The sequence below is a fragment of the Takifugu rubripes genome, chromosome 1 (assembly GCF_901000725.2).
Source record: "Takifugu rubripes chromosome 1, fTakRub1.2, whole genome shotgun sequence".
NCBI lineage: Eukaryota > Metazoa > Chordata > Actinopteri > Tetraodontiformes > Tetraodontidae > Takifugu > Takifugu rubripes.
The window spans coordinates 21,436,378-21,706,954 of NC_042285.1; the positions used below are offsets into that span (position 1 = coordinate 21,436,378).

A 270,577-nucleotide genomic window follows, 5' to 3' on the forward strand; every position below is an offset into this window, starting at 1 on the left:
TATCTAACATGCAAAAGATTTTACCAAGGGCTAGGGTTTGAGTTATGTATTTATGATTATTTTTAAGTCCATTTTTATTACTATGTGTCACTGTCGATTTTTATTACTACCGGGCTCAAGATTAACCAGCTGCTCCGCAGGCTTCATAAAAACTCACTGCAGGGAGTCTGCATAAGCGTGAATCTTTCATTTCAAACTTAATGGTCTAATTTCCTGGAAGTTATTTTATGAAATAAATCAAAAGTGTCATTTCACCACGGATAAACCTCAACATTAAAATTAATATCAGTATTTTCTACAAGATTTTTTTCAGGAAAAATTTGCCAGCCATGAGCTTTTAGAATGTGAAATGTTCCCTTGCTGTATTAAATTAGAATTCTCAGAAATCCAGGGCAGTGTGTTATGTACGCTCAGAGAAACCATGGCTGTAAAAAAAAAAGTAGGTGCTGAAGCCTCTAAATGTCAGAGCAGCCTTCTTCACATCCTTAACGTCCTTGTTGCACATGTGTGATCACATACACAAGTATTCACACAGCAAACACACCGAGAAGACGTCTGAAGGGACTGCCACTACTGGAAAAAAAAAAAGACCAAAAATTACCCCAAACTGAACTTTATAGCACCAAATTCCTGTGAAATTCTGATGCACAGTTGTTGATTGATCATTTTTAAATAAGATCCGATCGGCTCCTGGAAAAGACGTGGCCTGGCTCATCCATCAGGAACAGAATATAAATATTCTGTCTTTCTGGAACACAGTCAGCAAATCTAACATTTGCTGAACATGGAATACAGATGTGCAGGGAGCTTCCCATATCCATCACTCTCCTCTTTTTACAGCAATAGTCAGACCAGTGAATGAATGCGCTGCTTGTGCGTTTGGGCTGTTCATTCGGACCATCAGTGATGATTAGATTGTTGAGGTTGGAGCCGTGTTTTTGATATATTTGTGAGGAGGATGCCACATGATCCTGCCGCCTTGAACAATGCTCACTTTGACCCTTGCAGGCTACAAGTTCATAGAAACAGTATTGTCTCTCAGGCCACACCAGCCTCCTGCTGGGTGCAAACATCCTGTTGTAAAACCACTAACATGGCTGCGTCCCTCATTGACTCTGTTGTACTTCTGCATGGAAGACTCCGAAAGACCGTTTTGAATCCATAACCTTGCTGGCCCTTGTGTTTTTATCTCCTGGGGACAGCAGGCTGTGGCACCTTTGTGCTTTCACTTATGAAACTTCCTCTGTCAGGTTCCTCTACCCAGGCCTCCTCCTCCACAGCTTCAGAGCTGTCCACGGGTGTCAGCAGCACTGGAAACTGCAGCCAATCAACCACAGTGAACTGTTTGCACCTCGATATAGCACCCCCTCGAAAATGAGAACACATCATGCGCAGTGTTCCAATGTTGTGGAGGTGACTACATTTCTTTAATATGCTGTCTGACAAACGGGCTGAATGAGCTTTTGTAGGCCAATGCTCCAGGTGTAGGGTTACAGAGCAGGGAACAGGACCAGATCTCCTTCAGCTGAGTGAGACTCCTGCGAGAGGTTGTGCAATCACCTCAACGGGTGATGAGTCCCATTCCTGTTTTTCCTGCCGGGTAGCAGTGGATGTTTGGACTGGTCTAAATCTTCATGCACACACCAGCAAAAACATTCACACAGAGGCATGGGAATCCACACACCCTGCTCGTTTCTCTTACACACCCATAGTTCAGCATTAGTGAGGCCAGCGGGAGTAGAAGACTGTTCTGTTTTGCTTTTTTGTATAGTTTAGGAGGGATAATAATCATTTTCACTGATGTTGCTGAAGAAAATGTAGATTTTCTGAACTACAAGGCATTGTTGCTGAATTTGTTGATTTTTTGTTGCAGTCAGTGATGAAAATTAGCTGCTGGTTTTAGTTTTTTTTTCTTCTCGAGGTCGAGAACTGCAGCAGGTCTTATGCACAGACTGGTGAGGATGGCTTTCAGTGCAAAGGCCTCTTGCTGGTTTGTGGTCGGGTGCTTAAAAGAACGAGGTTGCAATATGGGGAGGAAGTAGGACTGGGGGGAACTTCCAATTTCCTTCCTTTACCTACCCACGTTATGCACCCATGTCTGGTGGTGTGCCGTGGGGGTGGGGGGGTGTTGTCAAGCACAAAACAAAAGGACAAATGAAACTTGCCCAAAGAAAAGAAAAACTCAACAGGTGCCTTGTGGACATCAGCCTAGAAAGATTAGATGCTGGTCATGTTGGAGATTGAGGGAGAAGAAACAATAAGAGAGAAACCCAGAGAAACATGGTGATGGGGGGGGATCTGTGTGAATGCATCTGAGACAGGAAGATGGGGAACGTGACAGGAAGAGAAAAAGTGGCTTTTGTAGAGGAACGCGCAGCTGCTGATGAGTCTGAGCTGTGAACTTTAGCTGGGAAGCAAACAGAAGGGGTCTGCCGCAGGAGCCTGGCAATGGGGGCGGGAGGGGGGTGGGGGGGGGGTGTGGCCACAGCTGGTTTCACATGAGTTTAACGCCACAGCCACAATTAGCCTATGTGAAAACAGGAAACAAATGAACTCACGGATAAGTAAAGACAAGGAAGTTTCATCACTTCATGTTGGCTTTGGCCTGAAAAGACAGATATTCTGTTGAATCACTGACATTTCACCACAGTTATCAGGACATCCTCACCTACAATCCATCACTCATCCATCACACCTACAAAGGGAGCTGTGCTTGAAATGATCACAAGTGATGTAAAGGGCAACCCCATATCCAGTAAACCCGAGTGCAGAAGTACGTAAATGTCATTTCTTTGACTTCTTCCACTTGCATCACACTGGCAGCTGAATGTGGGCTGAAAGTGTGTTCTGGTCTCCAGCCTGCACCTGTGTTTTTCTACAGTTTATCATCAACCATCTTCACATCAAACTACTTTGCACCGTCTCAGCATCACCTTTTGGTTATGACAGAGGTTTTGACAGAATTCAAGCATTCAAACTGAAATCCCTTTCTGATTTGCCCCACCTTTTCCCCACCTTTGCATGCTAATTTGTATGTGTGTGTGCCTGTCCTTGTTTTTTGCTACCGATCGAGTACCAAAATACTCATGCTACTAGCAAAATGAGAACATTTCTGCAAAGTGGGTCCATTTTGTCCTGTCCCCAGATCTTCAGAGGACTGAGGGTTAAGGCCAGTCAGGGATAGGGTTATAGTTGGGACATTTGTTGCTAGAAAAGCCAGCTAGGTAATGTGTTATCTCTATGAAAGTCCCCGCAAAGATAGAAATGCGAACGTGTGTGTGTGTGTGTGACAGACAGCACAGTGGGCCACACCAATTTCCTTGCAGGGCTGAGTGTGAAGGTCGGCCATCACCATATTTCTGAGAATAGGTTGGGAGCGAGATGTTACTCAAACCAGCATGTTGTCACTGCTAGTAATCCTTCAGTCATGATGTAAATGATTTCTCAAATGTACGACCGCGCTGGAAAGGAGAAACACTTTGAGTATGTAGAATAGAACAACTGTGTGTAACCTGGTATTTTCACTGAAAATAACATTGAGATTTGTAGAAATAACAGAATCAGGGATCTGAAGTTGACAATCGCTGTCATTTCACACTTTCAACCAGCTCACAGCTCATGGAAAAAATGGACACAAGGAAAAGCTTTTTCATTCACTTCTCACCTGAGGTTTTCCACTTCTCATCTTCTCTTCTTGTGGTTTACAAGAGGTTCAAGAAAAGGAGGTGGAGAAAGGTTTAGGTTCCTCATATGAACTCAAACACAATTGTCCTCACATTTCTATCTGGGACTGTCATTGAAATAGCCCATTCTGAACTAAACCCAATTCTAATGCCAACATTAAATCCTATATCAACCCTCATTGAGTCCTTTTAATTTGTAAGGACCGGCAAAAATTGCCCTGGTTTGCAAACATGACCCCACTTTGTAGAATGAGTATTTTGGTACTCGATATGTAGCAAATGTGAGCACGCACACACACACACACCCCTTCCACTGAATTCTATGAGTGAAAGTGATGAGTATGTAACTCCACCTGTATGTAACTCCACCACTTAAATAAATAAATAAAACTTCAGCTGCAGCAGTCTGGCTATGTTATCCAATTACAAAGCTATGAGTAAGTTTCCTTCGCAACTCCGTAAATGGGCCGTGAATAAAAACGTATTTTCCTCCCATTGAGGTCAGTCATCTGCAGCAGCTGAAGGAACCTAAACACCAACGGGAACATAATTGCTGTTAAATATGTACAGATCAGCTGTGTGGTCGATTCTCACATTAAAATCTACAATTTTAAATATAAATGCCTGCACAGATCATTTAAACAAACATCTGCAATGATGCTGACAAGTACTGGTGGGAAGGTTGTGTGTCAAGTCAAGGCTAAAGAAATCCACTAGATGTACGATGCTGCTCTGCTACAGACCAGTGTTTATTGTCTATTATTCCATTTTTCAGAAACTTACTCTCACTTCTGTAAATAGGCATAAAATAAATACCCGTCTGTATAAATCTTTGTTTCTAGAACCACATATTTTTCCACTCCTTTGTGACTTAAGTTTTCAGCTTCTGTATATTTTTCTGTGGACATTTCTCAGAAGAAATTTCTTTATAATGTCTTTTTAACCCTTCGTGGCCAGCCGAAGCTCTTAAATGTAGTCTGCAGAAATCACTTTTTCTCATGCTGGGTTGTATTTCTGGCTGGTGAAAAAAGGAAACACCTAAAAGTGATACCAAATGATCACTGCTGACCTGATCCATTTTAATTTCTGCCACTTTCCAACAGCGTCAAACCAAGAAAAGACCTCACTGCAACCTGACGTTTAAAATATTTCATCTGAAACTCTTTACTGCCGCCCTGTGGTAACATTTGGTAACTATGTTTGAAGTAGATGAAACTCTATTTTTTAGTTTCATCATGTTTGTTATTATTATTAATAATAATGCGAACCCTGTAACGTCATGTTTAATCCACGAGTTTTAAAAACATCCACGTCACCTGTGGGATGTTTGATTGTGTTTCATCTGGTTTTGTTTGTCCAAGATAAATTGCACAAAAATACAAGATGCAGCAAAAATAATTACAAAATTAACATATGTGAAAATTTTACTTATTTCAATTGCAGAAGCTCAATCAAACCAAATACTCAAAAAGGAAAATAGGATATTACCTTGTGTCTCTTTTAACAGATATCTCTCCTTCACGTTGATGCAGAGACTTCCACATCTGACCTCTAGGGGGCAGGATTGTAAAAGAAACGCCATTAAAATCGGTATGAGGTTGTCATTTATAACTTGGACCTGGGGGGATCAAAGCTCTCCCTGGCTCATCCTCAGGTTCCTGCTTGACTTGGCTGGCCTCATTTAAACCCCTGATCCACCTGTAATTTGCAATGCGAGCGATCCAATTTGCAGCACATTCAGAATGAAGCATGGCAACCATTCTTCAGTCTAATGTGTGTGTGTGTGTGTGTGTGTGTGTGTGCCATCAGCAGTGACACAAACACACACAACACGCATACACATGCCTGAACTAGCAGGATTGATAATAACATCCAGATCTGATGCCGCTTTAGTAAATCATAAAACATGTGAACTCTTGCCCAGGGTTTCACACCTACAAGTGCTGCATTTTTTTAAGGGAGATGATGCATCAGCTGCATCCTGGGGATGATTGTTGCAATGGCCATTCGGCCCAATGGCATCACGGCAGAATTATCCCGCTTGACTCAGCGGACTGAGCATCCATCAGCAAACGCTGCAGTGAGCTACGACTCAATGGCAGTCGACGTTTTCCCTAATGGGAAACAATTACACACTCAGTGGCTTCTTCACTGACTTCTGATGAGACTCATTCGCTGAGGAAATGGCCACGTAATCATGTGTGGGTAATGCTGCTAACGCTGCTTATTGCTCACTGAGTCAGGAACATGCAGAGCCAGTCAGACATTCATTTCTCTCTCTTTTGTTCCAATAAAAAAGGATATCCCAAGATTTCTGTTTACAAAATGCTCCATCAGGAACACACATCAGTTGTTACCGACTGACCTGTCACATCGAATCTGCGCCCACTAAAGTGCTCCTGTGCCACCAGATTATTCCCGCTGCCTCTGTTTCAGCAGGGGGTGAAAAGATCTCAACAGAAAACAGTCAACATTATTATGGTTCAATCCCAACTGGAAAAATAAAATTATGTCATAACAAATTCATCTTTCTTCAGAGTGGGAATCAACTCTTGGTTTAAATAAATTATCATTCTGAGGTGTTTAGGTTGACGGCAGATGGGCTGAAAGTGGATGGATGGATGAGTGGATGGGTGGGTGTGTGGATGGGTGGATGGGTGGGTGGGTGGATGGATGGATGACAGATGGATGGATGGATGGGTGGATGGATGATGGATGGGTAGGTGGATGGATGGGTGGGTGGGTGGATGGATGGATGGATGGGTGGATGGGTGGGTGGATGGATGGATGGGTGGGTGGATGGATGGGTGGGTGGATGGATGAGTGGATGGGTGGGTGTGTGGATGGATGGATGGATGATGGATGGGTGGGTGGGTGGATGGATGGATGACAGATGGATGGATGGATGATGGATGGGTGGGTGGATGGATGGGTGGATGGATGGATGGATGGGTGGATGGGTGGGTGGGTGGATGGATGGATGGATGAGTGGATGGGTGGGTGGATGGGTGGGTGGGTGGATGGATGGATGGATGAGTGGATGGGTGGGTGGGTGGGTGGATGGATGGATGGGTGGATGGATGGGTGGATGGGTGGGTGGGTGGATGGGTGGGTGGATGGATGGGTGGATGGATGGATGGGTGGGTGTTTTTTTTATAAATCTCAGTACAGTTTGACAGTAAACACGACTTTTGTCATGAAGATCATAATTAAGAGTCAACCAACATACGACTAATTTTCCCCAGTTTGACAGACTCAACCCACTGGGGCCTCGCCAGTATCCCCATCAGCTTTAGTTGTCCTTGTTTCAGAAAAAAGGAATCAAGGATGTGTTGGAGGGTTACAGTGGGCTAAGGCTTATAGGGAACCCTCTCCCATCAGCGGAAGCGGTGGTCGCCTCTTGGTCGAAGCCTCCGGGAGGACGCCAGTGTCGACCCAGTTGGGGTCTGATCCACACGCTGGTTGTACAGCAAACACGCAACACTAATTCCCAGTAATCCCCCATGAGACTCAGACATCTTTGCGTCTGTTGCTAAAGTTTCCTGTCAACAGCGGCAGCTTTGACAGTTCTGAGCTAATTGAATCAGCGGCGTGAGAGAACCTTCCCTCATCGCCACTCATCTGCATTCTGAGTTGCTCCGTGATGAAACCATCCTCAGATCTCAACTGCCAAGCATTAGACATCGGCGCAGAGCTCTGCCGTTCAAACGTCCAAATTCAGGCCTTGTTAGGCAGCATTTGATGTAGGTGGATTCTTGGTGCACCTTGTGAGTAAATAGTGAGCAGCAGTTTCACTCTTCATGTTTCCTCCCTGAAATTAATGGCAGTAAAAATGTATATGGAGGGGAAAACTCACCCATTAGCCTGAATTTATTCTAATCATCCCTTTATTGCACTCCTCATTAAAACCAACATGGAGGATAAACAGCCGGGGTCGAAGAGATGGGATAAAGCAGCAGTCTCTCGGATAAATGCATGTCTGCTGCACCCAGGGACGCCGAGGCTGAAAGACATCAGGGATTTTTTTTGCCGGAGTCTTCAACACTTTGGTTGTCTTCCTCAGACTTCAGCATTATCTCTTCAACAAGCCGTTTCATTTTGACAGTAACAAATGCCTCCAACTTCCCTTTGAAACATCTAAGGAATTGATTTTTTTCCACCTCCTGTTATTGTTCAAAGACGTATTCATCTTCTCTCTCCACCACTCCGAGATATGGAGGGTCCCGTTCTGTCTTCCCTTTGTGTTTGGTTGCAGAAGTGTCCACTGTTGCTGCCCAAAAAGAAGTGACTTGGATGTTGTTTACAGACATTTGGCACACCAGTTTAGTTAAACAGATCTTTGTGTTTGTCTGCTGACACAAATGACCTGTAACTACCAGAATGTTAATGTTTTAATATCCATTAATCGTTTGACCGCCATGATGGACAAGCGTCCTAATCCAATCATTCCTCTTGACTAACAGGTAAAATGATCAGAACAGGGTGCGCGTTCAAATCCCCCCAAATTCCTTTCACCCCAGCAACACGTGGCCGGGGCCACTTTATCATCCTGAAGGTTTATCTAAGCATGGGGGAGGGGAGGGCAGGGGAGGGGGGACTGCTGCAGGGAGAGATTGCCTTTAGCCGCACGGCACCGACAGAGCAAAACAATGTGTGGCTCGATAAAAAATTGCTTCATAACCCACACATTGTGTGTCTGGCATCGTTATGAGGCACAATAGCCTCTGGAGGGCCCCCGCTTTTATTGGCGTGCCTCTTGCAGCAGCAAAGTCTCATCCATTAAAGAAATCAGGGGGGTTATGTATTAGATTAGCCGTAGAGCACACACCGGGGAACGCCTCCAAGAACACACAACACCTCGTCTCATTCCCTCTCGTAATCCCCTGGAATAAATGAAATAATTGACAGCATTAAGGTGAGATGGTCACGAGGTGCCCGTCACAGCGTGATGCTTAATGAAAATACACAACGTTGCTAAATTGCATTTTTGGTGTTAAAGATGATAAAGGAGGACATTTACAGCGAAGGCTGTCCTCCTCGCACGCTGCCAGATCTTATTTCTCCATACTTCTTCATAAATTTGTAGTGTCAGTGAAATTAAAAGCTCATTTCTGCTGAGGAATATTTAATAACCAGAGCGTGTGATGTGAGGCCAAAGTCACACTGAGGAGGTGGGAAACGAGGAGGTGGCAGCTTGGAAGGCCTGCCTCCCCACTGTGGCACTCTCCTGCTCCTGTGACCTGTGAGGTGCGAGATGGCCTGCCCCCCACTGGTGAAGGGTCAGCACTGCAGCGGAGGTGCCCCTCACAGTTCAGTGCACTATTCATTCCGCAGCCAAGATGAAAAACAACCGAGTCCCTTGACTTTCTTCAAAGTGAAAACTGACTGTCGCATTTTCTTAAAGTGTCTGTTGAACTCAGCTGGGGGAAGTTCATCCCAGTAAAAAAAACAGGTTGTGTGTGCCTGTATGTGTGCATGTGTGCGTGCATGTGTGTGTGCAGAAGGCCTCCTTATTAGAAGCAAATCAAAGCCTTGAATGATTTCAGGGGCACGCCGTCCTGCTTACAGCTAAAAGAAGGATTGTTTAGACTGAGGCAGGTTTTTCTTTGATGTCACGGAAAATTATGAGGAAGGTAAATTACCTCCTCAAGTCACAATAATGCTCAAAGCCACTTCCAGAAAACTGTAAATTCCACACTTGTTCTATGTTGAAGCAGTGTAGTGTTCCCTCTTTAATCTGGGTAAATACAAGTCAACTGACGAATGAATCTGACAGTCATAAAACTTCACAGCTGTATGTGTTTGACTTGAAAAGGCCTCTGATGGAACTCAGGAAGGCCCTGAGAAGCAAACGTCGGGAAGGAGTTTCTTCTTCTTCACTTTGCAGCCTGCACAATGTGGAGATCTTCCAAAAACACATGAAAAAGCTGCCACAGTGGCATGTCGCCTGTGGGGGAAAATGTTAAAATGTTAAATATTAACAAAAATATGTGAAAAGCTTTCATCTGTTCAAAAACCTGTTTCAAAGGTTAAAGGTCAAAAGTCTAACCATCCTCGACAGGTTATGGTAAAGAATGTACGGTGGCTGTTAGGGAACAAAAGAGGCATTAGGAGGATGTCCAGTCAGGAGGCTTGCTTTTGCAAAAAAAAGCAACATTCAGACAATAAACATTAATATGAAGGTGTTCTGGTAGGAGGGGAAGGTGCCAGGGCACCTTCAGAGCACCGCCGTGGTACCCTCAAGCAAGGCACTGAACCCCCATATGCTCACACGGGGCCCTACAATGAGGTTTGGGACTCATCCAGGGGGTGTATCCCTCCTTCATCCATGCGGCTGGGATGGGCTCCAGCAGCCTCCCTGTGAGGGCTATAGCAGTCAAGGAAAAGTAAACTCAAAAATAACAGTTATTAGGATACCGGAGGAACACAGTGGAACATTTAATAAATCACAGCAGGTTGCATTCAAGGCTGTTAAACACTATGACCAGCCTGCATCTCAACAATATGTTGAATCTCCGATAAGAGACCTCTAGAATTCCAACCTTCTGCACTTTTAGGTGGCTTTTGGAGACCTTTGCACACCCTCCTGGCAACGCTCCTCGTCCTCCAACTCTCCATCTTTTGGTTGAAACCTGTGAGTCTAGTTCAGAGAGAACTTTGGGTTGAGGGCCAGTCGGAGCCTGATTTCAGTCCAGATGTGAGGGCATATTGGAACTCCAGGAGGTCTTTGCTCGTCTCCAAAAGTGCCAAACTGAAGGCAGCAGCTGCTCCAGAAAGCAATAACCTTTTTGTCACATTGCTTCTCGTGTTCTCATTATCTGTTTTTTTCTTTTTTTTCCTGCTCTGCCGCTCTGAAACTATTACAGACGCTCGCTCTGTGCACACAATCATGTCCGCACAAGAATGTTTGCTTTGACTTTTATTTGTGTCGTTTACCCTTAGTCATTCCCGGAGGAATGATTAAACTGGGTCCGCGCAGACATTTCTGTCAGCTTTAATGTTTTGTGATTACTGAGGAGAAATGAAAATCGCTGCTTTAAGATCAGATATGAAAATAAATATTTTCTGCTCATAATGGGGCTGTCAGAATAACCCTGCTTTAAATGAAGCCACTTTAGACCAAAGGATACATATTTATTCACGGAATCAGCGGCAGAATGACAAATTCACATGGTAACAATGGAATATCTTCCACATCAGTCTCGCAGAATGATGGTTCAAAATCAGCAGCATTTGTGACTTTGTGGTCAGAAACACTCTAGATCTTCGCGTTTGGTCACTCTATGCACCTGTAAACCCTTCTATCTGCATTTATTCTGACTTGGCTTTGCATGACAGGTGCAACGAAGCAGACGCACAGCCCCACGGAGCTTTGGCAACTTGTGTCGGCCAATCGCCGTGCGTAAGGAGTCGCGGCTGGCGGGGTTCGAGCGTGAGCGTCGGGCAACTTTGCCAATCGCAGATCCCGTAGGAGGAGTTCCGAGGTTCGGGGGTGTGTCTGAAGAATACGAGCGCACAGCTGCACACTGTTTCCAAGTCTGGGAGTAATGGCACGAGTGCTGCGTTAGTGTTTAGACCAGCTTCAGAGTGCGCGCGTAACGAATTTCCATTCGGCCGCTTCTGCGTTGACGCGTGCCGCACGTTTCGAGTGTCGGGCCGCGGGGGGACGAGGCGGTGGACGGCAGGACAACTGTAAACTTGTCCGAAAGCGACGCAAGTCCACAAACTCACTGGAGAGAGAGGAGGCTTCGCTCGCAAACACTCCATCCTTTTTTCGTGCTGTTCCAAGGGAAGATACGCAGCTGGCCATGTGAATTTAACGGAGATAACTGCCAGGCACAACAATGACACCAACCGCTGCCCCGCGTTTCTTCGCCTTTCTCCTGACTTGCCTGTTGTTCCGGGCGAGCTCTTCACAGTCAGGTGAGTTGACCGCCGTCCGCCTGCTGCTCACCGGTGCGCCGCTGATCCGTCCTCGGCGCGCACAGCGGCGCATCCATCAGATCATACACACACTTCCCCATCTCTGCTGTTATAATACGCCTTTACTGGGGGGCGTCAGGGCTGGCTTTTTTTTTGGTGTTTTTTGACCGTGAATCCAGGTTCCCTAAAATGTTGGTGACATGAAAACATCCCATCGATGACATTCACGTGATGCAGAGGAGCAGGTGTTGTTTTCACTTGTAGCAATACACGAGTTGGATGAATCCAAGTGAGTCACCTGCTCTGTCTTCTCCGTGCACAGAGCGGCACTGTTGAATTTGGAGGGAGATGAGAGCGTTCCATGTCCAAGACACATGCCCTATAGAAAAGTGTGGACGCACGGAGAGCAGTGACAACGGGCTTTTGTGCCGCGGGCATCCCTCCTGTGGTGCACAACAGAAGTTGCTTCATGAGTTTTGTTTTATTTTTTTAATCTTTTAGTAAAGATAGAGTAAAGATCACCCGCATGTTTGATTAAGTGCTTGTTCACTGTCATTCCAAGGGCGTATATTTAAAAAAAATAAAATAATCCAACCCTATTTGATAAAAGTCCTGCGATTGCGCGTTCGGAGATATCATTGTTGGGTTGTGTAAGCTGCGGTGTCACTCTGTAACCTGTATAAAGGGCGATAACAGGGCGCTCATCCATATGCATTCTGTAATCGGGATCAAAGCAAAGAGGATTAAGGTGAAATTACATTAGCCCGTTCCTCATTTTATAGTGAGCCCTCCCTCGGGGATCCCTCCGACCACATGGACACAGCAGCGTTACTGCGCGCAGCGGCGATGTGTGTGAACAGTAGAGAAGCGCTGGCTCTTTACGCACATGGAGGTATAGGAGCGCAGCGGAGCGTGTGAGTGAGTGAGTGTGTGTAAGAGAGAGAGAGACAGAAAAGCCCTCTGCTTGTCAGTGATGCGCACACTTGGGCTCCTCGCTACAAGAAATGAGGCTGTAGAGAATAAATCGAATCAAATCTAATCCAATCATTGGAGGTTATAATCAAATAATGAGTTTTGTATCTACCTGTAAACCTGAGTTGAAAATCGAATATTTGTTGCTGCTATATTTATTATTTAGTGAAATTATTTCTTGCTACATCTTTGGCGCCGCTGTATTGTTTCGGTAGGAGAAAAGCTCCATCTTTGTCTTCTGTTCCCCAATTAAAGGCGAAACACGTTTTCGTCGTATTCTAATCCCTCATGAAGACGCTCAAGATGCAGCGAAGCATCGTTTACACGCACCGGTCCAGGTTAACAAGACCCAGGTTCAGCCGACGTGTGATGGAAACGTGACAGATGATTGTCTAGTGTTTCTGAGCCCGGACACCCCGGACATGGATGCGATCCGACATACGTATTTGCTTAAAGTTGTCATTTTCCATATTTGGGAACCATCCAGAATATTTTGCGTGGTTCCATGATGATAACTGGACAAGTAAATTCTAAAATAGAAAATAAAAAGGAAACACTTGAGAACACACCACAAAATGAGGACCACATTAAGGCAGCTTGCCTTCTGCCTTTCACGCAGACTGGCAACAGAGCCGGGATGAGCTCCAATTCCTCTGAGATTTATTCGGAAGTGAGACAGAATTTAAAAAAAAAATCGGGCGGAATAAACAAATGTGGGCGTAAACAGGTTTTAGAGATCACGCTAATATGTGTGAGCACATCTAAAGGGCTTCTTACGAGGAATGACGCAAAAAAAGAAAAGAAAACAGAAAAGCGCGCACACTCGATACAAAAACGCGCATCTGATGAGTCACTGTATAAATCCGCTCTTAAAAATACAGGAATTATGGATTACGCTGCATGCTTGTTTCCCTCAACTTCAAAATGGCGTTTGGCAACCGGAAATTCTCAACCTTATTTTTGGAGAGTACCCGAATCTTTTAGTTCCTGCCGAGGAGCATAAACACAGACGGAGTGCCGGAAGTCACCTGTGTGCGGCCTGCACGCCGCTCTGCAGCATCACCAACCATCTGTGAGCATGTGAAGATTCCCTAATAATCAACAAGAGAGAGAATTGTGTTTTATTCAACGGTCTAATATTATTAGGGAAATAATAATAGTAATGAAAACTTTTCTAATTTCAAATTCCCAGCACGAGGGAGGCAGGTGCTTCTTCTATCACACTGCTCATTTAAGGAAGGCTGCGAGATCTGCTTTCCTGAGCTCTGTTCAGGTCGTATCCTCTCCTGCTGTTGAAGCACCTTTGACCCCTCGCTGCCATCAGGCTTCTTCCTCCAGGAGCGGCTGCCTTTGATTAGCTGGTGATCCACTTTCATTTGCTGGAAAGAGTGAATCTGATCCTCGGCGCTATCAGACGCCCTGGGCCTGGACGAGAGACGAAACAGCAACTTAATGTCATTGATCCACTAATTGGGAGAGTCTGTTGAAGTAATGCAGTTCGGCATTGAGAAGAATCTCCGGGGAAACCAGACGTGAGTTGACGACTAGTCCGTTCGCGGTGTCTTTTTCTTTTTACAGTCTCGCCCTTTTGTGTGATCTGCAGATCACCGCTGCGCTGAAATCAGTGGTTGAAGATTGTGTTTTAAAATACGACAAGTTCTACTACTAGAACGAGGATCTAATACTGCCGTTTTCTTCGCATTTGTCTTTAACCACCCTACATTGATTGATGATTTTTGTATGATATCTCTAATTTACTCCGAGAAATTTTCTTTAATATTCCAAAATGGGATGCATATCTGTGTGTGTGTGTGTGTGTGTGTGTGTGTGTGTGTGTGTGTGTGTGTGTGTGTGTGTGCGTGTGTGTGTGTGCACATTTGCGTGCACGGGCATGTAGGATCCTCCCGTCCTGATATGAGTTTGGTTGCTAATCTCTTCTAATGTTGCTTCTCCTCGCCACCGCCCGGACGTTTGCATGTTTATGCTGTGTTGTTCCAAAGCGCGTTCACTCCTGAAGACATGACATTATTTTCCACTTCGGGCTCGTTGACGGGCTCATAACCGGCCCGAGCAGAAATTATTGGTTCACATCCCATGCGACCTTTGCAAACACCACCCTCATCTATCATTTGCAGACGCGAATGCGCTGCACATGTTTGGGTTGCTCTGCCGTGCATAATTTGTATTAAATGTCCTGTTTGCAGACTGTGTAATAACCACATGCCTGCACACAGTTTATTTGACATATTTAAAATGCAGACTGTTGGTTGGGCGCATTGTTTACAAGCAGTGGGTTCGCTGCAGATTTGACAGGGCTTATTAAAGATGCAATGTTTGAGCATTTCTTCTGTGTTTCTCCGCATCCCTGGTCCCTTTTTTGCATTGGGGAAGTTGCGCAATCGCAGAGCTTTTGTGTACAGGAGAGAATGGAAGATAAGGCAGAGCAAATAGATACCCGGACAGTGGTGGGCCGTCAGGGCCAGCGAGGCCTTCTCTGCCGGCCAAAACATAGAAAAGTGAAATTCATTTGTTGTTTTTGTAAACATGTAAATAAAATTATTCACCAGTCTGTTTTCTTCAAGTCATATTAGATCCACTTAGTTGCACCGCTTCCAGCGTTGTATATTATGGTAGAGGTTTTTATCCAATCATGTTTCGGCTAGCTTCTGTTGTCAGGTCCTATGAAATCTGCCTGAGGCCTTCTGAATCAACAGAAGAGGCTCCTGTGTGTTGCCAGTGAACGGACAAAGTCAGTTGCGATCCCGAGTCTGCCACCACTTAGCCAGCTCGGATCTAACGCTGAACGTGACATCTACGCATCCTGTGATTGGATCGGCACTGAAAGGTGCAACATTGCAAAATATGTGGAATGCACCCAGAGATCTGTTGGCTTCCAACACCTCTCGCTGTATTTTTTAACTCCTGATGGCTGGAGGATAAGAGACATTTGGCTGTTGATATTCCTTTAGCCACTGTTGAGTGGTCATTCTTGGCATTAAACTTATGCCAGAAGTCCGACCACACAGAAACTTCAAGCATTAGCCTCCATTTCCATAGAACAAGACGGATTTTATTTTCAAATTACCAATTTCAAATTTTCAAAATTGGTGAGTCCAAGAATTTGATTTCTATTTGTATTCTGTTTTTATTTGACTTCAGTCGCAGCTGCGCCAACATGTTCAAGTGTACAAGTGCTCTGTTTACTTTTATGTGCAATAGTTTGTTATTGTCTTACAGGAATCGGCGACAATGAGCAGTTTATTGGACAAACTTGTTTCGCACCACGTACTGTTGATGGACTTATTAACTGTGTTGACTCATCTCTAAAAATCACCTTTTTCTTTGGAGTTGTGGGAGCATAGGTAAACTAAAACGTCTCTGAATTGTGAAGGGGAGCTTTTTGATTTCAAATACTCCGGAAACTAAGTGTTGCTCGAGTGGCAACAAGGGATGTAATGTATGAACTGTATGGACTCTCGAGCTGGGGTGGCATATTGATGGGACCATGGGCGTATTATTTAGGTAGGACTACAGGAAGTAGGATGTCATTGAAGGCCTAGACATGAAATGTACAGCCCCCCACTGAATCCTGATGGCCGCGGTGCAGCATTTAACCTCCCCTCCCCCCAAAAACACAGCAGCCAAATACTTTCATTAGCCAGGTATTGCAACAAACACTCCACATCAAGAAAACGGGAGAGGTTCTCCTTGATGTCTGTGGCAATTATCCCCCAGATATGGTAGACAGATCAGGGACGGAACGTTTCAGTGGCTGCGAAATCAATCTGCTGCATTTTAATTAGCCTCACAAATGTGCTTTTATTGCCACAAAGAAGAGACCGCAGCCTGACGAATTATACGAGTCCTGGGCTTCTATAACATTGGGGCTTTGTGAGCACAATTGATGCAACATCTCCACAGAGTGGCCAAAAGCTGCAGGAACTATTAAAACTATTATGAGGGTAAAGAAGGGGAATGGTGCCATGTGGGTTGAACTTTTTAACTGAAGGGTTTGTTCTTCAGGCACCAAACAGCCTCATTGTCAGTTGATTTGATGAACTCTTGAATTGAACCGTTTGAGTCCCCAATGCTCCACTTCTCCTTCACTTCCTTTTCCTGTGGAATGTGACACCTGTTCATGCTGCTTTTGCCCAGAGACATGGAGCGAGGCTGAAAGATCCAGGCCCCCGGAAAGCCCATGTTCCTTTAACAACGTACAGTTGTGTATGAGTGCACGTCTGTCACTTTGTCGAATTTTGATCCTCTTTGTTGTTCCTCTTTTTTTTCCCTGTGATAAGCACGCCTGTCCTCTGGATCCTCCTGGAGGGCTGTGGACGGCTGTCAGCCATGAACCCTTTTGACAGGCACATTTTGAGGGTTTCAGAATGTGGTGACAGGGGGTCTTAGCGACACGCTTATGCGAACGTGTGTGTGTGTGTGTGTGTCTAGTGACTGTGTCTGTCACTGTTTATTTGCGTGGATGAAGGGTAAGAGGAATAGAGAGTGACTGACAGACCATCTGAGCTCCAGAGTCTCCCCCTCTCTCTGCTCCACTGTCTGCCTGATCCCCCCCACCCCCCAACACACACCCCCGGCCTTCCTTCCTCTGTGGCTTTGTGAGCCTTCACATAATGCGGGAACATTAAAATGACAATAGAAATTATGGCTAATCTTTGTTAAGACACTCATTACTGTCGTCCTTTAGAAGAAGCGTCTGATGATAAGAGCTGGGCTGCCATGTTCCTCTGAAGCGTATTGACACATTTGAGTGATGTGTTTTATTCTAACATTTTTGTTATTTCTTTTTTCTCCCTTTCTATTCCTGCTCAAAGTTAATAACGGTGGAGCACATATGAAAGGATGATAATAGGCTGACAAGTTAGGCATGAAAGGCTGGCTCCACCTTCAAACGCGCTTTTCATGCAGTTCTGCATGTGGGTGTGTGTTAAAGGGCTGATTTCTCTGCACTTTCTCTTCCGCGCTCTCCGCCGCCTTCCTCTTTTAGTAATCCCGTAATAAAATATTCATAGCTAATCTGCATTTACAATGTAATTACAGACAGGCTTGTGAGTGATATCGGATATCGCCAGCAGAACACACACTTTACACAAAATAAGGATTTGGTGATTTGCGTGGCTGGATAAATAAGAGGACTGGTGTGTGTCCGTTTAATGCAACTGGTTGAGTTGCAGTTTTTTTCCCCCATGAGTCCTTGAATCTGAGGGTAAATTTCTCTGCGTCGCTGCGTTGCTTCTGCCAAAGTCATGCTGAATGAAGCAACACAATGAAAAAACGTGGCAAAAGTGTCCCCTCTGCCTCTGTGGCGGTGCCCCTGCTGCTCGGATTCCGTGCCCATCTTTTAGGCCCCGCTGGCCTCCATTTAGTGCTAATAGAGCAGCGTGTCCTGTGTGCTATTCCTGCAGGTCGATTTTTCACTTGTGCCGGAGGAGAGGGAGGGTGGCGTCCTTTTAAATGAAGCACTTGGCGTTTGTGACCTGTAATAAATGAGTTTGCAGTCAGTCATGGCAGCTGTAAAGAGACATCTGGGAACAAGAAAAAAAAACTGATGAGAACGGAGGGTACTCAGACTGGAGTGGGAAACAGGTCTCATCCTAGCACAGGATATGGCCACAGCAAATATCCTGATGCAGTTATAATAATACATTATTTTTGTCTAAAGAACAATACCAGCTTCGTGTACAAACCTCGGAGAAGAAATAAAACAGAATACACTAGAAATCAGTGTAATCCTTATATGTATGACCACAAAGATACGCTCCTAATCGAATTCCTTGGATAATCAGATCATTGAAGTGATCATTCAAACAGCATTAATGCTCATTAATCTGAATTTTCTTTGCATTCTTTTACATCTGTGCATGTTTAAAATAACAAGGACTAACTAGCTACCATATTAGGATAGCTAACACTAATGTGAAAATTACAGGAAGTTGGACATGTGTACGTGCACTGTAAGAAATGCGCTAAACAATATCCCTCAGATTACTACAATTACCTGATTACACCGAGTCATCTGAAATTAAGGGTGACGTAGACTAACTAAGTGATGAACAAGATGGGGGGACAAAGGCTGGATATGTGGTTGAGCGACACAAACTCATCAGTTCATATAGCTCATACATTATGCATGAGGAGAAAATAAGTCCAAATATGCTGAAATGAAGACCATAAAATGCATAAAAAACTAAAAAGCAAACAGATGGTCAGCCAATCCCTGTGATTATCATATCACAGCATCTTCATCAGAACTTTGGCCACGCTTTTATTCCTCTTTTGGCATCTGAATTCGCTAGTATTCCCTGTGGCCGGTCTTTATGAGTGTTATCGAAGGGAGGGCTTTAAAATGTAACCTTTTTATTGAAGCGCTATCTGGTAGTACGTGATCACTGGGCTAACTGTGTTTGTGTGAAAGCCGTTGTCCCCAAACTGCTCCAGGAGCTTTAAGTGGAATATTGATTTCACTCCAAAACAAAGAGTCCAAGCCACAAAAACCAAGAATCTCAGTCCTTGAGAGGAGGAATCATTGAGTTGTTATTATTGATTTGTGGCTAAACTCTACTGTTTTAGCCCTTTTATGTCCCTTTAAGTTATTTGTCTTTAAACAATGGATCTGTTTATATTCTCGGTGAGGGAGTTTTCTTTGGGATTACAACTCAGTGTGAAGTCCGGAAGCAATATTTCACTTTTATTCAGGAGTTTTTACACATTTCTGGCTGACGAACGTTAATGGAAATGCTCCGCTCTCCCTCCGCTGTGTGTTATGTGGTCATGGCTCATATGAAGCAGCAGTCACCTTGCAGCCGAGCAGAAATAGTGCAGCTCACTTTTGGCGGATGTGAAGGTACATAAAGCACGGGATGAGAGGAGCGGGAAAGGCAATTGACCTTGGTTGCTTTTGGGGGCAGCCGACACGGCCATCCGGATGGATGCGGCGCGTCCGCAGCCTGACAGGGTTGGAATGGAATGAACAGACAGGACTTGATAGTAATGTTGATAGTGTAAAGCTATCTCTTTTTTTTCCCTTCTACTAGACCTGTGCGTGACCTTTGAATGCACTGCTGACCTTTGAGTGATGTGAAACAATCAACGTGTACACATATACTGTGGCATTGTAGCTCCTACAGGAGACGGATGGAATTGCAGCTTCCATAGTGTGCATTTGGAACGGGATGGGGCGTGGGTGTGTATTAAATATGAATTGAGCTGACTGAAAGTGACCTGGGTCCAAAGTTAACCCGGCCGTTTAGCCCTGCTGCACTCAACCGTTAACCAGAGACAGGGGTGATTTATCTCAGCCCGTCACTGGCACATAGGCAGAAGTGCGGCATGTTTTTCTTACTGCACCCCCCCTTCAGCCACCCTTTGTTCTGAAACCCGCTCCTGCAGAGAAGCATTATCCCCTGATGGCAAGGTGAAATTGATGCTGATGCAAGACTTTTTGGTAGCAGTCGTGCAGAGTGAGACAGGAGTAAAGGGCAAAATTTCCTAAATTTAGTAAGAAAAAGGCAGGGGACATGCCTGGTAAGCGGCATGAACGATGTCATTCTTTTGGCGGGTCAGGAAAGTGTCCTGGGAGTCTTGGTGAAAATGGCTGCTATCAGAGGAGCCGGACGGACAATTAATCAGCGGTGGTCCAGAGGGGGAGCTGGGGCACTGACGGAGGCTCTTCAGTTCCCCTCCCTCACCCACACACCCATATACACACACTCCTTCCCTCTTTTCTCCTTGTCCTTTTCCTTTCAAAGGTCTGAGAGTCTTTAGAAATCATTTGCGAGTGTCTCTTATGAGCTGATGGCTACCTCTGCAGCAGCAGACGGGGAGGATGGGTTACGGTGGGTTGACTGGTGGCCATGCTTCACCTTAACCAAACCCTCATCTCACTTGCGTTCACCCCCACATGGCTGGTGTCAAGTGATTGATGGACTTGGTTTTGACAGGGTCTGGTCCCCCCGAAAGCTATCCTCAGGAAGGACGCTGTCCTCTAGCTCCAGATTGAGGAGAGACAGACAAAATGGAAGAGTGGAAGAGTGTGTATTCTCTACCCTGTTGCCCATCATGCCTTGCCAGGGTTGCTACGGTGAGTAATCTTTTCCTTAAACGGTGCACCTGTTCTCAGTTTTCCATTGCATCATCCTGTGGTGTTTTCACCGAGGCCAAGCTGTACCAACACGGTCGCCCCAAATACACTGTGGATTCTATTCTTTATTCTTAAAGACACGTTGTTTTGAGTTTTTATTTATTTATTTAATCATCATTTGAGTGGCCCAACCTACAACCCTGGTCAGTATACAGTTTTTTACTGAAGGATTAGACAGAGGAATCAGGTGGAGGATTAGAACTAGGTCTTATCAGCCACATTAGTAAGCAACACAACCAAGAAGAGCAAAAGAACCGCACCAAAAGTGTCACCTGTGTGTAGGAAGACACCAGTCTGAATACAAAAACTCAAATTTCTCACTGCTGGAATATTTGGATACCATGTTTCTGGAGACTACAGTGGAGGGATCTTCCGTTTCTCAACATGGATGAAGGATTGTGATCTGATAATAGTACAGCAAAATATGATTAATGCCTACTGATGTGTATTAACTGTCAGTATGGGAGGAGCTCTGAAGGGGTTCAAATTCATCTCAAATTTCTTACAAAAAGAGGACGTGTAGGAGGTTGCTCAGTGTTGGATAGACCTTTTCTAATGCCTTCAAATTTTTGAAGAAGCTGCAAGGTGTTGCAGCTAAATGATCTGTCCTCTAACCATGTGTCTTTGGAATGTGGATGGAAGCTGGAGTACCCAGCGAGATCACCACTGTGCAGTTGTTATTGCATTAAATCTGGATAAAACTCCTTTCCAAGTTCGTCTCTCAGTGACCTCGTGCAGCCAGGGTGGAAGTGTATTTGGGAACATTTTGCCATTGTTGGTTTGGACAGCAGACGCAGAAATGGTCCATTATTTGGACACAGGGATTTTTAAAGCTTTAAAGAGTGCTGCAGCTCTTCTGATGGCAATTGATCCCGACACGGACGTGTCTTATGGTGGATTTAACTGCAGTAAGTCTGCTGTATGTGTGCTTTTGAGGTGACGTGAGTGGAAGCTCTGTGCAGCTTTTCCTTCCGGGGGGGTCCCGGTCCTCCGAGTAAGCAAACACCCACTTGATGTGGAGCCAAGTGAGGGGGAACAAGGAGCACAGTGTCTCCCCACTCCGAGTGCTTTGTCCTGGATGAGGCTCCCATCGTGGTTCTTGGCTCCCAACCTCACGTGACATGCCTGGGGATGAGGAAAGCGGCAGCCTCATGAGTGCTGTCTGCATGGGGAGGGCCCGCAGACCAAGATACAAACATCACCTCCGGGAGTGGAAAAAAAAAAAGATATTCTGTGAAGTTCTTCAAAACTCAGCAAACCCCAAAACGTTTCAGCTTCTTTTAACACATGTTCATTCTCATTTCCCCTTCAGTCATGGTTTCTTCTTCTGCAGCTAAACAATAACTGGGTTACAAATAAAGCATCCTTGTTCTGATTGGAGAGGTTTCAGGTATCTCTATTCCTGTCTCTCTGAACGTCAGGAGACGTTCCAGCTAAACACCCCAATGTGATAGTTAATTCTCAGCTAAATAAAATTGTAAACCACAGAATGCAGCTGAGGCTGTCAGATGGCTGAACGATGCCTCAGCTGCCAGAATTTGAGGCTCGGGGGGGCCTTCATCATCAACTTTCTCAGTTTCAGATTCAAGGGTACACCCATGATGTTATCAACATCCCTGTTTCACATTAAAACTGTTTTTCACAGCACCTTGGAGACCAGAGTGAGGTTTCAACTAAAAGAAAATCAGAACTTAATCAAACCCCCACCGAGAAAAAACGGCCACTTTTCTAATTTAACAGCCCTTGTGTCAGCGCACAGTCATTTTCTGAATGTGTTAGTGTACAAAACTCCTCCAAGGATGTAATCCCAGCAGTAGCATCCACCTGACTCATGTCTTCAGTCAATCAGCAACCTCATCCTCGCGACGCTGGCAGTATCTCCAACCCTCTCCATGGTGATGAGTGCATTGTGCATTTGTCAGCCAAGCGTCTGGTAGCTGCAAACACAGAAACAACAGGTATCTTCTACAGTCTCCCAGGCATTTGTGTGTCAGTTGTGGGAGCAGTAGGATGAATAAAACATACCAGAATCAGAACCTGCCACCCCAGAAGTGTCAAACTCTCAGTATGGCTTAATGGTGAAACGCTGGGTCTGAATCACAGGGCATGGACTTAAGAGAATTACAAAATGCAGCTAGGAAAACTGGTTTCTTTGGATTCCTCAAGTAGACAAGGTCACGCTGAATGTAGTCCAAATGGATTCAGCAAGGCCCCCGTTGTAGCTTTTAGTCCAGTAACTTAAATACTGCCGGTGATCAAAAATAGCTTGTAAATGTTGTAATACGTGTAATTTCATCTTCCTCTCTGTCCTGGAAAAAAAATCCAAAACTTGACTCTCATTAACATATATTTCACAATGTTTGGCCCAGCACCAGGTGGTGGCGGCTAACCCCTACAGCTAATTATCTTTAAATTAGGGTTCAGGTCATGGTTTAATTAGGCCTAGCCACAAGGAGGTTTGTAGTTCAACACTAACTCCAGTAAGTTCAGCTGCCAAAGCTAATCAACTTAATGGAGACTCAAACATTGAGGGCCCCCCAGGGCCCAACATGCTAGCTCGAGTTCCTGCCTCATGCCAGTGGAAGAACTAACCCACTCACTATTACAATTTATGCACCAGCCAGAAAAATGGGAATTTTGGGCCAGGTGCTGTTGTGCATACAGAGAAATGGGACTCTGCTGGTTTCCTGAAAGTGCATGTGTCTGTTAAAATATGCAAAACGGGCCCTTCTTAAATGTTTAATGGAAATCAGACTCTACATCTCAGTATTCTCTTTTTTTTCCTGCCCAGGCTCACAATCCTAGTTTATGATTAGAAACAATCAGAAACCCCAGATTGTTACAAGATGGGAGTGTTTCATTAAAATAGGGCCTCTGATGGCTCGACAACAGCCGCTCGCACCACAGAAGGTGCAGGGGGAGGAGTATTGATTCAGACGAGGGAATATGAAATCTGGTTTTCCTTAATGAACCGGTCAGTCATTCTGCCAGATCATCACAGCCAACCCTCAAGTAAAGCCCCCTCCAAGTCACCTTTTTTTTTTTTTTTTTTTAAACAATGGACATTTGCAATTCATTTGCTGGAAAGAGCATCTTGCTGCAGTATTCTCTCGTCCATCTGTTTACCTGTCTTTTATACCTGAGGCCCAGACAGCTGGCAAATGGATAAATAAAGACTGAGCAAAAATTGGCAGTGGGTGTGTTTGTTCTGGGGGCATGTTGGCCGCCTCTGCACTGACAGCCAGTCTGTCTCCGAGGACTGACTGACGGGAAGGGGCAGCAGAGCTGGCAGGACACTAATGGGTGTGATGCTAATGAGCTCCGAGCCAATAAACAAGCCCTCCCTTCCCTTTCCCTCCCCTCACCTCTGATCTCTTGTATGTTGAATATTCCCACATGAAGATAAGGTCATTTCAGCTTGGTTGCCACAGGATACAAAAGCAGGTTGAATGTTGAGCCTGAAGCCTTAATTCGAGTCCCAGCTTCTTTTTCTCAGTGATTCCGTTACCTTCTTTACTTAAATTCATCTATTACTGTAATGCCTTTAAGGCCTTTGATCTGAAAGGAAATGATCTGTAAAAGTGGTCCACGTGGATTAAAAAGGTTTTGGATTTGAGAGGCACTCAACCCCAGTGAACCTGGTGCCGTACAAACATTCCCACCAGAGTGGCACATTTTGTTATACTTCCTGCAGGAGTAAAACCTATAAAAACGACTCAGCGGTAACTCCGACTGCATGGCCAAGGATGCTTTTCTATGCTTTTTAGCCCCTTTCTTTTTAACAACCTGCGATGTCTCACACTTTTGTCCCCTCGCCCAAGAGAAATGTCACTTGGACCGGAATCGTCCATCAAGCTGGCATCTTTGACAGAGCGCTCGGTAAAAGGCCATGCTCCGATTGGCAGAGCATCCCCTGGCTGTGCTGTGTCAGGCTGATGCCGGCTTTGCTCCTCTCCCCTCTACGTTATTAGCATCCTCAAAACTGGAAAGGCCGCATCAAACCCTTCCAGTGCTCTATTTTTTTCCGCCCCTACTTTTCCCTTGGGACCCCGGAGTGTTTCTCAAACCTCTCCTGGGAGTTTATGTGTAGATTTCTTTGTCACATATTGTTGGAAGGCATAATAAAGAATTCACTTTTTAGATATGGACACCAAGTAAAAGCTGCAAAGTAATCCAAGTTTATTCAATATATTAGTTATTATTTTCTTTGCCAGGAGACTTTGGGGGTCTTCTTTGGTGCATCTATAGGAACGATCAATGTGCTGATGGAGTGCAACCAGGATTTCCTCCGCAGGCTAACAACATTATTAATTGCATGTCTTACTTTATCTTGAGCCGTTAGCTAATCACAATTCAGTTTGAAAGGTATGAGAAGCGACCACTGGCTGTTTACAGTAAGTCAAGCGCACCTCAAAGCCAGTTTCCTTTTTTTCGTCCTGATTACTCACTAAATCCAATAAAGCGGAGTACCTTTGTCACTCTAAATGCCGGCTGGTATCTTTTGTTTTCTTTCGGACTTCAGTACCATCTAACCAAGAGTAATCTGCCTCCTTTGGCTGCTTCTTATATGATTTTGTGAAATTGCAAGTGCCACGTATACCGAGCCACGTGTTGAGAGCACTGGCTCGTGCCAGCGAGATGGAGACACGTTAGTGGTTTTAGTGGCCGACTGCTGCACTGACGTGTAAAAAAGGGATGACAGCTGGTCAAAACAAGGCGGTCGCGGGCCTCAAAGGGCGTCTTTAGGCTGTGCATATCTGTATGTAGTGTGTGTGTGTGTGTGTGTGTGTGTTTTGAGCTCACCCAACAACAGTTTTCCTTCAGAACAGCGTTTCTATCTCTTGTGCGACCTAAACTGACACGCAACGATCTCTGGCCTCTTGCTAGTAAAAAGAACATGCATGTTAATTACAGCGTGTGATGCTGACCCTGATGTAAATGAGAGACTCTGACCCTCACCCACGGCTTGACTTCTAACCCGAGCCGGCAGATCTGGAGAACTTTCAGGGGATCTTTCAAACCTCGGCCCGTCCTCTTTGCTCTGAAGAAAGAGAACATTTACTGTGAATATGATGCTTTCGTTTGTTTAAAGGCTTCTTTCTTTTGCTTTCATTTTTTAGCCACTTCAGAGACTAGCCATCTTTTGCTGATTTCTCAGTTATGCACAGCTTCACACGAGGTAGCAGAGCTCACCAATTGGTGCACACAGAATATGCTCTGCTGGCTGTGATCTCCTGATTATTCCTCTGTTTGCATTGAACGTGTTCATACAGTAAATTAATCTGTGCGCGCCAACCAGTGCAAACAAACATCTGCTCGGGGACGATCCTTTAGGCATTCTGCTTTTGCAGTTGGGTTGTTCCGCCGGTGTGTGTTTGGCCGTTTGCTCGTGTGTTGCTAATGCGATGAACTCTGCGTGCGAGCGTGTCTTTCTCTTCAGGTGATGCAGAAATACACGCGGCCATCGAACAAGTTCACCAAAGGACAAAGGTTGAGGATTTTTTTCCCCATGCCAATTTTCCACACACGTTCAGGGGCAGCGATGGAGGTGCGACAGTACCGTTTAACTCTGAAAGCTGAGCTCCTAATTAGCAGCATTAGAGGTGGATCAAAGAGGACAATTAAAGGGGGTGTTTTTGGTAGCGAGGAGTGAGGGTTCATTAACATCACAACACATGGACATGGCAGTGAAAACACCAGCAGAAGGAGTCTCATTACGCAGCGCTGCTGTGCTTACACCAGGACACATGCAGTCTGATTGGCCATCAGGATAAAACAGAGAACAACACACACACACACACACCTCTGCTTAATGATACAGATACAAAAAGTATGCACATACACACATGCATACATCCAGATACTCTCCTCGTAATGTTCTGGGGCACAAAGGAAAACAAAAGCAAGTCCCTGCCTGCTCTCATCCAATTTAGGCCTAATTAAGAGGGGAATTAACTTTGATCTGCAGCAGTAATGTAGGAGCTCACTAGCCCGGCTCACAGAAAAGCCCAAACACAACTAAGTATTCGTCAGCCTCCTCCTCAAAGTCGGGCCAAGATTGTTTTCCACTCATTCCTCTCCGTTTGAAGTCAATACAGATAAGAGCAGGGAGAATTACGTGAGGACTACCTGAACCTTCCTTGTTAGCTACATCTAACAACTCGCGGTGAGCCCTGTGTGAGGGTCTCTGCGCTAATGGTATCAGAAAAGAAGATCAAAGCTTTTTGGGGGGATGGACCATTATTGTAGATATTGTGATGACTGGTTCTGCGTCCTCAGTCCATTGACACAGGTAAATCATGTGTTGGGCCACATTAAAGAGGAAACTTTGTATTCTTGTAGACTTCAAATAAATCCAATTTGTAAAAGAATGTTGGGATGTGCGTTGCATTTGGAGCTCTACCTCGCTGAGAAGAAAAAAAAAACCAATTTCTCCACTGTTGAGACAAGTCCTGCACAGATCATAAAAAAACCCTTTGAAGACTGTTTAAATCTTATTTAGCATGAGTGCGGTTAGCCTGTGGCACAGCAGGGTCGAGACTTTAACCTACTTGACACGTAGTCTTTGTTTTATTGCACAATCATCGCAATTTGCCAATTAAATTTCTGATGCATGAAGGTGAGTTAATTTAATTTTATTCATCCTAACTGGGGTTGCGAGGTAGCTGGTTGATAGGTATCATTTTTTTATACAGGCTGCTAGTTTATAGACATCCATGAAGCATTTTTAAGCTTCTTCTCAGTGAAATCCATGTAAATTATACCCGTCCTACTCCGTTGTTGCTCTTTGCTGCTGTTGAGGTGTTGAAAAGCCAACGCTGTATCTCTCCATCTCTGGGGAATGCTGCATCTGCACACCAGCGCAGCCCTCCAGGCCACATAAGGTTGGGACAGCAGGATTGGGGAAGTGGGCGCTGGGGGGTGGGGGTGGCGCCAAGGTGCTCTGAGTGACAGTGCTGATAATCACTGTAATGGCTGCTAGGTGGGAACGGTGGGAGGAAAACATCTGGTTTGTGAAAGCCGCCACCCAGGTGAGCCCACTTTCACTGAACAAGCGAGAAATGAAAGGGAGGAAAGTTTTGGGAAGTGGGAGGAGAGGAAGTGAAAAAATGTTCACTTAGAGCTGGCAAAGTTTTATGAAATATCTGCTCCGAAAAGTCGACGATTCTGGTCACAAAGTTGGAAGAATCGGTTCAGCGAAAACTTATTTACAGAGACTTTTGGTGTATTATTTCGGGTTGTGGTCCTTCAGTAATGCACTTTCCTGGATGACTTCTTATATAAACATGGTGGTGTTGCCGTGGCTACAATAATAAGGCCCTATATTATGACAAAACCACTTCCTTCAACACTTTTTTCTCAGATCTTCTGTAAATGATGTCAAAACATCGTGGGTGATCTCCAGCTGCTGCCTCAGCACATCCCATGGGTGCTCATACAGGTTAATGCGTGGAAATGGATCCAGAATGACCAATTCTCCCTGTCACACCCATACGAGACTTCTTCCAAGCTGTGCTGATCACAAACATGTAAACTACTTAAAGCTGAACTGTCACGATTGGTGACGCATCTTCATATTTGTCTGAAAAATTCAGTGTTCTTCAGAAAACATTCTGGTAATGTCAGTCAGCATTGACATTTTCCAAAGTGCTTTCTTCACTCTTTTCTTTTTTTTGACACTTCTTCTCATGGAGGAAATCATACTAAAAACAGAACCTGCGTCGACATCAAAGGAGCCTAATGAATAATTTCAGGCTGCTGAATGCAGTCGTCTCTCGTTTGGCTGCTGTGGAATGAAAGACTGGCCTGAATGGAATTGTTTTAGAAGCAGCACAGTTTGATGAGTTTTGACACTCTCATCAAGAGACATTAATGACATGTTTAAAGAAATAAGGCTGCCATTTTCATGTGCTTAATGTCTTTAATTTTCTATTTAGTCTCCCTCTATTGTTGTTTTTTCCATCCCTTTTTTTTCTTCCACATCCCTCATTGTTGGTGTGCCCCTGTTCTTTTCTTTAATATCTGCTCATTACAGGATTTGCTCACAGCACTTATTAAATTTGGCAGTTATCATTAAAAGAGCAGCTGTGAAGGTGCAACTTGTATTTATGCTGTATGGGCCTTTGAACCAAAAGCACGACTAATCGTATTTTGTCCGTGCTGCTGCTCAGGCCCCAAAACTGTTATATATATATATTATACAACACAAAAGTGCTCTCAAATCCTTTGTTTTTTTGTCCGTTGGAGGAGTTTGATTGGGATTATTTTGCCATTTTCAGTCACATCTTCCTTGTTTGTCTAATGTTTTTAGCTGAAGTTTGTGTTTTGTCAGGCTGTTTGGTCTCCGGGATGGTGTGAGAGTTAGCTGCTGAGTTTTATCAATAGAGTGTGTGAAATTTGGAAATACTGTGCAAATGAACGCTCTGTTGGACTTACTAGCATCTGGATAAAAGGATAGGATAACGTGGGCTTTGTTGCACTGAAGGTGCAGGCCTTTTGCTAACACTTGTGACACCCGGCATCTCTTTATTTTGCCAAAAGGCAAAACTATCATGGAGGTAGGTTTCATCTGGGTGATGCAGGTAATTTCAGCAGGGTTGGAGGTCACAGGCTTCACACGGTCTGTTTGTTTTGTTGCTTCGGGATGACCATATTTACGTCGGCCGCCTCAAGCAAATGCAGCGTAAAGTGAGTGAGCGAAACGGGCTCCATTTCTGTGTTTATTTGTGCTCAACGTGTCCAGAATAGCTTTTGGTTACTTTGTGCTGTCCGATGAAAATCAAAGACTTCCTCATCCCTCGCTCCCCTGTCTTCGCCTGCCCTGTTTTATTAATGTTTCCCCACAGTATTGCCCACTTTCATATACTTCAAACTTGTTATCCCTCTCCTTCTGAATGTAATTTGCATCAATTTTCCAACTAGATGAGATGCCAGCTCTCACCGACTTTTCTTTGTGACGGGGAAGTCTCAGTTTCTCCTCTTTAACCACAGTGATTAGTCTAGCCAAATAGATGGAATTAGCAATGTAAAAATCTGCTCATCCGCTGCCAGCTGGAGCAGATGCTCAAATTAAGCATCGCTGGCATGGAGCTGAGCTGTAAGGCCAATGCTGATGTAGGAGATTGGGGAAAACAAGAAAACAGGTTCGAAAGCAAGTAGTGTGTGTGTGTGTGTGTGTGTGTGTGTGTGTGTGTGTGTGTGTGTGTGTGTGTGTTTAACAGGGAGTCACAAAGCAAAAGAAAAAACAAAATAAGAGAAAAGATGAAGGGGGTGGGGAAGAGTAAGCATGGGAATAAGAAATGGCAAATTCTTTAGTTTCAGCCAATTAGGCTGAGAAGCCACTGGTAATTAACTCTCGAGGGACCCACTGAACAGTCATGCACCTCGTTTACATAATGAGGATGAGAGGAGAGGCTGTCTTTTCCGTCTTTCTTCATGCTGCTCCCTCGTTCTCTGGCTCTGGCCTGTTGAACCAAAGCGAGCAGCACGCCGTGCTCTTCCTCACGGCCGTTGTCAACCAGTTCCTGACCCGGCGCAGGCGCCATCAGCAGGAACAACAATCTTTTAGCTCGGGTGTCTGCAGGTAATCAAACGCCAGGACCTCAAGATTTGTTTCTCTTTTCCACTCATCCATGCGTGTTGGATTTGTTTTTTGTTTTTTTTAAACTTCTTCCTGCAGATTTACAAACTTACTGCATATAAAGCAGAGTTGATCATGGAAATTTATGATAATCCATTTGACTCTTTGTGGCCTTTGCCCCACTCCAGTACCTTTCATTTCCTCCTCTCCCGATATGGGAAGTGATGGAGTGAGTCTTAACTCCAAAAGCTATTTGCTACCCTGAAAATATTCACAATATGAAAGAAACCTGTGAAGCGTTGAAGGGCATACTTCTACTTCTTATAGCTCGGGGTTAAAGGGGAATTTTCCTCTTCTAATGTGTTGAAGTCCCAAAATTCTTCCAACTGTAAATTCCTTTATCTCTCCTGTAGGTCACTGTTGCCCCATCATATATATTACATTTATTATTTATTTGTTACATGTTATGTTAACTTTTGCCATCGTGAAGAGTTCTGAAGAGGTCGGCAACCATCCAAGCGTCAGGAGAAACAAACGAGAGGCAACAAATAATGCATAAATGCAAAGCATGTGTAGTTTATCAGAGGCTTCTCGGTGCGCCGATGTTTTAAAGCAGCCGTGTAGAAAGCAGGAAGCCACAGAGCTGACCCCGAATTGTTAAGCCCCAAAGTTTGCAACGCCATCATTAAAGACAGCCTTTCTTTCATTTCTCGCTGCACATTTGATTGTAGCTCAAGGGCCGTGTGGATGTATCGTAACAGGAAGAAATTCATATCTCCAGGTTGTATGTTTTCCCCTTCAATGTCTCTTTTTTCTGCCGCTCTTCCTTTGATGACAGAGTTGGGATAAAAGTATTAAGTTCACTTCCTCTTTTATTAAAAGGGCTTAATTTAATTAGTTTGCACTGTGCGAGCCTGCTATCAGGCCCTTCTGTTCCCCTGCCCAAGGTTTCCTAAGCTCTGAGGGAGACAGGGGAAACAAAAAAAGGAAAGTGTTGGGAGGTCTCCAAGGAGGAAGTGTCCTTTTAATCAGACTTCTGCTCAGATCCCATTACCATCCCCGAAGAGAGCAACACACAGACAGATGGACAGACTTACAGTAGAGGAAGATGCAAATATATTCAGGAATGTGTTGCCTTCAGTCGTAACAGCAGTGGGAAGTTTGGTTGTCGCCTGGACTGCAAAGTCTTTTCTGCTGCACAGAAATATAATAATCACTGATGCAGGTGCAGACTTCCATGTCGATGGATAGTTTTATTTATTAACTGGCAGGGAAGAATGATTTTGCTATTGATTCGAGTGAGGAGCCCGGAATTAAAGTTCCCGTTAGCAGTGCGGGCCAGTATGGAACCGATGCAGGGTGGGAGGGATGGAGAGAGCTGTGGGAGAAGGTAGGATGGTTGTTTAAAAAACAGAGGGAAAGAAGACGACGAAGACGAGCAGCGCTGAATCCTCTTTCTGTGTCAGTCAGGAATCGGCTACAAAAGGACGTTGCTTCAAACTTCACTCGTACGTATCGGGAAATCCACTCAGCTGATAAATAAACAAACAAACAAACACTGCCGAGGAGCAGAAACAGTTTAGCTAATGTCTCGTCTATAATATCAAACTGTCTGAAATATGAAATAAAATCAATATTTGAGTTTAATAGAGGGTCTGTTCTTCCATACTGAACGACACGTGGCTGCTCCATCTTTATCCACATTTTCCATCTTTGCAAAGACTCAACTAATTCAGGTGTGTGTGTGTGTGTGTGTGTGTGTGTGTGACTGCTACACTTATGCTGGACCTTTGAATATTAATGCTGATCAGGATGGGGGGGTCTTGGCTGTGGTCAGGGGAACGTGCAGCCTGATTCTGTCAGCACAAGCTGACAGCTATTAGAAAACATGGCTGTCATTCTGACCCCCCCCCCGAAACTGGGCCAAACTCAGGAGTTTGCATCAGTGAGATGACCGGAACTTAAATATTCAAAATCTACTGTATATGACTAATAAAAAATAAAATACACAGTTAGGAGCTCAGTCCCATTCTTTTGTTTTGGTCGAAGTACCAGACAAATCACACTCATGGTCTCATTCTCATTACAGTATTATAATTTAAAGAATTATTGATCATCTATGAGCATAAATGTCTAAAACAGTGTCAATAAAGACCTCTGAATCCTACATGTGTTGATTAAACTTAAACACTTTGGCCCTAAAAGCAACTAAGTGTGATTAAGTCAGAAAACCTGATTAAAAATGAGTCATTTGATTGTATTAATTAGTATATAAAACTATAGTTTGCAAAGGTTCAGGTTGTAGCTGATGAGATGTCACTGGATCATCAGGGGAATGAAACTTAATTGACCCCAGACCGACTGAACGGCCTCTTGGCATCCATCTATCGCAAACTTTCTGCCCTTGGGGTCATAGACTCAAGCACTTTACCACCAACACTCTCTTTGCCCATCAGATCTAGAGTCTGTTTAACTACAAAGACGAGAAAAACGTGAGGCCAAAACATTTTGGTCCTTCAGTGAAAGGCTCAGCCCCATCCTCCTCTTGATTCATTATTAAAGTCAAAGTCAGACAAGAAAATCCACATGTTTCAGAGAGTTTTATGACAAATTCTATGACAGCAACATTCCTTTCATGCTGATGAAAGTCTATCTTGGCTCGTGTCACGCTTCTTCTCCAACCTCTATCTTTAAAGGGCACAAGATTCCGTTTAATGCCGCTGCCGCTCTTTGTCAAGTGACTTGAATTTTTCAGCTAAAAAGCATCTCTGTCCTCTGCTCTGTGTCTGTGCTCACAGATACCCCCCCCCCCCCCCAGAGGCCTGGGGGCACTCTGTCAGACGCTGCTCCAGCGTTTTGTCTCTGTGATGTCTTATGAATGTTGAGGGCAATAGCAGGTGCTGTTTTTCAAGCCCAGATGATGAAGTCCATTGAACTTTTTGGGGTTTTTTTTTCGCCTGCCAAATGCTCAAGGCCCTTCGTGCTGTTGCTCTCTTGAAAAGGAGTTTGCCCTTTGAGCTCTCAGAGCATGTGAATGACTCGCATTAAAGAGGAATGGTTTTGTAGTGTATATGCTACATGAAGTGATTTTAAGGAAATCAAGTAAAAGAAAAAGTGCACTCTAGTTTGATTTTAGAACAGAATTTGTTTCTTAGTCTTTGGCACAACTCCCATAAGAGGTTACAGGGCTTTAAATAGAACACCACAATAACTTGCTGAGCTTGAAATACAAAGTTTATGACGTGAAATATGACAATATACTGGATTAACCTGTCACAAGGAGGCTCTTGTTAAATTAATTGAATTACTTTTCTCTAGCCGCAGGTATTTGTACCTTTAGAAGCATTTTTTTTTATACAGCTTGAGTTTCCTAGAATTCACGAGACATGGTGTATAAAATATTTCAAATTAGGTTGCTGAGCTGAGAGTTGTGTTGCTCGGTCACAATATGGTCCAGGGGCCAGTAAAACTTGCAGCCTAAGGTTGTCGCCCTGCTTGGACCCTGGACACTCATCAGTTTATGGAACCGAGAAGGTTTCTGAATAAAAAGTGTCAGATGCTAGAATTGACTTTGGCTGAAACACTAAATGCAGCCTGGATGGACGGATGAGTGAATCCACACGTGTTGTTGAGGAAGGTCTGTGCTGCAGTACTGAACCGGCCTCACCTGAACAGGTAGGTGTCGTGAAGACATACCTGTGGAGCAAAGTGGCTCCAAGAAAAACAGCTGAAAGCAACAACTTTAAACACCAGCTGACTTACCTGCCGTTTCAATTTTTATTTTTTTTGTTCCTTTAAAATGCAATTTGTATTTAAATATGAAGCCAAATTCAATATTTTAAACACATTTTAAATCATGCTGCTAAAAAAGAAAAGCTATACTGAGGGATTTTGAACAATTCCACATCTACGGCATGATGATTGGGTTATCCTTTGCAACAGGTTTCTGTTTGTCCTTTTCCTCGCTTATCTCTTTCTTACCAGGCGGGACAGAATTGTACAAACAGTTGAGCTTATTGACGGTTTACTTAAAGACGCTGATTGCACAGTCTCATAACTCCAGCATTCACCTCCTAAATTGGGCAACAGTAAACTGGGCTCGCTGTCAGACAGACAGGATTACTGACGGGTTCTGACAAACTTCTGTCAAACTTTGATTTTTACCGCCCCCCTTCACCCCACATTACATTTCTTTTCTGATCGTTTTCTATGTCCCCAGGTCTCACAGCTCTGTTTATGGAAAAGCCCCATCCTTAGTTAATAAACCGATTCATTCAGTCCAGCGACCGTGAGTGTTGCGCGTGAATGCCTGCGTTTGTGGCCAGATGAGTGACTTCATTATCGTTTTTAGTGAACTGTCCCTTTAATGCAGAGCTCATCAATCACACATGCAGGCCGTGTAAACACATTTTTCTCTTACATCTGGTACCCTTTGAGAGCTTTTGACACATATGCAAATCATCCGGTTTGAATGATAGAGAGCTCGGAGAAATGCCGAATTGAAATAAATGAGTTTTAATAAGCGCGCGTGTGTTCATTTCGTTTTCAGGAGCACCTTCAGAAGTGTGCGTTAGCTGCAATCGTGCCACAGAGAATTAGAAGAAGGGCCTTTACCCGCCGGCAACAGAAGCTGAGCACAATCAGCATAAAAACAAAACCCCAAAACAGATTTTACTGATCATTGACTTTGACGCAGCGCAGGTAATTCATGTTCTCTGTCTAAGCTGATCAGATGTAGGCAAAAAAAGATCACTTCTGATGCATTTTCTCCTCCGTGTTTACCTCATCAACACAGTTTTCGCTTGATTTGCATCTGTTCTTCTGTCTTCATCTTCGCCGTTTTGTTCCGCCGGAGTGAGACGAGCGTTCCCCTTATTATGTCGTACAGATGGTATTACTATCATATAGTGCAGATTAGCATCTCTGCGTGTTAAAGCACACTAGCGTGCACACGTACCGGCGTGGAACAAGTACGCACTCTGTTGCTCATGTCCTTGTTTATTGTGCTGGTGCGTAACTTGCACTCGCTGGAACCAGCAGCAGCTGCCAGCTGACATAAACCCGCAGTTAGAAATCTCTTCATTGTGCCTTTATGGCCACTGTAAAGATGCTCTCAGCTCTGTCTCAACCTATTCGGCTCAGCTGCCGGCAGCAGCGGAGCCCGAGTGGCAGCCAAAAGTTTCCTGCCAGATGCACTTCTGCAGAACAGCAGACATCATCAGAATACAGGTGGAAGATGGCCTAATTTAGCACAAAACTCTTTTCACTCACTTAATAATGATTTAAAAAGAAAACTTGAACTCCATCTCAATAAACCTTCTACCTGTCCTCCTACGTGGATGATGTTGTGTTACACCCGAATGGCAAACTGACTCCTGCAAGGACACATTTGAAGGAACATTCATTCGATCTGTCTCTGAATCAGACCCGGGGACAGCCTTCCCATCATCCGGGATGATTGCCTTTCCAGATTACGATGCCAGCATGCCTGGCAGTTTCGTTCCCAACAGCTAGGTGGATAAAATAATAGGCTGCGTCAGCCCACCGTTATGATGCCGTTTTCTCAATTGCAGACACACTTCACTGAATGTCTTGGGTTGTTTGTCACCTTGCTCAGGTTGCACCAGCCCTCCTCGAGCACCCCGTGAGCCCCTCCTGGATAAAACTCATTATCCCAGTCTGCTGCTCTTCAGGAAACTCATTATCCCATCCATCACCAGTGGACTCTCAGACAACTGGATGAATATGCCCTCTCATCGTTTAATTATGGCGCTTTTGCTGAGAGTTTTTGAGAAAGCAAAACAACAGCCCATGCTGTTGTATCAGCTATAATTATCCAGCCAATCTGACATCTTTAGTTTGACATCTGATACAGATAGTTATTACCGCACTCTTGTTTTTTTAGGGGGGTAGTGACGGTCACATTACGCCTCTATCGGCCGGATGGTTCTCGGCTCGTCTTTGACATTGTTGAACTCATATCAGTAATTTTTATACTTCAAGTTTCAATCATGGAAACATGATTCAGAGTAGAAGGAGGAACATGCAAGGCTAAACAGAGGCCTCTAGTCTAGACTGACCCACTGCGGGGGCTTAACACTGCTCATGTGTGATGCTGTGGTGCATTATGGTCCATAATGAACTGTGACCACAAGTCGTTTGGTAGATGGATGGCTTCTGGTTTTCCAGCTCCCACCACTTCACTCCGTCCCTTTCCCCACTCCCCCCATTCATCGCTCTGCCAAACGGATGTCTAATGACAATGGAGAGCCCTTGGACAAGTTGGAGAATAGATTATTGACCGGGACCAGAGATTTACACTGGAGCCACAGCCACCAGGCGGGCCCCAGAAGAGATAAATGGGACATGTAATTGAGTTTGGTCACTCGGTTGTGTTGGAGTGGCTGCGTCCAGCGTCTCACCCATGGCGGTGCTCAGCGGATGGTGGTTTGTGAGAAGCGTGGGGGTTTATGAGCCATAGAGGGTGGCAGTAGAGGGTCAGGCTGAGGACACCCATAGACTTTAATTGCAGAGATGTCAGGACAGTGTGGCAAAAGATGGAAAAGGGGTGGAGAAGATTATAGATCTTAGCAGATCACATTAGGGACAGAGAATTCATTCAGCACAGTGACAGGAGTGGAATTCTGAGTTTGATGAAATGCCCAGTGGTATGTTCAAGTTGTGCATTCCAAATAAATATACGGGACAGCTGCGTCTGTCTCGTTCTCACATGAATTTAAGCAAATTTAAAGACGGGAAAGAAAAAAACATGGAAAGTAAAAAAGTTATTAATCTTTCCTTACTGTGTGTGCGTGTGTGTGATCTTATCCAGGCTACATAGCGAGGACCAGAATACAAATCTCACTGGTAAAGTGAGGACACTTTGTCACGTCCTCACATTTTTATTGTGATCTACAAGAGTATTCACAAAGATACAAAATGTGGTTGTATTTGTGTGTGTTTAAGTTTTAGTCACTGCCAGCTCTGAACACTTCAGGTTTCTTTCTAGCCTTAAAACCTTTTTTCAGAAACTGCTCTATAAAAGCAGCACAAACAATAATGAATAAAATATACTTTAATAATGGAAGTTAGACTCTTAAGAACAGTGTAAACAATGCATTCGCTGGGACTCTAGTGGCAGGTTGAAGGATGTGTGTTGTAATCTTTGTCGTTTTTCATCGTGCATCACATATTCAATGCTGGATGGAGGCCAGACTAAGATGTGAATATGAGAAACAGGTTTTATTGCTCGCCTAAATTCTCAACAGCCATTTTGTCTGCTGATGCAGCTGCTGAATGATCCATTTCCCTCAAGCATAAAAAAGAATAATCAGACCAATAGATGAAGTATAATATAATATATAAGAAAAAATAAATTGTGTAAAAATTATACAAAGGACAAAAAACATGAGCATGAAAACTACATGATAACAGAACCTTGACGAACTGCCAGCTGCTGTTTGTGCCATGTGAGAGGGACACTGCAATTTCATCCACAAAGGGTCCTAAACACACAGTAAATTCACTGTGTGTACACGTGCACGCACATGTGCTTGTACTTGGGCATCCCTGGGAGTACAGTATGTGTAGGACAGGAATGGCTTTGTGTCTGCCAGAACGTGACCTCAGTGCCAGCCCCGCTGTCTTCCCTCACTTTGCGTCCTTGTCTCCCCGTGCGTGTCTACACCAGCTTTATCGTGGGAGTTCAAGTGTTAATTCCAACACCATTTTTCCCCCCTCAGGGGTTCCCTTTGCTTTGAAGCTGTACTTTTTATAGAAACATTTGATAGTTTTCTTCTGCTGAGAGTTGACTTCTTAGAGAGGTTAGTTTTATATACTCTGCCTGACACATCCAACACACTCAATAGTCTATAGGCCGATAAACTGTCAGCTGAATGGCCTGAATACTGTAGTGTTACAACCACTTCCTTTTCAGCTAATATAATTGGTCTGTATGAAATGTGGATCGTGGCATGGTCATAAAGGGACATATTTTAAATTAAACACGGCAGTAAAGGCGACAGTGGCACGGCTTTTCTTCTGCTGCTTAAGTAGACGCCTGCTTAAATCACTGACATCACTAAAGCGCTGTATTGTCGGTCTGCATGTTATTCAGAACCTTTTCTTTTTGAGTGGTGCCAGATTTACATACCCACTGGAATAAAATCACATCTGCAGTATTTTTACTCATGTTAGCACAAATGCTGCTCGCTGAGCTCACACTATATTAATACTGATAAACATAAACTTTGGAATTGAAAGTTAGTTGGTTATGGCCAAAAAAACTTGTCTTGGGGGGGGGGGGGGGGGGTTCATACCTTCCAAGCTTTCCATTTTAAGGTAAAATCGCAATCATCTTTGCATCAGTCGGAGTGTGAGAGATTTGTAAAAATGGGAATAAAAAATATCTCCTTTTTCAGCAGGCAGCAGGCGTTGATGCTGTTTGTTTTACAATATTGACCAGTTTTATTGTAGACTTGGCTGACTTTTAATGAACTGCAAAGCAGCACTTTCAGAGTTTATGTCAATACAGGGAAATATTTAATTAAAGAAGATGAGATATTATTTGAGGATTGAAATCTGCCATGCATACAGATTTTAATAGATCCAGAGTGCAGACAAAGCAGCGCAATCTTTCTCCCAACTTGTCAGATAATGAATATTCTCAGGAGCTGCCTTGGAGTTTACACAACCTCTGCAACATTTTTAACCAAGCAGCTGTTTGGTAAGTGCTAATGCCATTGTTAGCAGACTAGCAATCCTTATGCATATACTTTTCCTTCATTCCAATTCAATACACCTTAACCTGCATTTAGGCTTTGGGCTGGTCTAGAGTTCAACATTCCTTCATTAGAACACACATGTGAAATTGTAAGACTCAGGTGAAAAATAAATGTGGAATCATTGTGGATCCAACCCAACATTATCAGCATCTGAAGCTGGAGCAACGACATAGCTATGTTGTGTTAGGGCTCTGGGGCGGTGGTAGTGCAGTCAGTTGAGGATGGGGCTGAGAGGTGGAGGGTTGGTTCAAGCCCTAGTACAGACAAAACCTGGTGGAAGACGCCAGAACACCTTCAGAGCACTGCTGAGGTACCCTTGAGCAGGGGAACAAACCCATAAATGCTCATATATGGCCCTGTGATGACCTACTGAGGGGTGTACCCTTCTGTACCCTCCCTCTGACCCTGAAAGGATAAAGTGGTGAAGCCAAAAACAAGGTTTTAGGTTTCGTCTTACATCATTATTTATGATGCAGTGTTGCCTCACAGCAGAAAGGTCCCGGGTTCGAATCCCCCTATGGTAGGGGTTGACCTGGTCTCCCCTGTGTCCACGTGGGCCATCCATCCAAGATGTAGTCCAATGAATGGTTCTAAAATTAAGCTTAGTTGTGAATGCTTGTTTAGCCCTGCAATGAGCCGGATAGTTGTACAGGGTGTACCCCAGCTCCCACCCGAAGGTAGCTGTTATAGTCTCTTTTTTTTCAGAAGCCAACAATTATTCACACTTCTTGCAGCTGGTGGTGCTCATTTTCATGCCCACTTCAATTTTCCTTTTTGCTAATGTACTGAATCCTGGAATCCTGGAATCTGTGGCCAGTAGCAAATTTGCTGCTCCATTCGCCTTCATCCCCTCATCATTCAGGGACCATTAGAAACCTTAGCATGTACTCAGAGCACTTCACTCGGTTTTATATTTCATTTCTTCATCAAGGTGACTAAATTGGTCTCAGCTATGACTCTTCTTGTCAGTACTTCATTTAACATTGCCGTACCTAGCTAATGCCTGGTTGTTTACTGAAGTGAAGAATGTTCCGTCTGTCTTATCTGGAGCTGATGGAGTTCCTGCAGGATGGCCCCAGGCTACATGTACGACACACATGCATGGAGCAAGTCACGTGAAACCAAGTCATGCTCGACAAGGGAAAAGTAATGGCCCAGTCGATGGTGGATAAAAATTGTACCGTTGCAGCTCCATAATGTCTGCTTTGATTTATTTAAATGGCGGCGGTACAATTGTATTTCCTGTAATGTCTTGAAGGCAACAGAGGATGAGGCGCAGGTCGACTGCTCACCGTTCTGTCTGGTTTTAGGTAAAAATTGGAAGCACAGCTCAAGTCAGAGATGAGTTTAAACTGCTATGTCAACAGGCAGCATGTCTGTTAGATTACAGAGATCAACAATAGCAGCCAATGATTGGCAACATTAATGGGATGTTGTGGCATCTAAAGAGAGGAAACAGTCTTGTGTTGTTGTGAGCAATTAAATATGTTCATATAAAAGTGGTGTGCTGCCCTTTCCTGTGGTAAATGTCAGGTCAAAGCATTGAAAAAGAACAGATTTCTTTATTTGTTACTGCTGTGACAGCTAATCTGCAGCCATTGAGCCATTGTTGGAGTTTCTCCCAGTGGCATCGCAGTGAGTGTTGAGAGCCTCCCAGAAGAGGGTCGACAACTTACACTCAACACATCAGACCAGACGGGAACTTCCTGTACAAATGCAGAAACACAAGATTGACTTCAGTGTGAAAAAAAAAAACAGCAATTCAGTTATGGAAGCACAAAGAGAATTTGAAAAAGAAAAAAATCCTCTAAATTCTAAAGTATTCATGGATATTTCCCTCAGAATGGATCTGTGCTCCTTCGTCTGAAGCCTTATTCCTGCTGGTTCCTGCTCATGTCAATGCAGAGAAGGCGTCTGAGTCTTTTAACGGATCCCAGCCTGGCAGAAAATGGGGTTCTGTAGGTGTAAATTTGTAGTCCCAGCCTGGCATTTTCCCATCTGCCTCTCTGGTGGAACAGACGGGCTTTTTTCTCTCTAAATCCTCCAGATATGGAGGCTGAAGCTGACACGGCTCTGGGTGTCAACATCATGCTGTTTCTCGCCGCTGACAGCCATGAGTCGATGGCACCTCTCGGGCACATCCATATGTATAAATACTCAATTACAATATCTATGTCGGCGTCACATTGTCATTATTTGATGCTGTTCCAGGGCCTCCTGCTTTACCAACAGCGAGGGAGAATCAATAATGATCCATTCTCATTTTACCGGTTGCTTGGTAAACTGAAAATGACCTGGGCCCATTCATCACAGCATGGAAAGGAACAAAGTACCAATTTCACGAGTTGGTCTGATTCACACTTTTGTGCTCATCTTGAATATTAATGCTGAGAGTGAAAAGAAAACTGTTTTCAGTCAAAAAGGACAGCGTTAACCTTTACTATCACGTGTTTTGGGAATGTGGTAAAGGTTAGGCGATTTTAGGAGAGGTAAAAATCATTTGCTGCTCAAAATAAACAAAATAAAATAACTACTTCACAGTGAAGCAGTAGGTAAGTTAAACTTTTGAGGTATTCTGTTACATGGAGAAGCATATGGACATATGGATAACTTCACCTGCAACTAAAACTGGCAGGGGCCATAAAGATACACAAATCTAGGTGTGATGTTCAGTTGGTTACAGTGGCCTGGTGCTTTTCCCTGGTGGGCTGTTCTTCAGGTCTCACCTTCACAGGTGTAACACGAGGCCACACCTGCTCTTCATCTGGTTCTCTGCTTCACGCTTTGAACGGTTTCTTTTCCGATTTAGGTTTTGAGTTGTCGCCAGCAGGCGTATATTTTCCTGTTGTGGTGCTAAATGTAACGCTAAAACTCCAAACTACGAGGACATCAATGTGTGACGCCAACAGAGGAGCGTGGCACACTTTCCCCAAGTAGAATCCAACATTATCGCTGTCAGTAAATGCGACAAAACAGTCAAATGTTCTCCGTAACATTTAAAAATGAGCCTTCTGTTCCTCTTTGTCGAGATAATCCGTTGTCGAACAGTCAGCGTGGCTTAGCCCACATTAGTTACCATGGAAGCAATAAGGGCTTGACTCCTCCGCACGTAGCTCCTGCAACCCCTGACCAGAGTGGCCCCATATTCCATCCCCCTTCACTGCATTAGCTCTTGGTGTGTAAACTTATGCTAAAGGTACCAAATTACAAAGTAGGAAACAACATTGTTTACCTCGCAGACAAGACAAGACAGTCCGACTGCTCTCAGTAGAAGGTCCGACCCACAACTGCTCGCAATGTGAAACTGCTCAAATGCTGATGAAGCTGCGTTGATCCGTGTCACATCGCCGGGTTTATTTCATTGTGAAAGCTGGACACAACTGGACAAATGTGACGTGCCTTCTGCCAGACTGAACCCGCTGAATGCACAGCCCTCCAGCCAAACGCCACCACTACACCATGATCACTCCAAAACCAAAACAGTTAGCTGCTGAATGTGAACGAGCGTGAGCAGCCCTCCTAAATCACCTGTAGGCAGCCTGTCCAGGTGTCGACATTAGAATTAACTGCTCTGCGCATCACTTCCTGCCATCGCCCGTCTTCTCGGCGCTGATGCGATTCCGGATAAAATCTCTCTCATTAAATTGAATGTTCCCCCCTCGCTCCCTTCTCACACTCACTGGATGCGGTTTATAATCTGTCTCAGGGGGCAAACCGGAGAGTTTGCACAAACCATCTGTTTAGCTGGTGAGTAAAACTGATGAATGAGAATCTCTGGTGTTCATGTTCAGTGAGCTAAGCTGAGGAAACAGCAGGAGAGTTGTAGGGTGAGTTTGTGCGCATGTGTGGGTGACGGTACTTTTATTAGTCTGGTAGCATCTTTCTAAATAATCTAAATAAAACGAGGTTAAACGTGCTTCAACTTTATTTTTCCCCTCCTTCCTTTATTTAAAACTATATATTTAACAGTTTTGATGTAAAGAAAAGGCCAATTTCTCCTGGGAATGATTTTGACAGACACGCAGGTGATTTTCCATAGAAGCCTTTATCTACTGGCGGCCGTATTCACTTTGAATTTAGAAAAAAAATAATCTTTCGCCTTATTTTGCAGTTCATCGACTGCAAACACAGATTCTGTGATGTCCTGGTCACCTGTGTTTTGGGCATTCGTACTCTTTCTGAAATCTTCTTGTGAAAATGGCCCTCAGCTTGAGCAATTTTCTTTTGAATTATGTTGTCAGGAACCAATGGGCACAAACAGGATTGCTCCTGTCTTGCTGTCCACGCTGAAAGAGGATGCTGCAGAATACATAATGAACCATTTTAGTACACAACACTGTTTTCCTGATCGACTACACTGAATTTAGCCTAAACTGTGCGAATATTATCTTCCCGTGTTTGTGTGTTGTTCTTTCGGTCTCCTTGTGATTGTGATTGTGTGGAGAGTTCAGCAATTAGATGGTTTAGGTTTGGGAATCTGTCTTCCTGTCCAGCCCTGTGCTCTGATTCTTGGCAGGGGCGAGCAGGCCCACACGTGAGCCTTCTGACACACACGCAGGGGCCCCACTCTGACATTTTTCTTATTGTTTTTCACATCAGCCTTCTCATTCATCCAAGCTCATATTGGCTTTTGCTTCATTGTCTTGGGCCAAGTGATTTTTCATGATTTGTACGGAAAGAGGAATTGTTTTTCCTTTATGGATTGGCTGACTAAATGCTTTGCTCTGCAGGGGGAGCATTCTCTATTTTTGCAGATGTACTTAGATGCTTAAAAAAAAAAAAAAACTGGCTGCTATATTCTCGGTGAGAAATTGTTAAGCTGTGTGGATTGCTGGATGTAAAGATTGTGATGGAGCAGATAAGCAGATAAAAAAGACAGACTTGACACAATTGTACAATTTGCTCTGCCACAGATGGGCTGTATTTCTTGAGTTTTTATGGAGGGATCTTGCGTTTGTTGTTCAATTTTGGCATCCAGCAGTTGAATGAGGTACTCAGAGATCATTATTCTGTCTTTCTAAAATATGTTTATTTTGTCTAGTATGTGTTTGGGACATGTGCATGAAGAGTATTTCCAATTGACGGGTAGGATTCCATCAAAAATAGCATAGCAATTCAAATTGAATGCCCACCCCACACAATTATCTCTTTATCCTGAGCTGAAATGCATGTCTAAAACATCAAGCGTCTCTCTCTTTATCCACGTATGATCAGTCGGGGGTAGAATACGCTGGAAGCCTCTGCGAGCGCTGTGAAAACTGCTAATATGTAATGCAGCCTGTTCTAAAGGTGCCAAACATGGTGAGTCCCTATGTTCCAGTGGGGCTGACTCATTTGGTGTGACTGTGGTGACTTTGGGGCCCAGTCGGATCCAGGTTGATCTAAAGGCCCTTGTTCTTTCTTTATCTCTCAGATCTCATCGCCGCCTGGCAATGGGTGATCATGTGTGGAGAATTTGATATCCAGTTGTAGCAGAATCAATATTCGTGTTTGCAAAAACAAGAGAGGTTAAGTGAATTCACACAGCACTTTGTTCCCTGCCGCTCACACCTCCGTAGGAAAGATAATCAATCAGTTGATGCGCGCCGTTGTCTTTGCTCTGCCCATCTGCACATTTAAATTGGCTCAGCACCTTCTTCCTGTTTACCTTTTTTTTTTCATTTCATGTCCCGATTTTTTTAAATCCTCACAAGGCCTGCACACCCTCGCCACTCAGAACGACCACTCCTTTCCTATGAGGAAGACACCTAAAACCAAACCCAGCTCTGTTTTCTTCCTGAGGAAGAAAAGTCCCGCTCTGGAAAAGGAAGTATCAACCGAGACCTCACGAGAGAGAACACACGCTGCTGAAGCTGTTTAGAATGGAGCAACTGTGTGGGAAATCAGGCTTAATTCAGCATTTTCCCGCTCTAACGTCCACATTTGGTAGTCTTAGGTCCTGTGTTTCATTCACCTATGAGCTCTGGACCCCCGAGTGGCAGCAAAGCTATTCATTTTTATTTGTTTTGAGCTCTCGGAACATGCGCTTGCTGACATGCTCCACACTAGCAATATTATAGAGTCAAAAAGATCAAGATGGATTGTTTTTTTTCCTATCCTGGAGTCAGAATTAAGCTCATATCCTGTCAGATATCTTTGCTTTCACTGATCAGAACCTGATGTAAAACTAAAACAAGATTGTCTTTTTGTTGCTGGTGATTTTAGCCTTTGCTGTTCTCTGCAGTCACCATTTAAATCATATCCACGCAGCTTTGGGTTTTCCGTGCCAAATGCCACGCCTTTCCCCAGACATGCACGGCTAACCTTTCTGCTGCAGTAACTCTTCATAATGATTGTGCATTACTGACCCTCATTAAGGAGACCTGCTAATGAGTAACTCTTTTATTTTCTTCATCCTGGATAAGAAAGAAAAGTGGGCAGTGTTTCACAATTCCACCCACCGATCATCTGACTCCTAAGCCCCCACCCCCTCCTTCCGTTCTCTATCAAAAAAGCTGCAATAAGTGTGATAGTAAAGATGAAATCATTCTAACTCTACAGTTCATCGTGCATTCTCACCTTTGTTTTTGAGATTCGTTGCTGTTGATGCTCCAAAATGCTGAAGAACACTTTTGTTCCAAACCCAGCAGAGACCAGGACACCACCTCTGCAGCCAGTTTTTAGAGGTATTAAGAAAATTTAAAGGCTGACATTAGCTGGTGAGAGTGCCGCAGCCCTGCACCTCATTTATCACCTCAAGGCTGTGACTTAGTTTTTGCCTTCACACTGGCTCTCTGGCACTAACTGAAGGCTCCACCACCCCAGCGCTGGCGACCTTGCCAATCATACCATAAACTCCCTACAGCCAACGCTTTAATATATATTTAAAGTATCCTTGATTTGGTAACAAGCTTCGTTTTGCTTCCATCAGCACCATTTTCCGTAAGGTTGCTGAGTAATCCTGCAACCTTCCAACTGCAGACCTCAACACCTTTTTTTTGCTTTTTTGATGAAACAGCTTTGAGATCCTAAAGTTTCATCAAAAAAAGCTAAAAAAGAAGAGGTGGGTCTTTATTTGAGATTAGGGGAATATCTGTTATAGCATGAATTGTGAAAAATAATCCTGCAAACTGAATATAGAGCGAAATGATTTGAAGTCCCACACAGAGCTGCCAACAAAAGGTTCCCTCAAACTGTAAGAATTAACTCAAAAGAAACTAGTTCCAAAATGAATTTGTCCCCCATTTTCCAGCTTGGCAGCAGCTGGTTACATAACCTAAAAGAGTGTAATGATATAAAGATGCACTGTGGATGCGGATTTCCATAATTCTGTTAGAAAATATGGAACTGATATGTGATGCTGCCATGTTTAAAATGAAAAGGATATAAAGAAATGAAACACCATATATAAGAAAATATTTGCCTCTTACTCAAAATCAATTGTAACCACAATGTTTCAAACAAAATAATTAGAAATAGATAAAAAAAAAAAGAGAGACAACATTACTATTGCTTGACTGCTGAATTAGCAACCGTTGCTAGCACAGCAAAACTTGGGCTACATAAATGATAAAATTGAAATGCAAATATACATTTATTACGTTGCTGGGGTACTTTGCTTTATTGAATGCTCTGATTGGTTTTTTGTTGGGTTTTTTTCTGGACAAGTTGTGCAAATTCTGAACAAAGAGAAGCACAACCTCAGCAGATGGAAGGAGGCTGTCGATGGCGTGGACGCGGAGGGATCAATGCCTTTGTTTAAAGAATCAAATATGCGTTGAGGGAAGTTAATCATATTATCAGGCTGCCATGGCATGGCCGTGTCGAAGAAACCAAAGTTGTCAATTCCCTCAGAAGATGTGACAGCTGCTAACATTGATTAACCCCCATGACTGCCATCCACACATTTATTGAATTATGCAAATGTGCTGCTGTTAAATGTGAAAACAAAATAATCTTGAAAACACCTGAAAACGTCTTCATACACTAGTTAACATGTTGGACCGTTGCCTTCAGTGACCTCTGGAAACATTTGAAGTTGTGTTCTGCAATGTGGGAAAAATGTAGATGATATCATCAGAGAGGAATAAATGAAGAGACTTGAAAGAATTGATAGAGAACAGCGACCTGGACCTGCAATCATACCACACCATTAGTCCGCTCGCCTTGGGGCTCCAAAAACAATATATGTGAGGCTGGACGTAGTTTCTCCAGACGCCTCGGAGCAAGATAAACGCAACAAATCTCTCTCTTCGCTTTGGCAACTTTGAAGCCTCGGCCCTCAAAGGCATCTTTTATTTACTTATTGGGGGGACACATGCAGAGAAAACAACCCCTGGGAGAATTCAGAGGTGCCTTTTGTAAGGATTTGTTTCCTCTTTTGAACACGTCATTGCTATTCATGCCATCTCTCTGGGTCCGTCACATTTCCACAACGAGCCATTTGGAAAGAACGTCCACGTTTTTGGAAGAGATGTTCTCCTCCTCCTCTTTGGGAAAAGCAGAGAACATTCCAGGACCTCCTGAAGCCCCCTGGACCATTAATGAAGATGCAAACCTCAGTTCTAATTCAAAGAAAAAGATCTGCTTGAATAATGAATGAATTAGCAAGAATGACCTCATTTGGATTCTCTGTGTGAACACTGCCTCCATGTTTGAAAATAGGCTTTGAGACGCAGAGTGACAATCTGACCCGAGCTCTGCTGCCATTATGCTGCGGACGTATGTTTAAATAATCAAATTTGACACAAATGAACTGTTTCTGACAGAACTGCTTTGAAGATAAAAGAGGTCCATCTCCCCTTGGCTCTTTGGAATGTTGACATCCATTTGCACTTGTCTTGATCAAAGCATTTGCACTGGGACTCTTTTCTTTTTAGAAACAAAGAATCTCACTAATTTGATCAAAACATCGATGTTCCGCGATGCTGCGGATGCAACAGACCTCTGGTGTCGACGTTCCCTGTGATGGTTCTCGCAATTGTTCGTTGTAATGACAAATTGCAGAAAATGGATAAGAAAAGCTGAACAGTTGCTGAAATACTCCAAGATTAGAGTCAAGTCATTAAAATGGCACCCAAGCAGAAATGCCATCAGTAGCTTTAGGGCAACGCAGGTCGAGGAACTAGTTGCCTTTGTTGCCACCATTAGCACAATGTTGCCATAGTCACATGACCTTGCCTTCTGAGTTTCAGTACTCCGATATTTCCTCTGTGGCTCAGGTCCATGTGCTCCAGGCTCCACATCCACTCCGCTGGCTATGCAGAGAGGCGAGCATTTCTCTGTGTCCTTCTCTCCGTGTTATACATTTAATTGCCTGATCTTTGGTTTTGCTCCGTTTGTCCGTTTAAGCAGCCAAACTTTCCGTTCAGTTCCTGGAAGTTCCAATTTTAATATCCATAAAAGGCGTTTTAATGGACAAACGTGTTCCTGGTCACTGTGGTGGGAACATGTCCAACTCTTGTCCAGCTGTTTGGGTTCACTTCCATTTGTTTAAGACTCTACTTTAGTTTCTCCAGAACCACTGTTTTGTTCCTGCGTCCCTCCTTTACTGTCCTTTGTCCACTCAGGCCCCTCGTTTTTTTCCAATTCTTTTCTTTGCTTCTATCTCTTCTGCTCACCTCCCCTTCCCTGCTCCTCCAAAGGGTGATAACACCTCACGCCGCTTGTCCCGGCTCAGTCAGTCAGGGTTATCTTGTTCTTCTTCTCTTATCTGCGTAATATGAGACCGGCTCTTATTTCTATACAACTCCCTCAACATGGAGTCATGACCATGTTTGCCATAAGGAATAAGGAATGCTCGCAGTCCGATGCTTAGTGGGATTTATGGATTTACTCGGAGACATTTCCCTCATCCAGCATTTTGTTTCGGGTAAATAATTTTGTGCTGCTGAATTATATATGCTGAGATAGATAAACATGGTACGGATATATATAATCCAGTCCAGGTTTCAGCATTATTTATGTATCTTTCCACTGTCAAAATGTGGGAGGAGCTTGAAAATAACGGTTCTGCAACAGCTTCCGTTTGGGTACCAGGAACACTGGGAGGGATGGAACTGCACAACACGCACTGATTGAACACTTTATTAGAATTCCTCCAATCAACAATATTTCAATGTTGTGTATCTAAAAGGGTCACATCAGCACGTCATTACTTGTTATTTGTTTCATTTTCTTCTTTAAGTCAAAATACATTCATTCAAGCTTCAAACTATTTGGTGACCTCTCACCCTAACACTAACCCCCCTTAAACAGGTTGGAAATATAAAAATAATCCTCTTCACTAGTTCTTTATTGATTGGCCCCTCTGAGGGCACAAATGGTGCCATCCACATTGGGGACATGATCGTAAAGGTCCAGCTTTCCAGCATTGACAGCCAACTAAACGCAGACATCACTTATGCCATCATTTCTAATTTCATCACACTTCATAGCGTGGTGGGGTGCTAATTGCTTTTATGTCATGTAGTGCAGATTTGAATTAGATATTCCTGAAATTAGTTCATAGATAATTTGAAACCTTTATGGTGCGCCACCATGACAAGCTAAACATCAGCTTAATAATCAAGTAATTATTGTGACAGTTATAGTTGTATTTTGCTGCCTGAGGTATATTTTCCATGAATATTTAATGAATGCTGGTATTCGACACCGGTGCCTGCAGCTGAGCAACAACTTCACAAACCCTTCTCGATATTTCCTCATTCAACCCGCTCTAGTTATGTGTTGAAATAAAACAATCGTTGCTATTATGCCAACGGACGCATCTGTTCACCTGCAGTGATGCACGTGCGAGTCAGTGCGTGCACGTTCAAGTCATCACATCCAGCCCCGTGGATGATTTATTTGCTTGTTCGAGGTCTGTCAGCGAGGCTTCGGTTTATGACCTCCTAAATCTCCAAGGGAGATGATCGTCTGCGTATGGCGAGCTAATTATTGATGCTAACTGCCTTTAACGCCGCCATTGCCTAAGGGCTCACTGGTGCTACAGAGATAAACTTCTCAACCTCTCCACCTCACTCACGAGTTCTGTAGATGCGCTCATCAGTGTGGGTACCATCATGCACTCTGGTAAATATGAGCATTCGGGTGGAAAGATGAGAAAAATGCGGAACATAGGTTATTAAAAATTCAAACTGTGCTGAGAAGCCACGCATGGTGGATAAATTGAATGTGAGTTGCTGTTTAGATATTAATAATCAAACAAAAAAAACAGGTAATTCTGAAATGAAGCATTATCTGTCAAAAAAACAGCCAAAAATACATACTTTTGAATATATTGTTGGATTTGTTCACAACTGCACAGCATTTTTACTTACTTTACTTGAACATCAACAGCATTTTCCGACCGGCGATTTCATGCACTTGCAGCCAGCTGCTATGCTGAAAATATTTCATGTAAGACCCCCTAAAAAACACCTTTTTATTTTATTGTTTGTGAGAGGCAGCCAGTCAGTTTGTATCACATTTTCCTTCCTCCAGCACTCAAGAATGACGGAGCAAGGACATGTTCATGCAGAACCCATGGAGAGAGGAACTGTTTCGTCCACCTTCACCCCCCCCCCCCCCCCCCCCCCCCCCAACACACACACACACACAGTCACACACACACACACACACACACACACTCATTTCACACTCAGATACCCCGGGTGTTGTCAGTAGAGGTCACATTGAAATGGGAATCCAGTGGGGCTTTTACCCACTCTCATCTCCAGAGTTCCTCTTGATAATGATTAGACCCCAAAGCACCCCCATGCCCCCCATCTGCCTCACGTATGCACCTTTTAATGGAGAATGACTGATTTTCCTTGAACTCATATATTTTGTAAACCTTTTGGAAGGCCCTGATAGGCGGTATAGTCACACATCTTCATTTACCGCTCCACGCCATCCTTGAGAGCGATGCCACAGCCCGATCTGTTGTCCCTGGATCGTGTCCGACCACCCCTCTGTTTGACACCATTGATGAATAGATGACCGGTCGAGGAGTCGGGCCTGTGACCCTGTCATTCCCCAGAGAGACTGATTGGATTCCATTTGTCCCTGTAGAGCAAAGGCAGCGATTACAAACAGATAAACAGGGGAGTCGGGCAGGTAGTGCTGGCCCACCGCCACGCTCCCACTCTGTGACAGCAGAGGAGATTGAGAGTGCGTGAAAGTGGTCAGGCTGGAAAGAAAAGCACAGTTTGAAGGCCAGCTTGTTTACTGCTGTGTTGGGCAAAGATGATGAAGCTAGTGGAAAGCTCGATTGGACTATAGATTTTTATTTATTTTTTTAGTTTGTCTTCAGCATTTTCCAAAGTACAATCTTATATAATCTAGGATCTTAGCAAAAACAGAATAGACTCTTCAGTCTGGATATGCTAATTTGGTTGAGCTCATTACATTACATTACATAGTTCTTGTGGAGATGCTCTCTTTACAAAAATCACACTGGGACTTTTGTGGGTTGGGCGCTGTTTTAGTGACAGAGGCTGTGATCTGCCCTGATCCAAAGATGCTGGTTTCAAAGCTTAGAACCAAAAGCTTCCTATGACTTTTTTCCTGAAATGATCCAGTACGTCTGTGGAGGGGTTAATGATAAAGAAGGATGTCTTTTTTTTTCTGCTTGAGAAGGGACAGGCCCTGTTAACTTGGCTCTCTGGCGAGTCACAATGACAAGAGGCTTCACGGGCCATAAACCCAGAGGGATGAGGGAGTGTCGAAAATGGGCAACCGTCTCAATTTTCTGCCAGACTGCCCTTCGCCTTCTCCTTCCTCTTCACTCCCTTTGTGTGTATGCTTGTAACTGTTATCCTCTTCTGCAGTTCAAATTTCCCATCGAGGTGATGTTGCTCGTCTCTGAAGCCCTTTCTTCATCCCTCACATTCACGCTCGCTTGTATCTCATGCCGATGATTCTGACCGGCTCAAATTGAAACTCCGCCCCAAAGGTTAACAGCATTGTTTCTGGAGATTGTTTGGAATTGTAGAATTAAGGGACGTTCGCGCCGACAACACTTGGAGACACACACGCGCACTTGCACTATCTCGTGAGGCATTACGAAGGCAACAGAGCGGAATGGCAGCTTCATTATGATTGCTGCTGGCATATCGGGTCACAATTATCAACGCTGGCTTATTCACTCTTTAATTGCCTCATTTAATTTGTTCACGTTTGGTGCTGAACAATGTCAACCTGCTCCAGATGAAAGCAATTTGCTCCAAGGACGTGGAACATGCATGAGCCACCGGCATCTGCATGTGTCTGTATTTGTGATGATCGGAACCTCTGGTCATCTAGCAATGCCTCGCAGCCTAATAATGCAGTTCAATAATTGAAAAATGGGTGGTTGGTTCCGTTGTTTCAGAGGAAAATGACTGAGAAACAGATGGGAAAGTAAATTAGAGGGTGTTAAGAACCAACCCCTATACTAAAGCTTCAATTTTAACTAGAACCCATCTCAGCATTAATCCCAGAAATTCAATAAAGAACCCGTCTCAACAATTGTGCCTCTGGATGAACTGTGGTCAGCGTCACCATCACATGATGGCAGGAGGCAAAAACGGGCATGGTGCCATTGTCTTCGCACCATGAAATTTTATGGTTTGGAGGAAAGTGTGGGGCAGTTATTTGCCCAGTAGTGTCCACAGTGTGTAGGAAGACTGGGCGTACGTTCAACATAGGCAGGTTGATAGTCAGCAACATCAAAAGTTTCTGCAATACCTCCATTCATTCATCGCCTTTCCAAGCAGGTTTGTTTGTAACGCAGCAAGGTCTACAGGTGGAGAGTCACCCCTGCAGTTTCTCCCCCGGGAATGAGTATTTCATCCATTTACAGAGCCTTTTGGAGCAAGCACCGGAACGGGCAGCGATTAAATAAACATCTGGAAGAGAAGATCGAGGCTTAGAGCTCCGGTCTTCCGCAGTTGCTTCCACGAGCACTCAAAATGAGGACATGTTATTGGCAGGGCTACAGATTCACAATCAACATTTTTAGCCTCTATTTGGAAGGTGGGATTCATGCAGCAGAGTCACTTTGAGGACAGTATTTATTAGTTATTGCACTCAGTATTTTAAACGTAATTCTCGATCAGAAAAATGGAAAAAAAACATGGTTCTTGCATATTTAGTGTGGCTGAACTGAAATGGAACCGAATCGTAGAGGTTCATGAGGCGGTGTTGCCTTCCTGGAACCCCTCTCAGTGTCCGTACGGTCGGTCACGTTGTGTCATTAACTCACACGCAACATGTTGGTCTCAGTACACAACAGTCACCACGCAATTCACCGTGCGCGCACGTGTGCCTCTCTGTAATCTCATTGCGGAGTCCGGCGGTGTGGCCGGGCTCATTAAGACGGATGAGGAGTGCCCAATGTCATGGGTGGATTAGCCGCCCGCTGGCGAGCCAAAAAAAGAGAGTGGCCGAGCAACGGAGGTCTCGGCTCGGTGACACGCCACATAATTATGTAGTTAAACGTCAGAATGAACAGGGTAATTTATTCAACTTGATTATTTATGAGAGTGAGGGCTGTGAGAGGGTGGTGGAGGGGTCCAAATGTGTCTCCTGACCTTTTTTTATTTTTTTTAAACGACATTAAATTCCCCTTTGGAAGAGCCAGTGCTGGGCAGCACTGTAAAATATAATGAGCTGTGTGACCTTAAAATGTGTAAACTAATGTCATCACAAAATGATTCAGGAAAGTGTGTTTATTCAGTTCTATTGCTGCTTATTAGAAGTTTAAAGTACTTAAGCAACTCATTTCTTCCTGACAAGGCAATGAGTTTAGCGCTGCTGAGAGCTCGCTCTAATAATCTAACAATATAATTAAAGTCCGGATGGTCTGTCTAACAGCGTGTACTCACCCGGACACTGTGGACATCACAGACATCATGGCAACGTTCTCAAATCTGAGGAGAAAAAGCTGCCCATCAGTACGCCAATGTTGCCAAAACCTCCCAGAGGTCACTTTGCATCCCGGATCCTCTGTAGTTCCTCCACCACTTCTTTTTTCTTTTCCTGATCATCTCCTACTGCAACATCTGGCCGATAAGTCTCCATTCCCGTATCCAGAATTCCAACCTCATGTACAGTTTGATCATCTCTTGTCTGCCGTAGCCTCAAATCAGAAGTCACAGCATCATTTGTACTCACTAACCACAAGCCCGGACGACTTAGCTTGTTATTCATCTGACAGGTGAAGGAAAAAAAAAAAAGAAAAAAAATGCACAGGGGTCTGAACAATCACTTTTCCTTTATTTAAAACCTTTTGCAATACCTCTGCTTGGTTAATAAGCTTCCACAGTGCACGAGGGATTGACTGAAACAGCAACTCACACACTCAATGATTCAAGGAGACTTTCTTTTACAAAGTGGGGCAACGGCATGCGGTGAATTCCTGATCAGAGGGGGGGAAGAAGGGGCGCCTGACTGTAGGAAGGGGGGACCTGGAGAAGAATACTGATACTGACATCCAGAACCTGCTCATTAGGAAACGCCATATGGCATCACCACACAGATCCCAGGAAGCCAGTGGGCTGAATCCTGCAAACGATGGCACGTTTTGTCCGTTTTAGCAGTGGCAAAGTTTCTCCTTCTGATTTCTGCTCATGAGTTTTGGCTTTTCTGCTTTCCTGGTCAGGTTAATTATTCCTGGATTTGAAGGCAAAAATCAACCTAAATGGACTCAAACACAGCCGGAGAGGTGGATCCACCGGCGGGTCCTTTTTTTCTGTGTTTTTAAGGGGTGATTGTTCAAAGATGCATTTTTCACCCCAACAATCTGTCTCAATGACCAAATTGAAATTCATCACATCCTCTTTAGTATTCTAACACAAATCCACCTCTGAGGGGGCCGTGATGGCAGTGGTTCCACTACAACAGCATGATCCTTCCATCATTTGAATCTTGTGTGCTTTCCTGGGTTTTTAACTATGTCGTCTGCGGTGGTGCGGAGGAGTCTGTGATGCTGCTTCTGTCTGAATCAGAGAGAACTTTAAGCGGTATGACAGAGCAGTTGAAAGGGAATTCTTAACAAATTTATGCCCTACAGCTGTTTTTTATTCCCCCTTTTACTACCCGACAGAAAAGGAGAAAATGATAATATGTCTGATATTCTGTCTACATTTTCACTCTGAGCGGTCAAACGTGCATCAGTTCAGCTCATTTATGATGAAGGAAATTTGGAATCAGTGTAAAGACAAAAAAACAGCCATTTTAAGGCCATCCCAATGGATGGAAGCACGGCTTTCTGGTGTGTTTTCACGATGACTACAGATGAAGGTTTTTGGTTTTGTTAAGCTGAGAGTAAAGTTCACAGAAACGGAGATCAAACAGCAGCTTCAGAGGGACGTGGCAGTGTGTCCAACTATGTCCATTCTACATACTCTCATAAAGACTCGTGGTGGGATTAAAAGAGTTTGAAATGGAATATTTCCACCCATGTCCGCTCTCTCCTGCCTGTCTGCTGTACACCACAGGTCTGTATTTAAGCTAAACACTTAGATGCTGTGATGCATTTTAGGATTTACGGCCAGCAAAACAAATAAAATGCTGGTGCCGAATGTCCAGAAAGGCATGACTGCCGAGCAAGAGTGGGAGGCTAATCGTGATCCCTCACCACGTTCCATCTACCTGCATCCTTCTCACGGTGAAAATCGTTGATGTTGCAGATGATAAAGTTTCCCCGAGCTTGGGAAAAGCTACTTACTGGTGTGGTCCAGATTCCTATCTGTCAGGGTCAGTGACTGTGCTCAACGGCAGCAGCATCGCAGTTTCCACAATAATCTGTGTATTTTATAAAGCAGTCAGTGTTCTTTTACCAAGAATGTTCACTGGATTAACACAATTTGGCTTGAATGTTATTAATTTCAAGAAGTATGTATAAACAAACCTACAAAGGCCTCCCTGGCTTGTTGCAGCAGCTTCTGCAGCTTTACCCCAGGACAAGTCTGATCCTGAAGCCGTTACCCCGAGGTGTCATCCGTGGGAGGTTTTTTTTGTTGATTTTTACACCTATTGCTTCCTCAAACACTTCTTCATCCTCTCATTGGGAGACAAGCTTAGAATTCAGCCTCCTCATTTTTCAGCTGAGACATTTTTCAGTCCTGCTCTTACGTCAGAGACACGACCGAGTCTCTATTTTTGATTAATATTCTGTTATTTCAAATCTTTTTTTTATTTGCGTGGACATGTTCTCGCTGCTTCCAGAGTTTGATGGTTAATCAAGGAAACGTGGGTAATTAGTGCTTCTGTGTTTACTGAATCTCCTTTCTGCATTTCATCTCGAGGAAACATGTGTTGACTTGAAGGCATGAAACCCAAAGATAATGGAGTGAAGATAATTGTTTTTATGTAAATGATGGCCTTTCCTCTTAATGTTGGTCTTTCCAGCAGGTTTGTGTTTCAGTGCAATAGAAACGTCATCACGAAAGGAGGCATTTCCCAGACAATCTAAAAGAATTTTGACTATATCCCTCCAGTGCGAGAAGCTCATTTTGATTAGATCACAGCCAGTCCTGAATGCAATCCTGGCTTCTGATTTTGATAATCAGTCCGCACAAGATGCTGTTTATGTCCTATAAACTGCATCATTTGACCTGATTGCTGTGAACTATGTGTTTGAGTGATCCAGAGGCAGATGACTGTCCTCACGTGCAGACTGCGTTTAAATTTCGCTGTGTTCACATGTAATTGTTGAGCAACGTATTGGGACATAACTGGGACATTTAGGTCATCCGTCCACATTCCAGTCTCTCAACAGGACAGGTTTTATTAGAGTTGCACAACAGAGCCAGGCACGATGCTAAAGCATCGCTCTCTATTTCTCAGCCTGACAAACCTGTTGTCAGATTGGACAGTTGCCGTGGCAGCTCAACTCTGGTGGAGTGAAGTCTTCCGCTGGATGAGAGCTGGAGTCCAGTAGTAACGTGCTGAAGCTTCCATACAGTAATAAGCCATTTACGCCACGCTGCCACTGCGCCGCCTGGCTTCTGAAACTCCCGAGGCCACAGGCTGCTAAAGAGTCAGGAGTCAGTTGATCTTTACAAGGTGGCTGAACAACATTCTCCAAGTGAAGAACAACACGGTGTTAAAACCGTCGGCCTGCCATCGTTAACCAGTAACATTTGTCTTTTCTCGCCGCGCTGTCACATCACCATTAGAAGTTATATCTGCTCTACATTTCAAACTCATGGAGTTTTATGATACTGTTAACTTTAAAAGTTTGAGAACATCCATCAGCGGTAGATTTCACTATCTACCATTTTGCCGGCTAAAAAGTGCGAGCGGTCGTGTGCAGGAATGCGGGGTGTACTTGCTTCCCCAGGAGTTATCCCAGATCAATAGGTGGCGGACGGGGCAGCCATCGATCAGCTCAGTGCATAGAGGCTAATTTATGCCACTGCTCTGGTGATCCCTCTGCACAGAGGCACCGGGGCGTGAAATTCAAATTATTATTACAGCCAGGCAATTCCATTATCTGGGGGAAGGATATGTAGCTCTGGCACATATTGGCTGTCTTGAAAAGTAAAGGGGAGAAGGACTGTGGGCCTTCTGTGTCCAAGGCAGTAGGAGGATCATAATCCCGCTTTATCACGGTGGCCTCGGCGTCGCCACAGTCTCATTGTGCACATTCAGGAGGCTAAACCAAGGTAAACATTTTTTTGATAGGTGATGTGCACGTTCTAGACCTGCATTTACACCCATGCTGTAGACATAGAGGTTCTGTCTATATGATGTTACACACTATAAAAGATTAGATTAATATGCAGCATCTACCCCCTCATTATTAGCCTCTAGCCACTTGTAGCTTCGGAAGAGCTCCGCTGCAGCCACTTTACTGAGAAGTCTGGTGTGGCGATGTTAGAAAGCTTGTTTGAATTTCCATTCAGATGAACTCTTGCTGTTTGCGTCAGGATAAAAAGCCAGGAAGCAAAAGCCTTGCGTGTTTGCTTGGAGCGCCGGATGTGTGCAACAAAGGTTTTGCAGCAAACAACCAGCAGCTCCGCAGCCGCGAGAGCTAATTTGCGGCCTGGGTGTTTGTGTTTCTGCTGACACCACATCGCGTGCACGTTTCGAAGGGTCCCATTATCAGGGTGACTGCTCGACGAGGGAGGCCGCGTCAGTAACTGCATCACGCCAGACAGGAACATTCCTTACAAATTGAATAGTGACTCTGGGAAACAATGTGATTAAATGGAATGCTCATTCATTATAGACGGGGAGAAATCAAGGAAAACTGAAGTAAATACGTTTTTTGCTCCTCGGGGAAGAGCATGTAGGATATACTGTACATACAAGTGAGCACTGAAGAGGATAAATCCAGACGCGTCAGGCTTCCAGTAAAAACTTTGGGTAATGCTGCAGGGTCCTCCCACTCGTCTCGCCTCACTTGCCTTGTTATCAGGCTCGTACCTCTTTAGCTTGTTGTGGGAAACCGCTTTCATGGAAAGCACTCGCTGTATGTGAAGCCACATACCAGCGGGCAGGATTGTGGTTTATCATAACAATCTGACAGATTTTATTTGGAAAGGCGTTGAGAACAGACAGACAGCAGGACACGTGTGTGTGTGTGTGTGTGTGTGTGTGTGTGTGTGTGTGTGTGTGTGTGTGTGTGTGTGTGTGTGTGTGTGTGTGTGTGTGTGTGTGTGTGTGTGTGTGTAACAGCGGTCTGGCTCAGGGCTTCAGTCAGAGAGGGCTTACCATCTAGGTTCTGTTGCATGCTGCATGTTCTGTTTGTGTGCCATCTGCTTAGAGTCCATCAAAGCCAGTCAGCCTTTGCACCTCTGATCAATCAGTAGCATCATTTAGCATCTCCTGAGTGGAATGATGATTGAGGCCGTACAACAAAAAGTACCGTCTTTGAACTGTCAGGCTAAGGAAGTCATATGGCTAATTGAAGTGGCTAGCTAATACACAGCAGCTACATCAAATCAGGTAATATTTTATCATCAAAGTGTGGCAAGATAAATTGTAAATGATTGAATAAGTGTCAATTTAAAATATTTGGTACGTCTTTCTTTTCCTGAGTTCCTGATAGTTGATCACTTATCAGCCGAACCATTACCGCCGTGTGCAGATTTCAGCAGCCCAGATGACCCCGTCAAGCCCATTAGAGCACTCCGTCTGCGCTCATCCGTGTAAGGTTAATATGTGTAACCTTTTCACCGCACTTCTTAGTTGCACCGGGGGGACATTTTTATTGCCGATGAGAACCGTGTACTGTCGCTTTTACAGAGAGTTTTGAGCCTTTATATTCAGATTTATATATGTGCTTTGGTCATCCAGGACACCTCGAAAAAGCCTTGTCCAGTCAAAGTAAATGATGATCAATGTTGAGTTAAAAGTCCCACACCAACACATTCAACCTGTCTCCCCCTGAATATCTGATTATATCTGAATTTCAGCCTGATTTGAGACCGTCTGAGTCTCATTTAGAAGAGAGCTGAGACACGATCGACTTCTTTTGCTGTTACTGTCGGTATTTTTTCATTTGATACTATTTCATCTCTGCATGGAAGGACGTTTCCCCAATGATAAGGAAACGGGAGTCAGTCCTCTGACATACGGAAAGTTCTGACCAAGAACGGAGTTGAACTGAGGCTTCAGGAGCTAAAGAAGAGCAGGAGAGAAACAGTCAGACCTGACAGTGGGTCGCTCAGCGTTAGCGAGCATTAATTAGCACCACTAGGATCATTGTCACTCCTTCCTACAGAACAATCTAGTAAAGAACCCTACAGAGAGCAAGACTGAAAAAGAGAACATTTAAACTGCTCTAGGGTGCGACTCTTTGATCTTCTTGGTTTTGTCCTCTCCTTGAGCAGCACACTCAGAGCTGCAGTGGGAAATTTCTTTACAAACATGTAAGATTCTTCTGTGGCGATAACACTTTCATGTTGGCCGTCGAACAAACAGGAACAGATTCAGCTGATTCCATGGAAGTGTCGGAATTTCAAGGCCTCCTTCATGTGATTGACATGTGTTTAAGTGTTTTCTTCACCTCTTTGATTTGAACTCACAGCCATGAAATCAAATGTCATAATGGTGTATTTGTGTGTGTGTGTGTGTGTGTGTGTGTGTGTGTGTGTGTGTGTGTGTGTGTGCTCTCCGTCTGACTGACACTGGCACGATTTCCTGAGTTGACCAAATGGGCGTATGGAGGGGTCAACCGTTCACGCGACCGCGTTTGTTTCCCTTTTCTGCTCAGCTTTCTCATAGTTGGATAAATGGTTTTGACCTTTGCCTGCCTCCTGGGGGAGGAGGTTCCCTCCCCAAAGCCGCAGATGCAGGTGTTCAGGTAGCAGCTGGCAGGACAGCTCCTGTTTCTCTTTTCACCCACTGATTGATTTCCCAATCTCGCCTCCCCGAACGGGTTAAACATCGTCAGGGCCTCAAACAGATTGAGTTTAGCCACTGCTGCCAAACCAAATAGGCGACCAGTCCGTCTGGTAAAGAAGGAAAGGAGGGGGGGGGACAAATCTGGGGTAGAAACATTGGACTCTCACCTGTCAGTTGGAACTTTGCTTTCTTTCAACCATCCTCACATTACGAAAATAAATCCAGGCTCACAAATTGACCAGATGGCTTTTGGTTTATTCCCCTCTGGCATATTTCTTGTTGCGCCATATTAAATCTGCCAAAGGCTTGTTGGACACGACCAACAAATGCTCTGTGTTTGTTTTGGTTGCTAAAAAGAATAATGTAGCGCTAAATGCTGTAATTCAGATGCAAATGACAGTGCTGCGCCTGATCGTGCCGTTGTTCTGCTGCGTGTCTGAGCCCTTCCAACAGCGCAGGCGCCATAAAAGCTTCAGCGCATCGCTCTAATTTGTGATTTCTCTGTCTTACAGGTAAGATTCTCGTCATCGCTGCAGTCCGTGAAGGCCGGGATGTTGATGAGTAGAACCATTTCCTGTGTCCAATTCAGTGGGAGAACAGGAGTAATGCTCAATCTGAGGGTGGAGGCAGGGGTCCTTGAGAGCAAGGTTCCAAGAAATCATTTTTCCAGATATCCGACGTGACACAGAAGCTGCCGGTCTGTCGAGTGAGCGATGTCTGTCACTACAGTATAGCGCCCTATAGCAGCCCTCTGGATTCTGTCAGATCGTTGCAGAGGGCCGTTACGCGTTTTTCTCGCCTGATCGCAAACCCAGTTTCAATTCAAGATAAACCAAGGACCCCAAGGTCTACTCGGGCTTATAAAAGCCCTGGAAAAGTAAAAACACCATTTGCCAAAGGTCCTTCAGAAAGGAGAGGAGCTTTTAATGCTCTTTTTTGTGGCACTGACCCTCCCCAAAGAACCAGAGACCCCTGTGGTGTAGAAAGCGCGCACACAAAACACACATATTCACTCACTTCCCAGACACATTCCAAACATAATGTACACACATCTTTATTTACACTGGCACACATAGTCTGTGCCTGCTCTGGTGAAGGCAAACACGGCCAATCTGTGTGTAAAGCTGTTGTTTCTCGTGGGCGGTTGGAGCGCTGCTTGGGCCGGTCCGCTGCCTTCGCTTAGGTGAATAAATGTCATCAGATACAAACGGAGGCCTGCAGGTCTGTCACGTTACGGAGTACAGCGCCAACACCGGCAGGCCGATCAACAAAGAGACACTCATAAGCGTCAGACGTGGTCGTGGGAGTGCCGCCTGCTCGTTTGGAGCGTTAAACGCTGCGGTTACGCAACACTGTTTTTCCGCTCTGCAATGTTGTGGAACTGGTGGAGCTTGATCACAGTCCGGTCGGCTTGAGGTGCACAAGCGTAACTTGCAGATTTCTTGGTCCTCCGTACCTTTGCTTTTACTTTCTCGTGCTTTTGTTTTCTGCTCGTGCTCGCGGTTAGATCAGTGCTGATAGGATGGACAGAGGCAACGTGCAAGAAAAACAGAGAAGACAAAAGGTCCACAGGAGAGTTTATCCAGTTTATCTCTATTCTTTTATTCTGGTGCTGTCAAGCATACGGTGATGCAAGGGGAGATGTGGGCAGCTTTGGCTAACCTGAGCTAAAGCAGAAACAGCCTCGTACACACACATCAGCTCGATTACATATAAACGTGGACAGACTTCTGCATTTTAATGTCATTTATTACTTAGTCAATATGCTCAGGTTTGTCAGACAAAGAAGGCAGACCCACATTTTGCTCAGAATGAAGCACTAAAAAGGAACAGAGCACAATTTTATTGCTTTTCAATTAAATATTGTTTTATTAACCCTCAAGCCCTATTAAGTCTGTCCTTATTTAAATCCGAGGGGGTAAAACTGCAGTGCGTCCCTCATGTGTGAACACCGCACATTTACACCAAATTAAATAAAGCAATAAATCAAAGCACGCCCAGACTAGAACATGCAATGTGTGTACAGGCCTAATAACAGGGAAACCCACTAAACACAAATGTAAAATCCTTTATATTTTACATTCTGTGGCAGGAACATTATCAGCATAATGAAAAAATGAGGAGGGGATGAAAGAGAGAGAGAGAGAGAAAGAGACAGAGAAAAAGAGAGGGAGAGAGAGAGGGGGGGGCATAAAGCAAACTCAATCAAAGTGAGTCAATTTGCTCTTTTATGATCTTCATTCTCAGCCAGAATTTTAAAACACAGAAGGCTCTAATACAGTAAATGCTGCTGTCGGTGCTGCAGAAACCAAGCAGGGGAATTAGCCGAGAACATTGTTGTTGACACGTGAAGGACTAAGACTAAATGTTGGCATTAGTGGGAGAGATGGAGAGATGGTCGAATCCAAGTCTAAACTGGGAACCAGCACACGTGGCAGGAGGTGAGACAAAGAAGACGTGTGTGTTAGACAGATATTTCTCTTCCTCATCTTGTCTTCTCTGTCTCGGTCCTCTTCCAGCAGTAACATGGGCTATAATACTTATATAACACCTTCACATGCTTTTCCCTGCCCTCTGGCGCACACACACACACACACACTCATACACACACAGGCGCGTGCTCACAGACGGTTTTATTTAGGCTATCTCTGTATTTTTCTTCCTATCCAGTCAGACACATCATCAAAGGTTGCGTCTTCCTGTTGGCAGAAACTACCTGTGTCTTGCAAAGAGGTCAGAAGGACTCCAGCTTGACCCTACATCCTTATATGACCGACCGAGTGCTCATTAGTTCTGACCCCTGGTTGGCTGATGAGAACGTGCAGGAAAAGGTCACAGCCTGAGTGACAGCCGGCTGACTGGGCGCCTGGACCGTGCAGTCATATATAAAGGACAGGAAGAGGTGAAAGAACCAGCCACCACATTGCTTCCAGCCCTGGCAACGAAAAAACACCTCAGGTCGAAAGAAAGGAAGAGATCCTGTATGTATATGTTGACACGTAGGCTGAGGGTTATGGTCACTAACCTTCACATGCGGCGCTCTACGCTGGGTGGCCGCAGATCTGCTGTGCTCATTAAAACGTCCTTTAAAGCGGCTAAAGCGCTCTCCCTCGTGCAGGATCCAGAGCATCTTCCACAACCATCTCTGCAGTAACCATTTTTTTGTGCACGTAGATATGTATCGACTGTGCTCTCTGTTCTGAAATGAAGTGAACCTATTTGAGTAAACCCAGCTCCTGTGTGTCTTTAATGCTGCAGAATCCGATAAGGAATTGGAAAAATGAAATCAGAATTCATAACAAATTTCAGAGGACAGGACGGGATCGCATCTGTCAGCTCATCTTTAATGCAGCTATCACTGAAAGATGGAGACAGATGTGCACGTGGGAGCAGAAAATGACAACAGAAAGTTGAAGTGTGACATGCAGAAGCAGCTAGATCTTGTGTCTGACCCAGCTGACCCCCAGGGGGCAAACACATGCACACACACACACATACACACACACACCCTGTGGGCGTGTGTGTGCAGCCTTCAGACTAAATCAATGCCCCGTGTTTACAACGCAAGCATGTTTTCTGGGCGGGAGTGATTGTTTTGGGCTCTTGTTTATTCAGTGCCTGTCATGACATGCACAAGTGTCCACGGGTGACTGTTGCTCCACCTGCATGTGCACACATGTTTGTCTCGTCGCATTTGTGTCTGGTTTATCTTCTACGTGACCCTCAGATACCGGGATGCTGAAGCGGTCCGCGTGATCTGTCATGAGACGTGAAACAGAACCAGTCTCAGGACAAGTGTAGGGAGGAAGGTGTGTGGGTGGTGTTCCATCCATCCATACATGTTCTGTCAACCATCAATCAGGCCTAATCGGGGTCACTGAGGGCCTTTGGAGGACACAGGCCAACAGGCAGGGACAGACCCTGGACACGTCCCCAGTCCAACAGACCGTCCACTCACACCTGGAGGCAGTTTAGGGTTTCCAGTCAACCAGCTCTTCATGTTTTTGGACTGTGGGAGGACACTAGTGGACCTGGATAGACCACAACGTCTGCCGATGCCATAACTGAAACATAAATTATGAAACGCACACCTCTTGGGTGGCGCCATCCTGCCGTTGCCGTAGTTGGAACACATTTATTCACAGCGTACAGTCAGTGATGAAATCTCTTTACACAGACTCGCCAATATCAGGGAGTCCTTGCAGCGCTCAAGGCATGAATGTTTTAGGCTTCTTTTGAAAACAAAAAGGATTTAGGCTTCTTTGGAAATAGCTTATGTGGCATTTGCTGTTTATCTTCAAGGGTTTAGCTCGGCGATAGAAGAAGGAACGCACAAACACGCACATGTCAGGCTGAACATCTCTGTGGACTCATGGTACTACATGAAGAGAGCTTGCTTTGTCCCATGAGATGGACAAAATACCATTTTATGCTGAAACTAAGAGGCTATAATGTGCAGATTAAAATAGTCCAGCGGAGGTAAATCTGTGTTATTGTTTGTTAAGTAAAGGCAAACCCTATTAAATATCACAGCCTGGGAGTAAAACAAAAATGTTTCTTAAGTATATAGACTGAAGTAGGTCAGCAGACATCCACAATCCATCACTCTTGTCCTCACTTGCAGGTTATTTTCCCCTGTCACACCCATTGATTGCTGTGTGATGAAGTTGTGATGCTCCACAGAGGTTCACAGCTGCCACTGGAAGCCACCATGAACAGATAGCGTCCACAGGGTTTGAGACACGGCCCTGTAGACAATATGTGTAGGCCTGTTGGCACCATACGCACCACAATATGCTGGACTCCACTGGAATATTTCAGTTCCGTTAAGTAGAAGTGAAGAAAACCTTAACGAAGATGTTCATAATCTGCCCGGATCATAATATCTGTCCAAATGTGATCGATTGTTTCAGAACCAGACTAAGCCGAGAGGTGGACGGAGCAAATTGTGCAGAAAGAAGAGATAAACTGGAAATAATGGCAGAAACAGCTGGATAGTGAGAGCTCATTATTCAATCACGTAATGCATAAAATCCATTTTATGTGTGGGCTTTGGCATGGGTATAAATTAGCATATAAGTAAACACAACACCGAACTTCTGCATATTCTAAGATTCCCCGTGGACTCAGCTTTAGCCTTTAATTATTTAATTTTTTTTCACCCTGCTAATGAATTTCTGTGGATAAAGATGTGTGTGGACAGAAATCCTCTGCTTAAAATGCCTACCTGAGGCTGCGGCGCTCTCTCACCACACGCGCGTGCACACGTGTGCACCTCTCAGCCGAAGAGTGACAAACAGTTTGATTTGAGTTTAAGATTTGGATGTAAATTGCTTTGACTTACGTCAGTTCAAGCTGCTCTAATGCTAAAGCTGCCTTTTTACGTTTTTTTTTTTCTCTTTTTGGTCCGACGCGTTGCGCAATCAATAAAATGCAGGGGCCCAAATAGAGGCGATCTCTTGGGTATCAGCTCCACCTGCTTTTACAAGGACAAACGCATTTAGACACATTAGATGGGAGACAGTCCAGCCCATGAAGGCCATGCTCATATGTCCCATTTAATGAAGTAAAACAATGCGCTGTCTGTTCTTGATGGAACGCAGCACGGAGCTGGGGGAAAGCGCAGGACCCCCGTCAGACAGGGCTTCATGGAGAACGAGCATCTCCCTTGGTGACGGCCTCACTCGCCCCCGCGATGTCTTTACATATTTGCATCCTCTGAGGAGCACGTGCTGCCGTTTCAGTACTGCTTTTCTGTTCAGATGAACAAGCAAAAAAAAGCAACTGCGATTGAATAACAAAGTTATGGGAAACGTAAGAATCTAGGAGACCAAGAGGTGAGTCTCTAGAGCACCTTCGGCAATGTTGCTGGAATAGTTTTTGTTGTCCTGTTGCCTAACAACCACGGGTCCAAAACTTTTGTCTCCATTTATCAGAGTCTAAAAAAGCCCACTAGATTATTCTTGACCTGGTATTATGTGGACACTCTATCCTTGTCCTGTATCCATCCATTAATATTCATATGTGAATCAATAGTAATCCACGAAGAAAGATATAGTATCATTATCATTGACCTTTGAGGGTTTCAGTGGGTAGAATGAATTTCTACATTTGTACGAGTGTAAAAGCAGGATGAAAGCACACGCTAACCCTAACTATGCATGTCGGTGCCTCTCAGAAACACAAGCGTCTCGGGTAACAAAGGCAGGCTCTGAAATAAAAGCCCCCCTTTCATTTCCAATAACACGGCAGCATTAGGACATCCAGTTTTTACTGGATTCCATTTAAAAGAGGAATAATTCTCTAATTTGTTGTAGCAACAGTGACTCTTGTGTATGATGCAGACCATTAGCAGAATCTCTGAACTTCATCTGAAGCTACAGCTGCTGAATGGGAGCTTCCCACGAAGCCCAGCAGTCGGATCCATTTTACAGATAGAGAAACATTTTCTTGTAGAGATGAGCTGTGGAGCGGTTCCTCTGGTCTGAACAGCTCTGTGACATTAGCCTATGTAAAGTCAAGGGAAGGCCGCGGTGAAAGCAGCAAAGCTGAACATCTTTTAGGTCACTGTGATGACTGATGACAGGCTGAGTAACCAGAGGCGATAGAAAGGGACCGGGGGGGACCTGGACCACACAGGTGCATATACAGCACAAGATAAGTGATGACAACTGAATAATAACGCTTCAACGCAGCCCTGCTCCCAGTGGAAAAGCTCTGTTTTAATGTACAGATTCTCAGCAGGACATTTGATTCGCTGATGGACGCCGTCCTCCCCAATGACAGTTACAGTGATAATCTCCAATTATGGATGATTCCGTATATTTATGTTATTGATCCATAATGGGCCCAGTGGCACATTTATGTATGCAGGCTCGGTCGATGGGGTAGTTACCACATACGTTTACCAGTTTTATACACTTTCATTTAAATTAGCTCTATTTTAACGGCACGGAGCTGCTGACCTTGTGGATATCCTGCCCTGAACATCACCAATAGAAGGTCAAACTCTTCATAAGTTGTTTCAAGTTCATATAAAAGAATAAAATGTCTCTTTTCAGCAGGAAGCCCATTAAGGTTGGTTTAGGCTCACACTGGTTTACACATCGTATAAAACACTATATAATAGTGGGTGTAATTGAAATCTTTGCGTGGCCCTCGCACCCACCTCCCACCCCCTGTGCATGTGAGAAATGTGGCGCTGGTGGCAATGCAGCAGCCGTAAATGATCGGGCAGACGATAAAAGACATTAAAAAGGCAATAAAAAAACTCTACACAAACTAAACAAACGAAAAGTGTAGAATAACAGAAGTGCATCAGACTGCAGTGCCGGAGGATAAAATCCATCTCCTCTGCTGCGCGAGGCGTTTCCAACCTCGGCCTTGATGAGCGCAGGTATTTCTGATATTTGTGAGCACAGAAAACTCCTCTAAAGGATGTTTTTCAACCCTCCAGAATTTCCCGACGATCAGAGGAAACGGTCAACAACAAATGGGAATGTTTCCAGCTCTCACTGGCTCTAATGGGGGTGTCTTACTGGTTCAGTCCTGCCACCTGCCATTAAATTCTTTGTCTTTTGAGATAAGCACTAATAATAATAGAAAAAAGCCCTCTTAACAACCATAACCACAAATAAAATAACCGATTTTATGCAAAGTATGTTGAGTTATCCTTGAAGGGTAAATTAGGCCTGAGATGATCCTGCCGTTGCTCCTCAGCCTGCATTAATTCAGCTCTGACCAGTTTTTATTGTTGTAATTACAGGGAGAGGGTGTCACTCCCCATCCTACAACACAGTGCTGTCCTATTGATGCCAGGGTGTGATTCAGTGCCCCCCCACCCCCCTCGAAGTAATCGGAAAATAAATTCCATTTAATGCCTGTAATTTTGCATAGATGGGTCGGCTTTTTCGAACGTTGCGGCCCGGGCGCGTAATGAAATGCGCGTTATGGACAGGAGGTGTTGCACGTGCGCGTGTGCACAAGGACTCGGTGATTGATCGTGAAGGGGGCCGGGGTTTTAAAGCGGCAGGTTTTACGCTGACATAAATAGTCGCCTGCAGTCATCAAACATGATGTATGTTGCTATGATGGATAGGGGAGATAACCCCAGTGGGGAGGTGGACAAGTGGCACCCACAATAATTCATCCATTCTGGTGACTTCTCTGTACCACATAAACACGGGGGTGTGGTGGTATTGTCTCCTTCAGATCGTTGCACACTGTTCCTGTGTGTGGGGGGGGCTTCATTAACAAATGTTACCGACGATCACGCCCTTAGGAGCACATTTAATAAGCCGGAAGACACTGTTGTCGAGAAAAGAGATGGAAATCAAAGAGGAGAACTGCCGGAGGAGCCCAGGCGACGCCCTGGTGCCTTTGTGGTGGCGGAAAGCTGCAGGTCGCAGGTTATTTCAGTGCTGTAGCTGCAGACAGATAAGTGCTACAAGTGAGTTGCTTTCTGATGTGTGAGATTAAAGGGATTTAGCACATGAATACCTTCTCACGTGGGCGCTCCTGAGGGTTGTCTGAAAGAGGACAGAGTGCTACAAGCTCTGCTCTTTATCCTCATTTTCTGCCTGTGATTCGGATGAATTCATTGTCGGCATCAGTTTCTCCAACATTACACTCGGTGGCTATTAAATGTAAGGCCTCTTTTTTTCAAAGACAGGATTATTATAGGACCCCTGTTCACGCCTTGGTGTCAGTCGTCTGCACATCCATTGATGGAAATAAGGACAGATAAAAGGCCCCCAATTTAGTACCAGGGAGCAGGAGAAGCCAACACATCAGCAGTACCAAAGTCAAGCAAAACGAGCACAAACCTCTCTTATCCAGAAAAATGACAAAGCATTTTTGGAGGGAAAAAACTTAAGATTCAGGTCTCACAATTTCTAACATTACTTCAAGTTACCAGTAGAGGGCGATATAGATTCTAAACCTTTACATCTACAGAGTTTTTATACTCAGATTTTAAACTGAATTATATTGATAAAAAGATGATCAGACATTAGAACAATAGATGTGATGAATAAAGTGACTGAAGAGAAATAATGACAGACCTCGAAAAGCGACATTAACTGATATACAGTCAATTAAAATGTGTGGTATTATGGTAGGTGTACTCAACAGATCTTCTCTTCATGTTTGGTTGAACCCCCGAAATTTGGGTTGGTTGTCCACCAAAATTCCATCAAAAAAATGGAAAAATCATATTGAAGCTTGATCCTGTCAGAAATTGTGGTAATGGTTCTCGTTCGTCGTCGTGTTAGCAAAGGTCAAAGCAAAGGTCATGGCTAGCGGGGGAGGGGGGCCCCGTGCTTAATCTCTGAATGGGGGAATTAAGATGAACACATTGGTATTCTGTCAACCTCCTATAAAATGCATTAAAGCTGGTTTATGAGCTTCTGCCAACCTTGAATCCCATCTGATTACAACAAGCAAACAAAGCTGAGCAAACTCTACAATGACTTTTTATTACTTTTCATTAAACACCCCCCCCCCCACCACCACCACCAATTTTACCCTGTTTTGTTTAATATACAAGACTAATGAAATTATTTGGAGGCTAAAGCAGCCTGACTAAGTTTGAGGTAAAGAAAACAAAAGCGTGCGCATGTTTCCTGCAGACAGGACCGACTGGATGCGTCTCTTCCCTGATGAAGACGGAGCATATTGATCATTAAACAATCAACTCTCACAGCTTGTTTATGAGCTCATTTCTGCATTTCTGCTTGTGGCCATCGTCTCCCAGAGCACCTGGATTTTTTCAATTTCTTCACTACATCTCGTGACGAACAGCAAACACTGCGCGTATTCCAGATTAACTGGTGCGGGCGCCGTTTGCAGAGTGACTAACACACGGGCTGGGATCCAGCTGAGACGATGCCACACACTCTTATCAATTACAGTTTGTGGTTGGAGCTGCTGTGTCTGAGATTTGGGGATATTTTGGACACAAAAGGACATTTTGTTCTCTTTCTTTCTCTACCCAAACAATCATTTCTGTCATACACAGTATGTGCCAATGATATGGAAAACGTGTCATGAGATTTCTATTGTGCGTATTACGTGTGTGTGTGTGTGTGTGTGTGTGTGTGTGTGTGTGTGTGTGTGTGTGTGTGTGGAGGGGGGGGTACTGTGTGTAAAATGGAAATCATAAAAATAATGCAAAGGTTGTTGATGTCAGTTTACTCAGGGCTACAGAGGCTGACTGATAGATTTGTGTCCTCAGTTTTATAGCAATTCAACATGAAACATTAATGTTTTAAGTGTTTTTCAGTAAGTTTTAGGTCTTTGTCTGGTCGACTTTGAAATGCAAATATTGATTTTCAAACAGAGCTGCAAGATCAGATTTCACTTTATATATGATTATTTGCCAGATTTGCCTGCCTGACAGATGTTTAAGTTTCAAAAATTGACCCGTCGGAAACTCCACTTAAAAGATTTTAAAGCTTGACTTCCAGCTTGTGTGTGTGTGTGTGTGTGTGTGTGTGTGTGTGTGTGTGTGTGTGTGTGTGTGTGTGTGTGTGTGTGTGTGTGTGTGTGTGTGTGTGTGCACCTACCCTCTTTTCATTTCTGCTAGACCAGACATGCCCCTATCAAGAGTGTGTTCGCCAACTGAGATTTGAGGTTTTACAAACTGTTTTGCCTCGAGCAGACAAGCGTGTGCGTGTGTGTGTGTGTGTGTGTGTGATGTGGGTGTGTTTGTGTGTTATAAATAACAGTTGGAGTCAGTCCCAGTTATCTGCCTTCCCTCCCTTCACCTTCCTGTAATAAGTTTATCTTTCTTTTTGAATGTAGGCCTAAAATGCAGCAGCAATCCCCCCCCCCCATTAACTATGTAACAGCACTGATATGCATATGTCCTGTAAGTCAGAGGGGTGGGGGTGGGGGGTTACTGGCCCTACTGGCCCTGTCAGCTAGTAAAGTGTACAGTATGTCTGATGTGTGCCTGTTGTCCCGATCACATGATTTCTTCGGAGAAACGCGACCCTGCATATATTTGACGACCCGCCGCACGACTCCTGTGTTATAACTCCCCTATCAACCGGCGTGTGTGTTTGGGTGTGTGTGTGCGATGCACGTAAACAGCGCTGCCAAACCAATTAGGTTGGTTACGAGTGTGCTCGGTGGGCTCCGTGACCTCGGTGTCAGAGCGAGTGAGCGTGCATTTAACAAGCTGGTGGCCTCCAAATGAGAACGTGTTTGCATAAAACCACTATAATGTGGTGTCTAGTGAGGCAGAGTGATACGCAGAATGGTGTCTGTCTGTGTGGAGATGTGTGTGGGTGGGTGGGGGGCTGGGGGGTCTGGGGGCTCTTATTGGAATAGTATTTTTAAAATCTCCAGATAGGTGCCTATGTTGCTGTGGGTCTGTTTGATGTGCAGTCAGCTGATCACCAACCCATCCATCATAATCACCAATTACGAGGCAGCATTTGTGCCTCACACACCCCTGTGAGGGTTTTACTCTTCATGTCAGGACTGTTAAACTGAAATATCCGCACCCGTCTGGCGGCGCCGCACCATCGACGAAGGATCTCTTCACAAGGAGACGCTTCAAATGTGGTTGAACCCGATTACAGGCGCCAATCTCAGAATTTGGAATGAGATTTGTTAAAAAATAGAATAAAAACGCTGACTATAGTTACGCCGTTGTTACGCTTAAATGCTGCGACCCATTAATGGCAGGATGGGTGGATGTGAGGTAAACAGCTATAGATCCGCTTGTCATGTGGTCAGTAAGTAAAGCTAAGGATGTTTACAGAGATACGGTGTGAAGTTTTGACCTCGGGGCAGGAAAGGCCAATCCAAACCCAAAGGTGTGGCTTCTTGTGCCTCCTTATCGTCATGATTAGTAGTTAGCATGTGTGTATTTCATTGGTGGGTTTAGCCTATGTAGCTGCAGCTTAATATGTCTCTGCTTGGACGAAGGCTTTAAAAACGTTGCTGCAATGTTGATTCAGGTAACTCGAAGCAACAAAATAGCATTTTATGTCTCCTTTTATGTTTGGGTTTTTAGATGGGCATCTAAACTGAATCGGGCTGGATCCAAACAAAACTGAAAGCATCTGTGTCCAAATCATTATGCTGTTGAATATAAAAGATAAACAGAAAAGAGTGTGTGTGTGTGTGTGTGTGTGTGTGTGTGTGTGTGTGTGTGTGTGTGTGTGTGTGTGTGTGTGTGTGACACTGAATAAGAGCATTTCAAAAGCAAAGCCTTCAACCGAGTAAATTATGGAACCGCTTCTCCCAGTTGGAGCGAGCCGAGCGCATGCAGAACCCGTAACACGCCCATGCGCATGTAATAGCGGTTAATGTAAATATTAATATTAATGTCCCGCTCCCAATGTTATTTGCAGCAGCGCCATTAGCCGGAGTGTTGTGTTAACAATTGTCATTAAAAATGTAGCCGGACAAGCGAGGAACAACTGGTCCTGGCTGGGAATGTGTCAGATAGATGTAGCAGCAAACCATTTCAACCCCTCCGCGGCATGAAAGAGCGGCCCTGTTTTGAATGGCGCGAGGGCCTGTGTCAGCCTCGGCGGGTTAGCGTTGATCATGTTTATATGAGGGAGTGATGGATTGCCTGATTAGCGGCCCTGGCAGTTGTATTCCTCGCAGATGGCAAATTTAAGTGTAGACAGATGCAGCTAAACTGACTAAATAAATTAACCTCTCCTTGTCCAAGATTGTTTCCGATTTTCCTGCTGCTAATATATCCTAGCTGTCGTGTCAAGTCTGGCATTGCTCATGCTGGGTACGCTTTAGCACCGCGCTTACATGTTTGGTTCCTGCTAAAGCTAATTTTGGCACTGAACTGGTGTGTCCACCGACCAGTTTAAACATTTGATGCAAAACTTTTATATATATATATATATATATATATATATATATATGACATCACTTTAGGGCTGCGTATTGAAATGATAGAACGTATCAATCCTGATTTCTTTCCATCTATGTCGGGTCTGATGACAAGACTGAAGCCGGAGGGCGGCCATTTTTATGACACACTATGATCAAAATTGCGTTCTTCCATATCAAGCATGCATAGCTGTGTGTGTGTGTGTGTGTGTGCGTGTGTGTGTGTTTGTGCCGCGTTCATGCTGTCTCCCACAGATGTACCATCATTCTTGACAAACCACCAGGGTCTGCCATCAGGACCATTACAAGCCCCTCTCCACATCATAAATACACATGTACCATTAAAGGCAACACAGGTTTTCTCTCTTTGCAACACTGAAAGCTTCTGGAATGAGAGGCTCTTGGGTTTCACTGAGGTCTAAGTACTTGCAGAAAGAAAGCGGAACTACTTGCTAATGCGCAGCTAATCAAGCTTTGATGCGTTCCCTCGCCTTGTAGGTCCTGGGCTCCTCTGCTCGCGTCTCTCCCATCTCCTGTTTGGCAATGCTCTGCCTGCTCATCCAATTACCCTCAACCATATCTTTGTTTTATTTCGCTTGACTGAGTGTGTGCTATATATATATTTCTTTTCCTCATAAAGGCCAATGTGCTCGCCATCAAGTGGCCTCCTTCCATGTAGGAGTCAAAATGGGCAGCAGAGTCACTGTATTAGCGCTATTTTACGGAAGTGTTTTTTTTTTTTTTTAACCTATGTGGGTAACTTTTTGCCGCCTCAACGCTAAAGTGTCCTGTCGCTCCACTGGTTCGGAAACCGTCTGTTATATTCAGCCCACAGAGCAATCATAGCATGCAGATGGAAGCGGAGCTTGTCATGTCTAAAGCTTCTCGCAAGTGCCCTTTTCAAATGCCACAGACAATGATCCAATGTAGGGAAGCGGGCTCTCTGTCTCCGTCCCCATCTGCATGCCTGACCAAACCGGGACTTGAGTGTCAAGTGTTAAAGTTACGGTGAAATGGGCTCTGTAATCCAATGATATCCTGTCAAGCCCAGGTCTGCTGCTCTTGGTGTGGAGTGTGTTGTTGACTGAGAGACTGGTGATCAACGTCACCATGCGTCAACGTTGTTAAGTTAGTGGTGATTGAACTGTGTCGTGCTTTTATACGGATTATTATCAGAATAAAACGCACAGGTTTGCACGCCCAAGAGTGCATGTTCTGCTAGCAAAACAATGCTACTGTCTGGGTGACTGGGCAAGTTTACGTCACCGTGGAGATCCAATCCCAAAGCGATTTCAGCATTTAGCAGATTATTCAAGAGATTCTGTAAACAGCATAAGGTGATGGGCTTAATTACGGGAAACTGGATCAACAAACGTCCCTCCAATACTCTGGTACCTGTTAATCAGATGTTTTTTCATGACTTTATTCCTTTCAGGTCAGGGAGAAGGTGCTGGAGTAGTAAAGACAAATAAGTGAGGGACTGAAGGAGCGAGTAGCCTATTTAGCCGATCTGTTTGCTGCTATAGGAGGCCAGCTAACGCTAAGACTGTCGTTATGTTTGACAAGATCGGCTGTTTGGAACGTAGCAGGAAGTTTAACTCTCATGTCACAACCTCGGGACTTAATCCCAGAAGAAAACTGATAAATGGATTGAAACACACAAACCAGAGGTTTTGGATGATTGCATTTCTAAATGTGTCAGATCTGAATATTCCAATTATCTCATTGCCCCCAGTTATGGGGTTTTTATGGTCATGAGACCAGGCTCACTACCATGTTTTTATGCATCTGGCTCTATGATGGTGACTTTGTTCCGCTTTTACCCGTCTTCTAAAACCTCCACACCCATCACACACACTCACCCTTCCTTCCTAAGTCCTCACACACTCCTCTTTCCCTCCACTCCCTCGTTCCTTCCTCCCCTCCCTCCGTCAGTCATTGTTAGTGACGGATGCTCTGCTGTCCCTGTTGGCATCTTCACTCCTCCCTCTTCATACTTCTGTGCCAACATCGATCAGTAGGTTCATCTTAATAGTTGTTGAGAGCTGTTGGCCACTTTTTGGGCTGAACTCCTGTGTCACACACACACACACACACACACACACACACACACACACACACACACACACACACACAGATTGTAGAAAGTGCCAAAATTTAGACTTGACTGTCTGCTACTTCCTGAAATACAGCAGCTTGAATGATTTGGCTACCTAAAGGTTTTCTTCTTCTTCTAATCCACCAAAACAGATTTACATCCCTGAAACTCCTCTGAAAATAGTAATAATAGGATATGCTAGCAAAACATCTGCAAAGTGCTTGGAAATTCAAGGCCAGTGTTAATCCGGCTTCTGTCCCTAGCTGACAATGTCTACGCCGTACCAGACTATACTCCAGATGAAGCTACACCTTTAGCTCTTCACGCAGAGATTTTTTATTCCTTCTATCTAAAAATGCTAAATTTCGCACACTGCTCTGCCAAACAGACCCAGCCAGTCCCTGTTATTTGATTGGACGGCTAAATCTGACCCAGCAAAGGGGGGTGTCCCAGAAAGTTCTGATCTGTTACAGGTGAGATGAAGGAATGAGGACAGAAAACATTTGAACATTTTGAACATTGAACATTTTGTTCAATGAGAGAACAACAGTCCCAGAGGTCTCAATGCTGACCCCTGGGGGACTCCTCTGTAGAGTCTGCATCGACACAAGGCTGCGGTGATCAGTGAGCGTCGTAGTCCTCGTGTACCCCCACCTACCCGTGTCTGTGTTTGGCTTCTTTGTGAGACTGCTTTGGTGTTTTTTAAGGATATTCAGTTCCATTTCATCCCGTTGTTTGTAATTGATGTTGGAACTGGTTGATGTCGTAACTGGGCTCGAATGATTCCTGAGGATTTACAGTGGAAAAACCCTCTCAAGGTTGTTGACAGCAAACTGAGTCACTCTTGGAGCAGATCCGTAAAGTTGTTGCAGACCCACTGGTAGCTGCATCTTTCAACCCATGTGAGACTTGCCAGTCTCAATTTAGTTCCAGTTCTCCCACTTTCTTAAGGTAGCAGTCCAGCCAATAATCATGTTTTATTTTCACTCTTTCCACCCGGTGAAGTCTTCATACAGCTTCTCTGTCTTCCCCTGCACTTTTTCTTCTTTACTTTCATCTGCCGGCTCCATGGAATTGATTCCCAGCCACCTGTCTGCTGCCTTTGTGAGCAACACACGAGCTGGGACGAAGGGAGAAGAGGAAGATGGAAAGGCCCTATTTTTCCTTCAAGGAGGTTTGCGCACTCCTCCCTCGAAGGAGGCTTTCCACGCTTCACCCCTTTGAGTTTTTTGGACCAGAACAAAGACAATATGTGGGCACAAATGCAGCGGGTTTCAGTCTGGATGGTTCGGCTGGAGGGTGCTGAGGAGACGGGTAGCCTTCAACCCACAGAATCAATTTGCTAGCGGTAAACCTCACCGTGCTAAATGGAAACACACCTTGAGAGGATTGGCCTCTGACACGAAGAAAAATAGCTACGCTGAAGAAGTCCTGCGGTAGATGTAGACATATTTTAGTCAGGCAGCCCAATGTTGGCCTTATCATCCTGCGTAGGCAAAATCTGTTTTTTTCCCATTATGTTTTTGTCATTTAATGGCAGAATTTAAGTGTTTCTAACGTTTCAGACTTTGGTGCTCAAGCTTTTGCAACAAAACATTCCCAACCAGAGGCTTTTAGGGCTCTCCTAATATCCTCCAACCAACTCCACGCAAAATCCAAACTCTAAACTCTTTAAAATGAAAGTTGAGATGCAGCATGTGTTTGAGTAACAAAATGTATCCAGCAACTGGTAAATATACCATCCTGACCCGCTGTTGGCTGGAAAGGGAGGGAAGTTGTGGCTTGTCCACACCTCCCTCGGTTTTTCTGCTCTGATGGATGAGATAACATCGGCGCATCTGAGCTGATCCGTTGCATGAACTCTTTAAAGGGGCCAAGCAGGAAAAATCATATGTTCTGCTAATTTCCACTTGCTGTGTGGTGAACAGACAGGTCTCAATGGGCTCCCTGAGCAGACAGGACACGTTTCTGCTTCTGTAGACTCACTGGCGTGTGTAAAGTAGCTCCACCTGCTAGCTGTAGCCGTTGGAGAAGCTGTCCCAGCAGCAATTCCTTACTTTGACTCTTTTTTCCTGACTTTACTTTAGGTGTTCTGGGAAACTGTGAATGTTTTAAGAATGAGGTCTGTCAGAACTGCTCCTTCATTATAGGAAGTGTTTCGTTTGGGATTCACCAGGGTGGACAGGCAGCTGGTGAAGAGGCCTCCTGGAGACTCCACAGACTGAAGAATGATGTCATTCTTTATCAATGCAGAACTTTTGTGTTTCACCTCTGTTAGCACCTTTATCGATGGACAAAGTCCACGTTCTTGGTGATGTGGTGCTGATGTGGAAATGTTTATTTAGGATTTAATCCTCATAGTTCTGGAAATGATGTTTTTTGATAATAACTGATGGAGTGGTCAAACCTATAAGGGCCTTTCACTCATTAGATGGACACTTCTGTCCTTTGGATGCTTTTCTCTATGTTTTTACTATGAACATGAGTAGAAAGAACCAAGAATGATATTGATTTGGAGCAGGGGCCATCAAAAGTGCTCTCTTTTGCTATGTGATGTTGACTAGAGTCATTGATCGGTTTAGTGGTAATACACGTAGTCTCTCCTTCACTCATTCTGCTCTACATCCTTTCAGGAACAATAAATGGAAAATCTCACATGATCTCATTCACTGTAACATCCTACTCCACTGTTCTCCTCAGCCTTTCCACTTTACTTACATGACACGTGGGTACAAATTGCAAGTGTATGTAAAATAAGATTTTTAAAAAGCAAGGAAACCACTGGCTAGAACCACGTGGGGTTTGCCTTACAAATGGCATTGGTTCGACTTTGCTCTTGAACTGTCTGCATCCTCCTGTGCCGCTTCTCAAAGTCACTGTGGTCAATTTGGGAGGCGGCGGATTGAGGGGGGGTTGAGGGAGGCCAATGACGGCGCTACGGCTCTGTGATCGCTGCGATCTGTCGCTGTCTGCTTTGGTTCATCGCCAACATTGTAGTTTGACTTCCAATTGACTTCAGCTCCAGATGTTCACAGCTATATGCATATCGTGTGTGTGTGCGTGTGTGTGTATCTGTGTGTGTGTGAGACCATCTTTCCCATCTTGCTGTCTCATTTTCTCCTCACCATATTGTTTGGAGTAGCTGAACATAACACGTAGAAAGTTAAACAAGTTTAAAAATTCATAAAGAATCAGGGAGATTTTTCACTTGTTTATCATGAGGGGGAGACAGTCGGGATACGTGACAATTAATGGATCATAAAAGAAGAAAGTTATCTTGGAAAAATCGGTACCATCAGTCTTGATTTTTCTGAGCTGAGTCTCACTTTCTCACTTGTGCTTTCTTGGTGTGTCTGTGTGTAATACCCAGCTGGAATCTGCCAGTTCATGGCTGTTCTCTGGGGAAACAGGGTTTTGCAAACAGCCAGAGTCCCTGAGAAAAGGAGGTGGAGGGAAAGACTGAAAACTCCAGAGCATCACAGGTCTATGAAATGTTCTTCTGTCTTGATGATAGCGGACAAATGATATGTTCATTAGTTCTTCTGCATACACAGATGCCTTCACTGAACACATATATAATTTACCTGATTTAAACATCAAGCGTGTATGCTGGTCGTCACATGACCAGGTATTAATGACAGCGACTGTGTGCAAATACTCACGCGGCCTCAGTTGTTTGTGATTGTGCCTTCTGTGGGGGCAGATCCATCCAACAGGAACATGTGGCTGAATCAGAGAGATCAGAGAGACGTTTGGTTTGAGAAGTCAGAGGTGTTTTGGACATCCGTCTCGTGACAGGTTTACTGGAGGCCGACGTGTTTGTGACTCCCACTGACTCTGAACTGCAATTCATTTGGTGCCCTGCAGGCCCCCCCCCCCCCCCCACCCCCCACTCTTTCCCTTTATTGCATCCCATCAGCTGTGCAGCAACAGCCCAGATGCTGCTGTGATGCCACTAACGGCCGATGTGCCCTGACACATTCCAATTAAGTCGGGAAATGTAACGAATATTGAATATTAATAATGCATATTAGAAAGTACTCTTGACTCAAACATTGTCTCTTTCTTTTGTTCCATTATTCAGCTCCTGGTTGGGGGGGGGGGGGGTCTGTGTTGGTCCAGAGTTGTTATAAAGAAGACTTCGCCGGCCTCCTGTCTGTTGGTTCTGGCGCTGTAACCCCTCTCTCCCCTTGCTCTGCTTCGGCCATTTGTCAGGACTGTAAACGGGCCTGAAAAGCACAACTTTCATTAGGAGCACAGACGGTGCTTTTGTCATTTGCTCCACTTCTGTTTGCATTTCCTTTCCCTTTCCAAAATGGAAAATATATTGCTGGCTCTATTGTGATGGCAAATAATAACTGGAAGCTGTCATTTTGTCAGATAGCGTCAGTTTAAATGTGCTGTACGTCTATTTGTCCAACACGTGTGTTTGTCAGAGACCAAGCGGGCTGATACTGGCGGCGCTGCGGCAGCGGCATCAATGCACAGAGCTCTGACAGACTTCCGCTGCTTCCCAGTGGAATGAGAACATCACTCTATGCTGCCAGCTCCTGCGAGTGTGTGAGTGTGTGTGTCACTGTTGGAGCCACAGAACCAGTGCCAGGGATCCATCTCTGGGCTCCGGACCACTTGTGACCTCATCTCAACCTGGCTGGAGGGATTGTGCTCCCCCCCCCGGGAGCCTGTTTCACTCTAAAGAGTCTTTTTTGTTTATTCTGCTCAGATAAAGAGGTTCTTTGGAATCCAGTCTAGTCAGAACAACACAGTTAAACAGAAAAACACGTTTAGCGTCGTCATTTCTGCTCTTATTGACCCCTTTATCATGATACCTGACCTTCCTTTACCATAACAATGCTGCGTTTACATCTAGAACACAGAGAAGACGTCCACATGGATATAAGCAAACACAGATAATGTTAGATTGTTATAAGCATTATTATAGTGTGTTCTCAGCCTCACTGGGGTTGACAGGATGCTGCAGACAGCAGATGCGGTTAAACTTTAACATTGCTTTGTTGTTAAAAGCTGCATTGCATCTTTTATTTAGGATCGCTCTTTTTTAACGAAAGCAGCCTTCCGCTGCTGTGCATTATTAATTTAGGCTGGATTTAAGGTAAACTTCCGAAATTCCTCAGTCATGTTATTCTATATGCCGTGATTTTTAATTCAAGTGTGTCTGCAGAGGCGCGTATATCAGAGATAGTTCTGCAGTAATTGACATGTTTTCTTTTCGCTCTTTTTTTTCCCCCACTGAAACAACTGCATGTTTATTTTATCACCTGCTAATTAGGCACTTCTTAGAGTAGAGTGGTGGTTTATCACAGCAGTCTGACTGCGGGATCTTTATGTGCAATAACAGTTGTGTCCATCTGGAGCTCTTCAGTCGACAGGAGGGTGTATGCAGCACTTTTTTTTAGTCTTTTTTAAAGTTTGATGCAGGGCCAGTCTATAAGCACATTGTACTGACACTGACTCAGGCAAAAAAATGGCCTCCGAATAATTGAACCCTTGGTTTTCTCCATTATTGTTTCCACTATTAGTGTCAGCAAACCTTAAAAAAGGTGATGTACTGATAAACGAGCACATACAGAACACTGTCCTTCTATACTGCAGGCCGGCACAAACACAAATGCACTTAATTCACAGTGAGTCTCTTTCATCTCCATGAAAGAGACTCACTGTGTGCTCATGATGCACTCATCAACACAGGTCGTGTCCAAGGTGTGTGATCTGTCAGCAGCAATGTGTGCGTTTGTTAATGGAACGAGTTTCACGGACAAAAATGATTAAAACTGCACTTTATTTGTTGGTTGCTTCGCCTGACTGTGGACGTGGACGTCAGGGTGTGTGATAGTCGTGCTCACCTGGTGCTGCTTGTTATATACTGTATCATCTGACAGCACCTCTTAAATAAACCAGCCAAGCCACCGTCTTTAACTGGTTTTGCATCATGATTGGTCTTTTCCTTCCCTTTCACACTGGTAGCGGATGAAACAGACGTCCAACGACGGGTCTGGCAGGATCACCCCTGACCGCCTGGTTCTAAGTTGGAGAGCCAGAGACGGCGCCTGCCCAAGGCCACAGCCTTGGCGCCGCACAGCTTGCACATTTGGTCCAAAGAAAGCTGTGAGATGGGAGGTGACTCGCCAAAAAAGGGGGAGGCATTTTCACTGTCTTCAAAAGAACTCCTCACAGAGAAGAGAGTCGAGCAGAGGGGGGGAATTGTGTTCTAGCATCTCCTTGTGCCCTTCTGGCTACGAGACCAGCATGTGGTGGGTGTGTGTCCGAAACACATTTTCTGCTTTAAATTGAGCATTCAACAGACCTAAAATGGAACTAAAATATATTGCCATCCTTTTCAGTTCCTGAAAAAAGCCGCTTACACATTCAGTTCACGCGAAAGCTTCATGTCTGAGTTCTGAGTCGGCCCACCGGATGACCCAAGAATCTCAAACCTGCATGGACATTTTTGTGAATGAACTTTCTCATCGGTTGCATGTTTCAGCTCATTTCTGTCTCTTTCTTTAGTTCTGATGTTCTGTTTTCTGCCGCTGGTCTTTACAGTCCATCATTGTCTCTCACACTATCTCCTGGGGGTAATTTCCAGAATAGTAAAGCACTACAGTGACACAGTGGGGCTGTTATTGGAGGCGAGAGTGCATCGGCACCAATCTCTCATTTGTCCTCTCGTGCTGGACTCACCCAAAATTGGACCTGAACAGCCTCTTCATGTGTGGTGCATTCAAACAGTCCTGCACCGTTTGTGTGTACATCAGCCCAGGTTTGTGTGTGTGGGCGTGTGTGTGTGTATCCTCACACAAAGGCATGCTGCAGCCAGTTGACTGAGGCAACTATAGATTTTGTTATGACACCAGTGGCAGAAACTCTCACCCTCAATCTCATCACCCAGCTTACAGTAAGTGGATGAAAGTGGAGGAGGAAGAGGAGGAGGAGGAGAAGGGACAATGGCGAAGGGGGAAATTGACCTTATAGTGTGTGTTTCACTCTGCATGGTCTCTTTAGCTTGTGCATCTTTTCTGCCCGTAGCCTGCACTCATACAACCATCTGTTTACATTAAATCCATCATACGAGTGTGCACGACTCCTCTCGGGTGTCACACTTATCTACGTGGAAACATTTTTGTTTTACTGAGTTTACACTAAAGATGCGTTCATGGACCAGTGGAGCTACTGCGTTACGAACCATCCAGACCTCCGAGGGCATCAGGTTGAGGGTCATGTTGCTGTCCTCTGTAGTGCCCTACAATAGAAAGCATTACACACTGAATTAACCCTTTTGAATTTCTGAGTTTTATCTATTTTCCCAAGAATTACTGCACAACAACCTTGCAGAGGAATTTGAAGGCTTTGCGACCTTCTGCAGACTGATTATAAGTATTTTCGCTGTACTAATGAGGATTCTTCAGTCGCTTTCACCGCCTTGTTTTTCTACCTCTTTAAATGACAGTGAGCACTAAATGGATTGAGGTCCAAGGTATTTAGGTGGGAGGAAGTAGATCTGGTCAGTGCTCGCGGGCACTACACTCATCTTTAGAACCACTCCACTGTGGGAACGCTGCAAAAAGACCAGCAAACTTGTTCGTTTGGACTTGAGATTTTGCTTAAAAATACATCAGTCAGAGAGATGAAGGAGAAGGCCCTCAGAGGCACTAAAGAGGCATTCATTGGCTGAGCTGCCCTTTACCCACAGCTCTTCTACATCCAATAAAGTGGAACAAGACAAAAGCAAAGCAGAATTGTTGAGTTCTTTGGCTTTATTTATATGTTTTGTAAGAACATCGTTACACAAGCTCCCTGTACTCCTCGGATGACCCGCTACCTACTCTGCCTTATTTTCCATTTTATTAAAGGTTTCTTTTTCTTTTTTAAATTGTTGGGGGAAAAAAATAATCCCTGCGGTGGGTTTTAAATCCCATTTGCGAAGTGGGCTGTGGTACACTGGATCAAGCATCGCTGCTAGACAAAGAAAAGTGAAAGCAGGGCAGGAACAGTGAGGTTACAGACAAATCTAATTAGATGGTTGGAGGGGCAGTGATAGACGAAAGGGTGAAATACAGAGAGCGAGTCTTGGGTACAGCTGACTCATCCATCACTCTGCTTTCCGCTAATTTCTTAGGTTGACTGTTGGTTTTTTAATTAACACATTCCAAGTTTGCTCTGTGTGGAGAAGCAAAAACAAGAGTGAGGGTCCCAGTTCATGGAGGCAGAAGGTGGCGCTGGGGGGGCCTCCCTCCCTTCATCTTCTTGTCATGGAGTCTTCAGGTGGTTAGATCTTTGATTAACCTCTGCCCTATCTAGCAGGGAAATCTCATATTTAAGAACTCAAGCTTTGTCACTCCTCTTTTAGAAATGGGTTTAAAGGCATCTTGGTAACCCAAGAACTTCCTGTGGTCCATTTTTTTTTAGCAAAGTGGCCAAATCGACGCTGAGTTTTTCCTCCCTTTTTATCCCTCGAGGTACTATTTAAGAGGAGTTGGTGCAAACGTGCGTGGTTTGTCAAAATCCTGGGTAAACAATAACAGTTCCTGCGGTGAAAACAGAGCTAATGTTTGCAGCTGCCTTTAACCTGTTTAAAACCTTTTGTCCCTGGCTGGATGTTGCGACCCCCCTGAAATTTCACTAGCTTTGAGCATTTGGTGCAGTTTGTTGACTGGCCTTCCATTTCTATGTAACTAGTAAACAACATTTATAGTTTCTGTTTTGTTTTTTCAGTGTTGACTGTGCTCATCAGAAAACTCACCCCATTTTCTCCATTTAGGGGAAAAATCTGCTGATTCTGGGTCATTTGCTGTGTTGCTGCTGACACAGATTTCAGAATGGGTGCTGTGCTGCAGCAGTAACTGTGGTGCAGCTATGGGTAATTGAAATGGTGCTATACTCCAGGAGGATACAAAATCCTGTGTGTTGATCTTAGCTGCACCAATCATCTAGATCTGGACTGTGGGTGGAGCACGACTTAAAACCTTAAACATTTCTTTTTTGCTTCCTATATGAGAAATACATAAATTACAATTGCATCGCTACAGCTCCTCTGTTCACACTCAGCTGTAGGAACTTGTTTGGTTTTGTGGCATTTGTCTACCTGTGTCTACCATGAGTCAGGTGAACACTTGTGGGTTAGCCTGGGGTAGAGACCGGCACTGTGGTACAGTCAGGAAAATGTCACGGTGCATTTGCACACGGAAGGGAAGAGGAGGAAAGTACAGCGCTCCCATTTGAGTGCTCTCCCGACTGTACTGTAACGAGACCCCTTGAGAATTCCTGCCAAAATTTGTGCACAAAGTCTCCTCAAAAAAAAAATGCGATCACATAAAAGAATTGATGATGGCCTTGACTGAGAAATCTGACAAAGTAAAAAGGTGGGAGTGAGGGTCCATCCCGTTGCTTTCTACCCATCTTGGTTATCGGTGTGCTCGACTTTGTTGAGAAGACAAGTGCAGAGCGCTGCTTGCTGCAGGGCACCGTGTTTGTTGCAGCCTCACCATCCCCAGTCTGAGCTTGCGGTGCAGATCCTCTGCAGTGTGTAATGGAGCCCAAAATAAACAAATGTGGGCCAAGAAATCTTTGATGTCCCGCATCGCACTCCGAGTTGATCAGGTTTTCAGTTTAAACGCGATTATCCACAAACAAACCCTTGAAAGTTATTCATACTTCAGCTAGTTGTTATTAGCATGGCTCAGACCATGGTTCTAACCTCAACCGTTGAAGAGACATCTTTTTTGGATCTATAATCTATTCTCCTGCACGCTAACAATCTGGCTCTGATTTACAGTCATGAAATGAGCTGGTTTGTTGGAGCTTCTGGGTTAATGGGTAGAAACATGTGGAATTCATGGTAACTGGTGCTCCTCTTAGCATTTTTACACATTTCTTGGGGCAGCTTTGTCATCATCAACACAGTTGTCAGACATGGCTGTCTTTTTACGGGCTTTGATGTTAGCTCAGAGCTAGCTTGTATAAGAGGGGGGACATTTCTTTTCAGAGCCACCCATTTCCTCATGAGCAGGGTTTTAATATGAATGTTTGCTTGCAAAATATCACTTCTCCTCCATCCTGGTGGTGTCTGTAGCAATCTGTAAATAAGGGGACCAAAGGGGATAAACATCTAATCGTCCTTGAAAAGGATGTGCCACGATTTTTTAATATCTTCTGCCCTAATGCCCAGGGGCTTTCGCAGCAGGGTGGGAGGGGTAAGGAGGTGCGGTGGGTGATGGGGGTGGGGTGATGTCGGTGCCGGGTGATGGGGCATTACTCTCGCGCCATTGACTCCATTACAGTCACTTTCACATTTCTACCCCCCCCCCCCCCCCCCCCCCCCAAACGCCCTTGTCAGCCTGTAATTCATTTAATTCCTTGATGATCAGTTCTGATGGCATCCGGGCAGAAAGGTCAATGCTTTTTTCAGTCTTTTTTTTTGCTTTTTCCTAAACTTACTTGAACATGACGACGCAGCGCCTCGAAGAATGAAAGGCAGGACTCGTTGTAATCACGCGCCACCAGTTGGTTTCATTAAATTTTCATACTTCACACACTCACAGGCATGTTGTAAAAGAGCGCACAGTTGTACATTTCCTCCAAACACCCGATTCTTCCCCCACTCTCGGCTTTGATGAAATCGAAGTTGCCATGCCGTGACTGTCTGCGGCAGACGCACAAACAAGTGTTCCTCCCCAGGGAGCTGTGATCTAAATGGGAAAGCGACATGACAGTTTGACTCTGAACGGCCGCATAATCAGACACCACACCCACAGTTATCCACCAGCGCATCTGGTCAGGAGGCTTCCTTCGCTGTGCCTGTACAACACACAGTGCGAGACTCCTTCCACCCTCCCAAAATCCCATTTATTTGCCGCGTCTTTTTATTTCCACTTTTGAAGTAATCTCTCCTTTTCTGCCAGGAGTTGAGCTTTTATGTTTTTTTTCCAATTCCTGACTCTTATCCCCCCCCCCCCTCTAAATTGGGGATTTGAGTGGAAAAATCACCAAATTTGGTAAGAAAGCAGATGAATCTTTAAGATTGTGTCACTCAAGGTCTCTGACTCCACCGGGCGCCCTGATTTCCTGTTAATAGCGGCTCATTATGAATTCCCGCGGGTGTATCTGACTCAAGCGCTGGTTCAGCAGCAGCACAGACGCCTTTATGCTGCTGAGTTGATCGGTGCGATGATAAATCAGATGTGTTTGAGAGCCTTTCGGAAATTTGAACTCTGCATAATCACTATAGATGCTTTCGGCCCCACTCAGCTGCTTAACTTATAGAATGTATGACATTATTTTTACTGTTTTGTGCTTCTTCTTTTTTGGGTTGAACAGCTACTATATTATTTTATTGGAATGTGAAGCGAGCAGTCAAGTTTAATGTGAAATTCAGTGTATGTGGGAGCAAGGCCTTTTTTTAATCTTGTAAAATGGCCTTCTGGCATCACCTCCACATAAATCTGCAGTAAACTGCTGTCTGTAATGGAGAGATTCAACTTTCTCACTCAGAAAAGCCGTCAGTGAGGATGAATGTGTGTGACATTTCAGCACTTTGTTGATTTTCCATACGTAGCAGAGCTGTTGGCTGTCTGACGCAGAAACAGACAAATGTGCACACAGACAGAGATAGCGCCTGACAGCCGACGGTGAGTTGTGAGCGCGCACACCTCTGTCTGTGCATGTGCATCGCCGCAGATAGAGAGAGGATGGATGGTGTTAAGTTGCAGTCAGAGCTGAGGAGCCCACGTCGCCACGAACAGGCAGGAAGGTCTGAGCGGGTCTCCTGGAGCTGCTCGGCCTCTCGCCCTTTTGGCTAAGCTGACTTGGCCGATCCTTTGGGGTCATTTGGCACCGTGGTTCTTCTCCCTGCTTTTATTTAGTCAGTCCTACTTAATCAGTCAATTGGAGCACAGGAGGACTCTGCCTCCACTTTTCGAAGGTTGAAACTCCAGTGGAAGAAAAGGAAGAAAATATCAATAACGGAATAAATATCAGAGCTGTTTGCTCGCCCGTTTTGGGCTGACTGGTATTATTGTCTTTTGATACGAAGCATTAAGGGATGTTACACGTCTCTTCCTGCCATTCAAAATGGGTGACGAGCAGAATTGATTTTGCTCATCTAGCTGGAACAGGACTGGGAGGGTACAGTTGTGCAAGCAAATGTCAGATTGTGGTGGTGCACGGCAGTAGTAGGAGCTCAACCCTGATCCCAAGGGGTAATGTTTACAGGTGAAGCGTGCGTGCGCTGCTGAATAGCAATGTTTGCTTCTGAACTCGCATCAGGAAGTGAAGGAGAAGTCAAAGTCATCGCGATTCATTTTGTGCGCCTTGAGTTTCCAAATGGAAACCGATCCAGTTGGAAATATTTGGATTCCTGTCGGGTCTCGGCGTCCTCGTCACCTCGCGACCCCTCACAGGACGCACGATGCGGTCCCCTTATCCATCCGTCATGCGTGTGCTGGAGTGAGACCCGCTGCAGGGTCCAGGTGTTGTGAGCAAAGCGCTTCATTAGTCCTGCTGTGGAGATGGATGCGGATGGAGACGGGCGTCCTGAGCTTCGCTCTTTGTTGACTTGTTGTTCATTAAAATCAAATTAGGCGTCAGGAAGCATAACTTGTTTGTGCCCTGATACAGCTCTCGCTCAGCAGGCACTTTGTTGTGTCGCCTTGCATGTCTGTGTTTGTCTTTTAAAATGGAGTTCAGGGCCAGTTCTTCTCATTCTGTGCACCTGAAAGCTTCATATTTTGGCACTAGAGTGGATTCTATTCCATCAAATAAGAGCTTTCTGAATGATGTCAGCTGTATGCGCTTCTTTCCACTAATATTACTAGTTTCTCTGTTATTCCCCCAGCTTTTTACAGCCACTTTTGCATTTATATCAACGCAACTAATATTTTTGTACACTTTTAAAGCATAATCAGGGCTTGTATATTCATGAAACCCAAGAAAAATGAAATGTCATTTTGACATTACTCTTAAATAGGGGATCATATAGGTGTCAGATTAAATGTGTTGGCTCCAACAGGCCTCGTCTGGAAGTGAAATCACAGGTGTAATTCTGTCACTTTTTTCTGGTTAAAAACTAACATGAAGTGCCAAAATGCTGCAGGATTGAATGCACATACACACAACTGCAGATATGGCAAAATTAATCCTGATAGGCAGCTCAAGAGCTTTATCATTTAGAATCTTGTTTTTTTTAGCTAGAAATTGTAGTTTCACATGTCTCAGGAGAAGGCAGATGAAGAACTCAAGAATTCAAGTTTAGGATAGGTTCTTTATAGTAAGATCCTGCCATCGAATGTCCACGGTGTCTTTAAACAACATACAATCCTTGTTTGCAAAGGTTGTGGCTACATCATTGGCACCACTATTGAATTAGTAGGTAGCTTGTTGGAATCAATACTAATGTTATCACAGGGACCCAGGTGAGCAAGATATAAAGAGAAAATCAGGTGTGACAACATCTCCTTGGACATCAATAGAGGTGCCTCCTCTCCATTTCTTACGATCGACCTCAAATCGACTGCTGATGAGGAAGCGACTCGAACTCCAGTCTCGCTCCATCTCACTCGGAGGTCACTCACCATGGGTGGCGAGCAGGAGGCAATCAGAGGAAATGGAGATGGGAAACAAAGAGAAATTAAGTTACCCCAATGGCAGCAGAGTGGTCTTTAATTGGAGGAATGTGAGGGCTCAGAAGTAATTAAGCAAATGCGAAAACCGACTCTAGCTCAGATAAACCTATTAGCAGTTTCCCAAAGCTTCACGGGGCGAACTCAAGGGACACGCAAAAAGTAAACTGAAGCGATTCGGTAAATCCGCATGTTGCCGTGTTTCCGTTTAAACTCGGCGGAATATGGTGTCATACATTAACGGGGGCATTACGACAGCGTTTATTACACTCAGATGTGAAAACATTACCGCACCATTTCGTTCATTATCATTAGCACGTAAGAGATTAGATTTAAGAGACTTTACAACGATATTTCAAAATAAGCTAAAAAATAAGCTTTTTAAAGGAAAATCGCCTTGTCTTCTGGAAGCTGGCAAATGCATGGATGTTTTTGATGAACAGGATAAAGTATTACAACCTGGAATGATTTAACCATGCTCCTGAGCAGCTCCAGCTCTATTAAAAGCCAGTCCTCCCTGCTCCCACCTTGATATTCATGCCATGTTATATGAAAAGCCCTAACTGGGAATAATTGGTTCTTGTCAACCAGAAGGAGAGTTAGACCATCAAAGATAATTGCATGCTAATGTTCAATAAGCCCCGTTAGTTGCTGCAGATAAAGCGCGGTTGCCTAACAGCCGTGCCAGGGGAAAGCAGGTCTAATCCCTGGGCTGTAGCAGAGCAAAGTTACTGCTAATCTTCTTTGGATAGCCACTTCCACAGGAGCACAGTTCATGATTGACTGAGGAGATGCCTGAAACTTTGCTTTTACATGAAAGACAACTTTATCTTGACAAGATTTGTAAAGGTCTGAAACTGTGTAAGGGACTATTTTACTGCACACTCTTTCAACAGATTGACCTCCTGGTCTCCAATAATGGATCATTTTCATTCGATATATTGATGCTTGCGACAAACAATATTGGTCGAAAAATAGGCAGCCGGGCCGAAGACCCTGTGAAGACTGCGGCAAAGTCATCGAGCGCTTGTTCTGTGGATCTTAGTCACAAAGTCTGCCTCAAAAGACAGTTTCCTGAGGACCTCGAGTTTCGGGTCACACACAGATCACACGATTTAAAAAAACAACCACCACATGATACAATTCAGCATCGGATCTTTTACGCAGGGATGTCACAAGGATGCAGAGCGATGTAACGTTCAATAAAAGGGCTGAGTGGAAAAAGAAAAAAGGGCTGGGGTAAATGGAAGTCTCCTCTCCTCCCGCGCTTCTTCACTCCCTGTCCTCCCTTATTACAAACACAGCTTTACAATCACATATAATGTATACTTCAATAAACATGTAAATGCACACCACAGGCATGGGGCCATGGTGTTTCTGATTAACTGCTGTGCCTGATATTGTGTAACGAGACAAATTTCCCCTCTCCTTTAATAAGACCATAGATTACATGCAAAACTGGATTTGTTCTTTCTTTCCCCGCTGCCTGCTGGGCCCGCACGTCACACACGTCTCTGGATATTTACATTTGACTCCTGAATTATATTATAATCGATCTGCTTCCTGATGAAAACAGTTAGTCCTTCTGGAAATTGAAAGGGATGTCCAGGTACAAGGTCAGCGGGTGCGGGGCCAAAACCTCCATGTGGATCAAACTCTACAATAAATCAATTAGAAGAGCTGTTTATTAAATGAATCCTTCCAGGCAGCTTCATTGAGCTTTGGAATTCAAGCATTTTATTTTTTTACACTGATGTTTTTGTCCAAATGAAAGAGCGTCGGACTCTTAACACGCTGCTCATCCACCCTCTGCAAAACTACACTCGAACTGGAATAAAGAGAACGTTTTTCAGAATGGCCACAGTCTGTATGAGCATAGACGAGGCTAAAAAAAAATATATTTTTTAGAACAAACCAAAGCATCTGCAGCGGAGGCAAATTTACAGTTAATTTAGTTGTGTTTAAAGTGTTTTGCTCTGGGAGTAACACAAGTCATTTGCAGAGGATAATTCAAATTTAAACTCAACCATCAGACCTCCTCTTTAAATTTGTCGGCGAGGGTCGTTGTGCCTCCAACAAATTGCTTTTCTCGCCTATGCCCAAAATGGGGATAGATCCAACGGAAAGAGTAAAATCTTTCAACCTTTACCGGTTAATGAGGGAATTTCCCAACTCGAAAGGACAATTAATTTGAAAACAAGTGAATAAGAAGCCACTAAAGTCAGACATAAATGATGCAACAACAGGTGGGTCGTGAGGAACAGGGAGCCCGCCTGCAGCCATATTGTCCTGTCATCTTGATGTCTCATATATAAACATTCAGCCTGTCTGCTTGTCAGCGTGTCCCGGCGATTTAATGGAATAAATTATCCCTCCGTGCTGACAGCTGCAGACATGTGTGTTGTCTGCAACACGCCATCCTTTGAAAGACAGACTGACGGGAGGAGAGACTCACACAGAGGAGCTCGCTTGTGCAGAAACCGTCCGCGCCGGATGCAGAATAATGGTAAAGAGGGCGGCACCGTGAGGAGCCATGTTGCCTTAGTGGGGCCTCTTTCATCGCCTACCTCCGACTTTGCTCTGGCTCCTCTCGTCCTCCCCCCAGACCATAAACGTGCACATTACGTCGTTTTTGGGATGTTAATGCTCCGCAAGTGTGCATGGGTGTGTGAGCGGTCCAGGGTGCAATCACAAGTCATGTTAGGATGTCAGGCTTCAGCAGCTCCTGACACTGGGGTGGATGTATGGAAGGACGGATGGATGGACGTATTGAGGGGATAATCATGAATATTTTTAATTAGTGGCCTGACTCAAGCACATCACCAGTGACGGATCGCTCCGTCCCCAAACTTTACGGGTCCCGATGCAACCATGCAACGTGCGCAAACTGTGCACACTCCCCCACATCTAATCCGACCTTCCACCTGTGGAAAGCGGCCGGTCCGCAAGCCTGCTGAGAAATCATTTCCCAGGCAAGCGAGTGAGGCAATTCCATCACAGCAAGGAGGGAAATAAAGGACTTTTTTAATGGGGAAAAATGGGAGGCAGGGGAAGAGTTAGCAGCAGAAGCTAGAATAATTGATGGCAACTGTTGGGGTAGGAGATTAAGATTCATGAGGAGGACCACGCATTGGGGGTGCTGGGAAAAATGGTGTGTGTGTGTGCCCGAGGCATGAGAGATATGAGGCAAAACTTTGACCGGTTTGCCAGCTTAATTGATAAACCTGTCATCCCAGACGCAGCAGAGACAAAGAAAAATCTGCATCGAGAGGGTTTTTGCTCAGTCCGAAATCGAAACGCTAGACTGAATCCCAACAAGATGGGAACAGCAGAAATGAGGTGCTGGCGTCCAAGGCGCACGAGGGGCAGCACTCTGCAGGCTGAGATTTAATCGACAATAAGAATAAAAATAACCCTTGGAAACAACAATAACAGTGCAAGCTTGGACAATGTGTGCTATTCTCTCACCCTTTTCAAACCTCCCCATCACACACACACACACACACACACACACACACACACTATAGCAAACAGCTCTCCCATAGGAGTCATTTCTGCCGTCCTTGCATGAACTTCTCCAGGAGTGTCAGTTCGGCCATCGTTAGGAGAGCAGAGCAGAGAATACCTACGAGGACCTCATTGCTCCCACAGCCTTTCTAATATGATCTGTCTTTCAAGCAGCAATTTGTAAGTCCACCATATCTGACCCCCTCCACCCTCCGTGATTTAACATTCAGCAGTGGAGCAGGAAGATGAAGAAATTTATGGACAAAATCGAAAATGAAAGGATCCAAAGCGGAGGGTAGAGGTGGAACCTGCAGGAAATGAGACGGAAGGTGAAAGGTCAGATGTGAAAGACGAAAAAAGTTACTGGGTGTGTGACATTCAGTGGGTCTGTAAACTGCAAAGAATTCTGATTTCATCACGTTTGTGAGGTAAAAAAAAAACATATTTATTTAAACTAAAGGGCATCTTTTTAAAATGTTCTCATCAGACTGTTAAGATAGTGTTCCACTCATCTTTTCGGCCCCGTGGTGCTGTAGGACATAGTGGGCACATGTGTGTATTCTTCTATATATAGTGAGGATGCATTTCACTGGAAGACTGAGGACACTTTGAGCGGTCCTCATTAAACAATGACAGGGCTGGTTGATGGTTGGGACGTCGTGTAAAGGTTAATCGGGTTAAGGTTAGGATGGTTAGGATGAGGGACTGGAATATAATATATGTATATGTCTGTAAAAGCCCATACAAAGTGTGTACCCTTGCGTGCATCTGTGTGGAGGTGTGTGTATGTGTGTGTTCCTTTGCTTACTACATATTAAGTATCAAAACATACATTTGACTTATCAAAAGTGAGTCCTCTCAACTCCAAAGGTTGGTTGAGGTTAGAATTAGGGGGTTAAGGATAGGAAAATAATGTTCAGGCATTAAGTCTATGAAAGTCCTCACAAATATACTTGTATTTGCTACATAGTGGGGACCAGAATATGCATTTCGTAAGTGAGAACCTTTGTTTTCGGAGGGCGAAGACATTTTGACTGATCCCCATCAAACATTCCACGGGTTGGTTGATGGTTGAGACTTTGTTTAAAGGTTTATTAGGTTGAGGCTACTGTAAAGGGGCCTGGATACACAGCGCATTATATCTGCAAAAGCCCTTATAGTGTGTGTATGTGTGCATCCTCGAGTGTGTGTGCGTGAGTGCCCCCAGAGGGCCACTCAAGTTTGTCAGCATGTTGCCAGTAACAGTGTAGCTTCAGGCCACAGACACACACATTTTTTACACACAATCAGCAGTGTCACAAGCAAACACACTTACGCGCACACACACACACACACGCATGCCAACCAGTTTAGAATGTCAGTTGTTCCGTTGACCCTTGTGCTCAGCCTGTCTCATCTTAGAAGTCTGCAGGATATAAATCACCTCAGGGGTTTCCTCTTTCTGCTATTAGCATACAAAGAGCATTAATTTCGCTCCATGTTGTACCAGCAGGAGACTTCAGAGAATGTTTGTGCGAAGCCCTGTCCCCTCTGGTCAAACGTGGAAAAATAAATAAATGGACGGCCATTACCCGAAACAAGGGACACAAAATACACACACGGGCCGTGAGCACAAACCCCGGTGCTGCATCAACACACACCTGCGGCCCAATTAAAACACATCGGTTTCAGTCCAGGTTTGAAACTGGTTTGGTGCCTCATGCAACTGTTAATCACACCTGACACAGCGACAGTGGGAGGAAACGTGGGAACGGAGGGAGCCGACCTCCCTCCCTGCAGAAGAGGGCAGTAAGTTCAGGAATGCGTCCTCTTTTGACTGGATTCAAACCAACTGTTAGCTGTCGTCGATGGAGCAGATGCTAACTCCTCCATCTGCAATATTATTCCCATTTATATTTTACTGCACCACAGTAAATTAGCCTATTTACTGTCTTACATGTGGATCTAAAATATCTTTCTTTCAGTTTGATTTTTAGTTCCATTTTTCCTTTACGTGAATCACACACTGACAGAAAGTGTAAATAAACTTGGTCCATGTATAATGACATCACCTCTGGACCAGAAATATAAAAACAGTTTTAGAAAAATTGCTTTGCATATTCCCTACACTTTTATTCCATTAAGGATGTTCAGAAGGCCTGATTTATACTTAATTGTCCTGTTTTTGACATTTACTCTCTTTGGACAGATACGGTAGCACCATCTGCAAATGTAGCATTAAATTGGTCGTTCTAAAAGCATCCAGAACCTCATAACCCGGGAGGAAATCAGAAACTCTGGTAGAGAAAAACATCAAAATCTCACTCAAAATCAGTTAATATTCAACAACGTTGCTTTTAGTTCACAGCTGCAGTGCAAAAATCAATGGAGTGGCCCCATTAAAAATGGGTTTGCTGAGTAGTTGTCTGCACGGGGCGCCAAGGTGGGCTCAGACTCAGGTTTATACCTTTAGAGCTGGACTCAGTGGTTTATAGTGGTCAGCATGGGGCCTTATAGACATTTCACTCATCCACTGTCAGCCGCAGATCCACTGGAAAAAGATCCACCTGAAGGATTTGGAGTAATGAGGGATGTGTCAGTTTCAGCCAATCACTCCCTTGTGACTGGGATGGATTTTCTTCTCTGAAGACTAAATCCTAGAGAGGTGCAGAGCGATGGTCAGAGAAGAAATAGCTGGATGTGGAGCAGCCTCAGTCCTAAGTTAAGGTACTGCCTAGTTGTCAGGGTGGATTACAATTATTATTGTCTAAAATAATAAGCAAAGCCAGAAAGAGATCAGAGCTTTGAGAGCGGGTTAGCATTATTATCCATTATTTCTGATGCCTTTTATTCTTATATCTACAAAATACAGTAGAGGTCTGACATGGAGGAGCCAGTATGGGTCAGCACATTTTTAGACTGGATCCTGAGCACTGAACCAAGACATTCCCGTTAGTTCTTGCATGTTCAACCAAGCAAACGCCCTTGAATTAATAAACTCGGGATGCGTGCACAGCTGGTATATCCAGCTGTGCACCAGGACCACGGCGGGCCAGTTCTGCTGCACCCAGCAAAGTCAGTCTTGGACATTCCTGAATCAAACTTTCCTCCGTGGGACTTAATTCTGCTCCTGTGTTACATGGAGCCCCACATCAGAGGGGAGGATCTACCAGTTAGTTTATTCATGGTCGAAACATACATATTTAAATTGAAAAACTGACTTTTTAAATTGCCTTTAAGGTAATCAGGGCCGCAAACAAAAACGCCGACCTTTTAAATCAACACTTCATTAAAACACCTGGATTTCCTCTTTCAGCTGCCCAAATTTTGCAGTATTACATTTGCAAGCAAAATTTGTGGATGTTTGCTTTTGCCTTTTCAGACTAACAACACAGCAGAAATCAGTGACAATGTGGAACCTCCAAACTGTAGAATGTAAATCAGATGCTTTTATTATTATTCAACTATGATGCAAATGTGAAAGCAGAGCAGTTACACGACCTTGTTGTTGTACATGTATCCAGAATATGCTAAAATGACAGTCGAAGATATCTGGAGTTCTTTTTTGCATGAATAAAAGAGGATTTATCTCTAAATGGCATCTCATTGTTCCCGACAATAGTGGGGCAGCTCAAACCTCAGTCTAGTCAGACGATATTTCCAATCAACAACAGCAGAGGTGGCACAGGAATGCTGGGAAATGCAACATATCGTTCAAGCGCGTTGCTTCTCTACCCGGTAGCAGGGCTGCTGCGAGCCTTCATCCCTGGACAAACCCCCACATGCTGCAGGCCTGCTGCAGCAGCATGGCCGCTAATTTCTGCTACGCCATATGGCGATGGTGACACGATTGTTAGTAGGTGACCAGAGCACAGAGGGCAATAAAGGGTTAGCGTAACCGGACTGAGCCAGCAGCGCAAACACTCGTTTTGTTATTGTTTTTGTCGCTCATTAAACTGCTCAGCAGATGGACGATAATACAGGCAATGATTGCTATCAGAAGCAGCGGCTTGTAACTCATACAGAGCGAGCGCCGCTCATCTGTCGGCCATATGGGGACAAAGGACATTTCAGACTTTAGAGTTTTCTACTTTCATTTAGCGGGTCTGACGAACGGAAGAAGGATTTGTGTCCTGTTCAACATAACGTTGGCTCCGATCTTCACAAGAACCTGGTGTTAATCTAAAGCACCTTCGCTGAGCTCAACCGAAAAGAAATGACATTTGCAGCTTTAGCTAATTCAGTGAGTTACTGGCTATTGGCACGACCTTTCACCGGCTTTCCTTACTGGAGCCTCGGCTCCTTTGGAGACTTGCCAACTTCATTGGCATTCAATAATTTCGCAAGGGACTATTGATGAAGTTGCGCTACCTATGAAATGAATTTGTCAAGGAGTGGAACGCCGAGCAGATCAGATCTCTGCTGATTTGATTCCAATGAGGATATTTCTGAAATTAGAATTGATGCAAATGTGGCTCTGGGGTAATTCCGTCTATTTGCATTTGTTGTAGGTGGAAGTGAGAACTTACATGTACTCTGTTCTCTATTTAAGGGTGTTTGTTTTTGTTTTGGTTGTTTAAAATAACTAAAAAAGTATTGCTCAAAAATGAACAAAATAAGTGCAGTATAAGATCGGCTCTGACCTCAGTTAAAGACCTCCAGCTGCTCCTGTGATCAGCAGTCGAGGCTAAAATGTTCACGCTGGATGTGGTCGTTACTGAATTTGCTGCTCTGGTCGTAAGATTCCAGATCCGTCAGCTGTTTCAGGCCTTTCGGCTCTTTCTATATGATGTCAAACGTCAGAGCCTGAATAGCAGTGGGTTTGCTGTAGGACTAAAAAGACTGTGGTGGAACTGAGAGGCTTGATCCAGCGTACTCCTCCGTCAACCTAATCCATCCATCCTAAATTTGCTTGCTGCTATCATTCATGACAGAAAATGCAAGAGGACAATATATATTACACCCGGTATTTACCCAATTACCTCTGTAATCTCCTGATTAATTATCTTTGTATAATTTATTGGTAACAGATCCCCAGATAATGTTCCCTGTGTTACTCCATCACTAGATAAGAGATCCCTTCAGACATAAGCTGGCATTTGTTTGATAGACGCAGCTGTACCACACGTTGGGAGGGTAGAAAGATCCATCTTTTCTCCTCGCCCATCCTAGCATAATGGCTAAATGCTACGTAACCCGGCATGTTAGACGCGCGGTTGAGCGGTTTATAGTGCGGAGTCCACAGCAGGCGGGAGGTGACAATATATATGACATCGGCTTGTGTTTCATGCAACCTTCAATGTGATATTCATGCTTGGATGTTCTATATTGAGCAGAGAGACAAATGGACTCCATCTTGCTGGGGTGTGCGTCCAGAGCTCCATTATTTACAGCCTGCCCACACATCCGCACACATCACCGTTATAGGATCGCCAAGCGGATCTCTGGGCTTTGCAGTAAACCGGTGACCGTTCACACCGTCTCTGTGGACACTCTGCTCTGCACAGATGGTTTCGATGCGCTTCATTTGGCAGCCGGCGCCATCTCGGGCTCATCCGGGGCTATAGGATTATTACAGGATAGCTAAAGAATGTTTCACTAAAAAAGAGAAGACACGCTCGCATGCGCAGAATACAACTTCTGAAAGATTCCTGAAATCAGCAGTTGTGTGTTGCAGCTCTGTGAAAGGCTAAATTTCAGCCATGCATCACATGCCTCAACGCCTCCCTCCACTGAGCTCAGCGCCCTGCCCCAAGGGTGCAATAACACTTTATTACACCAATCCTCACTTTATGACCCTGCTACCCTCCACCTCGCTCCCCTTAAGCCCATGCTAACTGTTATTGAAAACACCCAGGTCTGCCATTTATCATTCCTGAGCAGCGTTTTATGCTACCTGCAACCAAGCTAATCACCATTTGTTCGTTTGAGTGTTGTCCAGGCTCACATAGCTTCAGCCGTCCAGCACCTGTGCCGATGTAAAAGTCCTGAAATAAATTCCTTCACAGTGTCGACTGGGGCCCGAATTTGCCTCCTCTCATTTGATCTGAGTGTCTCAAATAAAATTAAATAAATGTGTTATAAGAAACAAGTAATGCAAGACGCCGTGAGTTAGTATTCAAAGCGCCGGCGCCGGTCGGAGCTGTTCAAAGAGAGATAGAGGCTTGTGGGGGACAATGTGGCAGGACTTGGGAAGGTAACCGCCGGCCCTCTGTCACACTGATGGAGCCTCTGTCATCCAGAGTGCACAGGTGGGTGAGGCCATGGTGGCAAGTGAATATGAATTAGACACTGGTTGTCATTATCCACAACACTCTTATGGAAAACACACTCACACGGGAGCTTTATTAATGAAGGTGCACGGCGATTGCAGCACTCGCTGCCAATTTGGACCGTGCGCAACGTTGATTCACAAAGACTTCATTTCGCACCAGTTTGGATGTACGCTAGTGCACGTAGCCCTGCTATCTTACACCTGGCACAGATGGAAAATGGTACCTTTGCAGGATAGCAGCGGCGTCCCTGCGCCCGCAGGGCAGGAAGCCTGAATATGAAATCAGGATGAAGTCGTGGCATGATGCATTTGTGTCTTCTACCTGGTGCAGCGAAGTCAGAACCTCAGAGCAGCCAAAACCTGGTCCAAACGCAAACAGTCTGTCAGCAGGAGATACGGTGCAGCTGCCTGATGTGAACACGCACACGCACACACACACACACACACGCACACACACACATCCATGTCTCCATCATCACACACTGCTCGGTTAGAATTTTTCACAAACGGAAATAAAAAAAGTAAAGTCTCCTTTCACCACAGTAATGTGGAAGAAAAGTAAACCTATTTTAGGGCAGACGTGACCTAACGGGAGCTCAGCTGTGAGCTGCAACACCCCTGCTTGTTTTAGAGTGATTATTGATGTCTATTGTCTCCAAGAATATTCCCAGAATACATAGAATTGAAAAAACCCAGCAATGATGAGTCCAGCCTGAGGACTGGCTGAAAAATGTATCTGTGCCTCCATCAAAGCCCGATGCCCTGAGGCTCTCTCCTTTAGCCGCTCCTGCTCCAGCACAGCCATAACTCAGCGCTAGGTGTTGTTCTCACCTCTCCTCCATAATGATGCCGCGGCTGCTGCCGCACTGAGGGGTCGTGAGAGGGTGGCTATTTGGTTATTCCATAGTTAAACACTCAGCGGGGAAGTCGTGGAGGAGCCGTGCCCCCCCGACAGCAGTTGGTAGAGCAGAGGGGGAAGCTCTGATAAGGGACGGCAAAGGATCTTTAGAGCACACCATGAAATCCGAATTTTTGCAGATATTTGGTGGGAGGGAAATGAAAACAATCCCAGAACTGAGCAGGAACACCTTATTGAAAGAGATTGCACTGGCACTGACACAAGTATTGAAATTGAAAAGTTCTACGTGAAAAAATTGAAAATCATTCTCCTTCTTTGTTTTTGCCCTCTGATGTATGTTTGCTGCAGATTTTTTTGAAGGCTTTTTCAACTTCTCTGCTTTCTTGCTCAGGGAGGAACAACCTGTGCTTTTAGTTCCCCCGCTTTAAAAATGCATGTTAGCGTCTTAACGCTATGGCTAGAAGCAGCGTTCCGTTTGAAGCGTTATCAGAGGAACTGCAGGGACTCTGGCACCGGTTCTGGTGCTGGTCCTGGTGTATACCATCATCCATCCAGAATGTGTGTCAAATGCATGTCAATCACGCTCACCCGTCCTTTTCCAAATGTCCCTCCCACAACCAAAATCAGTGCCAGGAAGTTAAAATATTGAAATGAGGAATGAGACTGAGCTGGGCTTTGACATCGCAGCAGCAACATTCCCAGGATGAACTAACGTCACTGTTTCCTGTTGTCTTTTCCCCCAGTGTGTGCTGGTACGGAGAACAAGCTAAGCACGCTGTCTGACCTGGACCAGCAGTACCAAACCATGAGGAAGAACTATGAAAACTGCGAGGTCGTCATGGGCAACCTTGAGATCACGAGCATCGACCGCAGCCGGAACCTCACCTTCCTCAGGGTGAGCACGGAACACCCGTACCACATGTCTGGGTTATTGAAGGGCGTCATTCAAACGGTTTCTATATTTAAGAGCAGATGTGAGTGCAGCCACAGCAAGAACATCCACATTTCCTCAGCCATCAATAACAGAGCTGAGTCATCTTTTGCTTTTGACTAACAACCCACTTAATAACTTCTAATCCTGATTTTGAGCTCCTTTCACCCTCGTACAGGATCAGAGGTGTGTGGGCGGATTCGAGGCTTGTCACACCACATTACTTGTCCAATTATGTGACATCATTAAGATGATTTTAATGTTCCGGAGCGAGGCTTCCTTGTGGGCAGCCTTTGGGCCAGTGACAGCGAGTGAGTCGGGAAGCGTCACCAGCCGACGGTTCACAGACATATCCCGTCCCATCAGTCAGGATTCCACCCCTCTTCCTGTACCCAGCCCATACTGGAAACGCACACATTCCCAGACTGCCACAATTATCCGCATCTTCCGGCACTCTGGTAATTTTTCCAAAATGCAGATAAAAGAAGCCACGACTTTGCGTCTCATTCAACCTTGTTGCACAGACGCCACCCTTGAGATCACTCTCAACCAATCGTTGCTCGGATGAGTATCTTCTGTGTCAAACCAGTGATAGTCAGCGAGAAAAGGTTGTTCCAGTCAGAAGTATGTTCTTTCTTCTCAGAGCACAAGACTGATTGAACATTTGTCCCTCTATGGTCCGAGACACGGAACAATCAAAATTCCAAATAACTTGAGCTGGCTAATCTTCCCTTTTGATGACACTGAATTCAGATACGGGGAGAAAAAGGCTGGCGGAAATTCGGGCCTCTCCATCACTGATTAGCATTTTCTAAATCACTACTTTTCAGTTCAAAGTGTAAGCCCACTGATTAAAGCTGGGAGTGGGGATGGCGTGAGCAGTGATAGCTTATTATTTAATGAATTATAGAAATGTGATGAATGAATGATGGGACAATGAAATGCTAAAGAGTGGCGCTAACGCACACCATTTCAGGCTCGCATCTCTGCCTGTCAGCGAGAGCCCTTGGAGGCTGAGACCAGTTAGAGGGTTGTAATGGGAGGTCAGGCAGGGCAAGGCGCAGGATGTTACTGGATCGAATTTTGAAAAGGAACTAAGAAAAAATCAGGCGAAATCAGCTCTTACTGTTGACCCCTGTTGCCCTACACTTCGACAAACCTAACATCAAACCATTCAGACCACTGCTTGGGCGTTTGCCTCCAATTGGCTCCCATCTGAGGAAGGTTGCACAGCTCCCCCGGCGTTGCCGAAGTGCTGACTGCGCTGAAATGGCTGTATTGCTTTAAGTACGGAGCGCAGAGGCTTTACAGCCGAAGAGACACGTGTCCAGGCTTCCTTCTGATGGGGACTGATTAGGATTGTTGGAGAAATGACTTGTTGAGACGGTTCTGTGAAATTCTGACATCCTCCTGTGAGATCCAAAACAAAAGCTGGATGAAATGAAGGAAGCGCGTGGATGCTAATGTGCTACCATTAGACCCCTGCAGAGGTAATAAACCTGCTGATAGAGATGAATAAAGGGGCCAAAACATGAATGCACTTCAAAAAATACAAATGTGATTGTTGTTTAACTAAACAGAACTAATTTGGAATTCAAACATTTGCTCCCCGATGCCTGACTTTTCTTTGTGTCTCCGCCGATCAAGCTAGCACATATCCATAAAGGGGCTTTTTTCCAGCCGAGGTTAAAGATGCCTCTGACTGCTACCCTGTCTTCGCATGCGTGCTTCGTTATTACAGTACAAGTCATTTACAAAAGAGCTCCCTGTGGTCACGGCGTGCCAGGTTCCTGCACCTCTCTGTGGATGGCAATTAACACGGGCTAATTGAAGATGCTAATGAAGAACACAAGGTGCCAAACAGCAAGGGAGCCAAAGGGCAGGGTGCCGCATATATTTTAGGGGATTTTATTATTATTATTATAAAACACATTAATAACGTGGCTCCCCGGGGAAGGAAGAACTTCACCTTGAGATATAGAAGAATGGAAGCCGTAAAGAAGAAAAAAAGTAGTGTGCGGCAGCTTACCTTACCGCCTGTCTCTGGGAGGTGATTGAAACTGATGCCTGTGCAATGGCTCCTTCTTTTCAAGATAGCGAGGAGATGGATGGTTGCCTCTCAAAGCCCCCTCAAACAGCTTTGGCAGTAAATAGAGTCCATCTTCCAAACTGCCTCCACGACAGATGATGAATCAACGTTCGCTCAGTGATTAATAACTACATTTGGGCTCAGGGGCGTTCGCCCCCTTCTCACACACGTTCCAACCAAAAGCCCCAAAGAGACTTTTAGCCACATCCAGTGAATTCCACACTCCTTTAAAGCCTGATTACTAATCCAACATTACTACAAACTAATAAACGTGTTCTGTAAATGCATGCATTATCACATTTTTTTTCACAAGAGAAAATTGCTCAGCTCATGCTCTATTTTTTAGGGTCTTCCTCCTTTGGTGCCTGCATGCACAAAAGGAATCTGGGATTCTAAAATATTAATTTTCCCCTCGCCTCCCTTCATTCTGGTCTCAGTAGGAACCAGCAGCCGCACACTCAGAAGGGAATGTTTGTCTTGCAGCTGCAACCATTAGCAAACATGTAAGGTTTCCCTCAATATTAATGCAGCAGTCAAATTGCTTCCTAACTCGGCTCATGGTCTCCCCACTTCCGTCCCTGTAGCTGCAAACCAAATATGAAATTATCATTTACAAATAATATTAATATGCGTAGCATTAGTATCTGCAGCCTTCTGCTCTAAGTGGAAGGAAATATTAAAACCCATCTCAGTCATTTTGGACCAGAAATTCACACTTTAAGTTAAAAACATTCACAAGCTTGTTTTTCTCCTTTTATGATCCTGTAAGGTTCCACCTTGATCTATTGATCTTAAGTTATTCACACCTGTAGTCCTGAGCTTGTCTCTTGAGGAATTACACAATTACCCTCAATGCCACTTTGGGTCCAAAATGCCATTAGCTGTATCCTGAAATGAAATGTAATCTTTTACGATCCTTCTTTGGAATCCAATCAATCAAAACACACAGGATCAAAGGATTTACTGAGAACCATATCCACCATATTCAGCCTGGGACATGCAGAAGAGTAGAACTGTCGGGATCACCTCACTTATTAGTCACACGAATATAACAGTGAAATAACAATAAAAAAAAGGACATTCCGGAAATATAAACAATGTTCTACAAATCTTGATGTTGAACGATTGCGTCCTATGGAAATAACAAGGAGTGAATTAATAAAACGTGTAAATCATAAACATATACAAACTGATATACAACAGCAAAACACAAAAACGTCCATGAAGCAAAATCCAGTTGTCTTTTTGCTAAAGGACAGGAGGATGCTGAGGATGAAGATGATTCTCAGCATCCCCACCCAACATCTCATCCTGCGCTTCTTGCCTGTCCTCTGACATCTTCCTCCATCCTTTTTTTTTCTAGACTGGCATATTTGTCCCTCAGGCGCCATTAGTCCCCCTCGAGTTTCCTAATTGTTGATGCACAGTTAGATGAGTTCAGATTACGCTGGGCCGTTCTCCTCAGCAAACCCCTTCAATATTAATGAAGACTGATGAAGTGCGAGGGAGCCCCTGTCTCTCAAGCCCGACCTAGATTGGATTGACAATTGCAATTAGCGTCCCCTCAAGTTCATTTCCATCACTTTAAATTTGACATGAAGAAGGACAGCGTGGGGTGGGGAGCGAGGTCGTCGATGGAATCAGATTTTGACGGGTGAGGGGGAAAGAAGACTTGGACCAGGAAGTGGTTTGAGGACACAAGCGTTTCAGAGGAAAGTGATGAGTCTGTTGAGCTCTGTCGAACCATGCTCACTGCTTAGCTTCCTGTTAGCCTAGCCTAGCCTTATTTATCTGAGCAGCAGAGGCCATCAGAGCCGAAGATATCGACAGACAAACAGAAAATAAAAGAACTGTAGTGATGATCATTTTTGGTAGCTTCAGATGGCTCTGGCGCGGTCCCTAAAGGGTACCCATAGTGTCCAAGATTGCTTGAACTTACTCCAAATCAGAACTGTAGTAGGTCAAAGATGGAAGCATTTAATATTCAAACCATCCACTACAGAGACGGGCACAGAGTAGCTCTCAGGCGAGCACGCCTCATTCCACCCTGGCACCAAATGGCAGTTCACCAGTAGACGCGGCCGTCTGGGCAGTTCACTCGCAGAAGCAGCAGATCGGCTGGATCGGGTGGCTCGTTTGTCAGGGGGTGTGAGGAAGAATCAGGGTGTGTGAGATACGGGAGACATCCGTGCCTGGGGAATAATGACTTTTCAGCTCTTTGCATGGGAAAAGAAGCTCTGTGATGGACAGAGATATGTCATGTTTATTAATGCCGACACAGCAGTTAAAGTCTGATCTTTGCATGTGTTTTCACACATGTAGGTGCTATTGCCAATCATAGAGTCTCTGATGCTGGAAGAGTTTCTTATTACCATTCTGACTTCCATTTTAAAGGCCTCCTTGCTCAAATTGAGTTGTTGTTTGTACCACCCAGGCGTTTGGCCCCCACTCGTGTGACTGACACGTTCTGTTTCCTCCTAAACCAACCTGGTGTCAGTCAGACCATATGATTTCCTCCCGCTCGTTTCAGCTCATTTCACGCTGATGGATGTCGTTGAAGGGAAAAAAAAAATGCGCAGAAGGTAAATATGTACAGGAGCTCAAACGCTTGCCTTCGTTTGCTCTCCACAAATGAGCAACGAGTTGCACGTCCGCGTTGTCGTACGAGAGGAAACGTGGAAAATGTGTGTGACCCTGGAGCTGAGCTGAGCTGCTTTATAAAGGTGTTTAATGGCTGAGAGGCGGTGCTCCAGAAAACCTGCCGCTGTGTCACCACCAGCGTGTCGAAGCCTGTTAGCATTAATCCTCATATTTTTTTACTATGGAAGCACAATAAAGACAAGTAGAAAATGAATCCGTGTGTTGCTCAGGACAACAATAACGCTGATGAGACGGCAGCTGCTCGAATACTGATGGAGGTTGGAAGAAAATGTTCGACCAAAGGTGGCTCGACTTTTCCCTCCAGGCCAGCACAACCTGGCGTCTGCCAGGGCAGGTTTATGCTTAAAAAGAAGTGAAACGTCATCTGACCTGTTAGAAGTGACTTTTAGGACTTATGTTCTCAAACCTTTAGTATCCAGCAGCACCTCAAAGCAAAGTCACCAACAGCATGAAACTTTAGCAAAGGAAAGAACCAAGCTACAAACAGACTGTGTGTGTGTGTGTGTGTGTGTGTGTGTGTGTGTGTGTGTGCGTGCGTGCGTGCGTGCGTGTGTGGGAGATGCTTTAGCAGACGTATTTATACATTTTAAAAAGGGCCTCCTTCGCCACAGACACACACACACAATGTCACACTTTTGTATTTCTATCTTTGTGGGGCCTCCACCTTAACTCGTGCCATATCTTTTGGAGAATCAAAGTCTTTGCCCATCACATACCTACCCTGGTCATGGCTATATAACCTGTGCAGGAACAACACTCACACACGTGCTCGTACACACACTTATCATCAGAAAGCAGAACCAGACTCAGAAGCAAGGAGAAGCACAACCTGAGATGTGACAACAGCCCACCAGGTCCCTCAGAATCACTCCAAATGCCAAATGTAAAATTTGTCTCCCTGCAGCCTGTCAAAAAAAAAAAAAAATCCCCCCAAAAATCCCCAAAAATTGTGAGACCATATTCTAATGAAGATTGAAGTTCCAATTTCCTCCCATTGCTACATTCGCAGTAAGCTGAGGCGGTAGCTAAATCCCCACGGTTCCTCGCTCACTCCTCTGCTGTATGAATGTTCACATGTCTATATTCCCATGTTTTTTTACCCATGCTGCCTTTTTTGTTGCTTTGTTTATTGAGAAAAGGCGTTTTCTTAAAGTTTCCATTCCAACATGATCACTGCTGTTCTTCTACACTTAGCAGTCCGTTTGAATAAAAAAAACTCATTAGGAATACAGCAGTTTAGCTAAGTGGCACACTGGGTGTAATTGTACCATCAATCAGCTGCTATGTACCGCCGAAGGAGCTAAAAGGTGATTAGTCCTCCGCCAATTTCACCAGTTTAGGGATTGAACAGGAGATCAGGTGGGTGATGGGTCGCTGTGGAGTGTGTGTGTATGTAGGTGTGTGTGTGTGTGGAGGGGGAGTCACTGCACCTTGTATTTCAGATTCACTTGAAAACACCTGAAGGTTCCGTTTGCCCTATTTTGATTGTAGAAATGCCAGTTTGCTCATTAAAGGGCTGGTAAAAATAAACATTTATCCAGCCTGTTTGTAATGCTGCTTTATGAAGCTAATTCCACTGCCTGGCGTTCAAGCTGTAGTTCAGGGGGACGTCACGTCATACAGAACAAAGAAAAACCCATTAAAACAGGTAAAATATTCATCCTTTCCCTCTCCTCCTAACTTTCTTCCCCTCTTCTGTCCCTCCGAACAGTAACTTTTACAACACCCACTCACTGTTGTGCTGGATTTCACAGCAGAGTTCAGCAAAAACGCACAGCATTTCATGTTTTATTAAATATGGACACGCTAACTCAACTGTTTAAAACATCCTATTTCGAAACAGAAAGAGTGTAAAATAATGTAATGACGCAATGATGTGAAAATATACAATACGCATCCACCAGCTAACGTGCTGAGTTTCGCTTGCATGTGGACCCACCTCGTGTTTAAGTCACAACGCATCTATAAAATGGATTCAAAATGACAATTCTGACATCATTGCAACAGTGTAGCAGGGTTGCTATGGGGAGCGTTGTGAGTAAAGGAAACAGTGTGGCGCATCCACGTGCACAGCACAATGTGAACTTGGCAGACTTTATTAAAAGCAGCACACTCGTCACGAGTCCCATCAGGCTAAAAATGTCCAGTCTAACACATAAAACACTTTGGTGTCTTAATTAATCATGATTTTATCTGGGTTTTTGTTTAATTCTAAGAACTGCTGAGCGGTCTGGCTGCCAAGTGAAACTCTGAGGGATGAATGGAGTCATTATGTTGCTGTGGATAAGAGAGCAAGATGGGTGAGAGAGGGAGAGAGAGAGGGAGAGGGGGGGGGGGGGCAGCCAAGTGGGTCAGAAATCAGATTCCTGAGGTCCCAGTGGAGAGCGAGACCTTTATCTTCAATTTCAGAGATTTCCTCTGTGGTCAGAATAAGGCCACATCACCTATTTCTCTCACACGAGAAGATGCAATGAGGTCGTTTGTGGCAAACATTTCACACGCGCTATCTGCAGCCTCCGTCTTCAGCCATGTGTTTAGTTCTCTGGAGTTTCTTTACTAGAACCTGTTTATTTAACATCTAAAGTCGGACGTATGAAAGTCCTGCATTCAAACGGTCACAATAAAGACGGATGACTGATTATCACAACACCAGCGAACCCTCGTTCATGTGGAGGGAGGTGTAATCTCCTAATAACCAATAATATCAGCACACCCGCTGCGACAGTGCTTTTGAGCACTGCTTTATCCTCACCCGTAGATGGAAATGTTAGCGGGCGACTACTGTGCGTCCTGTAGCCTCCATCTACCCTTTGATCGCATCCCTGCCAGATTATTCTCACTGTAAAGTCTTGGCAAACACAAAGAGGAGCTGCTAAAGTGCCATCTTTTCCAATTATGATCCTTTTTCCTTTATGACAAAGAGGATGCATAAAACACCTGACTGAAACTTCCCTTTAGCATGCTGGCTGCTTCTCCTCCTGCAGAGATCAAGTCAGGAGGCTCCATCAACCTTTATTAGATAATAACGCTGTTGGGGCTATTAAGCGTGGCCCTGCTCCCCCACAGCCGCTGCCACCACCCTCCCTGAAGTACCAGAGGACTGAACTGAGGTGAGGACCTCCAGCCTGATGAAGCTAAAACTGGCAGCATCTTTGCTGCATTTCCCTCTAGCCCACTTTCCCCACAACAAAATTCCCAGTTTTTTTTTTTCCCCTTGAATTCATTTAGCTGTTGTCAATAAACTTTTTTTTCCTTCTATACAGGTAACTGATTAATATTCCTGTGGCAGAAAAGGGCAGTTGCAGATTGGGAAAGCAGAAATAGAAATCATAGCAGCTAATGACAATTTTTTCCGGAGCCGAGCCTCGGCAGATAAGGAATTTCAGTTATATCGTCGCTTTTCACAATTATTCTAAATTAGCGCCGTTAGCTGTACCTCACCTCTGCTAAGATTCACTTTGGATGATGCAACTTGATTCCTCCGGGGTTGTCAAATCCTAACTCACTGGCCTTGCTCAAGGCTTTATTGTTTATGAGTACCTAGAAGCAGCTGTTCTGGAAATAAGTTGGAATATCAGCGTCCAAATGGACCGATTACTTAACACTCCCGTAGGTGATTTTCAGATTTCAATGCTAAAATATGCAGTGAAGGGCACAATGGTCTCTGGTTCCTCCCAGGGCCGTGGGTGTTATTTTTGTTGTGTTGTTGGTCCAAACTTCCAGAAGCCGGTTTGGGGAGGCTGCTGCAGATCAAAGCAGGAATATAATCGACTGTAAGGGAATGAGAGGCCACTATTTCATCTCCTCTCCTTGCTCAAGGCGAAGAAACAGACCGTTGCCGAGCAGAAAGAGGATAACAGGGAAAAAAGGACTCGGCATTCTCTCTAATTGTCTCGTAAGTAAAAGTGGAACGCGGCTTAGTTCTGACAGGACCCACAGACGGCATCCGAGGGCCAATTTGAACTCCTGCTAAACAGTTTAATTGGGGAATAATCTGAAAAAAAAAAAAAGTTTTTTTATTAAAAATGCATATATCTGTCTTAGCAGTAATAGGACACATCTCTTTCTGTCAGTAAAGTTCAATAGAAAAAAAAAAAAAAAAATATATATATATATATAAACTGCTGCACTATGTAGATGTGACTGAAGGTACAACTAATAAATGAGAAGCATGTTGTTAAAGAAGGAACGAAATATTTTAGTTTGCCAGCCGTTAAGGTTGTTGCTGTGTTCCAATTAAACACTGACATTAATGAAGTAGATAATGACGCCTGAACAGAATGCACCAAAACCAAGACAAACATTCTATAGTGTCCAAGGAGCTGGAGGATATTCAGCCTCCTGGTCGTGTTGCAAAAGGGGTTTTGATTCTTTTCAAACGAACATCATTGCTGTTAAAATGCTCTCTAAAAATCTCTCTTTTGTAATATTTAGGCCCAGATCAGGAAATCCACCCCTTCCTCAAACAGTTGTGAAAGGGCTCAGCTGCATTTAAACAGACATTAAGGCGGGTTTACAACAGATACATTTTAGCACCCTGGATCACTAAACTCTCACTGCAGTGCGTAATTCTCTTTTACTACCAGATAATCCCAGTGGGATCTGGTTCCCAGGCCTGATTAAAGAGCTAACTATGGGCAGGATGGATCTAGGACTACCTCCCAACCCAACACCCTCCTTCCCTATAGGAGCTAATAGCAGGGAGCACGGGGGGAAGTGATTACTCTCGGATTAAGGCTTGCCTCGTCACTGATATGTGCGCCATAATTGAATTATGGTTGCCTCACCCGAACAGTCCCAACGCAGACGAACCTCCCAGCCTCGTCAGATCGGTACAATATTAACCATGACACAAGCGTAACCAGGCCGGTAATTAATGCACTGAATCAATTACAAATTAGACCATTTGGAGAATTCCCCACAGGAGTCCACTCATTACCACTGCGCTGATGAAGCTGCACGTTCTCCTCATGGGAAGGAGTGTCACTCCACTTTTTTTTATCTGTCTTTATCTTTTTTTCTTGAGGTAGGATGCTGAAGACAAATGGAGGAAAGAAGTGAAGCCGTCTGCTTCCCGGCTTTATTGTGGACATCACACCGTTAAAACATTAGATTCCTAGTCGGGTCTCAGTCCAGAAGAGTATCCCTACAGCTGAGGTTCAAAATGTCGATTTCAAAGGTCAAAGAGTGCTTATATGTTCCCCTAAACCCGGAGCTGTTTGGTCCACTTCAAACGCACCTAAGATTGCTTCCTCAGATATAGAAGTCTGCCTAATTTGGGCCGGACTGAAAGCTCATCTGAACTTTTCAAGTGATCTCTGGTGAGGAAGTGAACCAGATAGAGGAAGTGATGTAGGACAACACCATGAATCTGAACCTGCAGTCCAAAAATCAGGTTGACTCCAGCGAGTCTTGAATGTTGACCTCCTGTAAACGCTAATATCTGATACATACTGACGCCCACAAGATGCTAAAGTGCATTTCCTCAAATGAGATGGCCTTCGTTGGGGACTATATTTTTCCGATGAGGGATAAGTCGGCCATTTTTGTGCCAAATGTCCACACCAACTGAGCAATAAGTTGCTTTTTTTTAAAAAAAATACAGTGCTTTAACCTGAATGACTTTGCTGGCATCGAGATGAAATAGCTTCTCACTATTCAACTGCTTCTTGATGCCTTTCGTCCTGCGGTGGATGTGCACACCTTATGGGGCTAACTTGTCATTTTACTTGACAAGTAGTCTGTCAAACTGTCGCAAACAATGATGCTCAAAATGAAACACTTTTGCCGCGATGCATACAACATACACTCAAAAGGGACGTCTCAAAGTCATCTACCCAGGCTCTTTCCAAATAAACATCCATTGACAGAAAACCGTTTCTTTTAGCGACGCTGTGATTTGCTTTTACTGAACATGCTACAAGCTAATTTATTACACCGATACCAAGATTTTAGAAGTTACCAAGATTAAGTGGAAAGGCAACAATAATTCACATGCGTAAATGCCGACATTTAATGCAAACATATTGTGTTTGCATTAAATGTACAGCCTTCGCTTTCAAGATCTCTATGCGGCTTTGGGGGTGGTCTCATGGGAAAACAGGGGTTCTTTTTTTTTCTTTAAACTTGTAGAGACTCCATCAGGATTCTCTGTCTGTTCCCAAATGTTGACGTTAGCTCAGGCGAGAGTTGGGAGGAAGTGGTGGAGAAACGGAGGATGAGGGTTTAGTGATGCAAGGCAAACCTTAAACTCCCCTGTAGCAGACTTCAGTGGTCACAGAGCACATTGGTACACCTCAATATGTATGGAAATGAGAGGCAATCACGCTAACGTGTGCTCAGTCTCGCAAAATTCTATGCTAATTGTGTCATTGCACTTTGAGTCCCGCTTCACCCCTCGAACAACTCACCCCTCCCCAGACCTTTCGCTCTCCTTCCTGACCGGGAACAGGTGTGGTTTTAATTATGTATTAAAATATACATAAACCTGTCGCGGCTCGCTTGACCGCGCTCCTCCTCCTGTTGTGGGCATCCAACCCTAACCGTGTCTCCTCTTCCTTCTTCACCCGCTCCTGCTTCTTTTGCTAGCTCCATCCCAAAACCCCACCTCTCCCCTCCCCTCCGTTAGCACTTGGGGACTGAAGGACTACATTTCAACACTGCGCACGTCTCTGGAAGTCAAGTGAGGGGTTTGTTCCGCTGCCACACTTCCGTTCGCAAATGCTTTGCTGGCAAGAGGGAGTAGGAAGAAATCCCTGTTAATCTACTGATTCTGGCTGTCTCGGTCTCTTTTGTTCACTGTTACTGAGGCTCCAATGTATTGATCTCTTGGGAGGTGTGTGGGGAGTGGGGTTTGGAAGCTGTCCACACAGTTCAGCCCAGAGTTTAAATTTAACATCCTGGTGGACAAGCGATAACACTTTTTTTCTTCATTTTTCCATGTTTCGATTTTCACCAAATTGATGGTGAAATCTGCCAGTTGAGACCAACCTTTACCTTTTTTTATGGTGGCCAGGAACACTTGGCCGCACCACAGACATTAAGGTCTTAGTAGTTAAGCAAATTGAACGGTTACCACCCTGTAAAACATAACACCATTCCCCATTTCCCCTCTTATGTCCAGAAAATTAACCAATGTAAAGCAATGCATAATGGACACCGTGGAGCCTCTGAACCACAACGCTCTCATACCTACATAATGTATACCTACAGCACCTGCATCAAGTTAGCTAAGTGGCTATTATTACTGTGAGAAATTCAGGACAACAATGTTGTTATCTTTAGCCGCTAATTTACTGCTCTAATTGGACTCTATATAAAATACAAAGGAGGTCATGCAAATGATGTTGGGCTAAATTTAGCAAACGCCCGCACACACAAAAGTATGCTGCCCCGTTAGCACACGCATCGATCTTGGCAAATGCTTCTCCGTCACAGCTTTGAAACAAAGTCAGGGCTGCGTTCCTTCAGACAGTTATCGCTGTTTACGCTTGTCCTGGTCCAACAGGACCACCTGGCCAGCCCCAGCGGCGTAATAGTTCTGGTTGCTTGTTTTGTTGATCTGTGTTTAATGACAGTGGCCACACAACCATTAGCTCACCCAGGGCCTGTAATCACAAGTTGTTTCTTTTTACATTTCATTATTGAACAAACAGTCTGCTGGGAGCAAGGCGCACCGGCCTGCCGCCTTCTTCTCTGTCATTTTACTTACCAGTGCAGTGCTGCACTCTGGGAATCATTGAGTTACTGGCCTGAAAACAAACCATCAACTGTGTAACTGGGGTGAGGAGTTGGTGTGTCTGGAAATTATTTATCAGAGTCAAAGTTCATTATTTTTGCTGTGCCATGCTAGTGCAATACTTCATTTGTTAGCAAGACAAAGTGCTAGGAATGCAAAATTGAAAGTTATTTAATGCCTCATGATCTCTTGGAAGGGTTCCAAACAGGTTGAAGAAGAATAATTAATCCAAAGAAACAACCTTTTTAGCATTAGCCTCAGTGGCCGGGAATTCTCTTCAGCTTTTCGTCTTCCTTAAGAGATTCTAAATACACCCCAATTTCTCATCATTCTGTCACACAAATACGCATGGACTTACCCGGCTGGCCCGTCTGTTTCTGTTAATGGTAATCAGCTGGGTAATGATGACTGAGCTGCAACTGCAGCTTATGGGCGGGTGGCTGATGGCCACGGTCTCTGACAGCTGTCAACCGCCATGACTACCCTGCCGGGGCCCTCCTTAGGAATTATTTCAGCTCAGCACATTAGCCACCAGCGCTTCACACACAGACTTGTTGATTACCAGCTTCAGCAGGGCAGCGCGGAACGACTCCTCCGACCGCCTGACTGCTAAAGACAGCCGCCACAATGGTGGACGGGAGACAGAGAACGCCGCCTGTCACTTTGATTCACGCAACAGCAGTTCCAGCCGGGTGGCTTCTCGCCAAAGTCTTGACAGTTGGTATCTCCTCTCCTAAATGACATTTAAAGTGTGAAGTGATGGCTGTCCTTGTGGCTCAGGCTCCCCGGGCCGAGCCCCGGACATGAGCGCTGGCATCTTTGCCAAGTTTGGACATTGAGGTCACGGATCCCAGAGCCAAGTCTGCCCCGGTCAGATGTTGCACCAACCTAACTGAGCTGGTCAAAATCGGGGAAAGTGACCTTGGAGTTGGCTGTTACGTTCAATTTGAAACGTGTCCAACTTGTGCTGCTCCTTTCATAGACGACACAAAACCTGCACGTCTGAATGCTATTAATAGATTAAATTCATCAATATGACATATCATGACAATTTGAGGGAAAGCTCCGGACTGATTCACTCACACAGGTTTTTCTGGTCTTTGTTCAAGAGTTTAAGGTCACTGACCGTTATAAGTTTCCATTGGTTGAGGATAGCCCCTAAAATAGCCAACATGATCTTTCGACAGCCGTGCTTTCATCGTTCCACATTAAAGTCTAAATGAATAATTGAATTTAGTCTAAATAACATTTTTATGTGTTCAGCACTTCTTCTTGTAACTGACAAATTTGAAGGATTCAGTTGCTTTCGCCGGGCTCATTTTGCATATTCAGAAATGTGCCATGTGCAATTTTAACAAGACCTCATTCAAGGTTGGCAAACGTATCTGACAGAAATCATAATGGTTCTGTGCTCTGAAAGAGGCAGATGGATTTAAGACTGGGAGTCAACATGAAAAGGAATACATTTACTCCAGGCTAGGGGTTATAGAGCTTTGTGAAACCTTTCCCTGGGAATTCATGGTACTAATTTAGTGATTCTTTTAGTATAATTTTGATTAACACAACTGATGAAGCCCTTTTTTCCTGTCTCTCCACAGTCTATCCGGGAAGTGACTGGCTATGTGTTAGTGGCCTTGAACCAGTTTGACTACCTGCCTTTGGAGAACCTGAGGATCATCCGCGGAACAAAACTGTATGAAGACCGCTACGCTCTCGCAATCTTTCTCAATTACAGGCGGGATGGGAACTCCGGCCTTCGCCAGCTCGGCCTGAAAAACCTGACAGGTCAGACACTCACTTACTTCCTGGTGTGGCAGGTTTTTCGTCCGTCTTCGTTTTGTTTTGGTGCAAAAGGGTCATCAATAAACAATAATGGCAAAAAGATTTGTGCAAATAAAAATTCTGCTTTTGGTCATTTCACAGGAGTAAAGTTTGCTCTGAAACGTGTCTGCGATGTCCTTCATGAATGATTTATTATTATCCATTATTAAATCAATCTGACTCAAAATGTTGGTACTCCGGAGAAGCGTGTGAGCACTGAAACGGGTGATCGCAGTCAAGTGGGATGGCTGCGAGCCAGATTAAGTGAACGCTTCACTGATTCTAGATAAAACTAATTTCAAATACATTTGATCAAACCTGTCTGTGAGCTGTAATCACACCTCTTTATTTAATACCATCTTGCATGACGTCACTTCCGTTCAAGCTGGCTGAGCCGACTACAACTGCACTGGGCACTAGCCCAACCCCTGTCCTCCCCCGCTCTGCCCCACCTTGCCCTCCGGTACCCTGCCCCGCCCCCTGTCCTCTGCCCTGCCCCTTCCTGCCCCAAAACATTTTTGGGGAAGACCACCAGTGTACTCAGGCAACTTTCAGGTAAAAGAAACCATCCAAGACTGCAGTGAACCTTTAAGGTTATAGTCAAAAATCTCTGCTGACTGTTAAAATACAACAACTGCATTGAAGCAATTTCTGGTGTTTTGTCAATTTGCTGGTATTGTATTTCTTTAGTTTAGGCTTTGAGACTTCTGACTGTTGTGTTTTTCTTTTTTCTCTTCTTTTTCCTATCCAATGAAAAACCCATTCAACTATTATAATGAACCATCCAACACAACAGGATTGGTTTTACAGAGCTGGAATAGGAGTTATCCAAGGAAAAGTTAGTTTAAGTTCCACCCAAGTCTCTCAACCCCCCTCCCCGAAGCATATGTGATTGCTGATAGGTGTTGGAAACCTTGTGTGGGTGTTTCTCGCACTTCATGAACGATGAATCCAAGAGCGACAAGGTCTCCTCCGAGCTCTGTGACCCCTGTGAGGTCAGTGGGTAATGAAAAAAAAAAAAAGATGTAGAGCTCTTCAGAAACAGGGCTAAGTGGGTCACGATGTGCACATGATGTGTGCAACACAAGGTCAAAGGATTTATTCAGTCAGTTTGGAGCTGCAGCTCTCCTCTAAACAAGTGGAATAAGAATATTTCTACAAGGTTTTATCAGAACATCCCGGACAGGTGTATTTATTTCCACTCTTTCTCCCCCACCTAGTGCATCACCACATGAATTATTTCACTTATTATCTGAACGTGTAGAAGAGCAAAGGACGGGAGTTTAAAGATTCATTAGGTGGCGCTACAGAGTGGTCTGCACGTCCTCACTGATGGAGAAAGTTTTTAAAACCAGCTGCACTGAAGATGTTCTCCAGCCATCGATGTCCGCTGCGATATCCCGTGTGCACGGCTGCATTTGCGTCCCTGAGCTGAAGTAGAGGCAAGCAGAGGCAGCTTGAGATGAATGACTGTGACTCTGAGAACGGGTGGTTCATTTTAACACCACTACTTGTTTACCTCTTGTTTCTGCAGGCTCCCGCGCCTGCTGCTTCCAAATTCTGAATAATTCAGCCATCTCTTATTGTTTCCCTCAACTGTTCCTTCCCTGTGATCCCCAGAGTCGGAAGCAGCAGCGCATCCACGTGTGCACGCGCGGTGACAGTGCAGACTCGTATGTTATAACATATATTCCGTCCAACATGTTTGGGAACTCTCTGGGATTTCCATTTGTCCACCTCTCTCTTTCTCTCCTTTCTGTAATTCTTTCTTGGCTTGTCTTCACGCCAAGTAGAAGTCTCCACTGGGGGGACTCTGGCTGGACGCTGTAGGAGGCTGCGGTTTGATGTGCCATCCGTGGCCTGGAGCCATGAGGTTGAGAGGATGTCACTGCCTGAATCTACTCAGGATGTTTTGTTTTTCCCAATTCCTGAAATCTTGATGAAGCAGCAGTCTCATTACCACAAATCATCGTTATTGGGAGACTCTCGCCCATATTGGTCCTTATAAAGCCACATGAGTTCCTCCAGTGCCACATTCAGGGTCAGGTTATAAGTTAACGGAGTCTTGGAAAGCCAAGAGTTTTATGGTAATCAATTCTGTGTGTTGATCTTCAGACCTTTGTTTACCTTTGTTTACAAGCTGGGACTGCTGCATCTTCATGTTCGGTCATGTACATCACTACCCCCTTCCCTCCCTCCCTCCCTCCCTCCCTATAAATAGCTACAGCTATTTGGTGTATTTTTGAAGCAAAACGGTTCAGAGTGGAGCAAAACCTGAAAATGACCAGGATCCAACCTTACCTCTAAGGAAACAGTGGTCATTGGCGAAGAAGTTGCTGGATCAAGAGAGGGAGAGGAAGTGCACTGGCCTTGCATTTCCAAGGAATTCTTCTTCTTCATTCAGACAAAGTGGAGGCGGAGAGCAGAGGTAGAAGGAGGAGTGATACAGTTTGTTTTGGTCTGCAGACAGTGCCTGACAGTGAACCTAGTGGTGAAAAAAGATTTGCTTATTGCACCTTTGAGTATAGACCGACACTCAGCATCACATTCATTACAGCATATTTGGTGTCGCTTTCAAACAGGTCCACCGTTCTTTTCTTAGCTGGTCCCTAGAGAAGTGTAAAAGGGTCGATATAATCCATAACCAACATGTATAAGAGGATAAAATGTATTAAGTACAGTGCATGAGGGGCTAATCGAGAGAGGGTTCAGTAAAAAAAAAAAAAAAATCCTTTTAGTGCTGAAACCCACCCGCATTTCTACTCGGGTGGAAATTGCCTTTGGATGAAATCAATTTGTCCCCAGTATATTGTAGCATTGCGCTTATTGATTTCTCCGGCACGCTGCCTGTGAGCTGAGAATGGACTCGGGATTTTAAGGTGGCTGGAAGAGGGTGTGCAGGAAGTCTAAGGGGGGATAGGACTCCCTCCAGTGCCCCTTTCAATCAAGCTTAGCCAAGTTATCCTCATGAATATGAAATATAGGCTGAGTCAAACTGGGAAAAGTTTAGGTCTGATGTGTGCACACAGAATATAGGCAGGCCCAGAAGTCTGAAAAGTTTAGTTGTGTTTGTTTCTATAGACTGCGGAGATCATCTGCATCTAAACATAGAAAAACGATTATCTATAGCATGTTGGCTACCTTCCATTTTTTTGGGGGGCGCCAATTCCTCTCACGAAGAAAAAGGTTAAACAGAGCCGCCTCCTGACATTTCCCACACTCCTTGCTGTGTTTTGATTCATATTGACCCGTGGTGCCTCCTTTCCTGCTTAGGCAAACATTTTCTGCACTTCCGTCTGGACCCATGTGAACCCCAGACAGCCTTTGTGCTTTCACATGGTAATTACAGGCTGCTTCCCTGGCAAAATAATAACAGCGGCAATAAGGAGTGCGGCACAGATGAGCTTAGTACTTTCATGCATTTTTACTGCCCCCTCCTCTCCATTTCCTCCACTTCATCCAGATCCCCCCCCCCCCCCCTCTTGATATGGTTAGCGTTGATTGTGCCTTGACTCATTTCTCGGGCCGCTCCTCGCCTGTATTGTGTCCATCCAAAAACACAGAGCATCCAATCCGAAGCCCCATCTGCTGAAAGCTTCTCTGTCTTCTCTCGCATGTACACAACCGCGTGTCCTACGCCAAGGTGTTAACAACTCCTTCATGGCCCATCTGCTCTCTCTTTATCTCTCCTATTTTCTGTCTTTCTTCCATCTAGTTACCTCCAGTTATTTGCCAGTGTGTCCTTCATTAGATTTCAGGCGGCTCTTTGTTTTGCCACATTGACGCCTTCCCGAACCAACGTTCTAATCTCTAACCCATTTTCCAGGTGCATTCTGCCTTCCAGAGCTCATTTTCAACACCTCAGTAGTCCAGGCCTGCGTACTCCGAAGCCTCCCATGGCTGGTACACAGGGATGGTCTTCCTTTGTCACCCGTTTAATGGCCTGTTACCGTACAACAGAGGTGGACAGTTTGGTAAAGGGCTCAGACCGAGAGTCTGTTTGAGTTAGTTTGCTACCCCAAGGCAAGGTGCAGAATTAAAACAATGGCCTACCCATCATCCCCAGGACTCCCGTCCACCGTTTAACTCTGAGGAAAAGAAAGAGAAATTCCAAGAGGCGGGATTGGTTCACTGCACATCAACAGAATCCAGAGCCATGTGCCTGGCAGCCCACAGACCTCAGGTCTCCTTCAATTGTGTGTCTAATTGATTACTTCCCATGCAATTACTCCCCTTGTCACACTCAATATTTCACCGCTCCAGGAAAGGTCCAGAAGGGACTTTCTGTTCTGAAGGGCAACATTCATATCGTCACATTTGAGTCCCTAATGTGGAGCGTGAGGAAGCACATGTTAAATTGAAGTCCGGCACAGGCCATCAGTGACGCGTAGCGTTAATTGATTGCTGCATAACGACAATTTAGAATAGAGATAGTGGGAGTATCAGAGCCGATCGTTGAGGTTTGAGGCCAGGGGGAAGCAAACCCAGTTTGTTTTCAAAGTACTGAGGTGAAGTTGTGTTCATTTCAAGGCTTCTGGGTGCATTCTTGATTATATTTTCCAGTTATCTTTGGCCAGTTCTTCTGACGTAGCCCCAGACACAAAGGCCCTCGATAATATGCTGAGTTATTTTACCTTCAGGCCAGGCCATAATTCCCTTCATATTGGTCATTAAAGGGTTGGTGCTGCTTTTACATCATTTCGTAAACAGATAATAATTGGGATTCATGAAATATTTAAGGCTGAGAACAGCAGGGCAGATGGGACGGAAGAAAGAACCACACAATAGTACAACAATAAAGACTCTGCGGAAGGTCACTGGGCACATTACTGACACAGCAGCTATAAAAATAATTGGAATTTCGGTGTTCAAATTTTGGTTTTAGTTCCAGGAAAAGCCAAGAGTGTATGCCAGGTACAAAATGACTCAGCCAGAGTTTTAATTTTGACAAAAAGGTCAAAAACATGCAGATAAGTCACAAATGGGCTAAGATATCCTGGAAGGTAGCAGGCTTTTAAATTCAAGGACCTGGAGTCCTAAAACTTAGAATATGAATTATCATATGAGATTGTCCAAATGGTGGTAATCTACCCCAAATGGCCTTGATTTAAAGATTTGATAACAGCACACACCGTTTCCATGGAGACGCTGAGAAGGTTCAATTATTGGCCACACTGCAACAGGAAAAAGGTGAACAGATAATGATTACAATAAGATTAAGTGTAAGGCACATTCCATTGACTGAATCTCATATTGGTGAGTCGGGTTAAGATGTAACTGGGGTCCCATTTAATGTTTATTACTTTCATTACTGAGGGGGGAGGAATTAGCAGCTCTGACCGTCGGTTCATCCTCAGATCACAATCAATGATTTTTAATGAATACTTTATGCTAAAGAAAGATAACAAACTGCAATATTTCATTTTCTCAGCAGTTTTCTGCAAAGAGGTGCAAATTATTTCCCGTAACGTTCATCATTACTTTTTCTGAGTCGATACAACATTATGAAGTTTCCCAGATGAATAAATCAGTAAATGTTTTATATCTAAAGTAGATTTGAATATTTGTGCAATATTCTTTTTTAACTATTGATATGTTGACACCATTTAATCATTGTTAAAATTTGATTTAATTAAGAATGTCTCCAGAACAGTTATTATCCATTAATAACCTTTAATTCCACTTTGAATTCCAGACTGGAAACGTTCGTCTTCACAATCAACTTGCAGTTTATTCAAAGTTAAAAGGTTTTTTTCATGTTGATTTATGACTAAGACTAACTTCTGTTTTCCTTTTTTGTTTTTTGTTTTTTACATCCCCCCAGGCTGGATCTCAGATCTGCTGATGTAGATGTGATGTGGCTCAGACAGCAGTAAAACACTCATCAAATGTGGTTTTAATCAAAATCCCCCCTCTTGCTGAAGGCAGTGAAGGATGTGCCCCCCCCCCCCCCCCCCTTTATTTCAAACATTGTTTGTGAAGTGATTGAATGTTTACTTTCACACATTCATTATTGGATCTGGAGAAAATCGGTGTGATAGTCAAAGATGGACAAAACACAAAAGGAGTCTAAAGCTTTTTGTAGTGCAAATATAGTAATGCAGTCGTGTCATATTGAACTGAACCTTGCAATATTTCTAAATATTAACATTATTCCCAACAAATCTGTTGTATATGTAGATTACACAAGGCAGTTGCCTAAAATTAGAGGCATTTTGGTGAAAGTCAACCAATCTTCATGAATGTCTCTGGTAAATCATCATTACGCTGTTTTTTGCATCCATCTGTAGTTAAACTACTACAGACCTCCAATACCAACATATCCATGCAGCTGACATCCCAGTGTTACCATTCTAGATCTTGCTGACATCCAGGATGCAGCTGGTAGCTGACCCACTACAGAACCAGTATCCACTGTTTGCAATCACCAGACATTCTTTCCTGATAAACATACAAGTGCACATTGTTATTACAGGTTCAGATCAAACCTTGTAATCATGTAAGATGGTGGTTTACTGATGGAAAGTGTTGCCCTACTGGAGGCTTAGTAGATCAATTCTTTGTGTTCAAATATACTCTATATTCAGTGCTAACAAGATTAAAGTATTTATTTTGAGTGTTAGATAAGAGGTCTGATTTCCAGCCAGCCAGTGTTATCATTAGGCCTTGAACTGAAGTTGAATAGAAGCAACAAAACCAATTTAAAAACCTCGTCTGCTTCCACTAACACACATGGACACACACATTGCCTTCCAATCCCCAGACTCCTCCCCTTTCTCCCCCGACAGTTAAATAATTATAATGCTTATAGTCCTCGCCTCCCAGGCTGTAGTGAGGGCGCTACTGATGGGGGCATTGGTGGGTAATGGAACATGGACAGGACTCATCTGAGGTCTCCACAGAGATTCACTGGCTGCTATTGAGGGTAGCACTTAAAAGAGCAGTGACCCCTGTGTAACCTCTCCAAGGATCCGTGCTTTCTCTTTTTAAAAACTCAAGGGGCTGTTTTGTGATACAACAGGTAACAAAGCTAAAGACACGTGACATCAGTGTTGTGCTCAGTGGGTAGCCTTTTGCTAATCTTATATTTAAGCTTTATATATAGCCTCTGCTGCAGCAGAAGTAACTGAATCAACAACAAACATGTTGAAGCCTCAACTCCTCATGAGGGAGGACAGGTTTAGTTGAGCAGCTGTAAATGTTGGATTGGATTGGCTGGATCCCACTTCAGGTTTCCCTTCACGGTTGTGGAATCAGAACAAGCTGATATGAATTCATCAGTTCTTATTCAGACCCTCCAAACCCAGCCCACGCTGCAAAACAGGCAGTGTAGAGAATCATGGTAGCTTGGACTTATAGAGGTGAATTAATAGCACAGCTGCTTTTATATGGAGGCATTATTGCCGACAAAATATTTGCACACCATGTGCACATCCATTTGTACAAATCTTTTCACTGCTTGAGCTAAAAGTGTCACACTTTTGTCTGAACAGTAGCGGCCGACCTTAAGGGTAAGCTAATGTTTTTCTCCTTGGTTTGTTGTCTGGAAGGTCTTAATGAAAGGCTTATTGTTCCTCAGGTGAAACAGGCTGGTATCATTGCCTGTACAGTGGCAAACGGGGGAATCCCCCCACATATTTGCAAGTTCACGTGTGGATGTCGCGCAAATGTTAAACCTGACAGGTCGACTGGTCTCAAAGAGATGATTCGTCTGTGTTATTTACTTTCCACTCACTGATGCATTCACTTTCCACGCTGATATTAGCAGCATGTTTGAGGCATTTCCTGTGATCACACTCAAATACGGAACATGTTCACATGTTGGACCTTTACCTATTTGGTGATCATATAACACATCAGTTATAACACAGACAGTTTCACTTCTATACAAATGGTTCCTGCTGCTGTAATGAGAGCATACTTTTATTGATCATCCACCTGAGCTGTTTTAAATAAATGTCTCTCACCAGGAATGAGGAGAACTCATTGCTATGCTGCAGCCTTGGCAAATTACAGTGACTAAGACAAACCTCCTCTGTGGTGAATCCAGCGCACTTGGTATGCAAACGCCCCTGAGTTTCTCCATGTTTCCATCGCTCTCAGACCCTGTTTTGTTTTGCTGATTCTAGAGAGAGTGACTCATTTTAATCCAGCTGGCAGGCTGATCACACATCAGCCATGATAAGCTAAGTGCCCCTCAGCACCACCGACCAAGGCTCCTTTCACTCAGTCTAAATCACTGACTGCTTTTTGCTCAAATTCTGTTTCTTGTCTTCCTCCCTTGCCTCATTTTGTGTCTTTTGCTTTTCTTCATATATCTCTCTTGCTCATTTCTTCTCCAATCTAAAGGTATTTTAATGTGATTTATTTTCCCCTCCCCTGTCCTATCAATTACGATCAGATTACCAGGCTTTATCACAGTTTCTGTTGAAAATAAAAACGACACCCCCCCCCCCCCCCCCCCATCGCTCATCACTGTTCACCTATAATTTTATTTTTTTTCCCACTTCTCATCTGTAGGAAGACGCTTCGCCATGCTCAGTTATAATTCCATAATCCCTAAATCTCAGCCATTTTTCATAAGGAATCATTGGAAACAATTGCGCGAGGGATGGGCCAAATTTAATCAGCAGGCCGCAATGCAATTATCTTGGTGAAGGAGAGGCATGTGTGGGGGGAGGAAGGCCGCGGATGTTGCCCCGTGTCACCAGCTATACCTGAGCACAGATCTTAGCTATGTTTTTCCATCACTGGCACAAACACTTTGAAAAAGTGCTCTTAACAACAACAATAATGATTTTGATGTTTCCGTATTTCCTAAAACCCGATTCCACTTCTCAAAACAATTAATTTCCTTTTCAAAATCCATTTAGTAAGTTCAGTAAAATAACAGCGCCTGGCTATTTGCAGATTTGCTGCATGAAAATCATTTCAAAATAAAACAGGATTTGCTAAAAATCGCACCTTGTTACAACAGACGATCACGTATAGTTTGGCTGTTTCCATGTGCCATCAATAGCCTAAACACATCAAAGGAAAAGGATTTATTTGGTTTTCTTCTTTGCAACATGTTGCCGTCTTTGTAATCCACACACACACACACACACACACACACACACACACATGCACACACACACACTCTGCCCACGCTGCTGCTCTTGACCACGCTGCTCTCCCCAGTGCTTCCATCTCTCTGGTGAACCTCTCATCCAGCCCTATTATGGAGTCAAATTAATTCAGTTGTTCTTTTCAGGTCAACAGTTAAATACATAAAAGTGCACTTACATTTGAATGGGCGCCACCACTCGGCACGGGGTGCCGTTCAAACTGTTAAAAATGCACGCCACTCCTGCGGGAGGAGTTCCAGCCACTGGTCTTAGGGGAAATGTGAGACTTCTGATGCATATGGAAATAGATTTCAAAGAGATGCTGATGAATTCATTGGATGATGCAACACTAAATTTAAATCATTGTGGTGCCACTGTGCATGTGGACGATGGAAAAGTATTACAGGATGGATTTCAACACTGAGGGCCGGATTTACTAAAGGTTTGCACGTACTAAAACGTGACGTCACCCACCAAAAATGGGCAGGCTGATGTTCTCATGGTGGAAACACTTGCTGTCCACTTAGCACCTTGGCCTGACTGAATATGGAGAATGGGGCGATTCTGCCCAAATGAGCAGAATACTGAAAGTAAGAAGTATTAGCAGGCACAGTACGATTGGCTAAACCTGGAAGCATTTGTGGTGAATATAGGGAACATAGTGAGCCGGAAGGATGGATGCAAATATTGGACATTTTAGTATATCAGGTCCTTAGTGGATACAAATCTACCTGTCCGTCCGTCCGTCTTTCTGTCTGGACATTATTTCAAAAGCAACAACAGAAGGATGGTGGGATTTCATTCAGGTCTCTCTCTCTCTCTCTCTCTCTCTCTCACACACACACACACACACACACACACACAGCGCATGCGCTACACAAATCTTTGCACTTGTGCAGATGTGCAATTCTTCTTTTCCTTGTCTTCATTTGGGCCCTCGTGTAAAGTCGCTGAGAGATAGTTCATTAGGGTGTGAAGTACACGTTACCACAGGGATCTGGGAGCATTTCCTTGGCAACAGGGAGAAGGGGATGGCAGGGATGGAAGCGCGCAGCAGCAGTAGCAGCAGCCGCAGCAGCCGCAGCAGCAGCAGATGATGGATGGAAGGGGAGATCACCTATTTGTAGAGCAAAGGCAGAGATTTGCTGCCCTGACACCCCCTGTCAGAAACAGCACTTCAGTGTGCAGTGATTGAAGCAGCAATTGCTATGAGAATACAGACAAAATGGCTTTTTAAAGTATTATTTTTAATATTGCAATTTATTCTGATGCCTGCAGTGCAATCTTCTCTTAAAATCTACCTATCTGTGTGTGTCTGTCCATCTGTTTGTCTGATGTCTAAAGTGTACCCTTCCTGTTGTGGATGATGGGAGGTACAACAACACAGATGTGCCATCTTTGAACCCCTAACATTAAACTACACTCCCACATGTTGTTCCTTTGCTCTCTTCCAGTCGCAGGAAATTCAAAGCCTTGATTCTGACTTTGACTTGGATTCAAATTGCTGACCTTCTGGATGCAAACTAAAGCAATTTATTTGGTGCTGAGGGCACACAAAGTTTTAGGGACCTCATTAATGCTAACCTGAAGCTCATCTGAGCATTTGTATGGGTTTGTGTGCGCAAGCTGATGGACGTGCTGCAGCCTGAGTCAACACTCTTTTGGATTTTTGACACGTAGCACCAGCGTTAGCCCTCTCCTGCTGCTGGGGTATGTTAACCGAATCTGTGCCCCAGCGTTTAGCCTTCTAGACCTAGAATGTGTCTTCATCTTCCTCCTGCAGCTCAGGTTTCTCCCTTCTGCTCCAAAGAGCTGAACGCAGCGATGAGTTGGAACAAGCTTAGCTCTCCAAGTCAATAAAACAGTCGACTGGAGACTCCGCACAAATTCCACAGCCCCACAGCTAGAGGAGGAAAGAAATTTGCCTGTCTTTTTGATAGAATATTTGTCTTTCTACAGTCTTGAAGGACTTTCTGAGGCTTTTGTCCTGCATTTTAAGTTTCCCTCTTTCTAGCAGTGTCACTGTGATGTAGAGAAAAACCAAACCATATGTTTCCTAATTTAGCTTGTTATACAACACAGAAACAATCTTTCATACGAAAGAGCATAATTACTCTTGGGGATATCCACGAACGCAGACATCCTGACGTGCATGTTTCTTCATTAAAATAAAAACGCGCATTTATTAATTCTCTCATTAATAAGATGGGTTTTTTTTGTGATCATTGCTTTGCTATTTCCTTCCTAGAATTAATCAAACTCATCCCCACACTGCAATAAATTAAAACACACACACACAGAGACAACACGCACTTGACATCGGAATAATTGCCTGCCTGCATTCGTTCCGCCTTTTTGAATTTCGTATTGTTTTCCTGGCTGATGCTCAAGATGGCGAAGACAGTTTCCCTTTTGATGCCGCACAATCGCTCAGAGGAGGCTCGCTCTCGGGACAACTCAAGAGTGGAGGGCATCCTTCAGAATCAAGTGCCGAAGATACGTGGATAAAATAATTAAGACATTTATGCTACCCACCAAACAATCAACCCCCCCTTCCACCCCCACCCCCCACCCCCTCCCTCCAGGCAAACTGCAGGCGTGCAGAATATGCAAGCAAAGCCTTTACTTTAATAAAACGCCACGCGTGTATTGGAGATGTTATGGAAAATATAATTTAAAAGGTTGTTTTTTTAATTATTGATATTTCTGTGACACAGGCCAGGGGAAATGTTGTGGTTGTCCCAGGAAAAGCACCAAGGTAGAAGTAATTAAACTGTTATACAGCTTCTGGAGCTTGTCACGCTGCAAATGAGACCGTTGTGCGTGGAGTCCTTTCCCAGCTGTATCATGGGTGCAGGAAGAATTGGGAGAGCGTGGAGTCTTTTTAGGAGATGAGGTGGAGAATTGTTTGTTATGACATTGTTGAACGGAGACTTTTATGCAGTGTGTTGAGAGTTTGAATCCATGCTGGGCTGGGCTGGTAATACCTGGGCCGAGGTACCCTTGAGCAATGTGCAACGACATCCCAAATGCTCAGAGCAGTTGTCAAGGGCAGCTTGCTCATTCTGAGTCCTCTCTATTAAAGAGTGTGTATGTTTTGTTGGTATGTTCATGTAAACTCCTTTGCTTTGTGTCTTGTCCACTGGCCTGCCTGCCTTTGTGCTTAGCAGTTTGAATTTGAGACACCAACTGCTCGTCATTGAGGGATATCCCTCCTACACAGAGAGACAAGATTAATTTCTCCCTCTAACTCTTCCTGCAAACACAGGTAGGAGTTGGGGGTGGGGGGCTGAAGGAGGGTGGATTCCTGTAGGGAATACCACCACCACCTATTATTTAATGGGGAGATATTGTGCTCGGCTTTTTCTGGCAGGTGGCCGAGTGTGCGATTATGTGTCTCATCACTTTCAGCCCGGTGTCAGTAATCTGTTTGTAGGGAGATCGAGAACACACAAGCTCTGTAAATAATGCAAATCTGCTTTGGCTTCACTCCATCTTTCTTTTCTTCCATGTCTTCCCCCCTTTTTTGCCTGTGTTTCCTCAATCAGGAATTAGGTATCATCCTCTGAATCCAGTGTGTGTGTGTGTGTGCGTGTGTATGTGCGTGTGCGTGTGTGTGTGTGTGTGTGTGTGTGTGTGTGTGTGTGTGGTTGGGGGTCCTCCAGATATGTGAGTCTGTGACAATGCCCATTATGAAAATCACGATGCATGATGTTTTGGTTTGTTTTTTTCTCTTTTACCAGCTTGGTGAGATACTAAAGTCTAGCTGCCGTCCCTTTTTGGGGGATTAAATCCCCCCCCTCGGATTTTCTTGTGATGACAGCACCAAAGCGTAATTGTTTTTTTCTGCTCGGTGTGGATAGAAAAGGATGAGAAAAGACATCATAACCAGAGAGACTGGATGTTGCTAATAACTGCAACATGACAGGCCTTTGTCCTGGCCACCCTGGTGACAACAGCCATCGTGCGATGTGTTTCTCTCAAGGTCGCCTGTTTACCCCGTCCTCCAGCCTTTCATCTGTCCTCATCTGAAATGAAGTCCTGAAAGGACGCTTTGTGTTTGTTTCCAGCCTAAGCTAGCACTTAAAAACACACACACATTAACACTGACCCTTGTCTCTCCATCGCCTCTCTTGTCTCTACAGAGATCTTGAATGGAGGTGTGTATGTTGACCGCAACAACTTCCTGTGCCACGCAGACACCATCCATTGGCAAGACATTGTCAAACACCCCCGGATCCATCCACTGGTGGTGCCCACCAACAGCAGCATCACATGTAAGTTTACAAAAAGGGGTTCTATAGTTAGGAAGGGATCACTGGAGATCTGTGGGATTTTCCATAGTGATAGTCACCTGAGGGCAAAGTCAGGTGAATATATCTCATATATCAATACATCTTTATAACATGGAAGGGACGTGGACATGATTTAACCCAATGAAGTCTTGATAGCATGTTAGCAAACACAAGCAGTCCATTTGAAGGTAGTTTTATTCCAGAGATTTCTCTTGTGTATCATGAAACTTTTGTCACTGGTTCTTGGATTCACTTAAAGCCTCTTAGCCCATTGAGCCAAAGCTTTTTTTACCTGACATAATAATAGCAATCATAACTCAACCAACACCTGGAAACCATAGATACAAGAGAAAAACACCCTCCTTTTTAAAGTTGGGTTAGCTGTGGCATTGAAACCCTTCGGGAACAAAAGCAAAGTGTAACAATTTCTCACCAAACTCTCATGAACTCTGCATAAACTTTGAAGGGTACCTATCAAAAGTATTTATATAATCGTTTCCAGAAGTGTTTTATAGTGTAACAATGGCCCCTAGATCTTAACCTGCTTCTCTGACAGTAACTGTTAACCAAACAGTTGCCCATTGACCTGATTCTGTCACTCAGCCTGCGTCAACAGCCCACAGTGTAGCCAGCTGGAGGATGTTAATCCAGGTTAACTACGGTAGCTTTAGAATGCTGAAGGTTTTTACTGGGGTCAAATCAAAGAATGGAATCGGACGCAGGTTAACAGGCCAGTGCTTAAGTGGGCGGGCGGTGGGCAAAGGCCACATTCAAACACAGCCGCCAATCACTTTAGTGCATTTATTAACTGATTTCCAGACTGTTTCAAGTAGAAAAAGAGAGATGATTCCCTAGATTGTGCTGCCATTATAGAGCTTTAGCAAGTGTTGGGGTATCCTTGAACTCCTCACAGAATTTGCTTTAAAGGCTTCAAATGCAGATGAACATCCCTGAGCGTTGATATTCTGCTCCATCAGTCTCCCTTCTGCAGCCCCATTAGCCCTGAATTGACCCTTAGTCCTCTTCCCAAAGATCAACGATCTGCAAACCTGTAATCCACAATTGAGAACAAAATCTCTGTTTGATTCCCCGAGGAAGCACAAGACTTACGTTGCTTTTACTCCTGACTTCTTCTTTTCTTTTCGTGTCCCCGTTATTGCCCCGATTGCTATTTTTTTCCCCAACGGGACAAATGTGTAGCTCGTTGATTCGGTTCCGTTTCTCCCAGCACCGGTCCTGATACAGCAATGGTCCTGACATTTTAACCTTCCAGGGGTGTTTTAGGAAAGCTGTAAAAGATGATAGTGCAGGGAGAGAGGTGGGACAGCTTTATTCTAGGTCACTGAGAATTTATAAGCTGAGATATTGAGGACCTTGGACTATAAATGAAAACTCCTTGGCTTGACTTCACAAAGCGCCACACACAAAGCGGAACAGAAGTGCATTTAGGCGCAGAACACAGGGAGAATAAGTTCTGGACACGAAAGGGCCACATCAGACACCCACTTAAGTTTATCTGGCATTTGGACAGTTGCTCTGTCTAATGCAGCTTTTAATAAATTCAGTGTTGGCACACTTCCTGTGGCAGTGATCTGCTCTTTTGAGGGGGAATAAAAAAAAATGAAAGAAAGAGTGAGAGGGAAAACGAAGACTACAGGGGCACGCATTCAGTGGAAGAGGAGCACGGAGGAGTGATGAATCAGCGAGGGGTGTATCAAGGATGAAGCGGTGTGGTGGAGAGAGGTTGGTGCAGGAGGAAAAGAGCATGTCTCACCTCTAATAGCTCTCATCTGGAGAAGCTGATGGAGGGAGGACGCCGCTTCTGCACTTACCCGGACTCACTGCCCCCGCACTCAATTATCAGACAGTCAATTATGTCCACAAAAAAAGAAGAAGAAAAAAGGTGGACAGGCACTCGCAACTAGTCCAGGAGTGTGGATGCAGCTCTCTGTTGCTTTTATCCCAGCCTGAAGTCTGTCGGTTCTGTGCGGAGCTGATTTAGAGTGGACCCAAACAACCTGTTGAAGGTCGTGTAGCTGGTGCTGTTTGTGCCAGCTGGGGGAGGTGATGGAAGTGTCATTATTGTGAACAGAACAGCTGAGAAATATCCCCCTAGCTTGTATTTTGATGAGGCCAAGTGTTAAGTGATAAGATTGAGCCAGAGCTAGCTGCCTTCAACACATCATCTGATCGTTTATGTCTTTGTGCGCAGGTCAAAAGTGTCACCGCTCCTGCAACGGTCGCTGTTGGGGTCCCAAAGTGGACCAGTGTCAAAGCTGTAAGTATATACAAGTTTGCTTGTCAGTGACATTTAAGCTAGCATTGAAACGTTTGATTTTGTTAGATTAACTTCTGAATCTTTTGCTGCTCTGGACTCCCAGAAGTTTAAAACTCTCACAATCACCAGGGAGCTGATTTTAAATTTACCAGGATCCATCTGTATTTCACTCATCTCATTTCATGAATTTTAAGGGCTTTTTCCTCCTGAAGATCCTCCTGGTGTGTGTTTATTAAGATGAAGGGCAGGTGGGACAGAAAGTGTGATGAATTATTCAGCTTTCCATACCTCCTGCCAGAACTCATCAATTCATACCCCCGCCCCCCCCAACATGGTCGCATTGGCCTCATAATCACCTCAATGATCCCATTCACCCATTTATGCTGTAATTCAGTAATTGTATTGAAAAATGCCACTTTACCTTGAATCTTAATTTAAATTTACAGACACGAGGAAGGTTTTTATACTCCATATAACTCTGCAACATTTCTGCATCCTATATATTTATTATGCATTCAAGTCTAAAGTTTCAATCCTGAATATAAGTTGGACTTTCACCCCGTCTGGAATTTAGCTGCCCCACCCTTCAAGCCTTCTGCCCAGTTTGAGCAGCAGGTTGTTCAGTCTGTTAGCATCATGCTTTTACTCGGTCTTCCGTGCATTAAGGTGCAGGATGTGACTGGGAACAGCCTCCCTGGAACAAGCAGAGCCGCGGCTGACAAAAGTCATCTGGATTCAGCATATGTTGCTCCCAAACCTGCGTGCACCTACGACAGCAGCGGTGGTGTCGCCGCAGATGTGGAGGCTGCCCACGCTTCGCCACTTACACTCGCTTATAACATCACAGATGCTGCCGCGTGCACTCTGTGCACGGAACAATCTGGCTGCCCTCTCTCCTCTTTTGCCCTGAGGACATAATGTCTACCACTCATACGTCCTGAGCAAAGGACATTTTCTACTTTGTATCCGTCCATCATTTGTGGCTCTGAGCCTGCGTCAGTACTGCAGTCGGCATCTTGGTAGTTTGGGTTTTATTTAGCAGGTTATATTGGTTTAATTGATGCAAATGATAAGGATTTCATTCATTTAACGAGCCTTCACACCCCAGCGCTGTAGGTGGCGCAGTAACATCCGCCATTAAGTAAAGATCTGAGAGGGATAAAAGGGTAGTAGAGAGGTTTGTCTTCATGGAGACATTTCGAAAGAAGTCTTTGAATAACTCAACACATTTGGAACATACGTGCATGTGTAAACATTGATTCATCCCCACCTTTACGTCATCAGGAGATCTATGGCGCGTGTTTCCTCACTCATGCACTCAGATGGGACAGGAGACAGTTTTAGATGTGTTCTTTATATTTGTAAATAGACACGTACACATCTGCACCTTCACACAACCTCCTGCTGGGACCTCCCACCCTCCTAATGGCCTCTGGCAGAAAGTGTGGGAATAACCCAGCAGTGAGTCCACCAGCAGGGGAGACAACTGTGTTCTTGCCTCACATTCAGCCAGTTTGGTGCCTCTTGGTGCTTTTCAACATGTGTCATAGCTACAGGGAGGGAGAATCCACATCTGCTTGTAAACATTGAGTAGATCTGCCATCACAGATCGCGTGGTACAAAAAAGGTCCAACCAGCTCAGTTGGACGAAGGACTGTCCATCTTTGGATGGAAATCAGGTCTGTATTTATCAATGATAGAAGTCAAAGATTAAAAAAAGATCTGAATAAAAGGGGGAAAAACGAAACCAACTGTAAGCTGAAGTATTAAGACATGAGACAGAGACAAGCTTGACTGTTAAAGACTGTTAAAAATCACTTCCTCCCTCCATCCCTTCCTTCCTATCCCTCCTTCACTTCCTCCCTCCTCCACTTCTTCCCTATCCATCCTTCATTTCTTCCCTCCTTTACTTCCTCCCTCAATTGCTTCCTTCTTTTCCCTCCTTCACTTCCTCCCTCCGTCACTTCCTTATTCCTTCACTTCCTCCCTATCCATCCTTCACTTCCTCCCTCCTTTACTTCCTCCCTCAATTGCTTCCTTCCTGTCCCTCCTTAACTTCCTCACTCCTTCACTTCCTCCCTCAATTCCTTCCTCCTTATCTGTCCTTCACTTCCTCCCTCCTTAACTTCCTCCCTATCTGTCCTTCACTTCCTCCCTCAATCGCTTCCTTCCTCTTCCTCCTTCACTTCCTCCCTCTCTCCATCAGTTCTTCCCTCCTTCACTTCCTCCCTCTCTCCATCAGTTCTTCCCTCCATCACTTCCTCCCTCTCCGTCCAACACTTCCTCCGTCTCTCTCTTGATCAGTTTTTCCTTTTATCACTTCCTCCCCCTGTGGCCATCAGTTGTTCCCCTCCATCACTTCCCCCCTCTCCCTCTATCTTCCTGTGTGGAGACCACTTCATCTGTGCCTTCCATCCTCGGCATGTCTCAACCTATTTGTTCTGCGGTGGCGATCTCATTAAGATAATGAGGAATGAACTGTTTGACCAGGGCCTGTTAACGACACGTCACAGACTATAGCGCTGATAAGCCCTAGCCTCCTCTGTCTGTCTCCGTTTAGCCGCTATCACCCTCTATGTGGCTATCTTCATCACACGCAGATGTCACAAATCTGGTTTTTGAATCACAAACCCCCCTAAAATGCACAAAATGATCCAAATGTCACAAATAAACAGAATTTCTTTCTCACATTTTAATAGATAATTGTTGAGGGGGATTATTTGCATGAGCGTCCATGGCTGCATGGGTCTACACAGTCCTTTTACTAACATATGGTTCAATTCCAGATAAAATCACAACAAAACCAGACAGTGAGAGCTTCCTCTCCTATTTTCCTCCCTGTTTCCCTTGCTTTCTCCCAGGAATCCGCCCAAGGTTTCTGCCTTCTCGGTGGCACTTTTCCTGAGGGGAGGAAATGGTCCTGTCCCCTGCAGTAGTTCAGACCCAGCTGGGTCAAGGCCACATCTGTTTGATCTCTATCATTCAGTCACTTTTTCGTGAGCTGGAAATGAATTGGTGGTATTTCCAGGAAGTGCGTCTCCTTGCTAGCGCCACTGATAACATGTAAGGTCAGCTTACTTCCTGATCGCACCGAGAACCACGGAAAACTTCAGTCCAGAGTTTCTAAGAGTCCAGCGACAGTTGATTGCCAAGTATGCTGTAAAATGAACTGACAGATAATAGGCGGGTACTGCGCTCTGCTGATAATTACTTCTCCACAGATCACCACTGCTGCCGTGGAGCAGTGTCATTTAACTTGTTTTTCTTTGAGTTATGTTGGGTTTATATGAGGGTGGAAAACACTGAAAAGCAATTAGCTCGCCTGGAGATAAGGAGAGCTAAGAGTCTGCAGCAGCGTTTCGGACTTTTAATACAAAAAGTGGTGCACACTTCTCAAAATACACCCTAGCTGAAATACCCCACAGTGTGGACTGAATCTGAGGATGAAACTAGTGAATTTATCTTCTTAAGAACCAGGGAAACATCCAAAAAATCATCACTGGCAGTTATGGGAGATAAGGGGATAGAATTTCCTCATGTGTGGGTCAGGGACCAGCCCAAATATGTAATAAACTCAGCTAAAACATCCAATAATCAGCTATTTTGTGTGTTGGAATCCTGATAAGTTTGACAGTGGGCAGTAAATCCACATGATGACGGCACCAGGGCTCCAGAGTGGATCTCTAATATAAATGCCTGGGCTGCAGAGACCAAACCCAATAAAATATTCTACTAATAAACCAAAAAGTCAAAAGGAAAATCAGATAAATCTGGCCCGGTGTGCAGTGGGTTGGGGGAAGTTTCATCTTTCTCGCTGAGAACTGATGTTAGTTCACATATATGGGAAGAAGGGAGGCGAGGGGGGGAAGGGGGGGATGGGGGGCGTGACTGATGCTGCTGTCCGCGACCTGTTCAAATGGATGCTTCCAGGCATATTTTATGAGATGGATTTCCTTTGTATTTGTCATTACCGCTCTGTTGTTTCACTTTTTTCTTAAAGTGGAATTTTAAAGCCAAATTTATCAACACCATTGCGTCACTCTCCTGGCAAGGTCATTTGTTTGACAAAGTGTCTTTTGAGTAAAGTAGGCTGTTTCATTTACCCCAGGAACCATTAACAGAATGCCGCTGATGGTATGTTGGAGCGCAGAATGAAATGTGTGTGTGTGGACTGTGTATTTCAGCATGTCTGCGCTGTGTATTCATCACTGTGATAGTGTCTTATCGCTGCTGGAAAAAGGGAAAGAGCACAAATTAAATAGTAGCTGTGGTGTGGATTTACAGTCAGACAGAGGGATTGATTTTTGCTAACCTTAACCAGAGGTCAGTAATATAATCCTTGGCTCTTTTTGTAATTGATTGTTTTGCAGCGAACTACTTGGTACTATTTCTAAATGTGGAAAGAAGGGAAAAAATGGGAAATAATTATTGTTGGTTAACCAAGTTCCTGTCTAAAGACGTAGGATAGTCGACGAAAGCACCCAGAGCTCTATTTTCCAGAATCATCAACAGTGTCCTCGTAATACCCTACAAAAACCAGACAAATAAACAGCGCTAATCCAGCTCGCACAACTAAATTTATCAATAACGGAATTAAGCTGTGAGGTAAATACAACTGCAAATCTCTCATTTACAGTAAATACACTTACACAAAATACGTCACATTTTGCCTAAACACAGATGCAGATTCCTCCTCCTCCAGATAGTCTTTGCATTTTTCACACCCCCACAGTCATTTCATTCAAACTTTTCCGCAGGAGCTTTTCCATAGGTGTCCCCTGCCTCAGCTGCCAACTCGTGGCACCATATCAGACGCTGTCTTCATCCACGTGTCGTGTGTTGTGGGCTGTGTGCATTTTTACACAGTATATATGTGACATCTGTCAGGATGCAAGGCGTGCAGGCAACCTGTGTGCCTGAGCGGACCGAGGTTCGCCGCCGTGGTGGCAGTCACCGTGTCTCTGTCAGGAGCAGCTTTGGAACCATGACTGATGATAGCTGGAGGCTGACAGAGATGCTTTAGCTTTAGCCGAACTCACTCGGCACACGTGGACGAGCGCGAGGAGAACAAGAATACGTGTAACCAGCCGTTTTCCCTTCGTGAGACAGAGCAGAATCCTGTCTTTTCTCGTGTCCTGAGAGGAGTGAATATATTCTTAAGGCACTTTACACTGATCTAAGGTGTCCTGCATCACATGTCCTGCATCTGTTGCCTGACAGTAACCAAGACGGTGTGTGCTGAGCAGTGCGACGGCCGGTGCTTCGGACCCTACATTAGCGACTGCTGTCATCGAGAGTGTGCAGGTGGCTGCTACGGACCAAAGGACACAGACTGCTTTGTAAGCAAACACACACACACACACACACGCACACACACACATTTTCCTACTCATTTGTGCTGCCTAACCAACCCAGGCGCAGCCTTAATCAGATCTGCTACCACTTTCAGTACCTCAACCCTCAAATTCAAGAAAATCAAACGTCACAGCCAGGAAAGCAGATGTTCATCACACGAAAAGCTTCATTTTCTTTTATTTGAAATTCCAACTCACCCTTTGATTCAGACGACAGTCTCCTCGTTGCAGTCTCCTTCTCGGATCACCTTTTGGTGCTGAAATGTCATTGTATGGGAAATATCATTAAATGACATTTACAATAATTCCCATTTCTCTCTGTCATGAGTGCACTTGTCAGACTCCGGCACCCACACTCACATCTTTGCCATCCTGAGCGACTTTTCACTCCATTTTCATCCCTCAAAATGTTAAACATGTTTCCATGCTTGTAATTTGTGCGCTGACTTTAGGGCTCCTGCTCATTAGCTTTGCTTCTCTAGAAAGTTCACTTCCTTTTCTCATTTTCAACTGTTTCATAAATGGGTCCACAGTTCTTTCTAGGTGACCTTTTTTACTTGTGAACTAAACATACACTTTACAACACAACCTGACACTAATGTCAAGTCTTTTCCCCTTTTTTCCTCTTCTATTTATACATCTTGCAGTGTAATTCTAATTTTCTTCATTCATTGGTTACAGCAAACGAAGAAAACACCCCATCTAAATTCTTGATGTGGGTTAGCAAAGGTAATGCTAGCTTGAGCTTTTGAGAGAAGATTCTTTGCTCCACCTTTGTCTGCAGGCCTGTACCAACTTCAATGACAGTGGGGCGTGTGTGACCCAGTGTCCACAGCCATTCTTCTACAACTCCATCACCTTCCAACTGGAACACAACGTCAGGACCAAATACACCTATGGAGCTTTCTGCGTCAAGAAATGTCCACGTAAGTCTGAGGGGACGCATTGACGTCTTTATATTTTCGATGTTTTCATGTCTACAAAGTTCTTTTCTTCCTTTACATGACATTTAATGAACCCAATAGACCAGCTTGTCCTCTCACTAAGTCACAGCCTTTGAAGAACAGCCAAGACAATGCGTTGATGACAGATGGAGGCCACGTATCACTGTTTGCAGACGATGCTCTTTTGTTTACCGATCACTCTGCAACCCCCCCTGCCCCCCATCCTTATGAAGCCTATTGTTTTGGTACCACGCCGACCCTCCGTAAGCACCACCTCATCCAACCGCCCTTCTTAAAAGGCGAACTCCTGACATGAATTGTTCTCTTTGTCTCTGCTTGCGTTAAGAGAGCATCTGCCATGGAAAACATGTCCATCAATGACTTTTAACTGCCAATGCGGCGCGGCGGTGGTACCGCGTGTTCCCCTGTGATGAGCAGTAGCCATCTGCACTTCTGCCCTCACAGCATGTTTGTGTTTCAGATAACTTCGTGGTGGATCACAGCTCCTGCGTGAGAGCGTGCCCCAGCAACAAGATGGAGGTGGAGGAGAACGGCATTAAAATCTGCATCCCTTGTACTGACATCTGCCCTAAAGGTCGGTTCTAAAGATAAACAAGCTTTATTGCTGCTTCCCCAACACTGGTGAAGTTCACAGTGTGACTTAGAAGGTGTGGATTCCGTGTCTGTCTGAAGTCCTGCACAGTTCAGGCATTCCTTATTTGAAGGTATCTTTGATGTGTGTTGTGCTGTTTTGCCGTGCACTCCAGCGTGTGATGGGATCGGCACAGCCAGCCTGCAGACGGCCCAGACGGTGGACTCCAGCAACATCGACAAGTTTGTCAACTGCACCAAAATCAATGGCAACTTGGTGTTCCTCATCACAGGGATCAAAGGGTGAGAGCCGGATATTTGGTTGTCCGTACTTTTAGGTGATAAATCACTCCCTCTTATATTAATGCCAAAAATAAGGTTTAAAGGATGTGGTCTACAAGACCAAGAGCATAATAGAATAACCCCCCCCCCCCCGCGTCCAGCCTTCAGCTGCTGTGACCCTCCTGCTCTCTCCAGTATTTTCTCCTCCTGTTCCAGTTCTCTACTCTTCTTGCTCCTCCTGCTCACATTTCCATTTCTTTCTCCATTTAATCATTTCACCCACTGGAGTTTAAAGTGAAAACCTCCTGTCATAATGGTTTATATCAGCTGATACCCTCACAAAGGGTGTGTGCACTCATTGTAGGCAATAATGTATGTTTGCCATGATAACAAAAAGCAGAATATTTGCGCTGGTTAACCTTCATCACCTCTGCTCATTTACAGAGACAGCTATCACAACATCGAAGCACTGGACCCCGAAAAACTCAACGTATTCCGGACTGTTCGGGAAATAACAGGCGAGTCACATGAACGTCGTCACTACAGAGCATTATTACGCTCGATCCTATTCATGTCGACCCCCTGTTCGTCGCCACCAGCCCCAGGTCCGTCCACAACAAGGACGGTTGCTGCCATATAGAATGAATATCAGATGAGTGTTTCAATCTCCTTTGACTCTCCGCCATCTTTCCCCCGTGGGGAGGCCCCATCCATGAGTCCTGCAGTCTCTGCTCTCCCGTCACGCATCACAAAGTGAAGATCCGGAACGTACGCCGTGCATCGCTAATCCTCCGGCTCAGCTTTGCTATGCTAGTTCTGGGCTACACGGGGGCTGTCACATATCCAGCCCAGACGTTTCCGAATGAAAGAATCCGACACATCCTCTGAAATAAGACGCAAATATTGATGATCTAAGATTTTTTTTTAAAACAATCTGATTGGACGTATGTCCGGAAGAAAAACATTTCATCCTTTCGAGGTGTCTCTTCCTCTGGCTCCAGTTCTCGCTTTTTCGGTTATTGCTGACAGTTTGGAGAGCAGGTGACAAACCGGGTGCCGAGCACACTGTAGTCAGGGATGTGTGTCGGCTCGGCTTGTCATCTCTGGAGCTGTCAGGAGAACGTGACTCCTAAAGTAGGGAGCCAACCTGCTGCTGTGACCCAGGGGTCAGCGTAGCGTCGCTCTGGCTTTAAATGAGCAGTGCAGGAGGACAGCTCTCCTCTCAGACATTTAGTTTTTCTTTCTTTCTTTCCTTCCTCTGGTTCCAGCCAAATAGCGGGTAAACTCGCTGGCTTTAGCATAAGCGGGCTGTGACCTGGAATATCATTTGCATAACTTAAGCACTCTTAACCTTTGTTGGTAAGCTCGCGGCCTTCCTTAAGTACCGCGCTTTGTCATTTGCTTTGAGCGTCGGCGTGTGACCGTCATGGCTCTCAGCAGATCACGAGTCGCTGATATTTGATCCTTTCATTTTCGATTTTGAGCGACTGCTTACTGCTAAAAAGAGGTTGGAAATTTTGGTTTTCTCTTTTTGGGTACTTACCCAAGATAACTGTAGCTTTTTATCACGTTGTGCTCAAAAGTCAGCTCGTGCTTAAGGTATCTGTGTGACATTGGGGAGAGTTGGGTTCATTCTTTCATGTGCTAAGAGGGAAAATGGAGATATGATTAAATTCAATAATGCAGGGGTGGACGCTGATTAGCACACTCACCTCAGAGCAGGAAGTTTCAGGTATATTTTCTAAGCCGTGCGTGTATAAATGGTGCAAGTGTGGTAACAATAACTCAGTTCTTTAGAGTATAAAATGGAATTAATTTAAAGTGAGTTTACCTGTCTTGTTAATGAACTGTAAATCGTCAACAGACTTGTGTTTTGATTCCGTGTTCGTGTCTAATGCAACAAGTGTTCAGCTGGCGCTTGTTCGTTACCGTGATTAGGAAACACACCAGTCACCAGAAAAGAGCTCCGCATTAGAGCTCCGAGGTGCCGCCACGCTGAAGGCTTTGTCATTAAGACAATTAGCTCCCACATCAATGATTCAGCAGAGCTGGGACCTGGAGCCTCTCAGCACCCTCCTGCTGCTCTCCATCGGGTGAGGAGCCAGAGAACAGCTGGACCAGGGCTACATCAGATTGTGGTTTAAGGAAAGTGAAAGGTCCCATTCGCTGTTGCCTGATTAGGGCTGCACGTGGTGGAAAATAAAGGCTAACCATAACGCCTCAAAGTGATTGAAGAAATTAAAACCAGGATGGAAGCAGCAGTTGAAGGACCAGTGCTAACTAAAGAGCAAAGCAATAGCGGGGGATCCTCTGATCATCAGTTTAAACTCCAGTGGGAGGAAATTGTTCAACTCTCAGGCCGTCTTTGCGTTAATGGAGCAATGGATCCTGCTGAGGGGAAAGAATTAAGCACCACGGTGAGCTTGCAGTCACTCTTAATGCAAAGAAACTCTGCGTCTCCACCGTGAAGCTCCTGGAAGGAGAGGAGTGGGTTCCCCTTTTAGCTGCCTGATGACATGTGATAGAGCTCCTCTCTCAGAGGAATTACAGCATAATTTGATATGTTCCAATATCAGGACTCCCTCCATCAGCTGCTCCACTTCTATTCTGGTGGCTTTGCTGTTTTGGTTTTTACTACTGTGTAGTAACAAAAATGGGCAGACGAAGAAGAAGAAGAATGTTGGAGTTCTAGAAGAGCAAAAGCCAACAGGGGTGGTCTACGAGCGTTGGATGGAGGTGTTCTCCATAAGCTCTGACACTACGAAAAACCTTTTCTTCTGTAAGAAAACAAGCCGTGAAAAATGAAGCGATCCCTTAATCACTGTTTAGAGAACGTAGGGAACACATTCACTTCATCATTTGGATCGTTTTATTACCATTACTGCGTTCTCTGCTGAAGGAATATGTGACATTTAGTGCCTCTAATCATATTTGCCCCTCTAGTCTTCCTTTATTAAACCTCTCCCAGCTCTTTTGTTTGTCCTCTGGTACTGTGCCACCTTGCCACTTTACTACTAAATATTTCATATTTTGGAATCCATTATTAAAACCCTAAATGAGTCACAGCCGCCCTCTCAGCTATTAATTTAGTCCTTTAAATGATTCACTACTCGTAGGCGTGTGACGTGGACTAATATTGATATGTGAAACGTTAGCGTCCTTCCTGCGGGCGCTCTGATGGCATCCTTCTACCACTCTTTCTCCATTTCAGTGTAAGGTACAGGTGGTCGGTGAATTTAACCTGGTGTCTTTCTGCATCTGTGCTTGTTTAGGCTTCCTGAACATCCAGTCTTGGCCCGACAACATGACGGACCTAAGCGTGTTCTCCAACTTGGCCACCATTGGAGGGAGGACACTGTACAGGTATATATTCACCTCCGTTCCTTCAGGCTCTAGCGCCCCCTCTGGCAGACCTTCAGTATCACAGGGCGGAACTCTTCCCACCTTTTGAATAAAGCCTAACTATTTAAGAGTGGGCAGAACTGGGCGGGTGTTGTGGAGGGGAGGTTCAGTCCTGGAGGACAGTAACACAGGCTCTGGAGTTATCTCCAGGACACGGACTACTGCTGCTACAGGTCGACCTGGGTCAGGTCAGGGCTCAGAATTGGGGCAGCGGGCGAGACAAGCAGCTCAGGGTGGGTCCAGTTATGTTTCCAACCCTCGCCTTTTATCCCCAGACGAGAACAAGAAGGAACCAAGAATAAAGAATAAGCAGACAAATGAAACAGAATAGTTTCATGAAGATGCTCCGTCGAGCTCTCTGCACTCTCTTTTAGTCTCCACGTGCTCCTCCTCCTCTCACCTCCACCTGTGTTCTCCCCCTCTCTCTCTCTGTCTCTCTCTGTCTCTCTCCCTCTCAGTGGAATCTCCCTGCTGGTTTTAAAGCAGCAGGGCATCTCCTCACTGCAGCTCCAATCTCTACGGGAGATCAGCGCCGGTAACGTGCACGTTGCGGACAACAGCCAACTCTGCTACTACAACACCATCAACTGGACCAGACTGTTCCGTACCGCCCACCAGAAGGCGCTGATCCGCAACAACCAAAGCCCAGAGCAGTGTTGTGAGTTCCAGACCCTCAACCCCCCCCCCCCCCAACCAGGAGCGCAATGTTTACGTGTGTTGTGAATCAGGGACCGTGGTGAAAGGGGAACTTGGTCCGACTCGTTATTCAGCCTTGATTAGGGTCGACAAACGTGGAATATGCTGAAGAAAACAGTGTTCCCAATATTGAACCAAGTTAAAGAGCAAAATCTCAAATAAAAAGTGGCAACACAAGCATCTTCTAAAATTGGAACAACCTTCGTTTTATTGCTGCTTTTGTTGGTTGAGACATTATTCATTTATGTGTAATGTTGGTTAATGAGCCTGCATTTGCATTATTGAGTTGACCCCTTTTCACTCTCCGTGCGCTCTCTCTCCTGGCAGTTCCTCTCCCTTGAAAACACACACACACACACACACGCAAGCACAGCTTTTGTTTGAGAGAATTACTCATTAAATATGTAACCTATGAGAACTGAACTTAGCAAAGAGCAATAAAATGACAATTTCTTTTCTTGTTTAGTACATTTGAGGAACATAGGGTTAGACACGTCGTTGCTAGTCAGGTTGAATGTATCATGTCTATGAAAGTCCTCACAAAGATAGATGTAAAATAAATTATGTGTGTGTGTTTGTTTGCTGATGAGAACCACATTTAATGCGATGCCTGCAAAGTGAGGACATTTTTGGGACGTGGTCACATTTTGTCAACTTTCTTTGGTCTTTGTCAGGATTGAAAGTAAAAGCCTGGTTTTTGGGTTGAGGTTAGGTGACGGTCAGGGTTGTAGCTTCTGTCGTGGAGTATTTAGAGAAGATTACAAAGATGTGTGCACACATGTGACATGTCGGCTTTTTTTTGAGGGGGGGGGGGGTCTTATTTTAAGGAAAATTTCCCCTTAATGATTCATTAAGCGGCCTCCCTCCAGAACGTGAATGGCTGAATGAGCATGAACGTTTCAACGGAGGTTTATACAGCTCAATTCAGTCACATACAGTCACAGGTATCACATGTCAGCTGCTCACAGGTCCTTCGGTTTCATTGAAACAAGAAGAGAATTAAAACTGTCAGCGAAGGCGTCTTGTTGGTTCCCTGTTTTGATTCAACTCTGCTTCTGATAATGAAGAAAGGGAAGCAGGGAGCTCCAGCTTCACCCCTCTCTTCATTTCATTAACCTTAACTTTTCATGAGTTAATTTGAATCTGTAACTTTTTTTTTATCCCATTTGGTTCCTTGTTTTCTAAAATTCACTGTTTCTTTTTTTGGGGGGGGGGGGTTGATAATCAAAGAGACATCCATCTTCTCTCCAAGCACACGCATCTCTGGGTGTTACTGATGGGGCCGGGAGGCTGAAAACAGCAGCACTCTGTCTCCTGTGATCATACTTGGATGGCTGCTGTGTCACATATGAAAAGGAAAACAGTCTTTCAAACTCAAAGACAAAAGCTCGAGCGTTGTTTGAAGCAGATGGAGGTAATAAAAGCGGACCTGCCATTCTGTGGCTGTGCTGCTCTGCTCACTTTGTTTCTATAATGCTCACATCGCTGCTACCTTTGGAGAGCCGAGGGTTGAAGGAGAGCAAAAGAGGAGGTGTGAATAGAAGAGAAGTATCGGAGGCCGTGGGCTGGCCTTCGCCTGACGTCGCTGTATGAAAAACAGTGAAAGCAGACAAGCTTTCTTTTGCTAAGGCCGATCCAGACTGTATCAAACATGTTTTAATGGAAAAGAACCAACACAACAAGCCCCGTGTTGCCCCAGGGCTGTGGAGGAGAGAGTTTTGTTCGAGGTCATCTTCCAGTACATCGTGGGCAATTATTACGATGCCGCTAATCTGGCTGACTGATTAGGACTAGCCTAATCCTTCAGAATGTGTTGCAGCTCTGCGTGCAGCCTCCGCCGACTCCACGGCGCTCCACAGTCCAGCACAAATGCACCATCACCGTCGGTTTCGTGGGGCTGTTGTGTACGTAGGATGTAACGTTTGCCCTGTGCTTCTGTCATCGTCTGTTTCACGGCAGCCAAGAAGCGCATGGTGTGTGACCCGCTGTGTTCAGGCGCAGGGTGCTGGGGTCCGGGCCCCGACCAGTGCCTCTCCTGCAAATACTTCAGCCGCGGACGAACGTGCGTGGACGGGTGCAATCTATACGAGGGGTGAGTCCCGCCTGAGCACCTCACGCACAGACATGCTGACGGGTGGCTGGAGAATAAGGTTTTTAGCCATTTTTCAACACTTTTTTATTTCTTTTTCTGAGTCTTTCTGCAAAGAGCGATAGAAGCGTCGGGCCAGTGTGACCAACCTCTGTTGAAGAGACGAGCCAGAAAATTTAAAAAATTTAAATATTCAAATGCTTCTGACCTTGGCCACAAAGACAGACACAGACAGACGGTGCTGATCTACTGCTGCCATTTAGGTCATCAGCAAGAAAATTAGAGTTCACTCAAACCACAGAATCAGGCTTTACCTGGAAAAAACCTGGAGCAGGACCAGGCTGATATAGGAAGACCCTCGTGCTGCTAGGAGAGGGAAGAAAGGAGTGCAGGAGGGAAGAACAGAAAGAGAAACAGAACAGAAACATACGTCATATGTGCAGATGCTCTTGGTCAGACGTGTCGTTGTTTGTTATCCTGAAGATTTAAAACTGAGGGGCTTATGCAGCACCAACATGAGAAGATCATGAGAATGAGAGATGTGATCTGAAAAATAGGCAATAATAGGATTGAAGGCATTATTTTCCCTTCATCAAGTCCAAACCGCATTAAAAGATCTATATTTCACAAGTGAAAAGCATGCAGGAAGTTGTTGAGACATCTTCTAAAGTGTTATTTTTTGGCATCATCAGACTTTCCTCCATGAAGGTTAGCAATCCAACAGATCAAACTGATTTCTTTATCAAGTGCTGCGGGATTCCTCCAGACAGGTTTCAGGAATGAGAGGCAGCAATACAATGCGATCAAAACAAGGACAAAGTGTCAGCTGATGAATGGCAGCAGCAGAACCGCGGTGACATGACCAAACGCCATCAGAACTTATCCCTCCTCGTTAGTTTTATTAATTAACATCGATTAACATCGAGGAGCCCAGGGGGTGAGAAGAGCAATTTAAGATGCTGCGGTAACTTTTGGTTGTAAATGGAACCACCTGCTGTGTGAAGACGACGGCAGCCTGACGCCTCGTGGGAGCTGACAGGATGACGTTCGCTCACGTTTCCCTTCACTTCTTTGACTTCTTTGCAGCCCCAGAACTGCAAAGATTTCGGTTGTAGTTAAAATAGTGCCGCCGGCCGTATTTGGAGCTGTGCCGACGACCAGAAGTCGCTGTCAGGGCAGGGGGGCTAGGCGTGTCACTGCGTGTCACAGTCAATGCTTGCGCACGGGGCCACGCCCTGCCTACCTGTCCGTCCACCCACATCCACCACCCACAATGGCAGCCGGCACGATCCGCGTGACCCGAATACGGAGCTTCAGGGGTCGTTCACACCCCCCCCCCCGCACACACCAACCCCACTTTCCCTCAGTTCCGCACTCTTCACTCTATCAGATTTCATCATCAGGAAACCCCCCTTTTTTTGGCACATGCTCATATTTCATAAGTAAATCAAATATTCACACTGCTCTGCGCTTCACAGTTTCTAACAGTGGTAACATGAGTTAAATATGAGCCAAAAAGATGTTGAGGCAGAAATTCAACAGTTCCAGTTAGAAATGCAGGTGGATTTAGGTGTTTCAGTTGCAGATAATGTGAGATTAATGAAATGAAGGGTCCTCTTTCGTGTAAGAGTATTTGTATTTTTCCATGACAGCAGAAAGCTGCGGAGCTCCACGCTGAGGCCTTTAATTCATTAATATCAGTGATATCCTTCAACGACCCTGCAGCATTTATTATTTTATCCAGCACACGGCCAGACAAAGCCTCATCTCCCCTGCCTCCTGGAAGGTTTTATGAAGGCCAGATGAAGCATAATTAATACTAATTCGATTTACACCCCACTGGGACCATGTCCCCCACCCCCCCCCCCCCCCCCCCCCCACCTCTCTGCTGCTATGAATGAACATTGTGTTTTCCATCAGAGAGCAGAAAGCGGGAGCCCAAAGTCGCTCCTCTTGTCCTGCAGCGACAAAGGCGGAATGCCAACTCAGCCCAACCGGGGTCACATTTAATGACTTTTCCAGGCCACTCCGGTGTTCCGCTTTCTAAGAGGATCACAGAAACAGAATAACAAGGCACACGATTCAATTGATTTAAAATAAAAAACACAAAAAACACAAAAAGGCAAAATTTCCACTGGCCGCAAGATGCTCAGCAGCGACTGTCCTCCAACGCGGACGCGGTCCCAGTGTCCACTCAGAAGATGGACGCTGGGACCGCGTCAGCAGCAGAGGTTTTGTGCGTTACTGAATATCGTACTGACTTTTGGGATCCTCTCAACGTGGGTTTATGTCCCTTTGCTGCCAGTCAAATGACCTCTGTCTGAGTTTACCAGAGTTATAAACTGGATTTGGTCTTAATTATTCCTCTCTTATTAGCATTTTATCTTCAAATTCTTATTAAAATTGACCTTTGACCTGAGTTTCAGGATTAGCTTCACCTGGATGCAACATTTTGGTTTAAAGTGAATATTGCCACTCTCAAAAGCCGTGCTAGTCAAAAAGAGTCATGTTATTGGTCTATTTTACCCAGATATGCTGCCCTTAAATTCCTTTCATCCCTCTGTCTTAACCCTTCTCTGCACCCGTTCCGGACTTTTCTCCGACTCAGGGAAATCCGAGAGTATGCCAACGAGTCGGTTTGTGTGGAATGCGATGGCCAGTGCGAACTTGCAGATGACGACTCTCTGACCTGCCACGGTCCGGTAAGTCTTCTCCGCCTCCGCTGGTGACACTGTGATTTATTCTTGGTAAATAAAGTCTCTGTCAATTATAACTTTATTATTTATTATTATAACTTTATTGATCAACCAAAACGGAACAAGGCTGAAAACAAAATTACTGTGCTCATGATTTATGTAACTAAAGGAGACTGCTGTGAGTTTATGAGTTTGTGACTGATAATAATGTGAGATACAAACTGTAAGTCATGATAATTGATAATGACTGACTTATAATGACTGACAACTCAACACTGTGCTGATAAAGATGGTGGATGATGTACTGGGTGCTCAATTAAGAGTTTAAATTTAACAGCATGAATTCTAATTTAACTGAAGGGTAAACTTACATGGTCTATCATCTTGCTTATTATTCATACCTCTAATCCTGCTTTCTAGAGAAAAGGGTTTAGGTTAGGGTTAGGTCTGGTCTGGTCTGGGCTAGGCTAGGCTAGGCTAGTGCTATGGCTAGGGTTAGTGCTGAGTCATTATCTACTACTTTGACTACTACACCTACTGATAGTATTCCTGGAGGTTGCCGAAACCAGTGTTCTTATGGTGTTCTTCATTTAATCACCCCCATTCAGATGAAGAATGTAATGAGTTTAATCAGCCACACTGTGTTCGTGACCCTCAGCTGTAATACTGAAGGTAAAAATCAGCAGCATTCTGCAGACCTCAATGCTAGCATTCCCACCATTTTATTCTTTGCCCCTCTTGACAAACCTCCACATTGCACGAGCCCTGAGAGATGCATCAAGGCCCTTTCAGAGGTTGTTTGGTCGCAGCTGCACATTAAAAAAATATTGCAGAAGAATCCCTGACCTTCGTTGTTGCTTCACTCGACACTCTCAGCCACACAGGGACTCAAGCGTCTGCTTACTCCTCAGAGGAGGCCTGGTCTGTCCTGCCAGTCACTCTGATTGATAAGCACAGGTCACATAGGTTGTCTATGAGCACAAAGGATTCAAATAACAAAATCCACAAGTCATATGTTTTTGTATGACCTCTGAAGTAAAATTGTTCAACTGTTTGGTGGAAAGTCTTTTTTTTCCAATTTAAAATCTTCTGCGACTTAATTTTTGCAGTGATCCTCTACAGAGAACAAGCGATCACTCTACACACGCAGTAGGAGATTCTATAAGAAAGATGCATGTACATCTCTCCTTGTGTCACTGATCACGCCTGTGTGTTGTCATGAAGCGGAATTTTTGATCCTTCTGAGTCGTGCTGTGCGCTTCAAAAGATAAACGCACGCAAACGTCACCACTGACGGGACACGAGGGGGCCAATTTAAATCTGCAGCGGGGTACTTTCACCACAACCCTGCTGGAGCAGCGCTGTTGGAAACTACACACTTTAACAAACAGCTGATTTCCCTACACATTGTGGCTTATGCCTTTTATAGTATATATATATATGCTGTAAAAATGTGAGGTTACATAAGATAGCGTTTTGCTTAATGATCAAAAGCCTGTGGCCTACGATATTGGGGAGAGGTCAAAGGTCAAAGTCCCTGTGGAATCATTGGACCGTTGTCATTTCCTGAGAAAGTCACTAAAATGCGTTCCTAACTTCCCGTCACCTCCATGGTGGAAGTAATTAGCGTTGAATGTGTGTTCACACACACGGCGGAAACAAAAGGACGTGCTTTGATATCCGGCTGTGCCCAGTCACAAGCGTGTCAGTATGCGAGGCCATGCGCATTCGCCACTTCAGTTAATGTATGGAAAAGCATTCAAACGCCTTCCTCCACTTGCCAAAGGATGAAGTGGTCATTTTTCTTTGCTATCATCTCTTTACCTCGATGACACCTTGTTTACCAAGAACACAGCATGCGCGCGCACGTGCGTTTCCACTTCGCTCCTTCGTGAGACGGTCACGCACAGAGAGCGTTCCTGTCTTAATTATCTGCATCACATGTGCATAGTTGACAGGCTTGTTGATCCGACGTGTGTGTCAGTTGTTTGTCAGTTCTGATGATACGAAGACTGTCGAGCAGAGCTCTTCACCTCTATCCCACTCCTCGTCTACCTCCCTCCTCGCCTATATTAGCTCCATAAATCCCCTTCTAGGCGGATTGTTATGGTCATTGTGTGTGCTGTGAGCGATGGTTATTATCTGCCCGCTCTGCTCGCGCTGCTTTATGTGTCTCGTTGACTCCCCCCCTTCGTCCCTCATTCTCTGTCTTATTCACAGTTTATCTCGCTGGCGCTCGCTGCCTCTGCCTTTACCCGTGTTGTGCCCTAACCCTCTCCCTCCCCCCTTCACTTTTCTTTATTACTGTATAACATTTCCCTCACCCCTTCATTCCCCACTATATTCAATTTCTGTGCTCAGCCTTCTGGTATCTGTCTCTCACTCATATTTTGACTGCTGTACGGACGCAGACGCCCAAAATGGGCCCCCATAACATCTCAGGAACCTGCACTTTATGAGTTATTGAGATCAAAATATTTCCTTCGATCAGTCTGCATTTATCAGTGGCTTCAGCAACACGTCATCTCTCTAAAATTGCAGGCGCACAGATGCATCCTTCACACCTGACTTGCTGTCAGGCGCAGCTGTATATCCTGTCTAAGCAAACCTGCTAGCAAAAACAGATTAAAACTAAAAAAAAAGAACCTTACTTGGAACATGTCCACCATGACTTTGATATTTCCTGCAAGCGTGCACATCGCGACTCGTGAAGTTGTCATTTAATAACGTGTGTCTGCCTTTCGCAGAGGTAATTATTTTTCCACTTTAATGGCTGATGCGTGCACGAGCCGTGGCTTTACCGTCGTCCTGCTCCTCCTCTTCATAGGGACCAGAGCATTGTGAGAAATGCCTTCATTTCAAGGATGGTCCCAACTGTGTGGAGAAGTGTCCCGATGGCCTTCAGGGCGCCAACAGCTTTATCTTCAAGTATGCAGAGGCCAACAATGAATGTCATCCCTGCCACGCCAACTGCACACAGGGGTGAGTGAGTGAGTGAGTCCCCCAAGGTCTGGTGGTCAGCTGAGGTCAACCTGCCTGAACCACACGCAGATGAAACAAATAAAGTTTTACTGTCTGGTCCTAATGTACCATCAGGATGACTGTTTTATCACCGAGCAGGGGAGAGGCAGTCGCAGGCAGCCAGCTTCCTCGTGGTTATTAGGAGAAGCTTCTGCTGAAGTTTCCAGTTCAGCCTTGGTGGCGCCTCTAAAAGAGCCCTGAATATTCAACTCGACCATTCGTATGTGACAAACCCGCACATGTCGCAGGAAAAAGGAAGAGCAGAAAGTGACAGTGAGGAGAGTGAAAACGGGGGTCAGGGAAGAGTCTTCTCTGCTCTCCTTTCCTCAGGAGCCACTGATCTCTTTATGTAATATTCAACAAGGGCTGGATTGACATTATTTTATATTTAACTCCGTGGAGAGTTTATGTCACGTCCGTGTGTGTTATTTCCCCTCTCTTGAGTGACAGCCGGCAGCTCACTGAAGCAGAACAATGTAGCTGTAGATGGAAAACAGCAGGCTGACACTGTCACTGGTATGGCTTCATAAGCAGCTCTGAGAGACAGGAGACACGCAGGGAGGAAGGGAGGAAGGGTCCTTCCTCCATATCGGCTGCTTCCGTGCGGCCGGCGAGTTTTGCAACCACCAAATGTGTCTGCGTTTTTGGCACAGGATGCAACAAGTGCTGTTTTCTCAGGGGTGATTTATAACAAATCAACAGTGGTAAAATGAAGAAGGCGCCATCTCTCACACTGAAGATTGAAGAAATGAAACACTTCCAGATGAGCTTTGAAGACAAATGAATAAAGTTCTTATTAAATAGGAAATCAAATAAAGCAGAAGGTCAAATCAAGTCAAACCTTTTTTTTAAACAGCTCAGAACACAGTTTGATTCTGTTTTCTAAAGGTGGATGTGTGAATTGTGTCAGTTTGCAAATGGTTCCTTGTTTTTTGGGTTTTGTCCATATAAGTTCAGTCAACATTAAATGCCGGGCTTAAACTAAGGGAAATAAATGTTCTGCACATAAAATGGTTCCTCTATCGACAATTTGACACAGAGTTGATTCACTAAAGTCACTGTTGTAAATCTTTAACTTTGCATTTGTGTGCCCAGGTGCATTGGACCAAGACTGCAAGACTGCATTGGCTTGATGGACAGGTAACAAAAAAACCCTCACCATGTGCACACACACACACACACACACACAAACACACACACACACAATGCTACAGTGACTCTTTGAATAATGGCTACTCTAAAAGCCTAAAAGATCGTTCTAAAAAGCACAGAAGGATAGAAGAGGGTGGGGGTGGATGGGCTCTACAAAGAGCTATGATAATTGGAGTGAGGGGGCGTGGCTTACTGCAGCGCTCCGATATTGTGAATAGAAAAAGAGAGAGTGAGGCCTGGTCGATGGGCACAAAGGCAGTTCAGACTGCTTGGCTAAAGTAAAAGTTAAAACTGGTCAGAAAAGTTCAATCCATTAGCATTTCCTGATCATCCCGTTCCCTCTGTTGAAACATCATAACTGCCGTTACACCGTAAGATACTGAGGCTGGAGTGGAACTGCGAGCGGGGATGATGTAGCTATCTGCTGACCCATGCACGGATCAGCCCTTATCACATCTGTAGCACCTCTGGCCAGGATGCAGCAGGAGACACCAGGCTGACTCCCTGCGCAGAAGGAGCTCTGTAGGCCCGCTGCTTAATCTGTTACCTGTTAAAGGTGTTGGAGCACCACCGAAAGTGGATTATCAGGAACACATGATTACACTAAGCCTCCGAAGGCCACGGTTTTGCCTGGTATTAACATGGCTCATTCTTATGGATTGTGTGCCTATCTGATCAAGACGGATTAATCACTTCCTGTCACTTATGTAATACATTAATCTGATAAAACTAGCACGCAGTACCTCATCTAGCAGGCTCTAATTTGATGTTATCGTCACCATTCAAGTCATCATCCGTACTGACGTCTTGTTCCCCCCTTACTTGAAATTGGTTCTGTGTAGCATTTTCAGCTTGCAAGTCCTTCAGTGATGTAAAATCATGGAAATGAATGTGTTCCCTCATATCGTTGGCCTTCACCTAAGGCAACGCGATCTTTAGAAGCGTAGGTTTTATATAGGTTTCGAATGCTGCTGGGACTTGCGATGAATCAGAGACCTCGTCAATGCATGTATGTCATTGAAGTAGACATATCCAACTTTCTATTTGGTCCTTTTCCCCCAAACCGTTCCACAAATACTTGAATATACAATACATGCGACGTGCTGCAGGGGTCAAAGGTCAATGCCAGTGTCAGTCACATGAAAGCTGTCGACTGGGTCGTTTCGCAGCTTCATCTACATCTCCAGGGGCTTTTTGATCATCCCACGTTGACCATCCAGTTATCCACGTCCTGGCATCTCCCTCGTGTCCGAACCATCGATTCTAACCACGGCGAACATGATGTAGAGTTTCAGCACAGTTCAGACTTAATTAGTCAGCTCTCTCCAGTGCTCATTGTCTCTGATGGCCACAATAACACGTCTGAACTCCGCACAAACCCATCCAAGCGATCAGCTCCTTTCATATTACAGGCGTGCAGATGTTCTCCCGCTCTGGGCAGAATGCTGACATCAGCAGATCATGAAAGGTGTCCTGTGTTGTTCTCACCGTCATGTATATGTTGGCGTATCAGAACCATTTCAAGTCAGTTTGATCACATCAATGAACCCCCCAAAAAGGGGGCGAGGATTCTGAGGAACTGGGCAGCTGGCAACAGTCTTTATATAAATGAGGTCAATGATTAGCATGTGCACGTTCTGTCGCTGAATTTGAGAAACCAGAAGTGAGTAACTACACTCACAGCACCCATTTCAATGGAGCTCTGTGTGTTTTTACTGATTTTTAATGACTCCCCTTCTGACTTACTGTACAACTGCTCCTTGTACTGCTCCCTCTCCTTTTGTTTCTCCAGAACCCCTCTGATTGCTGCAGGAGTGATTGGTGTCCTCTTCATGGTTGTGATCTTGGTTCTGAGTGTAGCCGTGTCAGTGCGACGCAAGAACATCAAGAAGAAGAGAGCACTCCGCCGCTTCCTGGAGACAGAGGTGAGCAGTGGAGCTCCAGCCAGCGATGCCCTGCGAGCTATTTTCATGTTGATGAAAATTAGTTTTTCACCTGCAAATCTACACTGTAGCTCGTTTTCCATAGGTAGACCAACATTAGCCACTCCTCCATCCCTCTCTTCAACCAAAAAGTCTTTTCTCATCCACGTTAGATGGCAGATGTGTACCAGAAGTGAAAATCTGCCACCAGAAGACTGTGAATGGTTGACAAGAACAGGGCGTCGGGGTTATTCCCACTTTGCCGATGTGCATCCACATCTAAGATTAAATAAAAGAAGACTGAAAAATGGAGAGCGTGGAGTGAACCTTCCTGTCAGAGGCTCAGGTGTTGCCATTGCATGTGGGAGGGGTGGCCTGGGCTGAGGGGAGAGAACGTGCCATTAGAGCGAGGAGAAAGCACTCTTCTTTTTTTGATTATATAAAAAGAGCACCTTATCCAACACATTTGTGCATTAGATGACATGTGTCTGCATTGAGAACCAGGCCTCGATGCACGGTTTCATCACTTTTCAGCCCACAAGTGTCAGTAAAGTGCCAGCTGATGGTGTCTAATGACAAAATAGCTCTGATTTGGCTCATTGTTGCACTTCATATTTTCCTGTAGCCATGATGCACTGCAACACTCTCCAATCACCTCTATTTCTGGTTTCTTACACACATTTTAATGTAGTAGAGCGCGTGATCAGCTCCTCTCCGGTTGCCTTTCAGTGGCTGTTTGTTGCATTAGCCGCTGGACAGCTCCCAGCTTCTGTGTGTCTTCAGCACCACGGCTGGTGGACAGCTCCCAGCATCAGGGGACGTGTCAGCCGTGAGACACGCGTGTCAGCTTTCTCACGCGTGTGTCCAGGCTCTCCCTTCTTGTTTTCGCCCTGAAAAAGCTGTTTGGTTATTCCGATTAAAATGAAGGAGGGTTATTCCTTTTTTTTTTTAGATCAAGCGGTAAATGCGAGCCAGAGGGACCAAATCTGCCAACCACAGCCAGACTGATTTACACCCTCCATTTTCCCCTCTCTGCTCCCTCCTCTAATCTTCCACTCCTTCCCTAATTCCCCTCATATTGCTCCCTCTCTTTAGCATCTACATGGTAATTCTGCGGCTCTCCTCCTCATTGTTTTTTTCCTGCAGTCCACTCTCGCACTCCACATCTTCCCTCATAGTTTTATCCCTCTCTGGCTATTAAATCTGTTCCCTTTTCCACTCGCACAGTAATGAGACAGAAAAATGTCAACAGCCGTTCACGCTCCACAATTATTTGCCTGCCCCCTCTCTCTTTCCATCTCGCTCCTTCTCCTTCTATATCCTTTGTCCACTTTGTTCAGCTAATGAATTTTGCATTTGATAATCTCAAACAGCAAAGACCGCAATAGTCAGTGTTTATTTTCTGTCTCTCCTTAAGAAAATGAATTTTAAAATTCATCTGCACTTATGAACATCCTGTGTTTCCCATGATCCTCAGTTGATGGCTGGAGGGATGCAGTCCTTTACTGTCCCTACAAGCATGAGGTTGTGTTGAACGTGAATGATCCTCATTGTCTGGATGTGTTTTCAGCTCGTGGAGCCTCTCACGCCCAGCGGAACAGCACCAAACCAAGCACAGCTGCGCATCCTGAAAGAAACAGAACTGAAAAGGGTTAAAGTCCTCGGCTCCGGGGCGTTTGGGACTGTTTACAAGGTAAAACAGCACAGGAGCATTGGACCATAATGATATTTTGTACCCCAGACACACAAATCTTCTTCTTCTAAAATTTAAGGTCAGATTTCCCATTTTGAGATCAGATAAAAGGAAGACAGAAGCAAAAGACTGCGAGATCATTAAAGAGAGGAAATGAGACACAAAGCTGGAGGCATGGGATGAAAAGAATAAGAAATAGATGACACCAGGACCCCTGAGGTTGCACTTAAAAAGAGAGGTCATCACCAGTGTGATTATTGGTTCAAGGAGGGATGGAGAATAGCAGCGTTGGGATTAAAAATGCCTTTTTTTTGGTCAGTGAACTTGTCAGTTTTCTATTCGGGGATCCATTTAAATTTAAAATTGTTGGGGTCAGGGGTTTGACAGAAGAAGAACTTGTGTCCTCGTTCAAAAGAACACCTTGCAAAATTTCTCTGGGGCATCTTTAAGTAGAGACATCGCAGGATATTGAGTCCACTCCGAATCTCTCAGGTCATCCTACTCCAGGAGAGACCTGGAAAGTGCTTAAGGCTGCTTCCTCTCATCCGCTTTTCTTCCACACTTCACGCTACTGAGGAAAGTTTAGCCACCAAGGAAAGATGGCAAAAACAACTCATCACAGAACAGGCGAAATTACAAGTGGTGCATTCGTTTCCTTATCAATTAAAAAAGGAGCATAGAGGAGATGTTGTTTTATTAACATTCAAGGATTCATTTATGCATAAATACACCAGAATGGGAAACAGCTGCTGCTTATGAGGAAAATAGAGTAATAAACTTAACATACAAACTATTTTGGATTGTTTTGCAAAGTCATTTTAAGGAATGACACAACTTTTGTGTTGTTGTTTATAGATGTAAGTCGTGGTTGTGCTGTGTTTTGGGGGTCCACAGCAGATGTGACTTTGCTTTAGTGCAGTCAGTGACGCTGTTGCGTGACGAATGGTGGGTTGATGTAGCCACGGAATGGTGAGAAAGGTTCGGCAAAGTTATGAAATAAAATTATTGAAAATGTCAAGCGGTGCTTTATTTAATGCTTCGAAAATATGGTCGTCAGTCAATTACTGGAATGCAGTCTGAAATTATGCCCTTCGGAATGATTGCGATGACTCAAAGACACTCAGTCTTTGAGAAGTCGGTCTTTTATCCCCCAAAAAAAGGATTTTTTAATAACACATTTAATAACACATCTGTTTGTGTGTTTCTTTAGGGGATTTGGGTCCCAGAAGGGGAGAAGGTGAAGATTCCTGTAGCCGTTAAAATATTAAATGAAGCAACGGGACCCAAGGCTAACGTGGAGTTCATGGATGTAAGTATCCCGGAAAAAAATGATGATGTGGATGTTCTGCTGGCTCGGCCCAGATATGAGGGCAGGCTGCTGGAACATGTTGGAATAAACCCTGGAGGAAGACGAAAACAACAAAAAACCTTTTCTGTTCCAATTGAAGCTCAAAAGTCATAATTTAGACTAGTTCATAGCAAGAGGGAGGGTCCCCAGGAAGCCTACAGTACGCACACACACACACACACACACACACACACACACACACACACACACACACACACACACATCGTGTAAGAGGCTCCCGGCACAGTGCGGAAGACCCCATTTATAAAACATTCACAGCTGATTTCATTTCAAAAGGAGAAGTGAAAAATTTAAATTATTACCCTGTGATGATGCAACGCAGATGAAATAACCCCCATCAACACGCGCAGACACGCACACATACACTCCCAGTGAAAGTGACCCAATTGCACTCCTGTTTTGCATACACCATGACGCCCTACAAGGGAGCGTTTTGACTCGCTGGTGTTGGGACTTTGAAACGAATATCTTACAACCTTTCCTGTGTTTGACTCAAATGGACTCTGAGGGGTTTTCTGACAACATGAGAGCCCCAAACCAGCGCTGGTAAGATGACAGATTGGTGGACAAAACAGGTGACTCGCCTCCGTGAAGGCAAAATAGGCATAGATGATTACAACGGATTACTGAAGCTTACCAGGCAAAGGATTCCTACAATAGCTGCTATTAATTAAACATATAAAGCACATAAGTCAGTGCTACATGGCCGTAGATGTATTTTCCTGGAATAGCCTTCATGTTTATGAACTTCAGTCGTGCCAATATTGATTGATTGTGGAGCAGCCGGGGGCTCGTCTTGGGCTCTGGGGAACATTAATGTGAGAGAAGAGTGGCATTTCTATGCTTTATATTGCTGTGTTTCACAGCTAGACTGGGAATTCTTACTGGTGACCTTCTACCTCTTGGCCCCACCAGGTTGCCACTCGCTGTTTAAATAATGTCATAGAGAATTGATTGTCCTTGTGTGTGTGTGTGTGTGTGTGTGTGTGTGTGTGTGTGTGTGTGTGTAGCCAAATGTTGCATGTGTCTACTGATTTTATTTGTCCCTCCAGGCCACCAACGCTGGGTTATATCCTGTCATCAATGAAAACACAAAATATTAATTTTAAGGAGCGATTAACTTGAGGGTCTCCGTCATGCCGCGCGACACTGGAAGGTGTTTACAGGCAGCTGCCAGAAGTCAAGAAAGAGGTCTCTAAAGACCGCAGACCACATTTAAGATGCCTCTAGAAATCACGATTTTATTGAATCATTTAGTCATAGAACAGATGCTTCCACTCAATTTTTCAAAATTACTGGGGAAAAAAAGAAGTCCAACTATTGTTTTACCATAGATGGAACCAGGTTTGACCTGGATCCCAGTATCTGCACAGAAGACGATAATATTTAATAAGACCTAAATGTACGTCCATGTGCACATTTGTTTATTCATTAGCAGCTAAACACCAGCAACATATTTCACCGTCTTCTGAACGCAGGAATCACAATCAAAGCCAAAATAGGATGAGTCCTTGTGTTACGTCCTTGAAATTAACATTTAGCAACACTGATGATTAGGAACCTGACTGGTTCCCCTGAGTTTGGGGAAAAGATTGTCTTCTGATATTTCTTCATTAATAGTTTTCTCTGTAATGAGTTTGAAACAGGCCACAGAACACAAATGAAGCGAGCAGAGTTGAATCTAAGGCTTGATCCTAGCGCCTCGCAAACAAACATATACTGATGTGTTAACCTTTGACTTGTGGGGTTATAGGATAAATGAATCGGGGTGAGCGTGCTCAGGATTGGATTTGCATTAATTCTTTGGGTTTATGCTCAAACCCTCCTTTTTGGCGTATTAATGCGACTTCAGTCTGATAAATGCAGGCGTGCAGTTCGGGACAGAAAGGTCACGCTCGTCACTTTTTAAGTGTGTTGCAAAGCTACACGTGGATGGATTTCACATTATAGCTCCATTTTAATAGCACTTTACTTATCACTTCATGAATTACCCCATAATCATTTCTGCAGGGGCGACCTTGAGAAAAATGTTAATACTGCCCCATTTTGATAGATTTGTGCTTCGAAATTAGTGTATTTATCAAGTATTTCTCCCTCTGACTAGGCAGTTTCTAAAAGTTCTACAGATTTATATTCTGATGTAATTAGGTAAGACACGTCTAGATAATTTAAGAAGAAATACAAAAAAAGTGCCCCAGAAATGACTCATGTCTTGTGATGCATGTGAAAATCCTGCTCTGACCGGAGTTTTCGTATTAGGTGGAGCCCCTCCCCCCATACCGTACATCTGGATGTATCAAGTTAACCCACAATCAGTGTTCTCACTCAGTGCACATGCGTGTTTGATGGATCGTTCATAACGGGTGGCGACTGTGGAACATCCAGAATGATGAATCCAGATGTTTTCATCCGCTGTTGCTCTAATGAAGCAACACAAAGACACACGCTGGTGAATTATGATCATTTTTAGCTGTTAGGAATAATTCAGACAGCCCCGGTCTCTGAGGCTTTTCAGTGCTTCCTGTGTAACATCACTGCTCACTTTGTGAGAAATGCCATCCTTAGAGAAATGATCTTCAGTTTTCAGTTCACACAATTAGGTTTTAGAGTTGTTGGTACATCTGAAATGTGTCTTTTCATTGGAAACACAATACAACCTACTTGAGCATCCCGCTACCTTCTCAATAAGCTACCTAGGCTGGTATTTGAAAAACTAGAAATGTTCTTGCAATGTTTTTCCATAAAGCACTGTATTTCATCTTTTCAAAGCCATAATCGGTCCCCAATGCAGTTTAAATGTTCTTGGGTCTCAACAGGAGGCCCTTATCATGGCTAGCATGGAGCACCCCCACTTGGTCCGCCTGCTGGGTGTCTGCTTGAGTCCCACCATCCAGCTGGTCACGCAGCTGATGCCTCACGGGTGCCTGCTCGACTACGTCCACGAGCACAAGGACAACATTGGGTCCCAGCTGTTGCTCAACTGGTGTGTCCAGATTGCCAAGGTAAGACTGGGAGAGAAGGTCACTGCTTAGTTGATTTGCTAACTGACTATTTGGTCTGGTGTTTACAGACTGACAGAATTCTGAAAAGGCTGTTTTTGTCTCAGGGATGTTGCTGCAATATTGTCTTTGTCCAATTGCCCAGAGATTTGTGAGTTGTGTTGCTGAGTTGTGTTGCTGCCTTGTCTCAGCAGTTACATTATGCACTGTTGGAAGAGGGACAGATAGAAAAACAGGACAGGTCTCCCCAAATGTGGGGACATTCCAGTGCGAGGCTAGCACTGGCCAGCCACCAGGAGAGCCGGATCACTGACACTGCCAGACGGATGCCAGGCACTTACAGGCTCTTTGAAGAATCTATAATGTGACCATCAGTCCAGGGAAACCACCACTTATCGTCCTTATTGTTTACTGGTCCTCACAGCTCATTGGGTGGACATTAGCGACCTGCTCAAGCTTTCATACTTTGATGTGAAAACAACAATGCGCCGGTGTCCCGCACACCCGGCAGTGACCTCTTACTGTTTTTCACCCACATTATGCGTAAATGGTGCTCTTCACATTCGTGTTTGAGTATCCTTGATGTCAACTTCAAAGCTCATAAATCCACAAGTGCTGCAGTCCCAGGCTCAATATCAATATCACTGACAAATATTTCAGCTGCCGTCGTTGGCAAAATCCGAGGTTGGTTGTACTCCCCCACAGGGAAGATATTTAACCATCAATTGATCAATAGGGCTCAACTGCAATTATATATATATATATATAAAATCTCATCATGATGTCAACCCATGCTGTGTAACGCAAATACATTCACCGTATGAAATTAATCACAGAAATTACTCAGTAGGGGGAAAATGGCCGCTGATTGGCTGCTGCACAGTCATAAATCCCCGCCTGCTGTGATCAGTTGTCAACATGTGGGGATGTATTAATCATAAGGGGTAGCTATTGAGATGTATTATGTTTATTATATAGGTCTCATGCACGTTTCTAGTCTCAGGGGAAATGTTCCTCCTTCACATTGTTGCCATGAACAAAAGTGTAAAACCGACACATTACTTTACCTCAACGGCAGCAGTAAATTGGACCACAGACCCCATCCACAGCGCTCATTATGATTTAGCCCCAGCCCCAGTCAAACGTTGCTCCTGTGGGTTAATGCAGCCTCTTCATCGTGCCTCTGCACATCAGTTCACCGCAGCTCTTCCAGGGCTCTGCAGGCTCCTGCAAATGACAGGGCTCCAAACACAGGCAGCGTCCCTGTGGCCCTCCCTCTCTGTCATGGCCACCATCACACTCATAGATTATTAATGGAGTCGTCCACCTCCAGCGTCATACTAATGAGTGGATTCATTAAAGTGCCTGCACATGCAGGGGGCCCTTGCCACAGAAGGGTATATATTCCTTATCCTGTTTAATCTTCCTATGTGCCCCTATTAAATCATATTCTCCTCAGCATGTCAGCCCGTTTTGAGAGCCTTCTGTTGTGGCACATATGATATCAAGTGTTTGACTCCAGATCGTTTAGACCAGTTTTACTCAGGTTTAATCAATTTCACATTCCATGCGCTTCAATAAATGACTGCTACACCAGCTAGAAAAAAATAAATGATTCAAAGGTTCTTCAATTAAATGCTTTAAGCAGCACTGCAACTCACAGTTCCTGTGCTTAACTGGCTTTTGATTCATAATAGAACCTCTTTTGATATTTTTTGAACCAGTGCAATGACTCGCTAGGATCCTTGTGACATCTTGCAGCCTCGCTGAGAGGGAGGGACCAGTTCTGAGCGACAGCAGGTCTTTAATCCACATATGACGAGTTGTTTGGTGTCTGTGGGGGACAGTGGTGGTCAAAAGGGAGCCGCAGCTGATAGAAAAGCTGATGTTTTACACAGTTTTAGGCACTGTGGTGTCAGGAAAAAGGAGAGATCTGGTGACCTATAATGACCCTCAGCAGTGTCCAATCTCCAGGGTCAAACAGAGGTTAGATTAGGGAGCAACTGACATTTTTGGTTTAGGCGTGCAACAGGATAGCATTCGTTTGGCTGAAGGGTTCTGTTGTCCATCACTAAAGCAACCCAGAATAGTCACGATTGAATGAAACTTTCCCTGAAAGAATTTGGTATCACATCTTTTCCAAATAAACTTGCACGTATCACCTTGACATTGCACGACAAACACAACTATTTGGACTAACTGCAGATGTGTCGTTGGACTCTCCCCTCAGATTCCACCTTTTAGGAAGTTTGAAAATAACTCGAGCAGACGTCTCTGGATTACCAGGCAACATCTCCTTTGATATTAGCCTTTAACAATTTGACAGCTTGTGTTTGTTTGGGTGTTTTTAATAATATCTTAAAGCTAGTGTCTTGTGCATGAGTGTGTGCCTGCGAGTGTGCGTGAGTGCGTGCCTGTGTGTGTGTGTGTGTGTGTGTGTGTGTGTGTGTGTGCGTGTGTGTGTGTGTGTGTGCGTGTGTGTGTGTGTGTGCGTGCATGGATGGGTGTACATCTCAGGGCGATATCTCTATGTAAACAAGACAGTGCATACATGACACCCTCTTACCCCCAGGGGTCTTTCTCTCTCTTTACTTTAGTATTCACTTGTTTGCTGCTCCTCACCATGCAGGAAGCACCAGCGCTCATCTCGCTGTGTCTTTTGCTGCTCTGAACATTATGCAGTTATCCTCATGTTGTTACCAGCTGCAAGAATAAAAGATGGCAAATGTTGCTGCCGATTGTCGTTTTAGACTTTGTAACATCCTGTACACTTTTAGAAGTGTACAGCTTTTCCTGACTGGAGACTCCAGGACTGAAAGATTCAACATGTTAAACCACCATAAGATGTAGCTCAGGGCAAATAAAGCCTGCAGGGAAATCAATGCGATTACAGTACATCAATAATACGCATATTTTGCTCAAGAAATGTGATGTTACTGTTGAGGAACAACGGTAACCTCATGGATTCTCGGAATTGTTACTGGTTATAAATTAAAAAATTAAATGTATGAAGGAAAAGCAAACGTATTGTATCACTTACAGGAAACCTTGAGGTGTTGTTTGATGTGTGTTTCTGCTTTGCCTGCAGTCGAGTAGCAGCATTCAAAATAAAACAGCGTAGCGTAGCGTGCTACATCATTAAATGTGTGATTACATATGGGGCCCAAAATGACAACAGTTTTATTCTCTGTAATGACTTCAGAGGACAGCTTTACATGTGGAAATCAATGGTGTTTTTTTAATGTTAAATAACGTGGCTGTGACACAGAGTCAAATTTATTGGCACTTCAAGCTCAGACTGGCCATCAGATAACACAGCTCAACTTCCTGTTGGAGATACTGGTGGTGGTGGCGATGGGGGGGGGTCTCTCAGCTGAAGTTCAGACTTAATCTGATGCTCTTTGGTGTTAAACAAGGGAGCCGACTTGTCTCAGCTATCTGATTAGAACAACTCTTGGACACTTGCAACATCTCTCACTTGGTTGCTTCATAAAATTCCCCAGACAGAGAAAAGAGAGAAGGAAAAGAACATTTTGGCCACCATATTCAGGTTTTCTTCCACCAGGTCACCGTTTCTGTGGTAACCACAGCGTGATCTGAGTGACTCACAGACAGTGAAGAGGGAAAACTTCATGCTGTTGTTGCAACAGGGATGGAGAGGACAGTTCCCCTGACTGTTTTCATTTAAAAACCACATTTAGAAACAACCAGACAGACAGACCACAACAGATTAAATTAAGGACTTAATAAAAACCATTAAAGAAAGTTAAAGATTTAATAAATACTTTAAAAAAAAAACACATATCTAAATGTTAAAATTCATCCTAAAGCAGACTGGAATCCAGTCCAGGGAGGCCAGAGCTGGTGTTGCTTGATAAATAATTTTAGAGTTTCCTATCCTCCTGTATCTGCTGGGAGCTTTTTTGAATAGGCGAGTAAGCCCTCTCTCTTCTCAACAATCTTGGGTTGTTTTCCATCTTCTGACCACAGCTGTGGTAAAGATGCAGTAACACGTGTTCTCTGTAGGTTTGTCAGTACAGATTTCCCCTGATAGTGCAAATCCACACAATCAGTTAATTAGGATTCGGTTATTTGTTTTTAGTAATGGCAAAGCCATTGTAAGGATGTAAGAACTTCATTAATTACTCTGCTCTCATTTGTAATAAAGATTGTTTATGATGTGGTTTATGTGACAGAAACTTTCATAGCTTCTTGTTTTTGTAATTGAAACTGTCCTGATTCTGGAAGCATGACTTGACTAATGCATGTTTTACCAAAGACACATCCTCAAATTGTGTTCATGTACTCAGCCTATAGTTGTGTTGAAGGAAATAATGTCGCCACAGTAATAATGCACACATTCAGCAAAGTTAGGATGGGGGGGGGCAATCAAAGTCAAGTACAACCAACCATTCAACCTATTAATGATGGCAGCCTCTCAGCGTTCTGGTTCAGTGCAGTAAACAATGAAATACTTCACAGCTGTGAACTCACGTAGCCGTCTGAGGGCAGGTTAAGTTTCTCTGCGTATGCATGCAGACTCACTCCATCTGCTCCTTTTTTTCCTTCACCCCTTAAATAGGACTTGTAATGTTTTGGAATCCTGAAATTCCAACATTTTTCATCTGCATATAAGAGGTCATCATATTTATTCACATATCATCGATTACAATCACAACTGTTTTCAAAACTATGCATGGGTTTGGAGATGAGATACCATCACACACACACACACACACACACACACGCTTTCCTGCCATTCCCGTCACTTTGACTACACATGCATGAGCACTTCAGGGTGTCGTGGTGATGGAATGAAAGTTCATCATCAGGTGGTGCTAAAAAACCAACACTTTATTTTGAAATTCAGGTTGCAGATCAGCCTGAACTGGATATAACTGGATCACAAAAATCACATTTCACTCACACAAACATGCTCAAAATAGCTGAAAGGCTCCTCTTGGACCCACAGGACAGATGTGCGTATTCATGGAAGTGCATTTAGTAATCAATTAGGTGGACAAATGGGAATAAAGTAACTGGAGGGACAGCTGATGAAAGGACAGGAGGGATTTCAGGGCGTCTCTCTGACTTGGGACAAAGGCCTTCCTGTCCTCAGAAGTACTAAATTTCAGTATAAATGTGTTTTGATTTTGAAGTTGAGCTTCGGCTCATCGGTGTTTCAGGACACCACCCAACTCTGTCACCACTCACTGGGTCAGAATGTGCCATGAAAACATTTTAATTGCCAATGTCATCAGTAACAAGGCTGCGGGGCGTGAATCGCGTATTTCCCCTCTCTCCTGTCCAGATGGAAAGCAACAGATATTCCTTTAAAGAATTAAAGCTAATGGCTCCATTTCCTGAAAGGCAAACGGCACCGTATTCATGAGACTGTCCCTCAACAAACACACCCGGACACACACTCCGTACATCTCTCTTCACTTTCCACACTTCCAGCCTTGCAAAAGATCAATCATAGATCACAGTTAATGTCCCCATTATGGCATCCTGTGATTGCCCTTTTATTATCCCACTAATTATCTCTATCATCATTATTATCATTTCTTCATTACAGTTCATTACGCCGTGCCCAAAAGAAGATGGTATAATGTTCCGAATCTGATGTTTTTTTTCATTCGTAGGGTTTTTTGGTTTCTTTTCTTATCTCCCTGCAGATGGCCAAGTTCACAGGCCACTTGAGCAATTATGGCTTCAGCCTAAAAAAAATGGGTCGCATGTTTAGATGCTTCATGTAAAAGTGAGAATCAGCCGGGGCTTCAAACAGGTTTCCAGGCAGCGTTCGCTTCACTACATCCAAATGTGAGCGCTCATATCAGTCAGTAATATCACAGTCACTAGTTTGTCTTATCTGAGAGATATTTATGAGCACGGGGCCGCATTCACTTAGAAACAAGAGCGGTACAAATTTCAAGGCTCGTGTGGTGGGCAACACATCAAATCCAGAGCGGCTGTTTACTGGAAAGATGCCACACGTTTCCACCGTTGCTGTGCAAACAACCGTAGGCTGTCTTTGCTCATTTCCCCCCACTGGAAACCAAGCAGCCCTGTTGCCTACAGTGGAACACAAGCAGACGCTCGCTTTAGTCAACAGGGTCACTTACTCATCTCTGTTTAGGTAAAGAAATGGAAAAGTAGCTTCTCCGTCTTAGCGATGTAAGCTGAGCGGTGGCCGTGGCGCTGGCGCATGGTGCTCATTCCGCCGCAGTCATGTCACGTTTTCATGCATCTACTATGATGAATCGATAATCAGACGATCATGCATGAGTCTCTATGTTGTTACTATAATTATTGTATTTTAGGACGTGGGGCTTTAAGAGCGTAGAAGAGAAGATGAATAGCTACGCCGTGGTCTCGCAGATATGTTCAGAATCTTAAACATTAGTGGGAGTTCGCATTACTCGGTGGAACTAATTATATGCCTTTAAATCCTGAATATTTTGCAATCATTTGTGCCACTATGGAAACCACCACTTTCCATCCAACATGAGAGTCCAAAGACTAATTCAGATTGCATCTTCATTATTGTGCATACTATTAGAGGTGGAAGTGACTATGTTTTAAGCGTTTTTGAGGGATTAACGTGTTCCCGTTTTTCTGAATTGAACCACTCTATAAACACTATAGACCCTAAGAAAGATTCAAATTTTTAAACATACTTTGCTGGCCAGAACAGCATCTGATTGAACTTAAGATGGTTTATTAAAGACATTGTTTTGTGTAAATTTACCTAATACTGTATACATTCAAGATAAAGTCTTTTACATTTGTACCAGTGTTCAAACAACATTAATTTAGCTTTAAATCATGATGTTGGGACGAGTTAAACTCCTGCTGTGTCATTTTAAAGAGCAGATTTAGAGACAGTTAAGAAAAGAAAAGCGGGAATCGAGGAAAACACCAGCATTGCCTGAACCCTACAACCTCGTCAGATGATAGATCGTGTTCTGTCTTTGCCCGCCCCCGCTGCAGCCCGTCTCCTTAACTACTAATCGGATATTGTATGTAGAGGCAGGCGCGGCGCTCCTCCAGCCGCAGGTCAATAAGAGTGATGGTGGGACTCGAAAATGTATATGAAAGTCATTCACATTCCAGCAGAGGAAACACTGTCATGACTTTCTTCTTCTTTCTTTTGAAGGCACATTTGTTGCAGAAGTGACCCTACAAGAGCAGGTCAACTGCAACCTTTATTTCTAACACAGTTGAAGTCCAATGAAATCCAGTTGAAATCTGTAGTGATTATGGCTGGTTTGCATTTGCACAGCTGAGCCTGTTGGACAGATGTTGCATAAGTATGATGACATCACTGCAGAGTTGTCCACCTGAGCTGGGCTCTTGGTATCAGGTAAAGCCAGGCACTGAATCCAGTGTTCTGAATCTGGAATACAGGGAGTCTGGTGACATGGTCCTGTCAATCACAAAAGAGTCAGGTGAAGCCCTGGAAGGACTCGTATTACAAATTATTTCAGTACCTCAGCTCAAGTCAAGTCCACATTCAGTACATAGATGATATTTTAGATAAACTTTTGGAGTCTGTTACTCGGCAGGGGCTGATCAAGTCTACCATCTGTCCCGAAGAATGAATAATCCCGCTGGTCTGAAGAGGAAGACGCGGTCAAAGTGACAAAAGAGAACACTGCAGAGACGGACAGTGATCCATGATGTCACGCCAAGAACATTAACACGACCATCTGGTGTCGCATTCTTCTTTCACTCACCCTCGCCTTAATGGCCTTGGTGCCCCCATCGCTGGACCTGAGTGGGCCCTTCAAGCACAAGGTCGCGTTGCTGGCATGTGTTCTGAATCTGCCACCTGATCCTGAAGGGACACGTCGGGGCCGGCGCCTGGCTGACAGGTAGCGTGGTCGCGATGCACAATCTGGGTCGCTCACGCTGCACGTGTGACATGGTCTGTTTCATCTGGACCACAGACGGCAGCAGCTTCATGAGAAACCCGAGCCAACTTTATATCTTTTTGAGGTTCCTGTAAGACTCCCTATAATTGAGAGTGAAAGAAACAAATTTTTTTAATCTGAAATTAAAATCTGTGAGAAAGAAATCAAATGTTCTCTTTAAACAGATGAGTTGCAACACATACCGCCTCATTCATCCGTTGGAGTAATACTGGGATCCTTTATTTAGGTGGTAAACTTCTCTCCGTACCTGATGCCAATGTGCCCTTTACTTTAGTTTTAAGACAGTAAGCAAAGACGCACCATCAGACTAAGAGGATGGATTTTATTTATTTATTTAACCAGATTTCCATGCCCAAAGGCACGCGCTCCCTTTCCCTGTTGCCTTGCATGAACGGTGAATCAGCCGCTCGGCGTGCTGCATCCTCTCGTTATCAAAGTATAAATGACTCTGGAGGGTTTTTGCTCACTGACTTCACTTGGAATTTATTGAAGTAATATCCCTGCAGTGACAGTAGCAAAGAAAAAATCAGAATAAAAAAAATACAAAAAAACAAGCTGCTGGAACATTTTCTTTTCCCTGACATCAGTTTGACTCATCAGTGGAAGATTATTTACACCGAAAATGTTGGCTTTTATTAATAATACCAGCACTGGTAGGTGCATTAGTATTGGGCTGCTCCTCTTTCCATCTGTCCGACACCACCCTCCAACACTCTGCCCTCCTCAGAAGTGAATCCAACCTGTTTCCAGGGCAACACTCTTCTGCAACATTCCCTGTCACCTAGCACCTTGCGTTACATCTGAATGGGTCAAGACTGTCTGAAGCTTAGCTCGGTCAATCTGAATCCATTTATTTGTAATTTAGGGCAAATATTCTACAACGAAACGCCTAAAGAAAGATTTTGATTTTGAATTTCATCCATTACACTGGGCTGCTGCTATGAAGTCTTGCTTGGTTCCTTTGATTATTCCATTTGTCAACCTTTCCTGCGATTGTCTTTTCCTTTTCTAGCTGATCAAGAGCTGAGCTGGAATTGAGTCCTGACCTGCTCATTAGTTTGGAAGCAGTAGATCAGAAAAAGAAAGACAAAAAAAATGTGACAGCAGGACTGTTAACTCCAACCACGGCCAACTGAGGTCAGCCTCCGCTCGGGTGCCAGAATGACAGTAACAGAAGGGAGGTTGAATCCCATTTAGAGTGACGGCTGCATGACAGCTCTTCAGGAAAAACACAACCACCTCCCCTCAGGATCACACCCTGATCGCCTGCATAGAACAGCACCGACACAGAGTAAAACATAACCCTGTCAAGCTCCGGGTGGGATTTTAGATCCAATGTGCTGCACGCAGTCTGTCCACACAGAAAAATAAGGGCTCCATGTGGCCGAGCTACATTGATCAGCACTAGTGGATCTAACATCGCTGAGCTAATGTTTTAATTGTGTTCTCTACAAAAGAAAAGCAAATCAATAATTTTGTTCTTTTGGTCTTGAAAAGAAAACCCCTCCACAGTGGACTTTTTTATAATTCCAGCCGTGTTATTGGAGGGAATGACAGCTGCGATCTGTCTTCTCGAATCTCCTCCTGACAAGCTGTAATTTTAGCAATTGAATCTAAAAGGGAGGTTGAAAAATGTAACTGACACAGCAGCTCACCTTGGCCAGCCGTTGCACAAAATATCTCCATGGAGGTTTGAACTGAGCAGAGTGCAGAAATGCACAGAACAGAAAGCAGTTGTCTGTGGTGTTGATTCCTTTTATCTGATGTTTCGTGTCTTTATAAGTACCAGAAGATAAATGGTTAGTCTGCTGGGTTTGGAGGTGAGGCTGCTCTCTCGTGGGACGTTCACAGGCTGTAGGAATTACTGTGTGCATGTGATGTAGCTCACTCTTCGTTTTATAATCATGATTTTGATTTTGTTTGTTTAAATTAATTTTTGTGTTGCATTTATTAGTCCTTATTTATTGAAAATTCCCAAAAAAGGACATTTTTATTAATACAAAATATGCATCTAGATGTTTATTATCAGATAGAATGATTCAGTTATTCAGTATTGTATCATAGCTTTATTTGTTCTTACTGCTAATGTAGTTTCAAAAAATCTTCGGAAAACAAACACAAAAATGAGTTACAAAGATTCATATAATTGGTAGATTAGACAGTGAGAATAAAGACAGATACTGACAACCAGAAGAAGTAAATGTATTCAGGTTTTCTTTTAATTTCCTCTCAATTTCGTACGAGGTCAGATTATAAATCATCGTTCTGATATGTGCGACAGACATTCATACCTACACTTGATAAAAACAGAGAAGCCTGCAGAAGGGAGTGTTTGTTTGCTCACAAAGTCTCTGCTCCTCTGAAGATGTGGCGGAAGAATCCGCATCGAGCATTCATCAGAGAGAATAAATGTATATGGACAAAGTTTTCACCCCCCCTCATTTACCGCTAACACAACCCGAGCTCAAATTGTTCGTATTCAGGCTGCCCCCTTACGCTGTTTTGTAAATTCATTCTGACACGTTGAAGCTTGAAATGAAATGAAAGCTCACCGCTTTCATCATTACCGCCTTATCGCTCTCTCCTCAGTTTCTCCTCCACATTGGCCTGATTCGTTTCACCTCATTCTTTGAACAGTGATTCACCTACTTCCATGCCAGCCCAAATCTTATTATAGCCAAACAATGCATTAAACATGTGCTACGTCAAGCAGACGCTGCGCCGGTGTCACCAGGCTCCAATAAAAGTGCACCGTTAACACAAACCAGACAGTCATTAACACCCTGTGCCCTCCAGAAAACATCCAAGGAGGCATTCAGAGACAGAATGGGACCGGATGCCTCGTGTCCTCCTGCTCTGGAAGATTCAAACATCAGTGAAATTACTCTCGGTAATTGTTGCTATGTTTTAATGGGTCTGGGTTTCTTTCCTGCATTTAAATAGTGTCCCTGGCTAGCATTAGCATTTAGCCTGATGAATGCGACACATCTTACCATGCTGTAAAAACACAGTGACGTGTGCGTTTTGATTTTATGCGACTCTTTATCTGGTTAGTTTTCTTTTTTTTATATGTATTTTTAATTTTTTCACTGTGTTTTCTCTTCCAAATTTTGGGGAGTCTGGACATGTAGAAATTATTGTAAAGCCCCAATTAAATTCCCAATTAAACAGAGGTCAGGGCTGTCGCTACAACAAGCCTGGTTGCATTTTATGAAAGTTTTTAATAGTAATTTTAAAACTGACAACTTCCCTCCCTCACTCTAGCTGTTAATTTTAGTTGATGTAATAAGAATTTATAGTGATTTGAATCCATATTTGCTATAACTGCCATATAACATCATCAACTGACTGGAGCATCTGGACTCTGATTATTGTTTGCCTATAAAACTGGACTATAAATTAGACGCAATAGATAAAATCATTTTGAAGGATATGTTTTAGTATATACTTATATGTTTTATACTGAGTTAATGCTCCATAAATGAAACAAATACAAGGTGTGTTGCATGTGGTTCTCTTGACCGTTGAGCAGGAAGTTAAGCACCTCTCTCAGGTGCTTTTCAGCCTCTCTTTTCTTCTGTAAATGAGATTTTATTCACTACTAGAGTCTAACAAAAGGCCAGCAGAAGGTTTTTATCTACTGAGGGAGCGCGTCAGGTTTCACTCAAAAGAGTGTGCAGGCAAATACGGTGACTTTATCTCCTGTGATGATATAATCTCTCATCATCTGGGTCCAGTAGTTTTCCCTCAGCCAGTGTCATCCAATCCTTCAGTGGGAGGACACTGGTGCCCAGGTCCCCTGATATATGTCCAAAGGAACATCCAGGGTGGACATCAGGGAGGTATCCCAACGCTCTGACCACACTGGCCGGTTGTTACTGATGAAGAGGAGCAGAGGCTCCTCGTTGTTTGGTTTCTCATTATTTCCGTCACCAGGTGTTGCTCCTGACTGTCGGTGTCGGTAACAGCGTGTTTGGGTGAGATTCACCTTTGGCTTACATCCTTCCACGTCTGCCTCGATCGGTAAGAAAGTCTCCACTCGCAGTCTCGATCGCAGAAATCCAAAATTCTGTTCCCACGGCTCCGGACTCAGCTGCAACCCAGCAGGCGTGAGGTGAAGTGTTATAATGAGGTCTATATATCTGCAAAAATGAATGAAAAGGGAGTGAAAGTGTATGAGCAGTTATTTTAAAACCCAGTGGCTGGGGTCATGACCGACTAACCTGTCCATATGCAGGCTTTACTGAAATGCAAAATGCCCGACTAAAATTACCTTGAGTTATGTTTCATACAAGTCCAGGCATCTCTTAGGCCACCGCCACTCAAGCCCTCACTCATTCATGCGCCGTCCTTTTGTCCACCCCGTCCCATTACAGCCAAATCCAATTTGTTTTGGTCTTAAACCAGGTGTTGTTTTTCTGAGCTCTTCAGACAAAGTAGCTCCTGCTGTGGCACAACTGGTCTGAAACGCCCCCCCCCCTCCCTTTTTTATTTCTCCTCTCAGACACTTCCATTCTTCTCGTCAAGCTGACTCTTAGAGTTATGCACTCGAGGGCAGAACGGAGGTGCAGCAGCAGTTTGCAGAGCTGTTCTTTTCTTGATTGATGACTGTTGGCATTTTCTGCTAGACTCAAGTGTCTGTTGGCACTACCACCTACATTTTCCCACTGTGATTGTGTTATGTTGTCTTTTAAAAGCCAACGTATGTTTGCCTATAACCTAAAATATTCTCCTGGGGGGTGGGGGGATATTAGTAAATACATGTAAAGGCTGCAGTGTTGTGCTTCCTCTCAGCACGGGTTGTAGTAAATGGGAAAGTTTGTTCCGTAAGCATGTCTGCACTTCCCACTCTGCACACTTGTATCACCTCCCACTCCCATTCTCATTCTGCTGGCAAATTAAAATTCACGGGTTGCCAAGCCATCCATTCTCCCTCCGCTGTTTAATTGTCTCGAAAATTGAGGAGATTACCGGACGCAATTTCTGTACAAATAAGAATCTGTCAGGAACCTGGCAGTGTGTAAGATGACATACACACACATGTGCTTGAGGTATCCCACTGCGGATCGCAGGTGGGATACCTCCGAATCCCAATCTTCTGTCTTTTCTCTTCCCCCCTGCCGGTTCATCATGCTGAGCAATAAAAAAAGTGGGCTACAGAGGGGCGTGCAACACTGGAAGGAAGGAACATCCCTCACTGAGAGACGGATGGAGAACACACATCATCCCTCAGTGCGTCCTGGTGCCGATCAGCTTCCTCTTTTCTTGAAGGTCACATCATAATTTTGGTCACTGGAAGCACGGGGACATTAGAATTATGTGATTTTATCTGGTCCAATTCAGCCATGGAACAAAGATTCCATGTGCCACCAGTGGAGCTCCTGGATTTTCTTCCTTTGTCCGTATTTGCTTCCACGAGGCTGCGGCGTCTGGTACCTGATGACAGCCACTCAGAGAAGGAATGAATCATTGTATCTTCAGGGTATCAACAAACATTAATTTGTGCTTTCTGAAACAATTTTTATATATTTAGGCACCTAACAAAAGCTGCCAACAGTTTAGAAATCAACATGCGGCCAAGTTGGCAGCAGTGATTAGCAGCTGAGCTAACATTTGGCTTGCACAGGATTTTGGAGCCTGGAGCCAGAACGTCTATTCTTACAAGCCAACATGTCGTTTAGATGCTGTTTAAGAATGTCATTGAGCAGGTGCTTTAACATTACATCATATCTTTATGACATTACCAGACATGTGCAGCGCTTAGGTTCCTCTTTTAATACCAGCTACGGACAGTAGATATTATTCTCAAAGAGTGGGCGTGGCCAAAAGTAATGGCTTACCCCTCTCTCTCTGTCACACACACACGTCACATTTCTGGTGTATAGCAGACGTGATTGGAGCACAAAATCGGAAAAACAGCAGTGTGATTGTAGCTTTAGTGCCTAAATCTGGCGACGCTCCCTCAGCCCCCACACCTTCAACCCAGCAGAGCCCTGCTCCTCCTCTTACAGTTTTTTCTGCATTATTGCCCTTTTTACTTAAATTCAGTTTGTTTTCTTTTAAACCAGGCCTTGAGCTCCGGTCACTGCAGAAGTACCCTGCCACCCCCTCCTCTTACTGTTCCACTTCTCAGACATTTTCATTCTTCTCTTCAGACTCCTCTTAGATTTATGCACTTCAGAGTAAAATGGAGGTGCAGCACAAGCATGCAGAGCTATTCTGTTTCAAAGCTTTTCTTTTTTTTGTAGATTGAACTACTCAGTTTTGAGGTGATTCCAGTTTCCACAGGAAGAAGCTTTGCAATTATGTGCAATTAATTAACGCGAGCCTTTGAAGGCTAATGCAGTAGATCTTACTCAGTTCTGACGCAGCAGGGCATTAATAGTCTGCGCAGATGTGCAGCAGTGAGGAGAGTTTTCCCAAACAGCTAAAAATATCAGAGAAAGGCATTTCCTTTGTTGAAAGCAGATGGTATTATAGTCTGAGGGTGGCTAAGAAGCTGTGAAGTGGTCTTCCAACTGTTGAGCAAATGTAGTGAAGGAAATGTTGCACGCCAGTCACGATTCTCAATCCTCTGGGCCCTGATTTTAATTGAAAACCCGCCTCTGGGTGGATGCTTATGGATGCTGCTGTTATTACACCGGCAAGCCTTTTGCAAGAAAAAGGGCTTTTCTGCAAAATAGCTGCCGACTGACAGGAATTACAGCCATAACTATCACTACAGTATGATAATGATGATGGCGCAAATCACTATAGAAATGAGGGAGGGGTGATGTCCAGATGGTGATGTGCATCCTCATGTCTATCGCTGTACACTCCATTGTTTAAAATGGCTGCTTCTATGTGTGCGTGCATTGCAGGGAATGATGTATTTGGAAGAGCGAAGGCTTGTTCACAGAGACCTAGCTGCCCGAAACGTCCTGGTCAAGTCTCCCAACCACATCAAGATCACAGACTTCGGGCTGGCTCGCCTGCTGGATGTGAATGAGAAGGAATATAACGCTGATGGAGGAAAGGTAAAGTCCAGCCCTTCGATGGATTTACACTACCCAAAGTGTCTTTGAGACAGGCTATGCCTTTCTGCACAACAGCAACACCTAGACATTCACTGGCCTGAGTATAACTGTGCAAAGTAGGGGTTTTAAGCATTTCCACCACTAGATGGTGCTAAATTTCACAACATTTACTTGTAAACATCAACACATTCATGTTACTTGAACTAGTAATGGTTTGCAGGGCCGTTGCAGGATCACTATTACATTTGCTTCACCCTTAGCTGCATTTTTAATGTATTTATTTTCCTAGAGAACAGCAGAACAATACTTGAATAGTTGCTTCTGAGCACGCCATTGAAGTGAATTACAATAGGCGTGCGTTATCATTCATTAAGTTTTTCTTACTTGAGGGAGGTACTTAGCACTCCTCAAAAAGAGATACTCCTCCGCTCTGTTGGACCGTTTTATTTACCACTGGGGAACGGAGATCTCTAAACTCTAAACGTAGTGAACAAAGACGTGCTCAGAGCTGTGCACTCACGGGCTCCTGGCCAAGGCTTTGTTGATCCTTTCCATCTTGTTTTTGTTTTAAAAGCCTCTTGTCTCAGGAAAGCCCGATTTATCCCCTCTCACCCATTTTCTAGTACGTCCATCATGGTTTGTGTCAGTGCAGACGATTGTGGTATTATCCCCTCCACCGAGAACAAGACAGACACACGCAGACATTGTCTCCGCCTCTCAGCCTCCAACACTGTAATCAATAGAGTTGGCCTTCAAATCTAATCACAGTGTTAAGCTGTGTTCCAGACCGCTGTGCTGTTTGGCCCGTCTTAGTTCTATAATGTTTGTGTGTGTGTGTGTGTGTGTGTGTGTGTGCATGTGCGTGTGCTTGTGTGTGTTTGCACGCTCATGTGTATGTGTGTGTGAGTGTGTGTTGGTTATATATGGTAAGTGAGGACTCAAATAAGTATTTGCACTACAGAAGGAGGACATCTTTGTTTGGTAGCCACCTGTCTCACTTTCTTTGCCATTCAACAACAAAAGTTCTAAAAACATGTGTGAGTAGGCTGTGATTCTAATGCTGCCCCTTGTGTCTGGCAGATGGCCATCAAATGGATGGCCCTGGAGTGCATCCACTACAGGAAGTTTACTCATCAGAGTGACGTGTGGAGTTACGGTAAGGCTGGACAAAAAGCAAGACTGGATACAGTGATGGGCAACATGAGTGGAGCTCTGCATATTCGAATGGTCTCAGTTGTTTTTTGTTGATTTGGTCATTAAAATGAGCATGCTTCAAATTGTAAAATAATTTTTTTGCACAACTTTTGTGACTGGTTTTCTGTAGAGGGAGTCTTTTGTGAGTAATTGAAGTAATATGTACATGTTCTTTTCTTAATTCACACCATTTAGATTCATGTTATTCTCCTTCCCCATTTCCCTTCCATCTTCTCTTCCTAACAGTAGAGAATTTTACTGTTAATATTTGTACTCAGCTGTAAACTTTTGTGGAATAAGATCAAATTTTATTTGAAATATTTCTGAATTGGAATGGGTTCCAGGAATGGATCCAATTTCTTCCTGTATTTTATATTTTCAATGCCAGATGCCACCAAATTTAACAAAGTAGATTAAAAAAGAAAAAAAAAGATTTGCCTAGTTTAAAGATACACTCCTCCAACTTTGCATGTTGCACCCACGTACGCTGAGACTTTCACTTCATAATATGCTTTTTTGGAAGAGAAATGTAAGACAAAAAACCTGATCTGACTCCAGTACAGAAATGATTCCATCACTATGGAGATAATTAGCGGAGAGTGAGCATCAATGTCTGACATGCTGACTTGGAAATGAAAACAAAGCCCAGTGCTGAACCAGAGCGCACTTAAAAATGTCTACAGTGTCAAGACACAATAGAAAATGAATCTAAAGCAATCAGACTCGTAGTAAAATATTCCTCCCATTTAGATCTTGCAATATTTAAATTAGGTTTTACAGTCATCAGTGTGTCAGCCTCTGCACTTATGAGACTCTTATTGCTATAGTGCTGCCATAAAGTCATTAAAAAAGCATTCTGGAACAAAAAAAACTACACAAGATGGTTCATATCAAAGAGAATAAAATGTGTTTGATTAAAAGTATCAGTGTGGTTTAGCGTGTCTGCGTCCCCAGCAGGCCTTTATGTCTGCAGGCTATTATACTTCCATGTGCATTTACTGTGCTTAGCACTCATTAGCTCATTGACATGATTAAAGCTGATGAGTGCAGAAAGTTCCCTTTGACTGATGACTTTGAGGAGTCTGATTAGTTCCTCTGTCCTCTGTTGACTTGCCATCTCTTTTGCACACTTCATTTCACTCCATCCCATTCTGGTCTCCTTCTATTCTCTCATTCCTTGGTGACCTCTCAAGATTCTTCTGTAGTCTTGTACAGTGCTTTGCTTCTGTGTTCCTCTCTACTTCTTTATTTTTCGTCTCTAAATTCACTTTTATCTCTCTGATCTTTAAACTGCTCTTTTCTGTGTTTCGGCATATGGTATCTCCATAATTTGGCTCTACATTTCTCGTTTTAGGGGTCACCATTTGGGAGCTAATGACATTTGGAGGGAAGCCGTACGATGGGATTTCCACCAGGGACATCCCTGACCTGCTGGAGAAAGGAGAGCGCCTTCCTCAGCCCCCCATCTGCACCATTGATGTGTACATGGTCATGGTCAAATGTACGTAAGACTAAGAGAATCCAGTCCAAATATCAGTTAATGACCCGATTAACTAGTTTCTCACCTTTAATACAGCCAAAGGTGATAAATATCCATTGAAACATCTTTCAGAACCTGTTTGTTTGGGGGGGGGTTTGTGACCTCCACATGCACGTGGACATTCGGTGCTGTCGTGGCCCTGGGCAGGAGATCACAGGAAGTGACGTGACCTCTGGCCGCTTCAGCCAGGGGGTGATTGTGGGGGGGTGTCACTCGGTGCCAGCTTCACCTCAGCACCATCTTAGCTTACTTAGCTTCCAAGCTACAGCCTCTGGGCCTCCATGTCACCTTGGCTCGTCCTGACACGCTGTACCTGTGCCAACCTGGCGAGCAGCAACACGCTCAGCGAGCCGAGGTCACTCTCACCTGCCTGTTCCCCAACTATTTTTTACACCAATAAATGCATATCCAGACATGTAAATGTAAAGGCGCTGCACGAGATTCTCCTGGGCACAAATGTGGATAAAAGACGCTACGCACACAGTGTCAAATGTCTTGCTTCTGTTTGCGTTCAGCGTGTCTGTTTCTTTTGATCTGTGTCTCTTTTATTGGATGCCTGGATGAGCTGTTCTCTGGGCCAGACCACGTGACGGCTTTGGCTCTATCCCCTCGTATTCGGCACAAAATTGGCAGACACGATCTGTTACTCCATATGGCCATTCCATTGATGAAACGGCATCTTAAGCGAGGGGAATGTCATTAAAATGAACAGAACTCTGAAAATATGGGAATTGTTTGATATGGGACAAACAACATATGAAGTATCAGCTTTTCATCGATTTCTGATGCATATTTGCATGCAGTGATGTATTTTATAGTATTATCAGCTGTTCAGGAATATAGATCAACTTTGCTGCAGGAACAACGTGCAATCAGGGGTCAAAGATGTGCAGTCCGGAAGTTTTCAGTCCCTTTCGCCTTTTTCACCTGCTGTTACGTTGCTGAAAAATCAAAACGCATCAAATATTCTCTCTTCTATCTATACTCAATGCTTAGAACGACAAGGTAAAAAGTGAATTTTAAAAAGATGTGTTATATTAAATGTATTAAAAAGAGAAAAAACAAAAGTATTGCTTTGACATTTAACGTATTCCAGGCTGGATGATCGATGCCGACAGTCGGCCCAAGTTCAAGGAGCTGGCTGCAGAGTTCACTCGGATGGCTCGTGATCCCCAGAGGTACCTGGTCATCCAGGTATGACGCGTTGATCCCAATCACGCAGATTTAAATTGCCTATTACACAAGATAATAGAGTTTTCCTGCCGTCTGCTTCTTTAATAGACCTTGTAATAGGTCGCATTATAATTTTCTGGGTTTTTTGACATTGGTAATCTTGTAATAACAATATTTTCTAAAAAAAAATTGGTAAGGAAATTAGCAGTGGATTTATTTATTTAATCCAATTAGCTCATCTTTTCTTTTCTTTTTTTAGTTTGCCTAAAAAAGATAAGCTTAATTTTATCCGGCAGAGGGAAAATTCACTGCTAAAGCAGCTCACACAGACAGTAAAGTGCAAACATACATTTTGCATTCAGAAAGAAAAAAGCGTTTGGGATTTTAGAAAAAACATATATCTTTGCTGTGCATGCAAATGTGACGCATAACATTACAAACCTGCAACTGAACTTGTGCCTCTGCTCAGGGTGACGATTGCATGAAGCTGCCAGGCCCAAATGACAGTAAGTTCTTCCAGAGCCTCCTGGCTGAGGAGGAGCTGGAGGACCTGATGGATGCAGAGGAGTACCTGGTGCCGCACTCCTTCAACATCCCACCGTTGGCGTACACCCCACGCACGCGCATGGACTCCAACAAGGTTTTCTTTTTTCATTAATACCATGTTTCATTAACACCTTGCAGTAAGAAATATTTCCAATTCAATTACAATTTGTTACAGTTCTAACATAATAATGCAGGTTTATCTATTTGTGGTTCACTTTTTAAGTAGGTTAGTTTTTGTTGCTGGCCCTCTCTTCCATTTGGTTCTGGGTTTAGCATCAGGCTGACAGCACTGAGATGGAAACAGAGGCAATATTAAGTCAAACAAGCAAACAGATCATTGAGATTGTTCCTCTTAAGTGATCTACGATTGAGCTTTCTCAGCGTGTGCTGCAGGAGTCTAATGTTTGAGCCTGAGATATTGAGATCTCAGAACAGAACTCACACAGCTTCTGTGTTTTCGCTCTCATCTCCTGTCCGCTCGCTCTTTTTCTGCCAGCTCCACTCGGTCTTTTGCCGTCGTGAAACTATGGTAATTGCCTTCCAAATTGCCGTTTACAGCCAGATTCCCTCGATTCTTTAACTGCTCGCTGTCTGTCTTTGGACTTTAATCTATCACAAAACCAGCCAGAGCCAGACAACTCATCCGTTTTGTATTCCAGCATCCCTCTGTGTTCAAGTCGGGATAAAAATACTCACCGAATGCCAATGAGAGACACGGCTCCTTTTCTGGTCCATCTCAGTGAGGTGACACATTAGTTGTTTGCAGAATATTTTGAAAGTTCGCCACACTTTCAGAGCTCTCTTTTTCACAGTGCACACTGAATTAATGAGATGTAAATTTTAGCAGTCTTCTCCCACAATACACACAAACTAACATAAACAGGACTGGCATCAACATACAATTTACAGATGTAAATATTTCTATATCCACACAGATTTAGCTCGTTATTAACATAAATAGATATCTAAATTGCGGCCCAAGGCCAAATACTTTCTCAGCTTTTGACGTTCATTTAAAATGACGCTGCCTACCTGACTTTTCAAATATTCAAGAGCACTACTAGTCATTTAAACTGCACAAAAATGCCCTGTTAGATATCTCAATGATGGTGTGTGTGTGTGTGTGGGGGGGGGGGGGGGGGGGGATGTGATAAAGGGCCCTCAAGGCTGTCTGCTGGATTACCATGATAAAATGCCGGAGGGTACCCTGCTGGCTCAGAAAATGTGATGAATTTCCAACCATGTCTCAGCTTTACCACAAGAAGGTTGCTGAAGGTCCATCACGCACCCAGTTGACACACTGGTTTTCTGCACGCATTGGTGCAATTCACCCTCCTTGCACCATGGATAATAATAAAGTAACGTTGACATTTTATCGCTCGTCAACTTCAAGTATTTGTTTCTAAAGGTGTGGTAGTTTAAATTTGTGTGTGAATTATGTTTTTCCAGTTCTCAGTAATTTTCTGAGCTGCATAAGAAGTCCAGATTGTCTCAGACACCCAGAACCTGACCAGCACACAGGCAACAGTGAAAAAACTTTTTTAACAGGGAGAAACCTTGAGCAGGACCAGGGTTATTCTGAAAGGCTGAATAAAGGAGAAGGACAGATAGGCTAAGGGAGAAGGGCAAGAACTAGAAAAAGAACCCAGTGTTACTATCTGCAACTATGTTAATCTGTCAGAAAGCCAATGCTCTCTGTCCGATTTGGGATTCAATCCCATGACTTTGATCATCGCTCAGAAATTCTGGAACTTGAGTCACTTTTTGGTGTGATTTAACCATGAAAAAAAAAACATGAAATGAAAAGAAAAACAAATTCCAGAGTTTTCTTATTTGCATAGTCCTGGACTTTTAATGGGATGTGCAAGAGGAATTAAGAAAATACAGTAAGGGAATGAGAAACGCAGCAGAAATGTCTTGGTGGAAACCAGATAAATTGAAATAAAGCGCCCAATAGTGTTCAAAGAAAGAGACACACACAGGCACGTAGCAGGACAGGGCTGATATGGTTGCTTTAAGACGCTGCTGCATGCAGCTATTTAATTAAAATCATTTTAATTAATTCGTCCTTGGCAGTCCTGTTGAGAACTGCTGGTTGTCTCTCATGCTTGTCATGACTTAACATTACAGACAACAATGGCACAAATAAGCTTTTTTGAATCTTTGAATGTGTTTGTTTGTTTGTTTAAATTGGGCCAGATTTAGAGCTAAATATTGGAGAACACAAACATCTTTAGAATACCGGAGCGGAAATAAAGAGGAATTCCACACGTTCTGCTTTAGTTTGTTTCTCCATCTCTTTATGTTGAATCCTGCTTCTCTCTGTTTAACCCTCGCCAACTTCTCTTTCTAGAACCAGTTTGGCTATCAAGACCCCAGTTTTAGCATGGAAAAAATGCTGGCTACCTTGCCGAGGGGGGTCTCCGGTGCCTCAGTGTCCGGAGGCTGTCTGCCCACTCAGGACTTGGCCTCAGGGGTGCAGGTGGGGGGTGGATTTATTCGCAGCAACCAAGACGACCCCCGTTGCAATGGCACCCTGAAGAAGCAGGCCTCCCCAAGGACAGGCACCCTGGGGGCAGTCTCGGCTCTGACTACAGGACAAGGTAAAGCACAGTGTTTTCAGCAGAATAATGATCCCCACACTAAGTGTGCAAAAGTCGGATAAATAGCAGAACACAATCTTTAAAATGAAGCCATCTGTTTCTCTTACTGTGATAAATGCGTTTTGCCCACATTGTTGAAGATCTTAAGCTTTGATCTCGCTCCCGATTGTAAACATATTACCGCGTATCAGAGTCATAATTTGCATTTGTTGTGCTGGGTTTTCAAAATCTATCAAAATGCATTTCTACAGCGTTCAGCTCATTTGTATTGTGTTGGGTTTTAAATCACGTTCTTTGCATTGATCTCAAATGGTTTTTTTCCTGGTCTGTTCGCATGGCCAGGAGCCAACTTTGCTTTGGTTGGAGATTATCTTTGTAATTCCAGGTTTTTTATTAAAGCGTTTAATGTTATGGCTAATCACTCTTATGACAGCGGATCACTTATCACTCACTCATCATTAGGCTGAGTCAAAGATTTCAGCACTTGTACAACATAACAGCAGAGACTAGGCAACGGTGGCAGGTCCAAAAACAAAATTTAAGATCCTCTCATTAAAATTCAGACACGTCAACATTAGTCACCGTCCAAGATGTTCCTCATAAAATGAAATGGAACAGAGGATCCTAAAAACAAGTGGTTATTTAAATTTGTGTGGTTCCCATGCAGGTATGGCTTCTAAAGTACCCCTTTTTGCTTTCCAAAAAGGTGGGGGAGATGACAGCAGCGGTCAACGTTACAGTGCTGATCCAACCGGTCTGTTATCAGAACGAGGAGCGAAAGGAGACCAGGATGGCTACATGGCCGCCATGAGAGACAAGAAAATCTCAGGTGATTTTGTCACTATGTAGCCATTGACAGAAATCTAGATCAAATGTGTCTTTATGTTTTGATTACAGCATCTAATCGAGTCTCACCATCTTACTTATTTTTGAATTTTTTATTCCAATTATCTCAACCCAGTGGAAGAAAACCCCTTTGTGACGCGCCGTAGGAATGGCGACGCACATGCGGTGATGGATGGAGCAGGCTGCCACACCCTCCACATAGCTGCAGCTGCAGCTGCACCCAAGAATCAGCACATTCACGGGGACGATGAGTACATCAACGAGCCTCTGTACCTGAATACTTTCCTAAACCCTGGGGACAAGAACGGATTAACCGGTGGGGTCTCCATTCCTGGCCTTGGCTCCTTAGCTGCCCAGGCAGCCTCACAAACAGCCACCCAATCAGCACCAAGCCACACTGTCTCCACCTCTGGATACGCAGTCGCACCCGGCCATCTCCCCCACCTGTCATACCCATCACACACCATGCATTCTGGCCATTCCGGACATGCGCTTCACTCTGGCATAGCTAGCAACACCATCATGAAAAATAAGAAGGCCAATTTTGACAATCCCGAATACTGGCAGCACAGTCTACCCCCGAAGTCTTCGCTCCACAACCCCGAGTACCTGCAGGACTGCAGCACGCGCTTCTTCTACCGACAGAATGGACGCATTCGTCCCGCTGTTGCAGAGAACCAGGAGTACCTGTCAGAGGCAGCGATGAAAGCCGGCAACGTTTTGCCACCGCCTCCCTACAGACAGAGGAACACTGTAGTGTAGTGACCCACCTGTAGCACAGTGGAGGAACGGAAAAAGGAAACTGGGGGAGGATCAGATATGAACAGTCCTTTCATTTTTAAACAGTGACTGGGGTTCTCCTAACAACCTCTGTGGCATGACTTTTCTGATCACCCTGACAGGACTGGTAGAGGAATAGCCTTACACAACACGCTAACCAACTTTTTTTGCACCGTCCTTGACTCACACACTCAAAACTACTCAGACAACTCCGAGCTGCTGCTCTACAGCACCGTTCTACCATTTTTGAGCAGAAAGGTACCAAACTAATAAAAACAAAGATGCTTATAAAGAGGCAGAGGAGATTCAAACTAAGATTGTCCCAAAGACAGGATTGTTGCTGCCCCATCCATGTTTCTCCCTCCTTCACCCATTGAAATGTACCCAATTCAAGTCACACTCGTTGCTATTGGTTGTGTGCAGGCTCTCAAATGGCACAAGCACTGGGAGGAGTGGCGTACTGAGTAGGCGAGATGAGCTTTTTCCACACGCATGACTTTCATGCCAACCATATCATGCCTAAGACATGTTAACATGGCTGCACCCGAACGCACCACTGATAAACCTTACATTAACTCATGAATAAATACGAGCATAGACCCTCAAAGATAAGCCGCTACCACCTGAATTGTATTCCAGCAGTGCGCTTGTGCCGTGTCGATAATGGCAGGCGGTGATTCAGCACGTACAAGGGGTCAACAGGAAAGTAAATGTCACCAGTTTTATGGAAATTACCCACCTTCACCCAGTGGTCGGTGGAAACCATGCAACAGATTATCGACGTGGCTCGTGTGGGATTTGAAAGGTTGATCACTTAAAAGATCCCGGTGCCACTTTTGTTGCTTTTTCATGCCGATGTCGTGAGAAAAGCACGGCACTTCTCACTTCACACTGACATTCTGTCATTTTGAGGCCTGGTGGGACAAAGAAATCCAGTTGAAAGTGTGTGAGAGTGATTCAGCCTCCACTCTGGCTTCCCTAGCTATAACAACAGGAAAAATTAAATAAAGCAGAGGAACAATATCCTTAATTGAACTCATTTTGAGTTTCAGAAACATTCAGGAACGCATCTCAGATGGATAATATAACTCAATTAATCTGACTTTTTGAATCTTACCATTTTTATTATTCTCTGTGTTTCAAACCTCAGCAGAGATAATTAGGATGATAAAATCTCCTGGACTATTTTCTCAGGCACTGAAATGTTCCCTCCTTTTCATTCCCATTAAAGGACTGACCCTTTAATTAAAAACACACCCTCCCTAAGAACTTTTCTCCATTGCGATCTCCTTTATTGTGACAAAAGCGCCATTTTAACATTAATCTGCGTTTCTTTGAGATATCTTTCTGTGACTGAGTGATAATTTTATGAAATTTAGATACCACATAATGCTCATATATGCCTGACTCCTGGCATACGGGGGCGTGACATCCAAAGCTCATGGGAAGAGCCAGACATCACATCTGTGCTGCTCATCTGGATCATTGCTTTCTCCTGTCTCATATTTTATGGAGAATAATAATCTTTCAGTGAAAATCCAGCTGTGGCACACATGACCAAGTTATTATTAGAAGTTAAATCCACTGACAGGGAGTCAGAATCCTTAAATTGCATCCTTAAACCACTCGCACTACAAGAAAATCTGGGAAGATAATCATTTCCAAACAGCCTTGTCTGGAAAAGCTCTGCTCTTCCCTGGAACGGTAAACCGGACCTCATACTGACCCAACTGTCCTTTAGCCTGAGCGCAGCTTTACTTCATTTGTCCCTCTTTTCAGTCTTCTGTCATTTATGTGAACTTTTATTGGGTCTTAATGTAAATTTGTGCAAGAGCACAAGTGGCCTCTCCAAGCTTTTTATGAGGAGAAACTTTGGTCCAGCGTGTCTGTTTAAGTTATTACCCATAAGGCATTAGTGGGAGTGCTTGTAGACTGCTGTACGGTGTGTTTAAGTGCACTGACAGCAGTGGAGGGTCACCAGAAGCTTTGTAATGGATCCATGTGGAAAAATAAAGTCAATCTCCTGGAGAAGAAAGCCTACTAGTGCTACTCCCGTCACAAGGGGCTTTTAGCTTTTTGAATGCTAATTCATCCACTCCCCACTGTTGTTCTGCAGGGAAATCACGCTACCCAATGTCTCTCCCTGTGCACCAGCTGAGAAACCCTGCACGACAGGCAATAGGATGTAATCCCGCAGCGAGGGGGAAAGCGTGATATTGCCATTCCAGAAATGTTATCCAACCAATGCATCAATGTTACAAAAGCTAGTGAGGGAAATGGTGCAAGTCCACTGTAAGCGACAGAGGGGACCGAAGACGATTACCATTCTCAGGCTCACCTTAGTGGCGATTGCAGCAACAGAAAGCAGCACGATGGTGGTCAAATGTCAACACCAATCAGATTCTCATCTCAAAAATAGAATGAGACACAAAGGGAATCAAACAGCAACTGTTTTTAATTGGAACATACATTTCTAAAAAGGTGGATTTTAAGTCGGTTTTATTCATTAATCAATGTATAGAATCGATGTGGTCATCCCAGTCGGCAACACCAACTGATCAAAGTTTGTTGATTTATTGAAGCCAGTCCAGAATCAGTGCTGGATCCACATTGTTGAGATCATTATGGATCCATGATGAATGCAGACAATGTGGGTTTTATATCTTTAAACTGTGTAGCCTCTTAATTGTTCTGGTGTAAAACTGGGTCAACCCATCCTGATTCTGTGTCGTGCCCTTTGAGAGCATGCACGTGGTGTAAATGACACTATTCTGAGTGTGTGTGTGTGTGTGTGTGTGTGTGTGTGTGTGTGTGTGTGCGTGCGTGCGTGCGTGCGTGTGCGTGCGTGTGTGTGCGTGCGTGGGGCCATTTTGCTGGGTCCACAACTTCAAAGTTGTGTTTGAAGGTTAAGACGTGGTTTTAAGGTTGATGTTAGAATTGGGGTTAGGGTTAGGCGTGTGTGAGTGTGCGCGTGCATGTGTGTTTGAAACAATTTCAAACATCACCTACCATATACAGCTGATATTCCCTTTAAGGACAGAAGACTGGTGGATGAGCCCCCTGAACTTGTGTGCTTTGTTGCAGTTTTAAATGCATTGATCTTGTTTTAATCTATTTGCCTATTTTAACATTAGTTTTCCAGTTTTTGTTGCTGAATGGGACAAATTCAATTTTTCATTCCAATGAACTTCATACTGTGTGTAGTTGAAGTAAAGATAGCCATTTTTAAGGGATTTTTAAAGGGAGAATATAAAGCAGCTGATAAACAACTGTTAGCGAAGGCAATTGAGCTGCATTTGGCTAATATATACTTTTCTCTGATTGATATGTGCATATATTCTACCGTCCCAGGATCAAAAGGTCAAAGCCTGGTTGAGAAAGCACAGTTTCCAGTGTTTTTGAATTAATGGTAAAATTGTAACATAATTGTCCTGTCATCAAATGGTAAAGATGTATAGCTAATAGGACATGCTACAATTTTACCGCTGTTTAAAAAAGATAGTATTTTTATAGACAGATTAACGGAGGCCAGGGACATTTGTAAATAGGAGCTTCTTTTTTCCGGATAAAGATTTTTTTTGTTTCTATTCCATCTTGCAATTTTGCAATTTAGTGGTCTACTGTACATGTACTTTTCTTTCTTTGGGGAATATCTGTTTTCAGTATGTATATATAGTAAATATCTACACCTTCTATATAAATATATATATTCTGTAAATGTAATTTGAAGAGTGAATTCTGATTTGGAAAAGGCAGGGTATCTTGTCCCCCCTCCTCTACCCTCTTTTGCCCTGTGATTGTGTCACTATACGAACCTTCCTTCCTTTGTTGGTGTATTATTCCTCCGCTATCAGCCACACTTCTTTCACTATCATCTGCCTGTTTTTTTTTTACATTTTGTAAACCTTTCAATGCTCTTGCAATACTAATGAATATTTAATTATTTATTCCCATAATTCCCGTCTCTTCACCCTGTTATTGACCCACCAGTGTCGCCTCACACTCTGGTTTTGAAGTTTGTGTGTTGAAGTTTTCTCTCCCGTTTGCACTGAATTCAGTGGTTTGTGTTTGTTTTTTTTTGTTTTCGTAGTTAGCTCGACATGTTCTGGGCAATACTGATTGAATTGTGTAGCAATATCCTGGCCACCCCCCCCACCCAACCTCCCGTTCCCCACCTGCAAACTTTCTTTTAGCAAATCCCATCTGAACACGGTAATCAGATGGCACCCTGCTGTGGGGTAAAAGAACTGGACTGGGGAACTCGGGGGTATTCCTGGTGAAAAAGCACACAGTGCTAAATGCGAAGGGTGGGGTGTGGGGGCAAGCTACGGTGGATCTGGCATTGGAATATATGTTGTGTTTGTTTCTGCAGGGTTAACTTCAAATGTAACGTTCAATCTTGTACAGATTACAGTTCTACGAAGGGGAAAACAACATTTGAACTGTGTTTTATAAAACTTGGATTTTTCGCCGTTTAAAAAACCTGATAAAGGGAGAATTTACGTTTCCATTCCGTCATTCAGACCTCAGCAACAAACGGGCGGTTTTTAAACACTGGGTGCGATTTTTAGCCTGGTCAGGTCAGCTACTACAGGTTAAGAGGATCTTCTGAAGAGTTCAAGCCACCTTTTCCACTCAACGTTTTTACATTTGTTGACTGGCACCAAAACCATTTTTCTCTGACTTTTAGGTTTTCCGTTTAGCTAACGTGTTCGTAATGACAAAACATCACAGTACCATGGAGAGAATGATGTGCATGTGCACACACGTAGGAGAATAGATACATCGGGAAGCACAACTTGTCAGCTGAAGCATTTGTTCACTCGTGTTAGAAAATGTCAGGAATTACAGCAGCTTACAGAAATGAGCCAGAGCTTTTGCCCTGTCTAATAATACTGTGTTCCACTTTATCAAGGGGGAATAATGTTTGGATTTTTTCTTCTGTGAGTATCAGATGCAACTATGATTTTGGTGGCAGTCTTGTCATTTTTGAACGTAACCATCAGCTGGGTTTCCATTACGCTTTTTGCACAAAGTATTTCTGAAATTTGATAAAGTGTACCTGTTTCCATGGAGGGGTCTTTTGGGCAAAGATGGACGTTCAAAACTCATTCGTAAACATGTTGGTAGTTACAAACATGCTGTAGTTACATCAACAGCGGTGGCCTTGACAATATTAAATATTGCCAATATTAATTTCTCTGAGTGCTAACAAAACAGTTCATCTCCTCTTCTGTCCATGTTGTCACGTGACTCCACACGTCAAGTTCAGTGTCACATGAATGCAATGTTTCCATTGCACTTTTGTGACATATTTGTATATCGTAACATTAGAAATTCCTCCTGACAAGAGCATAAAAAACGTTTAATGAAATCTGAGAGGTTTTTCTGAAATTCAGGTGTTTCAATTACCAGCTTTTTTGTTGTTGCGCTATTTTGGAATTGTGCATTTCGAAGGGTAATGAAAATCCAGCTAGTGTAATAAGGTGAAGAGGTCATATTAGAAGCTTCACAGAAGTTGATGTGTATGTTCTAACACGTACTGAAGTCACAAGAAATAACAATGTTCATAAAGTCGTGGTTTTGTATGAATCACTAGAATCGACGAGGACGGCGTTTCCATGTTAAGTGTTCACCACACTGAACAATTGACACATTTCCCAACATTTAAAATATGTATTCCCGCCATTTTGTTACATGAATCTGTCAAAACTATATTTTTAATTCAATATGAATAAAGATCAGTCAATATTTAAGCGTGGACTGTACTGATTAACATTATTTTCATGTGGTTTGGGGGTCTGGCAGACATGTCCCAGAACACAAATGGAAACTACACTTTAACATTAAATAATTCTCACTCAGAAGATCGCTCTACTTGCAGTTTATCCATATATCAACGAACCTTACAGCTTTTTACATTTGCCTATTACGTGGTTCCTACACTATTGTTAAAATATTCAATATTTATTACAAATTTTTGTTTTGCCATGCATGTTCATGTCTGAAGCACCTTGTGTCATTGTTGCATAAACTGGTTAGTAAACAGTGTAAATAGTGGAGGTTAACATTAGCCAAAGTTAGCAATTAGCCTGCTTATTGTAATAACAAAGAGGTACTGACAGAGGAAGATTTGAGTTTAGAACCATCTCAAAGTGGGGGCTAAACTCATGATGAGAGGCAGCAGCTTAAGGGCAAAAAATGTAAAAACACTGTCACCTCTGGTCTTTGGCCTTGAGGGCTGATAAAGGTCACTGGATGGCTGATTGCAGGGACTTCATGGCAGACCAGGACACCAAAAGGAGAATATAATATAATAATTGATAGAAAAACAGTGGAAAAACAGTTTTTCTATCAATTATTATGCCTATTCTTGATGCACATTAGCTGCAGATTACAGATGCTAATAAACAAGGTACGACTCCTGCTGGCTGAGTGCTGATAACAGGTGTTTTGCAACAGTACAGTCTGTCACTAATAATAACTCTGGAACTATAATAATGATGAATTATTATTGCTTCCCACAAGTTCTCAGAAAAAATATCTGATAACCTATCTCAGAGTAGTTCCGCATTATCTTTGTTTTATCAGTTCAATCACCTCCGAATGAACGCCTCACTCCACCCTCGCTGCACCATCATCTCCAGCATAATGAGAGAACCTGCAGCTGGCTCCTCTGTTCACCACGGGAGAACTTTCTCCACCAAACCCAGATCACTTCACTTCTACTCCTTAAAATTCTGCAGCTTTGGCATCCTTGATGGGCTAAAAACCACCAAACCCAGAGTAGATCCCAGGCTGGAGGACACCACCGGCTTCCTCAGGCAACGCTGCAGGCAGGAGGAACGCAAGCGGAAGAAGGTTGAGCTTCATGTGTCACTGAGGACATCCCAGCTACACAGCAGAAGGCTGTTAAAGAGCCAACGTTAGACTGTATGCTCGACGCTAGCAGCCACCATTTTCGAAGCCCCTCATCTTCTATCGGTATGAAAATGAGTGACAGTTTAACCCCGGGTGAGTAACTGCACCTCTTTCACAGGGCTGTTACGCTTTCTGGGCTCTGTTCCATGGTGTGGCGATGACACTCTGACTCCACTCCCGTTCATCACCATCTCAATCTTCCTGATTGATTATTGTGCGTTCAGGCAAACACGCTGCTATGAATTAATAAGGGACCCTTGCAGAGCTCGCGGGCTTATCTTCTTCCCGCCGTGCACCAGGAGTGCAGGGGCCTGACACCATCGGTGCCCTCGGCAAAGATGGATCCTGACACTTCTGGTACGTGGAGTGAGGCTTTTCGCCCTCTCCACGGCTCCCGTCACTGTGAGACACGGCCCCGTGTCAGATGGCAGCTTGCTGTCAAACAACCCAGGCGCCAGGGTTGTGTGGCCTGGAGCTAATATCAAACCTTTATGAAGCCCAGATGTGCACATCTTCAGCTGATTATATCTTTAGGTTAAGGAAGTGTCAAATCGTACAATGACCTAACGCCCATCTGCACACACATGCACGCACACAGACTCACACCGGCTCTCCTGAGGAGGCCCGATAATAAAGTGCTATTACCTCTAAGACTTGCTCCCACATGATAGATGCCTCATTTCTGGGGCTGATGACATTTTATGGCATTATCATAGGAAATCCAATAACCAGATTTGGATCGTGAAGCCTCCGCTCTGTGCAAAGTCAAATCACTTGCCTTTAGATGGTAATAGAGTATGAGCGAAACAATCTGTCACTGCCTCCTCCCTTGCACACACACACCCCTGACGAAGCGTATGGATTTTTACCTGATATGAGGGATGATGAGTGCAGGTGGACGCAAATGACGTGAGATGTCTTGAGCTGAATGGATCGGCCCGGGCCTCGGGGTGGATAAAAGCGAGGGGCCTTTTTCTGGCAGTGCATCGATCAGCCCAAGAGGTGCGAGTGCGGGAGAGCAAAACTCCGCTTACGTGCACATTTATGTCGGGGCTCTCGGAGTGCCGGAAGAAGTCGGGTTAAGGCGTGTGCAGCGTACCGACACGCTAAAGAAGCGATGAGACCTCGTCCTCACCTGCTTGCACCTTTTTAAAAGATGCCTGAAACTAGTGTGAAGGATGCCTAGTGGTGCTGAGGAGCCACTGCAGCATGCCACCACCTGGAGCCAGTTTTCCATTTAAAGTCACAGAACACTGTCTATAAAACTTGTTGGGTTTTTTTTCCTCTCAGAGAGCCAGTGGTGAGGGTAGCTGCCTCTAAATCCCTGCATGTTGGCAGTCTGTGATTGAACGGACTGTACAAATCCCAGTAAGCAGCGTCCGTGATCCTTCTTGAGAGCTTTCATTATGGAACAGAATATTGGCTTCTCTTCACGGGCTGTCTGTCTCTAAAGGCAGCAGTCTCTCTAGAAACACACACACACACAATTACCAACAACATGTAGACAACCTGGGGATAAAACTGATCTAAATCTCTGCGCCTGAATCTGAGTCGTTACACTGCAAACTCGGTTGCCGCCAGTCCCTTATAGCCCTGAAATACGCTGATACCCACCGGGGTTTTGTCCTTTTTCTCTGCCAACCAACAGCAATCTATTCCAACCAGGATGGTGTCTGAATATAATCATAGTTTTGCAACCCACCTTGATGAAATCAGAGCACTGGAAGATTCACTTTAAGAACAATCAGCACAGTCAGCACATTTATTGGCCAGAAGCTCCCTTTGTTCAGCCAGGCTGATGATCATTGCTCTATATTTAACCTTAATCGTTGTCTTTCCTGTTTACCCTCCATGTTCCCAACCTTCACAGAACGCAGCAATTATGTTTCATGCAAACTATGCAAAGTGGACTATAAATGAATGTGCTGATCTCTCCCAGGCTACATTTGCTCTCATGTGTGGATGCTGTTTGACTTTGTGCATGATGTGGTTTAAGTTAGCATCAAATGATGAAACGAGTTTTTCAGTCGTCTGTATTTAACCATTGGATGATCCTGAAGAATGATGTTCTAATAACATGTGAGCAGGCTGAAAAATGAACTGGCAGACTTGAGCGAGCAGACATCAACTCTTTGTAGCAATTATGTTGCATTCATGTGAAGCTAGGTCTCATCATAAAAAGCATAATTGTTTCCTTTGACGCACAAAACCTGCAGGTCTCTATTTTGTCTTCTATGGTTAAGGATTATTTTAGTCTTTCTGTAATGTGCAATCTGTTTGTTGCTGGTCAATTTGTTAGATGTTAATTATGAGCTGGAACAGGAGGAGGGATTTGAGCCCTTTATAGAAGGACGTTTGTGTATTCCTTGTAATTAAAGGGGGAGGAAGTCTTAGATTTAGGTTTTATTGGTATTTCAAGGGATGCGTCAGAGTCATATGAAGGGACAATCTGTAGCAGAAATTGTTGCAATTTTTGTAATGTTGCTGTTATTGGACGCCCCCGGCAGCCTTTTCCTGACAGTTTCCTCTCGGTGTTTTGTCAGTTGGACCTGAAAATCCCATTTTGGGGACTTGTAAGTTATCAAAATGTCAGTAGAACCCTGAAGGAATGGCTTTGATATTGTCTTGAACATTATTTTAAATGTGATTTTGTGATTATATCCAATCAGCTCCCCGGTCATCAAGGCTGATCACATTTAAGACCCCAGGTTGTATCCTATACGTCCCGTTTTTCATATTTTTCATTAAAGCAAATACTCACAGCGTATAAAAACACGAGGTTCAAACATGACTGGTCTTTGAATTATTTTAGACCACAAGATGGAGGACAGGAAATACAAAATCCTAATTAATGCTGCCACCGATCACATGATTCCAGTGTAAAGCTTTATCCTCTGAGCTTTTCAGCCGCGACGGTGGCTGAATCTGTCCTGTTTGAGCTGTGTGTTGACGGCTTCAGCCTCTTCCAACAGAGCCGTAACGACCGCCTGATAACCCTGTGTGGCTCCATGAATCCTTGTCTTGCTACTTGCAGGTAAAATGTAAGAAAGTAAGATGAGGACAACAGTTTGGCAAGCTTTACTGTTTGTGGGTGGCTGGTGTCTGTGTGCTGGCAAGTGAGCACATGGTAGGTGGGATCGTGGAAGACACCCCTCAGAGCTCTGCTGCAAAATGGAATGTAAGGGGGAAGCAGACGAGTTCTAAAATTATCATTTGTATTTTAACCAGAATGTATTTGATTCGGTTTGATTCAGTTTCAACTCACCTCTCTTCCTTCTTCCTGTTTGGGTGCTCAGGTAAAAATCTCTGGAAATATTTATTGGAATTGTCGCGAGGTGTTCTTAGAAGTCACCTGGCTGGGGATAAACTGGGGGAGTGTGAACTATAGAAGGCTCTCAGGTGTGAGAAAGGATGGGTCTGAACCCATTTCCTTCTCTCTAGGCTGCTTGTTGCCTTTGTGGCTTGGTCCATCTTACGCTTGGCGTCAGAAGAAACGTGAAGATGAAGTACTGATGATTATATATATAAGTATAAATCTATACTTAGATTTATATATATATATATATATATACACACTTCAGATTTAATCCTATCTTTCCATATACAGACAAAGGTTTTCTGCAGGTTTCTTTACCATCAAATTGAAGTTTAAGTTAAATTGTGCTTTTTTCTCCTGCTAAAAGTGAACCCATCATGTTGTGACAGAGAATATAATTATCATTTCTTCCTTTTCTTTGTATTTCCAGCATAAACAAAGAATGTGAGCAGGAGCCATATGGTTGAGCCCCCTCACGACCCTTTTTATTCATTTCTTTTTTTCAGTTTGGTATCAAATGAGAAGTGTTTGAAAGGCTTTGAAATCCTCCCACATCCTTCCCACTCTCATTTAGCCCTTCACATGTTTAAACCACGAGGGCCGCTGGAGGTTAAAGAGTCCAAGGAGGTGGCTGAGGAGGAGGAACGGAGCAGGAGAGCACGACGGGAGGATTGGGCCGGGATCTCCTGCCTCTCTGCCTTCCATCGCTCCGCAGGGTCCAAGGAAGTGTTCAAACAGCAAGAGTGCTGTTCTGGAATATACTACAAGGCGTGAAGGGACCTCTGTTGATTTTCTGTTTCAAACCACAAATGTTCCTTTTATGACAGCTCTTAAGATCAGAACTGAGTCGCACCAGCTGGCAGCTTTAATAGAAACAGCTCTGTGATCATCCTAAACTGTGAGAGGGCCAAACTTTGTAATATAGTTTGTAGATTTGTTCCCCAATCCTGAACTACAGCCATGATTCACTTTTTTTTTTTTTGTATTTAATTGCTTACTTACTTTCTTTAATTTCCCAAAAGCCTGTGTGACCACTCGGAAGAGAAACAAAGTAAACAGAACCTACAACAGGCATAAAGTTTCATTGATTAAATGAATTAATCAGGTTTACAGGCTTTAAAAAAATAAATTATAGTGCAGGTCCCACAAAAAATAAACATGTTCATGTAAATATGTTCACTCAACTCAGATCATAGTCATTCCTGCTTGTGCACGGACTAGTTTGACCTTGAGCGACTAACTTATTAACTCATTGTCCATGAGCCATTGCTGTTGACATCATAGGAAAATGAAAAATGGCCAAAATTAAGAATCTGAAAAAGTGCAAAGCAGCACCTACAGTATCCGACTCCGACAATAAACTAGTCACACAGTGGGAGAAAACAGCTGGTTCATCAAATATTTGAGGTGACATCAGGCTACACAATGCAAATATTTCCTTTCCCTTTTGAAGACTTAGGTAGAACACAGTGACAGATGCAGGAACTTTTAAAAAAAAAATTGGGGCTGTATCTTTAAAAATGCAGCGGGTCCGTTTGTCCTTCACCGTCTCTGATTTAGCTGATACATCTCGTTTTTAAAGTCAAAGAAAAATGCACACAAAATACAAAACAGCAGCTCACAAATAGTTGCACTGCAGTCGCACAAGGTGCCTCTGTGGCACAAAGCAATTACAAAGACAACACACGGACACACACAAAGACAAATTATCTCAGCGTCAGATAAAATCAGACTACATTGTTTCATTAATTTCAGTGTATATTAGCACTTCTTATTGTGATCATTTCCCCCTCTTTTTCCTGGGCCCCTGTCCTCCCCCAGCCTTTGAGGAAAACATCTGTGTCAAAAATGATCATCTTCCATTTCTCAGTGCTCTCTTTTAATTACAGTCGTGCAGTAATTTAAGATCAACCTGGGCTAAATGTATCATTTAAAATGATGATACATTTCCCTCGCATCTATGAGGCCCCCCATTAAGACCATTTCCAATTATGGGTGCATGGATGGGTTGAAGATCCTGTGTGGAATAACACTACCTTCCAACACTAACTTCTTTTTGGCACTAAACCCTAATCCCAACCCAAATAACTCCAATAAATTAAAGAAGAGAGAGCTGAGCCGGAAGGCAAGGCTCTCGACTTACCAGTCGATCTACGTCCCAGTCCTCACCTATGGCCATCAATGCTGGGTGATGACCAAAAGAACGAGTTTCCTCCGCAGGGTGGCCGGGCTCAGCCTTAGAGATAGGGTGAGAAGCTCGGACATCCGGGAGGGGCTCGGAGTAGAACCGCTGCTCCTCCACATCGAGAGGAGTCAATTGGGGTGGCTCGGGCATCTGGCTAGGATGCCTTCCGGACGCCTCCCTTTAGAGGTGTTCCGGACATGTCCCACCGGGAGGCGGCCACGTGGCCGGCCCAGGACTAGGTGGAGAGATCTCGCGCCTGGCTTGGGAGCGGCTGGGGGTTCCCCCGGAAGAGCTGATGGAAGTGGCCGGGGACAGGGCTGTCTGGGCATCCCTCCTGAAGCTGCTGCCCCCGCGACCCGGATCCGGATAAGCGGGAGAAAACGAAACGAAACACATCAGGCCCTTTCTTAACCTTTTTGTAGGAGGTGTTTCATTGTCCAATGTTTAGGGTTAGGGGGTTTATAAACAGGGCTTTGGGGTTCAATTCCAGGTGTGTTCGTGGAAAAAATATTGAGACAAAAGATGAGGGTGAGAGACTCAGGGCTGATGGCCCAACTGAGCGAAACACACGAGTCCACAAGGGGTCACTATTGGAATGAATAGGGTTGGGGGTTGGGCTAGTTGGATTGCATTGGGGCTTGTTGGGGCAGGTGGGGTTGCGTTGGTGTTATTTGGGACTGGTTGGGTGGTGTTGGGGCTAGTTGGGTCGGGTTGGGGTCAGGGTTGGACTGAGTTGGGGTTGGGTTGGGTTGGGCTGGGGCTAGTTGGGTTGGGGTCAGGGTTGGACTGAGTTGGGGTTGGGCTGGGGCTAGTTGGGTTGGGTTGGGGTCAGGGTTGGACTGAGTTGGGGTTGGGTTGGGTTGGGCTGGGGCTAGTTGGGTTGTCGTGAGGCTAATGTTTGACATAAAGGCTGCAAACTGGAACACAGGTGAACAAAATATAGGATTTTGGACATCAAAACTCACAAAACAACATGAGCACAGAGAAGCAGTTGGTGAGCCATTTTTTCCCCTTTAGGAAGTTTATGTAAAGGCTCTAAAAAACCCAAATCATCAATATGTGTGTCTCAAGTATCTGTAATTATCCCTGAAACAGTTACGTTTTCTGCATATTGAGCATTAATACGATAATCTTGAACAGGAGGCTAAAGTGCTTTGCTAAGTCTCACTAATTCAAACCTGCAGCCTCCTCATCAGCCTTTCTCCACAATCTTGTCCCTACTTTTCTCCTCAACACTGTTTGATAGCTAATCCCCTCTTATGAACACAAAGTCACGACCAGACAGTCTCACATTCACTTTTTTCCTCACCCGAGGACGACACTATCGGCTATCTCCCTGGCAGATTAAGGCCTTAGATTGCAGCACCATAAACAAGTACCTGATCAAAGCCCCCCGTCACGGATTATCTCCTTGAGAAAATATGGGCGGTAAAATTGACACAGGTAAAGCTGCAAAAATGTCAAGGAAGCCTGTTTCTTTATTGAGTTTCAGTTCAATATCTGAAAAAAGGAGATGTTGGCATTTGGAAATAAAAAACAGGCGGATAGTAAAAAATATGCAAGTTTGTCACTCTACTAGATAATAAATCTCCTTGTGTTGACATTCTAAGTTCTGTTTGCAGTGTTTCTCTACAGCCCACACATCAGAACCCAGTGGCTGCCTAGCTTTTGCTTCTTCATAATCTTATTTTATATGCTCGTATAATAAATTATACGAGGTGGAAATGATCCATAATCCAGCAGGTTTTCTGGTCCTTGTATCACAGCAGTGTAAATTGTGGTTATGTTGTCGGTAAGCCTCACATTCAGAGGAATCTTAAAATGATAAATAAACAGAGATCTTTATCAGATTCAGTCGAATGTGATGTAAATGTTATAACGCAACAGCCAAATATTCTGTGAGCTTCTGTCTATTGTATTAGCTTTCTAAACGCACTACTATCAGAAATATAAGAGCAGTAATAGTAATTGTTTGATTTCAGTTATTTCTTGTCTTGAATCAGAAACATCCTGTTCTCTCACATCAGGTTGCAGGAAAATGTGGGTTTTTTTTGTTTGGTTTTAAAAACAAAAAAAAAGAATGAAAGCTGCGTGTTACCTCAATTTTCTTCTGGAAGGAGTGTTTGAGGATTTAATTGATGAATAGCAGCTATAACAGGGAAGTCTGTCCTTCAATTGAACTTTAATTCATATGTGCATCAATCATTTCTGCCCCTTTGTACAACATAATGGATACTCACGGCTTTGATTACTGGACGTTTTGTCCTTGTGATGGTGTGTGTGTGTGTGTGTGTGTGTGTGTGTGTGTGCGTGTGTGTGTGTGTGTGTGTCTACAGGAGAAAAAAAGGATTTTTCACAGAGAATGGTAAACAGGGAAAGTTCTCTCTCTCTCTCGTCCCTCTGTGTCCCTCCTCTGTCTCCATTATGAAGTAAACAGTAAACAAGGCCTCAGCTGTGCTCTTTGCACACCACACCACTCAAATATTGAATTTGTCGTCCTTCGAGCCGGCAAACCAAAGCAACGTAAAAAGAACAGCAATAATTTAGGGGGAGAAACGTAGAGCGATATGAGAAGAGAGACAGAGTCACCTTAAAGATGATAACAGGACTCACACGTCAATGCCCATAATAATTCACAAACTGAATACCAATTGCCAGAGGCCAAAACTGATTGATTCTTGCCAGTATGCTACGCTTCTGCTTCAAGGCTACACTGCAGCTAAAGCAGACCCCCCTGTCTTAGCCCCTCCCCAGAAATGTACCAGCATGTTTCCGGGTCAGAAATATGACTGGTTCATTCCTTCCTTACACATTTCTGTTGACTGAAGGGCAAATTAAAGTCGGGACGTACAGAGAAGCACAAACACAAAAGCACAAAAGCTCAATATTGTCTGAGCTCAGGACAGCCTGCATAAAGGTGACGAATTTTACAATCTGCAACCTAAACCTCCAGTAAATACCAATCAATTTTTGATTTTGTCTGCAAGTTCAGAGTGGCGGTGGGTTTAATTCAGGCCCTACCATGTTATGACTGAATCAACATCACTCAAAAAAAACTCAGACACTGAAAACCATTAAAACGCCTTAATTCATCTTTGCCAAACTGAATGTCTTGTTGTGTGACACCTTTATCTTGGGACCCATTTGATATAAAGATCGTCTGTGGAATGAGTGATGGTGACGACTTGTCAGTGGCCCAGCAGGAGAGATGCTGTGTGTAATAACGGAACTGAGCAGCAAATGCTTTGTTTGCTCATAGAACCTGCAGGAACAAACTTACAGAAGGTTGGAGAGAAGAAAGAAAAGCAAGAATCCAGAGGCTCGTCGTGAGCAGTAGACAGCATGTAAACTAAGTTTGGAAACAAATATACAAATATTGTTAATTCTCAGAAATAAAGTGAGATTTATTTGCTCGGAGCACTTCTGTTTGTCTCCATGACGAAAGAGTAAACTCAACCCCCCCTGCTGAATTTATGACTTGAATTATTTTTGGCAGATATTCCTAAAGACCACTTCAAGTTGTTTTAATTTAAAGATCTCTTATTGAAATGAATGGAGCAGTTAGGCTCTTCTGACAGGTTAGATTTTACAGCATAATTACATTTCTTCTGGTCTGTGCTTGCAAATTTGTCTTGTTTTGAAGATAAATAGTTCAGAGCAACATAAGAACAGTGTGCTCATGCTGACACAGCCTGGATCTGCTTGAATCGTACTGAAGCCACAATTTAGCCACAGCTGCTGCATTTGGAGTCACCTCTATAGCCCTGGTTCTAAAGCCCCGCACATCTGTGGGGTCATTTACATCACCGTGAAAATATAAGAACTGGGAGGAACCTGATTACACCCGGGGGTGGTGGGAGATCAGCCTGCAGGGGACTGGGATGAGAAGTGAGTCCAGCCCTGGGAGGTGTTCTGGTAGCAGGAAGAGGCACCAGGATACCTTCAGAGCACTGCCGAGATACCCTTGAGCAAGGTACCGAACCCCCAAATGCTCACATGTGATGAGCTGGCGACTCATTCAGGGGTGGATCCTGCCTTCGCTCATAAGCAGCTGGGATGGGCTCCAGGCTTGGGGACACAGGGGTTTATGGGATAAAGCTGTCAAGCATTAAAATTTACATCCACTTTAGAATTGTAATAATCGAAAAGTCTCGCATTTAGTCCATTTATCATCTTTCTTTTGGAGTTGATGAATGAACGTAATGACGTTACCTTCAAGCTTCCTCTTATCTTCAAAACAGGCATTGTTGTCTTGTTGAAAGAGGTGACGCCTGCAGTCTTAACATAGCCATCCAAAGGAGGGAGATGAAAGTCCTGTTCAAATATAAACTGAGAAAAAAAACAATAATGTGCTGCTATTTTTAGGTTTACCGCTCATAAAGGGCAACGTTCCGCTACTTTATAGCAGGTTATAATCAAAATAATCATCCAATAAAAGGCAACAGACTCCTCAGATAGCGTCCTCGTCCACTTGCTGGTAATTATTGGAACACTTTTACCCTAATTTGACCAAAACACAGAATTTAACATAAAATTAGGAAATGCATGAAATGACCAACAGATGGGGAATGAAGAAACTTCTGTCCTGCTTAAGTCAGAACCTGCTGTCAGATTTAATGAGCACATCCATTTTATACCACGCCTGAATTAAAATGGCCAACCATGGCTCTAACCTCTGTTTTAAAATCAAATCAATCCAATTCCAGACTTTCCTCTTTGAACTTGTTGTGCAGGTAAAAGAAGGAGGGGGTCCACGTTTGTCTGTGGTCTCGGGTGGCCTTTTATATCTCCCCTCTCGGCAAGTGCGGAGGCACAGAAAAAGCCCATTAAGGCCTATCTTAATGAAGAGGGACAGGACACAATGGCGCTCTCCGAGAGCTGAGCGGTGATCAAAGAGGTAGATGAGATGTCCAGGCCCTCCACTCCTTCCCCAGTGGTTAAGTCTTTGGACTTCAGCCTTTGCCAATACAGCAGGACATGCTAATGAATGGCAAGAGAGCGCTGCAGGAACCATCAATGTCCCAATTTCTCATCAGGACTGCTCCCACTGGTCTTCCATTAACGTGCTCCCCCTCCCGTTTCCAGCGCTTTGTTTGAGGCGTCTGTCCATGCCACAATAGGTATTGTTCCTTCCATAAAGTGTTGGAGTTCTTTTAAGTGGAAAATAATAAGTAATTATATGGTTTAACTGACCTCCACAGTCAAAAAAGGCAGTTGAAGGTTTTTCACAGTTTGTTCTGATGGCACGTCTGTCAGGAAGATAAAGGCCTGTATCAAACATGTTAAAACCACTGAAAAGATGCAAAACTTCCCATAATGAGCATTCAGCATTATTGCACATTTTATAACTTTTTGCTAATTTTTATGAAGCAGAGAATTCACAAATACCAGGAAATCTTAAAACGAAAGCAAATAAAGAATCCAAATGTTAATGTGTGAAAGTCAGAAGGACGTGAGTGAGCTAATTTATTATTATAATTTAATAACTGCTCAAGGGCACTTCCATACATAAACCGCCGAGTCCCGGGACTAAACCAACGACCTTTGTGGCACTATGAACCACAAATGTAGAGGCAACGCCATCCCAGAAAACATTACAACAAAGAGGAGTGGAATTATTTAGTGGAGGGGGATGTTCCCATTAGAGTGATGAATGGTCTAATTATTGGAAATAAACAATCCCCAGAGATAAACGACAAACCCAGGACAACCATGAGAGATGAGCCACCGGATTACAGGCTGGATTAGGGAGGAGGTACAGTGTTTATGTCTTTCGAATTAATAATCATTGCTGCTGTTTACTGTATTAATAGATTAGCAGTACTTAAATGTTGATTGCTATCTATTATTTAATCTCTTTCATAATCCCGTTATGGTGCAGATGGATTGGGAAAACCAGAAACAGTCCTTTAATTCTATGGGGCGTCCTTAGGTGGTTCGTTCTGTTTAACAACTGCCCATAATAAGCAAGCCATAGCATATCTGACTGGGTAAACAGCAGACAGGCACCTACTGTATCCATGTTAGATGAGCAAACTCCTCATTCCTGGTCCTAATTACTCACTCCGTCTTTTAAAATATCACCACACATCTGTGATTATACCAGTGACCACAAAGACACCTACACACAGGCGCTTACAAAACTGCCATTAACTCAGTCAATGTCCCTTAGACACCAGCAAGTCCCAGTATCCCTTCTGGGCTCCGCCAATCAGCATCTTTTATGATCAATTATGCAGCCAGTCAGGAGGAACCGTCGGTCCTTTGGGTACAACGCGCTCAGGCCGACATGCCCGCACAACCGTTCCACGACACTTGAACCTTGATGGAGGAACCAAATGGAGAACAAGTGGTTTTCAGTGTTCACTATCCCCATTATCATCTCCATTCCCCTCTCGGAACACCCGTCATCCTGGGGAGGAGGCTGATCTTAGCGGGGAGAATCTTTTAGAATTCTAGAAGGTTATTAAAGGCTCAGAAATTGCTGCGCTATAATTATTTTTTTTTAAAGTGAAAAGTGAAATTAAGACTGATCTAAGAGTGTTCGCATTTGGGAGAGCTGAAATGAAAAGGTCCTGGTGGCGTTCGCAAGGACCCATACTGTGAACCTGTAGTAACTGCAAATACTGTTCTGTTTATGTCACGTGATAATATGACATTTTATTACATTATATGGTAGAGATACAACTAACAAGCTGCTAACGCTCCCAGATGATTGAGCATTCAAAACTGCCTTTGATAGCTCATTGAGTTGTTGGGTCGCCTGCCATTCCTCCACGTTAATTCACCTTTATAGATTAGCATTAAAATATCTGCAGATGATGCTGCCTGGATAAACGTCTGATTGTACTGTGATTGTTGGCCTTTAATGGTTGCTGTTGCTCAAAAGGTACACGGAGTCGAGTCCAATATTTAACGGGTTCAAAAGTTGACAGAACTGTCGTGCCAAGAGAGGGAGGTTTGATGTCGTCAGCACCTTGGCCCCTGGAATCGTCGTTACATCCATGGAATGGAGAGACAGGGGGAACGGCGCCAGCTGCATTGAGCCGAGCCTGCCAGGGCAGACGGGATACCAGCAGGTGGCATTCTGGGACGGTGCCGGTAGAGCGCAAACAGTATGGCGCGCAAGACTCGATGCCCCCTCCCCCACTCCAGCCCGGCTCCCCCACCTACCCACTATCACCCACCTCCTCACAGTATGGACCGTTTCATCCCGTAGGCAGCACCGCAGCTTTTTTCCTCTCTCTCCATCCCAATTCACCTCGTCTGTTTTCAACATTTTTTTGTGGATTTCTTATTTTTCTTTCAAAGCCATTTCTGTGAGCGTTTCAAAGCAGTCTTTGTTCTCGCAGGCTTGAAATACTTACACAGCAGTGCTTTATAGGTTCCTAGAGAGAATAATTTGTCAGAGTTTAAGATCTTTGTTCCAGATTTGGATGTAGAGTTTGATTTAGTGTATAATTTACGCCCATCAAATACTACCTGACTCAACACACAACAAAAGAGACTACCTCAGTGTAGGGGTATTTATCAGGGGGTAAAGCTGCGTCTTCCAGCTCAAGCAGAGTTGTGTGTTTGTTCTGGTTAAGTCCAGAGAATCAAATTTGTCTGAGTGTTCCGACTTTCACAGCATCATCCAGGGAGAGATGAGTTTGAGAGCCAGACGGGACTTTCGCACCCCGGCTGAACAAGAGGATCTCACCACAATCAGTTTGTCTAGAAGATTGCACAAAGAGAAGCGCTCTGTGAGATCTTCAGGATTACTCTTCAGAAACCAGACGGACGGAGCAGGAAACCCAGTGAAACAGAACGTGGATTCAGGGGCGGTCGGAGGACCTCTTGGAACCGCTGTGTGTAATATTTATCCAATTTCATTTCTGTCCAGACTTATACTTAAAGCCTTTCTTGGTCAGGACGGCGATAACGACAAAACAATGAGAATGCACCCTGTTCCTTCCATGTCCCCTGTAACGGAGGTCCTGTGGGTGGGAAACCTACTCAGAGGGAAGCGAAGGGACACTTCACATGAGTGCACAACTCAGAGGAGACTCCATAAACTTTAGCCTGTCAGATTAGCTTTGCACTGCACTCTCAGTTACAGGCTTTATCCACATCCCATCCTTCTCTTAGTCTGAAGAACAGACACTCAGTCCTCCTTCTCTCCCTCTGAGAAATCTGTTTATTTCAACGCCCCCCCCCAACCCAGCCCAACCCCAATGAACACAGGGGATGAGAAGGCTTAGGCGGGTAAAGCTTTCGTCTTCCCCTCACCGCACATTCCTGGTAGTTATTCATTCATGGCAAAAACCCATTCACGCTCCGACAGCCTGCGTCCCCGCTGATGTATGGTGTCGTCCCGGAGTCTCTGCTGCCCCCAACCTCCCCCCAGCAGCTCCCGCCCGACTCTGTCCACACCATCATTTCAGCGCGGGCAGGTTATGACGTTTGGGTTTCGGGGAGGTTTGTCATATATATCACGACTTTGATACATGGACGGTAAAATACGCTGACAAGGGTGAGCCACCGGGAATCTGTTTAAGATCAGACACCCAAGAGCGATGTTTCCCCCCTGCGTGAATCGGAAAGGAGGAGGGAAACGAATGCTCTTGTCTCTTCCTCTGCCTATTTATTCCCATTTTGTTCAGCGAGCGCACATCCCCCGCGGTTTTCTCCGTCCGACCTGGGAAAGGCGGCAGGGAGGGCAGCCTCGGATGAATACGATCGCCCTCTCTGTCTTCCCTGATGCCTCGCGCAACGAAAATCGCATTGTTTGCAAAGCCGTTGGGGGCGGTGAGGGTCAACTTGTATATCAGCCCGTTTTTCTAGCTTTTTCCCTCAGAATTCATCATAGGAAATAAACTGGAGACTGCTCCCCTCAGAGGGCCGGCAGCTCCCTGCACTGGCATGATTAAATATTCAAACACAGTTAGCGGCACACATGACTGCTCGGGCTGTCAGGGATGCTCAGTTTGTCCCTGAAGGCCCACCTCTGATTGTTGAAGCAGCTCCCCCTGAGTAAACAGCTGTCCTGACTAATGGGAGATCCCAGGATTTCAACGGGAAGAGTTCATCTAAACAGAATGAGGCGGCCATTTCCGCAGTAGGTGTGTTCAGTGAAGTAACTCCTTAGGTTTTGGCCTAAGGGATGAATCAGAGGCCACTGGAGCTTAGCGCTAACGCTCGGCCACATCCCACACAGTTTGGTAAGAAAGAAGACATTTCTCCGAGATCAAAGATTGATCAACAAGGATCAAAGGAAACATCAAAATGACTGATTCCGTCAGTCATCAAAAACCCCTTTAAATACAACTCAGTGAAATTAAAGTAGTAATGTTGTCTTATACATTGGATCTATTTTGTAATCGGTGGCTCCGCCGACTTTTTGATGATTTTTACTTAAATGTGAAGCAGCTTTTGGTATCAAAGTGAGCAGGTACATACATTAATGCAGAGTCTTGATTAGTCAGATTAGCAACATTCATCCAAACAGATGGCTGGTGAAGGCGGCAGTTTATGTTTATGCAACCACGTGCATGAAATATGAAGCAGCCCAGCGAACGTTAATCAGATATCTCAGAAATTTGGATATTTTCTCAATAAATTATAAACTATATTTGCAATCCAGGCATCATCATTTTTCTTTTTTAAATGATAAACATCCATCACTGAAGGTTCCAAGCATCATCATAAAGCTCATAACCACATTCACATTTTTAAAAACTGCTATTTGTAAATAATGTTAGCATTTTTTTTCATACTAATTATTTTTAATCAGACAAGACTCAGAGAATAGATTCATATTTAATACCAATCAGGACAGATTGTACTGTATCATGGCAACACTGTTACAGACTGTTGACTTTACTTTTGACAACTTCTATATTCTTAAAAATAGTTAAATGCTTTGGGTTTACATATATGACCACTTCTCAGGTTGTGGTAATATTTCCTTTGTTGCTTTGATGTGTGTTTCTCAAATTTGATATAATCAAAACAGTAAAATTCTGACTTACTATCAACGCACCACAGGGGTCTTGTTGTATTGGGGGGGGTGAGATGAAGAACGAGAAGGCTAAATATGAAAATGCCATCAATTACCTTAAATTCTCTTATTTTAGTTCCTTTATAGCGCAGGGTTACATGTAAGAGACTGTCTTTATTCGGTTCTATTATAACACAACTAGCATAATCCTTTGCAAAATATAATCACATTGACAATCCGAGTGTGTGACTTGGCAAAGGAATAGAGCCCGCACACATTCTATTCTAAGCTTCGCAGCTCAGATCAAGAATTGGCTCGTTCCTCATTCTTTCACACGCCCACTGACTCTATTGTGAAGCTTCTACCGACTTATGCTACTATAAAGTCAGTTTAGACGAAGCCAATACAGATTATTTGGCTTGATTTCTTTTAGCGTCAACTAATTTCTGGAATTTTGCAACAACCAGCTGCTGAAATCCCCCAAAAATGCCTTTGAAGCACCAGACCTTCTCAAGTCCCAACCACTACTCTTCTTTCCTCGCTCCTTTCGGACTGCGAACCTTTGCAAACCTACATTTTCCTTGATTCTGACTCCTCGCGTAAAGAGTCTCCACATTCCTGCTGTCAGTCAGAAACTAAAGCTGTAACGCATCTCCTCCACTCATGCGTGTGAGTTGTGTCTGTCATCTCGTCACTTTCGACCCGACACTTCACTCACCTTAGCCGACAACGCGGGAGCTCAGTGAACCCGTGCAGAATAGTTTGGCTAAGAGGATTTGGCAAATATCTCATTAGCTTAAAGGCGACGACTCATTCTGCCGCGGCTTTTATTTGGATGCGGATTAGCACTCTCTCCAACAACAAATGCCACCAAGTCAATTTATTTGGCTTTGTTCACTTTAATTCAATTTCCATTATCCCATCAATGCAACTCGAGATTTTAGGGGAACTTTTGGGATAAAACCAGAATAGTGGCGAAGTTTGGGAAGGCGCCAACATCACAGCTGTGAGGCAGCACTTGCTCCGGTGTGCTTCCTCATTCTGGGGAGTGAATTGTTAAAAACACCATTTTCTGAGTGTATTATCACTCAGACAACTTGGACGGGCACCAACATTCCAGACCTCTCCGGCGTGAGGCCTCCTACATCCTGGGGCAGCTGCAGCAGCTCCTAGCGGCTCTTTGTCGTCCCTGTTAGCATGGTTCCAGCCAGACTCATTTGCTGCGCCGCCGCCTCTCTCGTTGACTCCGCTCGTGTCAGACACAAACTTGTTGTTCATCTCTTATACATGACATCGTCCCCCAGCCGGTTGGGCTCATCTCACCGTTGTTTACCGGCAGCTCAGACTGTGTCTCAGTCTGGAGCCGGAGCCACCCAAACACTCTATCCACATGCATAAAATATGCTGGTGACATTACACACGCAGCGTCCCTGGGACCAGGGGACCCGGGGACCAGGGGACGCTGTTGAGGGTGAAGATGGAGTTTTGGGTTGATAATGGCAGTCAGCGCATGTTCTGTCTCACAACATCACTGATTAAAATGACGTGCTGCTCAAAACAAGAGAAAAGTCCTGTTCTGTCATTGAATCCATCCTTAACAATTTCATTCCCCCTATAAAATTCCGAATCGTCGTGCCACCGATATTAAGCAGCTCGACAATGTGCCTCCTGTTGCAGATTACTGAATCAGGAATACAAATTATACAATCCCAAAGAATCTTGTTTCCTATACTTTCAAGAAACGCCCCCCCTGATATGAAACATCAGGCCTCCCTTCACACTCCCGTTAGCAGGATTTCGTTTTTCCCCATTGTGGGCAGTTGGCATTCGCCCTCACTTGGCTGTCAAAGCTACACAAAAACATCCGCACACACGCCCGTGTGTGTGTGTGTGTGTGTGTAGCTGCCAGCGGTGCAAGTCGCTGGTACAGCCAAAGTATATTTGCACCAGCTAGTGGGTCTTTATTTGATTTGATTTTTTTTGCTTTTGTCTATTTTGCTAGTTGTAGGAACAACAGCTAACTGTTCAGTGGCTAAAATGAGATTTGAGCGCTATAGGTTGAGCAAAGTGGGTGGACAGTATCGAGCTTGTGTTCTTTCCTCGTGCTGATGGGGAGTTTATCTGCTTGGAAATCACCTCGTTGAAGCTTCTGGCGCCGTGTTTTTTTTCATCCGCTGCTATCTGCTCTCGGGCGCCGTTGTTTCGCGTTGAGGAATGGCTCAGCCACCTCCCAGACAAATCGCACCGGGACTCGCGCTCACTTGCTGCAGATGACACACACTTTAGCTTTTATCGTTACAGCAAAAAAAATCAGACACGCATTTTCTTTTCACGCGGTAGCTCCTCCGTAAGTGGGGAAAAAAGGGTCCATCTCTAATATCTCTGATATCTGCACCCAAGTGTCAGCAGCTGGAATGAGGTTTGCACCTTCCACAATAAACTGCCACACTCTTCGGGCTTTTTACCTTTTTTTGGGGCACTTTAATGCGCTTTGCAAATGAGCTCACAAATCTCTTCGGCGGTAGTTCTGCATCTTTGAGATAGCAGAGAAATGGTTTCCGTGCGCGCATACGTCTCGCGCGCGCCTGGAAAGTTGTGCGTTTGTGGGTTTTGTGGGGGGGGTGCGTGGCGGTAAATGTGGCTAACTATCTGTGAGACGTATTAAAGCAGAATCCGTTGAGCTTTCCAGCTAGGTGCAGCGGCGGCGGCGTCTTTCAACACATTTCAGAATTGATATTGTTTGATTTTAGCTTTTTCATCCGAGTTCTCGGAGGTGGTGCGCCTCCACACACACATTAGCTTTTAGCATACTTACATTTCTGTCAGAAGTGCAACGGGGGAACGGAGTAATGGGCCTAGCCGTGTGTGGAGTGAAGGGGTAATGACAGACTTCCTCTACAGTTTCTCCACTTCCAGGTCTTTTTTTATAAAAGCTCATCACATCTATGATCTGCAGCAGATACTGCTCATCCCTGAACTGGAGTTCCGCTCTCGTTTAATTCTCTTTTTTTCAAAGCCACAGCCCCCATCCCGGCCTTCCCGCTGCACTGCGAGATAACTGGAAATCTTCTCATGAATATCCAACATTTTGAAATATTAATGAGGGTTCATTTTAAATAGAGGATGAGGTCTTCCTGGCTATTTTCCACAACAGCTCCATCAACGTTCATAATTCGGGAGGGGAAAGATGGAGAAATCAGGTTGTGGGCGATCCAGATGTGAATACAGCTAATAATCTCCGCATCCTGGAGACTGCAAAGGCGACTCCCAGATTTCTTTTCTGAAGAAGACAAAAAAAAAAAAGGGTCAGAGAGTGCAGCTGCCTCGTCCAATTATGCCTCTGCTCATTTTCCCCGTCAGGCAGGTGGCTGAGAGAAACAAGTGATTTAAACAGCGTATTCAGAGAACAACAGGTGAAGCAGAAAGTGTGCAATTAACATAAAAATAACCCTCTTCTTCCGCCTCTGAAAAAAGAGCCGCAGCACTCTGACTCATGCGCATCTTCATGTGTGTGTTAAAAAAAGAGTTATCTCTCTTATTCCCATGATGCCGCACTCTTCTTGATTCTTCTTCATTAAATCAAGAAAAAACATGAAAATCATCTCTTTTAAATGTCGCTCTTTCATACCTGTGGCTATTGAAGTGAACCGACGCGCGCACGCGCGAGTTCTTGTGCTTTCCAATATTTCATAGTCTCTGAGATTCTTTAGAAGTAAGGAGCTCACTTAAAAGGGTTCCAGCAGGGATCTGGTGGGTCTCAGCGTCGCACACGGGGAGTTCGGACACAGCGGTTTCAATTAAACTCCACTTCAGTCTGAGAAATCCGAATAGTCACGATAAAAATGGTGGTTATATGTGACTGGAGGGCTGGAAAACCAGAGCATGAATTTTGGAGTTGAAATGAACCCTTTGGTTCGAGAGAGTTCGTTTTACCGTCACATTTGTCGTCTCTTCTTGAGTCTCATTTGCTTCCCATTAGCCACCTTCCTTTAGTGGGTTTAGTGGGTTCTTTCCAACACTCTTGGAAAACAGTTCAAGCGAGTAACCATTAAAATTAAACTTCAGTCCTTTACCCAACAACTATCTGGGTGTTGTTTTATAAAGACAGACGTTGCAGTGTCATTGCACCATATGGCAAAGCTTAGCTTAGCTTAGCTTAGCTTAGCTTGGCATAGCGTAGCAACCAGGCTGAGGTGTTTGTTGGGCTAAAACGAAGGTAGGAGCCTCCATCAGATCAGATCAAGAGTGAAAAGTCCTTTATGTTTAGGTTTGAGTGTATTTTAATGGGGTTTCATCAAAACAAAACGCTCACAGACCCCTAACGGGGATCAGCTCAAGGTTACGGTCTCTCCTAACCAAAATGAACAGAGCAACTGACCTTCGGAAGCGGGAGGAAAATAGGAAATAGCGTCAACGCAGCCACTGGTTACACAACATGAATGAGTCCTACCGACCTCTCCACCAGTCACAGCAAATAATGTGGAACATATTTGGGCTGCGCCTGACTACCATCAACTCTTGTGAACTTTAGGTCACGAGCGGCCATTTTGGATTCGTTTGCTCACTAACTGTGTGTGTACGCACGTTAGATGGGGCAGATGTTAATCATACACGCCGCCCCTGTGCGTCTCCGGGCTCGAGCTCCGTCAGCAGCCAGGCAGTTTTCGGACCATGTGGCCTTTTCATCTCAATAATGCTCAGAAACCACCTTGGTGCTCCTCTGCCTGCTTTATTAAAGCTCTACAAAATGTCGATCCCACTCAGATCTGGTCAGAACCCTCAACATCAGCTACATTTAGGGAGTAGCTGAGGACGCCGCTTACCCAGCATGCCTCAGTCGGCCTCCTGCTGTCTCTCAAAGTGATGGCATAATGAACGAGCACTCTTTTTTGGCATCGTTCTTCCTCCATTCGTGCACTGATGGAGCACCTTTGATAAATATGCATTAGAGTCGACCTGCAGCTCTATATGCATTTTAATTGCCGACATCTGTTATTTTGCCGGGGGTGTTTATTTTCAATTTACCGTATTCATTTTGTTGCCGTTCTCAAACAGGCACAATGAAAGCTTTCAGCATTTTGTACTTTAAATGTAGTTACAGTCTTTGATATTCGCATATATTACTGCATAATCACAGCTTGACTAATTCATTAAATAAAGAAAAAACATGAAAATCATCACTTAAATGTCGCCCTTTCATACCTGTGGCTATTGAAGTGAACCGACGCGCGCACGCGCGAGTTCTTGTGCTTTCCAATATTTCATAGTCTCTGAGATTCTTTAGAAATAAGGAGCTCACTTAACAGGGTTCCAGCAGGGATCTGGTGGGTCTCAGCGTCGCACACGGGGAGTTTGGACACAGCGGTTTCAATTAAACTCCACTTCAGTCTGAGAAATCTGAATAGTCACGATAAAAATGGTGGTTATACGTGACTGGAGGGCTGGAAAACCAGAGCATGAATGTTGGAGTTGAAATGAACCCTTTGGTTCGAGAGAGAGTTCGTTTTACCGTCACATTTGTCTTAAATCTCCTCTCCCAGTCAACAATCGCTCATCATAGGAAAAAAAACGAATTTAAAAGATATATATGAAAAAACAAAGAAAGCCACGGCTCAGTTCACCAACAAACATCCTGGATGCATAAACACCCAAGTATCGGTAGCGTAGCTTCAGACGGATAAAGGTGGTGTGTTGAAGAGCTTCAGTTTCCAAACGCTCAATATTAAACATGCGACCGGTCAGATTTGGTTGCTAATCTCTGTTTGAAGAGGCCAGTTTCTCCTGAAGACAACGGCACCAGGCCGCGGAGACGCTGCATTGCAGGTGTCGGGATCCGGACGGCGATCGCCCGTCGGGAGCAGACGGGCTGCCATTAAGCATTCATGGTGTTTACTGAATCCGGGCGGCGGCGTGATGCTCTGCTCATCGGGGCGCGGCAGGTAGATGGATGGTGCAAAGCGTTCTTAATTGTGAATTGATTCAATCATCTGGGGCGGGCACCCGGAGCCTCCTGGAGCACAACACATGACAGAAGAGACGAGCGTGTTGGCATCTTCTGCACCTAGTTTGATGTCCGCTGTCACTTTCAAGGCGACACGTTTCTATGGCGGCGCGCGACGTAGCAAACGAGCAGCACGTGTGGGACAGGAAGTCAGGGACAGGAAGTCGGGGCGCAAAGAGAAAATAGAAGATCCAGCCTATTTTTAAAATAGGAAGATTCTGTTTTCAGCGGATCCGATTCAGCTGTGTAGACGCGACCTGCACTTTAAAAAATAATAATAAATCAATAATGAAGCCGTCCAACATCTGAGTGAAATACTCACTCCTGGCAGTCACCAAAATCCGAACAATAAATGGGTGGTTCTCCTCTAGATGGGAAGAGCTAACGGGTCCTTTTGTGGCTCCTTTGTGACGCTACAGAGGGGGAAGATCATGAATCCTGCCTGTCGGAGCCCTGAAGACGCAGCCTTGTGTCGTTTACCGGAGGACGGAGCAGCTGCAGGGCCAAACCGTTGTGTATCTGGTGGATTATCGAGATCAATAAGGCAGTAAGGGGATTCCCCCAAAACATGCAGCTTTAGCGCCCAGCGTGGGGCCACAGATAATTGCCCACTGAGCTTGTTTGGACGCTCTGGATCCACATGTAGGACAGGGTGTTCCAGCTCCTGCCAATATCCAGCAGCTTCACACAGCCGTTTGGAGGAGTGGAGCAACATTCCACAGGCCACGATCAACAGCCTGATCCACCGTGGGAGGCACCAGATACCGACTGGTTTTCAGACACATTTGCCCATTTATCACGATTAAGGTCAAATTAAGGCAGATTTGTGAACAATATTTGAGGGAAATAGGTCTTTTTTGCTGAGTTCGGCTCATGAAAAATTAGAGCATTTAAAAAAAAAAGTGTTATCAAAAGTTTTTGCTCCGTTTTGTAGAAGATGGGTTGGCTGCAGCGCCCCCTTATGGACAGTAAGTGCATTTAAAAACACTTAAAAGGTGTTGAGGTGCTCTTGTGGAGAAATTACATATTTGGCCATTATTATAAAGTGGGAAACACTGAATATAGCTGCAGTATAAATACGTTATATAGCTACAATAGCTACAATATTAAAAGCAATTTTAAACTGCAGCTGCGATAAACAAGTAAATAGATTAAGAATTAAATTACATTTTGTAACAGGGCAGCAGGTCCAAGTGTTTATATCAAGTGCACATTGTTAAAGGCTTTAAACACTCACCGTGGAGTGTGGATGCAACCCCCCCCCCAAACAGAGCAGGAGAATGCTGAAGTGCTTATGAAGAGATCAGCATCTGTCCTCTCTCTGAGCTCAGGAGACTCCAGCACACAGCCTGGCTGCAGAGGTGGGAATGGAAGGTGTAACGGGGAGCCTCCGCAGCGCACTCAGCGCTGATTGGCTCCATTGAGCATTTCACCGAGCATCTGGTGGTCCGCCATTACGCAAGTGCTACTATCGCACATGCTCTGCTGTGACTCCCACACGAGGGACGGAGGATGGCTTTTATGATTACAGAACCGCAGACATGCATCATTTGGTTAAGCTCCCAGCACTACGGTGCACAATCTGCCTGCTGTTTGGAGCGAGACTACGTGTGTGTGTGTGTGTGTGTGTGTGTGTGTGTGTGTGTGTGTGTGTGTGTGTGTGTGTGTTGTCATGCAGCAGCATCTGCCAGTTTGTTTTTTAAGTCTTCTGGTATATTTGTGAACGCCTCAGCTCGTGTTTCTCCCCGTCGTTAAGCAGGGATACACACCATCGGCTCACAGGTGTGTGTGTGTGTGTGTGTGTGTTGTTGTTGTGCATGTGAAGGTGGGAGGGGTGGGGTGCAGGTAGACAGAGGGTCGCTCCGTCGCGTCCGCGCCGGGCGAGGCAGGGGTGCGGAAACGCCGTCCTTGGCAACACGCGTGTAACACGTGTGCCTGGTAGGTGTCTCCCAACCCGCCAGTGAGGCGTGCCAGTTACGGACCAGAGCGGGGCTCTGCCAAGCTTCACACACATCGTTTCTTTTTTCTTCACAACGAGCCAAAAGAGGAACACACAAACAAGTTTGTGCATTAAACATGTTTGTCCCCGGCCCTCCTCCATCTCCACTGGCTCAGAGGTTCAGCCCCACGCTAAATGTTTACTGAGCTACACTCGTGCATGCGCGTCTCTGCCCGCATGTGTCCCCGTCCACGTGTTCCTCTGTGTGTGTGTGTGTGTGTCCTGGCCTTCAGTGGTGCACCGTGAAGCAGAGCAGAGTGGAGTTCTGCTCACGTACCGTGTTCTCATTACCACTAACAGCCTTGAGCCGGCCTCGTCATTAGAGAGAATCATTCTCAATCCAATTGCCTGTTGGTTACGCTACGCAACAGAGGTCCACAATCTGTCCTTATCTGACAGCTGAGATTTCTTTGTGATGTCTCCTGAATAGCAAAGGATGAACAGTGGGAGAAACACAAAGCTGGGATGTGAGAGAGAGACACACATAATGGTGCGGGATCCTTGTCCTGCCGGGCCCGATAACGGCAGCAGCCTCCACGGTGACGCCTCGCATCACCAATAACGGCCGATTGTGAGCCGACAGACGGCAACCATCTGGAATCCACCGAAACCTCTCCGCTGAGCTACGCCTTCCATTTTTGTCTGAGCGCAATGCAGGAGTCAGCGTTCGCATTAGATTTGTATTAACGGTAGCGGTCACTCATCAGATACGAGGGCAAACCAATGCTGCTAGCTAGCGCGCGGACAAAGGGAACAAGCTAATCAGTGCACAGATGGGGGTTTCACTCTTTATAATAGTTCACAGAGAATCTTACGTTAAAATGTGGTCATATATTGTTTAAATAGCTTCTCAGATGATGAATATGGGACAGGTGTGCAGTACAATGCAGGCACGGTTGGGTTACAGAGGCTGGGCACACCTGAGCCGGCGGGTGCATGTTCCCATACTTGTGACATATTGAGCATTTCCCTCACACACTGAGGCCATTTTTGGGAGGTTAAAGGACTGTTTGAGGGTTAAGACATGGTTTTGATAAGTGGGTTTTGCGAAGGGTGTTAATTGTGATGGTGGGGAGTGGAGCTGGGTGATGCAGAAGTCCCCATAAAGATAGAAGAACAAGGTTGCGTATGTGTGTTTGGCTGCTCATTTGGTGCTGGTGGAGATTTGTTTCCCTGAAACTGCAGCAATCCAACGCTTTAATGAATACTTGTGAAAGTTCACGTGTGGGAACATGTCTGTTCATCTCACAAATGGGTCCACGAGTGGCAGCACATGAAATGGAAACATGTGGGAGGAAAAACCCATGAAAGCAGCCGACTGATCACAGCGTCCCTGTGAGGCGTCTCGCCGTTGAAGCTCTTTTTTCCCTCCCTCCATCCTCTTCATGCTAAGAATGTTTTAAATTAATCATCAAATTGTTAATTTATGACCATATTCAAAATATTTGCTCTTGCCTGCTGTTTTTTTCTGATTGCCTCCCCCCTTCCATTTGCCCCCCACCAGCCCGGCCCTGTGTGCCTGCCTGCTCCTGGCGGTGCTGCCGGGGTCCGTGCAGGTAAGGAATATGAATCACCCCGGCTTGCAGGCTGTTCTGCTTGGGAGCCTGTCTGTCAGCGCAGGCAGGATGGATGAGGAGAGACAGGAGAGAGATGAGACTGACACCTCCAGCCAACCTTCATCCATCCTCCCATCCGTCCACCCCCTCTAAACCCTCTGTTTGCTCTCTCCCGTCCCTCCAGGGCCGCCCCCCTTGAATCCTTGGCCGCGTGGAGGCCAATAGTGAGGGATGTTTGATGGTAAAGTGATCGGTAATATAAGGAAATGTAATAAATGAATGAATGCTGCCATTTAATGACTCCAGAAATGTGAATGACAGCGTTGAGCAGCCCTGCAACGATGGCATCTGTTTTGGAATAAACTTTGTTATTTACATTATAGACAAGTGTAAAGAGTGTCTTAAATCCAGTGCGAACATTATGGGCTACATCCTTCTGTAGCGCTTGTTGACCGGAGAAAACACAGACGCTTCTACTTGTTTAATGATCTTCATTCCAGAAGTATTCGAAGGATCGTTTCTGCCTTTTCCCCCCCCCAAACATCAGATGGTTTTCAGAGCCGGAGCGAATGTCCGCAGCCTCGTTAGCTAGCTGATCGGCCCTTGGGAGCGATAGCGAGATAAAGGGAGCAGAATGTGGGTGTTCGAGGCAAGGATTCAGCCTCGTACTGTTTTTTTCCCTGGGAATTCTTGTGTTCTGCTTCACCTTTTCAGCTGGAACGGCTGCTAATAAGTCGGAGGAGGCAGATTCACAGCGAGAGCGCTTCGTACAGGGCCGACTTCCTGTACGGACGTTTTTAAAACTGAATCGTTGTAATAACAATCTTGGCCCCTTTTTTTTCGCTTCCTGTTCTTCACCATCCGCGTGTCGGTGTGGAGAAGGCGAGGCCGGGGTATCAGGCGGGGCACCCATGCAGGGATCCATTAGGCAAAAACCAATTTCACACAGAGCCAATTTCATAAATATGGAGTGTAGCCCCACCTTTAGCAGTGCTTGACTAGCTTTTAGGAAGGAACATGAAACCATAAACAAAGTGCCCCCGCCTGAGCACCCTTTTTAAATGATAACTTGAGTGTGTGTGGGGGGCTGAACACATGAAGCTGTATTTTTTTTAAACAATTTAATTAATGACAATGAATAACTCATCGAAAAGCGACATTCACGGGGGATTTGCAATTCATAACCGCTTAAATTGCTATTTGTTCACTACGTGGTAATGAAGTATGGCTTTAGCCTCGTTCCCACAATTCGCTGGGTTTATTTAGTCGTTATTTCTCTGAAGCAGCTAATAGAAATTAGAATATTCAAAATCACTGTACGCTACAGTCAAGCCGACGGGCTGGCTCTTATCTGTCCGCATCCTGCAATATAACTTCATTTAAAAATGCTTTTTGGCTTTAATGTTGCACATTTATCACAGCTGCTTTACTTTGACACCAACCCAAAACAACATTTATCCTAATGCTGTGCAATGATAGAGACTTGATTTTAATACCGGCGCCACGGGGGCGCGACTGATTTTAATATAGCAGATGACTGTTTAAAAATAAATCTTTTTAGTTTTGTCGGACAGTCGGGATTATTTTAGGAGAAAAAATAGAAAGGCTTGAAGGAGGTAGGGAGGTAGGAGGGGAGCATAATGGATGGAATTGGATCTCTATCTACTTAAGCACAGACTTTCTACACAGAAGTGGTGACGGTTTAAAAAAGGCAGAAATCCAAAAGATTCAGATTCAGTGTTTAAAGTGACCTTGACAGAAGAGGATTGAGAGGAGAAAAGCAGAAAGAAAGCTGCTTAGGGCGTACCTGGTGGAAGGGCCGGTGCCTCCTGCTGCCACGCTCCGTCCTCCATCCATCCATCCATTCATTTCCTGTTATTCATAATTAGGGTCAACCAGCAACATTTCCTGTGTCCGTTTCCTCGATCGAGCCCAAGACATCGTCATTGTGGCCCAAACGCTCCCTCTGAGCAGCCTCCTGCAGCATATGACTTACAAATATAAAGCGTTTAAACCAGGAACCCACGCCTGGGTAGTCCCATCTCCTGGACACATCCAGGATCCTGGAACACTAAGAAATTCAGATTTATGAAGACACAAGCTGCACATTTAGCACATCTGAAGATCCGGCATCTGTGAACCTGGTTAAGCCCTTTTTTTGAAGTCAGGATGGAAAATCCGGAGCAAGCCTGACAATTATGGCACCATTATTGCTGACAAAAAGCCCCAAATGACCAATTATTGGTTTTATTTTCCAAATGGCCTTTTACTGTTTGCATGAGGTGTTTTATTTTGAAAATCATCAGTGCTGTGGAGGTCAGGTTGTTGTCTACGTAAGACGGCGCACAATTCCAGGTTCTTGAGGTCGGAGTGACCTTGACGTTCCGGGTCGTGACATCCTGACAAACAGCAGCGCGTTTCTGTCAGAAATCTGACCACGACCATATGATGCGTGAGGTGTCAACAGGAACTAAAAGCAGCCTCATCTGCGTCTTTTGTCCACCCCCACCACAGCAAAATTCACCTAAAATTCCAATTAACCCTGCAGGTCCGTGTCGAAGTGCCTCGGATGTTAGAGGTAGAGGTTACTACCCCCCCCCCCCCCGCCCAAAGTTGAGTTATGACGTGGAGACAAAACCGTTGCGCTCTAAACATCATTTCCTCCTTAGATTGTTTTAATCACCTGGTATCCTGGTGCGTTCGCCTGGAATGTTCCGCGTCCTCATAAATATTTTATGCTCCTTTGATTAGGGAAACCCAGAGAGACCTCGCTGCCACGAACATCGAGGGGAAAGACGACAACACCTGCGAACCCGAGTGCACAGAGGAGTTCAATTAGGAGTCAGCTGCAACTCTGGAGCGGGGAAACGCCTGCAGACGAGCGCGACCGAAGCGTTCCCACGTTTGAACCCTGAGAAATTTCCAGAACGCCCAAATAAATGAGCAACCCCGAGCGGTTTGAGCGCGCACGGCGCTCTAATCTTCGAACCTGGTGTGAACAATATGGGAGGAAGAGTGGAAAGAGCTGCACACCTGACATCCGTCTCCTGTTGCCTTCCCCTTAACGGCATCAAATTAAACATTTGAACAAATGTAATAAGCTGGTGCGACAGTCGGCACCTCGGTTTAGATCAGTTCGGTGTGTAAAGAGAGACAGCCGCACTATTTCTTTGTCCTTTTTCGGTGTTAATGCAAAGTCTCACCGCGCAGGGGGCCCAGCGGCAGTGAAATGACTTGGACTCTGCACTCCGAGGAGATTTCCACACTCATTAACCACGGGCCGAGCGTCTCTGCAAGGGAGGACGAGGGGCGGGCGCTGATTGGCTGAAACACCTTCCAAGGGGATTGCTGGGCACCAGCGGACCATTTGCCTTCCTGCAGGTGACCCCAAGGACATGCCCGCCCAGACCCTCCCCGACCCGCTGCCACACCGGAGGACGTTGCAGGCAGCAGAACCTTCTCCGCAGCGTCTCTCACGTCTGTCACGTGTGCTCAGTGGGAACCCGCAGGGTGCAAACGGTAAATCTGCAACTCTTTGGCGTCAGGTTCCGACCCCTCTCGTTGATGTTTGAGCCCATTTTCTTACAAAAGTGATGAGGAATGGATGACTGGAGGTCCACGCTCTGAGAGTCCTCCTGTTTCTTGGTTCTGCTGGGTAGGTCCCTTTCCTGGCCTGTCTGCTGGTATCTCCCCCAGGCTCATGAGTCCGTACTGGGGGACTGGGGGACTGGGAGACTGGGAGTGATATCCCAGACATTTGAATGATGGGAAATTAGACAGCGATGATTGTGTCTTTCCTTTCTTTGTGATCTCTTGCCAGTTGAAAACCACAGAGCAGCGTTGCTGTTTGATCCTTGTGAAAACGATGCTTTCCCATATGTTAGCATAAGGCTACAGTAGCTATGAATCTAGATCAGTGTCTGATTTTGTGGACATCAAACAGGTAAAACTGGACAACCACTAAAACACCTGCTAAAAGAACTGTGAAGCAGCTATTAATATTTCCGTTTCAAACTGGAGACTTGCACTCACTGACCTCTCTGCAGGAGCCTCAGAAACTTCTGACCGGGCTCTGACCTTCCAGCGCCAGCTTATCTAAGTAGTTTCTCCAGCACACAAAACTGTTGCAGAGCTCCATTTTGTTTCAGATCAAGCCTCAGAAAAGGGTGATTTTGAAAGTCAAATTTTATTAACAGCAGAGCTGCTCACTGGTGGTTTTATTGGATCTCTTGGCTTTTGACACCGTCGACTACTCAGTTTTATTAGACTGCCTGCATGACTGGCTGGATGTTGCTCTTTCTGCCCTTAAACTTCCCTGTCAGCACAGAAATTCACATTTGCATTCACAGATATCAGAGCCTGCTTACCCTGAGGTTCACTTCTTTTTTATTAGCGCCCACTTTACTTTTTTTTTTCACATGCGCTACTGTTATGTAATTGAATTGCTTTGCCGATTACACAGGTTGGATCAGTTAAACAACCCTGATGGTTCTACATCGATCAACTGCACAGAAGCCAGAGTCATGTAAAAGGCTGAAAGCGCAGTTGTTGTTTGGGGGGTTGGGGGGGGGGGGGGGGGTACAGTCTTTCCCACGAAGGAGAGCTCGCGTGTTCTTCGCCGTAACCAGGGCAACACCCGACCACACCTGAGAGCGGCTCAGGGTGCTGAAATAAGGTTTAGTCAGGCCCTGCTGCAGCATCACGCCACAGCGACGCCACTTCAGGCAGAAAAACCAAAGGAGCCAAACGTTGGTTTGTTTTTATGGAGAGTTTAGTTACAGAAGGTCGCTCAGTAAGACTGGATGCAGGTTTCTGTGCAAATGTTGTTAAAGATGGAGATCGATTGTCCTGGACTTGGACTCCGGCTCTACTCTACTGTACCATTATTCCCGAACCATCGACCTCATGGGCCTGACCGCCACAGCTGCTGACTTTACCTTTCTGCCAACACCCCCCCCAATTTAAGACACAGGTGCTCTTCTTAGCAGAGGATTGCTACATTGAACAGCTGACCCAGGCTGCCTGGTATCAGGACACGTCCTGTCCTCACTTCCCTCCTCAATATTGAGCGTCTCAGTTTTTGTGAGGCCGCTGGGAAGCGGAGGAAACCGATCACACTGCCGGCTGTGTCGTGCGCCCACGAGGAATCCCAATTAAAATTAATGGTCTCCTAAATAAATAATGGCGAATGATTTCGATGCCTTATAAATCGTAGTGCGTCTGGGGTTTATAGGTGAGGGTATTTTTGGGGCGAGGAGAGGAGGTAAAGGGATCATTTCTGCGTGGTTAAAATAATAAAATAACAGAGGGGAGATGAGGGATCAGACTCAACAGTAGCCTGTGGTGAAATATTTACATAGCCTAGATTCATATGTAATGAGCTTAAGGAAGCCCAGTTACACAACACAGGCGATGCTGAAAGATTAATGCTGAGTTGTTGTTACAGACCTACGCTCTCATCTTTAAATTAGTCCATCTTTCTTCTCCCGCTACGCAGCTCTCTTATCCTGCCCTCTGCCCATTCATTCAAACTGCATAAAACCACCAAATGAATGGGTTTCGGCGCCGCGTCGTCCTCGACCGGGCCTGATCCCGTCCGACAGTGAACCACCAGATGTTTTCCAATAATGGAGATGCTGAATATTAAGAATGCCACAGGAGAAGCTCTGCATCTTACAAATTAATAGTTTTTTAAAATCTTTTATGTCATTTCTGTGGTAACGGTTCTTTCTGATTCCGTCTTGGACACGTGCCACTAAAGACAGAGACATCAGACGAGCTCCCACAGTTAGCCAGGAGGTGGCTTTTAGATGATTCCAGACATGATTGTTGAGATCATTTCTGTTAGATGGTTATTTTCAGGTGAAAGTAGCCTTCATAAAGCTCATGCTGTAGCGACATTGTATTATCTGCAATAACGGTGACTGTGGTTCATGTTTGTACTTGCACCATGACTCAGGTCTGCCTCTCCTCCTCTACCTCTCCTGATTTCAGCAGGATTCTTTTTTATTTGATGTCGAGACTGAACAAGAGTTTCTTTGGCTTCATTGTCCTAAAATAGACAAAGATAAAAAATATAAAATTAGAACAAGGAAAAGTATTTTCCACAGCTTTCAAAAAGAATTGGCAACAAACAAAATAGGCTTTTAATATTAAAGCTTTCAGAATGCATGTGCAGAGCCCCCTATTGGTGACTGAGGGTAATACACCATTTCTGCACGGACCTGTGAGCAGAAGTTTCCTGTGGCTCATATTGGAGCGATTAGAGGTGAGCTAGTGTCATCCTGGGTGGACTGACGGTAGCCTTCCTGTTAGTATCCTCCATGAAGCCTCAGCTGCAACCTTCACAGTCCACAGAGGAAATCTCCCCTCCATCACCGGCACAACGCCAGCTGCACAAAACCCACCTAACAGCCACGCTGCTCCTCTCTAAACAAGTTCTGTGATTGAACACAAGTGCTTCTTTCTGTCACGCTGATTGCTAAACATCCTCTTTGGTACCCTCGAAAAACTGAAAGTTGAGACCACAACGAAACAGGTTCTGCGCTCGGCGCCAAGCCTCTCACAATGTCCTCGTAATTGTGCTCGAACAAATGGGGAGGCGATCTCCGCGGGCTCATCAGACACACCTTATACACAAAACCGATGCGAATGGGAGTCATTAGTATGTGAGGGTTTCACTTATAGATCAGTTAGACGAGCCGACTGCTGAGATGAAGCATTGTGCGAAGCCTTGGCTGCTCATTGGTCACCGCGAGGCCCAGAAACATTGGCGGGATTTAAATGACTAACTCGGCGGCAGAATGAGCCATGCGAGTGGCTCGAATCTGCCCTTCTACTGCAATTAAATGAAATCCCTCAGATTACAAGCGCGCCTATCCATTGTATGCGGCAGGATAACCGTCGGTGTAAATAATGTTGTTATGGCCACTGCCCTGTACGGGGCACAGCCTCACAGCTTGCGGTGGTCCTGGAAGTCATTAGGCTGCACAATCGCCGTGGAAACAAGGTGTCATTTAACGGCGGAACAGACGGAGGACAAACAACAGCTTCAGTGAAATGTGTTGTGTCGAATCAGTGATGAGGCTGTTAGCATCCCGTCCTACAGAGGTGGGATTCAGAAGGAGCCCCACGCGTCTCTAATTAGCATACTTAGCACAGCATGAGCAACTCCGCGGCCGATCCGGCCGATTTCTCTCCTCCGCTGATCAAAAAGGAGGCTGTCAATACCACTAAAGTGCACTTGAACAGTTCAAGTTCAACATCTCAAGACAGTCATTGTCTTAAAAAGGAAGAAAGGGTGGAAAATTCTAATTTTGTGGAGGATTTTTATTCATTACTTCTTCCCGTGAACACGTGAACTCTCCAATAACCTTCCAAAATCCTGGGCCCCTCTTTACCACTTATGAGCACCCCGTTGAAATGAACACACGTGCACAGAGACAGGTGGTCAGGAACAGATGATCAATATGCATAAATATGAAAAACTATAAAATATATTGTAACACAAGATCACCCACAAACTTGAATTCAATAAAACTTTGACTATAACTTGATAAGAATGACAGCTTCCCCTCTTAAATTGGAAATTAGAAACATATATATCAAAGTTGAATTTAACAACATTAAACATTAATCAAGGAGGAATTTGCAGACATGCCACTGAGGATGTTGGGGTCTACCTGGGAGTTATTGTCAGCCAGCAGCGCCGTTGCTTAGCTACTGTGGCTACAGCGAGAGTGATGTCCTTGAGCTCCAGTAGACTTAGCTGAGCAGAACATATGGGATTTTAGATGGTTTTGGGGCTGAAACGGGAAAGATGTACATTTTCTATTGTAGCTCCCGAGAGTGCACACTGAATATTTTGACTCCTCACTCTAATGCTAAGCTAGTTTTGCTAATGTGCCCTCCCTGTTGTAATGTCCTTCACGCCATTTCTGCAGGAACAGTCACTTGTTCAAAACATCAGTCATTACTTTTTGATGATGCAGAAGCTCCGACGCGGCAGTTTTGATTTGTAAATAATGAAATGATCCTGTAGGCTCCTGAATTTATGTTACATCACCACCACTGAGTAATGAGTACAGTAACAGCCAGGCCAGATATGCTGCGCAAATACAAAGCGTCTTCCGGAGTTTCCTCTCTCTGACTTTGTTCTGTGGCCAGTGGGAAGTTCTATTTGTGGATTTAGAGCGCTGTAGGTGCTGCACATACTGTGGATGTAGCTTATTAAATGGAGAAAAGAGGCTGAAGATACCTGGCGTTACCTGCTGCAAAAGCCGAGGCGGAGGCTGATAAAGTCGGGTCAAATAGCCGGAGGAAAGTTGGATCAATAAGGCCGTCTTTGGAGAGTCTGTATATGGAATCTAAAGCAGCTGTTGGCTGGGGAGAAATACAAAAAAAGAGAGATCAAAAAATAACTAATAGCATTAGTCTTGTGTTTAGTCTATGTTTATTTATATTATTTATAGATATATATAGATATGAAGGATGAAGGATATCTGAAGGGTTTGAGGGACACTGGGTGAATAAGGACAAGTTTAAAATAAACTTAAATACAGCTATGTTGCATCGCACAACAGAGAGAACAACACAAACATGAGAGGATGCACGCTTTGGGATACTCACACGGGGCCACGCAGGCTCAGGTGCACCCCCACTCACACAGGTTCAGCAGTCACACAGGCAGGAACCCTGGCAGGACACTAGGACTGATAACCACTGGTGTCTTTCACTGATGTGCAATTAAACTCAGGTTTCAATGGAGTTTTGTTTCAGTTCATACATATGTAAACAAATCTCGTTACAAAAGCTTTAATTCACAGGCAGCATTCCATATAGTGCATATATATGTTACAGTGCATCATTAATGGAACACATGTGAACATTTGGCATCATTAGATCATTGATGGTTAAAAATCTGCATGATATAAGGCTGAGGACACAAGAGAGGATTGTTGGCTGGATCTGAGCTCGGTCAGCTTCCCCAGACGGTCGGCGGGGGCGCCAACACCGTCCGGGTGCACCCTCAAGTGTGTGGTGTCAACGGGATTAGTTGACTGGGTCAGAGAGTCCGAGTGATGGGAGATCGGGTCGGAGATAGCAAACATGTTTGGGATCCGTTCATCTGTGCGTCTCCAACGGACACAGCCAATCAGAGCAGGAAGTGCCCAGATTCTGCATCAAGCTCAAACAAAACAACAATAAAAGAATTTCCCACAATGGAAGGGAAAAGAAATCTGTCACTATAACAAATAAAATCAGACCGCTACAGACAGGAAGCGCCTATTAATGCTTTCTGACTTTGTCTTAGCTCAGAAAATGTGATTGCTAACGATTAACGTTAACAATTACCATTTCCATTAGTCGGTTTGCTTCTAAAAATAATAAATAAATTACTCATATCTATTCCCACGAGGTTACCTGAGCTCTCACATCGGCGTCCACTCAGCCTCTCCTCAGGTGTGTGGTCTCAGTCTGACTGAAACGACCTTTACACTTAAAATTGGTTGAAATAATCATACAAAAAAAAAAAAAAAAATCGGTTAAAAATTGGTTAAGATATGAAAATCCTCTGGTGTGTTCCCAGCCTAAAAGGTCAGTCTATGTACTCGTATCACACAGGTGAGCAGAAAAAAAAAATGCCCTTGGGAATTTACCAAAAACTAATGCAAATATAAAAGTTCATTTCACTTTATATGCAGATGAATTTACATATAATAGATATCTACTCTGTAACCCCCCCTTCCTTATCAGAAAGGGGAAGACCTTATATCGTTAGCTTAGAGATTTGCTGGTTGTCTTTCTGCCGGTAGTGGAACAGGCTGGACGTGTCCAGCTCCCCCGCGTGACAAATGGCCTCTGCGAACAACTTCACCACCTGATACAAGAGAAGGAGGAAGTGTGTAAATATTTAACCCAGGCAGGAGCGTTGAGCCCATCACAATGGCGCCCTGATGTCCCCCAACCTGGTAATTGGTGATTAGCGGGACTCCGTGATCGATGGCCAGTCTGCGGATGACGAAGTTATCCTTCAGGTGGCGGCTGTTGTTATTGGGCAAGTTGACGACCAGGTCGATGTGACCCTCATTGATCAGTCTGTGACGGCAAATAAGACAAAACATAATCGGCTCTGGCCTTCAGAATAAAAGCTGCCAGTCGCTTAATGTAACCAGGTTAATTGATTTGGTTGATTTGGTTTTGAAAACCGATCAAGTAAATGCATAATTAAAGATGGTGATCAATAAATAAAGATGGTGGGTCGCACCTGCACAGAAGTGTGAATAATTGTGTAATTCAACTCAACAAATTCCCTCAACATCTTTTTTTCCCCCCCAGCTAATCCCCAAAGTAGCAGGATTATTATTTGTGGGCTCTGACATCCCTGCAGACACACGGCTACAAACGTTGGTGTGTTTGATCAGGAGGGGTGCAGAAGGGAAACGTAAAAGCCTCCGTGACCTCAGGTGCTTCCGCTGCTCTCTGGACAGCGCTCGTGTGGTGTTGCTCTGTTCGGGACTAAAGCCGCGACGCTGGGCTCGTAACGAGGCTCCATCTTTGATCTGTCAGCATATGACTGAGATAACGAAGGGGCTACGCCCTCAGATCTCTGGGCTGCATTTGATTAAACATTTAGAAAAACGGAGTCCAGTTCTGAATCTGAGGATGAAATGTTGAAAGTGATATTTGCAGACCTCTTTATACCGGGCAAACTGGTGTGTCCTTCCTTCTGAGAGGGCCAGGCAACAGGCGTCGCAGGCACATCATTAGCACAGAGCCAGGCGGAGGTCGCCTCAGTGGCGTAGAGCTGCAGGGCGGGGACAGCGTCACAAACCCTCGCCAATCCGAGGGGTTTATTCTTGCATAAGACGATCTTAAGTGATCGTGTTAAAAAGCTCACCTTGAATCCTTCCTCGTTTAACTGGTGGGCTGTGGCCAGGAACTTGGGCCGGAATGAATGCTGAGATGGTGGGAGGCCAAGCAAACGCATGAGTAGCGGAAATCAGGAAAGTCAACAGGAAATCTGCTTTTGTTGAAAACCCACTTTGGAGATGCAACCAGCAACCTCTGTCAATGCATTAGCATCAGTTAGCTGCTAAATTCCACACCGAGCTCATGTATTCAGTGTAACAACCACCAGGGAGTGTGTTGGACTGCACACTAAAGCGTTGCCTAATTATACGGAGCTGCAAATAAATTCTGAACTTTGCATGTTCACAGCACAGAAGGTCTGCACAAGCAACACGGTCTGGGTGGAATTCTGTCATGATTATTAACGATGATTAGTAAAGACCTGGTTAAAGCAACACAACCCAACGGAGTTTGGCAACAGTCTGAGTGAAGCTAAGAAGACCTGAATTTATGGCCGTTAACCAGGATCTGTTCCAAATCTTAATATTTTTGTCAGGGGATTTCTGATCACACCTAAAATTGAGGAAAAGCTGACATGAAGAGAGAAGCCCAAGAAGAAAAAAATGAAGATGAAGGATTACTGATATATTTGAACTGCCTGAGGCAGAACAAAAAGATTTTCCCTAGTCCAGCGTGCAAATGTAACTCCACTAAATGATGTGAGGGTTGGTCCTATGCTTGTCTGTCTATTGTAGCTCCCTGGTTTTACATAATAGTCAAATCCACGTCAGTCTCCCCCACATCTTTATGTGTCTTTAGGGAGTACAGGGCAGGGATAAGAAGATCTACTTAAAAGTCATTCTTCCCTCCTATCATTCCCTCAATTTAGGACACTTTAAGAGTGTAAATGCTTTTTAAAAGATGTAATCTGGGCCTAACTTGCTGCCATCACTCTAAAGAGCGTTCTCGGAGGTCTCGGATCTATGCTGAGATGCAGAAATCATGACGGGACTGGATGGAAAGCATACAGGGGACCGGGAAGAAGTCAGCAGACCTGAAAGATTTAAGCCGTCTATTTTGAAGAAAGTGGTTGCAGCAAAAGAACATCCAAGCAGGAGGCACGTAGGATTCCTGATGGCGCTGGTCTTACCTGAATCCCAATCAAGATGCCATTCTGTGGCAGCTTAAAGCCTGTGGAGAGCATCGCCTTCAGAAAAGCTGAATAAATATTCTGTCCAAAACAGGCTACCTGGAACAGAACATACACAAGCAGCTGTGAAGGCTCTTCTAACCTACACCCAAAAACTAGAATGTGCGTTTGTGCACCTACTTCTCCAGTGGAGGCCATCTCACAGCGCAGCACGGGGTCCGCTTCCCTCAAGCGCGGCCAGGAGAACATGGGTGCCTGATGAAAGCAGAGACAAGGAGAGCAGGTATTTCTTATGTGCGGAGCAACAAAACATTGCAGCACATGACGGTTAGGACAGGACAGGCAGCTGTGGTCAGCATTTATATATCACAATGGCGCCAGAGGGAAGCGATCATTAGGGATATCAGAACACTGCTGCCACCTAGAGGTGTAAAATAGGACATATGAGAAGGCAACAGGTGAACCAACCTTGTGTTACACTCAAGAACTTTGTGTTTAATCACAAGCTCCTATGAATTTATTTTAGTTTACTGTGCTTTTAAATGGTAGATCAACAGATAACAGAAGTGACAGTAAATAACTGAAAGCAATGACAAGTAAAGAAAGCTACAGCTACAGACTGAGCTGATCCAGACGCAAATAAAGACCATTTCTATCTTGAAAAGAGAACAATGAGCTGTGGTGTTGTGGCATTTCTGAGCGTGCACAGTCACACAAACACACAGACAAGGGTCACTGGGGGGATTTATCCTTGAAGTGGGACATCTCATCAGCTGAATGTAACATTTGCATACTAATGCCGGGATGGACAGGGAGGGAAGGAACTGCAGACCAGGAACCTTGGAACACTTATCAAGGCTTTACACACAGTCGAGAGAGCAAGCACACCAGCGTTTCATGGAGAAATAGCAGAATCCGTCTGATGCCAACTTCAGTAGCCTTGGGGAATTCATGGAACACAACTCGGCTTACAAATTCTATCACAATACCTCAGGTCTAGTTCTGGTCTCTCAGTTCTGGTCTCTTGCACGTCTGTGCGCATGTTGCTACTGTGTGAATTCCCTCCCACCTACTTGGGCCTATGTGTGTTCCTCCTGAGCAGGCTGTGACATATCTAACTATATTTAAACTGCAGTGACAACTGCAGAGAGGCAGTAAAAGGGATCACAGATGCCTTTGAGCCCTGGAACACGATGATTGAGCGGTCTGGGCTTCCATACTGAAGCTACTCCACTCTTGTCCCACACCAGCATAAACATACCAAAAGAGGAATCTAAAGCTATATATCTAGCCAGACCAGGAAACCACAGCTATCAGTCTGAAAATAAGAAAACATGCACCTACAAAACCTCATAACAACAATGCTGGGTTTTCCTTGTGCGTGGTAAAGAAGACTACGGGGCTGCCACAATAACTGCAGCTTTGCAACCGCAGCATCTCGGCGACACACAAACCCTTGCCCCGCATCTCCCGGGCCCACACGCACTGCTAAGAGAAGAGTTACGAAGCTCCGCGACAGGAACAATGTTATCTTCCAGCAGCAGCTGTGCTGCAGCAAAAAGGGACTGAATAAAGTAAGACGTTTCCATATTACAGCGTCGCTCGCTGTCACTTTTGTTAGCGACAGCCAGGACCACACATGTAGAACGAGTTGACATTAGCAGTTATATGGTAATTAACAGCTATATTTTGACTTAATTCTCACAGTAATATAAGCTGCGCATGTATTTTAGTCCCCTAAAAAGGAAGCTTTTAGGCAAATAAAGCATTTAGTATTGGTTTCTAATCGAGCTGATTTTTGGACCATGGAGAAAACTCAATCGGCCACAGAGAGATCATGCAAAGACCACCAGAAAGACCTTTGTGCTAAAGAAAACTTCAAAAGATTAACATAATTAACAATGTGTGTTTTTCTATAAATGGACACGTCCAAAAAAATCAAACTCTCCATGGTTGATTTTCAAGTTTTCAGATCACAAATATACACCAGAGACCAGTAGCAACCAGACTTAGAGACTTAAACCTGATCCCCGGACTTTATGTTTTTGGAATCATAAAGACAAACCATATTGCTTTCCAGCATTTGAAGGAACAAAAATGACACAAAGGGGACTTGTTAGTGGAGGAAACCACTGTTTCTGTTACGTAGAGAGACAGAGAGCAGAGTATTAGAGAAAGGCTGGGAAGAAGGCAGACAGAGCGACTTGTGGCCCGGGAACGGTGGTAGGGATGAGGACTGCTGGTGAATATGATCGGCACAATGACGGGGTAATGGTTGGAGCGTGTGACAAATTAACCATGCATTTATGAACAAATGTCTGTGTTCTGGAAGGATTTCCTGCAAAGCCCTGTTTACTCAGGCAGTACGACGTCTGTGGCACCAACTCCACGTAAACTCTAGAAGTCTTTTAAGTTCAGTGCCTCGAGTATTCAGAGCTCCGATTAATATTCCTCACCGCCAGGAAGAATAGGAAATTGAAAACTTTCATTGGGGGTGCTGAGGAGGGGGGATTATACCTGCGTGATTGGTTCCGAACTACAACCATTGTTACAACAGCTCCGTTGTAATTAGAAGGAGAAATTACTTGGGGAAAAAACAGCTTTGGAACAGCTGCTGACACACAGACGGTCTCACATTCAGTCGAGTAAACCTCGCAGCCCGTTTCACAAAGCAGTCGCCCCCCTCCCCCCCCCAATAGCACGGAGGTAGAGGAGCGGAGCCATAATTGCCGGGTTTGTTATGTGATCCAGCAGAAGCTGCACTGGAAGAACGTGGAGTACCTATTAAGATATCATACACGAGGGGACCTTTAGAGAAGAAATAATTGTTCAACCATATCTGTTCAATCGGACAGAGAAATTCAGAGACTTTGAGGACTTCACAATTTAATTGCCTTTTGGGAATTAAGTGATTCTTAACTCATATTTAGAAGACGGTAAAAAACCTTCGAATATACACATCCACATATAAAGCGTGGCCTGATTTGGATGTGAATGAAGAAGATGATCCTCACTTCTCCTACGTTGAGTAATCAAGCCCGAAAAGGCTGAAGAAACCTGCAGAGTAACTCATTTTGGACAGTCTCATTGTCGTTAAACAATTTTCAGACAGATGGGTGTGTGTTAAGAGGTGATTTTCAGGACAAGCGAGGAAGTGTGGCGAGACTTTTTCCACGTCCGTGCAGTCTGAAGCAAAGCATACGTGACATAAATGGGCTGGGTGAAAAGACTTCAGTAGATCAAAAAAGCCTGACAAGAGCCATTATGAAGCCATTATTTAATCTCCCATTCCAACGGTGAGTTGAAACACCCTCAGAGCAGCATTTAGCTGCGAGCAAAGAGACAACGCAGCACTTATGTTGACCTGAGACGTATTTGGACTCAATAAGGTTCCCATAAAACATCCGAAGGGGCATTCTGAGAGCACTTTAGACTGGCCGCCGGTCAAAGACACACATTAGGGCTCACACAGAGGGCAGGAGGGCTGAACTCCTGCTCATCTGGCCCCTAAAGCGCAGCACTTAACGAGCAGCTGTGAATTACGCCATATTTCGCCAAGGATGAGTATCAGTTAATGGGTAATTCAGAGCGGCTTCACATGTGACCAAACAGGGCATGAGCTGGATAAATATCAGAGGGAACGGATGAGGGGGAAGATAGCGGTGCTCATTAGGCTGCAGTTCAAAATGCTGTGGAGCGCTCATCCTCACTGACGCCGCAACAGTTTCAACCATGGGAACAGAGAGAGCACCTGACCAACAGTCAACAAGTGGATCTTCTTTACACATCCACGTCAGTTTTGGGGGGGTTATTTGTTCACTGTAGTAATGAACATAAGCCTCAGCAACAAGGCCATGGCAACTTCAAAATGAGACAAAGTGAATACAAAATGGAGAGATAATTATTAGTGATTAGCAGATATGTTTCAGAATGGTCCTGGGCCTTTCACACAGTGTACCCTGATAGTTGATGACAATTATCCACGTGTGCTTATGTGTGTAGCTGGAAAAACAAAACACTTACGAGGGCAGTTTATTGTGTCCGAACAAAAGAAGTGACTAAAAGGTCTTTGGTGAATTATTTTACAAGGGTCCAAAAATTAGGAAAGAAAAATCCTTTTGTGATATTAAGTTTCCTTATGCTACTCCTAAGGTTATACGCTTTAGCTTAATTCTTCAAATGTATGTTTCAATTTCACCAGTCATATTTAATTGATGGGTGTTTTCTCTCGCTGGCCTTCAAGGCCTCTATCATTGGGTGAAAGAGGGAATTAGGAGACACAAACACAAATCTAAATCTACATTTCCCACCTTGATGCCAACAAAGTCGGTGGGAATGATGGGTCTCTCCAGGGAGGGCAGACTGGCTTCATCCAAAGGTTCTCCCACCATGGCTTTGGTTGCCACGCTGATGAAGTCCACGCCGATGGTTTTGGACACAAACGGGAAGGAGCGAGATGCCCTCAAGTTACATTCAATCACCTGCCGTTAAAAAAATATAGATTTAATCAGTGAGGGTAGATGCACCATATCCGCCCATAATTTAGAATCTGAAGGTGATTTCAATTTGGAAGTGAACTACGTTTGATGCAACCGAGTGTGAAAAATTACCAGCTCTCATTTAGCCATACCCTCAGGAAATATTACCTACCATGACATCATTGCCTTTAACCAGAAACTGAGTGTTAAAGGGTCCCAAAATTTCAAACGCCTGTGCAATTTTCCGAACGGCAATCTTAACCTTAATGAAGGGAAGAAAAAAAGAAATGCAACATAAAAGGACACATTTCACTGTAGGTCACAAAAAAATGCCGAAGGCTTCTGAACTTACCTTTTCTAGCGCCCCCTGGCTGATAGTCTGAGTTGGAAGAATAAGAGTGGCATCCCCAGAATGGACTCCGGCATCTTCCACATGCTCGGTTATAGCATGGACCAGAACCTAGGCAGACACAGGCTAATTATGCATGTAGATCGGAGCGCAGATAAGCGTCAGAAATCCCTTCTCTGGGCTGTGCGGCTCCTTCAGCCTCAGTCACGGTCTCGTCTCGGATCAGAATCATCCAGACTTGGAGGCAGATGGCCTCCACACACAATTTTGTGTTTAGAAAGTCAACAAACATGAGGGAGTGCTGCATTCGGAGGAAACCAGCCAAAATTTACTGGAACAAAAACGGAATAAATGGGCTATATTTGTTCATGGATCAGCATGGAAACAAAGTATGTCGATATGGAGAATAAAACTTTCCGGCAACTCAACATTTCACCCTAAGGAAAGAAAATCTTAATCAGCAAGCAGCTGTGTGATTTTGTGTGTGTGTGAGCATGTGTGTGTGTGTGAGCATGTGTGTGTGTGAGCATGTGTGTCTGTAAATGAGCTGCCGTGTCATTAGCTCATTTAAACTGCTGCAAACCACAACATTCATTAGCACTCTTCAGATAGAGCCTGTAATTAATACGTATTATCTGACTTTTACACACGCACACACACACGGGCCAGGAATAATGAGGCCTGTTTCGTATTCAATGAATGGACAGCTTGTTAATGTGATACTGAAGATAATGGAGGGGCTGCATTGAGGGGAAGTAGAGATGGAAAATGTACCATACAAGCAAAGAGCCCACGTTCACGCTGACACCCTTGAAATGACTCCCACTGCCTGAACAAAAGAACAACAGAGCGCACGTCCAGGATAAGTACCAAGGAGGATCCGTCGCCTACTGACGCTTAAAATGATAACACATGAAGTTACAGCACTTCTGGAAAGTTAAAGCAGCTTGGTATGAAGTGACTTTAGAAAAGCCTGAATATATAACACCCACAAATCACAAATATATATAAGTTGAGACATTTGATAAACTACTGGTGGAATCTGTAGTATTCATCAACTTTTAATGGAGGAACCGAATGTTTGTTGTGGATGGGTTCTTCTTTTTAGAGAAATTCCATCTCTAAACTTTTTTTTCCATTAGCTGTGCGACAGTTAATATCTCCAGGTTTAATCTGATTTATGTCCCCATCACATTAGTTTATGCATTGACAGTGACGGAAATGCTCTTTTTGCATTCTTTGCTCCATTTTGTCTTCTTTGTTTTTACTTCAACATTCTTGTGTGTATCCCCAACATAACATTACAGGGCCTGTGCCACATTTGTCTTTAAAAAAAAAAAAACTAAAGATGAGTTTTATACCGATCTAATCTAAAATGAAAAATTAATTTAGTATCACAGCTTTCCTGCACCTTAATGTATTCCATTCTCCCGATCAGATCTGTCAAAGCTGCAATGTCTCTCCACGGAAAATGAATGAGATTATCTCCACTTTATTCATCCACAGTGCTAAATGTCTGTCCGGGGTGAAAAATATCTGAAGACTGGATAAATTCCAGGCTACAGAGATGAATAACAATAATACAGAAAATAAAAGTGCAGCATTAATGCTTTCCTATAATGTCATATTTTACTCTAACTAAACTCCTGGGGTTCAGCTCACCCTGCCATCCTTTGCCACCGCGTCCACCTCCACCTCCCTGGCATCTCGGATGAACTTGGTGATGACCACCGGGTGCTCCTGGAGGACACACAGCAGCAGTTTATTCTCTCAGCAGATCAGAAATGTCAACGCTGTCCAAAAACATCTGTTCAATTTTTGCAATATCTTAATTTTAACTATTTGGAATTTGGAGTTTATTACACAAATTCTGATAAATGTGAGGAGAACCGAATAAAGAAGGACCCCGGAAATCTGGACAGAGATCCAGAAATAGGCAGCAGGTGAATGCATGAGAGAGTAAATGGCACCGTGATTCAGCTGACCTGGGCAGCAATTACAAGCAGATTTAATTAAACATGACGTGAGCAAAATGAAGATTAGGATTCTTGAAACTGCTGTTTGGTGGTGTGTTTATGTGCACATAACTTTACATTCTGCAGCATTAATCAAGTGAAAGCATACAAAAACAACTATTGTGTGCATATTATCTCATCACTTCACCGCAAGTGAATCAGTAATAATTTCGAACCCCAGACCAGAGTTGTGTTTACATCCTTCTGTTGGCTGGTGTGGTTGAAGAGTTCTCAGAAATGAAACTAAAACTCTGGTGGATGCAGATGAAGCCTAAAAAAGAAACCATTACATTGTGGTACAAGAGCTCATTGATATTCCATTAGCAACCTTGTTTTGGTGTTTTAACCCCAGGTAGGAGCCACCAAATGGCTCAGAGGGCCCGCTGCCACCTGAGTGGCTGAGCAGGAGGAGACAGCCAAGAGAACTAGATGCTGAAGGCTTTAGCTTAGTGCAAACAGATGGATAAGCTAACCAGAGGACAAACATGTGAAAAAAAACACTGCACATTATATGGTGGTCTCTTACGCACATGCAGACCTGCACAGAGTTAACACCAATCTCACCTGGGACACCTGAGAGGCCTCCTCCAAGAAGCGTTTCATCTCCTCCTCACCATGCGCAACATTCATTGCAGAACCACTGATGAGAGAGAGAGAGAAATGATGGTACAGAGAGGAGAAGTAAAATGCCACAAGAGAGGAAAGGATGCAACAAAAAAATATAAAAACACACATAAGCTTCAAAACACTCATTATTTCTGCGTTGCATCAGTACCACCACTGGGAACAAGGTCTGGAAACGGTCGGAATAAGAGAAACAGGGAGAAGCAGCTACAGTATTTGGGTCAAAAAGCACTGCGGGCTCTTGAAAACGAGTTCAGAATTTAATCATTTAGAAAACAACAGATTTAGGCGGGTTTAGTTGCAGCTGTTTTGATTTTAGACTCCGAGCTGGACCGTCCTCGTCTATAAAAAGCAGAGATTCAGAACTGCCACAGGCTCAGTTCAGGTTTTAATACCTTATCTGTGTGTTTCTCACACAGAAACACACACACACAAAACCCCCAATGAATTTATTTGAATTCCGCCACGCATTCGGGCCCACAGTACAGTATGGTTTTATTGTGCACCAGCTGCTTTATACTGTTCTCTGGAGCTTCAACGTTACGGCAGAAAGGATTACACCCTGGCTGAGGGTTGGGAGCAGATTGAAACAAAAACAATCTCGCTTTTACAAGAATAAAGTGGCCATTTTTGAATGTTTTAAAGAGACGTAGATTAAAAAGCAACGGCTGAGATAAAAATGTGGTTTTTCCCCCCCAACATGAAATAAGATTTTGGTAAGACAAGAAGGCTGGAGGACCGTGCACGAGTATGAAAAGAGGGAGTGAGAGCGCTTTTGGGGATGTGAGAGATCAGAAAGAATTCACTTAACGCCAGCGCTTAAGACGGGGGGGGGGGATCTTCCTCATTAAATAGTATCAACGGAGGTGTGATGTAATTGAATTAATTAACCTTATCAAGGAAACGCACAGCCGAGACGTGTCCCTAACGCGCCTGGATCAACCGCATGTGCCTGTAGGTGGACAAACTGATACCAACGATGTGTGTGTATTGTAATAAAATGCTGCTGTGCTTGATTAGCAATAGGTTGTTACCCCGATCACGCGGTGCCTGTTATTAAGTGGCGAGGCAGCTGGCTGTGCAGCAGCTTTAACGGGATCAGAGAGAGAGGTGTAGCCATGTGGATAAGCTATAATATTAGATGAAGAGAGCGTATGAAGCATTAGAGACAGGCAGCGCTGTGCTCTGCTCTGCGTGGACTTTTAATCCACTTCAATGCCATAAAAAAGAATCACTTTAGAAATGCAGCCTTTTCAGTGTGAACCAGTTACAGAATTAAGATTTGCTCTTTTAAGAGCAAATTGCTGTCCCCATGGTGCGTTTAAGCTCACCTGAGAACGTAGGAGGGACGCAGCAGACAGGGGTAGCCCACCTGCTTGGCGAAAGCAAAGGCATCTTCCTGTGGAGATGGAGAAGAGCACAAGAGGAGGCTTTAAACTCAAAATAACCAAATGAAGTCATTCTTTTCCCCTTCTCTGATGACATAAAATATTTAAGTAGCAACTCGGTGCTTCAATAGCAAGACTGATACTGCAGTTTCTCCCACTGGATCACCACAGCTACACAGTCCCAACATCCCCATATGCAATGATTTCTTAGTGGGGTTTTCCTTTTTCTCATATCCTCTTTCATCAATTTCACAATTTTTGAAAGTTGTAGTTTGTTATTGAGAGCTCAAAGGTTATGGCCCAAGCTATTAAAATGTGTTGTGTCTGCTGTAGCAAAGAGTAGAGGATAGAATGCCCAGCAGCAGTCAAATGAGTCTGCACCACATGACTCACGGAGCTACAAATATTCTGCTCACTTTAAATGCCGCACACCTAAACTCAAAAACAATTCCTGTTTCCCGTTTACCTTAGGGGGGGGGGGAGAAAAAACAGTTTAACCAACACAAATGCTGCAGAAAATGAAGCCTTTTCTTCAGTGTTAAAGAAATCCATCAATATTTAAACAAACAGACTGAAATTTGCTTTGAACCACCGCAGCTTTCAGCCTCGCCCATCCTAAAACAGCCAGAAATCTTCTCTCCAACTCACTACAAAGAAGGGGAGAAGTGGAAGGACGCAGCTGTAAGTCCTAATTCTGATCACAACCCTTTCTCTGTTCCTTCTCTCGGTACGCCTGGGCCTGTTCTCTCCATCATTAACCGCCATTTCCTCACCAGGTGGAGCGCCAATAACAAACACAAAGCCGTCCCCGCGGATGCAAACGAGGCATTTTCCCGCAGCGAATCCTGAATTATCCGAGCCCAATAAAAAGAACCATTTCTCCAGTCAACGGGGAGACAGAACATGCGGTTGGACTCTGGTGGGACACAGAACGTTATCTGTGTTTGTGTTGGCTAATCGCTCTTTCATGAGAGCTGAAAATATGAGTAAGACAGAGAAATAATGTTTCTGTACCGAAAACACACACCTGTGCGTACTGATACACCGTTATTAACTGAGGCCAGTGCTTCGGTATTGATGTTTGTCTTGCAGGTTAGGGGGTGGAAGTTTCTCAGTGATGAACTCTTGACATACTATACATGTATACTTCTTGCTGATATCTTTCTCACCAGGGAGCTGAGGGCCCTCCAGGGGGCCTGAGCCACTCCAAGGTCGTCGAGAATGCTGGAGAAAACGGATCGCTCCTCAGCCCGGTCAATCTGCAGGGGGCTCGTCCCCAGAATCTTCACCCCGTTCATGTGCAGGGGGACGGCTAGGTTGTTGGGGATCTGGCCTCCGACTGATACGATGCTTCCAGAGCAAGCCTAACGAGGAGTCAGTGGCAGGTAGGATATGAGAACAAGAGGTGGGAAGAGAAGGGACAGGAAGGGGGATGATATATCAATGTCTTAAACCTCAAAACAGGACAATCCTTTAACTAACTGTATGTGTTCTTGTTACATTCTGAGTACAAAACTACTTACTCTACTAGCAAAGCATCAAGAATTGGTTTTAAGGTTGAGATCAAAATGGGGTGTAGGTTAGGGTCACGGTTTAGCTTTCATGGTTAGGGTTAGGGTAAAGGACTGGGGAATACATCATGTATATAAAAGTCCTCACAAAGATAGAAAGTAAAAGGGCATGTGTGTTTGACTGCCTCAGTCTGTGAGAATACCACCATTTCTTCCTCATCCAAAAAGAGATGCTGTTTCTATGGCAACACCAGTTTGTATCTCTTCATTACTTATGGACCTGCCCTTCTGTCCATGTCCAGGGTTTATCACTGATCTCTAATGCCTTGTTCATATCTCTCTCACACACACATGCACACACACTTCTTTGTACTTCTATTTTTGTGAGGACTTCCATACACATAATATATTCAACTGCCCCTTAACCTCAGCATCACAACTAACCCTCCTGACCATAACAGTCCTTTGAAGTTGTGAGGAAAATGTCCTCACTTCCCAAAAATATACGCACCTTTCTAGCAGACTGCAGTATTTAGTGCTCAATATGTAGCAAATACAAGAACACACACACACATGGAAGATGCAGGAGGAGGCTGCTGCTGTGAGGGAGCGATTGATGGTAATGACATCACCCTAACAAACACTTCATCACACACTGATCCTGTTCCTGCTTTACTGGATTACAATAGCTGGGGGGGGAATCAATGGTCATTAGTGCGAAATCACACACAGGCAGAAAGAAACACATGACAAAAGAGAAAACCAACAGTTTTGTAAATCAACTGTCATGACCTGCCCAATGGTCACATATGTAAAGCATATAACCAAACAAATACTGGGCAAATGATAATCACCACATTTTATTGTTTTTCTTTGCTTCTTTCCCCTCTAACAACAGTCCCAGCCATGCTGCTAAAGCACACATACACATATTAAAAATATTGTTCACTTCATCTGAGGCCATAATCATTTCTTCTTGCACATACTGCACGCTGATCAATACTTTGCTCAGTGGAAACTCTGAAAGAAATGACGCAATATTTCAATCTAGTTTACCCCCTGAATAATGAGTGCGAACCCGAGTCTCAACTGCTGTCCTTCTCTCCTCCTGATCCATGCCGACACACTCTTCCATGTGCTCACCTCCTGTTCGCTGATATCCAGGATACGTTCCAACGTCAGCTCCTCAAAGTAAAGGCGATCGCACTCATCGAAGTCGGTGCTGACCGTCTCGGGGTTGTGGTTGACCACCACCGTCTTCTTGCCCATTTGTCTCAGAGCTCGGATGCTGGAGACAGCGCACCAGTCAAACTCCACGCTGCTGCCTGATGGAAGACGCAACAGATGGGTTTAAGGTAGCCGGCAAAGAAAAACTATAAGGGGATTGTTTTCTAAGGAAGACGCTGAAGAGTAGAAGAAGGCCCACGCACCGATGTGGTAGGGTCCACAACCCAGAACCATGATGCCTCGGTCATTAAAGTCCAAATCGTGCTCCTGAAGGATCAGAAAGATTGTCAAAACATTCTCTTCTGCTCATCAGTGGTCCCTAAATGTCAGAGCAGCATACCCGCCCGTGATAGGTGCAGTACAGATAGTTGGTCATCGCTGGATACTCTGCTGCCAGTGTGTCGATCTAAGATGGGAGAAAACTGTCATTCTGAGGTCCGCAGGTTCTTTTAGCCATCACCAGCCTCACCTGTTTGACCCAGGGCTTGATGCCATGATTCAGCCTCAGCCCTCTGGCTTCTCTCTCGCTGGTGCCCAAAATCTGACCAATCTGACGGTCAGAGAAGCCGTCCTGTTTGGCCTTCAGCAGCAGCTCCGTTGGTATAGAAATACTGCAGGGAGCCGCAGTAAGAAGAGGAAATTACTGACCACAAGTGTCACGCTAACCTCTCCAAACACCATATTGTTGTGATTTATAAAACTAATAAAATTTATTAAAGCTACTTTTTTTTCCCATCAATGTCCCTTTTGCTGATTTATGGCAATCAATATTTCACAACTCGGGTGTCATTAATAGTCTTCTTTCAGTCTGTTTTCAGCCTCTGCTCTCCTTTTCAGTGATTGAGGCATTAGCATCATCACTGCAGACAACGGTTAAACAAAACCACCTCTCTGACGCCAAGCATTTAAATGCAGAGCGGGGCTGCATCTGTTTATTTTCGGATCTGCTTTGAGAAAAGGTTCAATCCAACAAGTGGGTTGTGACTGGTGGCCGGGCAGAGAGCAGCACGTTACAGAGATCAATACCGCATCAACAAAAACAGACCCAGGAGTGAGCGCAGCAGGCCGGCAAGTGCAGCCATCTGAAACCCATTTTAAAATCAATACAAATTTTATGGGAGCTCAGAGGTTACATTGAAAACCGTTGCCAGAAATAAAGTTGGGCATCCAGAGGCACTTATGAAGTGAGGCAACCGGGCAATTTTGTAAATAAAAATAGATTTTCTGACTGAAATTTAAAGAATTGCCTCCTACACAGTGTAGCTGCAGTCAGGTCTTATTGGTTATCCACATTTTCCACAACCATAGATGCCGTTTAGAGAAAATGATGAGAGTGAAAGACAGAAGGACGTGAATTGATTTAACTTAATGTTCTAACGATCATGAGTTAGTAAATAATCATATACAATTAAAGGAATGCTAAGCAAGAACGGCTGGTCGGACATCTCATATGTTGAAGGATAGGGTTAGGGTGCAACATTTTGCACATGCTATTAGTCAAACATGGCAGCCTGGGGTTAAAAAAAATATTGAAATTTGGTTTCTCTGAAGGTGACAAATCACAGTGTTTTCTGCTGCATTATTTCTTCCATGCCCTGTTTCATTAAGCTAATTAAGAGTCATTTCCATGTGGCTTGGAGGAAAAAACAAAAGGATTGCAGATTCCAGGTAAACCGCATCTTGCTTCTCTCTCCTCCATAGCTGAAATATTTATGGCCCTGTAGAATAACATCTGAAATATCAGTGCGCGTGCCTGTGCTGAGAAATAACAATGAAAGCAGAGCAGAGCAGAGCATGCACTAACTCGGAATCATAACCAGGAAAGAAATGTTGATCCGGGAGTTCAGTGAACTGCTGAATGGAAAACATAAAAACTTTTTTTTTTCTTTTTACAAATGGAAGTGATACAAAGTAGCTGCGTATGAATGGTGGACCAGTATTTGCTTGGTTCTTATTACCACAGCGAGGCGTTGGTGTGCGCGGCTAGCAGAGCAGCTGTAACAGGAAGTTTCAGTATCAAGTGGCAAACAAAAAATATGTCTGGCATGAATCAGAAGAGCTGTGAAGAACGTGGTACGTCCAAGACATTCTGGCACAAAACTTGTTTTCTTAATCTTTTTGTGAGGCTTTGTGAAGTTTTCATTTCTTTCAAGTGTTACAGGAAGGATAGCTGAGAAATGTGCGTGTTAAATTTGTCATTAAATGTCATGGCTGAATGCTGGCAAAATATATTCTAGTATGACTCATGTCATATAGTCTTATTGACTCGTGTCATATTGTCTTATTTGAAAGAGCGTCTTGTCATCTTTATGAATGGAATGTCCTCCGACATATCCTAAAAGCCCGAGTGTCTCATCAGAGGAACAATGAGCTGCAGACCAGCAGAGCCTGAAGCCCACCTGCACTGGGCTCCACACTTCATTGGTCTGGCAGCAGGCTGTTTCCTATCCCCCCCCCCTCCAGAGGCAGCAGAGCCTACTACAGTCATTCATGATTAAGCAGCAGGGTGAGGAGCAAAGCAGGAAGCAGCAGGTAACCCGTGGCTCAGGTGTGAATATTCACAGTGACCCAAAAGGTAAGATCCCGAGGGTGAGGAGGGGGCCTCTGGAGATGAGGCAGGAAAACAGACAATTTACCTGTGTTCACATTATGCCAAAGCTGTGGGCCTTTAATCCCCTGCTCCCTTTTTTTTGTTTCTTTCCATATTAAAATCAGATACAGCTAAAAATCAGGTGAAGCTTGCCAGTTGTTTCAGAACCAGACCCAAGACATGAGGACAACCTCAGCAGCAAAGGGTCAAGATTGAGCTGCCAACCACAGGCCGAAGATCAAACGACGAGAGCAGTGAAGCACACTCTGCTCCAGAAGAAGAACCTGGTTGTAATTAAATCTATTAAAATCAGATGCTCTAAAAGTCGCAGTTGGACCTACTTTTACAGACAAGATATGATTTATTGTTCTCAGGAATGAAAGTCTAAAAGTACAAAAAGCTCCATTGTAGAGTTCATTATAGCACGGATATATTTAGATTTCATTCTCTCATACCCTGCACTTCCCCAGCCTTTAACGCAGCCTTGAACAGCACAGGGGCTTTTTGAGCATTCAGGAACTGAGCACCAACGTTCCTGTTGCTCCCTGCTGGAAAACTTTAACTGGAGTCCTGCTGCATCTCGTGTCTCTGCAGCCTAATTTAGCGCAATATTGCATCATAAATCCGTTAATCTCCATCTAGGGGCGCAATTCAGTCCCCATGAAAGGGAAACATTTGTCACAGACTTGTTAGAGTAAATGCTTTGAAATGCAAGAAATTAGCTCGGTTTATTTTTTTCTACTTTGTAACGCCTCTTGTTTCTTTTAGACTTTTCTGTGAATTATTAATGAATTAATTGAATGTAAATAGAAACGATTTACGGTAATTCTCTATTGTCATAAAATGATTAAATATTATTATATGGCTGACACTTCCAGATTGTTTATGAAATCATGTTAGTATTTTTGTGACAATGGTGGGGGTTGTGTTCATTTCACTAAAGAAAAATGCGATTTTGAAACTGAGCCGAAATATTCATGATCTTGTTTTTATCGTGGCTGCTGCTGCTGCTAAGAAAAACACCTCCTCTGTTGGATTATGATTTATTCCTTTAATTTTGAATGCTCTTCGTGCTGTGCAAGCATTTTTCACCTCACATCCTCTTTGAGCAGCCTGACCACCTTGTTCAAACACCAACAGTCTCCCCACTCGGGCTGTTTTCCAGTCTACCTTTGACCTTTGCCCCCATTGTGTCAGATCCTTAGTCACCCCCCCCCCCCCCTTCGTTCCACCAAAATCCTCATCTTGCACTTCAGCCCTATTCAAGAGCTACTTTGTGGTCTTGAAACCACATGAATGTAAGCACATCAGAAATGCCAAACATGATCAGCACTGAAACAGAGCTTTACCTGTTGTAGTTTGCCAGGTTGTGCTCCAGCTCGGTTATCCTACGCAGTTTGTGGAGGAACCACTTGTCTATGGCCGTCAGCTCGTAGATGCGATCGACACTCATGCCGCTGTGAAGGGACTTAATCGCAGAGATGGAACAGATTTAAATGGAGCAACAATTTTCATCAACAGGAGTGCACAAATCACAGGTTTCACTCGCTTCCAGCAGGTTATCAAATCAAATGCTGATGAAAACATGGTGGCAATAATTTAAAAAAGACAGGTGCAGGAGGACTGTAATTGCCACTTTTATCCATCAAAGTTTCAGGACACAGTGGAGCAGAAGCCACACAAAGATCGTTTGTGAATATTTGCTAAAAACCAAACATGCTGAGGGCTGATCTCTGAATGACAAAACAAAGAGCATGGTCTAACAGGGGCTTACTCATTTAAATCACATTTTAAAATAATGTCTGACTGCAAAAAGGTCCCAACTTGAGTGGATTCATTGGATCAATCTGCTTGATTTTATTTAATGCTTCTACGTCCAACTACATGGTTCAATGTCATTAATATCAACTAAATTTGCAAATAATTATATTTTTAATGTCGTTGTTGCCTGAGGGATAAAGCTGAAACACCAACAACACTGAGAACATTTATCTACTTTTCCTACTGTATCTTTTGTCTTCAGGGGAAAACTGTCTTCATAATCAAGGATGTAGTAATTGCAAGTCATTCCCGAGCCTCCCAGAAATACAACATCTCTGGACCTCTGAATTTAATCAGCCAGCTGTGGCAGATACTGAGAATGACGCTGGCTTCCACAACCACTGAAACATTATGGACCCTGTCTGATGGCCTGGAGATGTGGCTCATTATGCCTTAATTCATCACTGCACTCGCTCCTCGAGCATCGTAGGTGTCAAGGCACTGAGCTCACGTATGTGGAGGCTTTGGCTTTGTTCTGCTCCACTCACAACTGAAGATAAAAGCATTTTGAGATGCTAAACATTTTGCCGCTTGAAAGCCTTCATGCGACAACCCTTGACCTCTAGATGTGCTTACAGAAGGGCCGTTTTAGCTTTGATTCGATGAAGAACAGCCCGGCTAACAGGCGCTGCAGTTCTTGTTTCATCCTCCCCCACATGGAAAAGTGTTTTACATAGACCTGCTCTCACTTCTCATTGAACACAGTTCAATGTGTTTCCATACATTTCCTGGAAATTAGCATTTCAAAAACACGAGTTGTCAGATAGAACTTAAACTGGGAGTTTCTCAAGGTTTCTTAGCCGTTCTGAAATTAACCAAAGCGTGAAGGGCTACCTTAGCTAGGGAGAAGATCCGTGTGCTGGACGGTACAGCCAGCTCCTGTTGCAGGTTCTGAGAGTCTGCCCAGGCTTTTTTCAGAGGCAACCGGGGAACAAAGCCATCAACCGAAGGATGACACATCCTCAAAGCCTTCTGCATGCTCTCCTCAAACGTCCGACCCACCGCCATCACCTGAAGACAGAATAATATGCGTTTGGCAACCTGGACGGAGGGCTTGTTCATCTTCCATTTTCACGCCCACCTCTCCAACACTTTTCATGGAACTGCCGATTTCGTGGGAGATGCCCTGGAAGCGGTCGAGGTCCCAGCGGGGGATCTTGGTGACGATGTAATCTAAGCTGGGTTCGAAGCAGGCCGTGGTCTTCTGAGATACAGCATTCTTGATCTCTGGCAGGGGGATGCCCAGTGCCAATTTAGCAGCAACAAAAGCCAGAGGGTAACTGTGAGATGAGGAATTAGAGGGAAAGAGCTGCTTAATCCAACCTGCAGTGAAATAAATCCCTTGACATACATTTAAAACCTGTTCAGTTTTAAAGAAGTATGTAATGTAAAATCTGATTTACCGGTACTTATAAAATTCCTTGGACAACCTTTATGTCTTTCATCATCAAATCAGGAAGCTACAAGATTGAAACTGTTGATTTGGAATTTGCCTGTAATTATTTACAGTTTTCAAGGTATTTTTCTGCCAGCATATGACTTCCTGTTTCATATAAAAAAGGGAATTTTGTGAAGCGCCACAAAAACTCCTTTACCCTGTAGCTTTGGAGGCCAGAGCAGAGCTCCTGGAGAGTCGGGCATTAACCTCGATGATGCAGTATTCCAGGGACGATGGGTGTAACGCATACTGGATGTTGCATTCGCCAACGATGCCAAGGTGCCGGACCACTTTGATGGCCGTCTCCCTGAGCATGTGATACTCCTCGTTGGATAAAGTCTGGCTTGGAGCCACCACAATAGAGTCACCTAATGAAAACCAGAAGGAACAAAAAAGATTACAAATAGATTTCACAACCATTTTTGGTGATGGATATGTGGCAGTACAGGAGTCTATTGTTGTATGTATTACTGTATCACTTTTACATCCCCTGAAATAGATCGCTTTTATTGAGGATTCATCTGTGCGTGGAGTGGAACTCAACATTTGTACCTGTGTGAATGCCCAGAGGGTCAAAGTTCTCCATGTTGCAGACGGTAACGCAGTTATCTGCAACGTCCCTCACAACTTCATATTCCACCTCCTTCCAGCCCAGTAAAGACTTTTCCACCAGGATTTGCTTGGTCATGGCCAGAGCCTTAAATGAATAATAATTGTTTAACCACATTATTCCATTCAGAGCAACCAAGCCCTCCAGAAATATCACAATTGCACTTAACACGCATTGTGCTATTGAGGATCTGCACTTCACCTCAACTGTATTTGTTACAATAACACAATGCTGATCTATGTATGCTATTGGGTGCTGTATATTTTGTATCAATTTAAATAGAGCATGCCTGCAGCTTTTTTAAATATTTATAGTGCGGACATGTACATATGCCATGCATAACAATACGCTTAACACTCCTGTTAAGTATAAATACCAAGAAAACATGAAACAAATAATAAAAACTTGGGATAAAACAGCAGCACTGCCCAACATGTATGCACCAATTGAAAACAGGAGACAGAGACAGTTAATTCTGCAGCCTGTGATCTCAGATTACAACCAATTGAGCCGTCAGACATAACGCTGGATGCTGAAAGAGCACAAAAGGATGTTGCTTAGCAACAGCAAACTCTTCCTTTTCTTGGGAGCCAAAAAAGAAAAAGAAATTAGAACTACTTCAATGCTTATGACTGTTCTGGATAAATCAGGGTGGAAGTTGTTGGGTGGGGGTTGAAACTAAAAAGGATTTGTCAGCTGAGAAATATCTGAGGACGGTTTGGGATTTGATCTTTGTTGGAAAAAGAATATGTTTAAAGAAAAGCACAATCTGCACAGCGTAGCCTTTGCTCTGACCTTGTGGGCGGTTTCCTCCAGCTTTTCTTTGTTGGCACACAGACCGGAGCCCAGACCTCCGAGCGCATAGGCCGAGCGCAGCATCACTGGGTAGCCAATCTCCTCCGCTGCTTTCAAGGCATCTGACACCTGCAGAGTGCACGCACATGTGTTACACCGCCGTGTTATTACACGCCGGTGTAACACTATTTAACTTCACTGACATTTCTCAAAGAGTACAGGAAGAGGACTGATTTGGTTTGGTTTATTTGGTGGGGATCCCTTACCGACTCCACGGCGAAACTGGGTGCAATCTTCTCATTGATCTCCATCAGTTTGTCAGAAAAGAGCTGTCTGTCTTCAGTGGCCATGATTGATTCCACCGACGTTCCGAGGACCTTCACACCGTATTTCTCCAGGACGCCACGTTGGAATAACTCCACTCCTGCCCACACACAAACACCCATCCGTTAACTACAGCATATAGGCAACATAAATGATACAAATGAGACATTTAAGTACTTTCCAACCCCCACGCTGACACATTAAAGGTCTATTTTGTTTGGTAACTAAAAGTTTGAAGGCAAATTAACCATCTGAGTATCTCACCGCAGTTGAGGGCCGTCTGTCCCCCCATGGACAGCAGAATGCCATCCGGACGTTCAACCTTGATGACATCGGCTACAAATTTGGGTGTGATGGGCAGGAAGTAGACAGAGTCGGCCTGTTTGGTGCCGACCTCATTGGTCTGAACCGAGGCGATGTTGGGATTCATAAGAACCGTTTTCAAGTTCTCCTCCTGCAGCGGCACACAACAATATATGGGGACAATTGACAATTTCAAAACGTGCTCATAACTGAAGATCAGCAAATATCACATGCTTTCAGATTCTCAACGCAAAATACCAACTTTTATTTACGTGCTGAGGTAATGTTGAAAAATGACTAACTTATAGAAACTAACGGAGCTTCTATGTTGAACAGGGATGAGGACGAGTTGGTGTTTTCTCAATACACATTAATGTGTGTGGTTGTTTTTGACTATTTTTTCTTTTCTACTTGGTGGATCACACATGCTGACCACCAGTTCCATCATTATTGGAGAAGGATATTGTATTTTTTCCTCAGAATAATGGTGGGTCGGCATAATCGCCCCAATTTTCTGCAAGAACGCCCATCGGCAAACAACTTCCTCCAACTTAATAGGGCGAAAAAGTGCCCTGGAAAACAATGACGAATACACTCACCTTCATAGCCTTAATGGCCTGAGACCCAGAATAGTCAAATTCTCCAGCCTGCCCAATGGACAGTCCACCAGAACCCAGTACCAGCACCTTTGACACCTGCATTTAGACAGAAAGCCCACAGAAAACAGCAAATGTGTAACAAAACTGGACGGGAATTTGCTGTTCATATGGTTTGCAACAACAGGAGTAAAGATGTGAAACTACTGTACCTGGGTTCTGGGAGGGATGGAGAACTTCTGGGGCATGACTGACACAATGTTTGCATCTTTCCCTTTCTTGATGAGCGATATGAACGTGTCAAAGAGGAACTGTTGAAGCAGAATCAACAGAGTTACAGCTGTGGTTAATCTAGGCCTGGAAAGAGACAGACATGTTCTGCAGCAGAATCAGCCCACACAGCTGAGTTTCCCCATTATTGTGAGTGATGGAGGAAACGATTTCAAAATTAACAAAACTTCCACTTTCACCACAGACACTTTGGACAAAAAGTTCATTTTCATCTTATACAGATACTTTTACAGCAGGAAGGTAGTTCATGAAGCCAACTCTTTAATTACCTCTGTGTCAGTGGGACCGCCTTTAGCCTCCGGGTGGAACTGGGCAGTGAATATAGGCTTTGTCTTGTGCATAATCCCCTAGAGAACATAAAGAGTTGATAAAAGGAAGCTAAAAGTGATTTTTCTGCTTTACATTTTTGAAGTGATTCAGAAACAAGCAGGTGTGCTTTTGGTCCTTTTGGTCATTTTGATAAATTTGATCCACATGAAACCCTAAATGGACGAAATGTTCGTGTTGCTTCTCCACACCAACACAAGAACACACTAAAGTGCCACATTTTCTGAAAGAAGACTTTATAAAACGGCGAAACCAACCTCATTGGTGTCGTCATTGGCATTGACGAAAAGCGGGCTCCATCCTGGGGGCAGGGACTGGCTGTCAATGCCAAAACCGTGGTTCTGTGCTGTGATGAATGCCTGGCCGGTCATCATGTTCAGCACCGGCTGGTTCTGGCCTCTGAAAAACAGAGAAAAACAATCGCACTTCTAATTGAAATGATCGAAAGATACCGCCGTCTGATGGTTTGTTCGGTAGGATTTTTCGGAGGAATGTGATGCACTGCGTCACCCCGCTGTTGACAGATACATCTGAGATTAGAATGGCAGTCTATAACAAAACCCTGGTGTGGAATGGACTTTTAAAATCCCTGAAGACAGAGTTCACTGAGCAACAGTAACAAACCCAAATATTTGGAAATGCAACAAAAGCCCAGAAGCAAAGTCCTCCATCTCAGTAAAACTGTTTGGAGGAGTCTGTCTGAAATGATCTAAAGTGTTTTAGGTCTACAGTAAAAGGGCATCTTGGCTTCTCCTGGGCTTTTCGCTGACACAGTCTGCATGAAAACCAGGCAAGCTCAGGCTGCCTTTTCAATCCCCGTGATAATAGGCAATAGAAAACGGCTCAAAGAGTTCAGAATGGAAAGGGGTCAATTAAATCTGATAGTTTCTCAAATGTAGTTTGTCATCCTGAAATCACACCTGTATGTCCTAGTACATAAACGTTAGCTGTATTTAACATTAGTTAACCCCCACAAATCACTGTTAATCAATATTATGAGCTATTTTGATTTTTTTTTTTACTTTTACTGAGACCACCAACAGTCCCTGGGTCACTGATCAGAACAAGTTAAAAATTGGATGAACCAAAGTTTCCTGTAACTAAATTAGGCCAAAACTGAGGTTACTGTCTTTGGGGGGAAAAAAACAGAAAATGTAGCAAATACCTGAAGTCATTGTCCCTAAAAACCAAAGCTCAAGTCTGAAACATGCTGACAGACTCAGATCTGACCCTCTGCACTCATATCAAATCAACCAAAACATCTTTTTGTCATTAATCTAAGAAAGTAAAAACTAAACTCCTGCATCTTAAATCAAAATTATTTCAATTTTGGTTTTGCTGTATGCTGAAATGTTTGCCTTGCCCAGACTGATAGCATCAAAGCCTTCCAATATGTCTTCTCCTGCTCCCTATAAAAACACTGCTTTTAAAGCAGCAGCACAATGGTAGGCCCTCCCCTCTCCCGTCTCCCCGTTGTCTCATCAAACACTCTTTTTGACTGCTAATGAACTAATGCACTGATCTTTAAATGAGGATGAGGAAGGCTGGTGTGCACAGTGTGTGAAAGAGTGGATTGCAGTCCTTAGATTGGACCATAAAAAGGATCATTCCAGCTAATAGCAGACGGAACACGTATGGGTGAGCAATACATCACGGAAGAGGAAACTGCAGCAGGAGATGAAACGAGTCAGTAAATGAAGAAACTTTATGAGCACCGTAAACTCGATCTTTCCGATTCTGCCAAAAAGCACAGTGTGTTGGCCGTGACCGAGTGTTAATCACCATTCAGCGTTCTTCCAAACATAATCTCACGTCTACGACCTTCCTCTGTCGTTCGTTCATGAAAAGCATTAATTATGAGCATCGGTGAGGATAGCTGGCAAGCAGGAGACATTAATACGCTGTAAAGGAGTCTCACCTGTTGCCCATGGGTAACTTATATGACTTTGCTCCAGCAGCCAGAGCAGTGATTTGGTTGCCCATGCAGATCCCAAATACTGGTTCTGGACGATCGCTCTCTAGAACCTGTCCAGGAGGAAAAATATATACAAACACTATCATTTGCTGTTGTGCAAACATGCACATCTCAAATATGTGAGCTTGTATTTTCAGGAAAAAGTTGTGCAGGTTTTTATAGTCACACAGGACCAGGTCGGACCTTGCTGACGTTACTGATGAGCGCGTTGGCCAGAGCCGGATCACCCGGCCCATTGGAGATGAACAAGCCGTCATATTCTAGACTCAGCAAGTCCTGATCCCACGGTACCAAGTGCACCTCTGCTCCCCTCTGCAAACAGAGACACACTCTGCACGATTTTATCAGCAACAAAAGAGAGGTGGAAAAAAATGCCAAGCGATCTGCTGTATTAGAGACAACTTCGTTCGGAACGGGAGAATATCTGAAGCCATTTTTTACTGTCCTCGTCCACGCTCACCTTAGCCAGCAGGCGAATGATGTTATGTTTAATTCCACAATCAACAGCCACCACTTTTATCGGATTTCCTTTTCCAAAAATCTTTATTTCCTATTAGAAGAACAGCACAAGGGTGTTTACTGACACTTGTGGACAGAAAGGACAGGACAGACATCTGAGATGTGACACCATGCACTTCAGAAGCACGCGGAAGCTTCACTTTCCATAAATCCCCCACAGCTTCCACGCTGGTACTCATGACCACGCCATCTTTCATCAGGCCAGTCAATTTAAAAAATAAATAAATAAAAAAAAGGAGCGCCATTTAAATGACAAACAAACTCTAGCGGCATGAAAACAGGTGTCATTACCTCCACAGTTTAAACGTGCACGAGCCTGTAAAGCATCACTGCAGGTGCATCTTAATTATGAACTGTCGGGAGGATGATGAATGGCTAATCTACGCACTTTCTTATTAAAAGAGATGCTTCAGTGTAAAGACCAAAGGCTCCCATGAAAATAAAATAATGATAAAGATTTGAAGGTCATGTCAAAGTAATCGCTGATCGACCCGAAATGAACTCACAAAATACGAATACCTTTAAAAATGCATTTTTTTATGTGAGCATGCATTTGCCACCTGTGTGATGATGCAACATCCTCAGTTGTTACCTTAGTTGAGACCTCAGCTACCAGATTTTTCCGGTTGGGGTCAATTATCTCCACAGGCTGCCCGTCAAATTCAATCTTCCCCAAAACTGTACCCTGGAGAGAAATCCCAAATAAAATAAATGAGCGGGGAGGGATTAATAAAATGATTTTGCACACACTGGCTGGTATTAATCAAACCTTTTCTTTTGTGATATATAGTACACAAGCCTATAAAGCCCTGGAATTCTCCGTTGCAGCAGGATAGTGGTAGAATTTACATTTAGAACTGGTTATTGAATACGTAGCAGTTTTTACCTTGTCCCTGATGACTTTGGTCAGCATTCGCGTGTCTATCCCAAATAGTGCGGGAACCTGTACAGAAGGAAAGCGTCTGTAAATACAGCCGCAACTTGATGAGACTCGACGTCTTCTCACCCAGTCCCCACCTTCTCCTCTTGTAGCCACTCTCCCAAAGACTTGACGGAGTTCCAGTGGCTGTACTCATGGCTGTAGTCTTGAACCAGGAGTCCAGACACCTGAAAACACAAAAGGAGCACAGACAAAGATAAACTGCTGCGTTTGAACTCATATCCGTCTGAAATCTTCATGCACAAACGTGAAGACAGCCATGTCCTTTCAAACAACTCAAACCTTCTTTGAAACCTGTGCCAGAACTTACTGCAATGGGGTAATACAATAATAATAACAACACCTGCTGGTGACGCATTCAAGGACCAACCTGATGACTGGTCATTAAGTCTTGTTACATGGGACATTAAGGTAAATCTAATAGCCATGGCAAATGGCAACACAATTGCACTTTAGTGCAGATACTTTCCTTTTTTGGAGCAGAACAGCTGTTAAACGCAGATCAAAAACACTTGAAACAGAGGACAGGACCGCTTCTTTTTAACACAGAAAATCAAACCAATGAAGTTGATCATCTCAGGATCCAAATTCTGAGAATCAGTGCATGAAAAAAACACTGTCATACAGTAAAATGGCCGTTTGGCCTGATGAAACCTTCATCTTGACTTTTTACTGCACAAACAACTTGCTTGTTTAACAGGGACACAACATTCCAATAATGTAAAACTAAAACAATAATCCCAATGTTGCTAAAAGCCTGGTCAGAAGACCTTTCCCTACCTGGATCCGCTCTGACTCCACATATTTCCTCAGTCCCAGCTCATCCACCTCTTTGGTGTTGGGAACCCCGTAGTTCCCAACAATAGGGTAGGTCAGGGTCAGGATCTGACCTCTGTAGCTGGGGTCCGTCAGGGCCTCAGGATACCTACAACGCGTGTCGCAGTAAAATGTGACGACGAAGCAGATACGGCATTGGGCCAAAGACATTTAAGCTCGCAGTAGTCGAGTTTAAAATAAGGCCGGTTTATTTGCCATGTGTAAATGAAATGAACGAGTCGTGTAGCTTTGTCTCCCGTCCAAATCTGATTTGATTCGTGCGAGTATGTCTCTCTTACCCCACCAGGCCAGTGTTGAACACCAGCTCTCCAGCTACAGAGGTGTCATGGCCAAAAGAAAATCCTTTCATCCTGGTGCCATCCTCCAGGATCAGGTGGGCTGTCTGAGCCTGGGGGGGGGAGAGAGCAGGTGATGAGCAAGCTCTCACCCAAGAATAATACATTCTCTTTCTATGAAACAGGCTGGAGGAGACCAAAGACAATACTTGGAAAGAAATGCAGTGTAGAAATAACCGAGGAGGGCAGACGGGTGCTGGCTGTACAGTGAATGCCAACACTATCGCTTCTCTTCTACCTGTGCGTGTGCGCGCACCCAAAAAGAGAGATGTGCAGACAGCGGCAGGGGTGTGATGCACCTTTAAACCTGTTTGTCAGGGCGCGGACGGTTGGGAGCATGACGAACAAAAACCACAAGAAAGTGGCATAAAAGTGACCCACCCTGATAACACGTTTGGGGATCCGATTTCCCAGACCCGGGGAATGCACTGCGGCATTTTAGCTTCGATTAAATCTGCTTCGAGAAAACATCATGCACGGAGATCGCGATGCAAGAAACTGTGTTCCAAGTGACGCAGATTATTTCAGCGCCCAGACTCGGTCTAAACGCAACTGAAAAACGCGTTGCACGATTGGAAAACACGCCTTTTTTTGTCTCTACACCGCCAATTTATTGGGATTAAATCAAAGTCGAAGGAAGAAACATCACCTGCTTGTCTTATTTCGGGGGGAGTGAGGAGGGGAAGTCATTTACAACTGGACATCTTCGTACATTTGGAAGCATTCGAAACAAAACGCCCCGTTGCGCAGACGACAGCTGCGTTTTGACGTGAACTTTCTTTTCTTACCTTCACACTTAAATGTCTAACAGTTTGAAACCTCGGCCACGTTGACGGGTGTCCCACTGCCCTGGCAGCAACGCTCCCCGGCCACAGAGACTTAACCACGCCGTAAGCTAGCAGCATTTTTGCCATGTTAGCCCAACTTCAGGTGTGAGCAAAGCGCCACAGGTGCGAGTGAGACCTCGTCAGATGCAAAACAAAGTCAACGAGCACGACGACCTCCGACCTGCCAACTTCACAATCAGTAAACTTTAAAAGGCGGCCAAATCCCTGCGGTGTCCGCCACGCCTCTCGCAGCCTTCCAGCGGGTTGGTCGGTCAGGCGTTGTTTTATTCAACGCTTCAAGCGCACGGCTTTCAGATTGGCCCACAGGAAAACGCTGAGTTCTGCCAGCTAAAGAAATCCAATACTTGGGTAAAACGTTCTAAAGCTATTTATAGTTTGTTTAGATTATTAAATGCATGTTCGTTGACCAAGCGTAAATGACAAAAAAAAAAAAAACTACAATAAAGTCGTCAATACTTTTCAATTTTAAGCAAATAATACACTGGTATGATAGAAATTTGGTTTCTGGATTTAAAGTGATATTACTGATTGTGAAACTTTTAATGACTGAGGGATTGACAGTTGGCGATGTAGCCCTGTAATAAAGGAATGCTGTTTGAAAATGGAATCGGGTAACAGCATTTTCTTTGATGCCAGTTGTCCACGTGAAAAAAAAAAAAAAAAAAAGCAAGCTGACCCGAGCTGTGGAACAGTGGGATTAGGGTGGCCTGTGTGTATTTGCTGATCACTGCAACCCTCATCCTCTGTGCAGAAGTGCTGGCTGACCACCACTCTGCTGGGTTCAGCAGTCTGAACATAGTAGGGGTGAGGGTACCTGTGAATACGATTCACACAGCTGTCTTGAAGTCATGAGTGAACGTTGCATAGGCCAAATTTCTTTTTTTTTGACCCCCCTTATATCAGACATTAAATCATTGCTGAGTTTCATGGCTGAGTTTCAAGGTGGGACCCTAGGTGGATCAAACCCATGACCCCTGCAGCTTACATATGAGGGGAAACGGTACCATTCTCTACCAGCTTAATACCTATCTATCTATCTATCTATCTATCTATCTATCTATCTATCTATCTATCTATCTATCTATCTATCTATCTATCTATCTATCTATCTATCCGAGTATAAGATTATTCTATTCACAAAATTCTAAGCCTTACAGATACGACTATGGAACGCTGCTGACATCTAGTGGTCACTTATGAAATAGTCGGGCTGCGTGGACGAGGCGACTCCGTGTATGAGTTATTGGATCGTTTAACTGCCAGCACGTAGTCAAAGCTATAACAGCTTTACAGTTGACGTGACACCACCACTGCCTCCTTTCTAGAGACCATCAAAGAGCATTTGTGACAGGAGGTGACGGGTTCAACTGTGGAATATGTCTGTTTTTTTTTTTTTTACAAAACCTTTTTTAACTATGTTTTTAGCAATATGTTTTTCTTAAGATGAGACTGGTTTGAAGGCTGTTAAACAAAATGAACCTTGAAGAGGATCATTTTGACCCGAGTGTTGTCTGTTATGCTATGACACTTTGAACATTAACGCTCCTTCCTGCACACAAAATTGGGGGGTCATAGGCTACAAAATGGCCAGCAAGGTAAGAAGAATGAGGGTGAAGACATCAAAATAATTGAAAAGCTCGAAAAAGCAAAAAAAATGCTATAATAAAGATGCAAGTTAGTAGCAGGATGGTTCCAACATGAAACTGTCTGTAACTCAAACTACACTTGAGTAAGTGAATCCTGATTTATGCAAATAAATTTGAGGGTTTTTTATTTTTATTGATTTATTAGATCTTTTCATCCCTCATATATATTAACTGGCTCAAACTCCACAATTATACCCAATTAATTATAAACTAAATTCATTTTCCTGATTGAGATAACCCTTCTATTAGAGCTCTGGGACACTCCTCATCCCTCCATGGAAACCGCCACATTGGATATTTATGTGTAAATATATTTAGAGTGAGAATCTTACACCACTTAACACTTTCTTAGTAAAAATGTTGTTGCCTTGTCACCTTTAAACACAAAGTGTTATTTCCTCTAATTAAATAAAGCATAAAACGGGCACAGATCCATGCTGTTTACACATCAGGGATGTTCATTACTATATCCAGCCTGGCAAAAGCCATTAGCTGTTTAATGATTAATCAAATGAGCTCCCCCCTGTCCCCCTACTTCTTTTCCTTGGCATCCTCAAGCATTTCCACACCACCGGAGCTTCGAAATGCCGCCTCACCACAGAATAACGCACCATGAATCATTACCAGGGGGATGATTTTTTTAAAACAAGTGATGCCTCTACTGTACGGAGCCTTGTCACAGGGACGGCTATGATTCGCTGCTATCCAAGATCCTCCAGCGATTGGCCAGGGTGGGGCCTAATGAGCTGCAGCATCTGTCCTCGGCGGCGGGACCGAGCATTGTCTGCCGTTCCAAGTGTGCTTCCCAGGCGCTGGACGAGGGGGACGTGAACAGACAGGCAGGCTCCTCTCGCCATTTACTTTGTCAGGTTTCCAACCAGGCTCGGCCCCATGAGGACAGGACTCAATTGTCCTTCCACAGATGAGAGCAGTAAAAAACCTCCACAGCACAGAAGTAAAGAAACACACAGGACGCGTGTACGTGTCTCAGAAGACTAAAGTGAGAGTGACGGTGCAGATTAATGAGGAGCTCCGCATTTAATCCCCGAAAGACTCTGGGGGAACAGATGAGATGATTAATGAATTTAAAGCTCAGAGTTTCATCTTTATTGCACCGGCAAGTGATGGGCAGGAGAATCCTTTCACTTATATGGTAGATTTTCTTTTATGTGATTTGTAGTGTTTCTGCTTTTGTTGATGACATCACAAGAAAGTGGGCTTGTTCTCTACATTTGGAGAGCGAAAAAGTGAACACTTGGAGCCAAGAGAAGAGTGTTGTGTCCCCTCCTTCTGCAGGGAGGGGATGTCCCCAGTGGAAAAGGTCAGAGAGTAGCTTTGTTTAGCCTGTCCCCCTCTAATTCCTGCATGGTCAGTCAGGGCTTTTGAGAGAGCAACACAGGGACAGAGAGCAGGCGGGCCGCTGAGGCTGCATCAGCCCCCTTAAGGAGCCATGGCCCCTGCGCTTAGAAATCCCAAGAAACTTCACACCTCCCTGTTGGGACTATAAATAGGCCCCATCTGTGGCCGCGGGCTCAGTTACAGCCCCATTCCTTTTGGCATGGTAGGAGAGGAGGGAAAGAAGCACTAAAAGGAAGAGGTAGAGGGGGTAGGGGAGGTGGAGGGGGCAGATCTAGATTCCAAAATCTACTCTCTAGTCATCACAGATGCCTGACTGGGTGACCTTTGCTACGTGCCTCATGGCAAAGGAAATCCATCGGTGCTTTCTCTCTCGTTTGCTTCCAGAGGCCTCAGCGGAACGAAGGGCTGGTAATCTGGGGACATCCGCCCTCTATGGAATCTTGGAGTGGGATCTTTTAAATGCACATGGGGGGGTGCCTATGTCAACTTTTACAGACAGAAATACTGTACAGCACATCTGAATTATAAAGATAACTACAAAGACACAGAGGCCAGCAGAGTATGGTCATTCCTGGGGAGAACCAGTTAAAGCCTGCAAAGCCTGGAGGCGACACCATCAACGGTCTCAGTCCAGAAGCAAAGCAACAAAAATTTGAGGAGGTGACACAGAATAAAAGTACAACTATACAGCAGATATGAAACGGCTCTCACCTGAAGCCAGCTGAGATGACCACGGCGACCCCACAGACGCCTTTAAGGGATAAAGTAGTAGAAGAAGGCTGGATGGATAGCATAGCATGCTAATAGCAGCCACTTTATTTCACTACAGAGTGTTTACATTTGCTAATGTTTAATGATGGGGAAAATGACTTGAAACAGATGCGTAAGGAGACTGAGCCTGGATTCAGATTGGTTTTCCACATGGAAATCTGCCCACGTGGGGGTGCACATCACTGCCACTGAGTTTCCAATAAAGCCGTCAGGGGGTCGATCTGAACAACAGGAAGATGTGTTTCACTAAAGAAGGAACGCAGGTGTAGTGAAAAATGCTAGTGGCTCTGGCCATTGTCAGTCAGTGGCCCAACTGGGTTATTAATAGCCCAACATTGTCTGGGCTTGAAAGGGGACATGTCAAACCTTGAAAAATGAATATGAGGTGTTAATACTTCCTTTGTCCGCCCCAGTCAGGAGTTTCAAATTAACAATTGATCCATTTACTGATGTGTTACACGCTGTTTAATCAGGCGTACTCGATGCAAGTACTGTATGTGTGCTCCAACATGGCGGAGGTGCTCAGTTTGTACACAATACCGGTGCAATGCAACCTTCCTCCCTCATCCAGATGGCCTCTGGAGCAGTTGGGGAGTCCAGCACTTCTTTCCAGTTAGATTTTTTGTGAAATGATTTGACATCTTCCACGGGAATCCCAACTGTGCCCAAAAGCCTAGAAGATGAACCGCAACAGATCCTTCTGATGCAGCAGCATCGCAGCACGACTGTATGGCAACGGTTCAGGGCAACGCGGGGAAAACAAAGCCCTGCGCTATTCTGGTTGTGCAGACTGCAGCTCTGATTCCTTTGTACCGTAAAGTGAGCTTGTCAGCTCCCTCTCAGACGCCTGTGGCTCCTTCTGCTCCGTGCCGTCAGTCGAAGGTGTGGTCACAACAACAGGTGTGCTGGGAGAAGCCTTAATATTTTCCCCCTGATTACTGGAAAACATGTCTTTACCTGCGTTGTCTCCCAGGTAAATCAGTCAGTTAGTTTTATGTGCACCAAAAGTTTAATTTAGTGGAATTCAACATGAACACGTAGCCTTGTCTTCTCATTGTAATGCTATTAACCCTTTAAAGCCGTTTGTATCATATTTGATACGCGAGATTCTGAGACGTCTCTTTTTTCTAAACCAAAATCAAGTGTGGCTGTCCTCTCCAGAAACTACTCCAAGACCACCCCGTAAAAGAGGCTGCAGTGTGCCTCTTGTGCTAAAAAGTGCTATGCAAAAAAACCAAAGAGAAAAATGTTGTTGTTCATGTTCTATATTGTCAAAATGTTATGGGCAAACTTTGTTTTTGTGTCTAAAGTTAACATAGTCGTGAGCTAAAAGTTGCCAAAATCGCCTAATGTATCATATTTGATACAAAAAAAATGTCATAAACAAAATCAAAAAAAAATTGGGATTTTGTTAAAAGGTTCAATAAACATCTCATTTCCAAAAAATTAGAATTTTCTGGCTATTTTTTGATGTGTCAGGCTTTATAGGGTTAACTGTTGGGTGCACTACATGCAACTCTAGAACATCATTTCCAGAACCAGGAAACTATCAAAAACACAGCTTTTTCTGGCCCTCTTCTCTGCACAGTTGACACCCCAACCCCCGCTCATACACCCCCTTTAGCAGAACTGACCTCACGCCACCAGTATGGTTCTTCCCAAAGGAGCAGGCCACACATTAGGTAAAGTGTTTAGCCGGAAGATTGCTTCTCATTAGGAACACGATAGTATATCCTCGCAGCACTTCAACAGATTAACAAACTTATTTCTTGGGTCTTCTACGACACAAGGTCCCCTTTTTGGTTGGAAAGCAGTCAGTCATGATGCTTCACTCGCAAAGTGTAGTGCACATTTAATCACAGGAAAATGTTTCCTCAACCCGATCCGCTATATATTTGAAATAAATCTGCAATGTCAGGCTGCTGAAGCTATTAACATTCTATAGTGGAGCTCGGATTGGACTGTGGCACAGGTGCAAGGACAGGGGCAGTGTTTCTATAGGGGGATGAGGGAAGGCAGACTCACAGAAGGTGCGCTGAGGTGCCTCCAGTGAGCCCCGATGACAGCTGAGAGGCCGAGGCTTTCTGTGGCTTGCTTTCGTGGAGATGGGGGTCAGGGAAAGCAAGTGTGGGGATGGTGGGAGGGGCCACAGAGGGGAGTCATCTATGCGCTTCCTTCATCACAAGGCCTAGTCATGGTGGGTGGTGGGGGGGAGGGGTGTGCTTGCACTGGGGGACAGATTTAGATGAGAATTAAGGAGACAGAATTGACACTCACCTTAGCCTCGTCTGGGTTACTGGCATCGGCAGCTGAAAGCTCCATTATATCTCCATCGCCGTGTACTTTTACGTCACATCCTAAAGGGCGACTGTTCACCCCTCCTGCACGAAAGCCCTGAACAGGACACAGGTGCTGCTCTTCTCCACACACAATGTCAGTTGTCAGTGACTACAAATAAACAGCAGCTCATTATTAGATCTGAAAGACACAACTTCCACCACCTGTCCATATAGAGCATGCTGCTTTGGCATGTTCCCTTTTGATGGACATCAGTTGCTTTTCCACACACTGCTTCCAAATGAACCTCCACAGCCGCATTATTACATAACCTTGCACCCCAAAATGGACCCTAAAACTCTGCAAACTCTGGGCATGGTGTGATCTTTCAAACAGGCTCCAGCAGTCTAATGCTTGGGTACACAGCCTCGCCACAAATGGGAGCAGTGGGATGAGTTACTCTCACATTAGTGATGTTGTGGTGAAAATATGTCTAATGACGGTGGTGAGAAACCTAAAAGTGTGTGATGACATTTTGGGATAACCATTAGCATCTATCTGGCAGCGGCAGATGGTCTCGGTTTAAAGCGGTGATATTTTATGTGTTTATTTGTATATCTTAAATAATTGGGGAAGGTTTATTACACCAGATTGATAAACCGAGCGGAGACACTTTAAAAATCCCAATTATCGGTCAATTATTTCAGTCCACATTGTGCGTAATGATGCGCAGCGCCGTGCGTAAAAGCGGAACCGTTCCGAAACAGGAAACTGCGCGTGGCCTCAGGTAACCTTCCGCGGCGTTTACAATGTTTGCGTTTTTGATTTGAATGTATATGACATAAATAAACACCCCCCGTGTAGCAGATCCGTATTCCATGTTTAGAGAGGACTCCTCCACGCGCGTACACACCCTCTCCCATGCGTTCTCCAATCCACACACGGGCAGAGCCTTGACGGGGGTCAAGAGGGAAAATAGCCTCATATATAAACGCCCAGGCGGCGATCTCTTGCTCCGAGTCCCCTCCACTCAGTGCTGCACTCCTTGTGTTGTCTCCGGAATTGCCTGTACATCAGGGACAAAGTACTTCAGCAGTTAATCTGAAATGGCACCCAAGAAGGACCCAAAGGCTCCTGTCAAGAAGGAGGCTCCTGCCAAGAAGGCCGAAGCTGCGCCTGCACCTGCTCCAGCGCCCGAGCCCGCCCCTGCCCCGAAGCCTGCCGCAGTCGACCTGTCCGCCGTCAAGGTACCTTTGGAGCATGAAATGTGATAATAGCTTCTAATGGAGGGCTGAGGGGGGGGTGTTAAACTTTAGCAACTGCAGGGGCTTTTAAGGGGAAGCCCAGAAAAAATACAAGATGGTTTATTATTTTTATTTGATGCATTTGAATTGACACTGCGCGTGTCTGAACCCGCGCTCAGGTCATATCTGGGCTGCTGCGCATTGGTTTGGCGCATGGACGCACCTGTCCGTCAACAAGTTGTGAAGTCGAAGTCTAAACCCGGTTAAAGTTTGAGAAAGCATGCTCAGAGTTACAAAGTGGCCCGGGGTAGACCAGGTAGACCAGAACCATGGAGAGCTCACCGGGACTTTAAGCCACGCCCCCGGCTCGCTGGATTGGACCGACGAGGCGGCAACCGACGCGCAATTGTGATGCAGAGTGAAACCAAATGTGGACATGTTAATGTAGCCAAAGATGGACCTCCCGCAGATCGAGTGCCACCGTGTGAAGCTAATTTTGGCAGAGAATTGTTTAATGCCAATTCAGTCCCATCAGTTAGTGGAGATTTAGTCATAAATGCCTGCTTATTCTGATGTCTGTGATGAAGTTGGGTGCTGGTTAATTAACGCGATGCTTTGTTTGGCTTCCAGATCGAGTTCTCCCCAGATCAGATTGAAGGTGAGTATTCCCAGTTCAACACTCCAATTCCAGAAATTGCTATTTATCCAGGGATCATTGAGGACAGTCATGTAGAGACAACATTTCATCTGGAATGCATCCAGGGCTGCAGCGCTCATGTGTCTCCTTCACTGGAAAATTCACCCCCAGAGTAGATGCACGGATTCATTATAAAGATATGACGCGGCAAAGCTTCCAGACTATTCCTAAAGTCACAAATCATGCCTCTTACGTACATCCGATTTGACATTTTCGGGAATGAGTCTACCTTCATCAGCCTAATGGCGTCACACATCGTTTGTTCCAGTCAAGCTAAACCGATTCAGGCAGAATCCCATTTCTGGCGGCAACTTTTCCTGCTGTGTGTGAAATCCGAAAGAGAATAATAAAGACGGTCCGATCAGTCACATCCAAGACTCCAACGTTTGAGATTAGCTCAGTGGCTCAGAGAGCAGATGGTTATTTCTGTGTGTTGACATTCATTGAGAATAACAGATGTCTTGAAACCCGATCATGGCTGCAGAGCGTGCGAGTGGTTGATTCCAAGTAAACTGTGCGACCACAAACAATGTCGTCGCTTTTGCCTTTTTCTTAAAAAAAAAATTGTTAAAAATCCCAATGCAACTATTTGCAAGTAGCTGAGTTTGCGAGCGGGATCAGTGCCTGATCTGCCCACTTTCAACCCAAACACAACCAGGTTGTGAGCAAATAAAGGTGCATTCGCTGTGCCCGAGTCGGGCTTTATCCAGGAGCGCCACAGCACGAGCCCATTGGAGAAACTGTCATTAAACAGCTGCATTTTTAACTCGTTGGTTTCGGGGATTGTTAAAAGCACACCTGATGGTTGACCGGAGGTTTCAGAGGAGGTTTGTGCCCTTCCGGCTGGGAGCAGTGGGCCTGATCTGTCGTCTGACTGGCTGCCCGTTCCACCCGCAGTCAGCGTTCCCTACTTTTGCTCAGCTCGCCCACAGAGGGCCTTGCCTTTTAAAGGAGGGGGCTCATATTCTCAGCTATGTTTATCAATTCCAAGGTGGTCTTTTAAAAGAGTTGGTGGCCTTGATGAGAGCAGGGGGAGAAAGGGGAGACAGCTGAGATGGAAATAGTGTGACGGGTGACGGAGCTCGACAGCCAATTCACCCCCAAAATACCACAACCTGCCCTGTAGTGACATAATGCCCCTGCCAGTCAGGGGACAGACCCCCCCCCACAAACACTTGCAGCTACTCTACTACATTGTACAAAACGTTTAAAATCATGAGGTTTACAGGCAGAAATGGGCTTCATTCAGGCAATGTGTCCTTTGCAGACTACAGGGAGGCTTTCGGACTCTTCGACAGAGTGGGAGACAACAAGGTGGCTTACAACCAGATCGCCGACATCATGCGCGCTCTGGGCCAGAACCCCACCAACAAGGAGGTGACCAAAATGCTGGGAAACCCCAACACTGAGGGTAAGCTGCACCCGTGTTCATCCTGACAGCTTAGCTGGGGACGGAGTTCAATGGGAAGAGGTTTGATATCTTCTGATAGGTGCAAATATTCAGACAATAACAGACAGTTTCAGACTGGAACACAACTTCTGTTCATTTCCTTCTACTCTGAGCTAGTGGGTCAGTCTAGTAACGAGTGGCTGAATCAAACTGACGTCTTCTTGAAGGCCATGGTGGTCGTGCCATCAGTTCAGCCACTTTTCACAGTTCAGAGACATGCAATGGATGCATGATTCCAGTATATATTGCAGATTTTGAGCCAGTGCTGGTTCGATAGCATCTTCGGGGTCTATAGATTCCCTTTAAAACACTTTTTTCCACGATATCTTTCCAGAGATGCTTAATGTGTGTGGGGGTGTGTTTTCTGCAGACATGGCCAACAAAAGAGTCGAGTTTGAGGGCTTTCTGCCCATGCTCCAGACCATCATCAACAGCCCAAACAAGGCTGGCTTTGAAGACTACGTTGAGGGTCTGCGTGTCTTCGACAAAGAGGGCAACGGCACAGTGATGGGCGCTGAGCTGCGCATTGTGCTGTCAACACTGGGTGAGTCCAGGCGATAGCGCGTCCGCCTGCGCGCTCGTTTCTGCGGGTCAGTAAAACCGCGTCCTCTGGCTCCCCCTGCAGGAGAGAAGATGAATGAGGCTGAGATCGACGCTCTCATGGCCGGACAGGAGGATGAGAACGGCTGTGTCAACTATGAGGGTAAGCCAGCACTCTCAGAGTTTCCTGCTTCAGATGGAACCCTCTCGTCCTCACTGGTTTGTCCCCTCCGCTCTTTCCTGTCGTCCTGCTGCAGCCTTTGTCAAGCACATCATGTCTGTGTAAGGACGCCGTCACCGCCGACCATCGTACACGTGCAGACTCCATGGTGTCGCGACATCCACTCACTGTTTCCTGTACCACCCGAGGAAGCAGGGGAACAAAAAAGGACTATGCGATGTCAATTTCTGAATCCTTTTGATTTTGTTCTTTTTTTTTTTTTTTGGTCCAAATGGTGCTGTTTTGTTTTTCTGCCTCCCTCCAGCACTTCTGGAATCGGCCCCCATTCTCATTGGCTTTTTTTTTGTTCATCTCTCATTTTTTTAATCATCACTGGTTTTTCCAGTGGAACAGTGATATTCTCCTCAATCACATGGCACAAAGACGAGCATCCTCTCCCGTCCAAACCCTTTTTTTCTCCTCCAATCTCTCTGTGAAGTGACTGGTTTTGACCAGGACTGGCTCATCAACATGAATCCGCTCCATCCCTAGGTCTTAACTTATTGTACCCTCTTTCATTTCACAATAAACTTTTCACAAAGTTTCATTTCCCTTTTTCTATTTGCTCACTCCACAGACAGATTAGTGTTTAAGAGAACAAATATTGTGGAGATGTCCTTCTGAAACCCTTTTAAAGCAAAATTTGAAGCTAAAGCTAATTTAATATCAGGTTTATATAAAAAAAATGCACAAAATGTTAGTAATATAATTAATATTACTGTCAATTGCATTATTCTGCTTAGCAATAGAGACCTTAAAAAGCTTAAAAAACAAGTAAATAAATCAGAAGCACAAGTAGGCAGCATTTTTCTGCTTTTAAATGAAGCTACGCTCACTGAAATAAACTAGCTAGTGTATTGGCTGGTACATGTAGCTTCAAGTTAAAATTCCAACCCAAAGTTAAATGATCTGATAGAAGACACGACGCCCTCGTCACGTTTTGCCCTTTTTATTGTCGTTAATTATTGTAATTGGTGTCATATCAGCAAGAGAAAAACTGCGTACATCCACTTGACCTTTGAAATACATTTACAGTTGTCTTAGGGGAGAGCGGGAGGCGGCACACGCAGATGAGGGGGCTGCGGAAGAAACACAAAAGCCAACAAACATTTGCAAGTGAGGGCAGTAAAAAGCCGGGAGGCAGGATATACCACAAACAGTGCCTGAAAAAGAAGAATTAAAAAAAAAAAAACTAGGATCACTCAAACATTTTATTCCTAACAGATGTAACATGATCCGAGCTATTCTGATCATTGGTTTTTTCTTCATTTGTCTATTTTTTCTTTTCTTTTTTCAAAATATTTGTCCTACTTTCTTCTCCCATATATTGCAAGAAAAACATCCAGGTAGCGTACGTCGCAAAAAACAGCAGGGTCTGTACCAAACGCGCACACACACATACACACACACGCACACACACACAGAGGAATTTCAGCAGCTGCGTCGTCCATAAATGTAAGGCTGCGCGTTTGGACCCCCCCTCCCTCGGTGGTTCCCTCAGCAACACGAGCCGACGTCGGCCCGGCCCGGCCCGGCCCGGCACAAGGAGGGGACCCGTTTGGTTCCTGTTATCTGAGTGTGTGCAGCTGTAAAGACGAGGATGAGCTCCAGAGCCTCAAAATGACGCTCGCATTCCTTTAGCAACACCGATTCGGCTGTCTGACATTGTCACCAAGCATTACACTGTAAACAACTAGCAACTACAAAACATGAACTCGTTGATTTTTTTCCTTTTTTTTTTAAACCCAATAATCGAGGAAATAACTTAGTAAAATCCATTTTAAGATTACAAAATAGCCTTTTTTTTCATATTGGAATCGATACATGCTTGTCATAACATGACCTAGTCCTTGCAGGAATGACATTTTACAGGAGTAGTTTTTTTTTTAAGCCATATTTTCACTTCCTTTTATTTTGAAGGACATGTAGATGACAAACACCTTGTATTTATATGTATTTCTATATATATTTGCTAGATATATTATATAGATGACAAGGATGGCTTGCAGCAAAGATGCTTGGTTTAGTTCAGGGGTTTGGCGTCCATGCACGTTTACTGAGCGAGGAGAACGCGTGCTGGTTTTGGCCATGTTACTTAGCAATTAAAGTAGAAAAAAAAAAAGGCTAGCGTCTTAAAAACACTGATCCCAGACCACTCAAGCTATGACCTGGTCCCTATTTGGTAGAAACTACTTTTGTCTAAGACCAGTGCAAAAACTCAACTATTCTATGCGACATCATTCAACAGAAAGAGAGGCCGAGAAAACCAATTGGAAACAGCGAACATCTGGATTTCAAATTACTTCTAATTCCAGTCTCTAAGAGTTAGGAGATCACGAACCGGAGGTGTTTAAAGGTCACGGAATAGCTGGAGTTCGGTGTCGGGAAAAGTCTGGAGGGGTTTTGGGGGGAGGATGTCCGGAGCCGAGGAGCAGGAACCCGCGGTTCCAGCCCTCGCTCGCTCACAAGCCCTGCTTGGCCAGCGCTGCCGACACGTCCTCAGCTAAGGTCACCAACTGCGGCGACTCCACCATGTTGAGGCTCCCGGAGGACGATAGGTGGCTGTCCCGCTGGTGCTGAGGGGAGACCAGCCCGGACAGACCCGGAGACTGGACGACGATTTCCGCGCCATGGTCCACTTGGGCTTTTGCTTGGTCACGGAAGGTCAGCCGGTGGGTCTCGATCTGACGGACAGGGAGAAGTAGATCAGAGACGGCCGCAGCTTTAAGGTCAACACTGCCGACCCGTTAGAGAAAGCCTCCACATTATCATCTCAGAATTCTGAATAAAATAAGACAAAGGCAATAGTTTGGAGGATTTATTGGGGGGAAAAAAACCTCAGAAATTGTGAGGAGCTTCCAAAACCTCGTCTTTATTTTGTAGATACAGTAACGGACGTATGGATGATTCCCCCCCCCCCGGTATTCTCTTCACCATGAAAAAAATAACATGCTATTCTCTAAACTCTACATTGAAACATCTTTGGTTACAGGAAGCAGCTGCGTTAGGAGCTCTACGTAGCGTAGGAATGATGGGAGCTGGATCTACTCAAGCATCAAAAACCTTTGATCCATGTGGACATACAATAATAACAGGAACAATAGTAATTAATAATAAACTGCAGGATTCATCAGCCTTTAAAGGTGGCAGTTTGTATGACATGCTCAGCTAACCAACGTGCACTAAAGTCTCTAGTGGTGCCTACTTTGGGATCTCAGAACTGCCCTGCAGTCGGGGCGGATTTAGCCCCCTGAGGGCTTTTTTAGGTCGTTTCGTGTGAAGTAAAAATTCTGAGAGCTGTAGAGGAGTTCCTGATGTGGAGTAGGACTGCTGAGGCTTTGAGTTGGCAAGAGAACCAAAGCAAAGTCTCAGGATCCAAAGTCCGGAGCGCCTTAAACTACCGTTCTATTGGTCCTATTCACTCACCATGATGTGGCCTCCACCGGGAGTGTGGTGAGCATTTTACAGGGAACCCACCTTTGCTTGGGCTTTGTCTCTGAAGTCCAATTTCACAGTCTCTATGCGCACGTTACCGCCCCCTGAGAACAGAAGAGAGGCGTGAAAACTGCACAGAAGCTTTCGAGGCAGGAAGTCAGCGGACGCGCACTCAGAAAGAGGAACGTCCAGCATGTTTGAGGTCCGTTGAGCCAAAGCAGCATCCTGCTTGTTAAACATCATCACGACAGCAGCCCGTTAGCCCTCATGACCTCCTCTCCTGGCATCTGCTTGACGAGCAGCGGGGCTCTGCCAGTCAAGCAAGAACTCGTTCACACTCTTGGGCTGCACCCGCTGCAGATATATCTGGAACCGCACGTGCACGACTCGCCTGCAGCTTCTCAGCTCCAACAGAGGTGTGCGGATGTTGCTTCCAGGAAACACACACACTCTGTTGACCATGCATCAGCCATGTTTACTCGTGTTTGTGTGATGTGAGCGAGCAGCTACAGATGGAAGAGGGACTGATGGAACTTTATTAAAATCCTTTTGTGACTTGGACAAAAAACTCAAGGTCAGCGTTGTCATCAAATAGTCAGAAAGTGGCCGGTAGGGGGAGCTGCAGGACATCACAACAATGTGTGCGCGCGCGAGTGTGTGTCTGTTTGTGTGAGGGGGGCTTCACATAAAACATCATCTAACCAGTCCACCTAAAGTGAAAAAATCAATCATTTGCTAATTAACACTCGCTTCTCTCTGGTCCTGAATTATCCCTTTTAATAGGAGAGATTGTGACAAAACTACAGCTGCAGTCCTTCACAAATTTGTGCCACAACAAGATCCCAAATGCTGACTGTGGATTTGTTTAAATCCTGTCTGTTTGACAACAGCTGCCTTAATTTCCATGCAGAGGAACCCCTGAATAGGAGTTATTGTACTATATAAGTCCCTGCACCTGATAAACCCTCATATTCAGTAATATCATCAGTCCTCCCTTTGAAAACTCCTTCTCAAAGCTGCTTAGTCGAAAAAATAATAAAATAAATCAAAACTGAGAAAGCGAATCCTCTCTGAGAGTCTGTATTAATAGAAAAAGTTAATATCTCATGCGTGTCCCTCCCCGGCCGATACCCAATCACAGCTTCATGAGCGAGGAAGCCAAAAATCCCAACACCTCCCACACTCCGGCGCCTGCAGACAGATCCATGAGCTGTCAGTCCAAATGCAAACGCCTCTGACAGATCAGTTACCCGTCTTCATTAGACCGAGTGCTTGAGTCACTTTCATTGTTTTGTTTGAGTGGTACCGGTTTGGGGCCGCGTCCTCATTATTGCCGCACGCATGCGTATATTTTTATTTCACGTTTTAGACTGCGTTGTGTCTCCATCGTATCCGTGTCTAGAGATACAGCCTGTATTGTTCCGTTTTCTCTCACACATTTTACAGCCAAATTTTCAATCTGTTGCCTCGCTAAGTTAATATTAGCCCCTGAAGGGAAGACGGGTTTTAGGAGCTAGCAAACTAGCAAAGGAAATGTGATGTGTAGCATTGAAAATGTGCACGACTGAACTCTTGAACCCGGGTAACAGTGACTCAGCTGACTCAGGCTCATGTTTGTCGACTTGGACTGTGAAGGTCACAGACTTGAGGCATCAAACCAATGTCATGTTTGCTTTTTGTTACCTGGCCGATGATGGATGTTGTCTAGAGAGCCGCATTTGGAGGTCACATGGCTCAGGTCAATCTTCTTGTTCTGTATTTGCACCTGGAAATGGGGAAAAAGTAAACAAAGGCATCGGAATGAATCAAAAACAAGACAAAACAAGGGCTGTTTCCCTCAGTTTAACACAAATCCAGATGCTTATTGATGACAGTAAACTGTTCCGTGCCATGGCAGATTCAGAAAACCCCTAAAACCATGGCAACGTGCATATACGAATGACAGGTTGTGATTTAAAATGCACAGAGGAAATTGTCCATAGGGAGGAGACAATAATTCACATCTATATGACACACCCTGGGGAACAGAAAGATACAGAATAATTCACAGAAATGAGAGAGATCTACTGGAAGTGAGTTCTAAAACACAACACAAAGAGAAAAGACAAATCATTATGAGACTGATCACTGGGACATGCAGGTGGTGAGACGTCCCAAGTCAACCATTGACCTTTAACTAGCGTGTATATAACCAGTGTTACTTAGATGTGTGTAATCCAAGAAGCAGGTCATGAGGAACATGAGAGCAACACACTTAACCTGATCGCCTACGAGGACACATGCAAATAAAAGACACACGAGTGTTTAAAGACAGAGACGCGGTGGTTTGTGTCAGCGTGGGAGAACATGAGGCTGCCCGTCGCTCGTCTCTCCGGCAACGCCGCCGTTAGAACAGCTTCACTAAATTCATTATGTTCAAGAGATCTTGGTTGGATGTATTTATCTATGAGAATTATAGCATCACTTCATTATCCAAACGTGCTAACGATGAAATTGTTAAAGCAGCTTCCCAATAACTGATTTATCTATTTGAGCAGAAATCTATAATTTTTTTTCCCAATATTATTTTTTGCTGCACAATCTTAATAAAGTCTCACTTTTACTCACACCTGAGCAGCACACGCCAAATATGCTAAACTAGTTTTCACAGTACACACTGTACCCACAACTTATCACCTAAGATGGAAGAGCTCCATGCAGTATGTCGCGCTGCCTCTTGTGCTAATTTAATACCCCCCCCCACCACCACCACCACCACCTCCGCCATTTTTAATCCTTTAAGTCTCATGAAATAAACGTAAAACTCACAATTAATTTCTGTGATTCACTTTCTCGATTTTCAAATTGTGCTCCGCCAGTCAGTGTAGAAATTAATTAAACGTCACAGAATGGACAGAGCGGAATGCTCATAATCCTGGCAGGGAAATTAGCAGAGTCTGCTGGATTACCAGCGACAGGCCCTGTAATAAAGCTCAACTGGTGGAGCGCAGTGAGTCACCCAATCACCAGACGGAGGGGCAGAATTTGTCAATCCTGAAAAGGAAAGATGCAAAACTGCATCAAAATAATCCTGGAGGAGGAGACAATCAGGCTCTTATATCAAATCCCCACACGGGGACACAACCCAACGTGTCAAGAACGTAAACTGTGAAGCTAAAGCTGGATGAAAAACAGAAAAACGGTGACATAACAGAGGACAGAGACACAGCAACCACTGACATTAGGACAATGGACTTGCAGCACGAGACTCACGTTTCCACCTCCTGCCGAGTAGCCTCTCCTGTCCAAGGACCCACACCTAGATTTAACATGGCTATAGTCCATCTTAACATTGGGGATGAGAACCTGCAGGGGCGGAGGTGAGGAATGAAGTGGGAGAAGGCTTGGGCTTATCTGACATGTTCAAATGTTGTGCTCGTGGTGTCTGTGAGACTACAGCTGAGCTGTTCGGCACCAGTGTTGGGGGAGCTTCTGTGCACCAACACAACATGGATCAGTTACCGTTTTGTGGTCATAGTTGTCATGATTGGGGGGAAAGTTGCCCTCTGTTGCAGTTTTCTAACTTGGTGCTAACTATTAACAGCCCCCATTTCCTGCGGGGTTCCCCATGGTTCTGTTTTGGGTCCGCTCTTTATTTTACACTGTAAATGTTGAATTTGGGGTCTAATTTTTAAAAACATGTTATCAAACTTGGGCAAAACTTTCACCAACTTTTCTGAAGCCTGAAGCCAAGACGGAGATATATCTTAGCTAGCTTATACCTAAACCGTAGGTTTAAGGTAGGCTTATTTTGGTATACATTACCCACCTCCATGTCCAAATTTATTCAGTCTTTTAAGACTGTTGTAAATAATTTCTGTCTACGTGGCTCAGAACTGTTCAGAAATGTTGACCTCTGTCCCCTGACTCTTAAACATGGTTAAACTCACTCTGCCTGTGTTTAGATTGAAACCCTTCGTTTAGGTCAGAAGGAGAAGAAGAAAAAGCAGGAGTGAGATGCAGACACAGCAAAGTAACATCGAGTACATTTTACCCAGCAGCACATTGACAGCGAGGGGGAAGGGGCACTGGATAGGAAACACACATACAGTTAATCCTCCGATTTTGTGAAGAAGAGGAGCGAGAGACTGAGAGGAGACGAAAACATTACATACAGCACTGAGGGAGATCATATTCTGAGGGAGTGGACGCAGAAACTTACCACACAAACAAATGGAATAATCTCGATTGACGCACCTCGAGTGAAATACAGTGATGAAAATTCAAAGGAGCCCCTTTCCACCAACATTTCCAGGAATTTTTAAGGATATTTTAAAATTCCTGGAAATGTTGTTGTTCAAAAGAGCTACTTTTTCCAGAGGAAGTTGGGAGAACCTTACTTTTACCCTGGCTAATTTCAGTGGGAACGCACAGTGTTTGTCAAAAATTCTGGGTAAATGATCAAAGTTCCT

The 270,577-nt window shown here is 44.4% G+C and overlaps 4 protein-coding genes across 6 annotated transcripts in view; 2 read left to right on the plus strand and 2 right to left on the minus strand.

The window, feature by feature from the left end:
* The first annotated feature begins 11,082 nt into the window (after window positions 1-11,082).
* Window positions 11,083-188,141, plus strand: LOC101074687 (receptor tyrosine-protein kinase erbB-4). Of its 2 annotated transcripts, none has more exons than XM_011611218.2 (28): window positions 11,083-11,606; window positions 100,364-100,515; window positions 114,638-114,824; window positions 128,113-128,244; window positions 130,475-130,540; window positions 135,761-135,879; window positions 136,679-136,820; window positions 137,320-137,433; window positions 137,606-137,732; window positions 138,156-138,229; window positions 140,984-141,074; window positions 141,572-141,771; window positions 143,769-143,901; window positions 146,507-146,600; window positions 149,422-149,576; window positions 150,711-150,755; window positions 152,560-152,692; window positions 154,260-154,382; window positions 155,593-155,691; window positions 158,568-158,753; window positions 173,548-173,703; window positions 174,784-174,859; window positions 176,252-176,398; window positions 177,534-177,631; window positions 178,080-178,250; window positions 180,510-180,759; window positions 181,427-181,588; window positions 181,721-188,141. In XM_011611218.2, exons 1-28 carry the CDS (start codon window positions 11,528-11,530, stop codon window positions 182,365-182,367), a joined length of 4,158 nt encoding a protein of 1,385 aa, XP_011609520.2. In that variant the 5' UTR covers window positions 11,083-11,527; the 3' UTR covers window positions 182,368-188,141. The 2 variants fall into 2 exon arrangements, with proteins under 2 accessions (XP_011609520.2, XP_011609523.2); XM_011611221.2 differs by having other exon boundaries at window positions 11,084-11,606; window positions 181,466-181,588.
* A 35,004-nt stretch (window positions 188,142-223,145) lies between these two features.
* Window positions 223,146-252,737, minus strand: cps1 (carbamoyl-phosphate synthase 1, mitochondrial). Of its 2 annotated transcripts, XM_003962030.3 has the most exons (38): window positions 252,428-252,734; window positions 251,583-251,692; window positions 251,248-251,392; window positions 250,545-250,634; window positions 250,414-250,470; window positions 250,120-250,212; window positions 249,469-249,558; window positions 249,192-249,320; window positions 248,952-249,058; window positions 247,291-247,432; window positions 246,976-247,053; window positions 246,628-246,726; window positions 246,419-246,514; window positions 245,781-245,970; window positions 245,459-245,616; window positions 245,193-245,321; window positions 244,340-244,484; window positions 243,945-244,155; window positions 243,431-243,629; window positions 243,184-243,360; window positions 241,878-241,996; window positions 238,408-238,549; window positions 238,279-238,344; window positions 238,142-238,205; window positions 237,855-238,036; window positions 236,370-236,564; window positions 235,144-235,211; window positions 233,753-233,828; window positions 232,836-232,913; window positions 231,177-231,284; window positions 230,997-231,086; window positions 230,657-230,827; window positions 226,527-226,601; window positions 226,347-226,445; window positions 225,246-225,305; window positions 225,040-225,152; window positions 224,314-224,443; window positions 223,146-224,225 (listed from the first exon to the last, which is right to left on the minus strand). In XM_003962030.3, exons 1-38 carry the CDS (start codon window positions 252,551-252,553, stop codon window positions 224,115-224,117), a joined length of 4,518 nt encoding a protein of 1,505 aa, XP_003962079.1. In that variant the 5' UTR covers window positions 252,554-252,734; the 3' UTR covers window positions 223,146-224,114. The 2 variants fall into 2 exon arrangements, with proteins under 2 accessions (XP_003962079.1, XP_011609514.1); XM_011611212.2 differs by lacking the exons at window positions 223,146-224,225; window positions 224,314-224,443; window positions 225,040-225,152; ... (5 more) ...; window positions 231,177-231,284; window positions 232,836-232,913 and adding an exon at window positions 232,939-233,459 and having other exon boundaries at window positions 252,428-252,737.
* Window positions 252,738-259,538: 6,801 nt separating this feature from the next.
* On the plus strand, window positions 259,539-263,238 carry myl1 (myosin, light chain 1, alkali; skeletal, fast). Its single transcript, XM_003962013.3, has 6 exons — window positions 259,539-259,787; window positions 260,415-260,442; window positions 261,749-261,892; window positions 262,302-262,475; window positions 262,557-262,634; window positions 262,729-263,238. The coding sequence occupies exons 1-6, from the start codon at window positions 259,647-259,649 to the stop codon at window positions 262,755-262,757; spliced, it is 594 nt and encodes a 197-aa protein (XP_003962062.1). The 5' UTR covers window positions 259,539-259,646; the 3' UTR covers window positions 262,758-263,238.
* Window positions 263,239-263,624: 386 nt separating this feature from the next.
* map2 (microtubule-associated protein 2) overlaps window positions 263,625-270,577 on the minus strand; it is a 48,136-nt gene continuing 41,183 nt past the window's right edge. The window contains 3 exon segments of the mRNA XM_029847794.1: window positions 263,625-265,375; window positions 266,118-266,230; window positions 267,810-267,891. Of these exon segments, the coding sequence (XP_029703654.1) occupies window positions 265,154-265,375; window positions 266,118-266,230; window positions 267,810-267,891 (417 nt within the window). The 3' untranslated portion in view covers window positions 263,625-265,153.

Excerpts from the sequence above, each read along its gene's own strand:
- LOC101074687 (XM_011611218.2), top strand. The coding sequence starts at position 11,528 with ATGACACCAACCGCTGCCCCGCGTTTCTTCGCCTTTCTCCTGACTTGC. Across the intron at positions 137,434-137,605 it reads TACTGACATCTGCCCTAAAG|CGTGTGATGGGATCGGCACA; the intron begins GTCGGTTCTAAA and ends CGTGCACTCCAG. Across the intron at positions 178,251-180,509 it reads CGCGCATGGACTCCAACAAG|AACCAGTTTGGCTATCAAGA; the intron begins GTTTTCTTTTTT and ends TTCTCTTTCTAG.
- cps1 (XM_003962030.3), bottom strand. The coding sequence starts at position 252,553 with ATGGCAAAAATGCTGCTAGCTTACGGCGTGGTTAAGTCTCTGTGGCCG. Across the intron at positions 241,997-243,183 it reads GGATCTTCTCCCTAGCTAAG|TCCCTTCACAGCGGCATGAG; the intron begins GTAGCCCTTCAC and ends TCTGCGATTAAG. Across the intron at positions 238,037-238,141 it reads TTGTGGACCCTACCACATCG|GCAGCAGCGTGGAGTTTGAC; the intron begins GTGCGTGGGCCT and ends GTCTTCCATCAG.
- myl1 (XM_003962013.3), top strand. The coding sequence starts at position 259,647 with ATGGCACCCAAGAAGGACCCAAAGGCTCCTGTCAAGAAGGAGGCTCCT. Across the intron at positions 260,443-261,748 it reads CTCCCCAGATCAGATTGAAG|ACTACAGGGAGGCTTTCGGA; the intron begins GTGAGTATTCCC and ends TGTCCTTTGCAG. Across the intron at positions 262,476-262,556 it reads CATTGTGCTGTCAACACTGG|GAGAGAAGATGAATGAGGCT; the intron begins GTGAGTCCAGGC and ends CTCCCCCTGCAG.